The sequence below is a fragment of the Diabrotica undecimpunctata genome, chromosome 3 (assembly GCF_040954645.1).
Source record: "Diabrotica undecimpunctata isolate CICGRU chromosome 3, icDiaUnde3, whole genome shotgun sequence".
NCBI classification, from domain to species: Eukaryota; Metazoa; Arthropoda; class Insecta; order Coleoptera; family Chrysomelidae; genus Diabrotica; species Diabrotica undecimpunctata.
Window position 1 is genome coordinate 84,883,723 of NC_092805.1, and position 243,793 is coordinate 85,127,515.

General features: G+C 32.8%; 4 protein-coding genes across 5 annotated transcripts; 2 read left to right on the forward strand and 2 right to left on the reverse strand.

Moving 5' to 3' along the window:
- Window positions 1–10,885: 10,885 nt before the first annotated feature.
- On the reverse strand, window positions 10,886–69,972 carry LOC140436987 (uncharacterized). Its single transcript, XM_072526195.1, has 8 exons — window positions 69,659–69,972; window positions 69,445–69,607; window positions 56,541–56,714; window positions 40,004–40,157; window positions 35,253–35,612; window positions 18,481–18,644; window positions 12,961–13,147; window positions 10,886–11,254 (listed from the first exon to the last, which is right to left on the reverse strand). Exons 1-8 carry the CDS (start codon window positions 69,782–69,784, stop codon window positions 11,011–11,013), a joined length of 1,572 nt encoding a protein of 523 aa, XP_072382296.1. The 5' UTR covers window positions 69,785–69,972; the 3' UTR covers window positions 10,886–11,010.
- A 334-nt stretch (window positions 69,973–70,306) lies between these two features.
- Window positions 70,307–75,173, forward strand: bys (Bystin). Its single transcript, XM_072526196.1, has 2 exons — window positions 70,307–70,581; window positions 73,594–75,173. The coding sequence occupies exons 1-2, from the start codon at window positions 70,450–70,452 to the stop codon at window positions 74,725–74,727; spliced, it is 1,266 nt and encodes a 421-aa protein (XP_072382297.1). The 5' UTR covers window positions 70,307–70,449; the 3' UTR covers window positions 74,728–75,173.
- An 11,682-nt stretch (window positions 75,174–86,855) lies between these two features.
- Window positions 86,856–159,498, reverse strand: LOC140436989 (uncharacterized). Its single transcript, XM_072526197.1, has 11 exons — window positions 159,253–159,498; window positions 158,988–159,159; window positions 158,269–158,661; window positions 144,178–144,246; window positions 139,347–139,412; window positions 133,033–133,077; window positions 115,984–116,485; window positions 110,808–111,032; window positions 102,689–102,855; window positions 91,301–91,487; window positions 86,856–87,543 (listed from the first exon to the last, which is right to left on the reverse strand). Exons 1-11 carry the CDS (start codon window positions 159,406–159,408, stop codon window positions 87,015–87,017), a joined length of 2,511 nt encoding a protein of 836 aa, XP_072382298.1. The 5' UTR covers window positions 159,409–159,498; the 3' UTR covers window positions 86,856–87,014.
- A 2,048-nt stretch (window positions 159,499–161,546) lies between these two features.
- LOC140436990 (anillin-like) lies at window positions 161,547–243,081 on the forward strand. 2 transcript variants are annotated; one of them, XM_072526198.1, is made up of 20 exons: window positions 161,547–161,666; window positions 161,751–161,868; window positions 161,919–162,048; window positions 162,140–162,460; window positions 169,073–169,263; window positions 174,143–174,493; window positions 185,749–186,247; window positions 188,174–188,478; window positions 188,534–188,696; window positions 192,347–192,518; window positions 200,914–201,007; window positions 213,496–213,636; window positions 213,812–213,967; window positions 214,189–214,426; window positions 220,721–220,888; window positions 224,601–224,842; window positions 229,073–229,246; window positions 230,561–230,755; window positions 230,816–230,988; window positions 242,808–243,081. In XM_072526198.1, the coding sequence occupies exons 2-20, from the start codon at window positions 161,851–161,853 to the stop codon at window positions 242,908–242,910; spliced, it is 3,834 nt and encodes a 1,277-aa protein (XP_072382299.1). In that variant the 5' UTR covers window positions 161,547–161,666; window positions 161,751–161,850; the 3' UTR covers window positions 242,911–243,081. The 2 variants fall into 2 exon arrangements, with proteins under 2 accessions (XP_072382299.1, XP_072382300.1); XM_072526199.1 differs by having other exon boundaries at window positions 174,143–174,460.
- The last annotated feature ends 712 nt before the right edge of the window (window positions 243,082–243,793 follow it).

Consider the following 243,793-nt stretch of genomic DNA (forward strand, 5'->3'; position numbering starts at 1 on the left):
CATATTGGCAATTATCGTTTATGTGTATAAGTATTGAAGTGAAAGAAACTAACCAAGGATATATTTATTATAACTTGAAAAATAAATTAAACAATACAAATAGTAAATACTACTTACATTTACATTACACATTATTAAATCGCGAATCGTCTAAATTGACATTTAAAAACATAAGTTTTTCCACTTTTCTTGTTAACCGTGTTCTTCTTTTATTTAAAATTAAACCAGATTTTGAACATGTGTTCACAAGGAACAGATTTTGTTACAATACTACAATATTTTAGGAATATAGTGGTTAAGTTAGGATATACATGGCGATGGTTTTTTGTGGGTAATATATCATCAGACAAATACATGTAGACTTCTTTTATATCTCTTACACCTGTATGTATGTTTAGATGAGTCATGTCCAATTAATTCATCAAAAATACACCATGGACTTAAGGCATCTTTATCAGTTTCTTTTTCTTGTACTGGTTGATTTTCAATAGTACAATCTTCTTTTTCTTTTTTTATAGAAGTAACCAGCTTCTTAACTCTTTCTGTTGTTTTTTTACCTTCATTTTTATCAGAAAATCGCTGCATTTTAAATCATTATTTTGTGTAGACATAAAAAACTACGTTTTGTGTAGACGAAAACAGAGGAGCAACGAACGTTACGTCGAGGAGTACGATTAGTTGATCTGAGAGACTACTACAAAACTAAAAATAACATGCGACTCTTTCGGGACAGTGGACAGTCGGGCTATCGGTTGACGTTGAAAATAAAATAACTAGGTATTCTGATTATAGAATGAGTTTCGATTTATGATTGATCTGCATCTTCGAAGGTGATGGATACTCTCATTAATAAAAATATTAATTTAGAACAAAAGAAACAAATAGATATGGATTTACTAAACCTCTGCAAAGACTCGTTTCATCCGTTTTCCATAGTTGAAGAACGAGCTTTTAAAAAGTTTGCAGGGTGGATTCCTGGATATAACTCGCCAACAAGAAAAACTTTGTCAGGTTCATTACTTCAGGAATGTTATATCAAAACTGAGCAAATTATTAGATCACAAGTTGTTAAAGAAGTAGAAAACATCTGTATTACTACTGACCTCTGGACATCTGGAGTAACTGAGAGTTACATCGCATTAACAGGACAATATTTAACTGAAAATTTAGAATTTAAAACAGTTTTATTAGGCTGCTGTCATTTTTCTGGAAACCATAATTCAGAAAACATCGCTTTTGAAATTAGTGAAATTATTAATCAGTTGGGTCTAAAACGAAAAGTAAATTTTGCAGTAACTGATACTGCCTCAAATATGGTCAAAACTATTAAAGATGTTTTGGAATGAAATCATTTAAATTGTTTTGCTTATACGTTAAATTTATTGGTGGAGGACGCACTTCAATGCTGTCGTGTAGAAATAGATAAAATAAAAATTCTTTTTTTCGACAATTCGGCAAAAAACACATCTCAAAAAAAGTACCTTAGCTTCAGAAAGGCTTTTAAAGTATCAATTACAACATAACTAAGTTCTCAAACGGCCAATCCAAGACGTGAAAACTAGGTAGAACTTTACCTATTGCATGTTAAAAAGAATAACCGAGTTAGAAGAGGCAATCCGTTCCACATTGGTATTAGTTAATACAGACTTAGACTTAGACCAAATCTAAATAATGAAGACTGGATTATTTTTTGTTCTCAACTTTCCCAAATTTTACGGCCTTTTAAAGAAATAATAAGCACAATGAGTGGCCAAAAATACTTGAAGGTTGTTCAGTGATTGTTATGGTACGCTAGCTGCAAGAATCTTGCAATAAAATTTTAGCAAACGGTAACCTTACATCCATAGTATCCGACGTAGTACAATTACTAATATCGGGTTTATGGATTCACGATTTAAAGTGCAGGGATTTTCTGATAAAAATGCAGGTAAAAAAACAAAAGAAAGAGTTAAGAAGCTGGTTACTTCTATAAAAAAGGAAAAGAAGATTGTACTATTGAAAATCAACCAGTACAAGAAAAAGAAACCGATAAAGATGACTTAAGTCCATGGTGTATTTTTGATGAATTAATTGGACATGATTTATCTAAACGTTCACCTGTATCAAGAGTCCATTACAATGGTGGAAAAACCATTGCCATGTATATCATAACTTAACCACTATATTCATAAAGTATTGTAAAATGTGAACACATGTTCAAAATCTTTTTTAAGTTTAAATAAAAGAAGAACACGATTAACAAGAAGTAAAGTAGAAAAACTTATGTTTTTAAATGTCAATTTAGACGATTCGCGATTTAATAATAACTTGTAATGTAAATGTAAGTACGATTTACTATTTGTATTGTTTAGTTTATTTTTCAAGTTATAATAAACATTAGTTTCTTTCACTTCAATAAATATACACATAAACGATAATAGCCATTATGTTTTTTTATGTAGGTACTCTCTTACTTGAAACTACTGTTAAACAATTATAGTTACTTGTTTACGAAAATCGGTTTAGTTGCGCTAAGAGCGTAGGCGCAAAATTTCGGGCCAATGCTTTTTAAATGAATTCATTTGTTTCGAATCCTGAGAAAACTAACAAATATTTTTGAAAAATTTAAACGCAGAATGAAAGATTACATTATTACCGAGGGCTGAAAGTCCCTTAGAATAAACAAAAAGTTTTTTTGAATGAGATATTTGAAATTCAAAATCGCACTAAATTTTCTCTTTTTTTCACCCCTGTAACTTATGTTTTCAGCTACTTTCGGCCCTCGGTAATAATGTATTCTTTCATTCTGTGTTTATATTTTTCAAAAATATTTATTAGTTTTCTCAGGATTTGAAAAAAAAAGAATGCATTTAAAAAGCGTTGTGTAATGTATCAGCCACATACCCAAGGGAAACAACCCCACCCCCCAAATGCAATCGTTAATCAGTTAGCCCGGTATGTAACAAGTCAACATAGCAAGAAAATAAAAGAAACAAAATAAGGGGTAGTTAACCTAGAAAAGAATAATTAGAATTAATTAAAAAATCATTATACACTCCAAATTAAATAAAGAGTAAATTCGACACAATTTAACGTATACATTTCAAATTAAACAAAGAATAACAATTCGACCTAGTTTTGACATAAGCCCGAATGTTTAAAAATTACGAAATGTGAAGACCTGCGTTGGAAAATAATACAAAATACGAAACGACACACGAGCGATAAGAATTGAGCTGAGTTAGGAGGTTGCATATGGCATGATCCATTTTAACATGTGGAGCAGACGGCGCGATCAACAGAAACTCTAGGGGAAAGCGGTAAGAAGCAACGCTCCACTTTTGACTGTGACGGAGGAATTGAGGGTACGCGTTGGCGGTACATAAAAACAAGAAAATCGGTGGAGAGCAGTCAGTGCGGGGCAACCTGGTCAGCAATCGGTCAGCCGTCCCGGTGTGTTCAGCTCAATTAGCGTGATATCATGTCCGACCGAAAGTAGAGAGATAGCAGCGAATTTTCGCCTCTCTTAGTATCGCCATACCGTACAGTGCTTCAAGCGTTCATTCAGACTGTTCTTGATTTCCAGTTCGGACTACAAGGCGTATTCTTTAGCTAGGGGCTAAATACGATAAGGTAACGAAACAATAAATACTAACCATTGGGGAAAACAAATAATGGTAGGTTGTCTGCCTTTTAACTCCCTTGGTAAAATCTCTTCTCGTCTCCGTTCGCAAAATTTGATAAACAATACTAGCTATCTTGTATATCTTGTTGTATTAGTTGTAGATTTACGATTTATTAAATACATAGTAAGTTGAAAAGTGGCTTGTTTTTTTTTTTTTGACCGTTCAGGTAGAGACTAGAAGAGAACATATTTTCGCTTTGTACATCTCCCCGGCTTCTAACGCAAGCCAATAACCTCTAACTCTTTACAGGGCCTACATCTGAGTGTCCTTCAGCCACTATCCTATTTTCATACCCTCTTGTAAATCAGTAAGCTGCCATTTCAATCCATTTCGCCCAAATTTGATTATCTTAGAGCATTGTTCTAATGCTAAAAAGACAACAGGTCAAATAAAACCAATAAGTTTGGCAACGTTGAACTTCCCCTTTTTTATTATATCCACTCAGGCATGTTCGGCGATTTAAAGGGCGGACCTAATATACCTCTCTCTTTTTAAACAGGTGTTTCTCACTCCATCGTACGTAAGGTCCATACCGACCATAAACTTTTACCCATACATATATATATATATATATATATATATATATATATATATATATATATTGAAAAAGTTGTATTTTATTAATTTTATTTTTATTTATAATAAATGTTGTAATTTTTAAAATATGTGGTTCGTTGTTTAATTTAATATATACCTCAGCTAGCTCAATTATGTGTTCTAAGCAATCTGTCACTGTGTGACGTCGACTCTGTAGTCTCCTGGTAGAGTTCAAAAAGAAATTAAACCAAAATTTACTTTAGACTTTGGATAAATTAACCCAAATGAAGCACGTTATTTATTAATATTGAACAAATTTAATATAAACAATAAAATTCGTCTGCAACTTGGGTTGCCTTTAAAAATTTACAAAAATAGGAATCGTATAAATCTTAATGTGGTTTAGTGTCGTGACAATAAAAATTTATTACAAAATGTGGAGACTCTCTACAAGTACCTAAAAACTAAATAAATATTGCAACTTTATAAAGTGTTTAAATGAACCATAAAGAAAAAGAAAATAAACACTTTATTCCGCTGACTTTTAACTTGCATTCAAATATAATCAAAATTTCAAATGATCCCCAAATTATTATCCAACCTCACTTTAAAACAGTTCTGATTTATTTAAAGAAAACTAACTACTCGCAAAATAATCGGTGAAACTGGAATATCAATCCTCTCTTCGGAAGTTAAGGTACGTACTATTCTATTTTTAATTTAATGATCATTAATATTTTTAATTTTTTTAAGGCCTATCGCAATTATGTTAATTCATGAATTTTAATTTTCTCAATTTAAATGACATTTCTGTACTCCAATAATAATTTATACGTCAAATTGTTTCTCTTACTCTCTGGAACAAATTCTGGATATCTCTGCTGTGGAAAAACTAAAATTCTAACTAGACGAGTTAAAAAAAAAACTCCCGACCTATTCCACAGTTTCAGGGCTCCCCTTCGTCGAAAAATCCTCGTCGGCCTCCCCAAAAATCCTATTATCCGTTGCTAACAGCAACTAACGTTCTTTTTCTTTTCGTCTTCTATTTTTTTTAAACCATAAAACTGTCCTGTTCTGACACATTTGTCAATCCACATTAATTTCTCATAATCACTTTAATCACATCTAATTTGGGAATTTATAAAAAAAATGTTCAGATATAAAACTTATTCTCTTACAATGCTAATACAATTTATTCTTTTCATCTCCACATCATTGTAATTTCTTATTTAACAAAACCCCTATTAATTTAGCTCCCACAGACTTGCTTGACAGTTTATTTTCTGGCGTTTTTTTTTTTTTAATTTCTATGTTTAAATATTTTTCAAGAATTCTTCTTTTTTTGTTCTTTTTAAGGTTTAGACGATTCACCTATACACTAGGCAACTATACTATTCAGAAATTATTAACACTATACCAGGTAAGTCAAAATTAATTTATTTAACAATTTACTAATCTTTTTCTCTCTTTTATTTCAGAGTCGAACCCACATTGTGATGGCATCATGAAATTCATGAACAACAAACTCATATAAAAATCCATTTAAGTTGTATCCTTTTTAACATATTGAAATCATTTCAATATATATATATATATATATATATATATATATATATATATATATATATATATATATATATATATATATATATATATATATATACAGCAAGAATCTCAAGATAGAAATAGGTGGAAAATTTTACGGAAGGCCTTTGTTCAGCGGTGGACAAATATAGGCTAATTGTTGATGATGATGATATAGATTAGAGGTAATAGATTTTGACAAGAGCTATGAGTCATGCCGATGCAGTACACAAATTTACCTGTTAATTACAAGGTCATAGCTATATATATATATATATATATATATATATATATATATATATATATGCGCTACTATATGTAATGGATTGACAAGAGCTATGACCTTGTAATTAACAGGTAAATTTGTGTACTGCATCGGCATGACTCATAGCTCTTGTCAAAATCCATTACCTCTAACTGACTTGACAATGGCAAGAGCGACCTTGCCGAAACGTCGTCAAAATAATGATTTTTAACAAAACCAAAATTATTCAACGCTGAGTCAAACCCAAAAACTACAGAAAGCGTATGATTAACTTTCAAAATATATCTTTTTTTACTTTCTTGAGAATATTACCTTTACAACTAATTTTTGCCTAAACATCTTAAAATTTTATTAAATATGTGAATCTATTTTTTTGTTGCTGCATATTATTTCTTTTTTGACATTAAACCAAATTTAACTTTAAGATGCAGTAACAGTAAACAAACCAAGACACGTTATCAACATTATGAATATTACGAGGAGCACTCCCAAATCACGATTTACAATGTACTTATAAACGTACATAATATCCACCTCATAAACTATATAAATAGACATCGTATACGAAACTCAAGTATTAACAGCATACCATATCATTTAGTAGTCCTTGTACGCGGAAGAATTGCGATCACTTAGTTGGACCACTGTTGTTCTAGTGTAAATATTTTAGCCAGGGCGTGCGTCAGGGAATTACAGTGCTTGAATTTATTCATTTATATTTATAATAAATGTTATCATTTATATTTTATGATCAGAAGAATAACAAAGATAAAATTAAATTAATAAATGTTAGAATGAGGTTTTCCAACAACATAATATGCGAATTCGTTATTGTAATGCATTGAATTAATAAAATTAAATTAAATATGTAAAAATTGTTTTAAAATTAAATGTAATGTCTAATGGCGGTTTCCCACCAAACGGACAAAATAAAAACAAAACACAAACTCGTGTCCAATAAAACAAAATGGCAACTTTTCACAAACTATACTAAAGACTGGCGTGTTTTGAAACAGTTCGTTTTGTTTTTCGAGTCCCGAGTTTTTGAAACTCGAGTCTGTTTAGTGGAAACGGTCAGTTGTGTTTATTAATGGACTACCTCACCTCTGACGTCACAATGGGCGGGGCTTCGAAAACCTTTCTAAACATTTCTACACTAAATACAAGATAGAACTGCAGTAAGTATAAATAAACCGTCAACAGCATGAATGTTACGAGGGGCACTCCCACATCATGATTTTAACGATGTATAAACCTATATTTTCCTGTATTATGAAATACATATGAAAATATGAAGTAGACATCGTAGCATAAGTCGTTCACAGGAATAACAGAACTGAAAATAACTGAATAAACATGTTAGAATGAGGTTTTCCAACAACATAATAATGTGAATCCGTTATTGTAATGCACGGAATTAAAATATAATTACATTAAATGTGTAAAAATGTTTTAAAATTAAACGTAATATTTAAGGTTGAAACGGCGTTGCCACTCGTGAACTGAGCTCTTAACGGCACTCCATTCGTTGGTTTAAGGAAAACGAAATTTCAAAGCAAAAACCTATGCAAAGGTCAGAAAAATTTTATCAAAAATACAACATACAACATACAAAAACATTCAACATATCTGACTAATAAATAAAACAAAAAACTCAAAGTGTAACTTAGGTAATATTTTACTCAAAATCTACCCCGAGTGCCTGTGAATACCTTCTTTTTTCTGTACCCATTTCATCTACAATATGCTTACAATAGTGTATTTTTTTATGTTTATTCACAATAGTCAAAAGCTCGACTTTTAGAACTGAATTGTCAAAACTTTTGATCGCAGCCACTTTTGAATATCCGCTTTCTTCAACTCGGTTGTCGATATTTATTAAACGGGGAGTATATAACGAATATATTAAGATAGAAAAAAACATGGCGACTACCAAAATGGCACTACACAGGATCTTGATTATATAGAACGTATAGTTACGTACGAGATATCATAAGGCACTATGAATGAAAATAAATTTACTATAGACAAATTTTGATTTATTGACTTAAGGAAGGCCTCTGCTGAGTTCAAAATAAACAACTGATCGAATCCTAACATGCGACATAGCAAATGAAAAGGGACGATATAACGAATCTATTAAGATATGTAATTGATTTTCTATCTTAATATATTCGTTATATCCTTCCCTTTAATTTTCTATATCGCGTGATAGGATTTGATCAGTTGTTTATTTTGTACTCAGCCAGAAGCCTTCTTAGTCAATAAATCAAAATTTGGCATACGGTTTTGCTTTCGTATTAAATTATTAAAACAATATGTAAAATTACAGTTTTGTTTACTATGAATAACAAATATAAAATATGCAATGTTAGTATGGTTTTTAAGGAAATTCAATGCAGCAACTTAAAATATTTGTCATAAACGAAAATTTTATATTAAAAAAATTATACTAAAAAAAACAAAAGTTAACGCTGGTTTAAATTGTGAGAATTGCGACGCCTATGTTAATTAGTCATTTTCTATTGATTTTACAGTTGCTACTTGTTTTAGAAGAATCTTTGAAGGCTTTCAGTTGGTTGCATGACACAATTAGTGAACGTTCCTTGAATCGTTGTACTTATTTTTTACTTTTATTTCCTACATTGGTTCTTAGTTTTTAAATACCTATTAGTATTAATATTTGTATTTTATTCTTGTTTTGTTCTTTCAAGTAAGTATGGTGTTTTTATAGATTAATATTCATATAATTATTTTTAAATATCGGCAGGTTCAATAAAAAAAAAAAAAACAAATATGTCCAGCACCGATACAGCTGACGAGGTTGCCAAAATAAGTCTCAGTCCTCCAAGAATACGAACAAAAAAATCCCATCTCGATGTCAAAACCAAAGAAATTATTTTAAATATGTACAAGTGTGAAATAGAAGAAAATCCTACTCTAGCAATAAATAAGTCAATAATAAGAGTTGCACATAAGTCAGGTGTGTGCAAGCGAAGTATTTATAATATACTCAGAGAATATAAAAACACTCACACATTTTCAGAGCCAAAAGTTAGTCGAACTCGCAACAAAACAATCGATTTAGTAGACAGAGCTGATCGTAATGCCATAAGAAGAAAGGTGCATGCATTTTATTTTAGAAATCAGATTCCTACTGTAGACAAAGTTCTAAGAGAAGTTAATGAGGATAATGATCTGCCTAATTTTAAAAGAACAACATTTTATAAAGTTCTTAAGACACTTAATTTTAATTTATGTAAAATGAGATTTCAATTTCTGGTAACATTTGTAATCTGGATCACGTGAGTTTTATTGTTTTTCAAATAAAAACTGAAAACATAATAATAAGTTACTTCTTTTGAGGCGAACTAACACACAATTTACTTAAAAAATAAGTGTATTTGATGTTGTTTTATTAATTTGATAGGAAATAGGAAATATGAAAGCAAAACCGCACGCCTATGGAGTCTTACGTAGCATAGCCTGGTTTTGTTTACTTTTACTGCACGTCGAATTTGAATGAGGTGTAGGCCTATACCTATCGCTGTTTTTTTAGATTATTAATATTCATATCTTCGTTTATACAATATTTTTTTATGTTAAGCATATAAAGAACTTTGCTCAGTGCCTTATCGTATTTTGAAGCTATCAAATGTAATGTGTGGTTGTAAATTGAAAGTTTATTTCACGACTTAGATATGTGGTTATTTATTTTATCAGTTTAAATATTTCAGGTATAACTTATTATTTGAATTTAGTAGTTAATATACATGTGTAGTGTATATATGTCGCATTAATAAAGTTTATCGCGAGATATAATTACCCCTCGCTACTCTTGTTAGTGTTTAGTAACGTTATTGTACTTCTGCGCATACCGGGTGAATCTAATTTCACCAATTTAATACGTTATCCGAAAGGAGTAGTAATCATCTTGTATCTTTCCAGTTATCGTTCGTGAATTATTTTCTTTACGATCTCTTACTTACTAGGTTTCCCTGTTCCTTTCAAAAACAGGGTGGTGACCAAAATGTTCTTCTCTTTCTTGTTATCTCACTCGTGAACCACTTGTAGTCTAGCTCTGACGAATCCCGACTAAGACACATCTACCAGACAAGCCCAAACCTTAGTATCGTTATTGGTATAACCGTGTTGCCAATTATCAGAGCATTTACGATCTTCTATTAGCCACACTCATCTACCGTCCAACTTGGTAGGTTACAAATTGTTTTAAAAAGCAGATATAAGTATAAACAAATTTTTCCAATTTATAATTAACACGCTGTAAATACTATCCTAGACAATTTAACGAACAACTTTGGCATTACGCTCATAATTCGAACATACGCAGGATTCAATTGGTTAGGGACTGACTTTACCGCAAATGCCAACGAATAAAATATCTCTACATAAATATGGGTTTTCAATATATTTGGATGAGAAATACATTTCCGAGAAATAATCACCAACATAAAAAGTGTTGTCTTTATTTACTACATGTATTAGAAAGAAATGGAGCAATGAAAAATGGCTGTGATGAAAACTAAATACGAGAAGATTATGTTGCTTTAAAATGAAACTTCTTTGAAATCAGAAATTATATTTTTTACTATAAAGTAAAGAACTTTTCAAACATTCAATATTATTAACTTTCATTATATTTAATGTCCAAACTTTCTTCAGATTCAGGTCACACCAGCGTTCTTTCTTCTCTTCTATTTGTTATTTTTAAAACATACATATAATATGTCCATATTTCCAATTGTGAATGCAAAATAGGAAAATGGATAAACGTATAAACCACAAAAAATTAAAAGGTAATAAAAAGCAATAAAACATTACAACTTAAAAAATATTCGATCATTAGTAAGAAGTTTACAGATAAACACAATATGGCACAGGTTTAAATATATCATATTATTTTACATATTTTTTTATCTTATTTTACATAAACAATATTCAATACTCCTCAGTCAATTCCTTGTGGGTTGAAAGTTCTAACAGTGTGTCATAAATAACTTCTTTTTTTGAGTTCTCAATATCTTCCGAAGTTGCATGTTTCATTAAGTAGTGATCGTCGAACAAGTATTTCCGATGGAACTGTTCATCGCATACTTGACAGCGGTACCTCGGGTTACCATGTTGGGTTACGTGAATTTCGAGTTCTTCTTTTGTACTAAATCGTTTCCAACATACGTTGCATCTAAAAATTAATGATGATGTAAAAATATATAAACATACTGGAAAAAAATGGAATTGACTAATAACATAGAGGGTTAAGAAACTCTATCGAGGAACTCCAGGGAACAGAAATCATCGAGGAAGACGTCACCAGGATATTAACAATGTGTGCCGGTCATGACATTATTTGTATGCATTTTGTACTAAAATATTCTTAGCTCTTTTGGTGTGCTATTATTACCTTAGGTCCTGTCCTCTTTCCGTTTTGAAAGTCACCTATGAGTTCGTTGGCCAAAACACTTCTAAAATACAGGTAACTCATAGGTTTCGATTTATTAGACTTCATTATCATTGTAGTCTTATACATTACATACGAATTTATTACTGTTGCATCAATCAAATAATATAAAATTTTCAAATACATTCTTCAGGATTTCCATTTAGAAGGCAGAACATACAGACATTTGCATTTGCGCTCTCGATCTTTCCATTTAACAACAGACATATCATTGGACGTGAAATAATCGTGTTCCCCCATTTTCATTATTTTGTCTTATCTCATTCGTGTCGGAAAGCCTTTACGATTTATTCTAAAAGTTCTATAGCAGAACAAATCATACGTTAACATTTTCTTAAGAAGAGAGTAAATTATCAAAATTAATGCAGTAGTTTCTACGGCAGTAGGGAGTCGGTAATGTCTAATACCGTTTTAGCCCCTAAACCATATTCATCATGTTGTGATTGAGATTTGCCTTCATATATGCTAAATTCTTTCATATATACTAAAGAAGAAACCTCCTTTCTCCACTTATATGTTACATTGCACTTTACTGTGTTCTTTTGGTTCTCTTCTATTTCGTTTTTTGCTGAGGAATTTTCAACATTGTCAAAAATTCGATTTGTTGTTACTTGAAGATGGAAAGCTTAATTATCCATGTCATCTGAATCAATATCAAGAAATTCAACCGTGTCATCATTGGATAATGAAGTAATAGTCGCGTTAGATGCAAATGACGCTCGGTTGGAAATAGGGAGATCGTTTTCTGCATCATAATCACCCTCAAAATCTGAATTTATGGCTTGTTTATATGAAATATGGAATACCATCTATGTAATCAAATAGTAATATATAATCAACAGTAATTGTAATAAATAATATAGTAAAATTTAAAAGGGAAATTCTCAGTGGTTGCCTGTATACCATAGTTTTAAAAAATTTACAATTAAGTAAAAACTTCCTTTTGTAAAATGGTATAAAATTTTTATTAAAATTTTTAAAAATGTTCCAAAACGGATTTATAAATTTTCAGAACGTTTTCGATCCTACCAGATAAATTAGTTGGAATTTGCCACACAATGAGGTCAGATGACCATTAAATTCCATAATTTGAGTAATGAATATGATAATTCTTAAGACACTAGATCGATGATAAAGGATTACATTTTTTAGGGAAACGTGAAATTTCCCAATCTCTAAAAAGGGACCTTACGCCTCTCAGTTGTTACCTCTCAGGCCAAAATTCGATAGAAAGGATATTTTTTAATAATTTTTTGACCATACCAAACTTTACTAGATATTTTAAAGTGGGAATAAACCCATTTAACAAAAAATCTTGTATCCAAATTTTGTAAATTATTTAGATACAAACTGAATATACAGGCTATGCTAATGATGGAAGAGAAACCAAAAATCATATCGTCTCATTAATTATATAAGAAGTTTCTTACCTATGAAACGTTGTGGAAGACTCTAGATGGGTTTTTTCGTGTCGCTTTAAACTAGGCCATCTCTTGTAAGTTAGTTCGCAATAATTACACTTGAATCTTTTAACCACTAGATGAGTCTGGAGGTGCACTTTCAATTTTTGGATACCGTTGTAATATTTTCCGCATATTTTACATGGCACTGGATCATCTAAAATATCAAAGATTTGTCGATTTTTTTCTTATTTATACTCACATGTCTTATAGAGGGCGGCGTATTATACTCCAGAAGTCATGAATACCTGTCTTTCTCTCTAAAAGTCTGTTTGTTCTCACCATCAGGTTTCAGCTTATACTCAATCTATCAGATATACTCGGTTCCCTGCTTCCAGTCTCAACTGTCTAGTAAATTTAGAAATTTTTTTTGCTACATTGGTTAAATCTAGGCCAACTGAAAGTGACTGGAAATTTATATACAACCAAGAACCCGTGTTCATGGCCAATATTAATTGTAACTTAAAAATTATTAATTTGCAGGTTATTAACAAACTAAAACTGAATAAATTAAAATACAGGTTTAATGTTTATTTTTTAAATTTTATAGTCGTTTATAGATTAGTATTTATAAATGGAAAGATTTCGAAACTAATGAATAGATACTCCTATTTTTCATAATTATTCTCCTTTTTTCAGTAAAAGAAGTCTGCAACAGTAAATTTATTTAGGCCATTAATAGTCAGAGGTAAGAATTTTTATGTTTCCAACAATGAATCTGTCACGATATTTCCAACCTGAGTGAAAAAAACTATAATAGTAGAAACTTGGAGTAGTAGTAGTAGTAGTATAACTCACAAACTTGGAGAGAGAAAGACAGGATTCTTGACCAAATGTCCTACTTTACAAAGTGGATACGCTATATAGCGGTATCTACTTCGAATGACAGAAATTAGACAGAATATTTAGCTAATTATAAACACACAGTATCTTAGATAATGAGGTGTAATGCTAGTTCGCCTCCACGTAGTGCACCCTGGGTAACCCTAAATGATTTAGCAAAATTTGACGGCAGACAAGCAAAACAAATTCCTGCCAACATCACAGATCACAAACGTAAATCTATACCGAAATATACAATGGGACCAACTGACTAGAGATCTCGGACCGTGTATCCGAGTCTGTCATCTTAACATCATGGGCATAAGCAAAGCAAAATGCCAAATGTTGCAGAAAATCTTACACTATAACATTAACCTGGTAGCCATATAAAAGACCATGCTGAAGACAAAGTTCAGCTTGGTTTAAGGGAAAATATACTTGATTTACTGAGAGCCACTTGCGATAAACATTACGGTGTCGCTACCTATATTCGAAGTAATATAGAAAATGAATTCATGCTAACTGCTTCCAGTGAAAACAATATACATGAAGGGGCAGCCAAAATTGGAGAAATTGCCGTAGTTAACATATATATAAACCCCCAGCCACTACATGGAAACCAAGGGTGGTAAAGACTCATCCATACCCTACTATATACATCGGAGACTTCAACAGCCACCGCGAAATGTGGAAGTATCCCACGAATGATGAAAATGGGGAGGCACTGGTTGAATGGTCCGATGAGCAAACACGTATTAAGTTTTTGATGCCAAAGAAAGGGAAACATTTAAATCAGCTGCATGGAAAAAAGGATATAACCCTGTCTCAAACGATATGAATGATAGACCACTAACAACTGCGAGAAGTGTCACTGCAAATTCCCATATACTCAACATCATCATGTGCTCATCACCATCGGCATATCAATCCCAGTAATTAAATTATATCCTCGATATGAAAGATTTGTGGGGGCAGTAATAAGGGCTGCAAGGAAAACAATCCCTAAGAGGTATTGCACAGTATATGTGCCCAGATGGACTGAAACATATGAAGACTTATACATGCAGTTTATCGAAATTAGTGACCGAGAACTACCCGACGAGCTCTAACACAACATCGATACAGCTAGACGCCAACAATGGATACACTGTCGAAAAACTTGACTTCAAAAAATCAAGTCGACAGGCATAGTTCCTGTTGCAAAAAATTGGAGGATCCAACCAACTGGAATCTTCTTCGTATATTAGGCCTTAAGGCCTGTTGTTTCCGGTCTGAATTAGCAGTATTTGCGATGTTGATTGCCAGCTATCTGTCCATCTTTTAGGGGGTCTGCCTTGTGGTCTTTTACCTCCTGGTTTTCTATCTCTTACTATTCGGATAAGTCTCTCTCTTCCCATTCTGCTAATTTGTTCGTTCCATTCTTGTCTTCTTTGGCGTTCCCATCTGACGATATCATGTATTTTACACATGTCTCTGATTTGTGTATTAGGGATTCTGACTCTTAAAGTTTTACCTGCTATCGCCCTCAGTGTTTTTATCTCTGCTGTTCTTAAGATTTTCTTTGTAATTGTTTCTACTCTTGTTTCTATAGCATAGGTTAATATCGGTCGAACACAAGTCTTACATATGCGTGTTTTCCCTTCTATCCGCTTGCTCTTATTTTTCCATATCACGTCTCGTAGGCATCCTGGCACGCCTGGCATTATTAGCTTGTATGCGGTTCCTTCTTCGAGTTGGATTTCGATAATTGTTCTATTATTTCTTCGTTTATTACAATTTTGCATCTCACTGACTCCCTAGCAATGACGAGAGACTTTGTTTTCAGTGCTGACCTTTTCAGGTTAAACTTTTCTGCGTTAGCTTCCAAAGCGTGGACCATTCGTCGTAGGTCATCTTTATTATTTGACATTATTACTGCATCATCTGCGTAGCATAGAATCTTTATTGCTCTGTTGTCAATTCTGTACACTGTTTCTGACTTTTTTACTTCTTCTATTAGTTTTCCCATTATAAAGTTAAACAATAACGGGCTCAAGCTATCAGCCTGTGATATATATCCACCCTATACCAAACTGAAATCCAAAAATGATAAAATATTTCGTAACAAAGTTGCCTCCCATATCGTATCTCTATCCAAGAGCTCTGCGAGACCCAACACATACTACCAAGGTGAAACTATACTTAAGGACATTAAAACAAGTGAACAGAATGGACTCAGAATATTCAGCAAGAATTCTTATTTGTGAAATCACACATGCGCTGAAGGAAATGAAGTCGGGTAGAGTACCTGGGTATGATGATATTCATCCTGAGTTCCTGATACACAGACGAAACATTGGCTTTCAATGTTCGACACTGAACAAAACTTCTCCTCAACAGCCTAGCTGAAGCTGTACGGACCAAGTATCGTCACTAACAACTTTTATAGAAGCTACTTTTCAAAAGAAACGAAAAACAGCCACAGTATTCATACATCTAACATCAGCATATGATACTGTTTGGAGACAGGGATTAATATATAAACTGGCCCCTATTATCCTGTACATAAAGATAATCAAACAAATTGACAACATGCTGACAAATAGAGCCTTCCAGGGCATAATGGGAAAGAATATATGCAGACAGATGAAACTTAATAATAGCTTTCCACAGGGTATGTGCTTGCCCCTTTACTTTTATCCTCTTTATTGCTAACATACCTGCAACCGAACCTTACAAGTTTGGATATTCTGACGACTAGATCGTTGGAACACGCCACCAATCCTTAAAAACTACAAAAAACACTCTCACGAATTATCTGTCCATCCTCAGCGAATGCTTTAAGAAACGGAGATTACAGCCAGGTACTACACAGACTGAAGTATCAACTCTTCATCTTAACAACAGGCTGCTGGCAAATAGCTACGTGTATATAAATATCCTGACCTTCTCTCCGAGTCTATCTTCGATTTATATCACTATTTGATGAGCTTCAATATAGGTCGAAACATGGTTGAAACATCTCACGACGTCAATGAAGAACAGACTTTTTCGTCGTCCGTTTACGGCTTCCATTCGGTGGTATTTCTTTCTGTCATTATCCAATTGGTGCAAGTCACCTAGTAAATGGATGTTATGGGATTTAATTAATTATAAAACATCAAACACAGAAACGGAAATATAAATCACTTTAGAGGAAATAAGAAATAACATGTAAATTAAAAAACAGAAAAGCCCCAGGACCCGATAGAATACCGAATGAACTCATCAAAGTATGGAGGAGAAATACTGATCGAAAACATAGAGAAGCTTTTACTGGAGATAATATATAGCCAGTGTGTACCAGACCAGTAGAGAACGAGTAACAATACCAATACCCAAGAGAGGAAACAGGAAAGATCCTACCAATTACCGTACCATTACCTTACTGAGCATAAAAGTCTAATTTTTAACTAGAATACTTGTTAATATTTATGTAAATAATATGCTATGCATGCGACGCAATACTAATTTTTCAAAGTGAAGATGAAAAGACAGATAATAGAACAAGTGATTGAAATATCTAGGCAACACACTATCTAGCTACGCAAAGCTCGAAATAGAAGTAAAAGATCAAGTGAATAGAGCAAACAGAGCTGCAGGTTGCCTGAATGAAAAAATATGGAGAAAGAAAAATATGGGGAAAGAAACTAAAGGCAGAATTTACAAAACAGTCATCAGACCAACAATGACATATGCGGCAGAAACACGACCTTACACAGAGAGGACAAAAAGAATGCTACAAACAGCAGATATCAAAACCCTTAGAAAAATCGATGTAAGACACTATGAGACAAATGCTAGAAGTACAAACATACGAAGGAGATGCAAGGTGGAGAACATCAAGGAGTGGATAAGAAATAGAAGAGTAGAATGGAACGATCATATAAGCCGAATGACAACCAATAAAGTAGTAAAGACGACGAGAGAAGGTTCATAAAGACGATCAGGGGAAGACCATGAAAGTGATGGAACAACTTACTGGACACAGACAGAGTTATGTCTACACAAAAAGAAGAATCAAGAGCCGACGATACAGCGGAAACCAAGAGAATATTGAGAACATCAGAAATGAGAACGTTGAGGTCAATAACTAGGGTTAGGGAAGACAGAGAACGGAATCAGCATGTTACGAGGATGGACAGAGACCACTAGAAGGGGTAATATATATATATATATATATATATATATATATATATATATATATATATATATATATATATATATATATATAGATATATATATATATACAGATATATAAACAGATGGAAATATAGTATTTCCATCTGTTTAGAATAATTTCGTTATCACTTATCAGTCAGGATATTTCTCTTAATTTTTACATAGTTCCTATGGATCTGCTTGTCACGGATATATTATATGGGTTACTAATGATCATATTTTCATTTTAAGGTAGTTGACATAATCTTTTTCCATCTGGGTTTTGTTATTTCATGCAATCTGTGTTGATAGGCGACATACTTGAAGCATTTATGTAAAAATTTTTGCACTGAAATCACCGAGTAAAATTGTGAAGTCATCTCAGTTTATTTTGTCGGATTCTCGTTGGTGTAGGTTATAGAAAAAATTTTTCGCAGTATAGAATTTTGGAATTTCAGAGCTATAAAAAAACATAAAATTCTCAATTACCTGAATTTTTAAAACGAAGAAATTTGCCGGGAGTCTTGCATTTTGAGTTATATTTATCTTGTGAATCTACATGATGTTTTTCGTGGTTTTTGAGATAATCTCCTCTAGCGAACATTTGGCCGCAAATATTACATTTGAATCGTTCATAGGCGGTATGTTTCAATCTAAAAATATATTAATTGTGTTAATTTTATGTCAATATTCATAAAAGGCTGTTTAATAACTAAGAAAAGTATATTTGAATTAAGTTGCCTCCTTCTTGGATGTGAATGGTTGAAACACAACCAATATTACGCAAAAGAAATATACTTATTTGAATAATGAAAACTGAAAAATTATAATAACAATTTTGTTTGTCTTTCTTTATTGTATTTTCGTATTTAATGTCACTTTCTATATATATATATATATATATATATATATATATATATATATATATATATATATATATATATATATATATATATTTAGGGATTCTACAGTATTCACTGCCTTCCCTCGCTCAACCGTTTCCATCTCTCTCTGTTGTTCCATTCTCCATCGTTTAGTCCTCTCTTACTCATGGTGTCGTCTACTTCGTTCCTCCAGGATTTTCGGGGTCGTCCTCTTTTCCTCCTTCCTATGGGGCTCCATTCGGTTATTCTTTTTATCCATCTGCTGTCGCTAGCTCTTCTTACATGTCCATACCACTTTAAGTCTTTTTTGTTCTATATATGTTAGTATGTCTGTTTCTATTGATGTTCTTTGCTTTATTTCGTCATTACTTCTCCTATCCATTCTTGTTACTCTGCAGCATCTTCGCAGGCATTCCATCTCTGTTGCTATTATCTTACTGCTGTTTTTCTTGTTTATGATCCAATTTTCGGCCCCATATGTCATAATACTTCGCACTAATGTTTTATAAATCTGCGTTTTTGTCTTCATATTTAGGTGTCTATCCCACCATACTGAGTTAAGTTGTCGGATTGCTGTTCTTGTTTGTCCTAATCTTTGTGTAATTTCTTCCTCTGTTGTTGCCTTTTTCGTGATTATCTTCACCTCACTTTCTATATTTATTAAAATCAGTTCTTATTAGAACTAAATCGTATTATTTAGTTTCAAATACAAAATGAGAGCCAATCATTATGGTAGAAAATTGCTGTTAGGTAATGTTTTGATATCACGACGATGATGCAACGTCAAAGATTGTGTGCAAAGATTTATTAAAAATAACACTTAAACCTGCACCAGACTGAGATTTGTATCGACACGTATCGGGATACCATATCGTGAGACTATAATTTTCAGACCGTTTATCCATATAATAAGCCATATTTAGGTCCTCTCATTATATGACCGAAGTATTGGACCTTTCTCATTTTGATTATACTGATCAATTCTCGCTCTTTGTGCATGGTCTCCAGCGCATGTCTGTTAGATGTGTGTTGTCCACGGGATTCTGAGAATGCGTCGGCAACACAACTTAAACGCTTCTAATTTGATAAGATTTTTTTATTTTTGTTGTCCAGGTTTCATATCCATAGAATAAAACGGACCAGATGTAGCACTTCAATACTCTTATACGTGTGGTTTATGACAGACTTCTACTGCACAATACAGAAAGCCAGTTAATAATGTTTTTTCGTGCAAGTTCTATTCTGGTCGAAATTTCCTCGTCACTTTCAACCCTGCAGTTTTATTGGTTGGAACAACGCAATTGAAGGAGTCATGGATGCAAAACAAGATTTCGTATTCTCACCAAACATCATCATAAACGAGTATGACGTAGCAGAAAATGAAATCGCTCATATCAGAAGTCATAGTCTCTTGTGATAGGCCGTTAAGACTCGGACTGCTTCTATCACCTGCTTCGAAGAATATTAATTTGAACGTATCTATTTTTATGTGCGAACAATTGGTATACTCCCCATTTATTATTTTATCATGGTATAATACCCTTTTTACCTAACTGAATGACCTTGCGGGTACAGTCGGTAACGTTGCAGTATATATTTATTCGTTGAACATGAAGTCTGTAGACGGTAGTTTCACCAGCGAAGACTTAAATGACCCGAGATCTGGATTACTGACCTGTATCTCTTAAATGATCCAGACGTTCTGTATTGTGTAGTGTTCGAGATGTGGTGTTATCGTCGCTTGCTCAGAATCCCGTGGACAGCACACATCTCTAACGAACGTGTGCTAGAGAACATGCACAAAAAGCGAGAACTGATCAACATCATCGAAATGAGAAGGGTCCAATACTTCGGTCATATAATGAGAGGACCTAAATATCGCTTACTCCGGTTGATAATTCAAGGCAAAATCGAAGGAAAGCGCTGGGTCGGAAGAAAACAACGGTCCTGGCTGCGTAACGTTACCCAATGGACAGATCAAATGGTCGAGAAATTGTTTCATATAGCTACCGACCGAGAAATATTTCATAAGCTTGTTAATACGTCGATAGCGAACGCCTGCAAACAACCACAGTACAAAAAGAAGAACCAATAAAATCTCGAGATGTCCAGTCTAGTCGCCGGATTTTAGATACTAAGCCCGTGTTAGTCTAAAGACATTTTCTAGTGTGATCCTACTTACGTGTATTATGTAAAGGAGGAAAGTCTATTATTAAATCGAAGCCTGCAGTCATTGCATCCTTGACTGCTACATAAGCGAGTCTTAGCACTTTTTGCAACTCTTATTGCATTTTCTGCTTCGTGTGTGTATGAGTATTTTATCTTTGTGTGTGTGTGTGCCACGTTCAATCAATAAATTTATAGGTAATAGCATAACTGCATGTCGTGCTCTCAGTAGATCCGAGGGTGTTTATTTATAGAGTAAGATCCCAGAGCAATCAGACATAACTTATTTTCACACAGATGAAACCTTAGAGTCTCAGTAGCGTCTCGTGTGCTTTGAATACCTGCGTATTTATGAAACTTGCTGAGTGACACCTGGGCAGGTACCAGGTGAGAAAGGTAACTAAAAATAAGAGCTATCTTACTTAAATTTACATAACTGATTTTTATACATATTTTGTAGAATATTATTTTGAAAATACTGCAATAACTGTCAGACACTTGTCATGGACCAGAACTTTTGTCAGACGCTTTAAAGCTCTACTAAAATTAAATTAACTTTACTTACTTTTACATGTCTGATTTTTAAATATGTTAATAATGGAACTATAATAAACTTATATTTAATCAGTCAGACAAATTAGAATGACCAAACATCCCTTAAACACAAAAATTAGTTAATCAGAAATATAAGTGCGAGAGTGCTGTGCTTGCATTTCAGAGTTAGTGAGACGTCTATAATATCTCGGTTCTCCTTCTTTAACTCACAATCTGTCACTCTACTGTGTATGTGCCCCTTGCGCCTAACCTATAATATCTATTATAGTTTAATTCGAATCTGTCAGAGCACATGTTTTTGTTGTTTATATCGTGTACTGAAAATCATGGAAGAAAACAATTCAAAATGTATATTTTGTAAACAATCCAGTAATGCATTAAAGTTATTTACTGAAGAGACATTTAAAAAAATGAAAATTGTATTAAAACAGCGAATAATCCATAACCTAAAATTCAAAGACTTAGTTTTACCGGATGATATGTATAATAATGGTTATCATCGAGAATGTTACAAAAATTTTACTGCTTTGCCAAAGAAGTATTATTCCGCCATTTCAGAAAAATCAAAAAGTGCTATAAAAACAGATGCATCGAGTATTGTTGAAAATATATCAGCTACGTCGACATCAAGCTTACCAAGTAATTCTAATATTAATAATGATTTATGTACAGCATCAACCTCAAGTCAACAAACATTCTTGATTTAGATGTAGTGTCAAATTCAAGTCCAGCTAGTACTATACTTGAATCTATTATAATACCTGAGCCAAGTGTTGAGTCGAGTGTTGAATTAGAATCAGTTGAACCAGTGTCATGTAATTTGGAAGATCTTAGTATTGCAGTTGAATGTGATCTTGATTCCTCTTCTCATAATATTTTATTTAAAAGTGATATGAATACTGACACAAACCAGACATGTATTTATTGTGACCAAAAAACTAAAAGACATAAACTGAAGAGACTACCTTTGCATGCGTGTGATAGAAACGATTTCTTAAAAAAATTAAAAGATGACGAGGAAGCCTCAGAGCAATTAATTGAGAAAGTGCAAGCTGTAACGGATTCAACAATATATTACCACAAAAAATGTCAATTGGAATATTTATACAACATATCGACAAAGAAAAATACAACTAAAACGCCTTGGCATACTCTTCGTCAGCGTCATCAAGCTGTCTTTGATGAAGTTTGTAGTTTTATACAAAAAAATGTTATAGAAAAAGGACGATGTTATTTTCTTACTTATGTCCACAGACACTACATGGAATTATTTAACGACGAAGCAGAAAATTCTAAAGAAATTATGGGCAATTTCACTCCTCATAACTTAGAGACAAAAATAAACAAAATATTTATGAAGGAGATCAAGTTCCTAATGTGTCAAAATAAGAAGATACTTGCTCCAAAACACGTTTATGTTATTGATGAGGAGTTATTGGATCAGTGCTACAAGCTGAGAAAAAAAAGTTACCTATTAAAGTATCTGTACAGAATCTTGAAGACGGTGAAGTTTCAGTGCCGGAAAGCTTATCTCAATTTTATTTTACTCTGATTGCAGGAAGTAACAGCCAAAGAAAAAATAATAAGAAATGTATTCGATTAGTTCAATCTTTGAGCCAGGATGCTGTATATGCTGTCTTTAATGGTAAATGTAAGACGTCAAAGCATATTAAGCTCGGAATGGCTTTAAAAAGCTTATCTCCGATAAATTCGTCGCCTACAAATACATCGGTTATTTTGGAAACAATGGAGCAAAGCTTACAAATTTGCGAAGAAGTTGAACAATCTTGCATTCAAGTTACTTATGATCTTGCAATTGCCAAAATAGCCTTACAAATTCAAGCTACTGAAGCACCTAAGTTTGACAACCTATTTATTCATTTGGGACCGTTCCATATCATGATGTCATACTTCAAAGCTATAGGAAAATTTATAGCAGATTGCGGCTTGTCGAACGTGATGGTGCAAAGTGATTTGTTAGCTTCGGGATCAGTTGCTGGATTTCAGGAAGGGAAACACTTCAATCGGTGTAAGAGACTTCATCCGTTGATGTCAGTAGGTCTGGAGATTTTACATTTTAAATCTTTTTTGGATATTAAAAATGTAGAAGTATCGGATACAATTATTAAAGAACTTACGCGTCTGCAAAATACTCCAGTGTCATCTTTTAAAATTGAAAATGACGATTTGAAAGAACTATTAAATAATTATTACATTTACAAACAACAGACTTTGAACGGTGATAATGGTAAAACAGCGCAGTTTTATTTAATATATATAAACTTGGTCAACTATTATTTAACTCTATCTAGAAGTATTCGTAATGGAGATTTTGATCTTTTCAAGTACGTATTACCAAAGATCACGAATTTGTTTTTTATCTTTAATCAACAAAACTATTCTCGTTGGACTGTTAGGTATTGTTCAAATTTATTAAACGTTGCTGAAACTCATCCTAATTTGTACGAAGAATTCCAAGAAGGTTTTTTTGGCATTCGAAGAACCAATAAGCCTTTTTCTAAACAACCTATTGATCTTGTTCTTGAACAAACAATAAACGCTGATGCTGCAAGGAAACTCACTGGTATAATACATTTTACGAATTCAATTTCTGCACGTCAACGATGGGCCCGGAGTCATGATATTAGATCTACAATAATCAGTTCAGTGTACAAAGATTTGGGTCTGCAGAAGGAGCAAGATGTTTCAGCCGAGCTCACCAACCATGCTATAAAAATTAATGCTAAGCTGTTGCAAAAATTTATTGAAACTTTTGATTTATTTATAAACCCATTCGATTCACAAATGCCAAAAGATTTATTAATGAATATATCATCGGGTAAAGCTGCGTCGGAGCCCGTAGAAAATTTTTTGCTTCATATAGAGAAAAATGGTGAAGCTAAACGTCAAACGTTCATTTCTGAGTGTGAATTGGATATTAGTAGATTCGAAAGAAGTATTAAGAAGACACGATTGGAAAACTTTACACTGGATTACTCCGAAAAGAAAAAAACCAAAGCAGGTGGTAAAGTGCAAGAGGTACAAATGCAAAGAGATCTTTTTGGACGAATTCTTGGAATATCTATAGATTATAAAGTAGATATGGAGAAAATTTTGTCCTATCCTATTACTCCAATGCCATTATCAATGTGCCATATTGATGGATTCATTTGCAAAACCCAGAAATCAACTTTGATGAAATCTTTGCAGAAAGGTGTAGAGCACGACTCACCTACTCAAATAGATATTTTATTAATTGATGGTTTCTTTTTGCTTCATACCATGAGAAATGTCCCAAAAACTTTTGGAGGTATTTCTAAACAAATGCTTCTAATGGTAACGCAGCTAAAAGCGACAAGATACGACGTTATTTTTGATCAATATTTCTCTCCTTCGATCAAAGGCTACGAAAGAGGCCTTCGTCGTGAGTCTACTCAATTAGATTTCAACATTTCTGGTCCCGATCAAGTTAGACCGTCAGATTTTTCGCAAGAACTTAAAAATATCAATTTCAAACAGGCCCTCGTTGATTTTTTTATTCAACACTGGGCATCTGAGGAAATGGTGCCATTTATTGAGAAAAAACGAATATTAATTAATTCTAAACAATGTCATTCTTACATCGTTTATAATAATAAAGTTGTATCTAATGTTGATGACAATTTATCGTGTCCTGAACATGAAGAAGCTGACACTAAAATTGTTTTTCATATTTGTAATGTAGACGTTAAAGCAAAGTTTGTTATTAGATGTTCTGATACTGACATTGCGATAATTATGTTAGGACATATGCATAATTTAAAAAATGATTCGAATGTATGGTTAAACACAGGCACCGGAAATAACCAGAGATACATTAATTTGACAAAGGTTTACGAGTACTTGGGACCATCTTTATGTAGAAGTTTGCCAGGGTTTCACGCTCTAACTGGATGTGACTTTAATCCCGCCTTTTTTAAAAAGGGTAAACAAAGACCATTCAATATATTAATGAAGAAACATTAATATCAGCGAGCTTTCATGCAGTTTGGAGAATCAGAGTTGCTTATCGATGAGCGCATCCAAAAAGATATTTTCAAAATAATCCAAAAATTTATCTGCGAAATTTATAGTGTTCCTGATACGTGCAACATTAATGCTGCCCGGCTTCAATTGTTTTTAAATAATTACAGCGTATCTAATATTAACGAAGAATTCGATCGCAAAAATTTAAAAAATTTTGATGCTAGCAGTTTACCACCATGCCAAAGTGAGTTATTCCAACAATTCCGCCGTGCTAATTACATTTCTAGCATATGGAATAATGCAAATGCAAAACAACCAACCATTTTAACTCCTGAAAACAATGGGTGGAGAGTAGAAGAAAACCAATATCACTTTCATTGGTTTGATGGTGACCAATTACCAGCAAACGTTAGTGAATTCCTTCAAACTTCAGGTATTATATTTTGATTTCAGGTTTAGAATTCATTATGTTTGTGATTTTCTGCTTTTTAATTCTTTGAACTATTTTTTGCAGAAGAACCAGTCAGCAACAACATAACGGATAATGATGAAGATAATGACTCGGATGAGCAGCATCATGATTGGTTGAATGATGAAAATTCTAATAATTGCGACAATGAATATGATTGTTTCAAATAAAAAATGTTTGTTTCAATTAATCCTAGTTGAACATTTTTTTACAAAAATTATTTTTTTTTAATTATCCTAACTGGTATCTTTTCTACAATAAAGTAAATATAATTTCTTATGAAACCAAATTGCTCCGAATTAATTAATTATCCCAAATATATTCAATACATTAATTTACTTTAATATTTATCTTAATGCTAGAGTTCATTATATTAAAATGGAGATGCAAAAATATCTAATCGGATCGAAAACAGAAGTATCCTAAATGTGTTTGAATTTTTTACTCTGAGGCTTATGCGCACAGCACTCTCGCGCTCATACTTCGGGTTAACTAATTTTTGTGTTTAAGGGATGTTTGGTCATTCTAATTTGTCTGACTGATTAAATATAAGTTTATTATAGTTCCATTATTAACATATTTAAAAATCAGACATGTAAAAGTAAGTAAAGTTAATTTAATTTTAGTGGAGCTTTAAAGCGTCTGACAAAAGTTCTGGTCCATGACAAGTGTCTGACAGTTATTGCAGTATTTTCAAAATAATATTCTACAAAATATGTATAAAAATCAGTTATGTAAATTTAAGTAAGATAGCTCTTATTTTTAGTTACCTTTCTCACCTGGTAACTGCCCAGGTGTCACTCAGCAAGTTTCATAAATACGCAGGTATTCAAATCACGCGAGACGCTACTGAGACTTTAAGGTTTCATCTGTGTGAAAATAAGTTATGTCTGATCGTTCTGGGATCTTGGACTATTAGTTATACCTCATTCACACCTGGCCTATGGTCCTGTATTCCGATAGGACGTTCAGGACAGGTGTGAACCTGTCCTATTATCCTATATATCCATATAACGTTTCTCATTATCCATTGGGATGCGCCGAATCGGGAATAAGAACTTCCCTACCTAGTTTGTCGTTCGCGGAGTCCTACTCAGTTTGGAGCTCCCTTAGCCAAGTCTCAGCACTGTTTCCTCTTTTAATTTCAGTAAACTCCAGTTTGGATCTTTAAACAGTCCAATATCGTTTTCTTGAGATCATCACAACATATCACGTTGGTGTGTTCGTTTGAGATAACTTTTTGAAGAAATACTGTGGTGGCCTCTTCGCAGAACTGCGCTCGTGTTCTCTTTTTAGATTTTCTTAATTTATTGTCATGTTTAATTCAAACATTTTTAGAGCCCTTCCAATTATCTAAACTTTTGGGTCTGTAGATGGTGTCCCTTGTAACGGAAATCTTGCAAAAATTTTAGCAAAATGAAATCTTCCCTGCAATAAACTCGTTTTGGCATATCTAGGCTTACTTCATAACTGTTTATATTATTAGAGAAATGCAAGAATCTGCATTTTCTGCAGCAATATTTTGTTGAAAATGTAAATAACATATGAAAAGATAAGCATCGGGTATTAGTAATTTTGTCTAAGTATCTCCCGTACAGCTCTGGGATGTTGGCACCTCATTGATCGAATTTCGTAAAAATAATTATACCGTCTGAATGGTCACGTTTTGGTCACAAATGGTCAGTTGGTTTCAGCTTTTGGTCAGTTCTGGTTAATTTTTTATTAAGGGTTGAAAATTTTCAAGGACAAAAAAAGATGTTGGCACCTCATTGAACGAAATCTATAAAACAAATTATTGTATTCGATAGAGATTAAAATGCTGACAAATGGTCAGATATATTGAGCGTTTGGTCAGTTTGCTTTTGGGGTGAAAATAATTAATAAAGTTGCAATAACCTTAGCACGCAAGCGCAGTCCATTAAAAATTTTAAAAATACCAGGATTGCAGTGCCTTGCCGCAATAAACATTTTAAAAATACTAGGAGAACAGTAGGTTCCCGGGTTTTCCTAAATCACTATGTTACAGCTAGTATTTCTGAAATATAATTATACCATTCGAAAGATCACAAATTAATCTCCAATGGTCAGATATTTCCAGAAATTGGTCAGTTCTAGGTAATTTTTTATTAATTATTGAAAATTTTTCAAGGACAGTCTGATATTGGCTTCTTGTTAAAATATTAAAATTTTTACAAGACACCAATTCGTACAGTGTTGCGCGATTCAGAATAAGAGATGAATTGTAAATTTTCACCCAGAAACATTCTTTAGATTCTAATCACAGGAAGCGGTTATAGTACAATTTGTTGATATCTAGACAGTGTAACAGTTGTTAGTGATAATACGAATTCTAATATATTTCTTTGTTTTGGATATTGGACCCAATTAATAGTAATATATTCCAACGGGATTAACTTGGCTGATAGGTTTGGCAAATACGCATCCTAAGACACATGTTCTCAAATATACACCGTTGTCACATCTAAAAATTAGTTTTTCTCGTCTAATATCATTGTTATATTTTTGTAGAATATCCAATTTGTAATTTTTAAATCTGATCTGATTTTTATACCATCATTTTATTTATTCTTTTATTATAAAAATGTAAAAAAAATATAACTTAGACGCACAAATTCACAACAGTTGTAATTGAGAAAATTGGGAAGAGTTATTAAAGATCCTTGAAATCAAGTGTCCTGCGACATACTGTATTCTGATTCAAGTGTTCTGCTACTGTTTTCTACTTGGATTTTCAGTTAAAAATTCACATTAGCTAAGGTCTCCCTAGATTCTCTTACGTTAGGTTGCGCAGTTGTAATTATTTTTATCATAACAGGAGTGCCTTAAGCAGGAATCAGATAGCTCGTGAAATGATACTCTTCGCTTCTGCAAAGAGAAACGATATTAAAACGAGAAACGATATCGATATTAGCGATCCGAAAAGAGACAACAGTTGGCACCCCACGTTATTGTGAAATTAGTAAATATTTGCTTTTTGGTAAATCCATTCGACCCATCCCAAAATGTAGTCGGACCATTCCAATGGTCAGTATCTAGGGTTAAGTCTGTTGTACGCCACCCATCAGTATTGGTGGTAAAAATTTAATTAAGTTGGGTAATTTATACAATAATAAAAATTCCAACACAAGTTTGTTGTTATAATTGGATATGCAGTACCTTAGCTTCTGATTTTTTTGAACTGGATCGATTTGCCGACAAACAACAGAATAGCACCCGCCAGCTATAAATAGACAGTTTTGTCCTATCACAGGGATCGTAAACCACAAATGTTGAGAAGAAATACGGTATTCCACGTTGTGTTTGTTCTCGTCTTTATTTATTTCTCTTCGCCGATGAAGAACGCCACTTCACGTTCTGTGAGACCGCTCCTTTACAGGAGTATGCTTGTAACTTTTAAATTTATAACACTTTAATAGAGACGGGAATACAAGTAATGCTGTTTTGTATATGTTGTTGTAAATAATGTAAAATTAAAGCTTTATTCTTCATTAACCGTATAAAGTTCTTGATACCTAAGATTAGCTTAAAGTTCAGTCATAGAGGACTGTTTTGTATTTGTGAGACAGATTACTCGCCCATAAACAGCATGATGAAGCAGTGCAATATAACTATAAAAAGTAGTAACATAAATATCTTCAACACCAACACCAAAGCCATTAAATCTAGCTATCTACCGGCTTCGACCTCTATATCATAGTGTGTATGTCTAGCATAGATACATGGAAGTCTTTATGTACGTGTATGTGTATATATTCACATATATGTGTGTATATGTATTTATTTTTTTCTACATGTGTGTATCTGAAATTTCTACTTGTTTTTATTCTGTAAAATGTGTTTGTTGTAAAGTATAAATAAATAATTTACTATTTTTGTTGGCAATAAGTCACAATTTTACTTAAAAATAAGTTTATTTGATGTTTTGATTTTCACTTCGTTCGAAAATTTCGAAAATCGTTCTCAAAATACGGTTTCCGAAGTGGAAATAAACTTATTTTAAAGTGAAATTATGGCTTATTCCCAACAAAAATAGTAAATTACATTAAGATGCCACAAGAAAATAGCTTCAGAACAATATTCTTATTCATATTTAATACTAGTATGTATACTAGGTACATGAGATCAAGGTCACGTGTTTGATAGCATGTACGTAAATGTATTTAACATACATTAAAACCATTAATAAATGTTAAAGTTGTATGTACAATGAATAAAACAATAATGGAAGCCATCTAGCAATACTATTATATAATATTTACTTAAAAATTAAAGTTTAGTTTTATTTTAGTCTTTAATCTTTAAGTTTAAAGAAATATTGAAAGACAACCAACACTGTACGCGTCAGCTGTTCTAATTTCATCATTCTCAATCTCATTGCGGAACACTACCCTAATATCATCTGTGTAGTGTTCCGTAATGAAAATTGGTTCATTTTTACTTGTATAGAAGCATGCGCATACTCTTTGATACTAAAATAGGAACAGCTGATGTGTACAGTGTTGTTAGTCTCTCAATATTTTTTCTTTAAACCAATATAAAATTGCTTTACATAAATTACATTTTTAAGTACTTAAATATTTAAATATTATATAATAGCATATCTCGTGGCTTTGATTAATGTTTTATTCATTTTACATACAACTTCAACATTTATTAATAATTTTAATACTCGTTAGATATATTTGCGTAGATAAAAATAAAAATACAAAACGATCAAAGTAACCTTGATCTCAAAAAACTGGATCAAGACTTAAAAAAATACAACTAAAATGAGGAAAGATGAGCTGATCATGTAACTGTGTATCTACTAATATCCAGTTAATGCAATACATTATTTTTGTTGGGAATAATTTGACTTTTGAGAACAATTTTCGAAGTGGAAATCGAAACATTAAATAAACTTATTTTAAAGTGAAATTGTGACTTATTCCCAACAAAAATAGTAAATTATTTATTAATGTTTTAGAACAAACATATTTTAGAGAATAAAAACAAGTAGGAATTATACATACACATAAAACAATATATATACAGACACACACACATACACGTAGGTACATAAAAACATCCATGTATCTATCCTAGACATACACACTATGATATAGAGGTCGAAGCAGGTAGAAAGCTAGATTTAACGGCTTTGGTGTTGGTGTTAAAGATATCTATGTTGCTATCTTTTAGAATTATATTTCATTACCTTATAATGCTGTTTATGGGCGAGCAATCCGTCTCACAAATGTGAATGGAAATTTTTAACTGAAAATTGAAGTAGAAAATTTTAAAACTTGTTAAAACGGTTGAGAAACCAGTTCAGTATAAAGTTAAGACTAAGTTTATTTTGTTCTAAAAGTGAATATAATTACAGTTTACATTGTACTAATCTCAAGTTCCTGTAAATGACAGATGGTGCTAATATTTAAATTTGTTTAGTTGATATCAATATTTTAACAACCCCAATTATGAATTAAACAAAATTTATAGGTTACCTATACCAAACAGTCTCAATAATATATGCAGCTTTTTAGCAACTAGACCTTTAACAGTCAACACATTAGCTGGAATAACATCAGTAGGCATATATTTTACATTAATTATTGTGTCAGATATTAGGTCTTTCAAACAATGACATCTTACATCAATACGCTTACTTCTTTTATGATACATTGGATTTGCTGATAGGTTTAATGCACTTTGATTATTATTAAATAAGGTAATACATTCAGTTTTTTCAATTAAATCACTTTTCTTTTTATTCCGATATACTCTGTACGAGTACTAGAAACCAATTCGCTAAAGATTTTGCTTAGTTGAGGAGATATGTTGTGGAATGGAATTTTTAGATTCCCCATGTCTCTAATAACATCTTTATCAACGTCTGTTTTGCCTTGCAATTCTTAGAAGGCACAGATTAAAGCAGAATTCTGAATTTGGTTTCGAAAATTAGTTTAGGGATTCTAATGATTTTTGTTTTGCACTTTGCCAAGATATTGTAGAGCCACAAAGCTTAAATACATATCCAGTAAAGGATCTTACAATCTAATGTATTGCTTGCCCAATGAGAGAATGTCAATCAGAGAATAATTAATAGTATCTTTTAAATACCTCAATACTCTTTTTGTACATTTCAAATAAGACTCAGTATATACATTGTTAAATTGACTCAAGAAACTGACTGTAAATGATATATCTGATCTGGCCAAAACAGATAAATACATCAAACTACCAATTACCATCTGATAAGGAAACTTACTATCATCAATTGTTAAAGATAATTTTGTTAAAAATGCGAATTATCAAAAAGAAAGTAAAATAGAGTAAAGTCGCAATGGCACTGGTTTGACAAGTGATAATGTGTATATTATTTTATCTATCGATGCATGCTTTAAAATCTCACACAACTGACACTTTAAACTAGTAGCGTTGAGCGCTTGCTGTTTTTTATTTCATCTTTGATGCCAGGTCTTTTTAACAACTGAAACCCTCATTTGTGAATTCAGTTTTTTTAAAGTATCCGTTGAGAACAGCGGCACTAAACGCATGTTTTTCGGATGTTTTAACCTTCCGACATTTATTTTCATAGTAACCGGTTTGTTTACAACAATAACATCTAATTTTCGACAGATCTCTGTCTCTCTTGTTATTCATCTGTCATCACTTCTGTGATTTTCAAACTGTCTATTGTGATTGGTTCTGTTACTAGTACCACTTGCAAACGGACTTACCAACATCACTTTCCATGTCCAATACTTTTGTTTTGATTGAATCGATAGAAATAACAATCCCAACAACTTTTTTTAAAGCGTCCCAAATTTCTTTAGCGGTTTTTGCTTGTTTAATATGTATATATAACGATGGATCAAGCAAAAGAACTAACTTGGCTTTAGCTTTTTCTTGTTTGTCTACTTCGGTTTCAGTTCCGTCCAAACACGTGGACAATCCTTCTAGAACAAGATAATTTTGCACTGCGAAACCCAATCATTGTAATTTTCGCGGCCTAATAGCTTTGGCACCGTAGACATGTAATTCACTGCTATTGTGAACCTCAAAACTTACTAATATACAACGTTTATCTTATTTACCGACGGAAAAAATGGTCTGAGTCACTATAATCTGTTAAAACTTATAAATGAAACGAACCAGTTAAGTATACGGTTAAGACTACTTTATTTTGTTCCAAAAGTGAATACAATTGACAGTTTATATTGTATCAATCTTAACTTCCTGTATATTTAATATTTAAATTTTGTTTACTTCATATCAATATTTTAACAGAAAACAGTCGCAGAATACTTGAGTCAGAACACAGTATGTCTCAGAACACTTCAGAATTTTCAGAATCTTTAATGACTCTTAGCAATTTTCTTAATTTCAACTGCTATGACTTTGTGCGTCTAAGTAATAGTTTTTACATTTATTCTAATAAAAGAATAAGTAAAATGACTGCATAAAAATCAGATCAGATTTAAAAATTATAAATTGAATATTCTACAAAAATATAGGAATGATATTAGACGAGAAAAACTAATTTTTAGACGCGACAACGGTGTATATTTGAGAGCATGTGTATTAAGATGCATATTTGCCAAACCTATCAACGAAGTTAATCCCGTTGGAATATATTTGTATTAATCGTGTCGCAATATCCAAAACAAAGAAATGTATTACAATTCGTATTATCATTAACAACTGTTACACTGTCTAGATATCAAAAAGTTTTACTATAACCGCTTCCTATGATTAGAATCTAAACAATGTGTCTGGGTGAAAACTTACAATTCATCACATATTCAAAATCGCGCAACACTGTAAGACTTGGTGTCCTGTAAAAATGTTAAGATTTAGTTGAGAAACTAACATCAACTGTCCTTGAAAAATTTTCAATAATTAATAAAAAATTACCTAGAACTGACCAATTTCTGGAAATATCTGACCATTGGAGATTAATTTGTGATCTTTCGAATGGTATAATTATATTTCAGAAATACTAGCTGTAACATAGTGATTTAGGAAAACCCGGGAACCTACTGTTCTCCTAGTATTTTTAAAATGTTTATTGCGGCAAGGCACTGCAATCCTGGTATTTTTAAAATTTTTAATGGACTGCGCTTGCGTGCTAAGGTTATTGCAACTTTATTAATTATTTTCACCCCAAAAGCAAACTGACCAAACGCTCAATATATCTGACCATTTGTCAGCATTTTAATCTCTATCGAATACAATAATTTGTTTTATAGATTTCGTTCAATGAGGTGCCAACATCTTTTTTTGTCCTTGAAAATTTTCAACCCTTAATAAAAAATTAACCAGAACTGACCAAAAGCTGAAACCAACTGACCATTTGTGACCAAAACGTGACCATTCAGACGGTATAATTATTTTTACGAAATTCGATCAATGAGGTGCCAACATCCCAGAGCTCTCCCGTACACGACAATATGCCGATACATGTATCAGGGAGCTATGAAACCAAAAGAGACAGTACTCAACAAAGAGATAGATATGTGTTAAGACACATTATCATGATATCGCCTCCTGATACAAATCTCAAAGCCAGTAGCAGACTTTAGTCTGAAGAACTTCATTAAAATTTAATTAAAGTCGTACAAAATACACGATTTTTATTTTTTATTAAATTTGTAGCCTACTAATAAAAACAGAAATTACTGTGGTGTCTGGTGACCATGAAAGAAAAATTTCGATATAAAAACAAGATTCTGGTACGGTTGTAGTAATATTTTTGGGTGTAAATCAAACTTTTAAAATTACTTTCTTTAGTTTTTAGACAGACTCTACAAATTGTTTGTTTGGCAAAAGCGCATACTTGTAGAACAGTAGTGTTTTAAAATAACTAAAGTAAAAGAAGAAATTTTATGAAATCGTATCGGTACCCTTTAATGATAACCTCAATACATTTATAACATGGAACAATAAATATTTTACCATTATTGGAGAAGACTATGTAACAATAATGTTACAAAGTCATGAAAAATTCATGTTGTCTCTGAAATTACGGAAACAAAGAACGCGATCGCACTAAAAGTAACAAAGATGGTGGGCTTAGTTCAAATGGTAACTTCGAAGTTCAGATCAGAGACAAAATTAAAAATACTGCTGTTTTAATAATACATGCAATCAAATTAAAATATAGATTTAACAATTACCTGAAATGTGCCTTGAGGGCACTATCGGTTTTGAATATTCTTGGACATTTATCGCACATGAACCTAAGTTCTGCGTGGTGTAAATAATGCTCAGACAATATCTGCTGACTCGGAAAGCTATCACCACATGCGTCGCATACATACCCATCTGTTTCTGTTTTTATAGATTTGTAGAAGATAAATTTTCCATTTGTTGAGCTGTAGAAAATTTTATTTTCGTCGGTTTGATCTGAATTATCATCTTCTTCACATGATTCATAAAAGGCAATTTTCTCCCCGTCCACTGACTGGCAGATAATTTTATTTTTGCCTTTTTGATTTAATTTAGAATCTTCCCCAATTTCATCTACATCCATAGAGCTAAAAATGGTTGTTATACCTCATATTAAAGGATTCAATGAAAATACAAAGCGATATATAAATATACATAAGGTTTTTATTAGGTTTAGGTATAAAGCGATTATTAGGTTTATAATTAAGTTAAAAAATGACTATACTTTGTTGATTGTACATAGTCAAAGAAATGATGCGAGAGAATTAGTATTTGAGATTGCTGCGAACAAAAATGCTTTCTTAGATCTAAGATGACTTCTCAAAAAATAATTAAATCTCCTTGACTCATCTCAAAGCAAAAACTTTGACATTTTTTTTCTCTGGCAAACTTGACCAGCATCTGATCAGCTTTTCAGCGTATTTCTTCAGAATATGTGCGTGTGTGTCTATTATCTCTATTGCCTATTGAACTGTCTTAAGCATTTGATATTCTGTCATATTTTTTAATCATCATTCAGACAAAAGTCATAGAATAGAGGGAGAAAGGGACGTTATGTATTATCTACGATATTTAAAAGAATGTATACAATAACATGTGAGCAAACACATCCCATAGGAATAGCCTGGGCAGCGTTTGGTAAATTAAACTATGTATTTAAATCGGATCTACCCATATGCCTCAATAGGAAAATGTTTGACCAATGTGTGTTACCTGTACTCACTTATAGAGCGGAAATACTAACACTTATAAAAAAGGTACTGAACTAGATTCGCGTGACTCAGAGGGATATGGAGCGCCAGACGTTGGGTGTCTCTCTAAGACACCGAATCCCAAACAAAGAAATACGCCGTATAACAAAAACAACAGACACTACCGAAAAAATCGCGTCGCTAAAATGGAATTGGGCAGGGCACGTCGCCAGATTGTCAGACACCTGATGAACAAAAAGTATTGTCGAATGGAGGCCTAAACAACAAGCACTACGGAACGGAGGACGCCCACCAACCAGATGTACTGATGACCTAAAGCGGATTAGCAGTGACTGAACGCAAGCCGCACAAAATAGAGACAGATGAAAAGAACCGAGGGAGACGTATGTCCAGCAGTGGACGCATACAGGTTGATGATGATTGCACAAATGCCCCGTTTGTGTACTGCAATCATTAAGGCTCAAGGAGCATATTTTATCAAGAAGGCTATTTAAAGTTAGAATATATTTTCTGTTCATTTTTTTTTCATAGGATTTACTTACCTTCGTTTACATAATAAATCACTATTATAAAGCAGTTTTTATTTATAATTTGAAAGCCATGATATAAGAAATAAAAAAACTTTTTTTGTGCTGGAGTGATTCCAAACAATTAGGCGGTAGAATTTTATCTATGTTATGTTTAACGGAGGTAAACATCAAAAATCTATTAATTTGGCTTCCTATGCGACTTTTTTTATTAATACTCAGTTGATATAATAGGTTATTATAGGATATATCAAAAGTTATTTTCAAAAATTATAGGTAACTTGATACTATTAGAACTATGAGCACAATGAGCTTAATCTACTTTGAAATATGGTGTATGGATATCTCACTTTAAAATAATTGTGTTTGGGTAACCCTGGTAATATGTTAAACCGTGTAGATACATGCGGGAAATGTTATAAAGCATGCCAAGATCCATTATGCTGGATTTGTATATAAATATATTTCTCTTTTTAAGTCCACAGCCAGTCAGTTGCATGTTGTACGAGGTACATCGCCAGCTATCGCTGTCGGCTTAACACTGCTTTCTACGCACGCACTACCATCGCTAAATTCCACTTCCATCGATGAACGCTGGATATGGAAGACTAACAACGGTATAAAATACCGTACGCCGCAAGAGAGAATCGAGTTCCGTCGGAGTACTGATCTGGTGGGAACTCCACCGGGCTTGGATCTTCAATAAGAGATATAAAATATCCAAAAACAGAACAAAGAAAACAAAACATTTTAATAAGATTTGATAATATCCTAGGTTAAAATAATAAATTACTAATTTACGGAAAGAACATCTAAAAGCGAAGGAAAAAATACCTTGGCAATTTATTAAATGAAGAATTCAAAAGAAAACCAGTTGACCCCCGAAGACAGTAACAATAATATTCCCTAAAATAACAAACGAATAAGATACTCAAGCACTACAAAAAATAAAGAAATGTAAAGCAGTTGGACTAGATAATATCTCATGGAAAGTGTGGAAAACATTAAGAGAGATACGAAAAAGTTGGGTTTGTTTAATAGAATTATGGAAGTGGGACAGTCAAACGAATAGAGAAGTATGTATTATATTAATACCTGTTTACAAAAACAAAAAAGATGTTTAAAAATACATAAAATACATCAGCCTAAAACTACTTAGTAGCAGGATGAAAATATGGGAGATAATAATTGATAGACGGATACGTGAAGCAACTATAATATCCAAAAAAAAAACATATTAGATTCACTGATCTTGAGAAATGATATACAGTTCCTCGACAGGCTCTGTGGTGGAAGCTCAATAAGAAAGTTCCTTATGAATATGTGAAAATTGTAAGAAATATGTATGAGAGAGTAAAAACTATTGTTATTACATTTAAGAGAGACACTGATACATTTTAGGTGAAAGTACGATTGCATTAGGACTCAGTGCTTAGTCTTTATTTATTCTCATTCTCATCCTCATCTTCTTCTTCTTAGCCTTCTGTCCTCCATGTTTGGACATAGGCCTCTCCCAACTCCTTTCATCGGTCTCTATCCTGAGCAACATATTTCCAATTTGTTCCGGCTATTCTTTTAATGTCATCAACCCATCTCATCTGTGGTCTTCCTCTTGGTTGTTTACTTTCATAAGGTCTCCAATGTTGTATTGTAGTATTCCAACGTTGGTCTTTTTATCTTGTAGTGTGGCCCGCGAAGCTCAATTTAAGTTTGGCAATTTTTGTTGCTATGTCCTCGACTTTTGTTTTGGTTCTTACCCAGTCATTCCTCTTTTTATCTGACAGTCGTATACCTAACATTGGTCTTTCCACTATTCTTTCTGTTGTGGCTAGTTTATTCATGTTTGCCTTGGTTAGGGTCCAGGTTATAGGTCCAGATATGTCATGATAGGAAAGATGCATTGGTTGAACACTTTGCTCCTCAAGTATTGGGGTATTTTGCAGTTCTTAAGTATCCAACTAAGTTTTCCAAATCCTGCCCATGCTCTTAGTCAAGTCTCAGGATTTGGCCTAGGTAGATATATTCCTGGATTTGTTCTATCTCACTGCCATTTATAGTTATACGTCTGGGGTCATCTGTGTTTGTCTTTATTTTTGTTTTTTTCATATTCATTTTTAGGCCGACGTATTTGGAGCTGGCTGCTAGTTCCCCCATCATAATTTGCAGTTCCTCGAATGTGCTAGCTATTATCACTATGTCGTAAGCGAATTTGAGGTAGTTTAACTTGTTGCCATTAACGTTAATGCCATAGGCTGACCAATTTGTAGTTTTGAAGACGTCTTCTAAGGCTAGGTTGAAAAGCTTTAGCGATATTACGCCAAAGCGATTATTAAAGTTATGAGAATGAGATAATATCTCATTCTCATAGCTTTGTGGAAACAAACTCTTGAAGATAAAGGTTAAAAGCTTGGTAGGAAAAAAAAACACAAGTGTCTAGAATATTTACAGATTTAGTTACTATTAAGCATGTAGTAGGTAAAAAGAAATAAGAACAAGAAATCCATGTGGCAGAAATGAGAATGCTTAGATGGACGAGTGAAGTAACAAAATGAGAAAACATAAGTTAAGATGTTTAGTGCATATTCAACGTCGAAATAATATTCATCCAATATGAAGGATTCACCAGTTGTAAGTTCCTAGAAACAGTAGGAGCGGAAAACCAAAAAAAATCGGTGAAAGACTTTTTTTTGGGCAAGAAATGTTATTAGGAAAGTCGTCCCCGCATAGAAAGTCTAAGAGAATGATGATGGCAATGTTTTTTAAGCCAAACCAATGAAAAACTCTGCGAATAAACAATTATTTATTGTATTTCTATCTACAATATACCAAAACAACTCAATAGGCGTTGTAAAAAACTTGTGTCTGCATTAATTCAACATTTTGAAAATGGACGTGGTAATGGAGGTCATGGATACCAGGAACATTTAGAAATATTAAATTGAATTAAATATACATGGTTTACATTTATTTCAGTTTAGTTTTATCATAACTGTAAATCCCTAGAATTTATACAAAATCTGGTCATTATAAATCGTTTGCCATTAGCAGTTTGTTTGTTATTTAAATTTATCAATACAAATTTTCAAATATCTCACATTTTAAATATTTGTTTCATTTAAAAATCTAATTCTTGTCAACTATTTCTAAACTTTTATCAAAGTTTCATATTCACTTTGTTAATGTACAGCTTTTCAATTATAATAAATATACTAATTGATAAAAATTATTTTTATCACTTACGAATCATTTAGAGACTCCTCCTTGAGAGAATTCATACTTGGACACAATATTCCATCACCAGATTCTACTAATGCTATATCCGGAGACAAATTATTTTCATCTAGTGAGTCCAAGGTACTGTCTTCTTGCAAGACTTTACTTGTATTGGGAGTAACTAAAAAGTAAAATCATTGAAAATTTTTGTTTATATCTTTCTGATTCAAGTGTACAATATACATTAAGAAAATTGAAACAAGTATTAAATCAACAGCTTCGTCAAATATGTATTAATTTATTGTGGTATTAGTAGTAGTATTAGGTTAGGTCCGAACCTTGAAAAAATGAGTTTTGTTGCTTGATATATTATTTAACATTATTTCACGTTTACAAGAATCTAAACATGATTATTAGTATCATGGTATCCAAGTTGCCACTTCAAAAACACAAGAGATATAAATTAATTTACCTTGGGGATTTGTTAGATATGTACAATAGTATCTCACGAAAGATTGTAAATAAATTCGTAAAAAATAAACCGTAGAAATTACAGAAAAAACTATTTGGTGCTTTTGTTCTTTATAATTTGAAAAATACGGACCACAAAAGAAAGTTTAAAAAGAAATTACTCTTATTACAAGGTAACAATTATTTATAATACGTGGCAAAATAAACTAACATTTTCTGAATTTTTTTTTGAATCCTATAGTTTATATCTGTAAGCTTAATATTCAAAAATAAAAACTTTTTGATATGTGAAAATACCAAAAAAACATTTCATGCCAATCGTTAAATAGTTTTCGCACAATAATTTATACTTCAGCCTTCAATAGAAAATTTTGGTTATTTAATTTTCCAAAATTAAATGATGCAATAGCGGATATCACGGCAAGATCTAAACAACCGGCCAGTATAGAAGAGAAATGGAATTGTATTAAAAAAGCTATCGCAACCACCACCAAGTCTCTGATCGCTTCCCAGAAGTACAAAAAGAAGAATTGGATGACTGACGAAATATTATCAATGATGGACGACGGCAGATCATCTAAAAACACAGACCGAACCAAACAGCAGATTAACCGACAAATAGGAAAAGACTGTCGCAAAGCTAAAGAACAGTGGCTACTAGACAGGAGCGCAGAAATGGAGGAATTGGAAGAAAAACATGACCACTTTAAAACCTTGCAGTTTTAACAGTATTGTGAAGAACAATAAATTAATTACTGATCCCAAGGATCTACTTCAACATTGGAGAAACTACACACAGCAACTATACTCAGACAACACTAGAAGAAACTCTGAAAGTGAATATAAAAGTGAACTCTCCCCTAAAATATTGAAGTCAGAAGGTGTAAGGGTAATCAAACAGAGCAAATGGGGAAAAGCACCAGGCCCAGACGACATATACATAGAGGTTCTAACAATGTTGAGTGAAGACAATATAGGCGCCTTGGCAGATCTTTTAATGACATTTATGGGTACGGTCAAAAACCACAGGATTGGCTTCAATCAACCTTTATACCAATCCCAAAAAAGCCAAACGCTAATATTTGCGACCAATTCCGAATGATCAGCTTATTGAGCCAGTTCCTAAAACTCTTCTTAAAGATAATTCACACAAGAATATACAACAGATATGAAAAAGACATCACACAGTTCGGTTTCAGACAAGGATTTGGCACAAGAGAAGCACTTTATAGCTTAACTGTCCTACTTCAGAAATGCAGAGATCAGCAAAAAGGTGTCTTCCTATGCTTTATAGATTACCAGAAAGCGTTCGATTGTGTTAATCATTCAGAATTAGTAAGATTGCTCCAGGAACGTTCGATAGATGAGAATGACCTTAAAATCATAAAGAACCTTTATATGAATCAAGTGGCATCTGTGAGAGTAGGACTGGAATCTACATCATATTTCTCAATCGAAAAAGGTGTACGACAGGGTTGTGTTCTGTCACCCCTCCTTTTTAATCTTTACTCTGAAACGAGTTTCGATAGAGCCTTAAGTGACACTGAAGATGGAATCAAAATCAACGGAGAGACTATTAGTAATCTTCGCTATGCTGATGATACAGTCATAATAGCTGATAGCCAAGAAGCGCTACAACGACTAATAGATAGAATAAACGCTGAAGGAGAACGACTGGGCTTTGTAAAATGTAACGCTTCGATATCGCTTTGTAAAATGTTAAATTTACTCCATACTGCTATATGGTGTAGAAACCTGGACCATAAAGACCAATATGATAAACCGATTGAATGCCTTTGAAATGTGGGTATTTAGAAGACTACTTAAAATTCCCTGAACAGATCACACAACAAATGTCGAAGTATTAAATCGAATGGGCAGAGAACGAGAATAATAAAAAGAAGAAAAACTGCTTATCTGGGTCATATATTTCGAAATTCCAAGTACCAGTTCTTAAAGCTTATTATGGAAGGGATGATATAAGGAAAACGGGACATCGGAAGAAAGAAATACTCATGGCTTAAAAACATAAGGGATTGGACAAACCTCGATGCCCATGAACTCTTTAGAGCAGTGGTTCTCAACCTGGGGGGCCCGCCACCCTGGGGGGACGTGAGAGAATTTCAGGGGAGGAGTGAGGGTACAAAGAAAAAAAATAAAAATTAAAAAATATATATTTTGTTAAAGAACAAAATATTTTGTATTTCGTATTTTTATTTTGTTTAGAAATATTTCTTTATTTAAACGTGATTAAAATCTTTTACTTAAACACACAACCTGAGTTGAACACGACAGTCGCGACATATTTACCAACACTGTATTGCAAGCTCTCCTGGCTCCAGTTCAGTGACTCCGTCTCACGCGTCAGTCTCAGTAGACAGCGTCTGTGTGCTGTTTGTAGCAATCAGTGTAATTGTTATTTAATAACAGAGTGATTGTTTGTGAATTATTTAATAGTGTAATAGTTTTTTAATAGTGTTTAATAGTGTTGTGTAATAGCCTTGAAAATGGCTAAGTCACTTCCAAAGAAAAGATTGTATTCAGACGATTATATCAAGTATGGTTTTACTTTTATGGAGAAAAACGGCAGTCATTTACCTCAGTGTGTCAACTGCCATGCTATTCTTAGTAATGATGCAACGCGCCCCGGACGTTTGGAACGGAATCTAATTACAAACCATTCTTCTTTGAAATATAAAGGCCCAGAATTCTTTATTGCCAAAAAAAGCAGCCTAAAGCGTATGAAACTGGACTCTACTGCAAATTTTCGTGTTGAAAATGAGAAAGCTGTGGAAGCATCATACAAAATAACATTTTTGATAGTTAAAGACAAGAAACCACATACTATTGGTGAGTCACTAATTAAACCTTGTTTACTTACTGCTTGTAGTAGCGTACTTAGTGAAGACAGTTGTAAGAAAGTAGAAAAAATTTATCTCTCAAACGACACACTAAAACATAGAATTGATGACATGGCTCTGGATTTGAAAAATCAACTATTGCTAGAATTAAAAGGTTCACCGTTTTTTTCTTTGCAGTGTGACGAAACAACTGATAAATCAAAGCATGCACAGTTATTGTTTTACTATCGATTTATCGACAGAAAACGGTTCCTGTAGGAAATATTGTTTTCAACATCTTTTGAAACAACAACTAAAGCCATTGACATATTTTCTGCTCTTGAAGATTTTTTAGTAATCAATGAACTTCCATATATATATATATATATATATATATATATATATATATATATATATATATATATATATATATATATATATATATATATATATGTGTGTGTGTGTGTGTGTGTGTGTGTGTGTGTAATAATTATTAAAAAAATGAGGTTTGGAGCACCTTGCAGGGACGTCTTCAGTATTATCACTCTTTAAAAATCAATATCTGTTTGAAATGAAACTACATACACATTGTTATAACAATAGGGAAATTAAGTATATTTATCCCATTCACAGATCGAGCGTGGCAGAAAAGGATGCCAAATATTCTGGCATCAGATTATTTAATAAATTACCCCACGAAATTAGAGTAATGCCAAAATTACCTAAACATAAAATGACGGTTAATAAACGGATTCAAATGAACTAAAACTGTAGAGGTGAAGTCGTATAAAACATTTTGAATTTATTTGAATTTACAATTAAGAAAAATAAGGGTCATTCATTGTATTGCAATCGGTTCAGTGGTTTTTGAATACTAGCTTGGACAAACATCGTGACACGAAATTTATATATATATATATATATATATATATATATATATATATATATATATATATATATATATATATATATATATAGCACAGTAGATATAGCATAGTAGATATATATACAGTAGACTCCCTCTATAACCAGAACTGAAATGGCAGACTAATTACCTCATAAGCCGATCTCGTTATATCAGACAACAATAATACTGTGCATACATATGAATATGTAGTTTTCTAAAACATTAACTTCCTATAGTGAAACCATTCGGAGCGATATAGGATGCTAATAAATATTGTTTGAAAGGCTTTTTTGAAAAAAAATTGTTTACTTTTATTGTCAATGAAATACATTAAAACGAAAATGAGTTTTTTTTATTCTCAATGATATAGGTTAAAACAAAAAATCTGTACTTGCATTTTTCCCAACTACATAATCTATAAAGCCCATTTTCAAGGATAACATAAACTATTGCTTCTGCAATTGGAAGAATTCTCTCATTTTTGACTGCTTTAAATTGTATTTATTGTAAAGAAGTTTATTTATTGCGGGCGGCAGTTATATTTATTGCGGGGCCGTTTAAAAAGGTATTTATTTATAGCCACGTCCGGGTCAAAAACGTAAAAAGACACGTTTTTCAATTTTATTTTCTCTCGTTATAACCAAATTTGCCTCGCTATAGAGAGTTATAGTTCAATAGAAATTTTATGAGACATCTAATGTACCTCGTTATAAGCGAACCCTCGTAATAACCGTGTTCGTTATAGAGGGAGTATACTATATATATATATATATATATATATATATATATATATATATATATATATATATATATATATATATATATTGTTATGATGTGTTTTTTGTTTGAATGATGAGCAATGAGTATTTTTAATAATATAATATATAGGGTTTTTATCGCGGTTCTCAAAGAATTAGCTTGTAAGTACTTTTTTAAATTATTTTTATTATAACTATTATGAAACACACATATATATCTAACCTAGTCAATGTAAATTTAAAATAAACTATCTTTAAACTGATATTCTTATAAAACTAATTAAATTCTATAGACAATCTAAATTTTAAACAAACTATCTTCAAAATTGAAATTGTTATGACACTAACTAAATTATATTAACAAAATTTTGTACCTTTCTTTCACTGAATGCCTAAATGAACTATTTTCCACTAAGTATATAGATTCTAATCACCACTGAATGTCTTCGTACTTCAGTTATCCTTGTTTTTTGTGAAATTACTTTTTTCAATTATCAGCTTCTACCAATTTAAGATATATTTTTCTTCACCAGCATCTATACACCACCAACCAAACCAGCAAACAGCATTTATATTTATTCTTCTTTTCAATATACCAATATCCAATTATTATAAGTTGATTTATACTAATCTCCAACCATAATATAATTTAATTTCTTCCAATATACCTTTTTTATCTTCAATAATTATTTGTGTATAATTATAAATGTGCATTAAATTATATGCATAATTTTTAATCTTCATTTAACTCACTATATTAAACTATTGGACTATTTGTACTTGATTCACTGACTCTAACTAACTTTCATAATAAACTGCTTGACTTCTGACTAAAAAACTTAAAAACTTCTTAAAACTCTTCTGACTGCACTATCTAAAACTTTTCTGACTAAAAACTTTCAAAAACTGCCTCTTCTGAATAAAAACTGCCATCTTGAATCCAAATCACGGGTATTTATATCTTTCGGATATTCCAGAACCATCTCGTAATATATCATGTTCTATTTTGTTCTATTAACTACTTGTCTGAATTTTCTGGAACAAACCATTTCGCAAACATGGCCATCTCCGGAGATCCAGAGAATTCCATTCTTTTCTATTAATAATTTTGTTTACATTTAGGCTTTTCAGATCAGAATATATAATTAAATTAGTAACTTAACATTCTAATTTAATAAAATACACATTTCAAACAATATATTATTATAACCCACTTTATATTCGTAAATACTCTTAAACGTCACTTCAGAGTATAAATATCTGTCAATCTCCGAGAGTATTTTTGGTTGCCTAAGCACATGGCTCACTTATATATATTTACAATATTAAAATACAACTTTTTACAATTATTATATGCTAATTTATTAAAAATGCCCTCACATAAATATATTTTTATTAAATTCTCTAGTATATAACTTATTTAAATTAATCAAATACTTTTTTATATCTAATATTATGTAGTATATAAATTATAAATTATTTTCTATAAACCTTAATCGTATCAATACCCCAAAATAATATTTAAAATAAATAATTTGCTTATTATTTTTTTAAATATTAATTTTCTCATACCTTATTAAATTTAATAAATCAATTTTTTTTTATTATTTAAAATGTGTTAAATACATCCCTGTTCGCTGTCTATGTCAAAACAGAGAACAACGGATCACAGTTCGGCTATTCTATGGTCAAACTGTCATGTCAAATGGAGAGAATAAAATATAACCTTAATTAAAGATATAATCTATATTGTGTTATGTTTATTTATAGACAAAATCTAGGAATTATTTCCATTCAAAATAACTTTCATCAATATAAATTGGTAAGTTTTACACTTTTTATAAAGACATTTACACAATCAATTCTGTATCTAACCCCAAATTATGATTTTTAGGGTACCAAACAATTTCCATATGTACAAAATTCAACAAGTATGATGTCAAATTTATTCATAACAAAGAAATCTACCATCTATCTATGAAATGGATCTATCAGTAAGTTTTTTTTTTAAATTTTTTTCTTTGTTTAGTTGACATATTGGGCATTGGTTAGTAATTTCTTTTGCTATACTTATGTCATTCTTTGCAAAATAATTGTCCCTAAATAGCATCCATAGCTTTCTTGAACCAATATGCATATAATCGTTATGTAAATTTTTCAATATTTTCTTTGCTAAAGTTCTAGTTATTACATATACTTCTATGCCATTTTATAATATACCCCATCTTTCCTAAGGACTTTTTGTTTTTCACTCAAATTGATCTGATCTCTTATAATTTCTTCTTTAGAATATAATCCTGTACTTTCTACTAATTGATTTAATCCAATTTTTATTGTTCGCTGCCCTTTTTGTGGTGTATTTTCTAACCTTGATAAAGCATCTGCCACTATATTGGATTTTCCAGAAATGTATTTGATTTCAAAGCAGTATTCACTAAGTATTAGACTCCACCGATGTATTCTACTGTTTCCATATTTGTTATTTAATATAGACGTTAAAGCTTGGTGATCTGTTTCTATTGTAAATTCATTACCCAACAAATAAAATCTTAATTTTGTGACACAGTGTATTATACTTGCTAGTTCTAATTCTGAAACTGAGTAACCCTTTTCATGTGGCTTTGTAATTCTTGAAATGAATTGTATTGGGTATTCGACCCCATCATGTATTTGTAATAATACCCCTGATAATCTCTCTATTGATGCATCTGTTCTTAATATGAATGGCTGTGTGTAGTCAGGATAGTATATTTTCAAATTTGACAGAAAAATGTTTTTAATTTCTTGGAATGCTAGTTCTCTTCTCTGATCCCATCTCCATTTTACACCTTTTCTCAGTAGTTCAAGTAATGGAATTTCTTTTATACTTAGATCTGGTATCATCCTTTTATAATAATTAATTATTCCAATAAATCCTCTTAAAGTTCTTAAATTGTGTGGTGTTTTATATTCCTGAATGACTTGTGTCCGTTCTGGATCCATTTCGATTCCCTTAGTGTTAAGTTTATAACCTAGATATATGACTTCTTTTTGAAAAAATGTACATTTTTCTTGATTTATTTTTAGTCCAACTTTGTCTAATCTATTTATTATAATTTTTAGGTGTTTCTCATGATCTTCAGCCGTTTTAGAAAAATTTAATATATCATCAATGTAGTGAATTACAAAATGTTCATATTGATCCAAAATATCATGAAGACATCTACATAGAGCACTGCAAGATGATTGAAGTCCAAATGGTACTACTTTGAATTGATATACTACTCCATCTATCTGAAATCCTGTATACTGTCTACTTTTTCTTTCTAGAGGTATTAACCAAAAGCTATGCTGTAAATCAATTTTAGTGAAAAATGACATTCCTGTAATTCTTCCTAATATTCCATCTATACTCATTGGTGCTTCAAATTGCTTTTCAGTAATCTTGTTGATATTCCTTGCATCCAAACATAACCTGATTTCACCTGATCTTTTTCGTACTACTACTATGGGGTTAATAAAACGTGTATCTGCCTTCTCAATGATTCCATCTTCTAACATATTATTAATTGTTTTGTTTACTTCTTCTCTGTATTTATATGGTATTGGGTATGATTTTGTTTTAAAATCTTTTTCCTCCTTAACTCTTATACTATGGATATAATTCTGTGCAATTCTATTTTCTTTATTGACAAGTCCCTTGTGTTGCTGCAATATGGAAATGACTATTGATTTATATTCTTCAGGGCAATTTAAAACTTTCATCATATCTTCTTCTTTACAAATAACATTATTCTTCATTATGTACTCATTATTCCTTGCTTCCAATTTTACGCACTCCGCCTCGTAGGCATCCATCTGCTTAAAATTTCCATTCCTTAAATATTCACTACAATAATTATTCTTTACATTCTTCTGGGACATTTCCCTATCATCAAAATACATTTCTTCTTCATAAACATCATTATTTTCTTTTAATAATATCCTATCAACTCTTATTCCTTCTTCTACCTCATCTTTCTGCATAAATTTAATTATTTGCCCTTCCAAAGTTACCATTTTTTCTTCAAAATCTATCTTTACTTTCTTCTTTTCCAATTCATCATTTCCCATTAATATATCAACACATAAATCCTTGACAATAAATCCTTGCATATTAATTTCTTTATTAAGAATATTAATTTTAAAATTGGCTAGTTTATCAATTTCACCCAACTTCTTATTATTTGCACCAATAATTTTAATTTTTGGAATCTTTATTATATCTGATAGTTTTAATGTATTAAAAATAAAATTCTCCGAGACTAAAGTACTTTCTGAACCAGTATCTATCATAATTTTAATCATTTTATTTTTGGCCAAAGCATTTATATAAATTAAATTAATAGATTCAATAATTTTCTCTTCATCTAAAGAAATAAATTCAGAAGGTTTTTCATAATAGCAATGGCCTAACTTGTAATTCAGAAAGTTTACTGCACAAAATTTTGATTATTAGAATTGTCAGATTGTATCTGACCACTTGGATCTGATGTCCTATGTCTTTCCCTACTATGACTTCTACTCACATTTTCTTGCCTTGTACTATTTCGTTCCCTGTCTTCGCAGCTTCTATTCCTTCGAACACAATTTACCTGTCTGTCATAGTTAGGTCGCTCTGTATTTCTTCTATTGTTAAAATCTTGTCTATTATTATTAGTACTGTTATTAAAATTTTGTCTATTATAATTAGTATTATTATTAAAATTTTGTCTATTATAACTAGTATTATTATTAAAGTTCTGTCTATTTGGATTACTGTTAGTAGTATTAAAATTTTGTAAATTATCACCATACCTAGTGTTATTGTTATATGATTGTCTATATTGTTGAAAGTTATTATTGTTTTTTCTGTTGTTATTATTACTTGTCATATTGCCTCTTTGTATTCTTTGAATAAAATTAATAAAACTATCTATTGTTTGAATATTTTGTACAGTTACGGTTTGCACAACATCAGCATCAAAATGTCTAGATACATTTAAGACTGTTTCATCCTCTCTAAGTGGTGGTTCTAAATATTTTGCAACTGTTATCAATTTCAATGCATAATCTACCATATTTGATTTTAAATTTTGATTATACTTTCCAAAATATAGAATTTCTCTAAACTTGGCTTGCTCTAATTCACCACAATAATAATTTAAAAATTTATTTTCAAATGTTTGAAAATTATCTAAATCATTCTCAATACTAGCAAACCAAGTTGCTGCATTGTCATTTAATGTCATTCTAATATAATCTTTAATATCATTAATATTATTCACAAATCTTAATTTATGTTTTAAACTATTTATGTATACTCTAGGATGTAAATTTTTTATATTACCAGAGAATTTAATCCCAGTCTCATTTGTTAAATTTAAGTAAGGTCTCCCTATGTCTCTCATTTGTGAAATATCATCTATTCTCTGTTCCACATTTCTTATTTGATTACAATTTATTTGGATATTTTGTTGTATATCGTCTAATTTTTCTTCTGTGTTTCTCCTGTCTTCGTTAATTTTTACTTCTAAGTTACATTTCTGTAACTCTATTTTCTGTTCTATATCTATCTTATTATCTTGAATAATCCTTTTTACTTCTGTCCTCTCATTGTCTATCCTTTTCTTGTAGTCATTCCGTATACTTTTTATTTCATTTGCTACTTTTTTCTCTGCAGCTTCAAGTTTTTTATCCATTTGTTTTACAATTTTATTATTATTATCTTCTATTTTCTTTTCTAATTTTCTATAATTCTCTTCCAATTTCTGTTCCATTTTTTTCATGTCTTCTTTGACTTCTTTTGAATTCTCTTCCAATTTTTTTATGTCTTCTTTGATTTCTTTTGAATTCTCTTCCATTTTTTTCGTATTCTCTTCCATTTTCTGTTCCATTTTTTTCATGTCTTCTTTGATTTCTTTTGAATTCTCTTCCATTGTCTTGTTCATCTGCATCATTAATGACATCAAAGCTGCCATATTGACATTTTCCTCTCTTTCTGGATTCATTTCTGCAGTATCTTGTGGAACTTGAACTAAACTCTCCTCTTGTGTAGGTTGTGTTTCTACTTCCACATCTTCTTCATTCTTTTTGCTTCTTGTACCTTTCCTTCCTTGAGGCATTTTGAGACTTTACTTGTTCAAATATAATTAAAATAAAATCTATAATTTTTTCTTTGTACTGATAATTAATTTAATTATATGAGAGCACTTATCTTCCCAAACTAATTCTTTTAAATAGAGAGCCACCGCGTTGGGTGCCAAATTGTTATGATGTATTTTTTTGTTTGAATGATGAGCAATGAGTATTTTTAATAATATAATATATAGGGTTTTTATCGCGGTTCTCAAAGAATTAGCTTGTAAGTACTTTTTTAAATTATTTTTATTATAACTATTATGAAACACACATATATATCTAACCTAGTCAATGTAAATTTAAAATAAACTATCTTTAAACTGATATTCTTATAAAACTAATTAAATTCTATAGACAATCTAAATTTTAAACAAACTATCTTCAAAATTGAAATTGTTATGACACTAACTAAATTATATTAACAAAATTTTGTACCTTTCTTTCACTGAATGCCTAAATGAACTATTTTCCACTAAGTATATAGATTCTAATCACCACTGAATGTCTTCGTACTTCAGTTATCCTTGTTTTTTGTGAAATTACTTTTTTCAATTATCAGCTTCTACCAATTTAAGATATATTTTTCTTCACCAGCATCTATACACCACCAACCAAACCAGCAAACAGCATTTATATTTATTCTTCTTTTCAATATACCAATATCCAATTATTATAAGTTGATTTATACTAATCTCCAACCATAATATAATTTAATTTCTTCCAATATACCTTTTTTATCTTCAATAATTATTTGTGTATAATTATAAATGTGCATTAAATTATATGCATAATTTTTAATCTTCATTTAACTCACTATATTAAACTATTGGACTATTTGTACTTGATTCACTGACTCTAACTAACTTTCATAATAAACTGCTTGACTTCTGACTAAAAAACTTAAAAACTTCTTAAAACTCTTCTGACTGCACTATCTAAAACTTTTCTGACTAAAAACTTTCAAAAACTGCCTCTTCTGAATAAAAACTGCCATCTTGAATCCAAATCACGGGTATTTATATTTTTCGGATATTCCAGAACCATCTCGTAATATATCATGTTCTATTTTGTTCTATTAACTACTTGTCTGAATTTTCTGGAACAAACCATTTCGCAAACATGGCCATCTCCGGAGATCCAGAGAATTCCATTCTTTTCTATTAATAATTTTGTTTACATTTAGGCTTTTCAGATCAGAATATATAATTAAATTAGTAACTTAACATTCTAATTTAATAAAATACACATTTCAAACAATATATTATTATAACCCACTTTATATTCGTAAATACTCTTAAACGTCACTTCAGAGTATAAATATCTGTCAATCTCCGAGAGTATTTTTGGTTGCCTAAGCACATGGCTCACTTATATATATTTACAATATTAAAATACAACTTTTTACAATTATTATATGCTAATTTATTAAAAATGCCCTCACATAAATATATTTTTATTAAATTCTCTAGTATATAACTTATTTAAATTAATCAAATACTTTTTTATATCTAATATTATGTAGTATATAAATTATAAATTATTTTCTATAAACCTTAATCGTATCAATATATATATATATATATATATATATATATATATATATACATATATATATATATATATATATATATATATATATATATATATATATATATATATATATATATATATATATATATATATAAGAATTACTGGATATTAGTGTCTGTCAATATAAACAAACAACACAGTTTATTAGGGTTGCAGTCAGAAAATTGGCCGGGATGTTAATGAAACACTCTTATGACTTTTTCTTTCGGAATCGTTTTGTTCCTTTTTCAAGATACTGTAATAAGAAAAAAGTGTACATATTTATAAAATATCACAAATCTTCAGTGCAACTTACTAGTCGTTGAGATTATTTACAAAAGCATAGACACTCAACATTAATAACAACACACATAAAATATAAAATAGTGGACAAAATACATTTAAAATTCTTTAAAATTTAGGTACAAGTAGTAAAAATTTTGTTGTCATCTTTTACTTTTAATTAAGTTGCACTGAAGATTTGTGATATTTTATAAATATTTACACTTTTTTCTTATTACAGTGTCTTGAAAAAGGAACAAAACGATTCCGAAAGCTAGACAAAAAGTCATAAGAGTGTTTATTTACATCCCGGCCAATTTTCTGACTGCAACCCTAATAAACTGTGTTGTTTGTGTATATATATATATCGATACCTTTTTGCCATAACATCGTAAGTGACAAAATTAGGGAAAATAGTTTTATTGAAGAATCGTATCTATCAAGCCGCCAGGCACCTCCCAGCAAAATTATCGTAAGGTATAATAGCATACTCTTGGAGAAAAAACCGAATTTGCTGTAACGTAAGTCACATAAAAATGTGAACAAATCTATTTTGTAGTTGTGAAAACATCGCATGGTCACCAAAACATCGTAGGGTGCAAGTCACGTGGTACAAAAATTGCTACTTACGATGCAGCGAAGTGCGTTACGATCTATTAGTGCACTGTGTATAGCCGCAGAATCAGAACGTAAGTACCACAAAATAATTTTTTCGGTAATTATTTATGGTTTTTACTTTTGCTTTAGGCATAAAAGATAATAAAACGTCGAAAACAAGAGGCTGGAAGAAGCAGAAGACAATGTTCGTACAAGTATATAATTAGGTGGAATGATGTGGAACACGAGGTGTGCCAACAATTTTTATTGAAAACCTCGGATATTTCACAAATGACTTTGAGATATACGAAAGAAAACTCTACGTCAGCCTCATTTTCCAAAATAGATCCGAGAGGTAAGCATGTTCCACATAACAAGACTGGGAAAGAGCAAAAGCAGAATGTTTTAGATTTTATCACGTTGCTACCCGCTGTTCCACCTCATTATTGCAGAAATAAAACATCGAGAAGACACTTACCCACTGAATTTCGTAATGTATCATTCTTATACGAACATTTTAAGACGAAACAGTTAGAAAATGGCATAACTAAGAACGATATCGTTTCCCTGTAAGTGTTCTGAAAGATTTTTAAGGCAGAATTTAATATCGGATTTCACTTGCCGAAAAAAGATAAGTGCAAAGTATGTGAAGTGAGAAAAGACAAAGATTTTAGGGAAACAGAAGAAACAAAGCAATTGCATGAAAAACATTTGGAAAACAAAGAAAAATGCAAAGACTCATTTCTAGCTGATCAAAAAAAAACTATCTTAGATTCAAAATTTTTATGTGCTAATTTCGACGTACAGAAGGTGTTAAACACACCACATGGAGACAATTTGCTCTTGTACTACACCAGAAAGTATGCTTATTACAATCTTATAGTTTACGAAAGTGGAACCCAAAATGGGTTTTGTTATTTGTGGGGAGAATGTGACGGAGGACGTGGCAGTAACGAAATATCTACCATAATCTACAAATATTTGCAAGAAGTTGCATCTAATGATCCCGACTTTTCTTAGGGATTCTGTTAATATAACATCAATCAGTGTGCGATACTTACTACCAGGCCATACTTATATACCTGTCGACTCAGTTCCGCAACAATTGAGCGGTTTATCAAAAAACGCGTAGTATGGGCTCCATCAGAATGGTGTACATTGATATCCAACTCTCGTACCAAACCTAAACCATTTGAAACAATAAAAATTGATTTCAGCGACTTCTTAGAATGGAAAAAAAAATATCTGATGATGTACTAAAACCGAGTAAATTCAAATGTAAGAACGGAAAACCTATAAAAATCAGTGAAATTAAAAATGTAAAATTTGAGAAAGGTAACCCAGATATTATTATAGAGGTTGAATATTTAAATAATGGCCAGAACTGCATCAATTTCACGATGGAATTAAAAGGAAAAAAAAACCAAAACGGCTTTAGTCTCAAAAATTGTCTATTTCCGTTGCAAAGAAAAAAAACTTAATTGATCACTGCGACTACAATATAATTCCTCTCAGGTTTCAAAAGAATAAAGAATATAGGCTAATGAAAACGTCAGCTACGCCAGATAAGCTAGCAGAATCCGATGAGGAAGACGAAAGCGATGAAGGGCCCCAAGATTAGATTTCTGCTGACTAGCTATGATTCACATTTATTATATCACATGCAATAACATTAGATATTATGACTATTTGTAAGTTTATGAGTAAAGCGATTTGTTATTCAGTTAAATGCCTATTGTACTTTTTACTTTTCACAAATAAATTACCTTAAATAAATGATTTTTGGTATTTTTTTATATATATTTATGTTACTTTATGAGGCTGTGTCTAAACATACTTTTTATCGTAAGTGCTGAGCTTACGATAACAATCATAATGTGAAATTATTTCTGAATGTACCAAAATTATCGTAAGTGTGGGACTTGTATAAAACTACAGTAGCAAAATTATTTTTAATGCTTCCAAATTAACGTAAGTCCAATTACAAAAAAACTGAAACTATTTTGAAGAAAAATCATTACTTTACTTCAAACACTCATCATAATACGTCCGGATGCCAATTTTCACTTCAATTGGACATTTCTAAACACGTTTATTGAAAAAACTGCCGTACTGTAAAATTTACTAAACGAGACTTACGATGTTATGGCAAAAAGGTATCGATATATATATATATATATATATATATATATATATATATATATATATATATATATATATATATATATATATATATATATATATACATTATTTTGAACAAATTTAACATTTAACAAACAAAGCGGACCGAATTTTTTTCCAGTTTGAATTATTTAAACTGGAAAAAATCAGGCCCGGCTTTAAAAAATTTGTTGGATTTCTTCAGAAAAAAAATTTCACTTTGCTAAACTTTTAATTCGTAGTAAAATTGGATTTTTTAATTAAAAGTAAAGTAAAGTAATCATGTGGGGAAATTGTGCCACTTTAATTGCTTATTTGTCTAATTTATAAAATTCTTATTAGAGTTTTCAAAAACCTTATACAGGGTGAAATTTTTTCTATGAACAAAATGATTTTTTTTCTAGTTTGAATAAATGAGTTGATTAGGTATCAACAAAATATGAGACACATCGAACTTACCGTTCATAAGTTAGGACGAATAGAAAAGAATAGAAATTTCAGTCACAATTCACAACTCATCCTGTATATTATTAAACAACGGGAGAAGACACTTTTTAATGGTCATTTGTTATTCCCCATAGGGCATCCATAATGCCAGTCTTTGGCAAAACTTTTTAAAAAAAAATTCTACGATTAATTGTGTTAAAGATTTAAATAAAAAAAAATTCAAAGAATACAGAGTGTTACTGTAATTTTTACGCTCCTATATTTCACGTATTTATTTACAATTTTTCATGAGTTGGTTCTGGATATTATTGTTACCAGAGCAATTCTGAAAAATATCGAGAAAAAATCTGTATGTTAATGACATTTTCGATAATTTTTATTACATACTTATTTACCTGGAATCAATTCGCAGGTTTCTTCTTGTAAGTTATCATCAAGAAACTCTTCACACTGATTTTCTTCATCATTATTAGTTGTCAAATAGGAATCTTCATTCTTGGTATAGTCATGATCGTGGTCAAGACCTATGATTTTTGTACATAGAACCTTTGAATCACAGCTGTAAGTTTCTAAAAAGATAATATGTAAACAAATAGAAATATTGAAAACAAATTAAATTAATTTAAATAATCAATAAATTTTTAAAGATATTCTGGTAGATAAAACACTAGGATCTTGATATTTGTAATTTTAATAATGAATAACTAAAATATTACAATATACTAACGGTGCATTATATTCGAGGTTGAAGGATACGTTTCGTCTACAACTGCGACAGACTAATTAAATGTGCAAATTTTGATTGAGTTATTTAAACGAATTGCTATCCTAAACAAATTCGAAAAGGAGTTATAAAAGCATTAATAGATCGTGTTACCCGAATATGTAAACCTGAATATTTGGGAGAATAATTGATAAAAAGCTTTAGGGGAAAAGGGTTTTGTTCCAAGAGACCAGTATCAAACAATAACGAGAACTAAAACGTAAAGCTTTCTTAGAGCTCTTGTTAACGACAACGGTCAACGGTTCGATTTTGAAACCGTTCCGTTAGCCGTTGCTCAGCTCTCGCACTTGCAACCAATCCGTTGGTTAACTTGTCACCGTCTACGTATCCACTATCCAGTCTCCCTCGACAAGACGTTCGTCGAACCGGTGCAGTGTACCATCAGTGAACCACTTTAGTTTATACAAGTAGTGTGATGACGGCGTTGGACGAGCATCCGTTGTTTCAATAAATTACTTTCTTTGTTGCGAATAAAATATAGATTTTGATATGGAGATTTTATTAAGTGCGGTCGAAAATCGACCTGTGTTAGGGATAAAACCACGGAAAGCTATAAAAATAAGCAGCTTAATTTTGCAGCATGGAGAGAAATCTGCGTGATTCTGCACGAAGACTTCGAGTCATTATCGGACAAGGAAAAAATGACATACTTTTCTTTTTATAACAAAATAGGATATATCCATATTTTTCTTTTACGCTTCTCCCGCTTCTTTATTCATTTTTTTATGTAAATAATACGCTAGTATAATTTTTTGCTTTAACGACAACATGATATAACATGTATTGCGTGCAGTTGTTACTTTAAAACTGACGATATTTAGGAGATTCCATGCTGACAACGGACGCATATCCCTTGAAATGTATGAACCGGCGATACGGGTACCCGTTTAGCATCGCCCCGTTATCTGTTGAAAAAACATTCGTTAACAAATGTCCTTACAGTACACTAAAAATGTTACTGATCGAATCGGCTAAAGTCGACTTTACACTACATGATTTTATCATATGACAATATCATATGAGATTTGTTATGATTCCTCGTTTCTATGATTCCACGTTTTAAAAAATCGTATTTACACTGAATGATAAGTTCAGACTTATGATATGAGTGACAATGAGGTTTTATTGATTTTTCTTTTTTTTATGGTCATAGAGATATAAGACACAGTATAGGTAATAACCATTAGATTTCAAATAAATCTTTGCTTGCATGGGCTTCCCGACTTTTAATAATAATACGCCGACAACAACTGCGTACAGCTAATAGTAAGAAGAAAAAGATCATACGCCTTTGGCTCGCAGGTGGCTCTTACGAAGAAATTAGTGTTGTCCAAATATAAGAACAGGACGAGACTTAGACAGTCTTGGTCTTGGTCCTGGTATTGTACTCCCGGTCTTGGTCTTGCAGCAAGAGTCTTGCAAGTCTTGCAGTTACCCATTAATTAGCCTATTGCTATTGATTAAACGTTACTTTAGATCTTAGAACAACGTAACAGAGTAAGTACATTTTAAGCTTAAATTAACATAGCCATAATAAAGACTAACCAAATTAATAAATGTCTAAACAACTGACACCGGGTGGGGTTTGAAGCGACGATCTAAGCGATCCGTGCCTATGCTCTAACTAACTCAGCTATCTACCAGGCCCCACGGAAGTCAAACTGTTTCTTAATAAATGTTTGCATTTACTAAGCTTACATGTGCTAAAACATGGTTAAAACAATAAAAAAACAAATTAATGACATAAGCATGCCTGTATTTTAAAGAACATTATCTACCTAGAAAGGGATTGATGGACATGATGGGCAAAATATCCACATACATGTATCAAGGGGACAGATTTTTTAGGTGATAAGATAACAAACTATAATCCACTTATTAAGGCAAAATAAATGCTTTTACCAATCTTATCTCTACTTTTATATAAAAAAACTAACTTGAAAAAATAAAGAATAGTTAAAAAAGCAATGGTAATCAAAAAAAGTTATTTTAAATTAAGGAGATCCTACTTAATAAATACATTAATTTACCAAAATAAAGTAGTAGGTACATAATACAGTAGTCTCTCCCTATAACGATTCCCTATATAACGATAATTCCTCTATAACGATGAAAATAGTAAACGTTGGTTGGTTCGTCATAAGAACAATGTATTAATTCTTTCTCTATACCGATATCGTTCTCTCTTTATAGCGATAACTTTTTAGCGTTCAATAGTTGATGACAAATGTGTTATTGTGTTTAAAGTTCAGACTACCTGAGTCACGAGTGGCAAGGTCATTGTCCAGCGGTTGTTTTGTTTTACGCTTAAGAAATGCGGCCACCCATTCTACTCTTTCTTATCAGAGAATTAAGTGACTCAAGTTTATTGTTCGGGCGGCTTACCTAACTGTTATCACACAGATGTTGTCATCTATTGACGACTTTTCATTTCCAGTTTGAGTTGTGTCTTAGTATGTCAACAGTCAACATGTTTTCGAAAAAGCGTAAAGTGCTCTCGGTGGAGGAAAAGTTATCGATAACTTGAGCAATAGAGAAAGGTGAAAAGCAATCGGATGTCGTTCGCCGGACGGGGCTGTCTCAGTCAACTGTGTTTACGATATGGAAGGACAGAAAAAGTGGTTTAAAGCGGAGATGGAGGGCGATAGCAGGAAGAAGTTGCGGAAACCTCAGCACAAAGATTTAGATCGCGCTATGCTTCAGTGGTTCCAGCAGCAGCGTATGAACCATATTCCACTTTCTGGGCCTGTGGTCAGGACAAAAGCTGAGTTTTTTGCAACTGAACTTGGAATTGAGAATTTTAAGGCATCTGAGGGTTGGCTGAGCAAGTGGAAGCTGCGGCACAAGATCAACTACAGCCAAATCAGCTGAGAGGCTCGCGATGTTAACAAAAACGTAACGGATGATTGGCTAGAAAACGTGTGGCCTGGACTGAAGGCACGATATGCGTCAGACGACATTTTCAATGCGGATGAGACTGGATTGTTTTTTAAAATGACACCAAACAGAACTTTAAAATTTAAATTGGAAAAATGCGTTGGTGGAAAGCTCTCTAAGGAACGTATTACAGTTTTAGTGGCCGCTAACATGACAGGTTCGGTGAAGCGAAAATTGTTAGTAATAGGGAAGTCGAAAAACTCGCGTTGCTTTAAAAACATAAAAAATCTAGCGGTGACCTATAAAGCAAACAAAAGTGCGTGGATGACCTCGGAAATTTTTGAAGAAGCGATAAGAATAGAAAGAAAGGAAGTGGGATATCGAACTTAAAGGGAAAAAAATTCTTTTGCTTGTAGACAATTGTCCTGCTCATCCTGTATTGCGCGACCTTCAAAACATCGAACTCTGTTTTCTGCCAGCAAACACAAAGAGTGTCCTTCTTAAATCTTAAATCTGATCTTAAACTAAACATTCTTGGCGCCATCCTAATGATTAGTAAATCCTGGGACGAGGTGACGAGCAATACAATAAAACATTCCTTCAAACACGCAGGATGGCTGAAAGATCAAGGATTGACTGATGATGAAGATGACCTGCCATTAGATGTTTGGGCCAGACAGTTTGAACTTACTGTCACCTACGGACCAGAAGAGCTAACAGATTTTGAAGAAGTTGATGAAAATGTAGCTACAACATCTGGACTTTCTGAGGAGGACATCCTGCAAGCAGTTCGTGTAGAAGAAGAAGAAAACAGTGACTCGGAAGTGGAAGTAGAGCCAGAACCAGCTCCGACCCCTCAGCAGGCATTGGATGCGGCAAAAGTACTGCATCGATTCTTCATCCACCAGGAAGACGATATGAGTGCTGTGGAAGATTCGATGCGTCTTCAGGACAAGGTCAGGTCAGTTCTGTGGAAAGGGAAAAGAAGACAGACCAAGGTGACAGTCTTTTTTGGTAATGTAGGCTAAATATATTTTACAGTAGCATATTATTTTTTTTATTGTACAGTACACATGTTTTAATTGTACAGTCATTTTTAATACTGTATTGCTTATATTATTCGTTAATAAATCTATGAGGAATACAATGTTAATTCATTTATATTCGTTTTGATAATTTTTTTAAATTAAAATAGGATATTTAGTACAGTATTATTAATATTACAGTACCGAATTTTGTCTCTCTCTGTATAACGATCTCTCCTTATAACGATGAAAATTCCCGGTCCCTTGCATATCGTTATAGAGAGAGAGGACTGTATATGTAATTGGTAATAAGGTAATAACTATATTTTTTTACATGTCCACCTTTTCTAGAAGTTAATAAAAAGCTTGTGATATCTCCACCGAATTTTGGTTTTTCGGGAAGAAATATTTGTAATTCCTTTTTGTGAAAAATATTAGATGCTTCCTTAAATCTGACGTGTTTCTGTTTATCATTCTCATTTCAAACTTTTTATGTAGGCACAATTTACACAAAGCAATTTGGGATGCATAAATTATTTCGAAAAACTCATTAAATTTGCTTTTAGGTCTTTTAGATCTATAACTATAACGCTCACTACTCGGACTACAACTATTTGAATCTTTGTCCCTCATGTCAAATTGTAAACTTGTCACTCCGGAAACAACAAGGATTAGATGAAAAATAATTATTACATTAAACTCAATGGAAAGCTCAATTGGGAATAAAGTTAAGTGATGTTGAAAAAGTAACTACTTTGTGTTCGTTACTATCCAATACCCTAAGTATCTAATAACGAACCGAGAATTATATATCGTTACTTCGTTATTCTAAATACTTCATTACTAATATTATCTGTTATTAATTTGTCTCGTTATTCTAAATATTTCATTACTAACATTATCTGTTATTAATTTGTCTCGGTACTTTTGAATATTAGCCACGCTCTTTCAGCAAAGTTTGTTTAACCGAATGATCTCATCGCACACTCAGCAGAAACAATTTATGGTCTTGGGCCGATAAGATTTGTTTATTTAGATTCCTCCTGACTAAATTATAATGTGAAAAAAATTGAATTATTAAGTAGGTGTCCGTAACAATTATATTTTTTTATTAGCTAGGGTAACATATTTAAAAAAATATGGATACGATATTACTGTCGGCGACGCAATGCAAAAATTTTATTTTTATGATTAGAGGCCGGCTATTCTCAAAATATGGACAATTAATTTCAGAACGAAGAAGTCGTCTGCTGGAAAAGAATGTACAAAATATTTTAAATATTTTATTTTTACATTGTAATTATGACCTCTGAGCACATTTCAAATGTGTTTTTTAATGAATATTTTGATTCGGTATGTATGTCTATGGTATTGTTCATGATGCGCATAAGTCCAATTTTTCAAATTTTTATTACATATTTTTTTGCGTCTCATAGAGTCTTTAAGCATAAACCCGAACTACTATACTCGCTAAAACCACACTCAGTCCTAACTGCGAGACGCAAGAGTCTCGCAGGCTTAGTCTTGTTCTTGCTTAAATCTTGCACGGTGAGTCTTGGTCTTGCTAAAATTAGGCGATCTTGGTCTTGGTCTTGCAAAAACGCAAGAACAAGACCAAGACTGCAAGACCAAGACCGATTTTGGGCAACACTAGAAGAAATAGTGGACGGGGCATATCAAATTTACCAAATTAAAAATAATTAAAGATAATTAAAAATAAATAATAAAAGAAAAATACGACACAATAGCACAGATTAGACAATAGGCCCAATATCAATACAACAAACAAAAAATAAATAAATAAATAAAGGATGTTGTCTCTCGGTGAGAAAATGTCTCTGAATTGACATAAGAATAAGGCGCGAAATTTAATAATATGTTGGTGTTACCGGTATTATTACCGAAAATCATATGATTTTATCATGCGGAATAGGTACCATACTATTCTCCTGTGACAAGCTATGACGAGACACATGACAGTGCTTATGACAAAATCATACGACAAAGCACACAGTGTAAACATCTAAATTTCACTCCATGACCAAATCATATGCCAAATCACATGATAAATCATATATTGTAAAGTAGACTTAAGTCCTGCAAAAATTGAGTTATTTAAACAACTCGAATCACTATCCTAAACAAATTGGAACATGAGTTATAAAACCCTAAATGGATCGTACTACCCGAATATGTGAACCTGAATATTTGGGAGAATAATTAATAAAAATCGTTGAGGGAAAAGATTATGTTCCAAGAGACGGCAAACGATCTGTAGGTCCAAAAACCGCAAGTCAACCGCAATATCGAGAACCAAAAGGTAAAGCTTTCTAATAGTACACTAAAAATATTACTGATCGAGTCGAAAAAGTCTTGCAAACAATGACGTAAGCCCCATCTTAAAACCAACAAGAAAGTCTAAAGTCTGTTTTAAACTATAACATAAAATGATATACAAAATCTGTTAACAAAAAATGTTATAGAAATTAGAACATGTCCTATTTTGATACCAATTATTAGTACACACGCATGCGCAGGCGAATATAACATCGACACACATCATCTCTTCATAGACTTTGAAAGTGCATATGACAATATAAACCGAGAATTCTTAATAAAAGCAATGAAAGAATTTAATATACCAACACAACTAATAGAACTGATAAAAGAATCTCTAAAAGTAGAAAGTAGAATCCGGATACAAAATGAATTAACGGAAACAATAGATATAAAAAAGGGACTACGCCTGGGAGACGCTCTATCGCGCATCTTGTTCAACATCGTACTCGAGAAAATACTGAGGGACACAACAGTCAATACACGAGGAACAATCATTAATAAAAGCGTGCAAATACTAGCATTTGCAGATGATGTTGACGTAATCGCAAGATCAAGAAGAGAAATGATACAGGCATACAACCAAATAGAACGAGCTGCACAAAATAGTGGTCTTAAAATCAATCAGACCAAAACAAAATATATGCAGGTAAGTAAAAACGCAGAAATAAGGCAGCCACAAAATATAACAATAGGAGAATAGAACATAGAGGGGGTAAAAAACTTTATATACTTGGGATCCCTAGTCACGTCTGATAATAACGTTACGAAGGAAGTGAAGAGGCGAATATTTATTGCAAATAAATGTTACCATGGCTTAATTAGACACCTAAGATCAGATAACGTCGCAAGAAAGACAAAATGAAAAATATATAAAACCCTAATAAGACCGGTACTCACATATGGCTCAGAAACCTGGACACTCACTAAAAGAGAGGAAACGTTGTTAGCCACCTTCGAAAGAAAAATCTTGCGACACATATATAAGGGCACAAAAGAAAACGGAATATGGCGAAGAAGATACAACTCTGAACTATACAAAATATACCAGGATCCGGATATTATAACATTCATTAAAATAGGACGACTGCGTTGGATAGGACATGTAGAAAGAATGGAAGAAGGCGAAATACCAAACAAAATATTCAAACAGATGCCAGTAGGAAAAAGAACAAGAGGAAGACAGAAACTGAGATACTTAGAACAATAGAAAATGATATAACAACCTTAAAAATAAAAAACTGGATAAAAAAAGCACGAAACAGATCAGAATGGAGAAGAATCCTGGAACAGGCCAAGACCCAAAAAGGGTTGTCGAGCCAGTGATGATGATGCATGCGCAGGCGTTTTTTCTTGCTTGTCTGAATTAAAAGAAATGTTGCAATGGAAGCAGCAGATAATAGGAGAATTTTCTTCTCCATCATATATATATATATATATATATATATATATATATATATATATACATATATATATATACATATATATATATATATATATATATATACATATATATATATATATATATACATATATATATATATATATATATATATATATATATATATATATATATATATATATATATATATGTCTTTGTTAAAGCAAAGGTAAAGCGTGGGTAAACTAACTAGGTATTTACGTGGGTAAAAAACTAGGTTAAATGTTGGAGAAAATGAGGTTACGTTACAATAACAAAAAGAAGAATAAGAACATTGAGGTTAACAGTACATATACACCAACATAATAATTTTAAAAAAGGACTTTTTTAGCATGTAATGCGCAGAATCACATAACATATTTTGATACCAAAATGTGACAATGTAATACACAAAACTTCTTGTAATAATATTGTCACATATTGAATAACGAATATTGTTAAATTAAATAACAATCATTTCATGTAAGTTTTTGTTATACCATTTTCTTATATCATTTTATGTTATAGTCTAAAACAAACTTAAGATCCACTAGAGATCCAAGAAAACCGCTGTCCACTCTAGGACTTTAGAGTATTTCCTGTAGTTGTGGTTCAGTATATATTATAAAACAAACGATGTAAATACTCGCCTGTTTAAAAATCAACTGTTGCAGAACATACTATCACACAAGATCATTTGTATAGTAATGAAGATGGATAGTACGCTAAATACTACGAAATACAGAAAAATTGTCGCTTTGATCGATCGAAGCGACGCGACAGGTGATGACAAATACGTCCGCTCCCTCATCAGCTTTAAAGACGTATTCTACAGTTGTAGATAAAACGCCAGGAAGAAAAATAAATTCTAGAGCACAACCTATAAACCCCAAGTAAAATTAATTTTGTCCCTGGACCTAGGCCGTAAGTTCTATAAGCGGATAAATAAACACCAGCAGATCAACTCAGAACATGACATAGGAACTGCAGATGTATCATTAACTGTAGATTTGTTGATTGAACATTACATACTCACATAATACACATACACACATGCACATGTAAAGCATGCTCAATCGGCAAATCACCATATTATGAGATTTGTGCTGTCCACACAGTGCTCTCCAATCCCGATGTGTAACATCATGCTCAAGGTGACAGGTGTTGCCGAAAGATTGTCCCAGAGAGCTGGTGAACTGTCACTCTTTGTCTGGCAGCAAATCGCTACAACTTGTAGAAATAAAATGGACACGTGCCAAAAAGAGTTAGACCAGAAATGAGTGACTCTTCTGAACCCATAAATAAAACTTTAAAAATAGCTTATGTGCACCTGTCCTATATACCAATAGGATGTTCCCTATTGGGCATTAGGACATGCCGTATCGGGAATGAGAACTTCCCCACCCTTCTGTCCGGGATGGAGCAGTGGAGAACACTAGTCTCAGACCGCCACGGACACTCTTAAAAAAACACCGGACAATTTTACTGAAAGAGCAATCTATAACAATGAGCATGAATTTAACAACCAAATTATAAGACATATTCTTTCTCACAAGTTTATATCCCGTATACATATAGTATTTTTCAAATAAAAATGCGTGCACGTCACAATTTATATAAAGTGACGTCACTTATATTTAAAATTTCCAGAACGTCAACCTTATGAGTTCAAATTTTCCTAACACAGCTAATAATACGAAACCCATATGAACTGCTCGATCTTTTATAGGCGTCAACATGGTATAATAATCAGAAAAATCTAATCATCATTATATTGGGAACTTTAGAATTATATTGATTAAATAACCAAAAACATTTATTATTAATAATATAAATTTTATGAAATAACTCTTGAAGTCTAATATTCCACAAAATAATAATTTGAATTAAATAGATTAGACAATTGTACGCAACTGATACAGGAATACTTCAAATTTTATTGACAGTTCAGCGTGTGGCAAAAGTGTATAAAGTGTTGCCGCTTTTTTAGAGTAAGAATTTTGTTTATGTTTTGATTTCTTGTACAATTCGATCATAATATAATCTATATTAATAAATTGTATTTATAAATTTAGATTAATAGTTTTAAAAACTCATTATTGTTGTGTATTGTGATTGTGCTATGCCAAAACAACTAAATAGTCTGTAGAAAGCTGATAAGCTTTCATATAAGATAGATTATTTTGAACAAGAAATAATGGCGAGACGTTTTTACTATTAATGCTCTAAATAGAGGAAAGTTTAAAATTTAGAATATATAATTTTGTATTAAAATGTTTTCTTATGTATTTTAGTGTGTTGCAGTAGTCTTAAAACTAAGTGTATTTACTGTTATATAATAGTTTGACAAATAGTTGACATTTTAAAAATACTATATAGTATATGTTCTGCAATATTTTATGAACCATTCACCATTAAATTTCAAGTTTTGTCATTATTGTTAAGCAGGTTGTCAAAATTTTAAAATCAACTCATAAGAAAGTAATATTTTGACATTAACTAACTTCTAAAAAATGTAACCAGTAGCACACTATCAGAGTTTGTAGCAATATTTTCCCCTTAGTTTTGACGCAACTGGAGCAGAATGAAATATTTTTTTTTTCGGTACCCCATTTTGCCTTTTTGAAGTACGCCTCGGCGTATATACAAGTTATTCTGATTTATAGCTCAGAATGTGTTAAATATGTGTTTACTCATTATCAAAATGCAAAATGACATATTATGAACATGATGAATAAGATTATAAGCTGCACGCCTTTGACACAACTCACTAATTATATTTAATTACAAAAATGCATTGGTTTATTTATTGATTGATCTCTATCATATTTCACAAATTCTTCTCAGTTCCAATGTTTTTATAAATTACTACGATCTTTACTGAACTTATATTGTTGCCTATCTATCTACCTGTTTGATAACCCTTGAAGAGTTTTGAAATTCACTACATAGTGTTCATTCCTCATATTTTTATTTTGTTCTATAAATAGGTGATAGGTTGCCAAGGTTGCTTATATAAATTTAGTAAAAATATTACATGAAATAAGTATTTGAAACTTATTTTCTGATGAAATTAAATTTAATAATTTTCTCAATATAAAATAGTTTTGCAGGCCTATATATATATATATATATATATATATATATATATATATATATATATATATATATATATATATATATATATATATATATATATATATATATATAAATTTCAGTTCTGCTGGCACTCCCAAGCCACTGCTAAAAATTTGCAAAAGTTATTTGATGTCAAAGAGAAAACTTTCTGAAAGAGTGTATTTTTCACCAAATTTGAAAAAAATGTTTATAAATGATTTTGATCTATAAGTTTTTAATTTAGATTTTAAACTTTTAACCACTTTTACATCAATAAAAAACTTATCACACCTGTAGTTTTAAAAATCAATGATTGGGAAGTCTAAGTATTGTGTATTATATACATCTATTCAAAGATTATCAGGTACAACTCTAGTGTTCTGTTTCTCCTGGTTGTAGTTCAGTTTTCATTTCGTTATGATTACCTCCAACATTTCAATTAATCTATAGTTTAACCAATGAATATGCATGTATCCATATTCATTGGTTTAACTTCGCCTTTCACATTTGTCTAAAATCAACTTAATTACAACACTTCTATTTCTATACATTTTTTCTATAAATTTATTTTCTCTTACGTTTTGTCTATTGTGTGATTTCTATAGACCTACAATTATTGTGTGTGTGTGTGTGTGTTTGGTGAGTTGGCTTGGAAACTAGTCCTTTAGCCACAGAATTGTAATGTAAGATATTAGTTTTTAAATAATGTAACCAACTTTAAATAAAAAGTTACATATTAGTTCGTATACTTCTCTACTATCTAAGGAGAGTAAATGGGTGATGTTTATGGGAGTCTGAATTTTAAGTTCTGATAGTTTTGAATACAGCTGATCTGTTTCATACCTATGTTTATCGCACTTAAAAAGAATATGGTTGATGTCACATTGTGATATATTATCGCATGAGCATACCCCAGAAGGGATAATATTTAACTTCGCCAAGTGAGCTGGGAATGCACCGTGATTAGTTTTCAGTCGAGTAATTGTGGCTGTCAACTTCTTTGGCATTGCATATTTGAAAATATAGTCAACATCTTGTGGTAGGGTAGGGTGGATAGTATAATATTGATTATTTGAATTCGTTGCTATGTTTTTCCATTTTTCTTTCCAATTTATAAAAATTTTGTTATAATAATGTTGTTGTAAGTCCTCCAATGTAAATATGGGAATATAGAGTCCAACATGGGTCGCATCTTTAGCAAGCTGATCAACCAGTTCATTTCCCTCGATACCTATATGACTTTTAACCCAAATAACTGTAATATCTTTACTATATATTTTATTTTTAATAGCACAAAGAATATTATTTCTTTTATGTTGAGTCATATCTGAGTTTAATCCTTTAATGACCGATAATGAATCTGATAATATTACTGCTTTATTTAAATTGTGTGAATATAGCCAATCTAATGCTTTTTCGATAGCTACCGCTTCAGCAGTATATATTGAACAATGTGATGGAAGTTTAATTTTCAAAGATTCGCTTTTATGTGGAATATAAACTGCGCAACCTACAATTATTATATTCATTGAATGGAATATAATTTAAAATTTAATTATAAATATAAACAATTAAAAATGAATTAAATGTCTATAAAACATTTATAGACTATTCTTCAATGTTTTATAACAAATAAAATGTTTTACATACATTAATTAATTCTACATAAAATAAAAATATTCTTGAGGAAGTTAAAAAATAAATATTTTTATTTTACTTGAAATTTTGTACATACTAACCCCTGATTTGATCTTCTTCCTCGCTATCGACATTCTCAAAAATAATTTGATTATTACTTAATTGTTCTTCAATTTCAATACATCTGTTAATTAATTCACTAAATTTTTTTAAAGTTTCAAAACAAATAAAACAAATTCTATCTTTATCTGATAAAGTTGATACCTAAAAATTTATAAAATTATTTAAATGTCTCAAATTTAAATGATGCACTACCATTTGAGGAACATATTGGAGTAAAACATCTTTGATAGTCTCATTATCCAAATGTTCAGTAATTTGAATACATTCATCGTCGTCAGCTGCAACGGACAGGCAAGTTCTGCACGTAATCTTATACATGGTAAAATTTCAAGAAATTTGTTGTTCAGTACCACAAAACTCAACTCAAATCTTATAGAGCCCACTGTACTGACTTGTGAAAGGCATTCATAAATTCAAAAGTATATTGTTTCTGTACCACAGTCATACATAGAAATCAGAGTGATGGTTACGTTACAACAACTTCTACAACATAGATAACAAAATGGCGGATTAGCATAGCATGATTGACGTGACATTTCCGTTGATCAACGAATCACAAATCAGTATTGTATTCACGTGATTCGACTAGTAAATTTTAATCAAAAATTTCATACTGTACACAACAATATTGTTGCGGGTTGCAAATGCGTTTTAAAAGCAATTTAGCCACAATTTAACTAAATTTTAGGAAGGGGCCACTTTTCATCAAACATTTACAGCCAATGCAATACAATAAAAATAAATACATCAATAAATAATTTGATCAGCTATTCCTGGGTTGTTCGGTGTTCCTGCATTCACAGAATTGTTTTTCACGCTGACAGAGTGACATTGACTTTGGACATTCATCTAATCTAACTGTCATCTACACGCGTGTTGACCATTGAATTATGAATTCAGCAGAACATAAAATTGATAAAACATAGGTTAAAAACATAAAAAATTTATAGCACATCTAGATCTAGATAACGTGGTTTAAAAATATGGGTAAAGTAAAGCAAAAATCAAACCCTCATCAGAAAAATGTACCTTTAGAACAAGATATTCAAAATACAAAATTTGCTAAAAGTAAAAATAGAAATAAAATACGCCTTAGAAAAGATGAAGAAGAACAAGTGAGTAATTATTATATAAACATGAGAATTAAGGTTCATGAAAAGGTATATTCAATATCTTGACATAAGATATCCTTTAGGTTCTTGCAGATACACTTAAATATGACTTGTTAAAGTGTTGTTTCTTGTTTAAACATATTTATCTAAAGAGGTTTTGAAACTGCTTTCTTATGGCACGTTTAAGTTAAAAATTATTTTATATGGAATTAAACCACAATTGACTATAATGAGAATTACATTTTACATTTGTTTTGTGGTTGCGATTTTAAATCCGGAAATTGTTTTCAAGTTTTTCTGGAAACTTCAAAGCAAATGCAAAATGTATTTCTTATTATGATTTTTTTCCTCCTGGATTCATATTTGGATATATGAATAAATAAGATTATTCACGTTCGTTTTATATAAACAATTCTAATAATGATAACTGCACATCTGATTGATAAGATATTTTAATAGGGTTCCCACAGAAGACCTGCTTAATTCTCGAAATCATCAAATTGACCAATTCAGTAATTCACTATATCACATTTCTTAAACACTTTATTTCAATGAGTCGTTAACGAATATAAACATTAAAAAAATCAAGAATTGATGAATTAAAAAAAAAACATCTGTTTTTCCTAATCATTTGCAGTGCGATTACATTTCGTTTTTTTGTGAACAGTGGTAAAATACGAAAACACTTTGTGTTTTATTTAATTGCTGTGTTTGATTTAAAATATTGAAAAGAAATTGCAAATTCACAAGCGAACTTGGAAAAGATTATCTATCCTTTTATAAAAAAAGCTTTGTAGTGACAATAGCAGGGTGAAATGCCAGCAATTTTTTTCAGAATTTTCAATTGCATACGGTGAGTGAGCAGATATTAAAGATCACTTAAAGTGTGCAAAACACAAGACTGGTGTAACAGCGATTGCAAGTACTTCTTCTATCAAAATTTTTTTTTAAAATGATGATCCCATTCAAAACGATTTAATAATTGCAGCTAAAGAGGCCACATTCGCTTATCACACGGCAATGCATGATATAAGCTTTAAAACATCTGATTGTATGTCGAAATTTATTTCAAAATTTTTTGAATCAAACTTTGGGGTTGTGAGAATCAAATGTGAAGCGATCATTTTAAATCTGTTGGTACCTTTGTCTTTGTCAGAGTTACACACCGACTTACAGAAGGCTTTTTTCGTAAGTATTACTAACGACACCTCAAATAAACAGCACATCAAACTGACACTGGTTATTGTTAGATACTTTTTACCATTAGAAGGTGTACATGTGAAACTATTGAATTTTGAGTCCGTTCCGGATGAGACATTAGAAATATTGACTCAAAATATAATTTCAACATTATGTCGTCATGACAATACAAAAAAAGTAGCTGCATTTTGTGGCGACAATTGTAATACAAATTTTGGAGGTGTGCATAGAAGACAACAAAATAATGTTTACAGAAGACTTAAACAAGAACTTGGTGTAGATATTGTAGGAATTGGATGTGGAGCACATATTGTACACAATGCACTTCAAAATGCTGTGGATGGTTTACCAATCAAAATTGAAGCACTAGTTGTCAAAATATATAAACATTTTCATATCTACACAGTTATAGTAACTCAGTTGAAGGAATTCTGTGAATATGTAGATGTGGGATATAGAAACCTAATCCAACATGGAAGTACCAGATTTCTTTCTCTTTTGCCAGCAATCGAGAAAATTCTAAATATATTCGAAGGACTAAAAGCATATTTCCTTTCCCAAGATAACTGTCCACATGCAATGTGAGATTTTTTTGAAAGTGAAACAGGTGAGTTATATTTTTGGTTTGTGCATGGACAATTAAACAATTTTAACAAGACTGTATTACTCATGGAAAAAAAGTGAAGCAAGTGTGACTGACATTATTTTGAAATTAAGAAGACTGAAATCTAACCTTCAAGAATGCATGGACAGCAGTTTTGTACCACAAAGAGTGAAACAATTATTATTAAAGTATCTTGGTAGTAGCCAGGATATTGATAAATTTCAAATAGAAGTAAGTGATTTTTACCGACGATGCATTTCATACATTGAATTGTGGGGAGACAGTTTCGGAGGAGTCGACATTTTTGAATGGATTGGACTGAATCACGTATTGAAATGGGACGAAATCAAAGGATCTGCTGAAATTATAAACAAAATACATGGTTCGGACGATCGACAAAATATTAATACTGACAACCTTTTTGACGAGCTGTCACTTATGAAAGTTTTTATAGCATCAAAGAATGATAAATGGAATTCCACGATGATACAAATTGATTATGTTGACAAATGGGTTCTATTATTTAAACATTTTCATGAACAACACATCGATACACACAACCTGGTAAAAGTGGTGCAATATATTTTGTGGTTACCAGGCCCCTCCGCTCCTTTAGAATGTGTCTTCTCGATGATGAAACATATTTGGTCAGACGATAGGAGCTGTATATTGGAGTCTACCGTACAATAAATAAAAAAAAATAACATTTTATTAAAAAAAGTACATACAAGCGAGAAGTATGAATGGTACAAAAAATAATTTCAGCATTGCATAGCTACCCTATCCTACCTACCCTATCCACCATTTACTGTCCCAGTTAAGAGTTTCATAATTATGGTAAGCCTACTTATTACAGTCAATTGTGGTTTGACCACATCTAAAATTTAAGTTTATCTAACTTTATATAACCAATAACTAGAGATGCACAGACCTAGAGAAAGGTGACAAAACACATTGTTGCTAAGAGTCAACTAAAATGTTCAATTATTAGAGAGTCTGTCTAATTTTATCCTATTTTGCAACATTCTCAATCTTAAAGGAAAATCTTTTTTCTGTAACCCATGACCACATTATTTATCCTTAATTTATATGAAAAATAAACCTTACACAAAATAATTTGTTAATACATAACTGAAGAAAAACAAAATAATATAGTCAAAAACTTTTTAAGATACTTTACTCCTTATATATCATAATTTGTTTATTTTTAGTATGTGGATGCAAATTTATCCAGAAAAATCCTATCAGCTGCTCGTTCCCAACAAAGAGAACTAGAAGAAAACACACCCCAGCAGTCAAAAAATAAATTTGTAAGCTTAGATGTCATGGATTCAGACGAATCTGATGATGAAGTAGGAGATGACAATGTTGATGATGCATATTATGAAAATATTGAAATTAATGAAGATGATGAAAAAGCCATTGATATGTTTATGAGCAAAAATCCTTTGCCACGTAGAACTCTAGCTGACATTATTATGGAAAAAATTACTGAAAAACAAACTGAATTAGATACTCACTTTAGTGATGCTGGTTCAATGCAGGTTCAAGATCTGGATGTGAAAGTTAAACAAATGTATGAAGGTGTCAGGGATGTTCTCAGAAAATATAGAAGTGGAAAACTACCAAAAGCATTTAAGATAATACCCAAATTGAAAAATTGGGAACAGATATTGTATATTACAGACCCACCAACGTGGTCAGCAGCTGCAATGTACCAAGCTACTAGAATTTTTGCATCAAATTTGAAAGAAAATATGGCTCAAAGGTTTTACAACCTAGTTCTCCTACCAAGGATAAGGGATGATTTAATGGAATATAAAAGATTGAACTTTCACTTATACCAAGCACTACGAAAGTCTTTATTCAAACCAGGTGCCTTTATGAAAGGTATTTTGTTGCCTTTATTGGAAAGTGGAAACTGCACATTAAGAGAAGCCATAATAATAGGGTCTGTGGTTGCTAAAAATTCTATACCTATACTTCATTCATCTGCAGCTCTTCTAAAAATTGCTGAAATGGATTATACTGGAGCCAACTCCATATTTTTAAGAATATTCTTTGATAAAAAATATGCTCTTCCTTATAGAGTAGTAGATGCCTGTGTTTTTCACTTTGTAAGGTTTCAAACAGACTCTAGAGAACTACCAGTGCTGTGGCATCAAGCTCTTTTAACTTTTGTTCAGCGGTACAAAGCTGATATATCATCAGAGCAAAAAGAAGCTTTATTAGAGTTATTAAAGAAGCAAAGTCACCATTCTCTTACTCCTGAAATTAGGAGAGAGTTGCAGCATGCCAAGTGTAGAGACTTAGAAGATGTTATGCCTACAATGGAGTTTGATTAAATTTGAAATAGTTAACAATTATTTTTTGAAGTTAATAATAATAATCAAATTTATTTGTAAATTAATAAAATATTAAAGGCTTATGCATAATTATTTTGAAATAAAAATAAAGAAAGATATGATTCTATAAAAATGAAATTTGGACATAATTTTAAAAGTCAGAAAATTGGCTGGGTGCAAGAAGTCTTCACAAGTGAGATCACAGGAAAATACAGAAAAATATATTTTGGAAGATATTCTTTTAAAATAATAATTATATTTTTTAAGACGAATAACAACATACAACAAAGTGATTTTTCTAATCATTTTCTTTCTCAAAAAAATAATGTAAATATATTAAACTCTAATAAGTGTATCATTATGCTGTAAATTTATACTTAGAGTGTATTTGTTAGACCAAACATTGCAAATTATATCTGAATACAAAAACAGTAAGTTATGAGTGATGACTGTAGTATTTCTAAATGCCATTATGACCATTGTTATTTTTGGAAATAGGTACCTACAATCAATACCAGCTCAAATAAATATGATAAAAGGAATACAACAGCCCTTACAAAACACAAAAAATAAAATCACACTTTGAACTTTGAGCAAACAAAAATTCTAAAAGTAGAACAAAACATTTGTGATGTAAATTTATCAAATACAATTTATTTTACATTTTGAAACTGTCTCTGGACTAAATGCCATAAAAAATTAAACACATTACTAATTACAATTAACAATTTTATTAATTAATTAACATTAATAATTTTTTTAAATGTCCAATTGTTTTTCGTGATAAATTGTGTTTTATGTTACATGTAATTTATCAGAATTTACCCCATGTGGATTAATTTACGTTTTATGGTAAGTTTTTTGTAAATACTATAACAAAATACGTTGATATACTTTAGATATTGTTTTGATAGAGGCATGGGGTATCTGCCGAAACGTCAACTAAAATAAAGAACTTTTAATAACAATTAATGTATATATACAGGTATGGAAAAAATTATCTTAATGAGGCATTTACAGGTTCACTGCTTACGTAATCTAAAGGTGGGTACACATATGCGAGCCAAACGGTATACGTACCGTGCGCGTATAGATCCAGGAAAAATATTCTACATCGTATTGATCGCATACTTATCTCGATCCATGGAAAGCGACAAACCAACAACGAACACACATGTGCGAAATGATTCATTTTATTTATAATTTGGGTACTGATTTATGTTTCTGTTTTTGCTTGTTTAACAAAAATAAAAATATGTACAATAATCAGTTTACTGTTTTCTCACGTCTCTCTAGAAAGGAACACGTCAATCACACAATGTCGATTTGATGAGACAATAAAAATGTTCGCTGCGTCTAGTAAGCGCCGTCCAAACTGAAAGACGAGCTTCCTTTGAAGTCGTGGAATAAACCGCAACAATTTGGTTCGCGACGAGTCACGATGAAACAGTACGCAAGCGGTTTTTTCTGCCGTACACATTAACGGATATAGCGTTCGCATACCGTATGCATACCGTTTGGCTCGTATATTACGAGCCAAACGGTATGCGAACGCTATATTCGTTAATGTGTACTACAGAAAAAACCGCTCGCGTACTGTTTCATCGTGACTCGTCTCGAACCAAATTGTTGCAGTTTATTCCACGACTTCAAAGGAAGCTCGTCTTTCAGTTTGGACGGCGCTTACTAGACGCAGCGAAAATTTTTATTGTCTCATCAAATCGACATTGTGTGAATGACGTGTTCCTTCATAGAGAGACGTGAGAAAACAGTAAACTAATTATTGTACATATTTTTATTTTTGTTAAACAAGCAAAAACAGAAACATAAATCAGTACCCAAATTATAAATAAAATGAATCATTTCGCACATGTGTGTTCGTTGTTGGTTTGTCGCTTTTCATGGATCGAGATAAGTATGCGATCAGTACGATGTAGAATATTTTTCATGGATCTGTACGCGTACGGTACGTATACCGGTTGGCTCGCATATGTTATTTGGCTCCACCTTAATAGGAACATGCCAGATTCTAGGAACTTTGGTTCAATAAACAGTGATAAGAGTTGGTTGTTGGTATTTTATATGACGTTATAGACATTATATGCCACATTTGGGAGCAAATGTCAAAAGGACGCGGACCCGCGTCATAGCACCACATTTTAAATTTTCACACCAAATGCTAACGGACGCGGATCCACTTCTTATTTTTGAAATAAAAGGCTACAAAAAAATTATGTTTTATTTGAAAAGTAACAAAACATACACTAAAAATAATATAATAAGAGCAACTTGAACGTTATAGGTAACAAATAGTACAAAAAATACACCAACTAGAGTAATTTTCGGTCTTCATGGTATGTTACTGAGCATAGGCCTAGGCAAAGACCAGGTTTGCCAGTACAAATAAGACATTCATAAATCGTATCTTTTCTTTTTTATTCACTTTACACACCCTGCACTTTTTACGTTTCGTTTCTCCTTTTGTATTTTTCTCGGCTATTTGTTCAAAATATGCCGTTCAGTCGAAAGTCATAGACAGTTTTGTTCCACAATATTTGTTAAATAAAAAATAAGAGTTTACTAAAATTACTTGTAGTACCTATGTGTAAGTATACTCAATTTTTTGTACCAGCGAAGAGTTTTTCTTTCGCAAGGATAGTATGATAACTAGACTTCGACAAATATGCAAATAAAAATGTAGAAAATATGCGCATAAATATGCACGTGTTTACCCGAAAATATGCAAATATTTTACAAAATATGCATACAAATAAATAAAAAAATCGTAAAATAGTAACAATTTTATTAAAAAAAAAAGTGTACATAACTAAATATTTCCTACTATTCATTAAGATTTACATTTATTTTAAGTAACTACATCATTTTTAAGTATGAATAAACTTATTTAGAATTATGGTAACAATAAATGACCAAGTGGTGTTCAAAATTTTCTAACAAAAACTTGTGGCTTCTGTCTGAGTACATATATTTATATATGGAAAAACTTCGTTCAACATCAACTGATGTAACGGGAGCATTTTTCAAACTAACCAAAACATTTGGTTCTAAATTAATTGTTTCCGAAATATTTCCAGCTAGAACACTGACTACTTCAGAAAGAATATGGTAACCTTTATTTTTTTCCATAGTAGCTTCAAATTTTTTTAAAATATCTTTTCCAATATTACCTCTAACGTTCCGACAACATGACGCAAATTCTTTTATTAATGCTGTACTTTCGAACAATGACAGTTTTGGTGATTCTAACTGAGTAATTGTTTTTTGAACAAAACTAAAATTTGATTTTATAAAAGTTCTTGTTGAAGCAAGTTACTCTGAAAAGTTTGTTTAGAATCCAAAGGAGATTGGGAACTTTCATCTGTTAACGTATCAATTATGTTCTTTATTTTAACAAAATGATCTGCATAAAAATTAGCTGCTTCTAACCATGTTCCCCATCGCGGTAAAATAGGTTTTGGTGGAAGAGGAATGTTAGGTAGCATTTCTTTATAAAGTTGAATTCTTATAGGAGATTTAAGAAATACTTTTTTGACACTGGATATCATGGTATTTACAAGAGGAAACTTTTTTCGTATTTCCTCTGCAACTCTGTTTAATCCATGCGCTACACAAGTAACATGTATTAAATCTGGGAAAAATATTTTTAAATTTTGTCCTGCTTTCACATATAAGGAGCAGCATCCGATAAAATAAGCAGTAATTTATTAGAAGGAATAGTTGTCGGAAGAAAAAAAGTTGCTAATGTTTCTTGTATAAAACGCGAAATTGTTAAAGCATTTGTTTTCTCAAGTTGCTGGCATGAAATAAGATGAGATTTTCATAAGGTATCTTCTTTAAGAACACCAATCAATAAATGAGCAATATACTTTCCTGAGGAATCAGTGGTTTCGTCTACAGATATGTAAAAATAATTATCTGCAATTTCTTCCTTAATATTAATTAACACCGACGAGTATAGCCCGTTCACATTATTTCTTCTTAGAGACCGATCACTTGGAACATTAAGTTTGCTATATTTTTTTAGAAACGAACTAAAATTTACATTTGCTAATTTTGAAAGCGGTATGTTTGCAGACACTAATGCGCGACACAAGTCTTCATTAAAAGTTTCTTGCTCATCTAATTTTTTTGAAGTAGATTGGAAACATTTAGCCATTGAAGTTTGATGTTTTCCTCCTATTTTTCCTTTTTTTGCAATGTGTGAAGCAGTTCTCATATGTTGGTCTATCTGAAATTTCTTCTCACATGCTATCTATAAATAAAAATAAAAACCTTTATTTTAACCCAACCTTTAAAATATAAAAATATACAAGGTGTTTTTGGTTAATCAAATAACTGGTTTGGAAAAAAAAACACTCGCTAAGTGTTTTAAATGCAGTATTAATCCACAAATTAGTTTTTGTTACTAACCATTAGTACATCATATAACTTATTTTAAAATTCAACAAAAGTTTTTTTTTTGTTAATTCAATTACAATAAAAATAATTGTGTTTTAGAATAGCTGACTTCATAAAAAAAAGTAAAGGTGAAAAATTTTTCTAAATACACACCATTGTATTGTACCATGGACAATTTTTTCTCACTAAAGGAAGCTATTTTTCATTTAAAAACAACCTACGAGTACTAAATTTCAAGTAAATACGTTTATTGGTTTTAAAGTTATTGTTGTTATTAACTAAAAGAATTTAATTTTTTTTAATTTTAACACCCTGTATCTCGAAAAGTAAATAAGTTTGACCCCTCATTAACTATATCGTTTTGTTCAGTTTTTCGAGAAGTATCTACAGTCAAACGTTGTAAGTGTCATTTGGAAACACCCTGTATTTATGAAATATTAGATATTTAATAGAAAATATTAGATACTTACAATTTTGCCACAGACTGAACAGTAGATTTTTCCCATATCCATAGACAGCTCTTTATAAGGTTTAATCCAAGTTGAAGCACTGGTTGTTTTAGGCATTATAAAATCACAATCTTCCTTTTTGTTACGCACAACGAGTGTTTACGCTTTGAATATCAAAACAAAAATGATTTACAAATCTGAGCATCAAATTAGAAATGTTTAGGTACCTAATTCAATAAACTGGGAGATTTTGGAAAATCCCTAAATTAGGAACAAAACTATTAGCCGTTTACCTGCTGTTAAGATACAATCAATTGTAGATAGATTTGGGGATTAGATCATAAAATGCAAATGAACGAACCCTTAGCGATTATCCAATAACTGAATGCCTCAGTGACCGAGACTTTCTAAGAATGTTGAGGGCTACTTAAATTGATCTTCTTTGAAATTGTAAATGTTTTGTACCTGTAGAGATTACGTACTTAGATCATTTCTTGATTAAAATGACTACAAAATTTTATACAAGAATTGAAATAAATTGGTATGTTTAAAAATTTTCAAATACAGTATAAAAATCTGAACTTTTATGCACTTTATGCAAACTTTTATACAAATATGCCAAAATATGAAATATTTGCATAAAATATGCACAATATGCAAAATATGCAATATGCATATTTGCCGAAGTCTAATGATAACATTTGATATTTGCGATCAACACCACTCATATTTTTATTATATTCAGCGATTAGAAGAGGTTTTAGTTTTTTTTTTGTTTTCGATTGGTCTCACATTCTACCATAACATTGCTGAACTCAGTGGATATATACATTACTTCCCGTTTATCGACCCATTTGCCAACAACAACGCCGTTTTTATATTTTGCTACCGACTCGCCTTTTTTTAACTTGGCTTTAGTCACTTCTACTGGATTTCCTTGTCTTCTTCCCAGAAAAGTTCCTTTACAATATGTTTTTTTCTTCATAAGTGTTTCGGCAAGGTCCATACTCATGTAAAAATTGTCCATAAACAACGAGTGACCTGCGTTTATCAATTCCATGACAACTTTTTTTGAATGGTCTGTTCCGGCGGTAGTATCAAATTTACCAGCATAAACTTTCATATTTTGAACTAATCCGTTAGGTTCAGTAAGTACATACATTTTTATACCAAATTTATGGCGCTTATTTTTAATATATATTCTAACGGAGACGACCACGCCATAAAACTACCGATTCATCAAGGGAGAGATTTTTGTCAGGCTGATATGTCATTCATTTTTTGATTAAAATAATTTAACAATGGATGAATTTTGTACAGCTTGTTCTCTATAACTTGTCCTACCTCTGGATTTTTGGCAAAGTGCAGACACCGAAGAATGAACAAAAAAGAAAAAATTTATGTAGTTCTTCTGTGATGGGTGGTTTCCAATTTGTTACTCTAGATCTTTCTGTAACACCCAATAGAAATAACTGTTCAGCATACAGATACAAATGATCAATTCAGAACGTCTGCTCATAAACACCATAAAGAGGAGAAAATCAGAATACTTTGGCCATATAATTAGAGGACCTAAATACCATCTACTTCGCCTTATAATTCAAGGAAAAGTGGAAGGAAAGAGATGGATTGGTCGAAAGAAACTTTCATGGCTGCGTAATATTAGACAATGGTGTGGTTTCACAGTAGAAGAATTATTTCGCGCAGCAGCCGACAGAGAAAGGTTTCAGGAAATTGCAAACATGATGACGGCCAACGTCTGAATACGGACACGGCACCCAAAGAAGAAGAGATACAGATTCGTTTCTGTCACTATCAGCTCAAAAAAAGTTTCATCCGCTAGAAGACTAAAGTAATCAAAAGGTGTCTTACTTTGTGGTGGCTCTACCAATAAGTTGCAATATCTAATAAACTCGAATTGTTTCATTTTATCATGATCATTTTGCCATTCATGTGTATTTGTGTTTCCTGCATTTGGATTTAAATTTTCATTGGGTTCTTCCCCATAACCTGCATTTGGATTTAAATTTTCATTCGGTTCCTCCTCGTTTTGCATGTCTTGTACAATACCATTCTAACTCGATGACAATATCCGAAATATCGTCGTCACCTACAAATTTAACACTTTTTTAAACTCACTTGTTTCCATCTGGGTACATATTTCAATGATGTGATTACAATATTTAAATGCATGTTCGTACCTTAAATTAAATTAACATTTTCTTTAATCTCTATTCATAAAATTAACGGTAACTATTAACGGCATAAATTAGAACAATTTATTCTAAAAAATACAAATTTTATGATTTTAATTAAAACTATTTTAAATTAAATTTTCAAAAAGTCCACCACGTTCAGTCAAGCAGTAGCCCAATATATTGTATAATTGCCTTCGGGTATTATGCTTTGAAAGGCTTGAATAATTTTTTGACGTAATTCGTTTCAATTTCTGGCAGGTTAATGCTCATGTCGGTAAATGTGTTGCTTCACATAAACCCATACAAAAAAGTCCAAAGTTGCAAGATCAGGAGACGGAGGTGGCATTTTTATGGTTCCTTTTGTACTAACAACTCTATCTGAAAACGCAATATTTAAAAAGTCTAACATTACCCGTGCATTGTGAACTGGACAGTTGTCTTAATGCAACAAAACGTCATCCTTATTAATAGGTAATGCTTGAACTGCTAGAGTTATGTGATTGCTCCGGAGATCTAGATATTTAGGACGACACAAAGTGCCCACAATGAAAAAAGGGCCAATTACGTTGTCATGTAAAATAACAGCCCAGACGTTAACTTTTTGATGGTTTTGATCCGTCGTTCATAATCAACAGGGAACATTTCCTGACTTTTTGCAATTTGTATCAATGGTACTTGTTTCTTTTTAAAATATTTCGTACAGTTCTAGCACTAATACCAGTTTCTCTTGAAATTAGGGTGCTGTTACAAGGAAAATTGATTTCAGCTAGACTAGAAGTAACCTTCCAGAAATAAATTGCATGACAGGGCCATCAATACTAGAAAGCAAGGTGAAAGCACCTTTAAAACAGTCTAAGAAAGGTAAGGCCACAGGTCCGGACGAAATACCCGTTGAACTTATTAAGGTGATTAGTGAAGTGAGCACGAAGGAGTTAACTGAACTGTTTAACGCCATATACGATTCAGGTAATATCCCAGAGGAATGGCTATTGTCAACATTTGTAATACTACCCAAAAAAACGATTTGCGAAAACTTCCGAACTATCAGCCTTATGAGTCATGCACTTAAGATTTTTCTTAAAATCATACATGCCAAAATTTACAAGAAATGCGAAGAAAAAACCCATGGATTCCGCAATTCCATGGGTACACATGAAACACTTTTCACCTTGCAAGTCCTACTTCAGAGATGCCGCGATGTCAGTTGTAATGTCTATATTTGTCTTATTGACTACATCAAGGCATTTGACCGTTGTCAGCACCAGAAGATGGTCGCCACCCTACAAAGAGTAGGATTGGATGAGAAGGACATTCGGATCATCATGAATTTATACTGGAACCAGCGTGCTCAAGTCAATGTCGAAAACGAGCTGACCGAGCAAGTGAAGATCATGCGAGGATCAAGGCAAGGCTGTGTGCTCTCGCCGACTCTTTTCAATATGTACTCTAAGGAAATTTTGTAACATCTAGCTCATCCATTGCACATTAAAACCCTTCAGGGGTGTTGTTCGGCATAAACTAATTCGGGAATTATTAATAAAATAGGTTTTCAACACACACATCTCTTTATTAATTGATAAATTAATAAAATAACAAATTAGAATTTAATAATAATTAAAAAATTGAGGTTTTGATAACAGAGAATTAAGCATCTATACACAAATTCAAAGAAACTTAGCTTAACTTCCATAAGAGATCCTGCTGCTATTTTCCCAAATCTAAACCAGGTGCATTTTCTCAAATTTAAACCAGGTGGCTGGAAAAACAAATATAAAATTTGTCATGACACGAGTTTTGTCCAACAACAGAAGAATTCTGGCAAGCGGAAAGCTCTTCTCTCTAAGACCTGCATACCGATTCAGAATTCTCTGATGTTGCCAAAACTCACGAATTAGCAATTGCAATTAATATATTAATTAATTATTAAATGGAAAACGAAAAAGCAAAGTTTAATGATTCATGCTAGTGAGATTTATATTGAATTAATATTATTAAAGCAAGTATAGGTAAAAAGAAAATAATAATAAAAATTCTAAGCGGTTTTTAAGTACTAGCGTACACAAAATTATAAGAAAAACTAACAGTGCTCATGTTCTTGATTAATGTATAAAAATATGTTGTCGTTGTAAAAAGAACAAAGTATTAAACTTACCCAGACTGTTGGAAGTTTCTGACCACGAAGATTTATTTTTATTGAGTACCCTGTTGGTTGCTGGTTTATTTTAAAAAGGAAGTAAATCGAATCGGATTTATTCAGGTAAATTATTTAGTAGTGGTGTTTCTGTTTCTTGTATGACAAAGTAAGCGCAGATACAACTACGAGGGGACTTAAGAAATTAATCGGTGAATTTATTTGTAGTAGGAAAACATTGAAATGAAATATAGGAATAAAAAAAATAGAGATGGGAATCCGAGTGAACGGTGAATACATCAATAATGTCCGCTACGCCGATGACACTGTTATTACCAACCAGCCTAAGTAATCTACAAGCCTTACTAGACCAAGTGAGAACTGTGAGCGTAATATACGGACTAGACCTTAATATTAAGAAATCTAAATTTATTGTTGTCAGCCGTCCAAATTTAGATCCCTGGGCAATAATGGCAGGTAGCGAAGAGATCCAGAGACTCGACAGATTCACTTACCTCGGAACTACCCTAAACTCACAATGGGACTACGCTCAAGAGATTAGATTCAGAATTGAAAAAGCACGGTCTACATTTATCAAGTTGAGATCCTTGCTGTGCTGCAGTGATCTCAGTTTGGAAACCAAGATGCGGATAGTAAGGTGCTACATTCTTCCAATGTTACTATATGGAGTTGAAGCCTGGACAATGACGCAAGCTACTGAAAAACGGATTGAAGCCTTCGAGATGTGGATCTAAAGGAGGTGGACTATGTCACAAACGTTGAGGTCCTACAGCGCAAGACAAAAGAAAAAGAAGTACTTAATCTAGTGAAACAACGTAAGCTTGAGTACCTCGGCCACGTGATGCGAAACGAAGAAAAATATCGAATTCTTCAACTAGTTATGCAGGGTAAAGTATTTGGTAGGAGAGGACCGGGACGCCGTCGTATCTCGTGGTTGAAAAACCTCCGACAATGGTTTGGGATGACCTCCGCAGAGCTGTTTCGCAGAGCAGTCAACAAAACCATGATAGCCTTGATGATCACCAATATCCGAACCGGATAGGGCATTGAAGAAGAATGTTTTCGTGTAACTTTATTAAGTTTGTCGCATTTCCATAAATATTGTATACTAATCTGGAATAACGACTATCAGTGCGACTTTCATTTAATGCTTCAATTACACCATTTAGTTCTACCGAGTCAAGCACCTTGTGGAAATCTATAAAGACTACTACCAGAGGTATGTTGTATTCTACGGATTTTTCAATGAGTTATTTTATGGTTTGCGCCAAACTTTGATCGAAATCCCGCTTGCTTTCTGTTTTAGTATAGTACAAATTCTTGTGAAGAGTTTGTACATATGGCTCAACAGGCTAATGGGTCGATAATTTTCTATTAGTCAATTTTATCTACTTTTTTATATAGCAGAATCGTTATTGCCTTATTCCATTTAGACGGTCTTCTGATATCTCCTGTCTCTTTCCGTAAGCATAAACTATAAAGTTCTTGTATTTCGAGTATCAGAGTCTCGCCACCGTTCTTGAGGGATTCGATGACCAGTCCATATTTTCCTGTGATTTATCGTCTTTCATCTTATTCATTGCTTGTCTGATTTCATTAAACGTTATGTCTGACATTAGCTCAGAACCTTGATTTAATTTTTTTTCAGTTGCCTTTTTTTATCTATATTTTGGTGTCCCGTCTATTACTGTATAGTTTTTAACAACTTCACCCTGTTTGTCTTTTAATTTGATTATTTGACGCTTTCCAGTTTTTAATTTTGTTGGAAGAACCTTTGAAGCTTGTATTTGCCTGTAATCTTTGTTAGATTTTTTCGTTATTATACTTTCTCGAATCTTTTCTGATTGCTTTTTGTACTTCTTGATTCATCTTTCTTATTTGTTATTTACTGGTGTTTATATTTTATATTTTTTCTCTGTTTCATTAGACTTTTGGTTTCACTACTGAGTTCCTCTTGGTTCTTTATTTTTGCACAATGTGTATGTTAGCTTTATCGGATAGCTTGTGTAATGCATTCCTTGAGAACATTTGCATCTTCAGTAGGAGGTGTATTTGATTTTAATTTGGTCCTAATGTCTTGTTGGTATATTTTGACGTCACTTTCCAGGTATATATTTAATTTTTTCTCAATAATAAATATATTTCCTTGTCTAGATATATGTTAACTTTCGTTGATCACTACCTGTACAGAATTTGTTTAGGACAATCACATCTTGGACGATCTCGTTTTTTGCTAATTATATAGCCTATTTCGTTTTTAGCCTATCTTTGTTGTTTTTTTTGTGGAAAAAGCTGTTTATGTGGAATAAGTTATTATGAAAAAGAAAACCAACCATGGTTACTCCTCTTTCGTTGCGTTGGTCTGATCCGAATTTTTCTATAGATGTCTCTTCAACACATGCTCTGCTGCCAGTTTTTCTCTTTCGATACAAATACTGATCTACCCACCAAAGGTACACATCGATATTTTAAAATTCGCTATCATGGCGGTTAGGCAACTAAAACGCCTCGCTTGCTGCATCTGTTCTATTTTTGTCCCATGGGACACTAGTACCCCACAGAGTACATATTGTTTCAGTGTCATTCTTCTCAGTAAAAATTATTGCAGCTACACCAAAACATTGTACTTTACCAACTTTTCAAAGAAACACGTATCTCAATATTCGCTAAATTCCGGAGACTTCGATGGTCTGGTCAAGTAGTAAGGATGGATAATGACTGTCTATATTGGAGGCAAAAATTACAGGAGGCTAAGGTTCAGGACTACGTTTCCCTTCTATTTTCACCTGAATAATTACAATGTATTCATATTTCGGATTTCCCATCACGTGGGCAAAGTATTCCAATTTCTTCGTTTTTAGGATGTTTATGGTTATTAAGAATTATAGGAATTAGAAAAATAAAATCAACTTTATTAACTTCAACTATATTACAAAAAAATGCAAGTATTTATAGCACTGTATAAACACTCAGTCGTAAATCATCACTTCAAATGCTGTTTATAAAAATATTGAATACACTATTCTATATAAAATATATATACATGTAACTAAACTAATTACTGAACTGCTATCTTTGTAGACATTCTTGCGACTCTTCCTCTGTCAGATCAATACTGACACAAGATTCCTCAAAACTATCAATTTCTTTTCCTTTTTTCAGTTCCCCTTCTTTATGCTGAAATTCTTTATTTGGCGGGATTTGTTCTAACGTTTCTACGGATTCTAGTTCGGTTTCATTGGGTGAAGGGGATTCTGGATCCGAATCCCAATCATTTTCAATATCTTCTTTAGTAATAATGAATCCCTTTTTAACACCAGATTTCGGAGAATTTTTTTCCTCCATATTAATTATATGGGTGTCTTTATCATTGACGATATCTATTTTATGTTCATTCTCCGTTTGTTGAACGCTATTAGCTTTTTCTTCCAAGTTTGTTTCTTTCTTTATGTGTTCACTAAGAACATGACATTCAATTTGGGCAAGTCGAGTGAATGAATCGTTGCAAATATTACAGCTGAAGCGTTTCGTGTTGCTGTTTTCGTCGTCTTTCTTTAACTGTTCTTCATTTTTGTATTTACTACAACAATCGCTGCATCTAAAATATAAGAAGAAACTATGAAATTTAATCATAATAATATGTATTATACAAATGTACTGATAGCAATACTTAAACGCCTATTTATACTGCGGCAATGCAATGTCATTATCACTTTTGACAATGACAATTTCACAATTGACATATTTCACAATTGACATAACGACTGATGAAAAAGAACTAATAATATGCATTTAGCCAATTTTGCAAATATTAAGTGATATGCTACAATATATATATATATATATATATATATATATATATATATATATATATATATATATATATATATATATATATATATATACACCGATATGGCAATTTTTCAACTACTGTATACGTTATCCAGTATGTGGAACAAAGAACTGGAGAATTCGATGTAAATATCAGGATCTAATTGTTTTCTAATGCTTCTTTGTACGATTCTTCTCGATCGACGATGGTAAATAAATGGTTGAAGTGTGGAGTAAAAATTATAGTTTTATTGACAGCTACTGATAATTACACTCTAGTTGTTTAGGTAACTTTCTATAATAGACTGCGCTCAAATGAGCTCAAACCCCCAATTTATAATTTCACAAATAATGTATACCTCAGCACAGAGGTTAATGCTTCTATCATACTAACAAACTTTGAACTATGAGCTTACAATACAATTCAATCTAGGCCGTTATTGCAACACTTAGGAAGTTCAATTAGAAAATATATTATTTGGCAATTTATTAATATTGTAGGTTTGCAGGTTGAATGGAACTCTATTATTAAAATATTACTCGATATGTTTCACAATGTTTCAATTATACACGGTGAAACTATAAAAGGTTAAGAAGTTAGGAATAATGTGAGATTACAAATTAAGGGATTAATTTGTGATTGAACAATGACACTTAATTGTTTGAATAGAAGTGAGAGGCAGCCACCATGTCGAAGTAGTAGGTATGACTTTTTAACAGTGTTGCTATATTTCTGTTACATTTTTTCTTCTAAAATTTTAGTCGGATACATGAGTGTAAAATAATATTTAAGTCCACTAAAGTTCATTGTAGAATAAACTTAAATAAACTAGCCATGTAATTGTTATTTTCTAATTGATTCTATAAATTACTTAATTAGTTAATAAAGAACATTGATTTAAGGAATTGATGTGTGGCAACAAGGCATATTCCCCTAAGAAGTTGTAAAATTTTAAGCAGCGCCTTCCTTCACAGTGTGGGGCGCCTAGATACATCCGACTATCCAGCATGTGCATAAAATTTATTTCGTCGCAACCTTCCGTCAGTAAACCTTAAGAAAAACTCGAACAATTATATTCGTGTTTTAAATGCAATTCTTGTATAGATCTTTAGCTGTGGTAGCTCAGAAATAAAACAATAAGTAACTTAACATTAGCAAAACATAAATATTATTTTTATAAGAAAAAAACCAACTAAAAAACTTTTAAAGGCAATTTTAAAAAAATCTCTAACCAATTAAATGTTCGAACAAACCACCATTTTGCGCCAAATAAAATCTAAATCTATTAACTAAAGCAAGTCTCACTGCATTCAGCTAATTTGGCTGTACCAGACTACAGAGTTAAATTTTTTCTTGCAATTCTGCTAAATTGGTGGCTCGTTCGAATTCCTGTTGATATAATTTTGATTTCAGCATTCCTCACAAATAAAAATCCAAAGATGCTAAATCTGGTGACCTAGAGGGCCATTTTATTGTTCTTCGTGTTGAAATTAATCGTCTAGGGAATGTTTGTTCCAAATAATTTGTAGCTGGGCAACCATCCTGTTGAAACCAGACATCGTCGACGTTGACCGCAAGGTTTCGAACTGCTGGAACAATCTGATTGCGCAATAAATCTAGATACTTACGTCCATTCAGATTTCCCGTAATAAAAAATGAACCAATTATATTATCGTTATGTCCAGTCCACACATTTAATTTTTTGGGTTAAACATTTTTTTAAAAGTTATTGTTCTCATTCGATTTCTCCATCATAGTTTCACAAAATTCCATACATTTAAAATGATCGTCTGGAAAAGGTTATTGGGTAGTTTGCACTTTGCGTTGTATCCGTTTCGTTTTAAAATATTCCTTACAGTTCTCTCCTTTAGGTCAACTTCGTCTGCAATTTGTCTACTCGTTTCTGAACGCGTTTCTTCAGCAGTTAAACAGACAAACAAAGATTTGTTTCGATCGTGGTTGATCTGTTGGACATTTCATACAGGTACTTATGTAACCGAAATTTTTAAAGTTTTTAAGAATTGATCGAACTATTTTCTCTGTCGGAATTGGGCGATTTTCAAAAGGAGCAATAAATAACTAATATTTCTACAATAGCATGGTTCCCATAATACCATTTCACCATTTGAATCTTTTCTTCTTGAAAATACACGCCTGGCATGTTAATTATTTGTTTTCAACCTATTACCACCACAGGTAAAAATCAAATAGATAGACCATGCACTCGTAGAAGGGAATACCGTTTATACTATCTGTCTTTCTACTGAAGTACGTTATTTATTTAGCTCACGCTGTTGTCACAAATCAATTCCTCAAATCAGTGTTCTTTTTTAGTTAATCAAGTAATGATAGAATCGTTTAAAAAATAACAGTTACATGATTACTTCATGTAAGGCAATATTATTTTACACTGATGTATCCGACTAGTATTTTAGAATGAATGATGTAACAGAAATTTGAAAACAAATTTTATACCTTTAAAAAATTTCCTAGGCTCGTCTACTTGATCGATTTTCAAAGTGCGTTTGAAAGCTTGAGCCTTTCTTTATATACAAATGTCTACTATTTGAAGTGGTTATTTTGATTTTTTTTGCAGACCATGGATTGAAAACTTGAGCTTGTGGGTTTGAAAACCTGAGCCTTTCTTTATATACAAAAATGTCTACTATTTAAAGTGGTTATTTTGGACCCAGCATAATTTTGAAAATTTACAAATTTTTGTAGGCCATGGATTGCAAGATTATTGTGCAAAAAAAACTGTTAAACCGATCCTACTGAAATTTAACATACTTTTCATGTGTTATAAAGTTTTTGTGTTATAAAATTCTTCTAAGAGGAATATGAAGGCTGTACATTATGTCGAAAAACTCCATTTTTGCACTGTTTTCCCAATTATTGCTATTTTTTAAGCAGTAAACATTAAATTTTTAATTTCTAGCTAGTCAAATACTATGTAAAATTGAAAAATGAAATTTTTATCTTCATAGGTTTTTTTTGTAGGAGCAATATCTCTCGTATTATAATAGGCGAAAATATGGGGGCCAAAAGCAAAAATTCTCGATTTTTTCCAGATTTTGTTAAATAAAAAATTAAGCACGAGGTTTGTGACTGGCGGATATCGTGATTATTGGTACGAAGTACATCCTAAAGTGATTCCAGTAAAAAAAAAATAGACTCCTATGGAAAATGTCCAATTCAAAATATCCCAAATGGACAACATGCGCAAAATTCGCTGCTAAAGGTAATCTAAAGGAAAACAATATGGTATCTATCTACGGCATTATCGACGAATATATTTCCAGAACCTGGAAGTGAGGAACGAAAAACGAGTGGAAAAACATAGATGTTTTTGCCCTCTCAAACTTGTAAATTTGCTGTATTAATTACTGCAATAAATTTTTTGAAGTTAAAGAACAAAATTTATGGGAATTCACTCGTGAATACTAATTTTCAATATCAGGCAGTTTGATAAAGGTAACAGCTAATTTTACGTATAATTTCAAGGTATAATCGATATACTTACGTTATAAGATAAATACCATGTTTTTTTTCGTGGATAAATTTCATCGACAAATTTTGTAGGGAGGAAGATTTTAAGCCGCAATGTTTACAGTGAAATTTTCTGAAATCTGTATGATCAGACAAATGCTCGATAAGTGCCTCTTTGGAGTTTGTTTTAGTTTCACAAAACAGACATTTGTATTCTCTTTCTGAAAAAAAAAACGAAAAAAATTAATAATAGTGAAGTATATGCCATGGTAATGTAATGTAACGTTAGCATATTTTTAGATTACACTTATAATTATCAGTTCCATTCTCTCTCTCTCTCTCTCTCTCTCTCTCTCTCTCTCTATGACTTTTTTAATATCAATCAATAGTTGTTTGTTATCATGGTATCTTCAATACTGTTACGTAAAAATATGAGTCATAGTTTTAACCTGTAAACATGTTTTTATTCACATGTTTATGTTTTAGATTTTACGAGAGGCTTCTATTTACCTGAAGGGACCTTCCAGAAAAACGGTCGAACCGATGTGAAAATACCCGTTTGCCTTACCGTTATAATTTCGCCGCTAGTCGAGAAGGCGGCCGATGGTTCTAGCTAACGGCACTGGCATATATTAACAGGACATTTTATTTGGAAGGGACAGTTAAATCTGAAGACTCGCGCCCCCGATTTAATTGTCACGTTCGCCTTTAAATAAATTATGTATTATTGAGTAGTTAAATAAATTAATATAAGTTATCGTGCTTTTTAATAAATTAAAATAAGAACCTTTTAATAAAGACATTATAAATTGAATAAAGACAAAAGACAGCAGTTAAATAAATATCATTTCAATGGTGTCGGAAGTGAACTAAAAGTAAATTAGACTTATAGTAATCATAACAAGTATTGTGCCGAAGTGAATATAAAATAAATTGTGAAAATGGCTACGATTTATGAGCTGACAGTGACTAATTTAAGAAGACATCTTGAAGACAGAGAATTAGCTTCTACCGGAAAAAAGGCTGAGTTAGTCCAACGACTAAAGAACGCTTTGCTAGAAGAAGGACTAGATCCTGAGACTTATATATTTGAAGATGCTGTCCTCCCGTCGATTTCGAAAGTTTCTGGTGATGTAGCCAAAGTTTCTGGTGACATCGCATCATTAGAGAACAAAGTTTCTGGTGACATCGCATCATTGGAGAACAAAGTTTCTAACGAGATTTCTTCTTTGGAAAGCAAAGTTTCTGCTAACATCTCTTTGGAAATCTCTAAAGTCACTTCTGAGATGTCTGCCCTCGACGATAGAATGCCGTCGTTAAAAAACCAAGTTGCTGCCGATATGTTGGCCTTCGAAGAAAAGATATGGAAAGAGATGGAAAAGAAGCTGGAGGAAACAGGGACAGCAGAGAGAGGAAACAATCCGATTACAGTGGAGATAAAAGAAGACAAGACGAAATGTAAGTTGGAGACACGGCCGAAATTTGAAGGAAGTGGAGGTTCTATTCATGTTAAAGTCCCAACTTTCGACGGAAAATCATCATGGAACAACTACATAAAACAGTTCGAATCAGCCGCAAGAGCGAATGGATGGTCTGAAAAAGAAAAGGCTGTAAACCTGACTATCGCTCTTCGAGGAGATGCCTTAGATGTGCTTCAGACCATAGCCGTAGAAGAGACGGATGATTTCGAACAACTTAAGAAGAGGTTAAATATGCGATATGGCCACGAACATTTGGAGCATGTATATCAGTCGCAGCTTAAAAATCGTAGACAGAAGAAAGATGAGGCTCTTCAAGAATATGAGGTAGATATTGCCAGATTAGTACGATATGCTTATCCAACAGCTACAGAAGACATGATGGAAAAATTGGCCGTTCAGACGTTTATTGATGGTCTTCGTGATCATGAAATGCAGAGAACACTGCGATTAGCTCGGCACAAAACGCTGGTTGATGTCTTATCCGCCGCCCTCGAATACGAGTCAGCTACGCAGGCCTCTGGCGGGTACAGTAAAGTTAGAACTGTAAAAGAGGAAGGAGATGAAGATAAACTTGACCAGCTTGTTAATACGATGAAAAGCATGGCATACAAGAAAACGAAGACCATCAGATGCTGGAATTGTGGCGAAATACGACACGTACGAAGCTCCTGTAAGCACCCTAGGTACGACGCAAATCAAGAAACTCACCATCAGGAAAACTAGAACGGGTCAGCCTTAGGGGGGCAGCTTCGACCCAGAACTTTTCCAAAGACCCTCTCATACTAATAGCTTCTTTGAAATGTCGTGAAGATAGTGTCTATGTAGATGGAGACATAAATGGTAAAAAGCATACGTTGTTGGTGGATACCGGAGCGACCAGAACCATTATACGCCCGACAGTTATAAACAGCCGAAAGAAACTGTTACCAACGAGGTTGCGACTTCGGACTGCTACAGGTGAAAATGCCAACATTCATGGAGAAATCCAGGTACAATTGGGAATTGGAGCAGAAAAGTTCGTCCATACTGTTATAGTTGCTGACATCGAAGAGGATGTTATATTAGGAATGGACGTAATGAATATGCATGGATTCCAATTGGATTTTAGGAATAAGGTAATCAAAGTTGGCAACGAGGAGGTATTTCTTCATCCACATAATGACAACACTGTGCAAGCAGCCATTACAGAAGATACAGTCGTGCCTGCGAGAAGCGAAACGATCATAGTAGCGCGACTACAGGGAATTGTAGACGAAGGGACACCTGTTATGATGGAGCCTTGGAACCACGACGATGAGGTTGGCCGTGGGGAATCATAATTGGAAAGGAATTGGTGACTTCGGCTAAAGAAATTCCTGTGAGACTTATCAATGTCAACGACTACCCAGTGACCATCAAGAAAGAGACAAAGGTAGGAACTTGTGTACCTGTGACATCCATAATCCGTCAGGCGACAACATCTGATAATTCGAACGACAAATTCGACCAAATGGTTGCAGTTGCAGGACAGTCTCTAAATCAGATGGAGAAAAGGAAATTAAGGGAATTTCTTCGGCAGTATCGTGATATTTTCGTACCGAAAGGAGGAAAGACGGGAAGAACTACCGTTGTTAAGCATAAAATTGATACTGGTAATGCTAAGCCAATTCGTCAAACAGCTCGACGATTACCACAGGCGAAAAGAGAGGAAGCTGAAACGATTGTTCAGGAAATGAAGAAAGACGGGGTGATAGAACCTTCTACGAGGTCATGGGTCTCTCCGGTGGTCCTGGTTAAGAAGAAAGACGGAACGACGAGGTTCTGTGTGGATTACCGTTTGCTGAACAACGTTACCAAGAAAGATAGTTATCCTCTGCCTCGGATCGATGACACATTGGACACATTGGCTGGAAGTAAATTGTTTTCTACTTTGGATTTGAAGTCTGGATACTGGTAGAAATGGACCCAGTAGATAAAGAAAAGACAGCCTTCACCACAGGATCTGGATTGTTGCAATTCAACGTTATGCCATTTGGACTCTGTAATGCTCCTGCGACATTTGAGAGGCTGATGGAAAATGTGTTGAGAGGGTTATCTTGGAAAACATGCCTGGTTTATTTAGATGACATAATCGTCTTGGGGGAGACATTCGAAGATCATTTGAGGAATTTAGAAAACGTTTTTAATCGACTTAAAGCTGCCCAATTGATGCTAAACCCCAAGAAGTGCCAGCTATTTCAAGGTAAAGTCAATTATCTGGGTCATATAGTCAGTAAAGAAGGAGTGGCCGTGGATAAGGGAAAAATCGATGCCATTAAGGAATGGCCAAAACCAACTGACAAACATCAAGTGAGAAGTTTTCTTGGACTATGTACTTACTACCGGAGGTTTATTAAGAAGTTTGCAGATATCGCTAAGCCATTAACGCGACTTACAGAGGAAGCAAGAGAATACCGCTGGGATACAGACTGCCAAAATGCCTTTGAGACCTTAAAAAAAACATCTAATAACAGCACCAATTTTAGGGTATCCACTGCCAGAAGGAGAGTTCATCTTAGATACGGATGCAAGTAACGTGGGAATTGGAGGAGTGCTGTCTCAGATTCAAGGAGGACAGGAACGAGTCCTCGGATATTTTAGTAAAGTTCTTTCAAAACCTGAGCGGAATTATTGCGTCACGAGAAGAGAACTTCTAGCAGTAGTTAAATCAGTAGAGCACTTCTATCAATACCTCTATGGCAGAAAGTTTCTAATCCGAACCGACCATGCCGCCCTTAAGTGGTTGATGCAGTTTAAGAATCCAGAGGGTCAGATAGCCAGGTGGATCGAACGACTCCAAGAATACGATTTTAAGATTGAGCACCGGGCCGGAGTTAGCCACAGAAACGCTGATTCTCTTTCCAGAAGGCCATGCCCAGCAGAGTGTTCCCACTGCAACAAAACGGAATCCAAGGAAGCAGCAGTGCTAAGAACGACGATTGTCAACGACGACTGGACGCCTACTAAGATAAGGGAAGAACAAAAGAGAGATCCAGTTATACAGAAAATCCGAAAATGGAAAGAGGAAAACCGTCGACCACCTTGGCAGGAAATATCAAACCTATGCTCAGTAGTTAAGACGTATTGGGCCCAGTGGGACTCATTTATCATCGAAGATGGCTTGCTCAAACGAGTCCTGGAAAATGATGACGGTTCAGAGAAGAGAAGAGAGTTGGTGATCCCAAAGAGCAGAATAGCCGAAGTACTTCGTCAGTTACACGACAGTCCATCGGAAGGGCATTTTGGTGTAAGGAAAACCCTTCAGCGAATTCGGGAACGGTTTTATTGGATGAACAGGTCCGACGATGTAAAAGACTGGTGTAAGAAATGTACTATTTGTGCCACGAGTAATGGGCCTTACCGAAAAAGGAGAGCTCCTATGAGACAATATAATGTTGGAAGCCCGTTTGAAAGAATAGCTTTGGACATCGCTGGGCCATTTCCAGAAAGTGAAAATGGAGGCAAGTACATGCTGGTAGTAATGGATTACTTCACTAAGTGGGTCGAGATTTACGCACTTCCAGACCAGAAGGCCGCCACCGTTGCAGATAAGTTGATCCAAGAATATATCAGCCGATTTGGAGTGCCTTTGGAGATCCATAGTGACCAAGGCAGGAACTTCGAAAGCGATCTATTCCAAGGAATATGTGATAGACTAGGCATGAAGAAAACAAGAACTACCGCGTATCATCCGCAATCGGATGGTATGGTAGAACGAATGAATAGGACAGTTGGCAAGTATTTGACAAAGATGGTGTCCGATCATCAGCGAGACTGGGACCAATACCTTCCGTTCTTCACAATGGCCTACAGATCTGCTGTTAACGAATCAACAGGCCAGACACCAGCCAAAGTCCTATTCGGACGCGAAATGCGACTACCTTGTGATCTAGAGTTTGGGTGTCGACCTGGAGAAGATGTAACAGGTGAAGATTATGTGATCGAATTACGAAGAAGAATGGACGATGTACATGAGTTGGTCCGTTCCCACCTTCAGATCGCTAGCGACCGAATGAAGAAACGGTACGATACACAAGCCGAAAAGGGTTGCTTTAAGAAGAACGACAAAGTCTGGCTGTATAATCCCAAGAAGCGAAAAGGTTGTTCTCCCAAATTGCAGCAGTTTTGGGAAGGTCCATACCTCATCATGGAGAAGATCAACGATGTCATCTACCGAATAAGCAAGATTCCGAGGGGAAAGCCGATGATAGTACACCATAACCGGCTGGCGTCTTTCGAAGGTGACCACGACGTAGATGAAGAAGTGGAAGTAAACCAAGTCCAAGATGTGTCTGACTTCACGTTTGAGGAATTCATGGGTGCCTATGGAGGTACCGGTAAAGCGAGACATGGTGTTACCACTGAAGAAAAGCAAGATCTACTCGCGCTCCCCGATGACTACTCGCTGGCCCTTACCATCCCGGCCAGTATCAAAGACGCACCAGGGTTGGCATCCGTCTTTCGACGGAAGTTTGGTCGAGTTGCAGAACTTCAATGCCAGGTGCCAGCTCCCGGTAAAACCTTGAAACTCCAAGATGCATCACGTTACCTTTTCTACCTGGTAACAAAAGACACTGCACGTGACCAACCTACCTACCGAGATGTATGGGAAGCCTTACTTCAATTGAGAGAGCACGTACTAGAGTCCGACGTGCAAAAGTTAGCCATGCCAAAGTTGGAGTGCCGCCAATTAGATTGGAGGGTTATCCGAAATATGGTGGAGGAGATCTTTAAAGACACCGAAGTCCAGGTGTTAGTCTGTTGCAATCCGCATAGTTACTGGTGCGGAGACAAAACCGTCCCTTGTCATTTTTACACAACTGGAAGTTGTAAAAGAGGGTCCAGTTGCCGATACCAGCATACCGTTCCAGTTCTAGTCCCGACAAGGTTCCAGGAGGAACCATCTTTTGAGAGGGGGGCAATGTTACGTAAAAATATGAGTCATAGTTTTAACCTGTAAACATGTTTTTATTCACATGTTTATGTTTTAGATTTTACGAGAGGCTTCTATTTACCTGAAGGGACCTTCCAGAAAAACGGTCGAACCGATGTGAAAATACCCGTTTGCCTTACCGTTATAATTTCGCCGCTAGTCGAGAAGGCGGCCGATGGTTCTAGCTAACGGCACTGGCATATATTAACAGGACATTTTATTTGGAAGGGACAGTATTATTGAGTAGTTAAATAAATTAATATAAGTTATCGTGCTTTTTAATAAATTAAAATAAGAACCTTTTAATAAAGACATTATAAATTGAATAAAGACAAAAGACAGCAGTTAAATAAATATCATTTCAATACGTTCAATGTTCAGTAGAATTAATTTTTGTTTAACTATACACTTATATTACTTAAAATCCAAGTGCTTAGCGTGAATGAGTGCGATTGATGTGTCGCATACAGTCAAAATTAGTGTTATTTAAAACTCGAATCGATTTAAACATTTTTTTTTTTAATTAACATACTTATTTCTTAATAAAAGCTCCAATATTACTATACAATGGTTGATGTGACCCTCGACAGGTCATAGCTATAGTGAATAGGGGTAATGGCGCATAATTCAGTGCTTATTAAATAATGAAATGAAAATTTTCATGGATTAAATACTATAATTTTTTTTCATTCTTTTGTGTGAGTTTTACCCTTAATCTTTTTTTATTAGTTGATACCATATACTCAATTTGCTATTAAATTGTATTGGGCACACATTTTCTCTCAGGTGGCTGTGGTGATCTTAGTTGTTGCTCTTAAACTCATGATCCTTTCGATTCTTTTCTATGTTAATGACGACCAATACGCTACAAAAACGTATTTGCGGTAGCCTTCCATCTTATCAATATATTTTTTCATCCTTGTGTGAGCTTTGCCGTTTACTAATACTTTATTTTTATAATTTTGATAGCACTTGCATTGTGCTTCATACCGTTGATATAACCGTATTATTTCAATCATCGATAAGAAGTATATAATTTTTCTTATTACTTCAATATTTTCTGATAAAAAATTACTCATAGTCCTCGTGGCCGTTCTATAGCGATTAAGAGGTTATGTTCAAAAATCGAAGACAATTAGAGAAGTACAAAGTGTTTTTAAGTGCTTTTTTTCTTTTTTTATATCCACTCATTTTAAGCACTTTCGTGTATAAGGACATTGAACAAAAGAGGGTCCTTTACGAAATTCAAATTCCACCTCTATAGATGCTCGTAAAAGACTTGTTAAATGTGGCGGCGGTAAATGTCATTCGAGCAGAAACTCTCAGTTATAACACAATTGCCGCTGCTTGGTAGATATGAGACATATGACGCCTAAATATTTCAACAGAAACCTATCCAGACTGGGTGCTTAAATAATACAGATCAGAATTCCTTCTAGAATGACTGCTCTCGGGCCTCTGCGTAGCGTCTTTGACTTATGGGATCATTTTTAAGTACTTTAACCGTTAAGTGGCATGGAGATTTAAAATGAGACAACGGTATGGTAGAGTCAAATTTGACTTAACTTTTTCTACTAAAAACAATACATATGAAATTATTTAAATGTGTGTTTATACCTAATGAGTCTATAAATATGATTGAATTTATTTAGTTTTATGTCTGAAGTATAGAAGTTGAAATATAAAATATCCAAAACAAACTTTAAAATGATAAAATGCGTTAGGCTTTCACGGCCATCGTCTAATTTAAACTGTTTGTTCAGGCTGTTAGGCCGTTGTCTTCTGAGATTAGTTCTCGACGTTTCGCCAACACTAGGGGTTGGCATCTTCTGAAGATGTTACTGCTTCGCTTGTAAGCTGAAACTGATGTTAAAATGCTTCCGAAAAAAAAATACTTTTGTAACACATAAAAGATTCACTGTGAACAAGTAGTACACACATTTGAAGTTTTTAAATGTCTTGTACAAACATTTTTGAGACAATTGTCACAAATTATTGAATATTTTGTATTATTGTAGGGACATATACAACACCTAGCCCGTTTAGGAAGGGCTTCTAGAAATTTTTGCAATTCGTCGGATAACTTGTTTCAGTTTCAGTAAAATTTGTGCTGACTCAGAAAGCCGAATTAACTGTTCTTCTATCATTTTTATCCCTAAATTTATCAAAAAAGTCTGAGGTCCATAATATTATTAGAATTTGCTGAATTGTATATAAATCCTGCATTTACTCCAGCAACATTCATAAGTCACAACCATACAACGAGGCCATCTTCGCGTGCGTCTCCCTTTTTATAATTAGCACAAGTCTAGATAGTAAAATGTAGGCGCAAACCAAAAGGAAGGCCAAGGAAAATATGGAAAGATGAAGTGACAGCGGATGTGCAAAATTTGATAGACGTGAGAACCTGGAGAAGTAAGGCAATATGCGAATCTACAAGATCATAATCCGACCAATAGTGAGCTATGGATAGTAACTTGGGTATTAACTTAAAAATCTGAAAACCGCAGGGATATCTTTGAAAAAAAAAATATAATATATACAGTGTGGAAACCACTTATGGAATAAAATTGTTTGTGTCCTTATTATAGAAAATAATAAAAAACTCTGAGACACGTTAACTTTTAAATTTAAATGTGCGCTTTTTAAACATAAATTTAAATGTACAGGGTGATCCGCGCAAGTCTGGCATAGTCTATAATCCTTATTTTTAATGAAACACCCTGTATATTTTTCTGTTTTTAAAAAATTCTTAACAAACTGATTTCAAAGAACTATATCATGTAGGATCTATAATGAATAATACAAGGTGAAATTTTGAAATTAATAATTTATCACGTGTTATGGTATTATTACTGCTAAATACAGACAATACACTTCTACCATTCTACTTCTACTTCTACTTATACCATTCTACCATTAAAAAAAACCAAACTTCATTGAAGATGAGATGAAAGTGGATATTTTTTTAAGTGTCGCAGAGAATCCAACGTCAAGTTCACGTCAAATTGCACGTCAAAATAATTTGAGCCACACAACTTCCTAAGGTGTCTCCGTGAAGAAAAACTTCATCCATATAAATTGACTTTTGTGCAGGAGCTAACAGAAGACGATCCAGATCGTAGAATGGATTTCTGCGAAAGAATGATGGATAAAATTAACACAAATGAAATAGCTCTTGGTATCTTTTTTCTGATGGCTCAACATTTAGATTGAACGGAGAGGTAAACCGACAAAACTGCAGGTATTGGTCGGCGGAGAATCCTCATTGAATGCGTGAGACACACACTCAGTATCCTCAAAAGTTGAATGTTTGGGCAGGTATTATAGGAGATCATATTATTGGTCCTGTATTTGTAGATAGTAATTTGACAGTTGAAAAATATTTAAGCATGCTAAGAGACGATGTTCTTCCTCAGTTGGCTTACTTATATCCCAATCCAATAGATCCGACCCTACCGCATGAAACTGTCTGGTTCCAGCAGGACGGTGCAACATCCCATTATGTTTTAATGGTGAGAAATTACTTGAATGAAATCTTCTTCAATAAATGGATTGGACGAAGGGGTACTATTGAGTGGCCAGCTAGGTCGCCAGATCTTACGCCTTTGGATTTTTTCTGTGGGGTTATCTCAAGAATAAAGTATATGCAACACAACCAACTAGCATTGAAGACCTCAAAGAAAGGAAAACTACAGAAATACGGAATATTTCACCTCAAACTTTAAATAAAGTTCGGGACGAGTGTGTTATTACCAACAACAAGGTGGAGAACATTTTGAGCATTTATTTTAATGTAATCCAATCAATTACCTCGGGCATTCTATGAATTAATTGTCTTGAAGAAAATTATACTTAATTTCAAAATTTCACCTTGTATTATTCATAATAGACCCTACATGATATAGTTCGTTGAGATCAGGTTGTTAATGAGCTTTTAAAAACATAAAAATATACAGGGTGTTTCATTTAAAATACAGATAATGGACTATGCCAGACTTGCGTGGATCACCCTGTACATTCAAATTTTTGTTTCAAAAGCGCACATTTAAATTTAAAAGCTAAGGTATCTCAACGGTTTTTATTATTTTCTAAAATAAGGACACAAACAATTTTATTCCATAAGTGGTTTCCACACTGTATGTAAAGAACTACGTTTATCTCAGTATGTCCGCCTACAGTGTCTTCAATGGGCAGGTTCTATATTTAGAATAGAAGAAAACAGGCTTCCAAAAAAACTGTTGAATGCAAGAATGCAGGGGAAGAGATCTACTGGAAGGCCGAGAAAGTGATGGAAAGATGATGCGGATGAGGAAGCAAGAAATCTCCTTGCAGTAGATCGTTTAGGAGAAAGGACACAGACAGTAACGAATTTAGAGGTTTGCCGAGTGAAGTCAGGGTTCGAATTGGGCTGTATAACCATAGGATGGATTGTATCCTAAATATTGTTTCGAAAAAGCACATTTCTCAAAATTTAAATAGAGATCAAATTATTTTAAGTCTTTGAAGACACGCGCCTTTGTTTTTATAGGATAATGTCATCGAAATTTAATTGAATTTTTGACAAGCGGAAAGAGCTGGTCTATAATTTACGTTTATTCTGAAGGAGCATTTACCATCTCGATAGAAAGTCAAACATTGGGTAGGTATCCCGATGTGTTAAAATAGTTTGAATATAACTTCCTTCTTTGTCTACTTGTAGATTCATTTAGATTTTGTACAAATCAAGTCGACGAAATACTGAATAATTTACACCTACTAAATTGTCAGTGACACAACTAAGAACTAACCTCATTTGCTATTGTTACCTTTTAAAATTATTTCAGCAGTTTTTGGACAGTCTAGTTTTTTTTCTAACATTTTCTCTGGATGCATATATTATACCTTTCTTAGAAAAAGACTGGGTTGACATTGAGATGCCCTTTTTAATACACATTTACATTATTTATATGATGTTTGATGTATCGTTAAAATCATTAGTAAAGCTTACCTGCAGTGTTAAAAGCCTTGCTGTAAGTTTTCCTATTGGGATTATGAAAAAGACTTATTCTGGAACGGTGAGTTTTTAAGTGCAGGTCTAAATAATCTTTCCTTTTATATGTTTGTCCACATTCTGAACAAGCGTAAGATACAGGTAAATCCGTGGAATGTTTTAACCTAACAAATTAAATTAGCATTATAAAAAAATTAAAACAGAATCATCTTCAATGATAGTTACTACATAATAAACTAAGAGTTATTAGGTTGAGCGACCCGTGAAAATTGGCTTTGCAGTTGAAAAGTATGCGTAGTCTTATACTACACAACACACACTCTAACGAATGGATTAACTCATCGTTGTTACGCTAATCTATGTTCAAAATCATAAATATGACATAAAAATATTAATGATTACATTCAATCTTTTGTACACAATGCAAACATCGATATTAGCATTTATTTGACACAACGTTCTATGCGCGTGTACCAATAATGTTTCTACAGTGAAACAGTTCCTGCAGTTTCAGAACAATTAAAATATTTCAAGAATAAAATAATTAAAAAACCTAATTAAGTACATCATCCTGTTAGATGCCCACCCCCATCAAATGGTTAGTATTACCCGTTACACAAAGCTGCTACGTATTAGTAAAATGTATTTGAGAACTACTTTAAGACGGGTCTTATTTATAATTTATATTTATAATTTATGTTATTTATAATATAATTTAGAGTTATATTTCTTCAAATACACATTTAAGGAAAAAATTCAAATAAAACGAGAGAGTATCAACTGGCGAATATTATAATAGAAAAACGAGGTTATAAACTTTATTTGGTATTATAGCAATAAATATACACAGTAAGAAATGGGGAGTGAGAGACAGAAAAAAGGGAAGAATAGGATGAAGGAGAAAGATGAGCAAGGAGGGAGAGAGGAAACACTCTTAAGTGATCATTCCTTAGGCGTACGTGTTTGTAGGCGACAGTTGATATAACTGCAGAATTATATAATAAACTGAATATTAAATAATAAAATTGTCAAAATTACATATTTTTCATATACAAAATGATTCAAATTTTCAAACCTACAAATACTGTGCAAATATTTGAAGAACAAGATAAAGTAATAAACTAGTATGATCGTCATTTGGCATGCAAAAAGCATGATTCGATTACAATCATCAAATGAGAAACTATATTTCATTATTTTAATTTTTTGGAAGCAGGATGTTTATTCTAAACAAATCCCAAGGCGGATGAAGTCTTCCTGACAATTTGCTTTTCTTAATGTGAAGTTTATATATATATATATATATATATATATATATATATATATATATATATATATATATATATATATATATATATATAATATTGATACAAGTGTACATCGGGTTGCTACAGCTAACCTACTGAACGCAGCTAAGGGTTATGATGACACGTACGCTAAACAAAAAAAAAAAAACAGTCTAGTTTGAGCCATTACGATGGAGTGGACGGACAAAGAGAAGCGTATTACTGTCATTTATAAGTGAGAAATATAAAGAATTGTGTTTTTGAATTATAAAAACCGTTAAATATTACGCGTATTTTTGTGTATCGTACTGTTAAGTTGTTTTTGGATACAGACGGAGTAAGCGACCGTAAAAGATTCGGCCGGCATCGCATGGCTCGTACGCCACAGGTTATTAACGCTGTTAGATCAATAATTAACCATTAAAGATGGAATTAGTAAAAATAGAATGATATATCTGGATGGTAAAATGATTGTGAAAAGTTATAGTTTTAAGTACCTAGGATCGGTGTTACAGAGTAATGGGGGAATAGATGGAGATGCAAGCAGTAGAATTAGAGTTGAATGGATGAAGTAGTGGGAAGCGAGTGGTGTGTTATGTAGCAGAAAAATTCCAATAAAGCTGAAGGGAAAATTCTATAATTCTATAAGACTAGCTATGACATACGGAACTGAATGTTGGGCAGTTAAAAAGAAAGAGAAACAACGAATGCATGTGGCGGAAATAAGAATGCTTAGATGGATGAGTGGAGTGACAAAAAACGATAAAATTAAGAATGAGTATATTAGAAGTCTAGGGGTGGCACCAATTGTTGCCAAGATGAGAGAGCATAGGTTAAGATGATTTGGTCATGTTCAACATAGAGACGTTAATCACCCAATACAAAGAATTGCTGATCTGCGGGTTTCTGGAAGTAGTAGAAGAGGAAGACCAAAAAAAGATCAGGGGAGGGACGCTTAGGAAGGACATATTACGGGTATTAATATTAATTTGATCCAAGATACAAAATTATGGGGAAATGTAATTAGGGAAGCCGACCCTGCATAGGGATAAAAGCAAAGAGAATGATGATGATGAGTTTAAGAATTAACCGAAATACTGTACGAAAACAAAAAATCATGTTTCGGAAAATAAGTATTGAGCCAAGAACCATGAGTCGCACTATCAAACAAGGCTTGGGGACTTAGGACTTTCAAACGACAAACAGGACAACGTCTTACCGTTGCATTAAAACGATATAGGAAAACAATTAAGATGCCTGTTGTCGTTGTACGGTGAAAAGCGTTACAACGAAATCTTCTTTACAGATGAAACAATGTTTACTGTAGAGGAAACCTTCAAGAAGCAAAACGATAGAGTTTTTGCACGGTCATCTAAGTAAGCCCGCACTGGTGCTAAGGATCGAACGAGGTCTCATTGATGGTTTGGTGGACAGTGTCGTATATGGCGTCACTTCTTTACATTTTTGTGAAAAGGGCGTTAAAACAGCGGAGCTCCTAAACCACAGTATGTTCCAAAATAGACCATGGGTATTTCCACATGACTCTGCATCTGCGCATAAGGCCAAAACTAATTCAACTCTGGCTTGAAATGACGTACCCAACATTAATAGTAGTGACCATTGGCCAGCAGCCAGCCCATCTTAATCCACTTGACTACAAACTATAGGTTTTTTAGAGGGCAGAGTCTGCACAAGACGTCACCATTATCTGGAGTCATTGAAGCTGGTGGAGACGATACACAATTTTCCTATGAATGTCGTACGTACAGTCATTGATGAATGGCCTAACAGACTTCGGTGCTGTATTCAGCCAAATGGCGGCTATTTTGAATAAATTTTTTGTAGTTTGTATACTCAGCGTATTCTACTGATTATGATGCAGCGTCCCTCACCTAGTCGTTCTTCATGTTTGCCCACAATTGTCTAATATTCGCTTTTCTATGCCATTTTGTACCGGCTTGTTTCCTTATGTCATAGACCCATCTTAAATTTGGACGTCTTCTTGGTCTCTTGACGCTTCTTGGATACCGCAGTGTAATTCTAGTGGACCATCTATCGTCACTTCTTCTCGCTAAATGTCCCGCCCACTGCCATTTTTAAGATTTAATTCTGTGGATTACATCAGTGACCTTGGTTTTCTGTCTGAACCATTCTGTTCTTTTTCGATCTCTCTTTGTTTTACCTAGTATACATCGCTCCATTGACCTTTGAGTTCCGCTATTATCTCTTTCTTTAGTGTCTAAGTTTCGCAGCCGTATGTCGTGATTGGTAGTATACACTGATCGAATGCTTTTTTCTATAGGTGGAGTGGCATCTTCGATTTGAATATAACTGCATTTCTACCAAAAGATGCCCAAGCCAGTTTCATTCTTGAAGTAAGGAGCCAGATTTATGTATTAATTGTTCCAACATGGTTTTTGTTTTTGTCAAGTTTATTTTTAGGTCAACATCATTTCTAGCCGCATTTAGGTGGCTTATAAGTTCTTGTAGTTCTGCAGAATTATTAGGAATCAGAACGATGTCGTCTGCAAATCTTGGATGGCTGAGGTATTCTCTATCAATTAATAGGTCTATGTTCTGCCAGTTCATTTTGCTGAATATATTTTCTAGAGTTGCGGTGAAGAGCTTTGGTGATATTGCGTCTCCTTGTCGGACGCCTCTAGTAGTGGGAAATTCTGGAATGTTTCCATAAATGTTTACCTTAGCTTTTGTTTGTTTGTATATATTTGCTAAAGTCTCTATGTACGGTCTGTCAATGCCTTGGTTGGTCAAAGCTTCTATTACTGCCTTGTGATATATAGAATCGAAAGCCTCGAAATCTATGAAATACGATATAATCCAGGATAGTGAATCCAATTCTGCCACCTTGTTCTCTTGGCTGTGCAGCATCTAATGCATTTGTTAATCTGTTGTTGACGATTTTTATGCAAAGACCTAAAAGTCTATTAGTAATCTTGTATATGATTGGTAGTAGACTTTTAGGTCTGTAGTTTTTGATATCCTCTTTGCTACCTTTCTTATGAATGAGAATTATGTTTTCTGTATTCCAGTGGTCTGGTATGCATCTTAATCTTAGACAGTTCGTAAATATGCCTGCTAAGATTTTCCACGTTGTTTTGCCAGACTATTTAAACAGTTCCACTGTTACACCATCTATTTCATCTGCTTTACCGCTTTTCATTTTTGCAATTGTCGATTCTACTTCTTCCGGAAGGAATTCTGGAAGTACTGTAGCATTGTAGTAGTAAATTGATTAATGATCAGTGTAGTAGTGTATGTGGGCTCGGGAGATTTAACCCGGAAGCCTGTTGGGTTTATTATTAATTCTTAATCATTAATTCTAATAGTATTAATCTTAGCATTAGATTTAATATATATATATATATATATATATATATATATATATATATATATATATATATATATATATATATATATATATACTCAGTGACATTAGTAGTGTTACACCCAGAAGGAATAATTTCTTGAACTTAATGTTTTGGCAACATGGTAGATTTAAATCAAGAATGAAACGATAACGTTGTCAAGAATTTTTATTAACAAGTAATCAAAAAAAAAATTAATAATAATGTGTTTGGCGACCCCGCAGCTAAATACACTCCTATACGTCTAAACATGACGAATACATGACAAAATGAGATGATCGATGTCTGCTTGTGGCACTTCGTTCCAAACAACTTGAACTTCATATGTTAACTGTGTCAGAGTCTGTGGAGGAAGGTGCAAAGTGGACAGTCTCCTTCCCATCAGATCCCATACATGTTCGATAGAATTTAAATCCGGAGCACGGGGCGGCTACGACAAAACATTAACGCCAGCTTCTTGGAGAAAGTCCATATTTTGACGCGCTATATGGGGACGCGCATTGTCTTGCTGAAAAAGGACGTATTGACGGCCGTCGAGATAAGGCAGTAAAGTGGTTTGTAAGATGTCATCATCATAACGTGCAGCTGTCATATTGCCTGCAATAAATACAAGTGGTGATCGGCTACAATAGGCAATGGCCCCAAACCATTACTCCAACTGTCCTGTGTACATTGTGTACATGCCTCTCAACAGCAAACCCGGTATCTCGTCATTCTCCACTGCGGCGTCTTACCATGCTAACCATCATGCATTCCTAAACAGAATCGTGATTCATCACTGAATGCTATATTACGCCATTCTGCCACCCAATGCTGCCGTTCTCTGCACCAATTCAAACGTTGATGACAGTGGTCCACAGTCAAAGGAAGCACTAGTCGTGGGCGAAATGAAACTAGTCCAAAGGCTCGAATGCGACGGTATAATGTACGCATACTAACAGGTCTACCTACTACTCCAAACCATTGGTCAGCAATTTGACGCGTAGTAGCAAAACGGGATCGCAGAGCCAGTAATCTAAAGCGCCTATCTTGACGCTCTGTGGTACGCCTCGGTTGACCAGTTGGTCTTCTTCTTGTTCCTCTACCTTCGTTTGTCCACACAAAGCTGACACGCATAACCGTCATTGCCGTACAATTAACACGACGGTCAACTTTGCGATATGACAAACCCATATCTCTATACGCCATAATTCTACCCCTGTCAAACTCGCTAACATGGTGGTAATTTTGGTGTCTTCGAACTCGAGGCATTTTCTTACACTGAATACAATTAGACTGAGGAATAATAACTAAAAATTTCTATACGAACCGGTTTTTACAAATCGGTCTCTTCACAAAAAAATTTAAAGATAAAACTTTATTTTTACAAAAAGTAGAAAAGATAAAACATTGGTATTGTTATCATAGCATGCTTTAAATATAGTCATTATGTTGCCAAAAAATTAAGTTCAAGAAATTATTCCTTCTGGGTGTAACACTTCTAATGTCACTGAGTATGTATAGTTTGTTATTTCCTGACCGTGAATATTTAAATAGAAACTTTTTTATTTCCTGGGTTTGTCGGTCTGATGTAAATAAAACTATTTAAATTTGGCTTAAACGTTTCGGCAAATTTGCCATTTTCAATTAAGCACTTTATTAAACTTTAAACATGACATTTTTACATTTAAATTTCATGTTTACACTTTTTTAAAAAGTTTAACATGGATTAAAAATTGGTATCTGACATTGACAGATGACATCTGGTAGATATTTTAAAGTTTGAGTGGTTCAGGGTCTTATCTTAAAAATCTGCCATAGTACATTTAAAAAACAACTCAATTTATTAAATTATGATACATATTCGCGATTGAAACTGAATGTAGAGGGCAGGTCGATTGCAGTGTCATGGCCATGGACGTATAAATAAATAGCCGATATAAATGGTATAAACAAACATAACAGTCTAATTGCATTGCTTTTGCATGTTTAGTTTGGTTTAAGACGAGTTATTTTTATCATTTAAAAATGGAAATTAGCCTAATGATATCTTTGAGTATTGTGGTGAAGCAAAGAGACCATTGGTTGAAGGGGAAGAAGTTTTCAAGTGATGAATTCTTAAATTTTAACTTTAATGTTTGGAACTCTCTTGTGTATTGATGAATCCTATTTTGTGTATACCTGGAAACCCAGAGTATAATGTTCCGTGTAATGTTTGTCTTACTAATATATGGATTATTTTATATTATTCCTGATGTTTTCAATATGTTAATTTTTATTTTATACTATTTTTTGACATATTGTAAGTACTTTATTGTATATTAACATAAATAAATACCTTGAACTTGACTTTATTGTAAGATAGTTCATTTGATTACATGAAATCAACCTTAACTTAAGGTTACCTGTCAGAAAAGATCATAACACATGATTTGTCTTTAAAAGATTCCATAATAAATCATGATAAAAAAATCTCATGATACTATCCCAACATGGTAAGTATTTGTATTTCTGTTATTTCTTTATTTACTTATATCTAAAAATAAATTATGTATTCTCGATATGTTATTGACTTAATGATAGCGGTATTTTCTTTTTATTGATTTCCTCTTTTTTCCTCAAGTTTTCCAGTTTAGGAAAGAGAAATAGGGAAATATCTTTTGTTGATCTTGAATTGCATTGAGGAACAGAACAATATCGATTTGATTTAAAATACTTTTACGTGGTCATAATGCTGAAATTTACTAAAAAAATTTAATAATTCTATTCAAATCAACAGCTGTCTGGTTTGTTTATACCACTTTTAGTAGTTTAAATTTATTCCGCCAGAGGTCAGATACTTTGTTTTCAATCGCGAATTGGAAAGATCTTTGATGTCAGTCTTATTATTGATGGAATTTGGATCTTTTTTTATGTGAATCATCTCCAATATGCATCTTTTATTGTAATTTTGTTCTTTTTCCAAAATCTGTACATTTTCAAAATCAAAAGAATGGCTATTTTCTAGAGAATGTTTGGCTAGGGCTGTTGTGTTTAATGCCTTGGTTTGTATACTATGTTTGTGTGCAACCATTCTTCTATGTAGGTATTTGTGTGTTTGTCCAATATATGTTGAATTGCAGTCTTTACAATTTATTTTATAAATAACATTTGATTGATGGTCTTTATTAACCAAGTTTAACCAAATTACAACGTAAACGTTTAGAGATATTTATTAAAAGATTTTCCCTTTGTAAGCGTTTTGCATACATAATTAGGCAATATAATGATGGCAATATTTATCCAAATTAAACTTAAAAACACACTTGTTAAAAAATTTAATTTTTTGTATAAAATTGCGAAAAGTATAGCTCCTTAGCACATAACAGAATCGCTAAATTTTCACTCAAGATCCGCCACTATACAGTGGTATCCCGACAATTACGTAGTAACCCTCATAATAACCTCTATAAAAAATTACTTTACCTTGTGTGTATCCTCACTGACTGTTCAGAGCTAAATTGCATGTCGCAACTGGGACACTCTACGCTATTACTTTGAATCTGCGTACAAATTTGGGTCATCATCAAATGTAAAGGGGTATGTTTCTTTAGTAATTCCTCTGTTTTAAATTTCATTCCACATTGTGTACAACTAAATACATCCGGATGGATTGTTTGATGTACTTCCAATTCTGCACGAGTTGTAAAACTAAAAAAAGCCAATTAGATGTTAGTAATCAAAGCGCACAAAATAAAAAAAATGAAAACTGACAGTGTAGTAAAAAATATCTAAAGCGGAATATCTTTCAGTGGAAGAATAGTAAATAACATAAGATTCGCCGGTGATATTGATATGCTATCAGACCGCCTTGAATCTTTACAAGAGCTTGTGAATCGAACGGATGATTATTGCAGTAGATTTGGACCCAAAATAAGAAACTACTAATAAAGATATAATACTAAGCTACTATTAGCACTACACTTTACGTTTTAACCTATGGACTGTACGCATCTGCATGAAATTTCTTAGTACGTGATTTGGGTGTTCCCGCAATCGGTCCTTGTATCTTTTTATTCGATATGTAATTTCTTCCTTTACATAAGTTATTTTGCATTTCGATGTGCGGCGTAGTTGGTGATATTCCACGGTATATTTAAAATCATCTTTAGTATTTTGAATTGGAACCTTTGTATAATTTCTATATTAGAATTTGCCGTTGTTCCCCACATAGGTCCATACTGGCTTCAACACCGCTTTGTATAGTAGTAATTTTCGACTTCATGTATGTTATTTTGCAGGAGCTCTGATACGATGTATGGGTTCTTGTTGGAACCTAAGATCGCCATATCATCTGAAAATGTAGCTGTTGTTGTGGCAGGTGATGTTGGCAGGTCGGCAGTGTAGAGTAGATACAGGACAGGACCCAGTACACTTCTTTGTGAGACTCCCGCTCTTATGGGTTGTAGTTCTGTTTTTTTATTATCATATTTGACTCTAAAACGTCTATGTGTAAGGTATGACGTTAGTTGTGTGTAATAGTTTAAGAGTTTAACAACTCCTCAACTTATTGCTGAGGCACCCCTGGAGCCATACCTTGTCAAACGCTTGTCCTATGTCTATGAACAGAGCGGAACAATATCAGGATGCCTCGACGTCTTTATGTATTCTCTTTACTACTCGATGCACTTGTTGAATGGTACAATGTTTCGCCTGAATCTAAATTGGTGAGTTGGAATAATTATTCCCTTGTCTTCTAGAAGTGGTGTTAGTATTGTTAGGGAAAGTTCTTCGAACACTTGGTGGAGAGCACTGGTAGTAGGCTGAGGGGCCGATATGATTCCATCCTTTCAGGTGGTTTACCTTGTTTTAAAATGGGTGTTATTTCAACTAATTTCTATTGTGTTTGGAAATAGCTGATTTTCATGATTGAATTGAATAAATGTGATAGCTATGTATATCCTTTTTCCGGCAGCTCTTGCAATATTTATATTGTGATGAGGTCGTACCCTGGGTCTTTTTTAGGATTGGTATTGAATCTTATTGTGGTTTTTATTTCACTTTTTTTAAATCTTATTTCTGGCAATTCTAGTTTGTACAGTGCTCGGTTTATTGTTTCCTCTCGGTTGTGGTCAGTTGTTTTATTGTAAATGAATACAGTTAATAGTTGGTTTGCAAATGTCTCAGCTTTTTTTTTGGTGTTTTTAACCATCCGCCACGTTCTTGTGGTATATTGTATTGGGGTCATTTTAATTTTCCGAGACGCCTACTATAGGGAGTAGTTTGTTTGTTCCGTTTTATCTAGTTGTTTTATGTATTTACTGAATTGTAGTATCTTTTCCGTTGCTATCATTTCTTTTAGCTCCCTTACAGCATTTTTCAGCTCCGTTTTTGTTTGTGGCGATCTAGTTCACTCTTCTTTTCATTGTTGCTGGGTGTTATTGAGTCCCAGGCAGCTTGTTGTATAACTAAGTTAAAGTGTCCTACAGCATGTTCTATCTCTTCGTTGGTCTTTAGGGAAATGTTTAGTTGGACTTTCTTCTCCACTAGATGTTTAAAGATGTTCCAAATTGTTTTTCGGTTATGTAATACACATGGTTTTTCTCTGTTTTCGGCAAAAAATGTATGGATGTAAGAAGAAGAGGAAGAATAGAAGAGGAATTTCTTGGTTTTAAAACTTGAGAAAATGGTTCAACACCTCTACAACCGGACTATTTCGAATAGTTGTCAGCAAAATAAGGATAGCATGTTGATCGCCAACATCCTGAACAGACAGTCACTGTAAAAATGAAGTGAACGAAAACAGAGAGAAAGGACACATATTTACTGCTTTTTGATGCAGTAAATACATAACGTATCATGTAACACTGATTTCATATTGACGCCTACTAAAAATTTTTTACTGATTCCAAGTCGGAATCATCAATTTTTCAATAAGTGAGAGATCCGATCCATGTCAGGTAAATTTTTTATAAGTCACCTTGGTCTGTCCATTATGTAGTTGATGAGACAAATACCAGAAATACCATCCAGAAATTATTTGTCCGATTTGCTCAAATTCCAGGCTCTTACTATTATTTTATGTATCTAATTAATACGACTCATCATCATCATCAACTAGCCTCTAACGTCCACTGCTGAACATAGGCCTCTCGCATGCTTTTCCACTTAGTCCGATTTTGCGCCATCTGAATCCAATTTGTAGTCACTCTTTTTATGTCATCTGTCCATCTCGTTGGGGGTCGACCTTCTATTTATGTTAGCTTGTATTCGGGGTCTCCATTCCAAAATTCTTTTTGTCCACCGGTCATCAACTGATCTTGCTACATGACCTGCCCAGTTCCACTTTGGTGTTGTTACCCTTTCAATAACGTCTGCTACTCCTGATCTTTTGCGTATAGTAGCATTGGGTATTCTATCACGTAGAGAAATCCCTAACATTATCATATTTATATATAAAATGCAGTCCAAGCGAGGTTTATTCTTCTTGTCAGCTCGATTGTTTGGTTGTCTCGACTTATTCTGATCTCATGGGCCAAGTATTTATAGGAGTCAACTGGCTCAATATTTTTGTCTTCTACTGACACGTTTTTGTTGTGGACTAAATTTGTCATAAATTGTGTTTTTGAAAAATTTATTTTAAGACCAACTCTCTTTGTGGCAGTATGGAGTTCTTGGAGCATTATCTGTGCCTGATAAAAGCTGTCTGCAATAAGAACGATATCATCTGCAAATTTAAGGTTATTTAAAAATTTTCCATCTACATTGATGCCCTTTTCGTTCCAATCTATTGTTTTACAAGCGTATTCTAGCAAAGTTGTAAATCATTTAGGAGACATGTTGTCTCCTTGTCGAACGCCTCTTTCAATAAGAAAGGTTCCAGTATCTTCATTAAGTCTTACACAGGCTGTAGCATGCTGATAGATGTATCTGATGAGGGATATGTATCGATGATCTATTCTACATTGTGTTAGAGCTTGGAGCATTTCACTTTGATTAACCGTATCAAATGCTTTTTTAAAGTCGACAAAGACAAGTATCAGGGGTCTATTATATTCAATGGTTTTTTCAATCAACGACTTAATGGTTTGCAAATGATCATTTGTTTCGTATCCAGCTCTAAATCCTGCTTGCTCGCAAGGTTGATAGAAGTCTAGTTTTGATTAATTGATAAGACTACCGTCCACATATTTAATAAGTTTTGCGGGTATATCGTCACTTCCTGAGGATTTGTTATTTTTTAGATGTTTCATTGCATCCCGCACTTCTTGAACTGAAGGAGGTTCTAATAGTGTATCGTTTCTTGTACCTCAAAAAGTACAAGAAACAAGTACCTGAAAGTAGTTATTTACAGCGTTTGTCTGTCCAATAAGTCTTCTTTTGTATTGGGTATATGTCACTTCTTATCTTAACACATTCAGCCGTAGTTTAAATTCTTTTCTTGCATTATTTAGGGTTTTATAGTATTTTCTGGTTTGATTTGCCTTTTTAACGTCTCGAGCTTTTCCAATGTTCCATTTTTAAAAACTCGCTTTTTTCCAATGTTCCATTTTTAAAAACTCGCTTTTTTCTTCTATGCAAGAACTACTCTTCTCCTAAGATCTTAAAATTATTCTGAAGCTATTTTATTGTGGTAACTAAATGCAATTTACTATTTTTCTTCGGAAGCGACAATTTTACTTTAAAGTAAGTTTATTTGACGTTTCGATTTCCTCTTCGGAAATTGTTCTCAATACAAAACATTAATAATTTAAAAAATCCTTCTAATAATTTAATTTTATCTGACTCATTTATATTGACAATTCAGGAGATGATTTTAAAATGATATAGTCAATATTTTTGAATTGCGTTCCTGGGATGACTTTATTTAAAGATAGTTCATTCGATTACATGAAATCAATTTTAACTTAAGAATACCCGTCACAAAAATCATAGCATGTGATTTGTCTTTAAAAAGACAATCACATGTTGTGATGACAGTAAACTTCTCCTGTTAGTTATCCGATAGTAAATCATGAGCAAAAATCTCATGATACTATCCCGACATGGTGAATATTTGGTGTTACATTTAGTTTAATCTTAATTTTACCAAACTCTGATTTTATATGTATGTTACTTTAAAAAATAAATTATCCTTGATAAAGTCGTCCCAGGAACGAAACTCAAAATATTGACAATATCATTTTAAAGTCATCTACTTTAAAATATAAAATATATGTCCGAATTGTCAATATGAATGTCAGATAAAATGAATTAGAAGAATTTTTTACCAAGTAACAAAAACACAATTTGTTTAATTTATTAATGTTTTAATTAATTTATTATTAATTTGTGGTTAATTACCAATGCAACAATACGAGGTTCTACAAACCCGAAAGATTTTGCCACTTTAATTTACTACGCAGAACCTGGTGCATACTCAACCATACCAAACGCATCAGGACTCAACAAGTTTGATAAACCTATTACATAAAGGCATTACGTTAAACAAATACTAGAAAAATGTCCCCAACATTATACAAAGACAATTTCCAAGATTTTGTGACGTCATAGTCGATAAATTATTTCAATAATCTTAATGATTAACTCAAAATTTGTGTTTATAGAGTAAATGATATTTTGTAGTACGCCAAATCTTAAAATAAAGAACATTGAGACTTACTTTTTATCGCACTGAAGGCATATATGTCCATGACTGACCTTATGTCTTATCATATCCTTATATCTAATAAATTTCATTTTACACAGGCTGCATTCGGTATCTTGGTCCACTTGAATGCCGTGAACTTGTGTGAGATGCGTCTTGATACCTTTAAGTGTTCTATAGTCGGATTGGCAATAAGAACAACTCAAGAGTTTTTTTATTGGCGGTGGTAAATAAGAATGATCACTATCGATAGTCTCCAAATTATTTGGTACATCTTTATCCCCCTCGTTTGATGTTTCCACAAAAACCACGCTGTCAGTGATTTCCATTTGTTGTTCATTTGATTTGTCGTTGTCGTTTTCAAAGATAATTTGAATAATTTCCGTTTTATTTGTTTGTTGGTCAACGAATTCTATAGTTTCTTTAAAACGATTAACAATTGCTTCTGATATGTTCTTGGCATCGAGATCTTTTTCTTTTTTAACATACTCCTTAACATTTTTTGGATCATCGGAACCTAAAAGTAAGAATAAAGTTAATCAAAATATATAGACGAAATCATATCACAATATACTAGTGATTCTTTGGTTCTAATTAGACGTTTTAGACAAACTTGACCTAATTAATAACTGAATATTTAGGATATGAGTTTTTTGGAAATACCCAGTTATTATAAAATATTTATAGCTTTTTGCGACTGTTACTTTTTAAATATTGCTTATTATGCATGTTTACGCCCAAACCATTTCTGTACTATTTAAGTGTGGATGGTATAGTGCAAGGTTTTGAAGAAACATGCCCACTTTCCTAAAGTATTTTGTCAAATGTTATTGAATGATTTTTTAAATAAACCAAAAACATAATAATATAATACTGTATTTTATTTTCCACTAATAAAAACGGCACTGGAAGTGACCGAGAAGGGGAAGCGTAGCTTTCTTATCGTCTACGCATATGCTCCTTTTCTAACTTGGCTGCACCCTACTGAACACGACCAATAATCAGAAATACGTATATACGGTTGCCTTCCATCGATATTCTATTTAGTTTTTTGTTTACCTGTTTTACGAGACTTGCCATTACATTTTAATTTTATTATTCACTAGCATTAACCCTTTCTATTTGTTTTAAACGTTTGGCATTCCTTTCCTCAGGTATCTGTAGCTTCCTCCGTGGTTATCGTTGGTTGTTGCCCTGGAAACCATTAGGTTCTTGTAAATAGCTCTAATGCCACAAATTGCTCTTGTAGTGATCTTCCCAAGTTAACATGCCCCTTTTAAAACTTGGCTGATGTACATCGATATACATACTTTGTTTTTTGTTTTTCTGTTTTGCGGGTCATGCCATTATATTTTACTTTTATTATTCACTCGTATTAACTTTTGTATTTGTTTTAAACGTTTTAACGCGTTTGGCGTTACTTTCCTCAGGTAGCTGTAGCTTCCTTCCTGGTTATTGTTAGTTGTTGTCCTGCAAACTATCAGGGTCTTCTACTCTAATGCCACAAATTGGACGTATTGCTCCTATAGTGATATTTTCCCAAGTTAGTATGCTCCTTTTCTAACTTGGCTGCACCGTACTGAAGACGACCAATAGTCAATATATATATATATATATATATATATATATATATATATATATATATATGTATATATATTTATATATATATATATATATATATATATATATATATATATATATATATATATATATATATATATACATATATATAAAACCTCAAGCAATATCCCCACCAGTAAGAAAAACTACAGACACACAGAACCAATGGGCAAGAAGCGATAAAGAAAAATCAGAATTATTTGCTGAACATTTAGCAACAGTATTCCAACCACACAACAATGAAGAAGATCAAGAAATTATTAATTATTTAAACCCAGAACAACCATCAGTAAATCCAATAAAATTAACAACACCCAAAGAACTTAAAGAAGAAATCTTAAGACTGAATATCAAAAACCTAATAACATCAAAAATGCTAAAAGAATTACCAAAAAAGGGTATAGTAATCCTTACATATATATTTAACGCAATATTAAGATGTAATTATTGGCCTAACAATCTAAAAATTGCAGAAATACTATTATTCCCAAAACCAGGAAAGGATCCAAGTGAAGTCTCATCCTATCGACCTATCAGTCTATTATCAACAATCTCCAAATTACTAGAAAAACTTTTAATAAAAAGAATAGATCCAGACTTTACAGGCGCAGATTGGATACCAAATTATCAGTTTGGATTTCGACGAGAACACTCAACTATCCAGCAATGCCACCGAATAACCCATAAAATCAATTCCGCATTAGAAGAAAAGGAATATTGCCCAATGGTATCACTAGATGTACGTCAAGCTTTTGATAAGGTTTGGCATAAAGGACTTCTTTATAAAATTAAACAAATATTACCACCATTCTTTCGAATACTTACATCATATTTGGAAAACCGACAGTTTAGAACAAAAGTAAATGGAGAAATATCCAAAACGCATCCCATTAAGGCGGGAATCCCACAGGGAAGCGTCCTGGGACCTTTATTATATATATTATATACGTCTGATCTACCATCATCACATAACGTAACAATTGGCACATTTGCAGATGACACAGTAGCACTTACAAGTCACAAACACATTAACATAGCTACACAACAACTTCAAGACTATTTGTATGAGCTTGAAAACTGGCTAAAACAATGGAAAATAAAAATAAATGAAAACAAGTCAACCCACGTAACTTTTACTTTACGACGAGAAACACCACCACCAATATATATCAACAATGAGGAAATACCCAGGACTAAAACAACCAAATACCTAGGGCTACACCTGGACCAAACCCTGTGTTGGAAAGAACACATCACCAAAAAAAGAAAACAAATACAACTAAGACAAAAAGAAATCAATTGGTTAATTGGAAAAAACTCCAAGCTGTCAATAAATAATAAAATTCTAATTTATAAAACAGTTATCAAACTAATATGGACATATGGCATAGAGCTATGGGGCTGTAGTAGTAAATCTAATATTGCTATTATGGAAAGATGCCAATCAAAAATCTTAAGAGCAATTGTTGATGCACCCTGGTACGTAACCAACCAAAGAATCTATGAGGATCTCAACAGTGAAAGAAGTATACCAGCAAAAGAAATTACAATACATTTAAAAAGTGAACACACACTTCAATCCATTAATTTCCGCAATACCTCAACATCGAGTTATCAGAAGACTAAAGCGACGTTGGCCAACAGACCAGTAACATGGACCCGTGATTCTCTCACTGGAGGGGACCACATCACGCCAGAACCAAGGGACAGGACCTAAACTCAACATTAACTTATAGAATACATTGTTTTTATTCTGATTGTTAATTTATTAGTTATAATAAAAAAAAAAAAAAAAAAAAAAAAAAAAAAAAAAAAAAAAAAAAAAAATATATATATATATATATATATATATATATATATATATATAGTAAACTCTTAAATATTGGGAAAATCTGCAAGAAAGACTCTAATGATGAGTATCAATTGTTTCGCCGAACGTTTTCGCCAAAGAGAATTAATTTGACTTCTTCAGGGCTGAAAGAGAATAAATTATAATTAGCTACCATATATTATCTATTAAAACATTATTAATATTATCGTAACTTAGAATTGTAGAGTTAGAATATTAAAAAACTTTGCTAGTAACATAGTGGTGTTTTTTGTTACTATGTGCAAAAAAAGTTTTTTTTAAGGTTTGAAATGTATGGTAGCTTTGAACTTAAAACGCAAAGGTTTACCCAAGGTTAATCGAAAAACCCAATGTAACTACATTTAAAAGGAGGTAATTCTTTGAATTGTCGGCAATAACGCAATTTTTGATTTTTAGAAAGTTTTAAAGTGAGGTTCTGTTTTAGCCAGAACGCATGCGCTGACAAATTCAAGTAGTTCTTATGAATCTTTATGTCGTTAAGGTTCATTGGTAAAAACGAATGAAATTAAATCCCAGTATAGGGAAATATTATTTTGATTTTCTTTATTTAATTATATTCTATTGTTCATGTATTATTATATCTTATTGAGATGTATCTAAGAAAAGCAAAGGAATGTTATCTTTTTTAGTAAATGATAATTAATTATAAAGGTAAGTTAGTTGTTAATGGATATATCAGTCAAGTTAGTTATCTGTGATGTTGTATTGTTCTTGGTATCTGATTTAAGTAAGAAGTGGTATATATCGCTTAGATTCTTAATGTCTTAATGGAGAAATCGTTAAGGAAAATATAAGACAGTTTAATGAACTCTCTTTTAGATTTATTGTTCTCACGGTGGAGAATTGTAGTGTTAGTATAGTCCATGAGATGACCAGTGGAATGGACATGTTTGGAGAATGCACAACGGTCAGGGTGAAGTCGAGAATCACTTTTGTGTAGTGTAATACGTGATTTCAATAATTGAGATGTTTGGCCGATGTAGGAATTGTTGCAAGAGAGGCATGGAATGTTGTAGACAATGTTACTAGGCCTATCTATGGGAGTCTTATCTTTTATCTTAGAATAAAGATTATTAATTGTTAGGGATGATCTACAAGTCACATTAAGTTTAATGTTGTTATTATTATTATTACCAAAGCTATTTTCAACACTTTTCAGAATCCTTGTTAACCCCGGAGTGATATCTCTGAAATATGGTAATGTTGTAATGTTGTTTTCTTAAAATAGATTGGTATCAAAACCGACCCATTCTGGTAGATACCTTAACTACCACTCGTACCATAATAATTCTACCAAAGTCAACTTAATCAAACAGATGAAAAATAGAGTAATAAAACTATCAGATCCTTCATTTCATACAAAAAACCTACAAATCCTACTAGAAACTTTTTATTTCAAACGCTTATTCAACACCATTAGTGAATAAGATTTTGTTTAATACTATCCATAACGAAGATATTTCACCTTCCTTCGTGACTAACAATGCTGATCCTGATGTCTTAAGTGGGAACCCAGTCTCGGATACTCCTACCAACAAATATTTTTCATTACCATATTTCAGAGATATCACTCCGGGGTTAACAAGGATTCTGAAAAGTGTTGAAAATAGCTTTGGTAATAATAATAACAACATTAAACTTAATGTGACTTGTAGATCAGCCCTAACAATGAATAATCTTTATTCTAAGATAAAAGATAAGACTCCCATAGATAGGCTTAGTAACATTGTCTACAACATTCCATGCCTCTCTTGCAACAATTCCTACATCGGCCAAACATCTCAATTATTGAAATCACGTATTACACCACACAAAAGTGATTCTCGACTTAACCCTGACCGTTGTGCATTAGCCAAACATGTCCACATGTTTGGCTAACACTAAACTAAACTCTAACACTAAAATTCTCCACCGTGAGAACAATAAATCTAAAAGAGAGTTCAATGAAATGTCTTATATTTTCCTTAACGATTTCTCCATTAATGTTAAGAGTGACATTAAGAATCTAAGCGATATATACCACTTCTTACTTAAATCAGATACCAAGAACAATACAACATCACAGATAACTAACTTGACTGATATATCCATTAACAACTAACCTACCTTTATAATTAATATTATCATTTACTAAAAAAGATAACATTCCCTTGCTTTTCTTAGATACATCTCAATAAGATATAACAATACATGAACAATAGAATATAATTAAATAAAGAAAATCAAAATAATATTTCCCTATACTGGGATTCAAAGCTACCATACATTTCAAACCTTAAAAAAAATTTTTTTTGCACATAGTAACAAAAAACACCACTATGTTACTAGCAAAGTTTTTTAATATTCTAACTCTACAATTCTAAGTTACGGTAAGATCAATAATGTTTTAATAGATAATATATGGTAGCTAATTATAATTTATTCTCTTTCAGCCCTGAAGAAGCCAAATTAATTCTCTTTGGCGAAAACGTTCGGCGAAACAATTGATACTCATTAGTCTTTCTTACAGATTTCCCCAATATTTAAGAGTTTACTATTTAACTTATCTGCAAAGATAAAATTTCTGTTCTATATATATATATATATATATATATATATATATATATATATATATATATATATATATATATATATAGGGTGGTCCTTAAGTAATTATACAAACAGAAACCGTAGATTCGAAAACCGAAAAGTTATGTTATTTAGTTTAACTATTTCTTAATTTGGTTTGCAAACAAAATGTTTTGATAATGATTTTAATTTAACATAAAACGTAAAATGTTTGATGTGAAATCCTATTTTTCTCTTATTTTCTCAAATCGTATTATTATCCTGCTGATAAATTTATTTTATTTAATATTTCGTTAACTATTAATTTTAGTTAAAGGTATTTTATACCAAAATTCAGAAGTATTAATGTTTTCCATTATTTTTACAAATAAAAGGTATACTTGTTAGTAACTTCAAAATTTAACCGTTTTCGAGATAATCGCATTTTATAAGTCAGCTGCATAATCATTCTTAGTTGTGATATTTGTGCGGTAAACACTGAATACCTGTAGATATAAGCATAGTTCATAGTCTATTCTTATTAAAACAATTCAAAGATGATAATGTAACATCACAAAATGCTTTGTTATGACTGCTAAATGTTTTATTCGAGAAAAGATTCTTCATTTTCTTCTTTAGGTGCCGTGTCCGTATTCAGACGTTGGCCGTCATCATGTTTACAATTTCCCTTTTCTATCGCTTCTTAAGTTTCTATACTGGCGTTGTATTACTTTTTCTCTATTGTAAAATGCTGAAAACCCAAAATATGTGGTTTATGCAAAATGGCACACCACCACATTCTAGACAGAAGGTAGTGAAAAAATACTTAAATACAACTTTTCTAAACGTTGGATTGGTCGCGGTAGTCATATTCCTTGGCAATGTGGTGAGATATTGATATAATTATTTAATTCATAAAAAATCCCAAAAGAATACTTATTATTCGTTACGTAAATTATTTACCCATTTTTATTAGGACAATTAGAAACTAGAGCACAGGTATTGAATAACACATATGTGTCTTGTTTCATAATATTTTTCCTACAAATCTAACCTTAAAGACTCAGCATTTTTACAAAAACACCATCATTGGCCTAATAACCGATATTGTTATAAATATAGCAAACACACATGCAATTTAGTTCGGCATAATATTAGTTCGTCGGTAAATCATAATAGTCCATTTGTTCGAGATGTAATTATATTTACTCGTAAGCTGTAACGTAATCATATAAATAAGTAATGTTATCGATAGGTTATTCCGTGTGTATATAAGTAACCAATGAAAGAGATACATCACAGTTTAATACATTATTTAACCTCTGCGACAAATAATACGTAGTTCCATAATATACCATAAGATTTGGATATGTATCCAAAAAAATACATTCATCCAATATACATTATAGCCACCACGTAGCCCAGAATTTAATCACCTTAATTTTGTTGTATGGTGCGCATTAAAACAACTAGTCTATAAGAATTTCATAAACATTTGCAACCAACTATTTTTACTTTATTTTGTCAAATCGTATTATTAATTATCCTGCTGATATATTTATGTTATTTAATATTTTGTTAACTATTAATTTTAATTAAAGGTTACTTTAACTTAAAATTAAATACCAAAATTCAGAAGTATTAATGTTTTTGTCTATTTTTCCTTCGTTTTCGGGAGTAATTGCCTTAAATCAGAACTATGCAGCTGATTTTTAAAATGCAATTATCTCGAAAACTGTTGAGTTTTGAAGTTATTAACAGGTAGCAATTTGGCTTAAATCCCAATATTTTAAAGTGTAGAATCTACTGATTCTTTTTGTACAATTACTTAAGGACCTCCCTGTATATATATATATATATATATATATATATATATATATATATATATATATATAGGGTGTCCCGGAGAATAGTGCGTTCCTTAAAGGTATGGGCTTAGTGCAGAATTTAAAACAAAAAAGTCTTATAACATTTTTACATAACATTAACATTTTTGTTTTTACATTTTATAACACTTATAAGTCAACCGTTTTCAAAAAAAAAATATTAATTTTAATCCATTTGATTAGTGTCCACAGAAAAGCAAATACAGCCGGCAACGTTGCACTCCAAAAAGGTATGGGTAGAATGCACCATTTAAAAAAAACTTTCTTATAAATTCTTTTCTAAAGTCATCTGTTGTCTCAAAAAATAAAAATAAATTTTTTTCACTAAAACTTACATTTGGCAACCCGACAGTTTAATTTATTTTGATACAGAGAAGGTACATTAATTGTAAACAGTCGTAATTATCCGTAACTCAAGAATAAATCGTATTGTCATGTTTTTGATTTGCGAGTATCACGTAACGTTAATTACGTACGGTGAAGCTCTCTGTGACAGTAATAAGACTGTTAGACTTTATGTTGAACGCTATCCCGAATGAACACATCCTAATGTCCGAAATTTTGTTAACGTGTCCCAAAGGTTATTAGAGACGGGTTGTGTGGTACCTAAAAACATTAGCGGTAGAACACGAAGCAACCGTAGACTAAATGCAGAAGATGTGATTTTCGATATAGTCAGTAATAATCCAAAAGTAAGTAACCGATCTGTGGCTAGAATGGTTGGTATTTCAAAAAACATTGCTCACAAGACATTTACGGAACAACTATTACATTCTTACCATTACAAACGAGTGAAAGATTTACACCAAGGCGATTTAACTCGAAGATTAAGATTTTGTAGATGGTTTCAAAACAAAATCGCCAGAGAACCCGAATTTCCGTGCAAAGTGTTGTGTGCAGATGAAGTTTGTTTTACGAGAAATGGTGTGTTTAATTTTCACAATTCTCATATGTGGAATGATGAAAACCCGTATGCTATACGTAGGACAAATTTTCAAAAACAATTTAGTGCAAATGTATGGGCCAAGATTATTGGTAATCATCTGATTGGACCGTATGAACTTCCTAGAAGATTGAATGGAGAAACCTATTTAATTTTTTTGCAGCATGTTCTAGCGATACTTCTTGAACACGTTCCGTTACAAAGACGATCTGAAATGTGGTTTCTTCATCACGAGGCTCCGGCACAATTTATGAGACATATTAAAAATTTCCTCGACATCACTTATCCTAGTCGTTGGATCGGTAGAAATGAACACGTTCTGTGGCCACCTAGAACGCCAAAATGCAATGTTATCGACTTTTATTTTTGGGGACATCTAAAATCATTAGTATGATTGATCAACCAGGATGAAATTAAAACAGAAGCTCAATTGCGACAACGAATTTTTGATGATGCTGAAATAATCCGACATAATTTGCATATTTATAATATTACGAATAATTGCATGTATCTGTGCAAATGGTGGCCACTTCGAGTATTTATTGTAATAATAATCATTTTTATCGAAGTAAAAACAGTATTCAAACCTTAATTATTAAATATTTAATAAAAACAAATATGCTTTTTTTCTATCACTGTTATCAGTATAAATACATATTATGCCTAACGATCGATGATCCATGATAGCTGATTTACAGTAATTAACGAAGGATAACAAGCAACGCAACGTTGCCGGCTGTATTTGCTTTTCTGTGAACAATTATCAAATGGATTAAAATTAATAATTGTTTTTTTTTTCTTTTAAAAAGGTTGACTTTTTTAAATGCTGCAATCAGCTCAGAAAAAGGTTAATGCGAGTGGATAGTAAAATAAAGGTAAAATATATTGGCATAGCTCGCAACAAAGGAAAAAAATATAATAAAATATGTGCGTAAGATGGACTCGTCTTCAGTACGGTATATATATATATATATATATATATATATATATATATATATATATATATATATATATATATAAATATATATATATATATATATATATATATATATATACAGTATACTCCCTTTATAACGAACACGGTTATTACGAGGTTTCGCCTATAACGAGGTACATTAGATGTCGTGTGAAATTTTTATTGAACTATAACCCTTTATAGCGAGGTAAATTTGCTTATAACGAGAGAAAATAAGATTGAAAAACGTGTTTTTTACGTTTTGGCCCGGCCGTAGCTATAAATAAATACCCTTTTTAACTGCGGGCCGCCCGCAATAAACTTCTTACAATTTATGATTCTTAGTCGGAAATGTAAAATTTATGATTCACAAGTGTCATTGTATTAGGTTGACCATTCACACCTAATAATATGGGTCCTAATAGACAAGATGTGGAAAGTGTTTTAAAGGTTGTCAGAAACTTTATCCAAGACAAAACTCAAATGAAGAAGCATAAAACTGTTTCACATCTTTAGAAAATATGATAGATAGAATACTGGACAATTTAAAGCAGTCAAAAATGACAAAATAACTTTATACGCTTTATACATATTTACAGAATACAGATTTTTTGTTTTAACATATATCATTGACAGTAAAAGTAAACAACTCTTTTTTGTTTTAATGCATTTCATTGACAATAAAAGTAAACAACTTTGTTTTAAAAACGCCATTCAAACAATATTTATTAGCATCTTATATTGCTCCGAATGGCTTCCCTATAGAAAGTTAATGTTTTAGAAAACTACATATTCATATGTATGCACAATATTATTGTTGTTGGATATAACGAGATCCGCTTATAACGAGGTAATTAGTCTGCCATTTCAGTTCTCGTTATAGAGGGAGTCTACTGTATATATATATATATATATATATATATATATAGATATATATATATATATATATATATATATATATATATATATATACACATATTAGCTGACCCGGGGACTTCGTACCGCCTTACGAATTAAATACTGGGTCTAAAAAATTAACAGCATAGGATATAGTTGAATGCTCGACTATATGAATTTTACAAATAAAAAGCAGATATCGAGCAAGTACTTTCGCTCTCAGAGCATCTTCTGGGTATTTTCATAAAAATTTTGCTATCCAGCACATCATCGAATGTCATAAAGATTTACATACATCTACATAAAAACTAACACTAGACAAAAGGCAAACAGTTTAAAAATTATTTGGGTGCTACATTATAGATAATGGCAGGAGACAGATTTTGCAAAATTTCATAAAAATCGGTTAAGCGGTTTCGAAGGAGTATGGAAACTAACTCTGTGACACTAATAATATGGCAATTAAAAAATAGGGGATAGTGATATAAGGGTAAAAATTAAGGGCTGTATGAATTTTTAAATGCTACATCATAAAAAAATAAAAATAAAAAAATTTGTTTAAAAAATAAAATAATAGTTGGGGTGGACCACTCTTACCCCTTATCTGTATGAAAAATAGATTACGACATATTCTAAGACCTACCAAATACAAAGATAAAATTTAATAAAACTCGGTCAAGCAATTTCGGAGAAATAGGGCAACTAACTCTGTGACACTAATATACCTGTTAAAAAGGGGTTAGTAATAGAGAAGTGAAAAATAAGGGCTATATATATTGTTTACTGCCACATAAAAACATAAAAATAAAAAAATCGACTGAAAACTAAAAAAAAATGTTTGAGGTGAACCACCCTTACCCCTTAGGGGTATGAAAAATAGATAATCTATTCTCAAACCTACTGAAGATTCGTAAAAATCGGACCATCCGTTATGGAGGAATATGGCGATTAACACTGTGACGCGAGAGATTTATCTTATAAATTTATACATAAAATATATTTAAATGCAAATAAAACCAAAGAACAGTTAATGATACGAAAAAAAAATACGTGTAAGAAGAATGAAAAAATTTTGTTTCAATATTATGTCGTTAATAGTGACATCTTTAGAACACTAGTTAACAATAAAATTGATAACAGAGAATTCTGCATTATTTGGTTATAACAACTTCTGATAGATGTCAGGCTTGAAAATTAATAAGAGTACGCCATATTTTAATGATGAAAAATTTAAAGTTTACAATTATGGAGAAATTTGTGTACAATATTTTACCTGTTAGCTTGGTTTGTCGCTAGGGGACGTTGGTGTAGGGAAGGATGCTAGTATTACGTTGGAGTGAATGTGCAAATTTCGAAAACAATTAATTATGCGTAATTAATACAAGATTACTGTTTTGGTGGTTAATATTATTTAAATAGTAGTGCCAAGAAAGTTTACACCAGTAGAACTTGATTCGTACCGGGATGTATAACGGGTTGTTGTTCCGATACAAAATTGAAAAGGGAAGTTAACGAAGTTAATACAAGCCGTTTTAAAAAGATCAAATATCTTAAAGAAATACTTATTTATAACTTCATATTCATTTTAATAAGTAGGTATATTATGTGTATGTATCTCTCTCCCTGTGTGTGTGTTTTTGGAAATATGACTGCGGATAACTAGATCCATTCGCCTAACCAATTTTTGTTATTTAACATCGTAAATTTCTGCACTTTGCAATTTTTGTTTTACATTTTTAATATCCTTAGCTAACATTTTTACAAGTTCTTATTTTTGTTTTTTTTTAATTTTCTTTTATACCTTCAATTTTTTTGTTTTAGTTTTCTTTATTTCTTTTAATGTTTTTATATATTTTTTAAATTTTTTGGTATGTATTTCTTTTCATAACTACATATATTTTACAATTTTAAACCTAAGTTACAAAATGTTTGTTCGGCGTTTTATATACTTCCATATCTTTAGACATTAGTAATTGAGAAAGATTGTAGAGATTTTTTATAGATTTAAATTTATCTAAGTGAGTATTTAACTTTTGTACATTATTTTTTATAATTTAAGACCATAAGTTCCTTTTTTCCTATTTCTCCGCAATTACATAATGGATCTTGCATTAATTTTATTTTGAAAAGATGTGATGGAGCCAAAGTGTTATTAAATCTTAGTCTACAAATAGTTTTTACAAATTCTTTTTCAAAGCCGCCTTCTTTAAACCAAGTATGAGATGGAATGGAACTTTGTATGTTTTTATAAAATACTTTCTTTTGACTTTTAGTATACCAAATTTTCCATTCCTCCTTCATTTAATTTTTTGAAAATATATTTAAATCTGAAGTTGTACATTTATAATTACTAATGTAATTTACATTTAGGGCCTCTTTTGCTAAATATTCGACAGGTTTAAGCCGCAGTGCGCTTTAATCCATGCTAGTTTATTAAGTTTACTACTTCTCTTCAATTCCATAATTTTCTTTGCAATATTTAGTTGAATATAATTTATTTTAGTTTTGTTGTGAAGTTCTTTTAATTTGTCTAGTGCGCTTCTGCTATCTGAAAAAATAATTAAATTTTCTTGAGAGCAGTATTTTCGATATAATAATGCCTCCAAAATTGCTGTCAATTCTGCTAAGTATTTTCAGAAATGTTTGTTTATTCTTTTTTTACTTTATTTTTAATATTTGCAACATCATCTTTTTTAGAGGCATCAGTATATAACTGATAGCTGTTAAGTACTAGATCATTAATATCTGATACAAATAATTGATTCCGAATAAGTTGAGGAAATTGAGAATTGCCCCTAAGGAAAATGGGTTCAATGTTAATTAAATTCGGTATTGAATTTAGTTATGAAAATATCACAATATATCGTTAGTATGTACTAGTTCTTTAAGAGTCATATATTGATTATAGGCTTTTACTATTAATAGAGATTTATTACTTTTCCAGTATGTGCTAGTAAGATCCAGTATAAAGAGTTCAGGAATTTTGCTTATTAAATTACTTGTTTTAGAAACAATTGTCCATAGAAACTTTTCACATAAGTATTTTCTTCTTAATGCCAGAGGTGGTTCACAGCATTCAATCCTTAAATTGGAATTTGGTGTACTTATCATGGCTCAAATGCATGGTTTAAAACTTTTAGTTACTATACCGTCTAATTCGTGAAGATGGTGTTTCGGAGCTTGAGAGTAGAATATAGAACAGGAGTCAATATGGATCTAATGTATGATTTTTTCAACGAGGAGAGCAATATTGGAGTATGCTCCCTACTTACAACTATTTACTGCTCTTAATACATTTACGCCTTTTTCTACTTTTGTTAAAAATGTGTTTGTTGTATATGTTCCTTCCGTAGTAACTTCCCATCTAGAATAATTCCTAGATGTTTAATTGATGGTAGTACTGGGAAAGCGATATCTAGAATTGTTACTGAATTAGGTACTTGATTTTTTCTGGAGAATATACATAACGTTGTTTTTTGATTTTAAATATTTAAACGAATAAATTCGCAGCAGTTTTTTAAACCACTATACGCTTTCGATACCATATTGTAACCAAAAGGAATTTCGCATCGGAAGTAGGTATATTAATATTACTGCATATTTTTGCAATAGAAATAATTGTAAAGCTTCATTGAATAAGTGACTAAGTTTTCAATTAACATCAATATGTGGCTTATTTGTAATTTATTTTTTGTTTTCATTTCAGTCTTGGTATGAAACAATGTTAAGACAATATTATATTTAAAGAATATGTGCTATTTTAGCCCTATAAAAGAAAATGTTGTGGATTAAACACGGAGATAATATGACTTTTTTTATTAAGATTTGTCTTTATGTTGTTTATAACGATCATCGATTATTTTCGTTTTTATATTTTCTTCAGTGTAAATAAAGTTTGTGTTTTATCCATTATTGATTTTTATTTCAACCTAAAAATTATTTATAATAGTAAGAGGATCTTGAAGTTTTTCTCTCGAAACAATGCATTTTTTGAGACAAAAGTATTTTACAAAAATTAACATTAATTTTGTAAAAATCAGACTGTCGTTAATAGTTAATTTAAATATATTTTTATTAACTAATCTTAAACATCTTGATAGAAGCTTTCAGAATATAAATGAAGTGTCCAAAAGAAAAAGTATTTTAAATTTTGATAAAAAGATTCATTTAAAAAAATGACATATAAATTTGCTCCAGTCGCAATTGGATGCTTACAGGAAAGTGTTAAAGTATTGTTATAATCTGTCGTCAATCAATAAAGAAATTATATCAATTAGATTTGACTGTATATCTGCTTCTTCTTCATGTTCCATCTTCTATCGAAGGTTGGAAATCATCATGGTTATGCGGATCCTGTTGACTGCCGCTCTAAATAGTTCTGCACTATTGAATTTAAACCATTCCCTCAAGTTCTTAAAGCACGATATTCTTTGTCTTCCTACATTTTGCTTTCCTCGAATTTTGTCTTGCTAATAAGTTGCAATAATGAGTTTTTATTTTATTACCTTATAACTAGCTATCCCCAAAATCAGACGAAGGTGCTCCTGGAAAAATATTAATTTGGTATACTAAGAATCATTCGATATCAATTAATTTGCAGTTGAAATTCCATTGGTATATAAATGAGGCAGTTGGATGATAATGTGGCCGCTTCAAAATAAGCTTTCCCAAATTAAAGTAATGGGAAATTTAAATTTGATTTCACATCTACATCGTTGGTATAGAAATGAAATAATACACTTTTGACAACACGTCGCTATGTTATAATGTTAAAATAATTTATTTATGACATAAAACATATTCGGCATTTAATATCTAATAACGTTAAAAATATGAATTAAATATTAAATAAGTCTATAAGAAACTATTGTATTTGCAGCATCTTTTGCAACACTTGCTATAGCGTCGATTGTTGAAAGCTGAATTAGATGTTGAAAAATAGACACACAAACGATATATTGCGTTTCCAGTCCTTCTTACAGCCCTCCTGTCAATTTTGGGACAATGAATAGGTCGGATAAGGGCATATGTTAATTTCTTGACTATTAAATAAATTATTATTAACAGCTGACTAATGTTCTCAAAAATGTTACATAAAAAGCCTTCAAAGGTGATAGTATGATGAGTAAAATAAAGCTCTAGATTTACAAGATCAAAACGTACAGTGTTTCAAAACCCACTGTACTTTCCGTCAGATTTAAGAAGCACTCGATGGACATGAAAGACATGGGGCATACTCCAAGGCGAATGGGGTTTTCAAGGAATTATTCTTCTTAATAGATAAAACTTTGATAAACAGCACCCCTGGGAACATTTTTTAAGACAGGTTAGGTTGTGTCCTTGTCACATCCATATTTTGATATTGCTAAAAGTAGAAAGTCTTTCAGGATTAATTCCAATTAAACCTGCAATTAAATGTTCCTTATCAATAAACATCAAAATATTCCAAGAAGTGTCAATTATACGGTCGAAACATGTTTAAAAATGACCGAAATTATAGAGTCGACCATCTAGCATCTTGTACGTGAAGGAAACAGTGGAACTGCTAAGAAACCAAAATTAACTCGAGGAAGGTTTAGAACACCTAATCGACATAAACGAAAAATGTATCATACGAACAAAAAATCCTTTTGTTTTATGATGAGAGCCACAAAAATCGACGTAAATCACAAAAGACTTGTCAGGTTGTACTTTGGAAAGGACTATGAGACCAAAAAACACCTTTATCTACAATCTCTAGCACAGATAAACATCAATAAAAGGTTAAGGTCGCACGAAATAAAACAAATAATAGGCTATTCTGGGGACGTTTTTCAATGAAACACTTGCAACATAGGGAAACAAGCATGGTAAAATAAATCGAATTGACTGAAATCGTAGTATTGATTGAAGAAAAATCAACGACAAATAGGAAATATCAATTAATGAAATCAAGAAACATATACCCAGTTAGTACTACTACTTAACCACTAAGAAGTACATTATGGTAAAATTTCTTAAAATATTCTACTTTAGTTACCATTTATTAGTTTTAGACAGTGTTACAGGTGTTTATGACTTATATTTACTTTCTATTTAAGCAACTTTGCTGCATTATTAAATTACAATTTGGTTTTAATCTGCAGAATTTTACATAAATTGTAACACCAATGAGCAGAGAAAACGTAATCATATGCTCTAAAAAAAACAGAATATTGAAAAAAAAAACAGCGTGTTTTCAATGAATTTAATGAAACTGTCCAAATAAGTGAAATATGAATTGAACTTTCTTTTATACATAATATCAAGCGTGTCTAACACGTCGCATAATATAAATGAACAATGGATATTGTATATATTAATTTACCTAGTACTTTGAAGTTTGGATCCTCTTCATTCTCTTCTACTTGGACTGTAAAAATAAAACACAACAATTAGTATAATAAGAATTATTTCTGCTCGTGTCTGTATTAAATATTTAGAAAACTAATATCCCGAATCGATAAAACGGAAAATTCTTAAAATGTAGTTTATTTTTCGGTGTTGGTGACTTTTTTCATAAAAGCGATGTTGTCAATGTTAAAGCTGTATATAATGATCAAGTCAAAATGAAACTAACGGCTTTTAAAAGGTTTGTAGGTACATAGACAAGTTTTCCAGTAATCTTAAAAGTTACAAAATTAGGCTTTGATCTTCTACAATTTATGCATCAAAAATTGGCGACCCCGCGCTGCTCGTCACCATATTCTGACGTTCATTAAGTTATGAGTATCAGCTCCCACTTCAATCTCCTTTGTTGTCCATCCTTTTGTTCTTCTGTCCTGCATTTTACCACCTAGCGCTCTTACGGCTATATCGGCTGCTCACTATATGAGCAGCGATCGAATTCTTTCGAATCTAGCGAATTCTGAGATAGATATTTCTTTGAACAGTTTGTTGATGGTTATATCTAGATCCATATATCCCATTTTTTTAATCTAACAATCTTTCCCATAATGTTATTGTTAAAAAATTTGTAAAGGTTTTAGTAAGTTCATTCTGCATGATATATTTAGTCCATCAAGCTTTCAAACGAATATATTAACATTAATATCCCCAAAATTTATTTAAAATTTGTGATTGATTGTTGAATCTGGTTTGATATTCGCTGGTAACATTTTGAAGCATCAAAACATCAAATCACAAAGGTATTAAGTTTAGGAACGAAAAAATAATTTCACAATGTTATATTTGCCGTCACCCAGCTCGTAGCATCGATCGAAATAGTCTACATTAGACTTAAAAATACGCTTTCATCATTAATTAGAGTCACTTAAGCAGTTCTGAAATTCAGTTTTTGTAATGTCCTTTAGTGCCATCTTTACATTTGTTCTAATCGTCTCTACGAATTCGATACGTAGTTTAAAAGCGGCACTTTTAGTTTCGGTAACTAGAAAGTCACAGGTTGCTATACTGAGTTAAAGGACACTGGCGGAATTTTGTAACCTTTTATTTTGCCTAAGACTGTCGTAAAAAGTTCGATGAATATGCTGGCCCATTAAAGTGACGAAGAAACCGTTCGCGACTTGTCAAAAAATGAATGAATGCCTCTTTCTTCTCACTGCAACACGAATTTTTTTTAAAACTTAAAAGTAAAATTCTTTGTTAACTGTCTGGTCGTCATAGGCCATCATAGGAATAGCTTTCTAATTCGCGCAGTCAAATGACGATCTTCCATCGCAAGTCTTGCACATAGTTAGTTTCGGTGTTGTGTAGTATGTTACTGCAAACCGAATATATTACAGATCATTGGATTCATACGGTTCTATGTATAATGTATGCACCACTATTTATTCGGTAAGATCTAAAATGTAAAAAACGTTCACTACATTGCCATATGATCGAGAGTAATCCAATAATTTGTGAATCTTACATAATGGCATAAAATATCAGATCAGGAAATTATATCCTAGTATACCATGTATATATAAATGGTTTTAAAAGACAGACGACCAAAAAACATAATACAATGTAATATTTTAATAAACATACTTTTCATTTGAAAGTTTTAATAATATCAAATCACCATGTATTACTCGTATACTCCCTTAAATATAACCTTTTACTGTTCATGAAATATTAAGTTGCCTTCACTCTTAAAGGGTGTCTTAATGAGTGAAACCATATGTTTTTCTGTAGAGTGATTGTATGAGCCCTAATAAATATACGAGTATATTAATATAAGTATACTCATATAATAGTATTAACAAAATAATTAGGCATTAAGCAATTTAGTGAAATATATTCCTATTTACTAGCCTTGGACAAAAGCAGATGTAACCAAAGTTAACAGGTTTGCCTAATATCTGTCGTTTAATTGATTACACTGGTCTGCAACAAAATCCCCTTTTCACAAATTTTATCATATTGTTCTGAAGCTATTTTCTTGTGGCATTTTAAATTAATTACTATTTAAATGGGAATAAGCCACAATTAAAGGTTAAAATACGTTTATTGACGTTTCAATTTCCACTTCGGAAATCGTTCTCAAAATACGATTTTGATTTTTATTAAATAAAATTTAATTACTATTTAAATGGGAATAAGCCACAATTAAAGGTTAAAATACGTTTATTGACGTTTCAATTTCCACTTCGGAAGTGGAAATACACTTCAAAATACAATTGAGAACGATTTCCGAAGTGGAAATTGAAACGTCAATAAACGTATTTTAACCTTTAATTGTGGCTTATTCCCATTTAAATAGTAATTAATTTTATCATAAATATGAAGATAACAATGCTCTAAATATATCTCAGTTGACCGATTTTTTCTATTAAGTCTATATTTTCTGTTATTAATTTTTTTTTTTTAAATATTTAAAATTCATGAATTTTTCAATTTTTTTTGCATTAACACTATAAATGGTGTATATGTATAAACACAAGATGGGTTTTAGCGAGTAATAAAATAAAGACAGATGAATTCGTAAGAGAATTTTATAGTAGTACATATGCGCATGCGCAGTTTTTGCTCAACTAGCTTTTATGACTTGATATCAGCTAGTTGAAAACTTCTCTTGTAACAATTGTTTACGTTTTGTATCGAATAAGTTGGCTTTGCTATTAAGATTAGTTTGAAAGCCATCTTATTTCACAATGGTAATAAATAACCTTCAGGACCTCTCGAGCATGCAACAAACATGAAAGATAATTATAAAAATTTGGAATTATTTGTGCTGATCTGAAAGTCGTAGCTATATTTACTAGCTTACTGGAAGGGTATACTAGGTTTTGCTGTTTTGTGTGAATGGGACAGTCAAGATAAATAGTTAACATGGTGAAAAAATTGACAAAAAGAAAAGTTTAACACCTGGAGTTAAAAACTTATTTCAAAAACCTCTAGTGTCACTAGACTAGAAGTTTTCCGGCCACTACTTCACATAAGGGTGGGATTCATGAAAAATTTCGTAACAGCTATGAACAAAAATCGTAAAGGATTTCAGTACCTTACAACTAAATTTGTCTGAATCACTGACACGAAGTTGAAAGAAGGATTTTTTGTTGGTCCGTAAATAGGAGAGCTTATTACGGATGTAGCTTTTAATTTGATGTTAAAAAGAGCAGAAAAAAGAACCTATGCAGCTTTAATACAAGTGTGCCATAATTTCCTTGGCAATACGAAAGCAGACAACTACTGAGAAATCATTCAAGAACTTATTTGTGTTTATGAATATCTAGGATGCAACATGTCACTCAAGATTCATTTTTAGATTCGCACTTAAATTTATTTCCTGAAAATCTGGATCGTATGTGAGGAAAAACCGCATTAGATGAGCACGGCGAAAGGTTTAACCAGGTAATATTGCATATTGGAAGGGGATACAATGAGAAATGGCCAGCAGGTATACTGTTAATCTATTGTCTGTTGGTCAATTTACCGAGAAACTCAAATTTAAGCAATGAAAAGAAAGAAAACTAAAAGATAACGGCCTTTATCATCATAATGAGATATATTTAATGAAACTTTCATGACGTGTACCTAAACAAATAGCATTTTTTACTGTAAAACTTAAACATAGTACTTTATAACTTTTTTATATAGTTGTTACTCTTATATCGTTTTTTGAGTAAATGAAGATTATATGAAAAGTATATGTGCTGTAATTCGAAAAAATAAAATTGTATGTGTCTGTCAAATATAAATTTTACTTACTTTAACATTGTATATTTAGTTTATGGGCGTAAACATTTGTAATTTCTCTGTCCTAGTTTTTTTACTATTTTAATTTATAATCCCTTCAAACTCTTTCAAACATCTTGACAATTATTATTCTAACATAGTAAGTAGACTTATTGATCTAATGTAAAAATATCTAATAACCATAATTGTATCTTTCCCTAAGGATGCCTATGTAAATAGGTGAAATATATTGCAATTAGTATAAAGAGTAAATTTTGTCTATATCAGCTGTTTACTCAATTATTTCCTCCTCCTTAGAATGTAAGTTTGAGTATATGCTTTCTGTGCTTTGACTCCGCGTTGAATATTTTAAGTTTTGATAAAAATCATTATTTTAACGACGTTTCGGCAAGGTCGCACTTGCCATTGTAAAGTCAAACAGTCGCGCTTCTTGCTGTCGTTTGAAGTTAACTGCCTCTACACTCTCCTGGTCGACGCGTTTACTTTTTATAGCCGCAAGGCTTCTTGTGATTATTCCTGTCAGTGTGTAGGTAGGCGAGATCCTACTAGTCGGTCTTGTGGTCTGATGTATTTCTGACTTTTTCTTTAATACCGTTTTTCATGTTGTTGGAAGCCTTTGAGCATCATCTCTTTGGTTTAGACTGTTTGCATTTTGTTAGCTAGCATCGTAGTTTGGTTCAGGTTTATTGTATGTCCTGTGTTTGAGACATGTTGGGCAAGGGACGACGTTTTTTCTCTCCTTTCGATGGCATTTTGATGTTCTTCTCGTCTAACATTGATTCTTCGGTTGGTCTGTCCGATGTACGATTTGTCACAGCCCCCACATGGAATCTCGCATACTCCTTTGCGTTTTCGTATTTTTTGTTTTCTTAGCACTCTCCCTATTTTTTCTGTTGTACCCTTTACATATGGTAGAATGGCTTTAGCAATCGGTTTTTCCTCTTCTGTTGGATCCTTAATTCTTTTTTGGGCATTATGAGTATATGTTAAAAAGCCGTTTTTTAGCGCTTTTTTCACATTATACATTTCTTTATTTTTATGTTCTTCATCTGTTAGTCTTTGGGATCGTGTCATCAGGGTTTTAATGACTGAATGTAATTGTGCTGGATGTTGATGTGAATCGGCATGTAGGTATCTGTCGGTATGTGTGGGTTTTCGGTATACTGTGTGTCCTATGTGCCTGTCTTCCTTCTTTAGTATTAACGCATCTAAAAATGGTAGTTGTTTGTTTTCTTACAGTTTCATAGTAAATTGGATTTTATGGTGTATATTATTGATGTGTTCTAAAAATACCTTTAGTTTTGCTTCTCCATGTATCCAGATTATAAAAGTATCATCCATGTACCTAAGCAAAAGTTTGGGTTTGTGTTCGGCTGTTTCTATTGCTCGCTGTTTTATTTATTGCAAGCAACTCGGAGTTAAACCCGGAAAACCACAGAAAGCATATATATATATATATATATATATATATATATATATATATATATATATATATATATATATATATATAGAAACAGAGAGAGAGAGACTGCTTGGGACAGAAAGGACACGCCCTTGCCACGGTCTTTTATTATTCTCGCAGCGACACCTACAAGGAAATATAATTTTTTAAACTACGAGGACACTTTTAAATTGGTACTTGTAATTCAACCTCCTTAACCTTCTCACACTTCAACCTTCATTTTTGAACATAGGCCTCTCCCAACTCCTTCCATCGATCTCTATCCTGAGCAACATACTTCCAATTTGTGTTCTTGCTATTCTTTTGATGTCATGTTTCAACCATAATTCAACGTTATAAAACTTTAATCCAGATTTAACAGCATTCCCTTGACTAATTTAATCCAGTTTCATGATTCCATTCAGCTGTAATATGCCTTATGAGTATTTCTTCGACCTGTTTGCAAACTTTTACTAATATTCTCCCATTCTTATCAAAAGCTAATTTTGAACGAGCTAGGCTTTTAACTTTTTTAAGATACTTCCTGTTTCCCCGTAACACTTAATTATATTGAACACTGTAGTTTTAGTAATATTAAGTTCACTTCACGAATTGTTTTATTGCGGAAATAATTTTAATCGCCAACTTAGAATTTTTGAATTTGTAGAGATTCCACGTACCATTTTATTTAAATAATACTGCGATTCACTCAGTTTGACAAAAAATTAACTGCTGCGTGTAGTGAGTGTCCGGCTGCATTGTTCTTGAAGTTGACTTATCTTGTTTAGTTTTTAGTAGTTACTTCATACTGTCACTAATTTTTACATATTTTGATGATCTAAGAATATTAATTACTTAATTAATTATTGTGATTATTTATCATATAGAATATTGTTTATTTTACATTATCATTCTAATCATTACAAAAATAATAATAATAAATTAACAGTCAAACACTTGAATTTGTTATATATTTTAATTTTTTAATTTGTCCCAATAATAGTTGTCTGGACTCGTGTAACCGCAACCTTCTAGTACTTATTTAATTAGTGGCTTACCTTTTCTTGGCCTTCCGCGTTTTCGTTTTATAGGAGTCTCACTAGCAACTACAACTTTCTGCTCATCTAGAAAAGAATGTTAAAATAAACATTAGAAGTCTAGGTATAACATGTTGAAGCCATATTGTGCATGTAATTAATTTCTTCTTGCCACCCATTTTCAAAATTGAATTGTCTTAACCCTCATAAGACTGTGCTCCCTACCTGACGTTAAAGACAGCCGAGTACAAAACTACCCTAAATTCACTAAAAATATTTTATTTTGGCTTGTATACAACATAATGTAATTAAGATTGAGAATAAAAAATTTTTACAAACGATTATTGCACATATATTAAAGTCTTTAATGTGAAAAACATTTGTTGTATTTACAACTTATTTCTGCATTCCTAGTCTTTCTTTCAATCAAAATATGACTTCTGCCAGTTTTAATATTTATCGAAAGGGCTTAAGCTTCGTAAGGTGATAATTCTGGAAATATTACCATATGAAACTGGATAATATTAGAAAATTGTATATGAAGAGTAGCATGTGATTTGTAAGTTTACCATACGTATAATGTAGATTTTTTTGCCGTATTTATACTGATTTTGAAATTAATTTTATTTTTGAAGTTATACTTTTATACGCGCGCTCCACGTTGGAAATTTGTAGGGGAGTGAATTGCTGAAATCATTACATATGTAAGATAATGAGTAAGAGAGAGACAGAAGATATATTTTCTCTCTCTTCCTCTCTCGAGAATAAAAATGTTCCTTTTGTATATATATTTAATATTATATATATTCTATATAGATAATATTATATATATATATAATATAATATTTATTAATATTATTATTTATGTGATATTATGTTTTGTATTATTTATTAAATGTTCATAATTATTTTAGTCTTTTGTATTTCAAAATAATAATCTCAATAAATCACTGTATGACCTAGAACTGTCAATTTTGAAATTCGGTTGTGTCATGTCTAATTGGCTAATATTTTACGTGTTTGGTTCATACGCTGGTGGATGTGAGTTCGAATCCAAATATGAATTGCCTTTTTTTATTTTTGAAATATTTAAAAACCCCACGTTAATTTTATTAAATATATGTAATATACGCAAAAATGCTAAATTTTAAAATAAAATGAAAAATAACAACATAATCTGAGTTGTTGGTTTTTGAAGTTATACTTCTATACGCGCGTTCGACTGTGGAAATTTGTACGGGAGTAACAAGCCTCGTTAGGCATGTTAAATTATAAATTAAAACTTGTAAATATCTCAAGAAAGTTCAAATGTGTACTTATATACACAACAAACAACAATTAAATATTGTATTTGTCAATGTCAGATAAATTAACAGTTGCATCACCAAACAATATTTTTTTTATTAATATTTTTATCATGTAAACATTGCGTAAGTAAGCTACGTATATTGTCATTTTTAAAAACTTATGAATATTGCATTTTAATTTGTATTGTATTATTATATTGAATTATGTTGCAGTATATTGTATTGTATTTTTATATTAACAACAAAATTAACAATGAATTTTACTGCAGAGTATGTGTAAAAAAATTTTTTGCATTCAAGTCCTTTTATACATGAAAATAAAAATATATATTTTCATTAAAATTGATTCAATCCTTCATTTACTTATTATACTCCTATTGCAAGTCAAATGTTTATATACAGCAAACGATGCACCATATACCTGTATACCTAATTCCTTTTCGCTTTCTGCTCTCTCTTACCTCTAGCATAACATATGTAATGATTGTGCAGATTGACTCCTATATAAATTTGTTACGACGAACGAGTGTATAGAAGTATAACTTCTACCGGCAGTCCCACTGGACTGACCTGTTTTTTTTTGTCCCAAGAATCAACGTTAAATATGACTAGCTGGATGAAACCATAGGTTTCGAAGTCCCAACCACACACGCACACTCATATTGTCTTTTCCCAACTAGTATTTCCCCAAATGGCTTTTCTGTTATCTAAACAACATATTTTCTAATCTAGATACTTTTCCATCTATAATTAATTTATACCACTTATGTCAAGTAGGTGAATATGGTAGCCGTTGGCCATCAATATGTTTTTGTCTTCCTATATTCTTTTGCCAATTTATTACTTGTATCATCTTAAGAGCGGTAGTGGGTTCCAGTAGAGAATATCTATACTTCAGGGAAGCGATCCTGCCCACGCGAGGCATGATTTAGTCTTAACTCCATACTGAAAGAAAGCATGTCCCATCCTTTTATCCTTCCAAAATCTAGTTACCTTTTTCCTATCCCTCCCTGATGAAGGACAGCAGTGATCATCAGTACCACATCAAGGCGCAGAGGAAATGATCGTGGATTGATTTGAAACTAGACTACCAAAAGCTTGATTGGAGCAATTTAAATGGTTGTGGTACTGCGATGGGGAAGGTAACGGGAAACCACCCCATTATTATTATTCTCTAGTTCATTCGTCATTAATAACATAAGATTTGCAGACGATACTGCAATCATGGCAGAAAATATAGAAGAATTACGAATTCTTATAGAAATCATTAACAGAGAAAGCAAAAAGATGGGACTAACAATGAATATAATAAAACCAAATACATGGTGATCTCGAAAACCCTGTTGACAACATACATCTGACATTGGAGGGTAAACCGTTAGAGAGAGTCGACAAGTATAAATACCTCAGAGCAATGATAAACTCACAGTTAGATCAAGATGAGGAGACAAAGGTCAGAATTGAAATAGCTCGAAAAGGATTTATAAAATATAAGTAAATGTTTACAAATAAAAAATTGACCATCGTTATCAGATTGAGATTCGTCGAATGTTATGTATGGTCGCACTGGTATATGTGGCTATATAGGCGTATTCTTTGGACTGCAAAAATCTCAAACGAAGAAGTGTTAAGACGAAATGGACATGGTAGAAAGCTTATGTATATAATTAAAATAAGAAAAACATCGTATAGGGGCCACATACTTCGAAACGATAAATACTCTCTTCTACACGTCATCATGCAAGGAAGAGTAGAGGGAAGAAAAGGCTTGGGAAGAAAGAAAAAGTCTTGGCTGAGGAATATCAGAGATTGTACTAACTTCAGTGTTGAACAGATATTTCATGTTGCAAAAGATGGGGAAACGTGTAAAGAAGTGATCGCCAACCTTCGTTAGAAGACAGGACAATAAGAAGTTTATTCGTAATGGCACTTACATATGATAAGAAAAGTTATACTAATCATGGTCCTCGGACAAGATCCGACAGGAAACGACAATCACACAGGGCTTCCCAGGCCGTTACCCAGAGAAATGAGTGTGACAATAAAAAAAATAAAATCAGACAATGAGAATAGGCACATGAAGGAATATGAGAAGTCTCTACGAACCCGCTAAGACACAAAAGACCACAAGTGAGATGATAAGGCTCAATATACCAGTTCTTGCGCTAAGAGGACCAAGACATATTCTATTCCGGAGAAGAAGGCACTAACCACCGGAAAGGCGTGGCATTTATAGTACATAAAGAACACTCTAATTGTATTAAATCTGTAAGTTACAGAGTAATCATGATACAATTACACTCAAAGCCAGTGGATATTAATCTGGTCCAAGTTCGCCCACAGACAACAGTAGTGAAGATGACATAGAGAAATTGTATAATCCTATAAAGGGGGTAATGAGTCATCTAAAAATAAAGACATCAATATAATAATGAGGGACTAATGCCAAAGTAGGAAAAGGTAGACAAGAAAACATTGTAGGAAATTTCGGACTGGGACAACGTAATGACAGAGGAGACCATTTTGTAGAATTATGGGTAGAGAACAATTTATATGTGACTAATACATTCCTCAACCTTCCCTTTTAGAACTACCCCACTCAGCTTGTTCTGCGTCAAATATAAATTACTTAAAGCATACTGTTGACTGTATATGCAGTAGAACAATCTGCAAGTGACCATCTTGATACCATAATGTTTCATCAATAGAGAGATGTTTATCAGGGTTTTATGCCTCTTTAAAATTGTTTCCAAACGCGTTGAACATACTTCTTATGAAAGCACGCTTATTTTTGTTTTGCTGCAAAGCTATCGAAACACATATTTATTTATTTATTGCCCTATTGGCTGGCAACATCCAGGATTTTACTCCATAATATGTTCTTTTGAGCTATGAAGTGCCCTGAAAGTAAAGTGGCTCTGGTTTGCTAGCCGACAGAGACACTGGACATTTTTCTAATTTAACTGAGGTGCCACCTTGCTTCGGAGAGCATGTAAAGCCGTCGGTCCCGGTTACGTAAGTAGTCGTTAACACTAAAGCCGGAGCTAACCGGATACACAATTGGAAAATGTAATTTGATGGTCACAAAAATAGATAAAATGCTTCTTTTGCTAGAAAAATTGTATCATGTAAGTCCTGGATTTATCCATGTAGCATCATCCTTTGCAACAGAGTTCGATGTTTCAGCGGCATCAGGCAAAAAACACTCTGGTTCCGACTCGATTGAACAATTGCTTCCAATCTAAGCCCGGCCTTATGAAATTTAAAACGTTTGGCTATTGGGATATTAAATAAATAAATTAATTAATTAATAAATTAATTAATAAATACATAAATAAATATGGAGCCATTTTTTCAAAAGTCATGTAAGAAAATATTGTTAACTAACTGAAGGACAAATTTTTGCAAGATTAAATAGAATCTTTTCTTGTTTGAAAACTATGTCCCTCAATTTCTTTTTATTATTGATATTTAGTTCTTTTTCTTCCATTATAATTAAGCCATGGTACCTTCGTAAGCACTTAATTAAAATATTAATGACTTACCTTTTCTAGGTCTTCCACGCTTTTTTTTTACCGTAGGTTCACCATTTGAATCTATGCTTTTTCTGCTTCCTGAAAAATAATATTAAGAGATAAATTAAAAGCTGAGATATACAGTGATTTTATTCATATATATATATATATATATATATATATATATATATATATATATATATATATACAAGAAATACTGGATATTATTGCCTGTCGATATATATGTAACAGATTAAAGATCTTCTAGTAAAAGCTGCTATCGCTTTATTGAATTAAATGGCCAAATATATGGCCTAGGAGGACAAATTCGTTAAAGCTCCCGTGCTCGAATCGGTATAAATAAAGTATTATGAATCATTTCGGCCTATCCCAGCCTCATCCGACACTTGGGATGAAACAAATTCAAACTCGATAAGTACAACGAATGTCTCCTAAAGCTTCACCACAGCAGTGGTTAGCGTACAGAGGCGCCACCTGCTTTGGTTGTTGTGAACGATGAATATATATATATATATATATATATATATATATATATATATATATATATATATATATATATATATATATATATATATATAGAAAAGATTAATGCGAGTAAACAATAAAAGTAAAATGTAATGGAACATCTAGAAAAACAGGAAAACAAAATATGTATATCGATGGAAGGCAACCATATATACGTATTTCTGACTATTGGTTGTCTTCGGTATGGTACAGCCAAGTTAGAGAAGAGTCATGTTAACTTGAGAAAGGATCAATGCTCCTGTAGTGATAGTCTGAAATACGCATATAATAGTCAGAAATATGTATATACGCCATCGATATTTTCCTGTTTTGCGAGACATGCCATTACATTTTACTTTTGTTGTTCACTCGCATTAACCTTTTCTATTTGTTTTCAACATTTTAACGTTTGGCATTCCTTTCCTCAGGTAGCTGTAGCTTCCTCTGTGGTTATTGTTAGTTGTTGCCCTGAAAACCATCTAACTTTAATGCTACAAATTGGTCGCATTGCTCCTGTAGTGATCCTTCCCAAAGTGAACACGCTCCTTTTCTAACTTGGTTGCACCGTACTGAAGGCAACCAATAGTCAGATATACATCAATAGTCAGACCATCGATATACATACATATTTTGTTTTTGATTTCCTGTTTTGCGAGCCATGCCATTGCATTATAGGGTGTAATAAAAGAAGTGGGAAGGTCGAATATTTAAAAAATCAATCGTACCGCACCACACACAATGCGACCATTAGCTTATCAGAATCTATCCTAATTCTTGATAGATGGCGTTATAATCGGAGAAAACGATGTATCGTGATACCTTAGGAACATTATGGAAACGGTTTAATATCTCTGGAAATACACTTCCAAATAAAAAACCAAAAAATATGTGTTTATTATTTTTCAAAGCCTATGACAGTGTGAAAAGAACTGCATTGTATAATGCAATGATAGACTTTGGGATCCCACCTAATTTAGTTAAGTTGACCCACCTAACAATGCAAAACGTAAGCTCATGCGTTAGAATTGAAGGAGAAAACTCTACGTTCTTTGACATTAATAATGGTCTAAGACAGGGGGACGCGTTGGCGTGTCTGCTCTTTAATATTGCCTTGGAAAAGGCAATCAGACAATTAAATATTAGAATGAATGGAACTATTTTTAATAGATCGACGCAAATTCTCGCATTCGCTGACGACATAGTTATAGTGGGCAGAAGTATGAGAGACATGGTGCAGTGTTTTACAAGGCTTGCGGACGCAGCAAGTGAATTAGGACTTGTGGTAAACGAGAAAAAAACCAAATATATGTTGGTTTCTAAAAACCCTCGAAATATCCAGCAAAGAATTCAAATTAACAACCATACCTTTGAGCAAGTCAAAGAATTTACATATCTTGGATCGCTAGTAAACGCAACAAACACGACAAGCGACGAAATAAAAAGACGCATAGCAATAGCAAACAGAACTGTTCACGGCCTCCAGAGACATTTAAAAAATAAAAATATAAAACGTGCACTAAAGCTTAATATATACAGGACCTTAATAAGACCAGTTTTGATATATGGGGCTGAAACGTGGATCTTATCTCAAAGTGATAAAAGACTTCTTGGTATTTTTGAGAAAAAATCTTAGAAAGATTTTTGGGGCCGTAAATGAAAATGGGCTATGGCGTCGAAGATACAACTTTGAACTGTATCAGTTATACACCGATCCAGATATTGTGAAATTCGTTAAAGTGCAGAGACTTAGATGGGCTGGACACATTGCTAGGATGTCAGATCACGAATACACGAAGAGATTAACATTTTCAAAACCAGAGGGCACAAGAAGCAGAGGACGACCACGAATGAGATGAATTGATGATGTGGAAGAAGACCTACAGATTCTAGAGGTTAGAAGATGGAGGGAAGTTGCTAGGAATCGACAGGAGTGGCGACTTCTTTGTGAGCAGGCCAAGATCCACAACGGATTGTCGAGCCACTTATGATGATTATTTTTCAAAAATCTATCGAATGGCACCAAACACGACCCCGCATTCCCACTCCTGGGCAACTTTCAAATCTTAAATAGAAACCCCTATTTTTTTTGCAGATTCTGAATCTTCAAAACATTCTTAAAAAACTGTATTCAGTACCATAAAAATTAGTTTACGGACTTATAATCTATATATGTTGTTCTGTGATTACAGTGCCATCTATCGCGAATTGAAAAAAAGAATTCAGATAAAACTTTTTCCTGCAATAAAGCAGGTAAACATATATACTTTTTGGTTTTTCATTTAGAAGTGTATTTCTCGAGAAATTAAACCGTTTCCATAATTTTCCTAGTGTATCACGATAAATCGTTTTTTTTTCGATTATAACGCCATCTATCAACAATTTGAAAAAATGTTCCTTATAAACGTTACTTTTTTTATGATGAATCCAAATCAGTGATAAAAAATGGAAGTTCCCATTTAAGATTTCAAAGTTGCCCCCCTCCCCGCTCTAGGAAGTGTGGCTGGGGGTCTTGTTTGGTGTCATTTAACAGATTTTAAAAAAATATTAACCACGTGTGTTTTAGTTTTTCGATCTGGTGTTTAATTCGCGAAATATTTAATGAAAACCCCAGCGCCACCTATTCACAAAAACTACTACTACTTTTAATAATATATATGATATGTCACAGTCACTGGTTTATTATAAAGAAATATTTATTAAATAAATATTTTTATTTAATAAAGAAATAACGTTGTTTATAAAGAAATAAAGGCTTTGGAAAATTTATAAAATAATAATCTGGAATCCCGGGCCCCTTTTCACACTTCGTTACAAACAAACTAATTTTTCGTGAGTAGTTTAATTTTGACAAAATGCCCAAATTTTGTAGTTACAACAATTTGCGTTCGTGGTAGCTAACAGGGGTAGCAGGGATGAAATATGTTGATTTGACGACTCTCAAAAATTTATTCCTAACGGGTTTTTTGTTAATTCTCAAGATAATTATCCAAATGCAAGTTTTTATCAAAAAGTCCCCCCTTTGAGAGAACCAACAGAAAAAAAACTACCGCATTTTTTTTTCTGTTGGTTAGTTAATATTTATATAATTTAACACCCACATTGTCCTATAAATTGCGTAGTATGTGTTGTGAATTTATTAATTGTTATGTCTTTAATTTATAATGTCTTTACTAATTTATTATCTTGTTCCTACTTTAATTTATTAAAAGGCACGATAATTAATATAAGTTTATTTATCACTACATACACAATAATTTATTAGTAGGCGAGCGTAACAATAATATCACGAGCGCGAATCTTCTTTATTAACTGTCCCTTCCAAATAAAGTTCCGTTATTATATACCAGTGCCGTTATCTCGAAAAATCCAAAACCTTCGATGGCGAAACGGTAAATGCAAACTGGATTTCCCTCGCATTGGTTCTGGAAGGTCGCTCAGGTAAATCGAGGCCTCTCGTAAACTCTACAACATATTAAAATAAAAACATGTTTTAAAGGTTAAAACTATGACTCATATTTTTACGTAACATTGCCCCCCTCTCAAAAGATGGTTCCTCCTGGAACCTTGTTGGGACTAGAACTGGAACGGTATGCTGGTATCGGCAACTGGACCCTCTTTTACAACTTCCAGTTGTATAAAAATGACAAGGGACGGTTTTCTCTCCGCACCAGTAACTATGCGGATTGCAACAGACTAACACCTGGACTTCGGTGTCTTTAAAGATCTCCTCCACCATATTTCGGATAACTCTCCAATCTAATTGGCGGCACTCCAACTTTGGCATGGCTAACTTTTGCACGTCGGACTCTAGTACGTGCCCTCTCAATTGAAGTAAGGCTTCCCATACATCTCGGTAGGTAGGTTGGTCACGGGCAGTGTCTTTTGTTACCAGGTAGAAAAGGTAACGTGATGCATCTTGGAGTTTCAAGGTTTTACCGGGAGCTGGCACTTGGCATTGAAGTTCTGCAACTCGACCAAACTTCCTTCGAAAGACGGATGCCAACCCTGGTGCGTCTTTGATACTGGCCGGGATGGTAAGGGCCAGCGAGTAGTCATCGGGGAGCGCGAGTAGATCTTGCTTTTCTTCAGTGGTAACACCATGTCTCGCTTTACCGGTACCTCCATAGGCACCCATGAATTCCTCAAACGTGAGGTCAGACACATCTTGGACTTGGTTTACTTCCACTTCTTCATCTACGTCGTGGTCACCTTCGAAAGATGCCAACCGGTTATGGTGTACTATCATCGGCTTTCCCCTCGGAATCTTGCTTATTCGGTAGATGACATCGTTGATCTTCTCCATGATGAGGTATGGACCTTCCCAAAACTGCTGCAATTTGGGAGAACAACCTTTTCGCTTCTTGGGATTATACAGCCATACTTTGTCGTTCTTCTTAAAGCAACCCTTTTCGGCTTGTGTATCGTACCGTTTCTTCATTCGGTCGCTAGCGATCTGAAGGTGGGAACGGACCAACTCATGTACATCGTCCATTCTTCTTCGTAATTCGATCACATAATCTTCACCTGCTACATCTTCTCCAGGTCGACACCCAAATTCTAGATCACAAGGTAGTCGCATTTCGCGTCCGAATAGGACTCTGGCTGGTGTCTGGCCCGTTGATTCGTTAACAGCAGATCTGTAGGCCATTGTGAAGAACGGAAGGTATTGGTCCCAGTCTCGCTGATGATCGGACACCATCTTTGTCAAATACTTGCCAACTGTCCTATTCATTCGTTCTACCATACCATCCGATTGCGGATGATACGCGGTAGTTCTTGTTTTCTTCATGCCTAGTCTATCACATATTCCTTGGAATAGATCACTTTCGAAGTTCCTGCCTTGGTCACTATGGATCTCCAAAGGCACTCCAAATCGGCTGATATATTCTTGGATCAACTTATCTGCAACGGTGGCGGCCTTCTGGTCTGGAAGTGCGTAAATCTCGACCCACTTAGTGAAGTAATCCATTACTACCAACATGTACTTGCCCCCATTTTCACTTTCTGGAAATGGCCCTGCAATGTCCAAAGCTATTCTTTCAAACGGGCTTCCAACATTATATTGTCTCATAGGAGCTCTCCTTTTCCGGTGAGGCCCGTTACTCGTAGCACAAATAGTACATTTCTTACACCAGTCTTTTACGTCGTCGGAACTGTTCATCCAATAAAACCGTTCCCGAATTCGCTGAAGGGTTTTCCTTACACCAAAATGCCCTCCCGATGGACTGTCGTGTAACTGACGAAGTACTTCGGCTATTCTGCTCTTTGGGATCACCAACTGTCTTCTCTTCTCTGAACCGTCATCATTTTCCAGGACTCGTTTAAGCAAGCCATCTTCGATGATAAATGAGTCCCACTGGGCCCAATACGTCTTAACTACTGAGCATAGGTTTGATATTTCCTGCCAAGGTGGTCGACGGTTTTCCTCTTTCCATTTTCGGATTTTCTGTATAACTGGATCTCTCTCTTGTTCTTCCCTTATCTTAGTAGGCGTCCAGTCGTCGTTGACAATCGTCGTTCTTAGCACTGCTGCTTCCTTGGATTCCGTTTTGTTGCAGTGGGGACACTCTGCTGGGCATGGCCGTCTGGAAAGAGAATCAGCGTTTCTGTGGCTAACTCCGGCTCGGTGCTCAATCTTAAAATCGTATTCTTGGAGTCGTTCGATCCACCTGGCTATCTGACCCTCTGGATTCTTAAACTGCATCAACCACTTAAGGGCGGCATGGTCGGTTCGGATTAAAAACTTCCTTCCATAGAGGTATTGATAGAAGTGCTCTACTGATTTCACTACTGCCAGAAGTTCTCTTCTCGTGACGCAATAATTCCGCTCAGGTTTTGAAAGAACTTTACTAAAATATCCGAGGACTCGTTCCTGTCCTCCTTGAATCTGAGACAGCACTCCTCCAATTCCCACATTACTTGCATCTGTATCTAAGATGAACTCTCCTTCTGGCAGTGGATACCCTAAAATTGGTGCTGTTATTAAATGCTTTTTCAAGGTCTCAAAGGCATTTTGGCAGTCTGTATCCCAGCGGTAATCTCTTGCTTCCTCCGTAAGTCGCGTTAATGGCTTAGCGATATCTGCAAACTTCTTAATAAACCTCCGGTAGTAAGTACATAGTCCAAGAAAACTTCTCACTTGATGTTTGTCAGTTGGTTTTGGCCATTCCTTAATGGAATCGATTTTTCCCTTATCCACGGCCACTCCTTCTTTACTGACTATATGACCCAGATAATTGACTTTACCTTGAAATAGCTGGCACTTCTTGGGGTTTAACATCAATTGGGCAGCTTTAAGTCGATTAAAAACGTTTTCTAAATTCCTCAAATGGTCTTCGAATGTCTCCCCCAAGACGATTATGTCATCTAAATAAACCAGGCATGTTTTCCAAGATAACCCTCTCAACACATTTTCCATAAGCCTCTCAAATGTCGCAGGAGCATTACAAAGTCCAAATGGCATAACGTTGAATTGCCACAATCCAGATCCTGTGGTGAAGGCTGTCTTTTCTTTATCGACTGGGTCCATTTCTACCTGCCAGTATCCAGACTTCAAATCCAAAGTAGAAAACAATTTACTTCCAGCCAATGTGTCCAATGTGTCATCGATCCGAGGCAGAGGATAACTATCTTTCTTGGTAACGTTGTTCAGCAAACGGTAATCCACACAGAACCTCGTCGTTCCGTCTTTCTTCTTAACCAGGACCACCGGAGAGACCCATGGGCTCGTAGAAGGTTCTATCACCCCGTCTTTCTTCATTTCCTGAACAATCGTTTCAGCTTCCTCTCTTTTCGCCTGTGGTAATCGTCGAGCTGTTTGACGAATTGGCTTAGCATTACCAGTATCAATTTTATGCTTAACAACGGTAGTTCTTCCCGTCTTCCCTCCTTTCGGTACGAAAATATCACGATACTGCCGAAGAAATTCCCTTAATTTCCTTTTCTCCATCTGATTTAGAGACTGTCCTGCAACTGCAACCATTTGGTCGAATTTGTCGTTGGAATTATCAGATGTTGTCGCCTGACGGATTATGGATGTCACAGGTACACAAGTTCCTACTTTTGTCTCTTTCTTTATGGTCACTGGGTAGTCGTTGACATTGATAAGTCTCACAGGAATTTCTTTAGCCGAAGTCACCAATTCCTTTCCAATTATGATTCCACGGCCAACCTCATCGTCGTGGTTCCAAGGCTCCATCATAACAGGTCTCCCTTCGTCTACAATTCCCTGTAGTCGCGCTACTATGATCGTTTCGCTTCTCGCAGGCACGACTGTATCTTCTGTAATGGCTGCTTGCACAGTGTTGTCATTATGTGGATGGAGAAATACCTCCTCGTTGCCAACTTTGATTACCTTATTCTTAAAATCCAATTGGAATCCATGCATATTCATTACGTCCATTCCTAATATAACATCCTCTTCGATGTCAGCAACTATAACAGTATGGACAAACTTTTCTGCCCCAATTCCCAATTGTACCTGGATTTCTCCATGAATGTTGGCATTTTCACCTGTAGCGGTCCGAAGTCGTAACCTCGTTGGTAACAGTTTCTTTCGGCTGTTTATAACTGTCGGGCGTATAATGGTTCTGGTCGCTCCGGTATCCACCAACAACGTATGCTTTTTACCATTTATGTCTCCATCTACATATACACTATCTTCACGACATTTCAAAGAAGCTATTAGTATGAGAGGGTCTTTGGAAAAGTTCTGGGTCGAAGCTGCCCCCCTAAGGCTGACCCGTTCTAGTTTTCCTGATGGTGAGTTTCTTGATTTGCGTCGTACCTAGGGTGCTTACAGGAGCTTCGTACGTGTCCTATTTCGCCACAATTCCAGCATCTGATGGTCTTCGTTTTCTTGTATGTCATGCTTTTTATCATATTAACGAGCTGGTCAAGTTTATCTTCATCTTCTTCCTCGTTTACAGTCCTAACTTTACTGTACCCGCCAGAGGCCTGCGTAGCTGACTCGTATTCGAGGGCGGCGGATAGGACATCAACCAGCGTCTTGTGACGAGCTAATCGCAGTGTTCTCTGCATTTCATGATCACGAAGACCATCAATAAATGTTTGCACGGCCAATTTTTCCATCATGTCTTCGGGAGCTGTTGGATAAGCATATCGTACTAATCTGGCAATATCTACCTCATATTCTTGAAGAGCCTCATCTTTCTTCTGTCTACGATTTTTAAGCTGTGACTGATATACATGCTCCAAATGTTCGTGGCCATATCGCATATTTAACCTCTTCTTCAGTTGTTCGAAATCATCGGTCTCCTCTACGGCTATGGTCTGAAGCACATCTAAGGCATCTCCTCGAAGAGCGATAGTCAGGTTTACCGCCTTTTCTTTTTCAGACCATCCATTTGCTCTTGCGGCTGATTCGAACTGTTTCATGTAGTTGTTCCATGATGATTTTCCGTCGAAAGTTGGGACTTTAACATGAATAGAACCTCCACTTCCTTCAAATTTCGGCCGTGTCTCCAACTTACATTTCGTCTCGTCTTCTTTTATCTCCACTGTAATCGGATTGTTACCTCTCTCTGCTGTCCCTGTTTCCTCCATCTTCCTTTCCATTTCTTTCATCTTTTCTTCGAAGGCCAACATATCGGCAGCAACTTGATTTTTTAACGAAGATATTCTATCGTCGAGGGCAGACATCTCAGAAGTGACTTTAGAGATTTCCGAAGAGATGTTAGCAGAGACTTTGCTTTCCAGCGAAGAAATCTCGTTAGAAACTTTGTCTTCCAACGAAGCGATATCGCCGGAAACTTTGGCTACATCACCAGAAACTTTGGCTACATCAGAAGAAACTTTCGAAATCGACGAGAGGACAGCATCTTCAAATATATAAGTCTCTGGATCTAGTCCTTCTTCTAGCAAAGCGTTCTTTAGTCGTTGGACTAACTCAGCCTTTTTTCCGGTAGAAGCTAATTCTCTGTCTTCAAGATGTCTTCTTAAATTAGTCACTGTCAGCTCATAAATCGTAGCCATTTTCACAATTTATTTTATATTCACTTGTATTATTATTATAAGTCTAATTTATGTTCGATCTCACTCTGACACCATTTGTTGTGAATTTATTAATTGTTATGTCTTTAATTTATAATGTCTTTACTAATTTATTATCTTGTTCCTACTTTAATTTATTAAAAGGCACGATAATTAATATAAGTTTATTTATCACTACATACACAATAATTTATTAGTAGGCGAGCGTAACAATAATATCACGAGCGCGAATCTTCTTTATTAACTGTCCCTTCCAAATAAAGTTCCGTTATTATATACCAGTGCCGTTATCTCGAAAAATCCAAAACCTTCGATGGCGAAACGGTAAATGCAAACTGGATTTCCCTCGCATTGGTTCTGGAAGGTCGCTCAGGTAAATCGAGGCCTCTCGTAAACTCTACAACATATTAAAATAAAAACATGTTTTAAAGGTTAAAACTATGACTCATATTTTTACGTAACATATGTTATCCAGGTCCTACGTTCAAAAGTTGTAGTAAAAATACCTAATGTAAAAATAATTACTATCAAGCTGAATCTTCGTAAATAGCTTCGTTTTGACGAGATACACAAAAATTTCTTATACGAAAATTCTCGATTGTCATAGCTAATAGGAGTAGAAAGGGGACATAATACATTGATTTGATAATTCCTAAAAATTTATTACTAACTGGATATTTTTTTGTTAATTCTCAAAATAAATATCTAAATTAACTGAAACAATATTTTCCTACAAAAGACAAGGTTTTATCAAAGAGTCCGCCCTTTTCATCACATATCATTAACGAGGTCATGAAAAATAATTACTAACCAACTGACTTTAGTTGGTTATTACTTTTTTTCTGTTGGTTAGGTAATATTTATGTAATTTAAAGCCCACATTGTCTTACCAATTGCGTGGTATGTTCTCCTGGACCTCCAAATATGCATATTTGAAATTCATGAAATTAAAAATAAATTTATTTTCTGCGTTTTGCTATTGGAGCTGAGCCACACTGGTATAAGTAGAAATACGCACAGCATTGCTTACTGTGTATTAATAGCAAATATAGACGCATAGGCTTTTTCATCACAATTTTTTGTGCGATCGTTAGGGTAGGTTAGTAATATAAATAAAAATTAACTACCTGTGAATACATATGCAAAAAAAATACTAAAGAAAGTATACTTTCAGCAAATATATTTTTTAATTGCTTATTATCATATCTCTGACAGATTTGTGATTAATGAATACCTATGTAAAAGTGATACGCGTTATAAATCATTTAATGGCAATAGGTACATATTATTGTCTCAATTTTCCATAGCCTTTATTTCTTTATAAACAATATCGTGCTATACCTACAATATTTTAATTATACTAATACTACAGTACATACATTTGTCAGTTTTTATTTTTAAATATTAAATGATCTATTCTATTGATTATACAGTATAATAATATTTTTGTCAATTAAAGTATTTCGGCAAATAATGAAAATAGATTGACATTAATTAGAATAAAAAATTATAGATTCCTCTCAAATCTCTAAAATCGTTCTCAAATATCAAAACCTCAAATCATCAAGACAGAAACTGAAGCGACAAATTTTGTCGACAATAAATTGTGAGGAGTATACCTATTGGTTTTTTTGTTTTTTTTTATTAATACCTATATATGTATGTGCGTGCCTAAGTATGTATATGTTCGCATATGTATATAATAATATATATTTAATAAAAATTTATGAAAACACTCCAGGATTCCCCACTACCAGAGGTGTCCAACAAGAAGGTGCATTATCACCAAAGCTCTTCACTACTACTCTAGAAAACATATTATGCAATATGAACTGGCAGAACAAAGGTATCCATTGATGGAGAGTACCTCAGTCATCTAAGATTTGTAGACAACATCGTTCTGATTGCTAATAATACTGCAGAAGTACAAGAACTTATAATCAACATAAATGCAGCTATAATCGTTTTCATCGTTCTTGGCGTGTGCGTGTAAAAACACTTGCAATAAGTTGTTTCATCTGTCTTTCCTTGTCTAAGCTCGATTCGTTTACCTCCTCCAGTGGCGGAGCAAAATGTAGCATGTCAAACGAAATAATAGTTATAAAAGAAAATTATAAATTATTTTTCATTAAATTTCTAATAACGGAATATACGTATAAATTGCGAAGAAGTATTTTTCTAGCTTGCAGTACAATAGGACAGGATATACCGAAAAGTACATTTTAAAAGGATTTTAAAAATGATACAGATTTTTTAAGTTTTAAGCACTGTAGCGAATTCTGGACTGTTACAATGTACTGACCTTGATTAATTAGCTAATCAGTCGGCGTCTTCACTGGAACTGTCTTCATCATTGGAATCTTCCGCCAAATCGATGATAATCCTACTTTCATTTTCAATCATATGTGACCATTTTTGCCCAGTTGTCCTGAATTAATTTTTCAGTATGGTTAACACAACTCTCCCACACTGCAGGTGTTGCCTCAGCTAATGCATCGCCCCAAACTTTTTCACTGTTTCATCCGGCATGTAAAACAACAAATCGTTTACCTGTATTATCGTGTCCTTTTCTGATGCTTTTCACACAGTCATCTTGCCAAGTACGTTTATATGCCCCTTTTAGGAATATCCATGTTTCATCTAAAAAAACGAACTGAAGTGGGCTTGGACTTAAAAAATTTCTCATATAATGCCTCAAAAAATACAGTCGTTTGGAGACAATACATGGTTTCTCACATAGCACTCGTCTACTATTTTCTAGTTTGTATGAAAACCCACAATTTTTCATAAGACGCCACAAACTTGTATCAGAACCGTCATAGAGATGCTTGTTTCTTAATTGTGTATTTAGAACTTTAATTGTAACGTGCTCTCTTTATGCTTTTATCATCGAGCAAAAAGACAAAAGAGGGAATCTAATCGTTATGAAAAGGCGATCAAAAAAGTGGCCTCTGATGGCGGACATATCCGGAAATGCGAATGCGCCAAATTTAAATTTTCCGACACTTATTAACAGTAGCTATAAAATAGTTTTCAGAATGTGTCTTAGACGAGAAAATTTTAATTAAATATTAACGATAACAGTCTAAAATGTGAAACAATTGTTAAAAAACTTCAATATAAATAAGATTTCATGTGACAGTTGGGACAAATAATAACATAACCCAACTAAATTTGATTTCTTAAACAAGGAAAGACTCTCTTTCCTTGTTTAATTTGGCCTCTCAAGATGGCACTTCCTGTCTAACAATATTTTTGCCCCCACTACCTTTACATTCCCTCTTTTGGCTTTTTGCTCGATGGCTTTTATGCCATACAGTACATTTCTAATCTCTCCTTTTATAGTATCGCTGACATCATTAGTCTTTTTTTTGTACATTACGTGACTCTCCTAGTGTAGTAAGAACTGCCCCTGTCTTGTATTCACTCTTTATTCTTGTCACTGTGTGAAGACTGATTTTCAAAGCGTCCGCTACTCGTTCATGTACCGATGATAACGAAAGTAAAGGTCCGTTCTTTTCTTTTTCTTTTTTAAAATACTCCAATAAATGAACTACACATTGTCGCATTTCTCCTGTTATCGTTTTTCCCGGCATTTTTTTTTTATTAAATAGAACAATTAGTTATTCAGAACAAAAAATAATAAGTAAAACTGTTCGGAACACATTCCAACAATGACTGACTAAAATCGACTAAAACAACATAAAATATCAATGGTAATTGCTACAATTATAAACCTATTAGCCAGCTCATTCAAGAACAATGCCACAAGTCATTATTGCAATGGATATCGGAAGAGAGAGAGTTAATTTATAATAAACTGGAATTTTTAAGGTAGAGTATTATTTTACGTAATGGAATTCCACACAGTAAGAGCTCAAACTATTAATTAATTAAAAACTGTTTACTTATAAAAACTATTTCCTCAACTACTTCAAACCTGCACAGATCAGGGTAACATGTTAAAAAAAACATGTCACTGCCAGCTATCTGTATTCGTAAAGAGGCCGAACTTATCACCAACACTGTATCGGCCAAATGCATCGGTGTTATTGCTACAATACTGTCCCTTAATTTTAATTCCCTTAGTCTGAATCTTAATTCCCTTCTCATCGCACTTTACCATGACGAACGTGACTCGCACAATTGAATTACGCATCTGTGTATCAGAGAGAGACGAATCAAGAACGATGAAAAGGAGTATAGCAAGTTGGCCTAAAATTGAAATTGACAAAAATAAATACAATGAGCTAGTGGATGTCCAAGATGTAATAATAAACAACACTGCACTTGAGACAGTAGACAAGTATGTATACCTGGGACAATTAATACATAAAACTGACTCCTTACTCACAGAAATCAGCAGACAAATGAAACTGGATTGGGCATCTTTTGGTAAAAATGATTTGGTGTATACTACCAATCATGACATACAGCTGCAAAACTTATTAACCCTACCTTTAGATTCTGTACATTAATATTAAATTTAATGTTATTAAATTTCAATAAACATGCAATCAGGTACTAGGTATTTTGTAATTGTCAAGTGTTCATAAAAGTAACCTAAAAAATGTGTATAAATACCTAGTTTGGTCTGGTCGATGGAAATGTTGTCCAAGGAGATATCCCCAGACTGAAGCTTTTTTTCAGAATCTCTACAACTTTCTATGAAATACATTAATTTTGTCAAAAATCTAAAACACTTTTGACAAACACATTCCATATCTAATATAGAAGATTCCAATTCTGGGGTACATATCAGTATTATTTGTTTGATGGTCTTTCCATAAATCAATTTCTTCATAATGTGTGCAGACTCCTTTATTTCTGTACCTAAACATGTTCTACATCTAATTAATTCAGGCATATATGTTTTATCCTCATTTTCTTTTGCTGCTTCCTTATCATCGATTTCTTTATCATTCTCGATATCTCCTTCAGAGTCATAATCTTCAAACTTAATAGGTTTTCTTTTTCCTGAAAAAAGTATATTAATGTAGCAACAAACTTGAAATTTTATTCAAAAACAAATATGAGAAAATGCATAGTTTCATTACATTACAGATCAAAAAAACACAAAAACAAATTATATGTAAATTCAATTCTGGTTATAATATGCATTGTAAGTGTAAGATTTTATATTATTTATTTCAGTACACTCAAAATATTTTACTGCATAAACACAACTAAAAACTTCCAACCACCTAGTCTAGATTATGAAAATTCATTCAAGATCTTTTTTTCCTGTACTTTAATATATAAATAGACCAAAACAAACACATAATATAAGTTTATACACATACTTGAAGATCTTCTAATTTCTCCCTGTGATTCAGAATCATCATTTGATTCGTTTTGGTCAGATTCAGCAAACATCTTAGATTTATTTGGAAATATAGTTGGAACTGCATCAGCTTTTAAGAGTCGTTTCTGATCTAATCTGTCATTTTCAAATTGGTCATTTTCAAAGTGTACCTAAAATATCAATGGTAACATATTATATTCTTGAAATTAATTCAAATTATATTATTTTTTTTTTTTTGGTAACTGAATATTTATTTATTTTACCTCGCAAAGAAATGAGTTTTGTGGTAACTCTGTCCTATTAACACTACGAATCCACAATTTTCTTCGTTCTTCATTACTATCACCCTGAGGAAACTTAAAAAGCCGAACACCTTTTTCGGTTCTATTTAAGCAGTTGGGGACCACGCACTGTGGCATTTTCGTATTATTAACAATTCGTATAATTTCTAATTTCAACAACAATGGCGACAAATATCTCTCCTTATTTCTTCACGCATTCCGCCATCTATGATTCCACTAAGGACTCAACAACCAAAATTCCAAAGTCGCGCATACATTGGTCATTGATTGAATTCAAATTTTCATCTGTTATTTCCTTAGACAAGGATTACCTTGTCTAAGGTTATTTCTGTTCATAAAATTTTTATTGAAATGGATGGTTATAAATAAATACATAGTTGCACATAGGGTATCTCTATGTTAAATTGATATATGATTTTTATATTTATAGGTCAATTAGAATTTAGCTAGTCACTTTGTAGTTTGTAGCTTTTAAAATGAATTATACAAAAGGGTTGCGCTGAAAGGGCTTGAAGATGGTGCTAAATTCATGCGAATATAACCTTTAAACGATCATATCTCGTTTATTTTTTAGTCTATAGAAATTAAAACAAATCAAAATCGTAAGTAAGAAAAAGCTGCTTCTTATATTCTGGCATTTTACTGTATCTTTTTTAAAATTGTTGAGTTATTTGGAAAGAAAAGAGGTTTTTGAAAAATCTAGAAAATAGTGTATTCACTTTTAAACTCGGATTTTTTAAAATCTAAACTTTCTAAACCAGTTAAACTTCCAGAATCTAATGTTTATATATAAATAAAGTAAATTGCAAAGGAACAACGAATCGTTTCATCCAGGGTAGTTTCGGCGGAGGTAAGTTTGTTACTTTCTGCACCACCAAAAATATAAGCGGTCTTTATTTTAGTTATAACTTAGTACCTTAATTTTCATGCAATTCGCTTTTACTAGTACTCTTTTTAAAGGTTTTTTAAGATCATTAAAAAAGTTCTTATAAAAAGTTCGTAATAATTAAAATCTTTTTGTTGTATAAAAACTTAATTTTATAGCCAAACAGTCAATAAAATCTAACGAGTTATTCGCGAAAAACCGTTTAAAAGCATGCTTTTTGACTTGCAATTTGTAATGAACATTCAGACACAAATAACTCAAAAAATATTGATTTTTAAAGACGAAAAGTAAATGGACATATCAATAAATTAATAAAAATAAGAAATTAGTTCATTTTACAACAAAACCTAATAAAATCAAAGTTTTTTAAGCAAAGTTTCTATACTGGCGTTTTATTCACTATACTTGAATATAGAATATAGTCAATAAAACACCACACTATATTCCTATACTTAGAATAAATATATGAATAATATATTTATTCTAAGTAGGTCTAAATTAAAAACTGCATGAAAATTAACTTTTATAACAAAGTACAGACATTAAATGAAGAACTAAAAAATGAAAAGAATATTTGTCAATAAAAGATTCGATTCGCAACGATTGCCAACATTTTAAAGTCAACTTAAATGTCGTCCGATTAATAACAATATTAATTAATTAATCTGATTAAATTTTTAACACACTTCTCGTATAAAATGATTCCATATAAATACAATTAATATTTTTAAACATATTATTTAGTTTATATAATAATTACATTTACTATCAAATACCAAATAGCAAAAGAAATAAAAATTTAAAATATCTGTCAAAAGTCATAAATATCATTAGATTATTAATAAAATTTAATCGTGTTTAAATTTATAATAATATCTGTTTATAGTAATTCTCGTTTTATAATAATTTCATACATTTATTTTTAAACATATTATTTAGTTTATACAATAATTAAATTTACTATCAAATGATCCTTATTTATATTTTATTAATATTTGGTCTGAATTTAATAGGTTTGTCCACAGAATGTCCACAGACCACTAAGGTTTGTCATAAGGAAACAACGTATGCTATGTTAATACGTTAACAGGTGGCGTTGGGAGCAACCATAATAATTTATTGATGTTTAAAATATAAAAAATAAATAAATAATAAAATTACATTATTTAATTTTAAATATATTATTCAAATTTTAAAAATACAGAAAACATAATATGAATCTCCGTGATAGACTACAGTACCGCCTACTGTTCCACTTACTTGCCCCCTTATTTGTATCCACAAACGCGCTCTGGGACCACTGGGACAAGCGCTATACACGGAACATACCAGGTCCGACATTTTGTCCGAAATTTATCTTTAGCCTTAAAATTTCTTGTATTTCATGCTATGACATGTAACATGTATTCATTGTACCATACACCATGATGACAGCAAACTTAGTTGTCAAAATTAGACGTTCCATGTTCAATTAAAAACCGTTTGAAAAGTACGTTTATTGCTTATTGTAAAAATATTTTATAACGAATTTATGATAATTTTTAAACAATTATTCAATTAGTATTATTTTTAGGTTTATATTACGGTCTCAATGTTAACAGTTTTCTAAAAGAAGTTGTAGTATTGTACTATCCACAGCATCCAACCACCAATTTATTTGTGTGTTGAAAAAAATGGACGCATTTACAGAGGTAAATATACAAAACTAATGAAATTCCAAAATATTAACATACATTTTTAGAGTATTTTGAATAGGGCTAGAGAAAGACAAAAGTTATTAGAAAGTTATGGAGGTACAGATAGAATACCTCTTAAGGATGCCAACTCTTTGTCCTCGGAACCTCAAAAGGGACGAAAAGAATCACTTTCAGGTAATGTTTAGTTTATTTTTTACATAAAATTTTAATTTTGCTGCGCTAATGGTTAACTTATACCTTGTTATAAACGATGGTAATATTTTAGATTCTAATATCAGTGTTAATGTCTGTACAAAAAACTTGGAAACTCAATCTAAAGAAAACAAATCTGAAGGCAATCTCGCCAAATTTACGAGACAAAATTCTAGAACTAAGGTTTCATCAGAAATGCCAGCTTCCCCTAAAAATCAGTTAAAGACTCTAAATATACAACAGGATGATTTTAACATGGAAATTAAACTAACTGCTTCAGAAAAGGTCAGAGTTGAAGTAGAAATTGCTGAAGCACTTAGTGATAATGAAGGAGGTTGTCCTTTGAGAATTGAATCTAAAAGTAAATTGAAGAGATTAGGACAGCTTTATGCAGGTATAATTGTTTTGGAAACAATAATTATAAGTGGTGTATTTATTTGTATTTTTCATATATACATTAAGAGGTAGAACCTAAAAGAGGCCTAAGTGAAATTCACAACAAATTTGTAAAAATCATAGCCATATACTTATGGAAAATTTAAAAATGATAATAAAAGTTTCTAAACATTTGGTATGACTAATTTGAAGTTATATTTAAAGTGACACAGTGAAAAATGTGATATATCTTTTTGTTTCTGCACTTAAAATTCTTTCTTATGTAAGTCACTATAGTAAAGAGCCTTTCAAATCCATTTATTAAAATTGGGTTATTTAGGTGAACCTAAGGATTTTTAAAAATTTTTGTTTGCTCATAAACAAAGAGAATAATATTCAGTTTTTATTCAATAAAATGAACTATTTATATGAAGAAAGTATTAGAAAGAAAACTGATTTTGTTGATTATCTTGATTATGTGATAAAAAATGTAAATAGGACAGTCACAGTATATCAAATTTATAAGAATTAGTGTACTTAATTCAATGATCCCTGTCCTGACTGTAGTAAATTTAGTAATAATTTTTTGCTGTTGGTTAAATTTCTACACTATGGCAGATGTTGAAAATTACTATATAACTAAGCATACATACTCATAGCCAATCTACGGGGTGACTATCTTACAAACAAGAGTACCTCTAACCCAAGTGTTTGTAAGTCACCTGAGTGTATACACATCTATTAATGCCCATGGTGCATACAAACTTTTATGTCACACTAGTTTGTTTTTGTAATGTTGTAATATATGATCATAAATGAATATCTGGGGCTGTCGAATTTAAAAAGTCAAAATATCAAATCTGTCTATCACCAAATCTTCTCAAAATTAACAGTTTTTTGTGAATTCTACTAAATAATGGTATGTAGTTGTAGTTATAATAATTTATAATGCCTGTGCGAGTCCTTCATGCATGCATAGGCATACCATATAGTATGTAGTTGGTAACTAAGCAATAAAAACACAATAATGAACTAATATGACAAAGTTTATTTTTGAAATTTTATAGTTGTTTATAGATTAGTACTTAAAAGTGGAAAGTTTTTAATGACAATTAATGTACATACACTCACATTATTCATGATTATTCTTCTTTTTTTCAAAGTAAGAAGTCTGCAATAGTAAGTTTCTTTAAACTATTATTAGTGAGAGGTAAGCATTTTGTAGTGTATATTTCTGAGAATAAATGGGTCAAAATATTCCCACCAGGCTATACTATAGTTGATCATCAGAATTGTAAACACTAAATTCCAGGAAATGGTGATGAACATTTTGAGTTATTCAACTGAATAATTTGAGTTATTCAACTGAATAATTTAGACATTGGACTATATATACTAACAAAAAGGCAAAATGTCATACAGTGTGTTCAAATTAAAAAAAAAAATTTACCAAAATCAAATTTATGTGAATACATGTAAGAGGTAAAATTATTTTGTGATAAGCTCTGGAATATCAATATACCAGATTCACAAGATCTGGTATTTTTCAATTTTTTAATTAGCAATTCATATAATTTGTCCTGAGTAAATTGATATAAAACCATTTTTGTTGTTGTTATTGTTAACAAGTGCACATGCAGGACCTTAAAAGAGGAATTTTAAAAAATATGATTGATACATGAAATTGAGTTATTAGTCACTCTGGTTGACCAAAAGGTAGTATCAGTAAACTGATACAATAAAGATATTTCTACTCATTTTATAATATGTATTAGGTATATGTTAAAAAGTATGATGTAAAAGTATGAAATTCATTATTTCAAAAACAGACAATTAAAAAAAATTGAAACATGTCAATTTTAATTTTTGAATGGCCATCAATTGCTATTATATGTGTTAGACATTAACTCATCAGTGTTGTCATAATGATGTAATCAACAATTTTTTTTAAATACACACCAAGGTCATAGGACATCTCATTTGAGTGGTCTCCTAATCGCCTTTACAACAATGTATTATTTAAATATTTATTTCTACATGGTTAACCAAAATTCTGGACAGTAGAGCATCAATTATTTGAACTAATTGGGTGACATAGGTATTTGGAAAGCCTTATTTTAGATAATCAAACTTTATTTATATAGTCATACCTATTTATCCACAGGTACATAAAAGTCATATTTACATACCTACATATGTATTTCACTTTAATTATAAAGAGAAATTAAACAAAAAAGTGCAGTCTCTGCAACAAAACATATTGACATATAGGTACAACATTGACAGAAATATAATATTTTTTATTTGTTAGTTACTAACTATTTAAAAGATCTTCAATTTTCATCTACTGAAGCAAGTCTACCCATTTATGAGTGGCTAGGTCACATAGTTTGTTAAGGACAGATATTTGATATTGGATGCTTTTAGCTCATGTATCAAACCAATGCAAGGCAATATCTAACTAAGCAAGTCCATGCTTCTGAAACACCAATTATTATGTTTTCATCTTCATTAACTGAACTTGCAGTTAATGAGGTACTAGCAGTGGTGTCAGTTTTATTAGTCATGAGGTCTAAAATTTCGCTATCCTGAATAATTTGATACCCTGGATCATCATCAAAATCCATCCATTGTTAAAGTTCTTCATCACATTTTTGTCATAATTAAAATTTTTTACGAAAGACAAAATTTTATTCCAAGCTTTTTTAAGTTCTACTCTTTTACACTGTTACATGCTGCTCCAATCATATATGAACCTTTTTATAATTTCTTATCATGCTTTCTTCTTCTTCCTCTTCTTTTTCCAAAAGTAACTTAAGCAAAAATTTTTGAAGCGAAGCTTCTATACTGGCGTTGTATTACTTTTTATCTATAGCAAAATGCTGAGGCTGGCGTCACGTAACTAGCGGCACGAGAAGGCGCCAGCGTCACGAAATTGCAGTTCTTCACATTGATTCAATACTCCAGCGATAAATTTGTGTTTCTAGTCACCATACATTTTTTTTCTAAGTTGATTTAATTTAAAAACTGCATGAAAAATAACTATCAAAATACAGACATTAAATGAGAAGTAAAAAATTAAAAGAATATCTGTCAAAATATTCGATTCGTAACAATTGTCAAAATTTAAGTCATTAATGTCATCCAATTACTATCAATTAAATTTTTATGACACTTATTTTTAAACATTAATGTTTTCGCTCGTTTACCATTTTTTAATGATAGGTTATAACATAGGGTATAAAAGTCTATGAACTATTCCATGAAAATTGTACTATCTATGAAATAATTTTTTTGAGAAGTGTCAACAACGTGGTTTCTTGCTTTTACCAATGACAAGCATGGGCAATCAGTGGCTGCCAGTAGAATTAGCACAAGTTTAGGCAGTGATACGATCCTTGCTTATTTTTAGATTTATTTTTTGAAATATCCAGATCCAGATGCTGCCAAGAGTTTTTTGTGGCAAAGCTTTCGAATTGAGCCCTGTTCCATCTGCATTGTAAACGTTTTCGGGGATCTAATTTTCTTCCTTCAGTAACTCCCTTGTTTCATTTTGACTGAATCTGCTACCAATGAATCAGCAGACAGTTCTTTTTTCCCCGTAAATGAAACTCACGAATGCCATGTCTTGACTTAAATTGTTTCAACCAGCTTGTGCTTGCTTGGAAATTTGATAGTCCTCCGAGTTTTTCGTTGAATTGAACTGCTTTTTCTCACAGGTACCAGAAAAAGGTTCTCCCTAGGATCCTTTTTTGAGTAAACCACTTATATACATCATTTAAATCCGTATTTGAGGTAAGTTTCATCGTTTTACGACTCAAGGACCCGTCAGAAGAATAAAGCTGAGATATAGAGTTACTTATACCCGTCTTTTGTTTTTTATATCTGTATTGGTAGACTAAACTCGTTTGTTTTTGAAATAATGAATTTATTCTATGAATTGTATCCATTTGCATCATACTTAACTAAGTACATAATTTTGGTTAACCCTGTAGAGATAAATCTTCGAATAATAGATCATTGGAAAGGCGATTAGGAGTCCTTTCAAATGAGGGGTTCCGTGACCCAGGTTTGTACATATTTAAATAAATCGTCGATTATGCCAACGCTGATGATTTAATGTTCAACACATATATAGCAATTGATGGTCACATTGACGTGTTTTATTACTATTTTTTTAAATTCGTCTGTTTCTGAAATAATGAATTTATTCGATAATCTTGCATCATATTGTATGTTAGATAATTAAATATATGTTAGTGTTGACTATCTTCTACGAAATCTGATGATTCAAAGAAACTATTAACATTATGAGAAGAAGATCTATAGCAGTTTAATACATACCGACTTTTTATTTAAATATGCTTTAGCTGAAATATCATTTATTTTAAAATGTTTATCAGTAAAATATTTGTCAAAGTTTATTACATTACAAAGTTTTTTTACCCAGATTGCAGAATCACCCCAATAACTGAGCGACAATAATTTGCGCTAGATAAAATTCAGGTATGCAGTAATGAATTATAGACGCTGAAGGATTCCATATTTCAGACAAAACAAAAAATTTATAGAATTAAAAAATTCAATGTCATTTAATAAATCATTGATTTTATCAACACTCAAACTTAAATATAAACATAGAACAGTAGATGCTATAGTTTGCTTTCAAACACAATTTCACTTTTTTTAATTGTTTGGGAAGCCTCACTATATTGTTTATCAACAACTGGTTTATTGATAACGACTGTGTTCTTACTGTTATTAAAATACGTCAGTACAGTACTATATTTAACCTGAAGTGGTTTTTATAGAGTTCTGACAAATATGGGAGGCGAAAATAATCAAATGAAACGTTGGGGGCAAAATTTTTCATAAGGTGAAAAAACTATTATATACGTGTATTGTGGAATCTCTGACTACGAAAAGTGTTCATAGAGTTCTAAAACGATTTAACAACGTAAAGGTAAGTCGGATACTTCTGTTGAAAAAATTGAAACCAGAGAAAGAAAACATACAGCTTGAAGAGGATGTTAAGTATGCTATTCGTATAAAATTCAATTTTTCTCTTTTTCTGAAATGAAATTCCAACCTTAAACAAAGTAGCAACCTAAATAAACTCAGACGATTTGGTTCCCAAAATATCACGACGCGACGTGTATATTTGTGAACATTAGGGCAAATAAAGATTAAATATATGAAAAGAAGTAGAGCCGGTATTCTTATCGAAAGAGAAGATATTATTTTGTGGCCGAGACGTTACCTGAAAACACTTGGCTAAATCAAGTTCATACTGTCTCAAAGATTTGGCAAGATTTTAAAGTTAGAAATTATAAAGTTATTAAGGGTTATCATCGGCTCTGAAAACACCATTGGGCAAAGTACGGTGAGTAATTTTAACAAACATAGGAAGTGATTAGTTTTTTTTTATAACGGTTTATTACTCTTCAAATACAAGAAAATCGATGACTATCATGAAGAAATGGACGCCCAAAAATTAGAAGGTTGGTTTTCAAAAATTTTATTTAACTTTGAACCAAATATACCTGAATACAATAAATATGTTGTCGACTAAATGGCTCGTGAAAAGAACACCCCTCCTTATCATTGTGAGCTGAACATATCGGACTTATATGGGCTCAAATAAAAAAAAAATAAGTAGTAAGGGATAACTTAACTTTTAACATGGAAGGTGTGAAAGGTCTATTAGCTACTGCTATACTAAACGTCACGCCAAACTCATTGAAAAATTCCATTGCACATACTAGAAAAGAAGAAAGTAGAATGTGAGATCTAGACACTAGAGTGGATGTTTCCGTTGAACCTTTTAATATCAATGTGACTAATAGTGATTGCAATAGTTTTTCATCATCCGACGAGTTTTCTTTGGAGGATAATTAATATTTTGACCTTTTGTGGATGTCGAACTACCTTGTCCATATTGCCTCATATAATAGCTAAGTTAATTTTGTTTACATATGTATCAAATTAAAATATTTACGTCTTCTATAACTCCTACATACGTTACTAATTTTGAAAAGCCAAATAAGCTTTACGTAGTTGTGTTTCAGGTACATACAAAAACATAAATTTGTTAAAAATACTTTTTTAGTAAATATAAATTTTTAATATTCACTGAACAACGTAAACGATACTCTACTTTGAGTGTAGTAAACGCCAAGACTATTGGTCAGTATTTTCTATTACTCATATTTTTTCTTTTTCAAATTTGTGTTTATGATCAAAATATTCATAATTTAATATAATTTCTTCTCTGTAAATATTGGTATAACATTTTTAAAATTGCTAAAGATTGTTTTAAAAACTTTTTTTTTATTAATAAAAAATGTAATAATTTTATTTTAAACATTTACCACATAATATAGAGAAACAAAATATATTATTGAATTTTATTCAGTAGCAACTCACAAAGATATTATTTTTGATTAATTTCATCTAATTTTTCGTTAAATTTTTTGAAGGGTTTGTAAGCCTAATCATTGATAAAAAAATATCAATGGTTTATACATGTATAATAATAAAGAATTGTCCACACAGTAAAGTTTTTCGAATTTTCTGATTTCTTTTCTTTTATATTTGTGTTTTTTTATTGTGCATTACTGTATTATTTAAGGAGGAGAGGAAGCAGATATATCTTCTCCAATTCATAAGACAGAGGAAAAATTTTATTCTGCAGAAGAAGTAACTGTCACTAAACAAAAAACAAATCACAACACACCCTGTTCAAAGGCACCCAAAAAAGGTTTAAGTAGTTTAGTGCATTTAGCTGAGACTATAAATCAATGGGAGGATGATATACATCCTGTAAGTATTATGAAAAACTTGAAATAATTCTACACTCGCTATCATAAAATCCGGGTCACCTTGAAAATCACCGATATTTCATTTTTAACGAGCTTTATCGTAAATAATAATAACACAAATACAAACTAATGCATGTTTCTAATAATTGTTGTCGGCTTAGCGGTTTCCTTTGCAACAAAGAATTTCAATAGTGCCGATTTTGCGGGAAAGCGCACACTTCCCAAAATGAACGGTACCTGTAACTGCCGCTTGTTTTAAATGTCTCATTTGTGCTTCGACTTTCTGTTCAAACGCAACGATCATCATCATCATCTTGGTGCTACAGCCCTTAGAGGGCCTCGACCTTCTCAAGCTTTCTACGCCATTCTATTCTGTCCCTCGCTTGCATTTTCCAGTTGCCGACTCCGATCTTCTCTGCATCTTGTGTTACCCCGTCCATCCACCTCAGCTTTGGTCTACCCCGTCTTCTCATTCCCACGGGTTGCGCTGTTAGAATCTTTTTTATTATGTCAAACGCAACGAACAAACGTTTATTATTGCCACCATTAGTGTTTATTAGGCCATTATTAGTGTTTATTATTGTTTATTTTTTGCCAAAAATACCCTTGACTGTTGTTGAAACGGCGTAAATTGTTGCGCTTGTGAAAGACGGTCACACTCAACGGCAAGTCGCAAGAACTGTTGGCGTAAGCCTTTCTACGGTTCAACGAGTGCTTCAACGCTTTCAGGAGAAGGGTTTGCTATCCAGACGACCTGGCTCTGGACGAAGAAGAATGACCACGGTACGAGATGACCGTTTTCTTGTGTTTCAGGCTTTACGAAACCGGACCTCAACTGCGATTATGCATCGAAATCGTCTACAGGAAGTACGAAATCGCAATTTTAGCGTTGCAACAGTCAGGAAAAGATTTCTTTCTTTTGGACTATCTTCTCGGGTAATGGCTACAGGACCGCCACTTTGCCTGGCGCATCGAGTTGCACGACTAGCTTTTGCTCGATAATACGCGCATTGGGAATTAACGATTGGAGTAAAGAGTTATTCTCAGATGAATCCCGTTTCTGCCTAACTGGATCCGATGGACGTGTAAGAGTTTGGAGGAGAACCGGTGAATGATTTTCACAAGCTTGCATTGCTCCAAGAATGCCATTTGGTGGAGGCTCGGTCATGGCTTGGGGAGGTGTATCTTCCGACTTCCGCACAAAATTACCCTTCATCGAAAATGGGTCCTTAACTGCACGAAGGGACATTGCGGAGATTCTGGAAGAACATGTTATGCATACCATGGCAAGGCTTGGAGAAAACGTCGTTTTTATGCAGAACAACGCGCGAATGCACGTTGCCACGATCAGTATGCAATACTTGGACGAGGTTGGAATTACGAGGTTACCCTGGCCAGCTAGGTTTCCGGACCTGAATCCCATCGAACATATCTGGGACGATTTGAAAAAACGTATTCAACCCCTAACATCTCCTCCTAATAACGGACAGGAGCTTAAGGAACTGTTAGTGAGAGAGTGGAATAACATACATACCACAACATGTAATCCGGAGAAAAATTGACAGTATGTCCCGTCGTCTGCAAGAGGTCATTAGAGCAAGTGGAGGCAATACACGATATTAGTCATTGAAATTTCACTGACATTTTTCCACGTTCTGTATTTTCCATTTTGTTCGTATGCCTGTTTTATCAACAATTTGGTTTGTTTTCTGCTTTTTCAATAAAAACAATAAAAACCGTTTTTATTTTCTTTCAAAACAAACATTGATGACAAATAAAAGATACGTTAGCCTAAAAAAAGGTTATTACTGCACCAGAGGCAAAAATATTCCAGAAACTTGAAATTTTCAAGATGACCCGGATTTTATGATCGCGAGTGTATATATTTCTCAATTCTTTAGATATTTTTTTACTTAATTAAATTCTGAAATAAATGAACTATCTTGTTTTATTACCTTAAAAATTAGTATTTTCAGTTTTTTTGCGTGTTTTAACGCCTTCTGGTAGGGATCAATGGAATGAGTGACACTGAGTTGTAAGTTCCCATCTCTTACTTGATTTTATTAAAAGTGTGTGCTCTCCCTTACACTTATCGGATCAGTGCTCTTAAAATAATAAAACTAAATATTTCTCACGATTTAATAAAAATTTCCAGTATTACCAAGATGAAAGTACACATTTCAAAGTATACTTCTTATTTGGGTGGAGGGTAGCTAAAACACTAATTCGTAAATTTTTTCGTGAAAATAACATTCACTAAGTTGTATAGCGTGATTTTTTACATTGCTGCAAATTTGAAAATAACATTTATTAAGCGATATAGCTATATTTTTGAGTATAGACAAAAGACATATGAACATTGTACTTCTTGAACTTATAAGATCGTAAGCTGACAAGATCTTTTAGAGAACTAAAGTTTTTGTTAACCTTTTCATCTAAATTATTTATTTCACCCTGGATAGTTTCTGTTTATTTAGTAGCTAGAGCTTTTAGTCAGTCTTCGTAGCGTTGCTTAAAAAATGTATATGCTTTAGAGTTGAAAACACTGATCTCATTCTAGTGTGGTCACAGTGAGTTGTCATATTTTTTAAAAATTTTATAGCTTTTACAAATTTTTTTTAAATATCATCCATTAAAAGAAAATATACTAAGTAAATATAGTACCAGTGATTTCCTTTAAACCTCGCATTCAGTATATCACTATTGTGATGTCAGTCTGGTTTTACACAGGGTATAATAAAAAATGTAGTGGCATTTAAATATGGGAAGGAAAAGTTCTCAAATATGTGCTTATGAAACGAAACAGTTGTTTTAGTTGTGTTGTAGTTATTTTGCATAATATGGACTTCTTATTCTTACGTACTTCTTGGTACCTATATTTTCCGGATATTGGCGATCATCATGCCTTCTTGACTTTGTTTGACACAATTTACCATCATTCCTTTCATGGACTACTGTCAATCAAATCTATAAAGATAGGTTCACATTTCTAATGTTTTTCTCAAATTTGAAACTTTGTTTAAGGTACTACTTAGTACAGATTAGAATGCTAAAAAATACTTATTTTCAAAATCATTTTCTCATCTGCTTTATTAGATACAAACATGATGTTTTTTTTTTAAATATTACCTTATCTTTGAGTTAATCAAAAAAATTTTGTTTTTAGTTCCCATGAATAGCCCGTTTTATAGAGGGTGCGTAAGTTAACATCTCAAAAAAAGGTGTCCGATGGCAGACACTAATTCTCAGGATTGGTACATCTTAAACAAAAAAATTCCAACGAAATTACTTAAAGAAAGCGCGCTTGGAAGACAATCAATCACTTTTAATCGAAAATTAACATCAAAAGACAAAATGGCGGCAAATTTTTTACCAATTTTTGCATCTCAAATTAATTGTTCGAATTTTTTTCTTCTAAAAAGTGGATAATTGTCTTTAGGTAATTTAATTGAGGCCTTTTTCTTTAAGTAATTCCATTGGAATTTTTTGTTTCAGATGTGCCAATCCTGGGAACTAGTGTCCGCCATCGGACACCTTTTTTGAGACTTTAACTGAAACGCGAGAACATGTAAATAGATTCACATACCTAGGAATGGATCTGGTCGCAAGCAATGAAGAAGAACCGGAAATAAATAGAAGGCTTGTGCTGGCAAATAAAGCCTATTTCGCGATGGGCCACATATTCAAATCGCGAGACGTACACCGGAAAACAAAACTCCGGGTCTATAAAACAATAATCAGGCCCATAGTAAGTTATGGTTGCGAAACATGGGTGGTGACACAGAAATCTGCCAATGCATTAGATGTGTTTGAAAGAAAAATATTACGTAGGATCCTGGGCCCAATAAGTGAAAACAACAACTGGCGAATTAGGTACAATAGAGAAATATACGAGCAATATAGCGAACCAACTCTAACACAACATACTAAACTGCAGAGATTACGATGGGCAGGGCACGTGGTCCGCATGCATGAGAATAGAATCCCCAGAAAATTATTAAATGCAAGAATGCAGGGAAAAAGACCTGTTGGAAGACCTAAAAAGAGATGGGAAGATGAAGTCGATGAGGATGCCAGGAACTGCCTGGGAACGCGTTCATGGAAAAGAACAGCGGTAAATAGAGATGGTTGAAGAAGCCTGTTGAAGGAGGCCAAGGCCCGATTTGGGCCGTAGCGCCATTGGATGGATGGATGGTTAACTGAAACGCCCTCTAGAAAATCATCTAGCGCGTTCTTTTTGGTACATGGCAAATAAAAATAATATTTTTTTTTTGTTTATTTCAAAGATAAAATAATATTTAAAAATCATGTTCGATTCTAATATTTCATGATTGTATCTAATAAAGTCGCTGACAAGTTTTTTTTAATATTTACATTTTTTTAGCTTTCTAATGTGTACTAGTACCTTAAAGTAATACATCTATTGTGTATCTCTCTCCAATTTCTTTAAACATGTCTATGAGTTTCTCATAATATTCAAAATAAAGTTAATTTTATGTATGTTATTGTTCCATTTAATAGTTCTTATTTATATTTTCTTCTAAAGTATCATACCCATGAATGGTTGGAGTTTTAAAAAGACTGCTATGGCCTATACAGTATTAAAATATATGCCTACTTTTGATTGTATAGTGCACTTTTTCGACTAATTAAGTTTAGTTTGACTATGGTGAGCATAATAAATAATTTATGAAACTTTCATTAGCGTGGAAGCAAAATCTGATACAAAAAGCTCAGAACTTCTCGTCACTAGTGTCTACCGCGCATAGAGGAGGTGTTCCCAAATCGAAATCATCACACTTTTGACATATTTATATATAAAAATATATTCTAATATATTTATATCTTTACAAATTACAATTTTTACGTTTTTTTAATAGATTCGCCAAGTTGAAACATCAAAATCTTCCCCAAAAAAGACTTGGAAACCACCTGCCCCTCAACCACCAACTTCTAATAAAAATAGTCCTATCAAAACGTCAGTAAAACCCAAAGCACCAGCACCTCCAAAAGAAGTAGCTTCCCCTGTAAAGAGTCCCCAATCGATAAATTCCCCATTTAAAATACAAGAACAGTCAAACAAAATTGAAACAAATAAAAGAAATAATACTTTTGTTTCTCAAACCAGTCCTGAAAATCAATCCAATGGTGTTAAGAAGGATCTAACTACCCAAATAGTTGGAGTTATAGCCAAACAAGTGAGTTGGGATCAAAATGTTTTAGATAAATTGGTAAGAAAGTATTATTTACATTTTTTTGTGTAGCTTTGAATAATTTAGCTAATCATGTTGGGTTGTAGATATATTTTGCTTACTAATTTATATCAAGCTGACGATATGAGTAAATTCTTTAATAAAAAGTATCACTGTTAAATTTAACTAGGTATGTATAAAAATGCGCTAAGCAAGTTCTTGTTAAGTGTTGATTCGTCGGTATCAAGTGTTGAGTATGTTTTCTAGAAAACTTTTGAATTATTCCTTCTTCAGTTTTTTCAATGAACCATTAGGATATCATGCTTTGCTTTCAGAATTACAAAAACCTTTTACAAATGTAGGTGCTCCTACTGATTTTTTCTGCGTGTCTTTGCTTTTAAAGAATATGTTTAGCTGTATAGCTGTATTTTAGTGTTTTAGAACTTTTTAGTTACAGATATCGGTATAGTTGCAGTATTGGTAATTTTTAGCACCTTAGAAATATTTTACACAAAAATTATAACTTTTGCTTTTTTAAAGTATTAACTCATATTTGGTTAGAAATATTATGATTTTATATTAGAAGCATTGAAAATAGAGTTTATGTTATTTAGGAAAAGTATTGTTTAGGTATTCAAATTTTATTTATTATTGAGAGAGTAATAAACTACTGTCAAGTGCTTGGGCGAGGTGTACTGTTTATTATTTTAACTTTTTCTGGCCAATATGCACTGTAACTAGGAACTAAATCGTAAACTTTATGATAAAAGTACAAATATTACATGTACAAATATACAATGTACAAATATTTGAAAAATAGGAAAGGGTGATAAGCTCGTTATCCTCACGCGGTATGCAAATTAAAGGATTAGAAGATTAAAACTACAAATGGGAAACTATTATTCATTATTTGAGATTATTATTAGAGAACAAACCTTTTTATTCACAACAAAACCCAACTCGAAGAGGATTTTCAAGACCATTCGATCTGCTTAATAGATAACTATATGCCAATTTAGTTATTTATATAATATGCCATAACTTAATGTTAATACACTGCCGATCATAAAATTAGGATCACCCCGTAATTTGAATTTATTTTAGAAATTATTATTCTTTTTGAACTATTTTCGATTGTAACAGTTGACTAGTAGATTGCTTAAAGAAAACAACGTTTTTGTCCTTCAAAGTTTATTGAAAGTAATGAAAATTAACAATTTTCCTTTGATATACTAAATATTGAAAAGGGGCGATTTCAATGTGCGAAGTTGTCTTGAATTTCTGGCGGCCTGCACATGACTCCGTAAACTTCTCTTCTCATTGACTCATCCCAAACATGTTATATGGGATTGTAATCTGAACTGCGATCAGGTCAAACAAATCACGTGATGTTAACCTCGTCACGATGTTCAGTAACTATCCAAACAGTGTGGCATTATCATGCATAAATGTTGCGTTGTCTCCAATAATAACCATAAACAGTAAAACGTGGTCTTTTAGAACCTTGTCGGGTATCTATGCGCAGCCAATGTCTCATTCTCGATAAAGACTAACTCCGCGAGGGCGTCAAACGATATGCTTCCCCATGCCATGACTGATCCTTCATAAAATGGAAGTCGCTCGGCAACACATGCTTGAACATATCTTTCTCCTGAAGTGTTCCAGTTAGTTTAGTTCGAGAAGATAACCCACAGCATGAAGTCGCCTCCTAACTGTCCATTCACTTACGTTTACATTTCTCACTTTCTGCAGATGCTTTCGAGGACAAACTGCCGTGCCCGTTAGGTTTTTCAAAGTACTAGAAACGACAAAGCGGTCATCTCTAACTGTTGTAATTCCGCCTCGGCCTGAAACAGGTCTTCGAGTAAGCAGACTGGTCTCTTCGTACCGTCGTTATACTCGTTGCACACTCGAGAGACTTATACCAACATTTCTCGCAGTTTCGCTCTGACCGTGACCATCTTCAAACGCCGCCACAATTCTTGCCACCACAACAGAACTTATGATCATTGCAATACACTGACAGTGACAACACTACAAAAACAATTTACAATTGACGTTAAAACATAGAAACATAAACTATGCTGATAATGGTTTTTAGAAATTAGGATAAGAGGCTCTTTTTATGTTAAACGCTTATCGAAACAGCAAAAACAATTTTTTTCGAACAATCCATTCTTAAACTATGTTACGACCGAAAATAGTTAAAAAAGAATAATAATTTCTAAAATAAATTCAAACTACGGGGTGGCCCTAATTGTATGTTCAGCAGTGTATACGATTTAACGATAACACTAAGAAATTTTTAACTACTCCGTAATTATTGAATTATCACTCAAGAACATTTTCTAAAAAAATATAGTATACTTTCAAAATATTGTAGGCACTTATGGCGACCATTAGGCGTTATTATTGGTCTTCCAGTATCGTAAATTTTTTTTTCTAGGAGTTAAGAGGTAACATATTGTAGTATATATGTAACTTGTATTGAAGAATTTTTGCAAATTGTATTTACTATAATTCTCTCTCTAATGTTAAGAAATGTCTAAATAAATATGTGTAATCGCTCACTGAAGGTAACTGAATAATTTCGACATCGGATTATATGGACTAACAAAAAGGCAAAATGTACATACAGTTTTCTCAAATTAAGTAAATAAAATAATCAAATTTCTCCTTCAGCCTTAAGTAATCCAACTTTGGACATAGGCTTCCCCCAAATAAATCCAGTGTTTTCTATTTTGCGCCACTTGCTTCCAGTTGTGTCCTCCGACCTTCTTAATGTCATCAGCCCATCTCATTTGTTGTCTTCTTCTGCTTCTCTTTCCTAACCATGGTCTCCATTATTGTATTTCGTGGTTCCATCTTTTATCCTTCAGTCGGGCATTGTGTCCTGCGAAGCTCAATTTTAATTTGGCAGTATGTTCTCTAGCATTTTTTACTTTACTTTTGGTTCTAATCCATTTGTTTGTTTTTTTGTCGATAAGTCTCACCCCGATCTTTCCATCGCTCTTTGTGCCTTTACCATTTTATCCATATTAGACTTGGTGAGTGTCCAAGTCTGTGAACCATACGTGAGTATAGGGAGGATACACTGTTCGTAAATTCATAAATTCTGGTTTTTAAATATTGTTCTATTTTAGTGCTTTGCAAGATCCAACTTAGTTTTCCAAATCCTGCCCAGCTAACCTTATTCTTCTGGTAATTTCGGCAGTTTGATTTTCTTTGTTAACTTTCATTATATGTCTCAGGTAGATGTATTCGCTTACTGTTTCTAAATTTATGTCGTTAAACGTTATTTCTCTAATGTTCGACTAAGACCTACTTTTTGCGAAGCTTAAAATAGTTGTGTTATCATGGTCTGTAGTTCTTCGAAACTTGTAATATTACAATGTCATCAGCGTATCTCAAATGACTCAGTTTTCTTCCATTAACGTTTATTCCTTTATCTGTCCAGTTAATGTCTTTGAACACGTCTTCCAGTCCAAGTGTGAAAAGCTTTGGTGAGATAAAATCTCCCTGGCGGGAGATTGAACTCCTCTGTTTGATTGGTATCGCTTTGGTTTTCGCATCTATTTGTATTTTCATCGTAGCTTTCTTGTAAATATTATGTATGAGCATTCTATATCGGGAGTCTGTTCTGTAGTTGTTCATAGCTCTCTATTGCCCAAAGTTCTATGGAGTCTAATGCCTTTTAATAATCAACGAAGCCAATGTATAGGTTCAAGTGATATTCATTGGCTTTCTCTATTAGCGTTCTGACTGTAAGAAGTTGATCCACTGTAATGTAACCTTTTCGGAATCCTGCCTGCTCTACCGGTTTATAGCTGTCGAGCTTCGACGTTAACCTGTTAGTTATTACTTTCATAAACAGTTTGTACATTTGGGACAGCAGGGAGATTGGCCTATAGTTCTTCAGATCTCCCCTGTCTCTCCTTTTTTTAAGAGAAGTATTGTCAAACTTTCATTCCAATCATCTGTGACGTCTCCTCTGTGAAGACATTCGTTGAAAAAATTTTTCAATTCTTCGAGAATAATTTCACTCCCCTCCTTCAACATTTCTACAAGTATTCCATCTTGGCCCGGAGCCTTATTGTTCTTTAGTTATGCCATAGCTTGTTTTATTTCGAAGGATTCTATGTTAGGGAGTATTTCTGAGTTGACATTCGTTATCTTTCTCTTAAGATCTTCCTTTGCAGTGTTATCTTCTGTTAAACAGAAAGAATAAAAATTATTGATGGTATGTTAAGACTTTAACAAAATCATTGATTCTATCAACACTGAAGCTTTTTACATTTAAACAAAAACATATTATATGGGAATGGGCGAGAGAAACCTTTGTAGACCCAGAACCATTGAGTGGCATCACCAAAGATGTTACAAAAAACGAAGTTCAGAAGTGGATGATAATAAGAGCCACTTAAGAATCCAGACTAAGGAAATAATCATAAGGTAAATTTGTTGTTGCTATGAATAGTGATTTGACTAAACTGTCTACGATAAGTGTTTACAGAATTATAAAATCATCCAAACAAAATGAAGTTAAGTCATATACATATTTTGAAAAAAATTTAAACCAGAGGAAGAAAAGCTTTAGCTTAAGATGACATTTAGTCGCTATTCAGAGAAAAATCTATGCTTTTTTTTTTTCGAAGTGAAATTCCAACCTTAGTGTATTATTTCGAACAGTAGTAACAGTATTCTTATAGAAATAGAAGGTATCATTTTCTGGTGGAGGTATAACCTAAAAAAATCTAAGACTATCATCCTGAAGGAAGGAAAATCTACTATTTAGAAGAGACTTGGCTGAATGAAGGTCATACTGACTCAAGCTGTATCAAGATTTTGAAGACCGTCGGCAAGCCTTCGTTGAAAGATCATGCAACGTGTATATAACAGGCTAGCGTTGAGACTATATCCAAAGGCTTGGGTTATCTGTCGCATAAAATAAACAGCTGAGGTATGGGTTGATCAATAAGAGTAAGAATAACTGTACTACATCATTTATTTATGTTAACTACCTTGTGGAAGCAAGTTAAAACAAAGAAGTTCGACCAATTTCAAAATGTACTTAACTCTCGCAACTACGACTGCCCTCCTGCTAATTCAGATATTCAAGCAAGGGCCTGCAGCGGCTTACTGTTGTTGGAAGTTCGCCGTCGCCGAATGCTTGCTGGTCGGTTGTAGAGGATGATCACCCTAATAAAAAGACTTTGTGGTGGAAATTCTATTCCATAATTGTTTAATACTTAAAAAAATTTGGACCTCGCGGGAAGGGCTGAAAATAAACTAGAATCTAAGCAGATGGCCAACACTTGAGAACTGATTTAACAAGAAAGATTGATCCATCATTATGAGACAGCATTCCAAATATGCATGAGGCATTTGGATCGGACTTTCTTGTTGAATTAAAATTTAGAAAAAGTAAAAAATTAACAATTCTGTTCTGAAAACGTTCTAAAAACTTGAGGAAAAAAAATTATAAAATACATTCTGCACCAAAAATTGAATAAAAAATCAAGTCTAAATGGAAGACAAAGCAAAAAATAAACCAAATAAAAACTTAACCGCTATTAGATGCGGCTACGTATAGATGGGGTATTTGCTTTCTTAAACTTCATCAGTGATTTTTGGAAGACAATACCTCGAAAATGCTGTTGGTTCGATATTTAAAGTGAGTTGTTTCTGGAGTTGTGCGTAAAATGGAAAGAGGATCTACAAGAAATGTTACTGGTTTTTAATATTTTTGACTTTGTGGTTGTGGAGGTAAAATATGCCAGTCAATTCCACAATTGAGGTGGAAACTGATATCATAAATATTAATTTAAAATGAAAATAAAATTAAGTAGCGAGGCAAAACTTAATTTTTAAAATGGATGTTGTGAAAGGTCTGCTAGTTACTGCTACAGAAAACGTTACGCCTTACGAAGAAGGCAGAACGTGGGATCTTGACACTAGAGTTGATGTTTCAGTTGAACCATTAATAAAGTTATCAATGTGAATAATAGTGATTGCGATAATTCTTCGTCACCCTACTAGTTTTCTTCAGACTATAGTTAATGTTTTGACCTTTAGTGGATATGAAACTACTCTGTCAATATTGCCTCATATAATTATAGATAAGTTAATTTTGTTTATATACATTGTCGAATTAAAATACGTCTTCTGTAACTTGTACATTATGTCACTAATTGTTAAAAGCTAAACAAGCATCAAGAAATTGTGTCAAAAATATACAAATTTAGTAAAAATACTTTTTTTCCATATAAATTTTTAAAATCACTTCGACGGCGTATACAATTCACTACTGGGTATATGCAGTGAATGCAAAGACTCAGCGATATGTATCTCTCTCTCTCTCTAACTTGTGGCTTTGGTGATCTACTGTTCTTTTCTACTGGCCAGCGTTAAGTTTTATTAGATACTTTAAGTCCCTTATTCTATGACTGTTTGATTTTATGTGAAATATTAATGCAATAGTTGATAAACTATCTATTATCAAAACCTGGCAATAGCGTTGTCGTTAAAACACAATAATTATCATTGTGTTTCAGAATTTGGTGCCCACGATTTTGAAACTATACTATATGTAGTTGGTCCCCTCGTCGAGTAAACATTTTAATTAGTATCATAGAAAGTGCTAAATATTTATAAAGTTTTTTCTAGTGTTAAACATGAAAAGCCTTTCAGAATTTATTCCGGTTATACGTAAGACTAAAAGTGACTTTTTGTTAACGAAATAACGTGTTTAAAACATTGCAGAAACCGATTATACCATGTCCCCACTGTTTTTTCATCTACACGTAGAAAACGTATTTAATGAAGACCTAGATGAAGTATATGTATAAACAGGTAGAAAATGAATAATGTGAGGTATATGATGGCACAGTGATTATTTCTATGGAAGCCGCCTGTTGTAAACCAGTCATACGCAGCCAGTTGACTTACTGAACATCTTCCATTTCTTCATGATACCCGTTCCAGGATTCTGGAACCCTGTACCAGCTTGTACAGATCTAGTAGATGGGTATCACATGTTTGAGTCACTCGATGGTCTCCAATAAGGTTTTGCCCCCTGAGAACTAATGAGTCGCAGTCATGCAAGATTTGGTTGACTGTTTCAGGTCAACTGTATGCTACAGAGTCTGTTGCTAAAGTTTCCATGAAACAGTCCCATTGTATGCAAGTGTCCCTTGACTAGCACATATCCAGTAAGGAAGCCCGTTATGCTTCTGAGCTTATTCCTGCTTGTTTTTCGCAGTACTCCAGCTCTATTAGCACATGTCCGTCCAATATAAATTTTGCCATGTTTTTGACTGAGTATGTTTTCTAAGTGAGAGTTATGTTGCCTTCGGGCCCAGGCTTTTTCAGGTTGCGAACAATGTTTTTGGCAGTCCCACGGCTGACCCTGTATGTATTTTGTAGCTGGTGCTTTTCTGGTAACTTCATCAGCTCTTTCACTGCCGTATATTCTCCGGTGACTTTTATTGTATATTGAAACTTGAAAACCATACCAGTGTGACATAATCAGTCTGTCGTTCCTCTCGGCATTTTATCACTAGCCTAGAGTCCAACTTAGGACTTATAAGAGTTCCTATGGCTACTTGGTTATCTGGGCATAATATATTGATCCACTTTAGTTCAAAAGCCTTCATGTTAGTTTTTCTTGCCCAGTGCAAGATTGCAAAAATCTGCCTGAAATACAGAAATATATGGAATAGAAATGTTTAAATTTCTACCACTACTGAATGTTCCTCCACCCGACCCTTCTGCAGTTGTAGACCCATCTGTATACTAGGTATAATTTTACAATATTCAAGTGTTTCTTTTACCCCGTCCTTCTCCTAGGTAAATGTCTACTTGGAAAGGTATTTTAGATCTGTATATGGGTACCATATGGTCAGAAATCATCCATTCGGTATGGCCGATTTCATTTATGATACTATGTCCTGATCTAACTGCTACAATGCTCAGGTTTTCTCGCAGTCTATAATATCCCATTCTCGCATCCCCCTTATAACTATGTGTAAAGGAGGGAGGTCCAGTAGGGACTCCATACCCGCCGTTAGTGTGTCGCTCATAGCCCCTGTTATTCCAAGGCAAGCAAGTATTTGCACGTTGCTTAGTTTGAGGATGGCACTTTTTTGCTGCACTTTTGGCCACTATACCACTGATGCTTATGTACTTGTTGTTTTTACCACCATATTATAAATCCAGTCCAACATCCAACAGTCTGGTTTTAAATCACATATTTTTCCACGAGTAAGTCTGGCTACCATTAACATAGTTACCGCTCTCTTGGTTACTTGTTCTATCTGCTGATTCCAAATCTCGAGTATAATAGTACCCGAAGATACTTTACTTTACGTCACTCACCAGATTTAGATGTGTAGCATTTCCAATCCCTCTAAATTCCTCCTGGTAAATTTTATGAATTTGGACTTCCGGGAGCTTATGTTAATGTCATCCGCATGGCCTAGGATATGATGCCTGTCGCATTATTAAGGAAGAGCATAACATGTGGGAGTTTAGACAGTTTTATACAAAAAAAACGTTCAACCAGTTATTACTACGCATATGGTATAAACTTATTAAAATCTTTTTTCCAGTTTGTAAGTGTTTGGAATACATAATTGGAGTTTATAACTCACTCTTTCAATAACAAATAAACTGTAGTTGATTTTTCTTTGTAAATATATTCTCATAAAATACTTATGAACTTATTCGTGTATATATTTTTCTCAAGATTCTAACGAATACTTTTAGTGTGTTATTAAACCCTAAATAGCTAAAATGTGTATATCGCATTTCTTAATGTTCTGACAGCACGACCACCTTATTACATATTCAAAAAGAGATATATCTCTTAGAGAGTAATCCTCAATATTTTACAAATAAATACTAACATTTTAATTCCAAAGTAAATAGACATCTGTATTTTCTGACATAACTGCCAGCTTGTGCCCAAAATACAAGAGAATAATAAAGTTGAAATACCGCTTAAAATTCGCGATAAAAGATATTGCGACAGTGACGGAGATTAAGCTATGGAATAACTTGTTTAAGTAAATTTACATGTTTATATTTGATTAAAAATTCAGTCTAGAGCATCATCCTTTTTGTTGAAATTAAATTGATTATTGGTAGAGTCTAAACAATCACTATTGATTTTATAGGAGCTTCTCCAAAACCCACATAGTCTCTTCTTAATCAAATGATTATATTTTATTTGTTTGCAACTGGCAGCTCATTACAAATGCAAATCTCTACTAATCTGCAAACAGCAGTAAAGTGTTCAAACTGAAATCATTAAAAATAGTATCCTCTCCTGTTGAAATATAGTTTTAGATATTATTTTTCAAAGAGTCCACCCTGTTCACATAGAAATGACAGTACCAACCCGTGGATTATATACCTATCATGTATAAAAATCATGGGTCAGTGTTAAAGAATCAAAAAGGGACATATTTTTTATGTTAAATAAAATTAATGTTAAAGCGGATACATCGTATTGATATTGAAATGATATTTATTTATGTCTATTTAATTTATAATGTCTTGTTCTTATCTTAATTCATTAAAAAGCACAATAACTGATATTAATTTATTTATCACTAAATATACATAATTTATTAAAAGGCGAGCGTAACAATAAATATCGCGAGCGCGTCTTTAGAATTAACTGTCCTCTCCATATAAGATTTTTCCTTTATATAAACCTCCGTTAGTTCCGGAATTCCCTATAGCAGACTCGAACATAACGGGAACGCAATCGAATAAATTAGAAGCAGGTCAACAGCTAAAACTAGTTTTTCAACTGGTCGTGGCCCATGACTCATCATTTCAGGTAAATTTCTGCCGGCTAATCGAAGGCTCTCGTAAAATCTACAACAGAAGTGAATTAAACAAGATGTTTACATGTTTTTTTAATATGACTCATATTGTTTTACGTAACAATATCTAACATTTAAGATTAATACTGATTTACTTATGAATTATGGATTTCCCTCTCTTCCTCACCTTCTGTGTCAGATTCGTTGTCTGTCCCGATTGGAATGATTATAGATTGACAAAGTTCTTCAATGTTATTATTAACAGTCCACAATCTTTTTCCTCTTTTTTAGGTGGTTTACGGCATTGGTCCAGTTATCTTTCGTTATGTTGTTTTTAAGGAATTTAATAAAAGTTGTTTGACATTTTTTAATTTAAAAGTTATATTTTGTCTGGCCACTTCACCTTTTGCTTGAGTTCATATTAACTCATTGGATTTAGTTCACTTTTGTTTTTGCCATTTCGTCAATGAAATATGTTGCCTTGCGATTTGTAATAATTCCGGTTCAAAAATAGTCTGACCATACGGTATTGTTTTACGTTGGAGCCAATCAATTATTTTACTTTTTTCTCTTGATTTTGAAACTAACTCAAATAAATCATTCTCCACAAAACCATGTTCATTGATTATTAACCTGCAACCCTTTTATGCGGAAGCATTTAAACCAGTAGAATATCTTTCTAGAAAGGCTTATCAAAAACTTGTAATATTTTTTTCATATTTTTGAAACGGTATGATTTTCGTTTAGCCAGGTTGTCTGTATCGTTGAATGTAGGTTTTTCTTCTTTGATTTTCATAGCAAAAACTGATTTCTTTAAGTAATTTCTATAACTTATCTCGACCAAAGTAAGGAAAATTATTATCTCTTATGACTTATAATATTTTACCCATTGTAGGAATCTCCTTTTTAAATAGAACGAATAAATTTTTCTCCGAAGGATGTTTCTATGAAACTTATCAATTTCCATTGCTTGTTTTCCTTCATGTCTGTTTGACGTAGTAACGTTTCCTTGTTTTCTTTCACTTAAAATATCTGTAAATGGTTTTTTCACTAAAACCTTTCATACCGTAGTACATAGTCACTACATTATGAACCTTTGATAAAGGGAGTCATGAACATAACACAATAGTTTTTTCTCTCAGAGAATACGTGCCGTTTTTTGAAACGATGATGCCAATTTAACGCATGGACTGAACTGCTAACTGATAACACGGACGGTGTCAAGTTCGTCACAACTATGAGCTGTGTATATATAAGTTAAATTGTTATCATAAGAATTATACATATATATTTCAGATTAAATAGGTACTCATACAGTAAAGAAATCTTTACGCGAATTGTGCGCTATTCTAACGGATTATCAGTTTTGACACTTCAGCCTGCTGTAAAACATTTAGAAATACTTAAAAGTAGAAATAGAAATACTTTGTAGTACATTCATGTTTTTCTTTATTACTATAGGAATCCCAAGGATTTACTAGAACAAATTCAAATTCTCGATTAGTATATTCATATAATTCACAGGAGAATATTGAAATAAAAGCGAATAAACAACAAAATCCTGACAGAGTTCAAGAACTACAGTCAATTCAAGAAGACCAATGCACGGAGAATGATACAAAACATGCTGCTACCATAAACAATGATGATCAGCCTAAAGAGAATAAAATAAGACAAATGGCTACTGCTATACAAGCAAAAATCGACATCTCTGAGCAACACCCAAGTCCCGTAAAAGCCCACATTAGAAGTAACAATATTGCTGAAAGGGCAGCAGCATTTGAAAATAGTCCTTCAAAATCGACTAAGGATCCTGCATTGCTTTCCGTGTCGGAAAGAAAGGCATTATTTGAGAAAAATAAAGGGGAAGCATTGGTTCCAAAAGCAGCGTTTGGTATGGCTCCTCCGGTTAAAGTTGAAACCACAATGAAAGCCAGCTGTACGAAGATAATAGGAGCAGGTAAGCATTCAGTTAATTAAATAAAGAAGATAGGTTTTATTTCTGTTTGTTTGGCAAATTAACAAAACATTTTTTTTAATGTCCTTAATGTTTAATTACAATCAATCTAATTAATGCAATTTTGCGTTGGCTTAATTTTTACCTTCAAGATACCTTAAAATTGAATTATAACATATTGCAATCCACTGAAGGGGATCATATTGATCATTATCATCTTTGGCTCGACAATCCTTTGTGGATCCTGGCCTGCTCTAAGATTCGTCGCCATTCTGTTCGGTTTCTGGCGACCTGTTGCCATCTTCTGATTTTTAATTACCCTAAGTTGGTTTCAACTCCATTTAACCTTCTAATTCGTGGTCGGTCACGGCTTCTTCCTACAGGTGTTTCCGTGGTAAGCTTTTTTGCGATAGTATTGTCTGGCATTCGAATTATGTGTCCAGCATATCTAAGTCGGATCATGAGTATAAATTGGGATCAAGCTAGATCATGAGTATAAATTGGGATCAAGTCAGATTTGTGGCGTAGACTTTTAAAATTGGTACCTTAATTAAAAGACGTGAGTCGTTGTCATGACATTTCGTTTAAGTGTACTTATTTTATCCACCAATATATTTGTGCACGCTACTAACATCGACTGCATATATCGTATTCATCGTCGATCGACAAAAATAATTTTTTTTTTCTTTTCTTGGTCCCGTCTGATCCAAAAGATCTTTTGTCACTAAAGCTGAAACTTATTGTGTTTTCTGTTCTGTCCATTGTTGTTTCCTACACTCAGTCTAGAATGTTTGTACCTAATATGCCTGTCGAGCAGTTTCTCTAATGTCGTCTGTAGGAATGACATTAGACTTATTGGTCTTAGAGACTTTGCCTTTTCCCATCCTCTTACGCTAGTTACTCTAATCTCTCTCCAAGCTTTAGGTATGTACCCAAAGGCTACACTATCTCTGAGTACATTGCATATTCTGCTTTACAAAAGTTCCGGTCTCTTTTGTAATAACACTTTGTGAACGATAAAACACTGAAAACTTTGTTTTCAAACTTCCACAAAATTTATTTTAAATTGTTATCACTACAGCTGTTTCGGCTGATTGCCTTTCTCAACTTGAGAAAGGCAATCAGCCGAAACAGCTGTAGTGATAACAATTTAAAATAAATTTTGTGGAAGTTTGAAAACAAAGTTTTCAGTGTTTTATTGTTACATAAAATGAATTTCCATCAAGTAACGGTCGAATCCATCAACACTTTGTGACTTGGATATGTGTATGTATTTTGAAAACTGATACGATTTCAGCGCAATGATTAGTGTAGCATTTTGTTGCGAGATTATCATGTAACATATAATGTAATAGGATGTAATTTACGGATTAACGTAAAATAAAAATGGAAAATAATAGACATTTTTGGACGGAATTTATAGAAATTTATCGAGAGCATTCTACTAGTTACATCTAATGAGTATTCCAAATATTCCAATAAACATGAACGTAACACACGTTACGCAATTCTTTAAAACAAATTGAAAGAAATTAACACAGCAGCTACGCTGGAGCTTTTGAAAAAGAAAATTAATAATGTGAGAACAGCTTTCTCGAAGAATTGGAACGGTGCCGAATTTAAGGTCTTCATATGAATTTCCAAATTATATTGTTGTTGCCAAGTATCGTTATGGAACAGTTAATCTTTCTTCCGCACTAAATGCATCTCGTATGACTGTATTTAATTGCTGGCCATACTAACTGTAATAAAGTTTTGAATGATTCGTCTTCCATTCGTTGGTAATTCTTAAAAATTATTGGTTTTCGTGTTCTACGATCTACCTTTACGATTTATAGTGCTTATTGTACGGTCGGTAGTACAAAAAATTGCATCGTCTGTGAACCGTTTTTATTTCATAACTTTATTTTAAAAAATACTAATTTTCAGACAAAACTGCCAAACCAGCTTTAAAGCCAGTTTCAGAGAAAGAAAAAACAATCGTGCAGGTGGAATTGGTTAAACCAGTGATACAGAGTCCGCCTAAAACTGTAAAGAAACTTGCTCCCAAGCCTCCTGCACCTCCCGCTCCACCGACGTTGGCATACGTGCCGCAGGCTGGCGGAATAGCGAGCAAAATGGCGGCTTTGCTTAAGAACAAATCGACAATATCTCAGGAACAAATAGAAAGTAGCGTTAAGTCTGAAAGACAGAAGGAGATGGATATGTTGTTAAACCGGTTTCATACTAAAGAGGTAACTTACTTAATAATTTTCAACTACAAATATTAAAAAAAAAACTTATCTCTAGACTGTTAATGTCATAAAGGAAGTATCAGACGAAGAAGATGACGACGAGGCAGATGCTACAGAAAGAACTGTTATGATACCCGAAAAACCAGCCAAAATTGTATCTTCCGAAAACGAGCGGAGAAAATCAGGAGAAAAAAGGAAAAGTGGAGGAAAACCTTATGGTAAGTAAAATATAAAATCTTATTAAATCGTGTTACGCCACTTACAACTTAAGAACTGCTGAACAGAACAGACAGAAAAAAAATTGATCTTAAAGGTATTATTAAGTCAGTCAAATCAATTATTATGTTGCTAATCTGTTAACATCGTGATAAGGTAGTATAGGGAGAATGGTTCAATTTCTCGCCAGGGAAAGCTGCTTTTATTTTTATTAAATTTATTAACTTTTATCTTTTATTATTTTAAATGTCTTTAAATGTAAATGATTAAACAATCAATCAAATTAAAATGATATAAGAACTTAAGTTTATATCTTCCACATCTAATTTATATTATAGCCTGTAATCTGGCAGTACATTTTTGTCTTTTTAAATCTTGTATATATCTTATTATATACTTTCTTATATATACACTAGCTACCACCTTAGAATAAAATAATGTGTCTAAAAAATTAACAGAAAAGAAACCAAAAAACCTATTATGTATGAAAAAAGTTCAATCACGTTAATGCCTGTATTTTTTGCGTTGCGTATATATTCAACGCTAACGATTTTCCGACGCGCGGATAATTGTCCATGCGCGAAACATGGAGACTCTTAGCTTTTTTACAGTCAGTATCCATTACATTGCACAGTCGAGGTTGATTAATGTTACGGAGCATAATGACAATTGATCCTACTTTGAATTGTAAATGTGAGAGTCCAGGCATTCCAATAACATAAAAAACTCTATTGGATAGTTGACTACGTCACCCTGATTTATAACTGTCAACTGATTTGAAGGAAAACAACTTTCCTGGAAGAAAATTTAGAATGGTCGCATTGAAATCATCGACATCTGTATTTTTGCCGCCAATATTGCTCGTCCAATTATTGTTTTTGAACTGCTTAGCTATATCCGGGAAAACACGCAGAATAAGCTAGGCACAGTAAATTAATAATAAATTTACTTGAGAATTACACTGAGCAGGTAATATGATAATTGTAAACGTCACTATTACGCTCGAGGCATAAACAATAATAATGTCCAAAAACTGTGTAATGTTACACTGTGTAAAGTTTTCGGAGTGATAGAAAGCTTATTGTATGAGAGAGGCAGGAGACCGGCTTTGTTCTCATCCATCAAAAAATGCACATTTGTAGAAGATGCAGCTTTTATGCTCCACTTTCTGAATATTGCAATAATTGAAACTTCTGATGCATTTCTGTCCATTCCGACTACCTCTAATACTGATATACTACCACCGCCAACTAAGCGTCGAAAGGTGATGGATACTTCCATTAATAAAAAGATTAGTTTAGAACAAAAGATACAAATAGATATGGATTTACTAAACCTATGCAGACTCGTTTCATCCGTTTTCCATAGTTGAAGAAAGAGCTTTTAAAAAGTTTGCAAGGTGGATATATTTGGATATAAACTGAAAACAAAAAAAACTTTGTCAGGTTCATTACTTCAGGAATGTTATATCAAAACTGAGCAAATTATCAGCACACGTTACACACACAGGACATTATTTAACCGAAAATTTAAAACGGTTTTATTAGGCTGCTGCCATTTTTCTGGAAACCATAATAAGGAAAAGTAAATTTTGCAGTAACTGATAATGCCTCAAATATGGTCAAAGGTACAAATTTAAATTCAAACAAATTTCAAATTGCATTAGAGGATATTGAACTTATTGAACTTTATATACATGCTAGAAAAGCGTAATTTTCATATAAAAACCATTGTAACTCAAAAACGGTTCACAATAGGTATAGGGAAGTATTAACAAAAGACGTTCAGAATAACGTGAATATTTCTAAATTTAAAAAAATATATAGGGTGTCCCATTAAAAAAACGAAGTTATAAGCAACTTTCGGTATAACCGGAAGTAGCAAATAAATGAAAATATTTTCATTAAATAGTTCACTCTTCAAAACCCTTTCATTCCAATTTTCATGATTCAGTTACCTTTAGTTCTTGAAATATTTTTAATTGTCCGTTTATCTGCCGCACCCTATATATATATATATATATATATATATATATATATATATATATATATATATATATATATATATATATATATATATATATATATAACAAAGTCAAAAAACAAAAACCATGTACAACGAGCTAGTTGATGTGTCCAAGATGTAATAATCAACAACACTGCACTTATAGAGAGTATAGGACAATCGGTCCATAAATCTGGCTCCTTACTCCCACAAATCAACAGAAAAATGAAACTGGCTTTGGCATCTTTTGGTAGAAATACATTTATATTCGAATCGAAGGTACCACTCCACCTGAAGAAAAAAGCATTCGATCAGTGTATATACTACCAATCATGACATACGGCTTCAAAACTAGTGCGGACAATAATTCTCCGATATAGCCACATCTCAAATGCTTCCAATTTTTTGCACATATCTTCGTTCAAGGTCCACGATTCAACACCATAAAAAAGAACAGAGAAGACGTAGCATCGCAGCATTCTTACTTTTATACCAAGAGAGAGATTGTGGCTCTTGAAGAAGGTCCCCATCCGGTTGAAGGTGGATCTAGCTTTTGATGTGGAAATGAGTAGCAATGATAAATAAAAGATACGTAATTATTCGAAATTACATAAACAAAATGGAATATTTTAAAAATGAAAAACTGTAACCCATTTTACTCATTGTACCTATGTAGTTTTCCAGTACTTATTTTTCGTAATTCGGTATTACTTATATGTAATAGTAAAAAGTTTTTTTCATCATTTTCAAAGAAAACCTTTCGTTTTACATCCGCAAAGTATGTTCGTTTGTGCGTTGTCGCCTATGCAATACTTGGGGACGATCTATCGATGGATTCATATATAGTTTTGTCTCCTGAATCAAAATCTGAAAACGGCGTTTTGATATCTCGAACCATCTTCGACATAACCGGCATCAAAGTCAAAAATAGTGACGTCACAATTCGTCTAAATATACATTCGTTTCTGATGACACAAATAAATGTTAAATCGAAATCGAAACGTCGACTAAATAAATTTTATTTGTTAATGTTAATGTAATGTTAAATGTATCTAGTCTATCTACCCTATAATATATGTATAAGTATTTTCCCTAATTTTTACACAAGAAGAGGTCTCTTTTTATATCATTAATGACAATATTATTACTTATTTCCAAATATTGGTCTTAAAGCGTAAAATGCATAAAAACAACTTTCTATTTTTTACCTTTTGATTAATACCACAATTAACTAATGATGTGTGAATGACAGTTTGCAAAAACTAATATTTAAGTATATTTCTTTGGAAGATTAATCATTGATTACTATTATTTTAACAGTAATACTAAAAATTATAAATTAATTCATTTCAAATTCAGATGTTATAGACTGCTAGAATCTTAATACAATCCTGTACAATTATATAAACATCAGGTTTCGCATGTTCTGTGCATGCATTTGTTGACCGCTACTTTTCTGTTAAATGAATTTAGTATAGTGTTATAGTAATGTTTGTGTAAAAAGATAAAGTATTGCACATAAAATATTAAATATTGCAGACTTTGCTTAGAATTTCGTCTATTTTATTGATAACACCGTTGCTTGCATAACTGCTCTACTTTTTTCCATGCGTGAAAGTCGTTTACCCTTTAACTCATCTTCTTGCAGGTAAAGGTGACAGTCCAGTGGTGGCAGCAGTTTTGGACGACGTCAAAAGAATTAAAGTCGCTGGTCCAAAGGAGGGTAAACTGTACCCAAATCTATCAGACATTGAAGCGACTACAGAAACCGAACCAGAAACATACACGAGGTCACCATCGCCAGACAACAGCAACAACAGGTGCGATACAGCTACTAACTGGATATTGTTTTGTTTTTGTCTAGCATGATCATTAAACATAAAGGCTTTGGGATTTAAGGTTATAGCTTGTAAATGGATATTGCAGTATGACTTAATTTGAATATTTCTATATATAATAATCAATAGTATAAAACTTAATGATTAATTTCCATATTGTACGTTCTGCTGCTTATATTTATTGCTTTTTTGCTTTTACAGGTAATTTGTTTTTTTTTCTTTTATGTTCTATCTGAATAATCTTTAGTATTTGCTGGAAACTAATGTTTCCAGTACTATCCAACATAAACACAACAACGGAATCGTTCTACAAAAACCATGGTGGCATTGAAAATTTCTTTGTTGCTATATATCAATATCTTCTCTGTATCTTTAAGTTAGACAAATTTTTTGATTTTGTTCAGTATCCCATAGACTTATGGCGCGCTGAGATATAGTTGTGTTTTGTTTTGTTTTTAAAAGTCTAAGTGAAATTTTCTTCTTCATTCTAATTTTTATTAGATATTTTAATACATTACGATATTTTGTGGCGACATGTTTTGGCGCGTATTTGGATTTCATCAGATAGTGACATATCTATGTAGTTGCTACGTGGTTCAGATATACACACTGGTGCCTGTTTTCTATCATTAACGTAGGTGGCGCTATGTAACGTATCCCCTGCATAAGTGGGAAATTTGGTTCTTTCCCTGAGTCTATTTTGGATCTGCCACTATTTTATGAGATTCAAATACAGGCTGACTTTTATAGAGAAAGAACGGGAATTTCTATAAATCATCGATTATATTTATGTGTTTATGTTCTTACACTCTATGGTAAAAGTCATCTTTTGTTATATTATTTATTCATCTGTAACTATTCTGAATCTTATTTTTGCCTTTAATTTTGTTTGCAAATATCTAGGTTTTTTAGGTTGTCGGTTTATGGTATTATATATAGTTTGACGATTCATGGCGCTTAAAACTTATTAAAATTAAGTCGGCTTGTTATTTCTGACAAATTAGACTAATTACAAAAATTAAACTAATTACTCCCAACTATAAAACATTTTTCATCAGATATGTTAAAAGTAATAAAACTATTAAGTATTTTGTTAATTGTCTGCGTCGCGACTTGTTTTGTCCTCTGTAAGTTTATACGCCTTGGTATTAATGTATTTCTTCCAAATGTTTTATCTACTACCGCGGCAAAGACTATCAAAGACGATATGTCAACGCTCGAATTGTTCCTTCGAGATGCTCATTCTTGATTAAGACTAAAACGAGCGAATTTTATCACATTATTTTTTCTTTGGGTATTAACACACTGTCAGACGGAACTTTACGAAGAAATAATTCCAATCTCGGCCTATAAACCCGGAAACTAATTTATTATTTCAAGACACACGAGGAGGTTTGCATTCCTTGATTTAATTATTTGAGCATTTTTCATCTTCAGATATCTTCTGGACTTCATCGATTGAATTATGTATGTTTTTATGTGTTTTAAAGTTCTTCGGCTTGTATTTTTGTTCTTAGTTTGTTTTAGTGAGTTTGACATTAATTCACAGCTTTTTCGTGGTCTATTTCTTTAATTTTCTTCTGTTTTCTATATTATGTTAAATCGGGTGTCACATAAATTTTTGTAAAGGTTTTCCGGCTATTAGGTTCCATTCTAGTTCACATTGAGTTGTTCTTCCGTTGTATTTTCTCATTGAGATTCCGTCCTAAATTTTCAAAAATTTAATTAAAATGGTGCTACGGTATCCTGATAACTTATTGCCAAGTTACTTCATTTGAATTAGTTCTACTCTAATTTCATTATAAATTACGCTCTTGTGGAGGTTTTAGTACAGATATCTGCAATGTGCTTTGTTGATAATATAACAACTGTGGTAAAAAGAGTATTAGATCAAGTGAATATTATGAAGTCAATTGTGTTCAGTTAAAAATAAAATGATGGAAACTCCTTGACTACACCTTGTTGTTTTTGTAAATACTGCACCATTCATTTACAAATAGTTAAGCAATTTGCTTATCTGGGGACCCCCATAAAATACGTGTTTGGATTACATATAAATCGGATCTTTGTCAGCTTCTTGTGTGTATTCGATCTGAAATGTCAAAAAATAAGGAAAACTTAGTCATAAAATTGAAAACATCATAATAATTTTATTTAACGTATTTTATTTTGACAAAACTTACAATCAATCAAGAAGCAGCGTATATGGTTAACCACATATTCCCCCTCCTAATGATATTGCTCCATTTTGCCACTAACCGAATAGCTTTAATATCAAATTCGATTTTTCATTAATCTTCCACTATTTAGCAATTTTGGATACAGTAGCCACCAATTTTAATGCTGGATACAGTAGCCTTCAACCCAAATTTTTATATACAGATATAACACGCTCAGTAAAATTTTCCCAAAAATTTAATTCAGATTGCTCTCATGCTTCTCAATCTAGTCCTTTCTAGTTGTTAGCTCTAGCTTGTGAGTATCTGAGTTCCTGCATTCAGTTACACATAAAAAGTCAGATCATTGTAAGTTTAAATTACGTAAAGGAGCGGGATCAAAACGGGGTGCAAAGAAAACACTATTTTTTTGCCATAATGAATTTAACATACAAAAAATCCGGTTTATATTTCATCCCTGATGTATCTTTTAAATAGAGTACTTATTTTTTCTGTCTGGTATAACCTGCTGAAATTTTGATAAAATATTACAACACATTCGAGGGATTTCAGAAAGTAAATGACTTAGTTGAATTTGTTATTATCTCAACATACATTATTAATTGAAGAATAAAAGCACTAGGATATAATAGATAGAAAAAATTACAATTGTTAGCTAAACGCAGAGTTTGCCGCAAATTTTCTGCTATATTTACTCTCTCGTCGAGATCAGCTGCAATTATCAGCAGAAAATATCAACACTTCACTTAAGTCCCGAATCTAAATAATTAAGCAACAATTTTTAGACAAATTTGACCTTATTCATTATTATAGTCCCTTTCAGGGAGATACATTAATCGGACTAATGTTTCTCTAACGATTTAGTATATTTTTTTTGTAAAACAATTTGACTTTGACCTAAAAGCTTCAGTTTGGCCATAACTTCCACATTTGATCCAAATCTCTTTCATTGGAGCTTTTTGTTGAATTCTGCACTCACTAGGGGGGGGGGGCGGGGCTGAAGAATATGGTGCGTGCGGAAACAATTCCAAGTGCACTGCACTTTTTTCGTATGTCGTGAATGTTAGAATTCGATGGCATAGTGATGCAACTACAAAATTGGCAAAATCTAGCTATGATAGCCAAACGTATGTCGTAAGGTTTTAAAAAGTTAGTGCCAAAGAAACGTAATAGCTACTATCAATATTTAAGAAGATGGTATTATGCGTAAGTACAAAAAAACCTTTTTGTTTTAGCCCGTATTTAAGTTATTTGAATTCAAATTTATGAGTTGGTAAAAAATATTGGCCTATTGAAAACTTTCAATGGGCCAATAAGTGCATGTAATCTTCGCTACCGATGGTTATTTTTTTGTTTTTCGAAATAATCGATAAGCAAAGTACCTTGCGAACCCCAAAATATGGAAGCCAAAACCATATCAGCTGATGTTTGCGTCTTTGGCCATATTAGTCGAATTTCGTAGTGAAGTGGTGAATACATGTGCATAAACTTCTATTTATTGCGCTGAAACAGTTGCAAATAATGCTCTAAATCATCGATGCATTGTATTTCTTCAACTGTGAATGAAGAAGAAAAGTAGCGACTTCAAACACAGCTTTTTTATTGACAAACGTCTTGCGATATTTTCTACTTACTATCAGGACATTTCAATTTAATATCTGACAAAACTATTTTGTGGATATTTTTCCGGAAAACTTTTGAATATGGGCGATCAGACCATTCAGCATCATTATTTGTGTCTGTAAAACCTTGTTTAAATTATGCATACTACTTTTAACTGCTGCTTCGGACCGGACAGATTTAGACAATATTTTTCCTGCAAAAATCCAGGCTTTATTAACAGCGTCACTTAAACCATTGTAAATTTTAAACTACTCATTCAATTCGGCTCAAATTTTGAAAGGTTGGTTGCAATTTGGTTCTTTATATGGATTGGCTATTAATCGAGCCATATATATGTCACTCAAAACCTTTTGAGTATATGGTATGTACAAGAAAGCGCAGATACTTTTCTGCTTGTTCGCGCTTTATCAAATCCTCTGTGATCGGCGAGAAAGTATATGTAGCATTAAAATTTTTTTACGTATCAAAATCGGTTCGCGACTATTAATTTTCATGGTAGCTATGTTTTTACTAATAGGGTTTTAATTATGTTTAGTGTTGTTTATGTTTGTTGTTATTTTTAATATTTATTACTATAAATGATATATTTTTCTAATAAAAACGAAATTTCAACCACATTCATTTTTTCATTTCATTTTGTTTCGTTCATTTTCACCTACATACAAAAACATTTTAACTTACTTTTTAAAATTAAAATAGAAAACTTACTTTATAATATTCTGTATACATATGTTTGATTACTTAAAGTATAAGTTTTATTTCTTCAAATTTCTTTTTGTATTTATTTTATAGGAGTAATGTTACTTAATGTACAGCAAATACTAATAATGATGAAGTTTTGTCGTGCAGATTTTAGGAGGACTCATTTTAGCAGCATTTTTTAAGCAATGTGGCAATGAACCAATAGAGGCGCAAGTTTGTCCGAGTAGTAGATAACACTAACAATGAGCAGTAACTGACATTTGAGATACGCCAATGAATGGACTTCGGGCTTCCAATCCTTTCGCCGGTGATAGAAGGTCATTTTCGAGGAGGCGAAAATATGCTATTTAGCGCACCTTATCATAATTCACGTTTGCTGTATTTTGGATATGACTTATAATACGGATTCCAAAACTTTATTTTAATTTTCTGCCTATGTGATATTATTGCCATAATAGATGCGATGCCACAGACGAACTACTTAAAGGAATTATTATTTTCTATCATTAATGCCCCAATGAATATACTGCAAGAAAAAAAGCTAAAAATTGTCTACGTTATTAATTTTTTTTGCTATTGAACCAAAAATCTTTTATGGTGTAAATGAAAGGAATAAATAAATTATTTCGATAATAGTTGAAAATCTTAAAAGAACTGTTAATTACTAGTATCAAATGCGTGTTTGACAGTTTTCTATCCGTTTTATGTAACAAAGCGTGTATGTATGCTATCATAAATGATTTTTTAATTAGAATTATAGTTCTAGCGATACATCATTTAAAAGGTTTTTTATATTCTATCCATTCCTATTAAGAATTTTAAGTAACATAATTGTTGAACGTGATATTTGTTAACATCTTTATCACATACGTGGGTGCTTTTACCTTGAATAATATTTACCCGATTTTTTTGTCTCTTAATATCATTTTTAATTAATCGGTGTAAAATTTTGTTCTAATTGTTTTTTCACTTTTTGTTTCTGTATTCTCTGTACTTACTGTGCATTTTCAGGAAACAAAAAATATTTTTCAGTAGAATACTTTTTTTCCTATAGAGAAAAACCTGTAGAATCACTTCGTTCTGAGGTTTTGTTTACAATTTCTCTTTTCGATTATTGTCCTCCATATCTTTCACTTTCTTTTAATTTTTATGTTCTCGTTATATATTCTATTTAGATGTGAGCTCAACATAATCATAAAAGCAAATAATTAATCGACTGGAAAAATTTTATTTGCTATGTTGAGTTTATAAATTTACAACTTCTCTTTTTTTTCAACCCATATTGATCTACTTATAAGATAGATCTCACCCAAGTTCCTCCACTGATCTCTATCCTATGCATTGCGTGTCAATTGTTTTCCTATTATAGATCGCATCTCATCTTTGCCTGTCTTTATCTTTTTTTGTTGTCTCGTTCTCCACTCTGTAACTTTATGACCCCATATATTCTGTCCTATTGTCCTATTCCGTGGCCCGCCCAATGCCATTTGATTTTTTCACTCTTTTATTATGTCTACGATTTTGGTTCTGTTTCTGACCTTTTTGTTTCTGATTTGGTCTCGGTCTATGAACAATATCCATAGACTTTCTCGGTCCATAGTTCGATGTGATCTTCCAAGTATTCTCATATAATATGTAGTAAACGACGCAGTCTCCCATCCATGTGTACAAACAGTGAAAATACATGTATTAGCTACACGTCAGTTTTCAAGTTCACAGACACATTCTTCAATATGTGTTTCAATTTCTCAAATTCTGCCCATGATAGCTGAATATGTCCAATGGCCTCAGCATTTTAATTTTCTTTTTTTCAAATGTATATTATCCTTATCCTATTCTGGGCAGTTGCACAGAACGTGTTCCGCCGTCTCGTCATCAGCTTCACAGACTTTTGGCACATGAAGAAAATCGGACTGAGAGCACTTTCTGTTAGTACGATTTTGTTCAGACTTACGGCAATCCGCAGATCATTCCTATATATATCTGGTAGATCTTTGGATCTCTTCGAAGGTTCATGTATAAAACCCTTAAGAGTGTTTAAGACCCAGTTGTTCGTACCAATGGTTACGTTTTATCCGTGCCATCCAGTCCGATAATGTTCTTTTGGCTGTGCTTCTTGCTTTGCCAACGTCAGGTTCTGAGCCTATGAATGTTTCTTTTACCCTTACCCTGGCAAGGAAGTCCGCTTTTTCGTTCCCCTCAATGGCAGTGTATCCAGGCACCCAGACTAAACTTACTTTAATAGTTTTCCCGATCCGAATCATATTCTGAAGACAGCTCCAAACTAACTTGGAGTTAATCCGTTTCGATCCCAATGCCTTTAACTTGGCATGCTTGGTTTTCATAATTTTTATAGATTTGCCCCTGCAGATTCTTCTGATTAGTCGGTATAGGCACATTTCTATAGCATAGATTTCCGCTTGTAAGATAGTAGAGTGGTTACTTAGGCTGTCACTAAGGCTTAGTCTTGGTTTTCCTCCGTATACCCCGGCTATAATATTTTCATCGGTTTTAGAGTAGTCTGTATACCAGCATTGCCATTATGAGATTCGTTTTTTTCGACTTCTATTCGTCCCTTCCTAGAAAGGGGAGAGTAAATAGCTTTTCGAAATTATATTTAGGTTGCATTGCATCTAGTACCAGCTCTGACTGATTTATAATGATCTCTCCAGATTTGATTCCGGTATCCTTTTGCCCTGCTTCCTGGCATCTTACTCGCTTTCTGTATGCTCCTACCTTCGCCTCCTTTTCCATCCATATAAGTAATGGAGGGAGGTCAAGTATGGCCTCCATGGAGACGGTTGTTGATTTAGACCACCATATCGGTGCGCCATACGTAATAATAGGCCTGACTACAGTCATATATAGCCAGTACATCTGTTTAGGATTCAAAACCCATATTTCCCACATATCCTTCGACATGTCTAAAGGGAATGGTATATCCTAAAGATATATTGGTAAAGGGACATAAGAGTAGTTGGTAGCTTCCTCGCTCATAATTGTTATTTTGATGTATTTTATTTCCAAGCCTACACTTGCAGCCTTTTGATTTATCTGTTAACACATCTGTCATTTAATTCATTTTTATTACTGGCTATTAAAACAATGCTGTCAGCAAATCTGAAATGATTTAAGTGGTAGCCACCGTTAATCCATTTATCATCCCAATCTTATTTTTAAAGACATCTTCTAGTATTAAAGTGAAAATATTGTAACCTTGTCGAACTCCTCGTCGAATTTGTATTTTATTTGTTCTAGTTGATTCAACAATCTAACATCAAATGCAGTGTTTTGATATGTTTTTAATGATCTAAATAAGTCTTGAATCAATTCTTGTATATTCTATAGATTTTATGACTGTTCATAATTGTATCGAAAGCCTTCTCATAGTTCATTCTAAAGTTCAGAATTATATTTCAAACTCTCTAAATGCAAAGTGAATAGGCGAATTGTATTCAGTGAATTAAAAATTACTTTATATGTATAAAATCCATAGTGTTTTCTAAATCCGGCCTATTCTATAAAAAATCCATCTTAGGTGTTAATTGGTTTGTTATAATTTTACTGTATAACGTATAGAAGTGAAACAAAAGTAGGTCTGTCTCTATTTTGTCACCTTTTTCGATTATTAGCATGATTTCAGAATTGTACCATTCTACTGGGTCTTTTTACTTTTATTATATATTATAATTCTATTCTAATCTAATTACACTATTGATTTTAACTCATACTCCTGATTCTTTAGTTGACAATAATCAAACATATTTTATATTATTAGTGTTTCATGAAAGTGAAATATACACTTGCATGCTATTATTACATACTATGTTCTGAATATGGGATTTTAACATGGATTTTCTTCTCTGTTAATATAGTTTTGAGACAAGTAATAATTCGGACGATCCTAACACTAGTTTTGGTCGCGAAATTATACAGGCAGTGTGTAAGAATCAGACGCCACAGAAAAGGGTAAGAAACTTTTTTTTATTTATAATTTACTAAAACTAAAATACATTACAGAATAAATAATCCGATCATCATCATAAATGTTATTGATTAAAATTAAAATAAATACTGAATATTTCAATACGGATTACTGAACACTTGTTTTTCTACTTTGCCATATGCCATGTGTAGTATGAGATACTACAAAAAGAATTCTCGTCTAGGAATGCATCACTTTTTTATTTGAACTATTTTCAAATAAACAATCAAAACGTCACTCATTATTTGCACATAACTTAAAAACTTGTCTATTTAGAGATTTGTCTCTTTTTATTTTTCAGAAAAAAAAAATACACAAAATGAGATATGCTAAATTAAAATCGATTAATAAACAAAAAAGTTATTGCAAAATGAACAACAAAATCACTGTTTTTGAATATTGTTAATACGTTTTTTATTATTTATTAAAATGTGTGTAAATGTACCTGAACTTGAAGGTCCTATCGTGTTTGAATTGTATGTAAAAGATGGAACAGATCGGTTGAATAATTTTTGCGAAATTTAATTCGTTTATAAGATTTTGTGAAAAATGAGATAATTTCTAAGGCTGGTCCAGATAATTTGACTGAATAGATCTTAATAATCCGGGACTTATTTTCTTTGTTAAGACGTATATACTAATAACCTATGGAAAAAAGTTTCAAAAATTACATTTATGTGCACAAAATGATTTAATAATAGATAATACTTTTTAAGCTTATAAACATGTTGAAATTGTTTAAATACGAGTGTTGTAAACAAAGAGTACTTTGCGTTCTAGAATAAAAGGACTGGGGGTAGCCGACTGAATGGTCAGTCGCGCCATCCAAAAAATTCAACACAGTTTAAAAATAGAGTGCTTGGAAGCAAATTACATCTCGGATTCTACTACAAAATTATCCAAATCAAAGCAGCTAATGACTACAGGATGTACAAATCTTTTCCTAAGTCGCCTTTTTATTGTTATTTAATTATTTAAAATATAATTATATTAAATAAATGTTATTTATAAACATTTTTTAATATACTCTTATTAAATTTGAACAATTCAGTTTTTTGGCATTAAAAAAATTATTCAACAACAAATCGTATATGTAATATAAGAAATTATAGCTTCTTAAATATATCTTATGTAGTTTCCACGCCGTATAATTATATATAGCGGTCGTGGAACTCGACATGGCGCGAAGTTACCAATTAAAAAATAATGGGTTTGGGTAATAATGAGTTTTAGATTTCATTTGACGATTGCTAAACTCGACCAAGACGAAAATGATTATTTTCGCGGTTTTTTAAAACCTTAAATTGTTTAACTCGCAAACGATGCATTAAGAGAAAAGTTACTAAGAACATATTTTGCAGGGAATGAGCCAATGAACCTAAAAAACTTGTTACAAACAAAAAAAAAGTTATTTTGTCATTTGTTTAACAAAAATTGTTTAAACCGTTTTTGACCATCTTTTTCTCTTGGCAATCTACAGTTTTGTTATAAGGGGAATATTCCAAGAAAGATTGTGCTAAAATATAGAATGGAAATATTTTTCCTAGCCAGTGCGCCCATAATACCCTGACTATAATAAATATATTGTTCTGAAGCTATTTTCTTGTGGCATCTTAAAGCAATTACTATTTTAATGGGAATAAGTGATTGGCCTATCTATTAACTTTTCATATAAAAAATATCATGAAGACAAAACGTTTTCGAAATCCATACTCCATCATCAGTGTCTAGGTGTACATGTTTTGAGCCACTAAATATTTGGTTAAAAACCCGTTAAAAGTTATATGTTACAATTTAGTTTACATTATTTAGTCTTATATATAAGGATGTTAAAGTTACCAGTGGATATATTCTTATATATAAGACTAAATAATGTAAACTAAATTGTAACATAACTTTTAACGGGTTTTTATCCAGATATTTAGTGGCTCAAAACATGTACACCTAGACATTGATGATGGAATATGGATTCCGAAAACGTTTTGTCTTCATGACATAGCCCGTTTGGGTTTTTTAATTTATATACCTTTTATAAAGGATTTTAACAAAAATTTTTTGTGATACAGCCAGATACAGAAACTTAGTTTCCTTGTGGATTTTTTCATATAATTTAATCGAAAATTTAGTTTTTCGCATTAAGACGAATACTATCATTATAACGTTTTTGATAACTTAATTTGCTACTTGAATTGTTTTTTTGTGTAAAATAAGACAAACAAATAATTATAGTAGGGTTTATGATAATTTGCTAGCATGAGTTATATTGCAAATACCTCATGTAGCTAAAATAATGTAACGTATTTTCAAGAAAGCGAGTAATTCAGTAGGAGATAATGTTCTGGACAAACGAATTGTATCACAGAGTGAGAAGACCAATTTTCATTCTACCTCTTGAAAGATTCGCCATGTATTGTGGTAAAATCATTAAATAATCTGGTAAATAGCGTGCTATAGTAATGTTTCTGTAAGAACATTTCTTCTTCTTGTTGTGCATATCCTATCATCCAATATTTCCTCAAATTTCTTATCCATAACATTTTCTATAACCTGGATTCCTGCTTTCTTCGATTTTGGGTTGTGTTATGTTGGGCTATCTGATTGCAACATCGGGAGAAGGCAAGAAATAACTTAAAATTTGAACTCTTTATTTTCTTTTAAACTATTTATTAAATTCATTAATTATTAGTGCTTTCAATGTTTATCTACTATATTCTGCTTGTCTTAAACTGTACATATATTTATATCTTCTTCCGTAAACATTTTAGCATCCTTAAACAATTCACTAGATATTGGCCAATTTTTTAGTTTTGCGCTTAGTTTTCATAATGACCATTTCCTTAATATTCTTTTGTGTAAGCATATGTATCAAGTCTCTCAACAACGCTCATTGTACAGATGTTGATTGAGATTCTAGAATCAAATAAATAGTATCATTTTCTTTGTCTCATATTATTCTCTATATGTACTTTTTAGCAGAATCGACTTTCATTTTATTATATTCGTGGGTTAATAATCTTACTTCGATTGCACTTTTCGGACATTTGTTTAAATCCATTTGTGAAATTTCAATTGAACAAAAGTCCACATTTCCTTTTTTCAGGCCGTTCGTCTTCTGAATTGTCTATATTACTTTTTATTTATCTTCTTCGACTGTGTTGCTAACAATATATTCTTTTCTACGTTTTTGTTTAGTTGCTTTTGTTCTCTTGATGTAATTTCTACTCGTGATAAAGCATCTGCTGTGACGTTTTCTTCTTTCACATATTTAATTGTGAAGTTGTATGCTTCCAACTTTAATCTAAGTTTGGTTAATTTGCCAAACGGATTTGTCACCCCAAATAGGTACACCAAATAAACCAAAGGGCGGGAGATTAGTCTAGATAATCAATTCTTATGTAGCAGGTAGTAGCTCCATTTGGAAATACTCTATACCATTGCTAAATGTTTTTTCTTTATCATTCGATAATGTATTTTGGCGTTATTAACTGTTCTACTGGCATATGTCACTGATTTTTTTCTCTATTAGACAAAGCAATGTCTGATGTGGCCGGTCTCAGCTTTCGTGGAGGAGGAACTCTGAACTGAGTAGGGGCTCTTCTGTACTTCACGGAAGACAGACTGGGCGGGGGATATCCTCAACCTCGACACGGCACGTCCCATATGGCCGATAGGGAAAGTTCCTGCAGATATGCAGGACAGGTACGAATAAGACATTGCCAAATAAATACCCGCGGATCAACTGAGGATATGACATTAGGCAGCAGTAATGTCATTACTGGATTAAGGCTGTGGAAAGTAAAAATCCTGTAGGCTTAATTCCAGATATTCACAGGCGACACTCACATTATGAGTTAAGCGGCTGTGATACTGCGATCTTAGGGCACTCTTTTGTCCTGGAGTTTGAGAAATCAGCTTCGAAGGCGGAGGAACTAAGACTTTTAGTGGACGGCATAAGGATGCAGAAGGCAAGGAGAAACCACTGCATTAAAGACTTCTTGTAAGTATCTCTAGTACAATTATCATGGTGATAAAAAACTTTAAGATTCCGACTACTGATCATGAAAATGGGAATTCAAGATCCGGCAGGGAAGGTAAATCTAGCTCAAACCGTGAGTCCTTCCAGGTCGTTATCAAGAGAAATCCTCACGAACCAAACTACATTCTAGATGATGGATCTCTAATAGTATTGCGAACAGCCATAAAGATAGGTACATGGAACGTTAGAACAATGTACGAGGCGGGAAAAATCTATAATGCCATTCAAGAAATGGAAAGACTCGATTAATATTATGGGAATAAGCGATATGCGCTGGACAGATACGGGATACCGAGTTATCAAAGATCACAAAATATTCTACTCAGGAAATCTTAAGAACGAACATATAAATGGAGTGGGCCTAATTATGAATAATAAAATCGCCAATTGTGTACTTTGTACCTGTATCAGAAAGGATGCTCTTAGTTCAGCTAAACACAACTCCCATAAAAACAAACATTATTCAAGTATACGCTCCTACAGCGGACGCCCCAGAAGAAATCATAGAATTTTACAATGACCTTACTAATATTGTCAAAAGGATTCGGAAAAACGAAATAATACTAATAATGGGAGACTTTAATGCCAAAGTTGGCAAAGGACAAAGTGGAAATTTAGTGGGATCCTTTGGTATAGGGGAACGTAATGAACGCGGAGACCGTTTGATTGAATTTGCAACTGAAGAACAGCTCGTAGTGACAAACACCTTTTATGATCTTCCTCCAAGACGACTATATACGTGGAAATATCCCCAGGATACTCCAGATCACACAGTACGAAATCAAATAGACTATATTCTTATTAACAAACGATTTAGAAACTCTATAACATCTGTTAAAGCGTACCCGGGATCCGACATAAATTCGGACCACAATCCACTTATGGCCAAAATGAAACTTAGTTTAAAGAAAGTTCAAAGACCAAAAATTATGAAGTACGATATTAATCAACTGAAAAATTAAACAGTAAAGGAAAAGGTACAAAAACGCCTAAAAGAAAAAACGTGGGCTCGTACAGAAAAACCATGGGCTCGTACAGAAACAGATAACACAGATGTAGAACTAGAAAATTTGCACAAAGTAAGTCAAGAAATAACAGAGAGATTCTTAAAACCTGAAAGAACAAATAAAAAAAGGAATGGATGACGGAGGAGATTCTATGTATGATGGAAGACAGAATAAACGCTAAAGATAATAAGAATTACTATAACAACATAAACAACGAAATAAAAAGGGCTATTAAAATAGCAAAAGAAAATTGGTTTAGCTCTAAGTGCACAGAGATAGAGTCATTACAACAAAAACATGATTCATTTAACCTCCATAAAAAGATTAAAGAAGCGGCAGGCTTATATAAACACAAGAACACTGGATTCCTGACAGATAATCAGGGAAACATAGTACTGGAAATAGAGCATAAAAGGGATATTTGGATTAAATACGTGGAAAAAACTTTTGAAGATATACGAAGTAACACTGGTATTACAACAAACACCAATTGCGAATCTGGGCCACCATTTACAGTCGATGAAATAAAATATGCCATCAAAAGCACCAAAGATGGTAAAACAGTAGGCCCTGATAATTTTCACTCAGAATTCCTAAAACTTATGGACTATGATGGCATAAAATGGTTGACAAATATATTTAACAATATATATGATACAGGCAAAATTCCCCAAAAATGGTTAGTGTCAACTTTTATAAATCTTCCAAAAAAACCCAATGCGTGAAAGTGCGAAGACTATCGAATTATAAGCCTTATTAGCCATTTACTTAAAACATTTCTAAAGGTCATTCACAAAAGAATATATACAAAATGTGAGGAACAACTAACAAGAACACAATTCGGATTTCGTGATGCTCTGGGAACACGGGAGGCCCTTTTTGCCTACAGGTGCTATTTCAGAGATGCAGGGATGTGAATTGTGACATATACGTATGCTTTATAGATTACCAGAAGGCATTTGACAGAGTAAAACATGACAAATTAATGACTCTAATGCAAGAAATTGGAATTGACAACAAAGATCTTAGAATTATCAGAAACATTTACTACAATCAAACGGCCAAAATCAAAATAGAAGACCAGTTAACTGATACAATTGTAATAGAACGTAGAGTACGACAGGGCTGTATTTTGTCTCCATTGTTGTTCAATATTTATTCTGAATGGGTATTTACGAAGCTTTAGACGGTTGTGCGAAAGGAATACTAATAAACGGTGAATGGTTGAATAACATTAGATATGCAGATGACACTATAGTTTTTGCCGATAATCTGAATGACTTACAGATATTAACAAATCGCATAACAGAAGTCAGCAACAGATACGGACTAGTTCTTAACATAAAGGAAACCAAATTTATGACAATTAGTAAAAAACCAATACTAAACGCTCAACTTACAATCAACTAACAGAATATTGAAAGAGTCGAGCAATATACATATCTAGGCACCAATTTAAATAGCCAGTGGGACCACTCAACAGAAATTAAACAGCGAATAATAAAAGCAAAAGCAGCATTCGTTAGAATGAGAACCATTTTCCACAGTCGAGACATATCATTAAAAACAAAATGCCGTCTATTGAACTGCTACATATTCACAGTTCTGCTCTAAGGAATGGAAGCGTGGACACTGACTGTTGCATCTATGAATCGGCACGAAGTTTTCGAAATGTGGTGCTATAGGCGCATCTTACGTATATCCTGGGTTGACAGAGTTACTAATGTGGAGGTCCTGCGTAGAATGGGGAAAGAATGTGAAATTCTCATGACCGTCAAAACTAAAAAGTTGGAATATCTAGGACACGTAATGAGAAATCAAGAACGTTACGGCCTTCTCCAGCTGATTCTCCAGGGGAAGATAAATGGTAAGAGAGGATCGGGAAGAAGACGCATTTCCTGGCTTCAAAATTTACGAAAGTGATATAACACGACTACCACTGAACTGTTCCGCGCTGCAATAAACAAAGTAAAGATAGCCGGGAATACAACCCCGACCTATACTTAGTTTCTACTGACAACAAAGACTTACCTTTAGGGGCTTCACGATAAGTTCTAACTAATTTCCCGAACAGCCAACATCATCCAGCAATAATAGAAATTGGGACGTAAATCCTCCTAATCAATTCTATCCTACTGTAAAAGGTAGAATTTTAAAAAAGCTCACTGGAATAGTTTCTCCTTCGACCTGGATTAATGCCTCGGATGGATAACACCTAATACCAAAAACTACAACAGAATTGTTGGTGCTATGTTAAACGTAGTCAAGAAGCACATACCAAGAATATATCACAAAGAATACATCTCTGGCTGATCACAAAATAGCGAGAAATTATACCAGAGCTTTCTTGAAACAGGCGATTAAGAAATAGCGGATGAACTACTTCACAACCTGGATGCCGCTAGAAGGTAAAAGTGGACCGAAACAATGGAAAGCCTTAATTTCCAGCCATCTAGCAGGCAAGCATGGTCATTAAGAAAACTAGGGCCTTATCAGCTGTAAAGCCAGATGCCGTAGCATCACACATGGTAATGTAAAAGAGAAGCCACATACAATGTATGTGAAGAGAACTGTAAACTTTAAAACTTGAAGCAACATTCCCACCTCTTCACCAGCGAAAATATATCACAGGCTCTTAAAGACGTTAAAACAGCAAAAGTAACATGATTTGACAATATTCACCCTGAATTTCTGATAAATTGTGTTAAGTATACGAAAGTTTGGCTGGCTCTATTTTTCACAGACATCATGCACACTGCAAATATCCCATAAGAACTAAAACGCTCCAAGATAATAGCCATACTAAAACCCGGCAAACCTGTCGTCAACAAAAGCTACAGTTCAATTGCGCTTCAGTCTGCTACCTACAAACTACTAGAGAGGCTTATATATAATAGAATCAGCTCAGAACTATTCCAGTTGATCTGAGTCGAACAAGCAGGTTTTCGACCGGAACTAAGTTGTGCAGACCAGGTAATGTCACTCACCACCTACATCGGAAGTGGGGTTCCAAAGAAGAAAAACTTCAGCGGCATTTATTGATCTCACGGCGGTTTACTTACAGTATGGGGAGGGAGTCTTATATACAAAATTATCTGTACGATCCCCTGTAAACCAAATGTTCGCCTAATAAATAGCATGCTCAACGACTGGGGGTTTCAAGTAGTGATGGGCACTGATATATCAGCTCACCAAAGAAGAAACGCCTACCACAAGAATCGGTGCTCTTCACTACTATTTAGCTACGTGGCAGATATGCCGGAAATACAATCGGGAAAGTTTTACTACCAGATGCAGAACATAAACATCTGAAGATATTCTTATGGTAGACCTAAATATACTGAGCAAATATTCTCGCAAGTAGAGACTGCAACCAAATTCTTCCAAAACAGGGATTAGTGGCATCCACCTGAACAATAAACTTCCCGAAAAAGAACTCAACATACCATTTAGAAAATGTTACTTTTACCCTCAACAAAACACCGAAGGCAGTAATATTAGACAGAACACTATCTTTTAAAGAGCATTTAATAAAAACTGCCCAAAAGTTGAGTACAAGAAACAACTTCCACTCTCCGCTCTACTGCCCTGGTACTGGTTTTCTTGACTGCTGAATATTGTGCACTAATTTGGCTACACTAGTTGGCGCACTTGTACGCGAATATATAAAATCATAAACAATGGAAATCTGCCGATCCACCAAGATACTGAGGATGCCGGAAGTACCCGACTCCGTTCTTGAAAAAATACCAATAAAAACGGCAAGAATGTTTCACGAGGCTTTCAATAGAACGAACTCATGGCCCCAAGGGTAGACTGCTTGGCACGATAATCACATGCCCTGCATTACACACAAGCCATCACGGTTTGATTCTTAGAGGGAAAATAGGTCGGAGAAGTGTAGGAAGAAGAAGTTTCTTAGCTAAAAAACATTTGTGAATGGACTCACAATACGATACGATACTTCGTATCGTAATAATTATTTCATGTGACGTCATCACCAACGTCGGACAATTCTGATATGACACGTGAAGAAGAAGTCACACAAGATTTTATAATGGTAGGTGGAAGAATTCCTGTTTGCAACTTCAGAGTCAATATAATATATTAATTTACTTAATGTTTTTAACTGATTAAAATTTGACATGCACCTGTATTATTAGTGTTAGAAATATGTTTACAAATTTTTCGGAATTGCCATACGATAAATAACTGGGGATTCCATCACCGGGTGGTTTGACAGTGACATCAGGGTGTCGTACATGTGCATACAGTCACTCTATGCATATGTACTTCGTTTCTCTCTTCTCATGCACACAAACATAATTGTAGGATCTAGTTTATTGCAGCAAAGAATCGTGACAAAAAATCTGTTCCAATTAATCCCATTCTATTCACTTCTTCTGACAAAGTTGTGTGAATTGCGAATTCATGTTGCAATTTAATTTTTCCTGAATCATGTAATACTTCTAATTGACACTTAATTGCACCTTCTGTAGTTATTCTTCCTGCAAATCCAATTAAGTTTTATTCTATTCTATATATTTATCTGTACTCTCTTATCTAAATAATTTCTGAATATAACGCTAAGTGATGCTTCTGAATCTACTGATAATTTTATTTGTCTTTCTTTACAATCAACGTTAATATAGTTCAAAATCATTTATTGCAAAATTAGATGCTTCCATTCGTTGGGCCACGAGAAAATTGTACTTCTGGTACCGTGTTTGTTTGTGGTGTATGTCCCGGAAAATATGTTCCCGCTGTACCTCTGTTTCTATGGTATGTCCCCTGTGTCTATTTACGATTTATTTTCCTCTTTGCATTTGCCTTGTTGCTCTATTTATATGGAATATGTTTCCATTTTGAAACTGTTGTCTGTCGTTTTCATCTGTATTACTATTTAGTATAAGTTTAATATTAGTTTACTATTTAGTATAAGTTTATAAGTTTAAGTTATTTCTGTGTCCGTATGTGGTATTTCTTCTTCCACCTCTATAATTTTTATCCATGTGGTACATTTTTGATTGTGTTAGGATTCTCAAGGGTTTCTTCTCTCTTCGTATTTGTAATTGCTTCTGCTAAGGATGTATGGTTCCCTGCTTTAAATTTTGGCTGATCATAATTCTTTCGTCTTTTAGACCATTTACGAACATGCCTACCGAAGTCTTTTCATTTACGTTTACCAACATATTTTTCGCTTGCCTGTCTCCGTCTGCTTGTGCAATTTTTAGTTAAGCCATAAGGTCTTCTATCGCCCTTCCGAATTTTTCGATCCTTATTTGCTTACTTACTCTTAGCTGATAAAACAAAAATTGATTGCTTAATTAGGAACTTATCTTTGAAGTCGTTTATCAGATCATTGTTTGATGTTTAATTACTCCAGACGTAGTTTTGCGTTTTGCAATAACTTAGAATGTACTTCGTTAATTGCTTCATCCAAAAACTCGTCATATATTTCGATTGCAACTATCAATGCTCAATCGAATCGTCATTGTTTCCTGTTCATGGGATGAGCTTTTCGGCTGTTTTCAAATCAAAGTTTTTTCCTATCGTATCGGCAGAAGGTTTTCCTTTTTGCTTCTGTAATTCCAGTTGTACCTAATTTGCTATTTGTTTAGTGTTTCCTATGTATCTTTCGTACAAGCTTATCTTCAGCTGATTTGTAAACTTCTAAGTTGTACCTAGTATAAGCCGTCCTAAATGTATTTGTTATACTCTTTAGTCAGTCCACCCATTTGTCGGTGACATCTTATCTTTCCTCCGTTGCAAGAGATTCTTACTTAGGTTTTTTTGTAAATTCTTTATTTCCCCCAAAATTTGTGGAAATATAAACCTAGACATAAATTTAATTTTCATTTGGTGCGCGAGGTAATCAAACTTACATGTGGTAATCTACGTAGATATAAAAATATTGAAAAAATTATGCGATAATATTGTAATAAATGAACATATCAATATATCCCCTTTATTAATAATAATACAATTAATTGTGAGGGTGTGGTAAATAAAGTTAAGAGTTAATTAAATTAATAAAAAAAAAATAAAAATAAATATATTAGTCGATCCCACTGTACAATAATTAAAATTGATATTGTTGATGGGCTCCAGCTGTGACTCCACTGTTTTCTCGCCTGGTTGATTGATATTTCCGTCTGTTTTCTTTGTTTTGGGAGTTTCCCATGTACAAACCGGTTTTCTTTATTTACGGGAATGCGTCCAGCGACTACTATACGGCCAACAGGATCGCCATGTTATGTTCATCACATGCCCTTGCAGGATCGCCATGTGATGTTGATCACATGGACTGGCAAGAAAAGGAAACGAAAAATTCCAGGGAAAGAAATATCTTTACTCAATTGTTTTAAAACAACGCGCAACGGTTGAAAAAGAGTTTAGTCTGAAAAAGGTTTGCAATCAGTTTAAAACCTAAATAAAACCTGTGTTCTCCCACGGAGCGACTGGTTTTGGTTCCGTTGAGTTATAATACAATGTTAAATGTGATAAATGGTGGGTATAAGAAGGACCAATTTTGAAAATTAGCTTTTAAAATAGTTACGCAGTTATTCTGAAAAAAAAAACAATACTTTTGTTCACAAATAAATTTTTCGGCTACCATTTGATATGTCAACAAATGACATCATAGTCAGATGTCTGATTAAATTTCAAATGTGAGAAAGTTATTCGTTATCTTGAAAAATCAATCGATTAATATTTTTTTTTGTAATAGCCTCTCCATTTTTACTCATCCAGAATGAACAATTGAAATGTCTAAACAAAATTAAAATACAATACAGTTATGTAATATAAATTCTCTATACTATTGAAATAATCGAAACAATATTTTTTGACCAATCTTTAATTTCCGTATAATTTGACTAATCGTACAGTATTTATATCCTAAAATATTTCTAAAATGTTCGGGTCATAACGTGCTACAAAAAGTTTGCAAAAGTTTTGCAGTTGCAAAACGGTTGGAAGCGCAATCGGCTTGAGACCGTAGTTTTAAAACAGTTGCGTCGTGTGCGCTGGACCTTAACCTACCGCAACATAACATTAATTATTCTCAGGGTAGAAGTATCGAAAATAATAAATTGATTCATCATGTTTTTGCTGATATGATTTATATTCCAGTGTGACATTGATCTAGTTTTTGGTTCGCGAGGCACGTAGCTTCTTCAGTATATACAATTACTAACAATTTGGACTGGGATATTATTAAAGCATTTTACTGACTCAAATCGATGTTTTTTCCTACCATATACTACAACTTGGAGAAATGTCTTTGTGATTTTGGCATCATTTAGTAATACTAAATCGCAAAATAAACTACTTAGTTGAAACAAAAGCCTTCTAGAAGCGTAACTCTCTTTACATCGTAATTCGTGTGCTTTTATCAGCTTTACTGATTATTTAATTAAATTTTTAGGCGATTTTTGATGAGAGTACAGCCAGCGATGTCTCCAGCATATTAGACGATATGGATAATTATCTAGATGAACTCAGTAATGAAGACAACACAAGCGCTGGTCCTACACCGCCGAAACTAAACCGACAACAAACGCCATTGGTAAGTTAAACTACAAACACCAAATGATTGTTAAATTATTTAATAGTAACCAGATTTAGTAACTTCAAATATAAATCAATATTGGTGGCGGTGCTACGCATTGGTATTAAGTGCCACAAACGGAAGTTGAAGTATTTAAAGAGTTTCAACTTTTATTTATTTATTATTTTTTCAGAAAACTGTTACCCAGTCTTCTAGTTCATTCTCGTACAAAAATTACTCTCCGTGCGTCAATACACCCAATCAGAATTTGCCCAACTATGTCGTTGAAGGAGATAACATATTACCTTTGACGCATACTGTTAGTTTTTATAGAAAGCAGCAAAACCAGGTGAGTTTTCTATAATTCTATTGTTTGTATTTAATTTTTAAAAAAATCGCAAATATAATCAAGAAATAACAAACTAAGATATGTCGAAATTCATTAATGTACCAGGAAAATGTGAAACGTTGTGAAAATGAACATTATCTGGAAATCATATTATTTGTCAAATAGATAAAATATTTATAAGATAAACTCAACCTTTTCTTTAAAGTATACATTATTTTTAGATACAATCACCTGTTAGGCAAGTAATCCGACAACCCATTCTAGAAGAACCCATTTCAGAAACACATCAAGACGAAACCAAGTTAATTAGTGAAAAAATTAAGGAGTTGCAAGAAGACGTACATAGACAACAGAATATTATTTCACAAACCAGCCAAGCACTCAATTTATGCAGTTGCACACCTGAGTTTTCGGGCTCGACGGAACAAGTAGAGGCTGAAAGAGTTTTGCTGGTAGCAAGTAAGTAGTGTTTTCTCTTCTAATGTGATTTATAAAGTTTGGGGGGAGAAGTGCAAATAAATCATTTTCATCATTATCATTGGCTCGACAATCCTTTGTGGATTCTGGCCTGCTCTAAGATTTCTCCCTGCCTTCGTTTCTTCTACCTACAGGTGTGGCTGTGGTTTACTTTTTAGCAATCGTGTAGTCTGGCAAGGTTACGGCGTCTGGTTGATTAAAGAGTGGGTATAATTCGAAGTTATATCTTTTGCGCCACTGTCCTTGGTCGTTTAAATATAAATTTCCGAAAATAAAAGTTCATTGGAAGTTTTATGCACTCTATCATTCTTTTAGTCGTTAACCTGATGCAGGTATCGTGATATCATGAAGCTATTAGCTAAATTTCCCAATGTTCCTCCACGTTTTTCTATCTTCTGCCATTCTAGCACATTCTGACAATGGAGCGCCAATGGTAGCAACAATATGGTCCGTGTATCGTGTGGGAGATCTACCTCTATTTCTTTTGCCTTCTACTTTTCCCTGGATGGTAAGTTTTTCAAGACCATTTCTTCGAAGGACATGTCCAAAATAGCTTATTATTTGTTCTGATATTTGTGTTCTTAGTCTTTTCTTTATGTTTAGCTGGTCCAGTATGGATTCATTTGTTCTTCGGGCCACCCATGGTATTCTTAGCATTCGTCTCCAGCAGTACATCTCAAATACATCTATGTTCTTTTTGCCTTTCTCAGTAAGGGTCCAGCATTCCGATGCATAAGTAAAAACTGAAAAAACTAGACTTCTTACTAGTCTCATTTTTGTATCGGTAGCTATTTCATGGCTTTTCCAAATTTTTGTTAATTTTGCCATAGCGCTTTTTGCGATTGCTGACCGAAGCTTTATTTCTTCAGTACAGCCTCCTTTGTTGGTTATTAATGAGCCCAGGTACACAAATTTATCTACAACAGCGATATTGTTTATCATGACCAGATGATTTTGATTGTTGTTAGCTCTGTCAATTATCATGATTCTCGTTTTATCTCTGTTTATTTTAAGGCCCATCGTTAAGCTTACGTCTTCTATCCGTTGTAGCAGGTGAATCAATTCAGCTTCAGAACTAGCGAGGATAGTAGTATCATCTGCATATCTCAAGTTGCAAATCTTCTTCCCGCCAATGGTGATGCCACCGTTCCAGTCCTCAGTAGCTTTCCGCATTATCCATTCACCATAGATGTTAAATAGAATTGGGCTTAGTATGCAGCCTTGTCTCACGCCCTTTGTGACCCTGAAACTATCGGTTAGTTCCCCATTTATTCTAACTCTGGCATAATTGTTATTGTACAGGCTTTTAATTAGCAGTATCAGATGATTGGGGACTCCCATTTCAGACAAAACCTGCCACATTTTACTCCAGTTGACCAAATCGAAAGCTTTACTATAATCTATGAAGCACAAATATGTTGTGATGTTAAATTCTCTGGATTTTTCTACAATCTGCCGTACGTTTAAAATTTGTTCTCTAGTACCACGTCCGCGGACGAAACCTGCTTGTTCCTCCGCAATGTTAGGTAGTAAAAAGGGCTTTATCCTCTCGAGAATTATGTGTAAGAGTATCTTACTGCAATGCGCAATTAGAGCAATTGTGCGATAGTTGCTACATAAATCTTTCGCTCCCTTTTTATGTATGGGATTATATAGTGATTGTGTCCAGTCCTCAGGCCATTTACCTGTCTCCCACACTCTTTGACAAATTTGATGTATTATATCCACTCCAACGTCATCTAGGGCCCAAATCATTTCAATAGGTATGTTATCTGGACCGGCAGCTTTCTGACTTTTTTGCCTCATAATTGCTGCTTCAACTTCACTTTTGAGTACGTCAGGTTCCGTCGCCAAACTGGCATCTTCTTGTTGTGATGGGGCGTCTGTGCTTTCCTCCATCATCAGTCGTCCACAGTATTCTTTCCATCTGTGTAAAATATCTTTTTTAGAAGTGAGTAGAGGTCCGTTATCATCTTTGATAGCAAGGTAGTTTGGTGTAAAGGAACGTGTTATCTGCTTTATTTTTTTAAACATGTCTCTGGTCTCAGTTTTGGTTTTATGCCCTTCTATTTCCATGCAGATTTTGTTCAAGTGTGTGTTCTTGTCCTTTTTGCAGAGACGTTTTATTTGACTGTTCAGCGCTTTATAGGCCTCTTTATCACTTTCACTGTTCAGTCCTGTGGCTTTTAAGCACTTCCTCTCCTGTATTTTAGTCCACGTGGAGTCTGTTATCCATTGTTTCCTTCTTTCTTCTCTATCACTCTTAATGTTTTTCGCAGCATTATGCAATATGGATTTTGTTTTTGTCCATATGCTATTTAAGGACTCTTCTGGATTTAATGATTGTTTGAGGTCACATAGCTTTTGCGTTGCGGCTTTTTTGTACGGATCGTTATATCTTAGATGCCATTTAGTTGTTGTATTTCCTGTTTTTGGACTGTTTCTTAACTTCATGCGGAATTCAGCTGATAAAAATTGATGGTCGCTATTACAATCTTTTCCTGGATAGGTCTTAACATCCTTAACAGCGCTCCTCCAACGGGTTTTTACCAGTATAAAATCTATCTGATTTCTGTACCTATTTCCTGGTGATATCCAAATGTATAGTCGTCTTGGGTGATGTTGAAAGCCTGTATTAGTAACAAACAGGTTGTTGTCTATACAAAAGTGTAGCGAGCGTTCTCCTCTGTCATTTCTTTGGCCAAGTCCATATAATCCGACGGTCTCTCGCAAGTAATGATCTTCTGTAGTTACACCAATTTTAACGTTGAAATCGCCTACGACTGCTGTGATTTCTATTTGGAAGCTTCCTAAGCGCCTGCTCCAACGTACTATAAAATGTTTCGATCTCTTCATCGTGAGCTTCGCTTGTTGGGGCATATATTTGTACTACATTAAGATTAACTGGACTGGCATTCATTCTGACAACACTTATCCGATCGCTGACGGTTATGTATTCTTTTACGGATGTTTTAATGACATTATTTACTATCACTGCTACGCCATTCCGAGATTCTTTATCATTGCCGGAGAAATAAATATCATTGCCATTTTTTGACGTATAATGTCCTTTATCCTTCCAGTGGGTTTCAGATAGACCTACAATGGCATAATTGTGTATCTCGTTTTCCACTACATCCAATTTTCCGGGTTCCAGCAATCCTCGAACATTCCACGTACCAATTTTAAGGGTGCTCCATATTTTTATGTTTATTCCAGACTCAGAGTTTCCATGGCGTGCCTGGTTTCTCACAACATTATGGCCGGTAGCCCATTTCACACCATCAGCCCCGGACGCTGATTGGCGCCAATTGCTAGTTGGATCGCTCGGCATACTGATATGTTTAGAGGTCATCTTTCATGATAGTTCTTGGGGCAAAGTAACGCAGTGGGGCCCCACTTCCTTCTGCGTGGTAGAAAATAGTTTAGAGTAAGGAAAGAGAATAATGACCCGTCCGCCCTCGAAAACCTAATAGCCAATCGGGGTCGGAAAAACAAGAGTTGGCCAAGAGAGGCCGATAGGAAAGATAAAAGACATTTTACTCAAGACTAGTTGAATTGTACACAAGGTGTACTAGTATTAGTACACCTTGTGTTCCCGTTCATACATCGGGGTACTGACTACAGGCAGTATAGCTCGTCCAGCATGCTATAGCAAGAAGAAGAGAGTGTACACCATCTCATAATGTAGAAACTAATACACTCCATCTCCATGGCCTGACAATAGCACTCTATCGTATTGCGGCCCAATTTAAATATTTATTGCGATCATGTATGCTTGTTTTTAACAGTTTTGACGTTTATATTGTTGTTTTCTATAGTCACTGTTCATCTTCAAAAGTTGAAAACATTTAAGTAAACAGTAATTTAGATTTTCAAACGTGGATTTCCACTAGGTGAATAATTAAGATATGGTGTTATCTACAGTAGATGTTGCTCGAATTACATTGCTACAAGACTGAAGAAGTCAAGTTTAATGTATCCGAAACTTAAGGTATTCCGAGAACCACATTAAGGAGAGCTTTCTATCGCTTTATAGAGATTGGTACATACTCACGTAGACCTGGTTCCGGTTGTAGAAGAGTTACCTCGCAAAGATATGATAGTTTTATTGTGATGGAGCTTTTGAGAAATCGCAATTCCACTGTAATCGCTGCAAGAAACCGTGTGCAGGAGGTTTACATTGTGAATGTAAGTGAGAGAACGGTTAGAAGACGCCTCAAGGAAAGACGACTAATAGCAAAAAGACCGGCTATTATTCCCGAATTACAACTCAGACACTGTAGGAATCGATTAATTTTTGCTCGACAACATCAACTTCTTCTTTAAGTTCCATCTTCTATCGAAGGTTGGAAATCATCATGGCTATGCGGACTCTGTTGATTGATGCTCTAAAAAGTTCTGCACTACAACATCAACACTGGGATATAAAGGATTGTATGCCCCAGAGAATAAAGTTTGGTAGTGGTGGTGTCATGGTTTGGGCTGGAATCTCATTTGAAGCTCGAACTAATTTTATTTTCATCAATGGCCTCCTGAATGCTTACCGGTATATAGGGGATGTTTTGGCAGAAGCAGTAGTTCATTCCATTTGTTCCATTTATTGGGGATAATTTCGTCTTTATGCATGTTAATGCACGGCTGCATACTGCAAGAATCGTGAGAAATACTTGGGGGAAGTAGAAATTAATACTCTAGAATGGCCAGCCAGCAGCCCTTATCTGAATATCATCGAACATCTTTGAGATGAACTTCATCGTAGGGTTACAAGTCAACCAGACCAGCCAGAAATTCTTAAAGAACTTCAAAACGTGCTTCGCGAAGAATATAAACGTATTTCTCAAGTTTTTATTCAAAATTTGTTCGTTGCCCTTCCAAATTGTATGCAAATGGTTATTGGTGTTTTAGGGCTTATTGCTCGATATTAAACAATTTTGTATTGTACAAGTACACTCGTAATTTTTATTGTTTGTAATTCGTTTCGATATTACACTATTTCCTTTTGTAGCCTTCTGATTAAATAAATTATCTAAGGAATCAAGCAGTAATGTCCATTTTTTGTTTTAAAAATGAAAGATGTTGAGTATAAATTATGAAACAGTGCATAAAACTTTCAATCAATTTTTATTTTCGGAAGTTTATAGGGTGGCCACTTTATTTGCCGGTCAGTATAGCTTCAAATATTTTTCTGAGTATTTTACGCTGAAATATTCCCAAAAGTCTTTCATCCTTCAGCGTTGGTCCATGTAGATCCGACGTAAACAGTATATTGATTTTTTGGACCTTAATTTAGCTATAAAAGTGGAAGCTAAAATCTTTCGGCGATATTTTAGTGGAGTTTGCGCTACTTCTGCAAATAAACAATAAATTGGTGGACTTTTTAAAGCCCATAGGCATAGTCTTAAACACTTATTTACTACGTGATCTATTTTTTCTAGTTGACTTTTTGAAGCCTGGTCGTAAAAAACAACCATAATCCAGTACGTCCTTTTTTACGCATCGTTACCCCATTTGACCCCCCAAACAACCAAATATGACAGCATCAAAATTGAATTTGTCCTTTTTAAAACACTTGCATAAATATCAATTAACTTTTATATGCGTTTGAATAATTTTCGAATCAATTTTTGCTCTCCGATCGAAAGTAAACAAAAAACAACTGAGCATGCAAAAGATCGTTACTCTACAAGGATCGCAGTACAAAAGGGTAAACTCGATATAGAGGGATAGAACATGCTCGTTTAAAAGAGAAGAAATGGCTCTTTCATCAAGATAACGCATCTACATACAAGTCTGCGGTTGCAGTGATTAAAACTTACGAATTGGATTTTGAATGCATGCTTCAATAGCTCTATTCCGCAGAATTATTGCCTTTGAGGTGAGATGTTTCTTGCTAGTTCCGAGATAATGGCTGCAGTAAATTAGCTATTGCAAAGACGTGGAATTATAAATAGGTCGATAGATAAATAGATACATGCATTAAACAATAAATTGTGATTATTAGATCCTTAAGTATTTAATGAAATTTTGATCAAATTAAGTGTTGTAAGTTGTTAGTTTTTAAATATAATTTTTTCTACTGATTTTTATATCTTTCTCTTCTTCTGCAGCCTGTTTGCATCCACTCCTGGGCAAAGGCCTCCCCATGAGTTCTCCACTCTTCCCATTTTCATATAGAAATTATTTAAAAAAAAACTTGAAAGTCACTTCTAAACCACACTGAATATTACTAATCGTTCTGCCAACTAATCTTTAGTTAACTTATTTTATGTTTAGCCCATAGAAGACAGGCGGCATTACAGGAAATTCAGAGACTAAAAGTTGAAGGGACTATTAGACCCCAAGGGCAACATGCCAAAAATGTGCCCTTGGAAAAAGGAACGTTGACGATATCCGATATTGTTTTGCCTCTAAAACATAAATACGTTAAAGCATTGGCTGCTGGTAAGTACACATTGTGCCACACGTTATTTTCTTGAAATATTATTTTCTATTCAGTTATTCATAATATTCATTTCTAGCGTTTTACAAATATAAAATTAATATTAGCAAGTAGTTTTTCTATTAAATAAAAACGACGAGGATGAGAAGGAAGAATTATAAACAAATACAAATTTATAATTATAAACAACTACAAATAACGTATAATAAGATTAATAATAAATATAGAAGATATATGAAAATAATAATCGGAGACTTTAATGCTAAAATATGCAGTACTAATACAGGACATGAACAAGTGATGGGAAAGCAGGGAATAAGAGATAGAAACGTAGATGGAAATCGACTAATCGAATTTTGCTAACAAAATACACTTGTAATAGGTGTAAGGATCATTAAACATAAGCAGATACATAAGGAAACGTGGAAATCATCAGTAGGGAGGTACAAGAACCAATAGACCACATAACAATTGAATATAAATGGAGAAGCTGGTTGCAAGATGTCAGGAGCTGAAGAGGTGCTGATGAGGGGCCAGGACCACATGCTAGTCAGAGCGAAACTAAGAATGAAATTAACCAGAGATAAAAACGAAAAAAATAAAACAACAGAAGGAACAAATACAACGTCTACTCCAAAACAAGAACGTATAAGAAATTAATTCGCTGAGAAACTGGCAGTTAACCGAACTGTATCACAAAAAAATGGAGACGCAGTCAAAGAAACATGAAAGCATTTTAAAGAAGTAATGATAAATACAGCGAATGAAACAATCGGATTGAAAGGAAGAGAAAATAAAAAATTGATAACTAAAGATACTCTACAACTGACAGAAGAAAGGAAAAAAATCAAAGAAGAAAGCCTGCAAAAGGAAGGATTGGAAGAAGAGAGGTTACTTGAAAGGAAATACAAGGCAAAAAATGGAGAAGTAAAAAACAAGTCAGAAAAGATAAAAGAAACTATATAAATGAGATGTTAAATTTATCATAGAAAGCAGCACAAGTAAACGACCTACAAACACAATATACAATCATACGAAACCTAAGGGGAAAAGTATAAAGAAATATACAAGAAATTAAGGATAAACAAGGAGACAAAAAATAAGGAATAAATAATACAAAAATGGAAGGAATACTTCGAGATAATATGTGCTTAACATGAAATAACACAAGTTATAGAAGATGATGAAGAATCACCAGAGATAGAAGTAAATATTTGAGAAATTACAAGGAAAGGACTTGAAAACACTAAAACTTCTAAAGAATGGAGAAGCCGCAAGAATCCACAATATACCCATTGACCTACTAAAAGCAGATCCTGCGCAATCAATAGAAATATTACATAAACTTTTAAACAAGATATGGACTGACCAAGAATTACCAAAGGAGTGGAAAGAGGGATTGATAATAAAATTATCCAAAAAAGGAGACCTGAGTAGATGCAATAATTGGCATGGATTAACACTATTAAGCGCCGCATCCAAAGTGCTGACCAAAATTATATCGGAAAGATTGAAGCCGGAACTCGATAAAAAAACTGAGAAGTAACCAAACAGGCTTCCATGCCAAACGCTCCACCATTGATTACACGTGCACCCTTCGAATTATCTTGGAACAAACAAATGAATGGAATAAAGATATACATGTGAGTTTTATCGACTTTAAAAAGGCCTTGGACCGTGTGAATAGGATACCATCCATCCATCCAATGGCGCTACAGCCCAAATCGGGCCTTGGCCTCCTTCAACAGGCTTCTCCAACCATCTCTATTTACCGCTGTTCTTTTCCATGAACGCGTTCCCAGGCAGTTCCTGGCATCCTCATCGACTTCATCTTCCCATCTCTTTTTAGGTCTTCCAACAGGTCTTTTTCCCTGCATTCTTGCATTTAATAATTTTCTGGGGATTCTATTCTCATGCATGCGGACCACGTGCCCTGCCCATCGTAATCTCTGCAGGTTAGTATGTTGTGCTAGAGTTGGTTCGCTATATTGCTCGTATATTTCTCTATTGTACCTAATTCGCCAGTTGTTGTTTTCACTTATTGGGCCCAGGATCCTACGTAATATTTTTCTTTCAAACACATCTAATGCATTGGCAGATTTCTGTGTCACCACCCATGTTTCGCAACCATAACTTACTATGGGCCTGATTATTGTTTTATAGACCCGGAGTTTTGTTTTCCGGTGTACGTCTCGCGATTTGAATATGTGGCCCATCGCGAAATAGGCTTTATTTGCCAGCACAAGCCTTCTATTTATTTCCGGTTCTTCTTCATTGCTTGCGACCAGATCCATTCCTAGGTATGTGAATCTATTTACATGTTCTATATCGTCAATAAAGTGTTGTTGCACCGGTCTATTTGATCTGGTCTGTATGAGTGAATGAGTGTATGAGTGAGTGAATAGGATACAGATGTGGAAAATTCTAAGATTATGTAGGATACCACTGAAAATTCATAAACTTTATTAAAATCTTCTACGAAGGATACAGAGAAAAACTGGAACACTCAGGTAAAGTAACGGAAGCAATTGCCATAGAAAGCTGTGTCAAACAGGGTTGTGTACTATCCCCTATCCTATTTCTTATTATGATAGATTGGGTAATGAAAAAATAACTGATCATCGAACAGGCATCAGATGGAACCGATTCAAATATAGAAGATCTTGAATTTGCGGATGACATCCGTCTGCTAACTAAATACCGAAGTCATATGCAAACAAAAATTGATAAGTTGGCACAGCACTCCGACACTATTGGACTCCAAATAAATAGAGAAAACCAAACTTAAAACTAATAACGATTTAAACAATAAAATAATGATGAACGGTAAGGAAGTAAAAGAGGTAGACAAGTTCACATATTTGGGATCAGGGTAGGGGGTGTGTAAAAAGGATATAGAGACGAGAATAATAAAGACTCAACATGTGCATTCAACGCTTTAAACAACATTTGGCAAATAAATAAAATATCAGAAACAACAAAAATGAAAATATTTAATTGTCGCATAAAAAGGCTACTACTTTACAGAGCGGAAACAGGACGAAACCACAACTAAAAAACTGCAAACTTTTGTAAATAAATCTTTAAGAAAAATCCTGAAAATATACGGGTCCAACAACTTTCCTATAGTAAAGAACAAAGCAAACTAACATATCTACTACAGTCAAGGAAAAAAAATGGAAATGGATTGGTTCTAATTTGAGGAAATATGAAAGCAAGATAACGAGACAAGCACTTGAATACCAACCAGACGGGAAAAGAAAGGGAGGTAGACTAGACAACAGCTGATGGAAAAGAACTACAACGAGAGAACAGGAAAAAATTGAACTAAGATGAGGTGAAATCGAAAAGAAGCAAGAAATAGAAGAGAATGGAAGGAACTAGTACACAGTGTATCCAGAGAATAAACAAGAAAGAAGATGCGTTGAACCGACCAGTCAGCAAGCTTACACTTTTTTCCAAGAAACGCATAAGCGCCCACTACTTCACAACGAGGGATGGAACTACATAGAGAGAGAATCGGATCGATATTTTGGAATTTATACTACTTAGTTTATACTGCAGTTTAATATTTCTAACATGCATGTGATTTAAACCAAATACTTATACCTCCATCTATAGCACTCACAATAAAGTGAGTTAACCCGCTGAGCTACCGAATGGATATTATTTATTTATTTTTTATATTTGTACTTAAATTCAAGTTTATTTCAGCCGGTGGCAAAGGACATCACGTGGTGTGTTTGATAAAATGCGGAGAACAAGTTATTCCGACAAAGTTAACGTCGACAGTGGTACATAGCGTTAAAAACCCAGATACAGATTTGGTTATACCCGGAAGCGTTGTTCTCAGCAATATCTACAGCGATTTTACTATCACTTTCGAAGTTTACTGTCTGCAAGCCCAAGAGGAGTTTCTACCACATGAAGTTAAATATCACATCAATAGCAAAAAGGTAAAATGTTTTTATTATTACATTGCTTGTACTGTTTTTTTATTTAAGTGTAAATTGATGAAGCTAATTTTTATCTATCATAACAAATGTATCGTTAAAGCGGCATCAACATTGCGGAACAATTATCTATGCTTTTAATCATGTATCATCTAGAACCGTATTGTATATCTGTTTGATATTTTATTGGTAGTTACTATTTTTGGCCGATCCCAATGTGGGTTAACAGTAAGAGTAGTTTACAGTTAAAGATGGTCGTTTTTGAATTTCTTACATTGATTTGATTATTATAACTACATATTGCATCATCAATCAGTCTATTTGTCCATTATTGAACATAGGCCTCCTCCAGATATTTCCATTTTTATTTCTGTTCTGTGCCTCTACTATTCAGTTAGTCATAATTCTTTTGAGGTATATATATTTAGGGATGCATTGGTCGAAACCCAATGTGGAATCAAGATTAACGGAACTGCCATGAACAACATAAGGTTGTTCAATGTTCTTCGCCCAATTAGGATGGACGACACCATCCTAATAGCAAACAACGTACCAGAGCTACTTCTTCATTGCAAAAATCCTTATGATTTTCAGCGTCAGATTGTTTATTTGTTGCTTATCCATTTCTACTAGTTTTTCTGGTGGTCTCTACTCATTGCCCTCATTTCTTCAATAGTCTTTTCCCTTTTTGTGCGATTTCGTTTATTCTATATCCATTTTATCCTTGTCTGCCTTTTTTCTTTTCTTTGTTCTCTTTCTTTCTATTATCCTCTTTGTTAATTGTTTTGGTTTTTTCGCATTAGAATTCCGTACCAACTCGACCGTTTCGATCCATTTTGGTCTTTCCAGGAATCCTAAGATATTTCATTTCCATAGCTGATATTTTTGTTTCGTGTTTTTTTTTCTATCATGTCCATGTTTCCTCGCATATATAATAAATAGGACAATAATTGCGTTAAAAATACGTTTAACTCTTGTATTTCTCTATTTCTTTCCGAATATTCTCTTATTTATTGGATAGTACATGTTAGTTAGCTTTATTTGTCTCTGCTATATCTAAGTCTGTTGTTACATCCTTAGAAATTATCGTTTTTAGTTAATAACATGTTTCTACCATTTCCAATTCTTTTTCTTGATATTGATTATTTTATTGTTTTGTTTTTATTATTTTTATTATCATTATCGTGTGCTCTTCCATCTTTATATTTTCTCACCCTTCCAGACATTTATCAGTTTCTAAATGTTTTATACCTGTCAGCGAAAAGAACTAGGTCTTCTGGAGTACATTAGTGCGTCTACTTGTATTGTTCCCCGTCTATTATATCTAGTTATTTAAAGATCCGATCATGAACTATTTCGTACTCTTTTACAGTGTTTTTAAGATTTTTGTTAACTATCTGCTGCGCTGTTTCTGGATAGGTTGTCATTACCAGACATAGAAGTAAAGTGCCCCTTTTTTCCATGGCGTGTCTGGTATTCTATACCACTATGGCCGGTAGCCCATTGCATACCAACCTTTCTGGGCTCTGATTTTTTACACAACAAATTATTTTTCATGATGACTCATAACCTTCATGATATTTCTAGCGGTAATGTAACGCAATGGAGTCCCACTTACCATAAAATTTTTGCTGTTAGAGCTCCGCTTGTAGTAAGTCCAATGATAAGCTGGTATATGATCATTTCTTATGCTTCTTAACTTTTTTTTTTGACTTCTCAGTTTGGGATGTGTGATAGGTAGGAATAAATGCGGATTTCATAGAATGCCTATTTTTCTCTGAAAAATGGAAAGTAGGAGATAAACAGTAGCCAAGCTACGCCAAGCCCTAAAGCAGTCTGTCCTCTACTGGAATTGTAGAAAGGTACTGCTTTATTAGATATATATTGTAGTAGATTAGGTTAAGTTAAAATTGCTAAAGACTAGATTGTAATTTAAAGTAAATATGGCTGATCATTTAATTAAAAAATACATTGTATTCCGAATTATTACTAATTCTTATTTTTTCTGAAGGACTTTGCATTTTCTAAAATAATATATTTTTTCGTTTTTATTAAGATTATATTATTTAATTTATAAAATTATGAAAGCCCCTTTAATAACGTGCCATGCCTAAGCGTTCTCCCAGGTCTTCTTTGGTATTCCTCTCCCACTCCTTTCAGGAACTTGCAAATCAGCGATACTTCGTATTGGGTGATAAACGTCTCGACGTTGAACATGCTCAACCATCTTAACCTATGCTCTTTTATTTGGGCATCAATTGGTACCACCTCTAGACTTCCCCTAATATACTCATTCTTAATTTTATCGTTTTCAATTAGTCCGCTCATCCATCTAAGCATTTTAAGCACCACATGCAGCTGGTCTTATGGCAGTTTTATAGAATTTTCCTTTCTGTTACATTGGAATTTCTGTGTCACACAATACACCAGTCGCTTCCTTCCACTTCATTCATCCCACCCTAATTTACTGCATGCATCTCATCCATTTTCCCATTACTCTATATTACTGATCCTAGGCGCTTTTATTTGTATTAAATCTTTAAATGAACATTCCAAATACTCTGTTTTGTCCTACTAAGTTTTAAATCTTTTTTCTCAAGTACTTGTCTCCACTTTTCCAGTTTTTGTTCTAAATTCCTTTCAGTATTTCCTACTTATAGCACTATATCATCCGCATACAATAAGCACCAGGGAATGATACCGTATAGTTTCCCTTTTATATGATTCAACACTAATAAAAATAAATAAGGACGAAGCATGAGATTTATGAATCTCTTCCTCTCCTGTCCTAACACTAGTTGTTACTCCAATATACATGTCTCTCAAAATCTTCACATACTCACCCGGAACTCATGTCTTCTTGAGCTGCCACCACATAATCTCTCGGGGACCTCTATCATATGCTATCTAAAGATAAATTTGTTGTTGATCTGCCTTGCATCAAACTAAACTGATTATCAGATATGTCGGTTTCTTTACGTATCCGTTTATTAATATTACTCTCTCCCATATTTTCATGGTGTGACTAGATTTATGGCTATGCAATTAGTGCATTATTTTTAAGTATAGCTTTCTTATCGCGGGCTACGGGCGGAATGCATTGATCGGTGAATCGAAACACGATGAAACGACAGGTCGTGTAACCACACACTACGTGGAGTAGTAAACCCAGTCCCATAGATATTTCTAATAAAATAAGCTAAACTGAAATAAAATTACATTTGGACGACCGATTTCGCTGTTTACAAGTTATACAGCATCATCAGACCCTCAAGAAACTAAAGGCTGAAATAGATGATATATGTAAGACAATATGTATACAACTAAAAAATTCATTTGAAGTGGTACTAAGAATATATAGGACTTCGTTAATAGTCAACTATATAATAACTGACTATTAACTAATACATAACACGGATTGTGAGTATAAGACCTTTTATCCTAACATTTATAAATTAAATTAAAATAAAATAAAATGAATCGAATCGAACCGAATCGAAAACCCTCGCTCCGTGCGTAGATTAAAAGAAAGCTATGCTTTCCCCCCTCGGTCACTCCTGGAGTGCCACATTCCGTTTTTTTTTTCATATCTACTTTGTTATTATATATATATATATATATATATATATATATATATATATATATATATATATATATATATATATATATATTATTAATACCGCTTTACAAAATAAAGTAGATATGAAAAAAAAAAAACAGAATGTGGCACTCCAGGAGTGACCGAGGGGGGAAAGCGTAGCTTTCTTATCATCTACGCACGGAGCGAGGGTTTTTATTTTATTTTATTCGATTCGATTGCATTAAATTGGGATTCGATTCGGTTCCATTCGATTCGTTTTATTTTATTTTAATTTAATTTATAAATGTTAGGATAAAAGGTTATATATATATATATATATATATATATATATATATATATATATATATATATATATATGTATATTAATAATTCTATCAGACAAACCTGTTATCCAAATTTTTCCTGTCTCTCCTAGAGCTGTCCATACTTCCTCAGGAATATCATCTGGTGTAACAGCTGTATCTTTATTTTTTGAAGTGCTTGACTAATTTTGTTAAGTTCTTTTTCCGTCGCTTTTCGACATTCTTTGGCTATTTTATATGCCTTTGCCTCATCATTTCTGGTATCAAGTTAATCGTATATATCTGTATACGCTTCTGCTTTATTTAGATATTGTTTTCTTTTTGTTATAGTCAAATAATAAATTGGTAACTCCAAAAAAATCAAAGCAGGAGTCTAGAATGGTAATGCCAATCAAAGAATCACCAGCGGGACCTCAAGCTGTAAGAACATCTTCGTTTGCAATGATGGGATATGTTGTATTTTCAGTTCAAGCTGTCAATAAACGGATTTGGAATTTAAATAACGTAAGTAGGAACTTATCTATTTCTTGAAAAGTAATAGTTTTCTTAATATTTAAAAGATATTTCTTTTCAAAATCAAAAGTGTCACTTTTGATTTCAGTGGAATGGGAAAATAACCCGATGACTCCACACATAAAAAGTTATATTTTTATTGTGGCGACATTCAAAATTTACAAGAATAGATAGAAAATAAAAAATGAGAAGAGCAACTAAAATTTGGGGAAGGAAACCAAACGAATGATAATATACCTACACATAATTAACATCTTATAAAGTAAACTCAAAACGGGAGAAGAGCTATATCAAAATTTTATACAATAGACAGGAGAACGGTAGATAGAAGCTTAATAAAGTTAGAAGTACCAATCATAATATGAGAAATTATAAGGTACTTATATACAGAGTAATTACACAAGTGCAACTAAATGGAAAAAAATCTGAAAGTTTATAAAGCAAGGAGATAGCTTAAGTCCACTATTATTTAGAATAATAATGGACGGGGTATTGAAGAACACAAGGAGACGAACAAAAAATCTAAAAACAATCATAGAGTACAATAGAACCGTTGGACTGGTACGGACATCTAATGAGGAAAAATCAAAACAGTAACTAAGAGCACCATGGAAGCAAAGAGAACAAATTCAAACTGGAAGAAATGAATAAGCAACAAACATTGAAATAAACAATCCGACGCTGAAAGGCATACGAATTATGTGCTGACAATATATCAATGCATGCTATTTAAATGCTTCAAAGGGTTATTTTGATATCAATATTTTTTCAAAAATTATTGTTCATCGTAAGATATTTGAATTTGCCATAACTGGATATCTAGTTTTCTAGTGGAGAAATTCTTCAATTAAAAAAAAACATAAATGTTGGTGACCCGCAGGTGCCAAAGGGCACCTGAACACAGACCCTAATACTAATATTAATAATTATTTTAACCATCTTGGGTATCCTATAAAAATCCAGAAACAAAGAATTGGACTATCCCAAATATTAACAATTTAAATCAATATATGGGATAAATGGATTCATATTAGTCATCCAAGCATTAATTATTGTGATTTTAATAACTAAATAAACAGAAATACATAATTTATTTGTTAATTTTTAAATTACTTTACATTAAATTTTATATGAAAATATACAGGAAATAGGTACTTTAAATTAAATGGCCAAATATATGGCCTATATTTGGCCATTTAATTTAATAAAGCGATAGCGGCTTTCGCTAAAAGATTATATCTTTTACACAATAGGTACTTTGTTTATTAAACATTCTAAGTATGATTTAATAATTTTGTTTTTCAGACCCCACCTATGAGTCCTTTGGACGGTACCGTTGAAATGCGTATTTGCTGTGAATTAGCTGTATCTGTTGAACATAGGGGATTTTTGACTATGTTTGAAGATGTATCAGGATTTGGGGCATGGCATAGAAGATGGTGTATGTTAAATGGACAAACCTTAAGTTATTGGAAATATCCAGATGATGAAAGGAAAATGGTAAGTTCTCTCTTTATTAAAAGTAGAAAATGAAATTATTTTATTAAATATATGTTTTAGGCACCAATAAATTCTATAGATTTAAATAGTTGTATAACAAAAGAAGTTGGTCCAGTCAATAGGGATATATGTGCGAGGCTACATACAATTTTATTGGAGATGGAGAGACCTGCCTACAGTACAGATAAAGACAGTCTAGTAACGATATGCAAAGGGGACAAGACCGTTATTAGGTTAGTACAATGTCCACAGACATTTATTAATATATGAATTTACTGCATAATGAGTTAATTCATTGTTTCATTGAAATACTCGTATAATTTTGGTGGTGGATTAAGAATTTTGGAATTAGCGTTACTGTAATTCAAAAAAGGAATTTCGGGTTTTTGCGAAATTTTTAAGTTTATTCTAATTATGGCATCTATTCACAATAAAACTGATATCAATAAAGGATAGTAAAGGACATTAAAATACTTACTCTATACACAGCTGATAATAAGCCACGTACATAGCTAGTATGCACCTGTTTCTCCTCTCAAATTACTTGAATATTGTTTATTACTTTTTTTCAGATAGATTATCCATATACTACTGTTCGGAAGCTATTTTCTTGTGGAATTTTAATGTTATTTATTATCTTTAATGGAAATTGATCCCAATTTCAGTTGAAAACACGTATAATTTGAAGTTTCTATTTCTCCTTCTGAAATCGTTCTCGAAATACAAGTTAAACTATATATTTTAATTATTAGTTAAATAGTTATTATTAATGATTAATAAATAATTAGGTTTAATTTGTAAAAAGATGGAAAGAAGGGAAAGGATGTAAACTTGCCAGGGTAACACTAAGTAACCTTGAAGAGTCAACATCAAAGAAGTACTTGGGAATGACCAGGAAAAATCTACGTTTGGCAGTTGGTTTTTTAACTGGTCATTGTCAACTAAGCAAACACCTCCACACACTGGGGCTAGCAGACACACCTCTATATAGGAAGTGTGAACGAGAAGACGAAACTGTAGAGCATGTCCTATGTGAATGCTCAGAGTTATCGTTAATACGAGAGTATGCGTTCGGCGAGTCCTGGTCCACACCTGCCCACATAAGAGAGATGTCTCCTGGTAACCTGTCCACCTTCCTAGAAATGGCAGGATGGACAATGAGCTAAGGGTGACAGCTCCCTGGAAGGATGCACAATGGGTCAATTTTGGCCTAAGTGCTGTGAAACTTAACTCGCCCTCCCTACTCTATAGATACAGATTGTAAACAATTAATAATATATATATATATATATATATATATATATATATATATATATATATATATATAAATAATATTAATAATATATGTAAATAATTAATAATGTATAGTCAGATATGTACTAAGTACAGGTTATGGCTTTAACTTTTCAAACTAGCTTCATTGCTAGCCGTAAAGAATCTCGGCGATATGCCGATTAATGCCATAATATCTGTACAAAGAAAAGCATGTCAAGACACATGAAAACATAGTTCCATTCATGAAACGCATAGCGTACTACGCCCGTTTTATGGTCGACATAATTGTCGATATCTAGTCTAATTGGTCATTACTGAAAAAGCTTTGACGCTTTAGAGCAGACATGGGTAAACTTTTTAAGGGGAGGACTAGATAAAATTAAAAATTTTCTTGGCGAGCCGAAAAAAATTAAACAAAACATATTTTTATAAATGAAAAACTTCATTTTTGATTTTTTTGTCACACACAATTTTAATGCTACAATGGTAAAAGACTTACAGAAACTTATTATTCTTTAGATGAGTATAAAAAGGATACGTAACAGAAAAAACTGTGACTCATAATAAGAATAAGCTTATAAAAGTAATGATCAGTTAATCGGTTTCTAACGCGGTTTTTGCGAAACTTTGTAGTAGAAAATACCTGTTCACAGATTTAGGAAGATGCAAACATCGCAATTATTTTCTGATCGTGAGATTTCAGGTTTAGTGAAACTTGATTTTGACAGTATCTTGTAGAACTAAATTTTAGAAATCTTGAGCAATAGTTGCTACAATTCAGTGTCACCCAGTTGCAACTCATTAATTCGAGTTGCAATTCTGGTTTGACTGATTCACAATCCACATTAAATGACATTTTAAAATTTTGATCCTGATTTTCACAAAAGCGTTGAATCTCATTTTGTTTGAATAGTCAATGTCCAAAACTGTTGAGATACCCTTCAAGCAATTGTTGAAGTCAAGGAACAAGAGTTTATTATTAACTACTTCATTGAATGGGAATATACCACCATTTTAATTAAAACTCCTTTATATTAGACGTTTCGATTTTTACCTCGGAGTTCCGTTTCAAAATATAAATTGTAGTTTATTACCGTTCAGAGAGTAGGTAATTGTTATGCTTTTATTCAGACATAATTATATTATATTGGGTCTGAATAATCCTATTATATAATGCAGATGTTATTACTATTATAGGTTTTCTACTTATACAGGGTGGTCCTTAAGTAATTGTACAAAAAGAAACCGTAGATTCTGCACTTTAACACAAGGGTGTTAAAGTGGAAATTTAAAACTTAATTTTTCGCTATAACTTTACCGTTTGTAAAAATGTGTGGATAAAAATTTATAATTGGATGCTTTTGAATAGCAAAAATTATAATTTTATACATATTTTGATGTAGCTGATAGAGGGCGCCACATATGCCACATATGTGGCATAAATTTGCACTTAACTTTTTTACTCTTTAAGTTAGCGCTATTTTTGTTAAAAATATTAAAGCTACATTATTTTTACAGAGAGAAGGTATACTTGTTAATAACTTCAAAATTCAACCGTTTTTGAGATAATCGCATTTTATCAGACAGCTGCATAATAATTCTTAGTTGTGATATTTTTCCGGTAAAGTACTGAATACCTGTGGATAAGAATAATGAATAGTTTGTTCTTATTATAACAGCTTAAAGATGATAATGTAATATCACAAAATGTGCTAAATGTTTTATTGAAGAGAAGCTTTTATCTTCTTCTTTAGGTGGCGTGTCCGTATTCAGACGTGTACCTTCATCATGTTTACAATTTCCTTTTTCTATCGCTTCTATAAATTTCTATACTGGCGTTGCTTTACTTTTTCTCTATTGTAAAATGCTGAGGCGAGTTAGACGAAATACCGGTTTTCACATCGATTTACTACTCTCTATCAATTCGTTTCTCGTCATCATATATGTTTTAACGTTAGTGGTTAATAAATTCCTTTCAAACTATAATTAAATTTTATTTGTGAGCATCTTATTTACTTTATATAATAATGAAATTTACTATTAATTTATGAAGTATCAAATTTAAATTTAAATAATAATTTAATGTATGGTCTGACATTGACGGGTCTGTCAAAATTAAACAACGTATGCTTTGTTGATACGTTAGCAGGTGGCGCTACTAGCAAACATAATTGAAGGGCTCGGGTGTAAATAATGGTATCTGACAAAATTGTCGAAATTAAGGTTTTGCATGAAAACAATGGTATAGTTCGTCCCAAACCCTTCTTTCACTGCGTCATAGTTGATCGAATTCTCTCTAACACATTAAGCTAGAAGTGACAGAAAAAAACGTGAGTCTGTGATTATTAGACATAAAACTTAGAAAATTATTTATCGTAAGCTAATTTTAATTACGGATGTATAATTGGTTGGAGTTTAGAATACGCTAAATAGATATCCAATCAATGATGCGCATAAATATAATTTGATGCAGATTGTCTCGATCGTGACAGTACTTTCATAATGTCATCTGATCAAATAATAATTGTCATTCCAGTGACATTTTACAGTGAAAATTTAATTTTGTATTTATTTATTGTATAATAAAAATATTTTAAATATGCCGAGATATATCGAGAAAGAACAAAAAGACTAATATTAAAATTATTAAATTATTTTCAATTAGAAAAAGACAGATTACGATCCTGCAACTGTCAAATTTAACTAAAATGTCATGCAATAATTCTCGACATTCTTAAAATCCTATATGACGTCAAAATTAGTGACGCACTGAAAGAAGGGTTTGGGACAGACTGTATATGCAGTTCTAAACAGGAATCTGTTGATATTTCGTTACTAGTTTAAAAGATGGCGCTGCAAATAAGTTGCAAATGGCAGCTAAGTGACATCGAATTTGGGTAAATAATGGTATGTGTAAAACATTAGTGTTTCCTTCAACATTTAAAAAATATCACACCATTTTTTACACCCGAACCTTTCAATTCATTAAATTATTTTAATATAATATAATTTGTTTTAAATATAAATAATAAGTAGATATTAAAATTACTTTATTAAATGTTGAAAATATTATTTAAAAAATATAAAAAACATAGTATGAAGCTTAGCGCTAGTCTACAGTGCCAGCTAATGCACCTACCACCTATTTTTAAAGCAAGTTTTGATGCCAGTAGATAACACCCAATGCATTACGGGAAATTTTAACATAGTAGGCTGATGTTACGAATGCTTTTGATAACAAAAAATAAGTCTTGTTTCGATTAATCAGTGATTTTTGTAATATCTAGTTTATTTTGGTTTATTAAAGGAAAGCAGAAAATAACGGGCGTAATAATTTTTCTACTATAGATATGAGAAGAAATATTTAAAAAGATACCCAAACAGGCCACAACCTAATCACCAAACCTTTAAACATCTCTTTCGGAATTTAGGCGAAAGTGGTTCATTTCTTTCTAAACGTGAGAACTTGGCCGACCGAAAATCATTACGCCCGATCAGGAAGATGAAATAATGGTTCGCGTTGACGATGAGTCTCAAATAAGTACACGACATTTATCTTCAGCGTTAGGAATCAGCAAAACTTTAGCTTTAAAAATTCTACACTGCAAACAATTTCATCCTTACCATTTTACACGTATGCAAAATCTATTGTCAGCAGATTTACCTTTAAGGTGTAGATTTGCAAATAATATCCGAAACAGGTAAAATCTTGACCATTCCTTCGTCGATAGAATATTTTTTACGAATGAATTTTAATATTTTTAATTTAAAGAAAAATCATTTCTGAGATACTGAATATCCCCATGTTAAAAGAGAAAGGCATTTTCAACACGAATTTTAAATAAATGTATAGTTTGGAACCATTGGTAATCAGTTTTTACGCATGCGAATTAGCTTGTAATTTGTATGGTGAGATTTATTTAAATTTTTTACAAAATGATTTTATTGATTTGTTGGAAGAATTGTCATCAAACTTAAGGCAAAATATGTGACGTATCCAAGATGGTACACCACCACATTATAGAGAGAGGGCAGTGACAACATACTTAAATACAATTTTCTTGAACGTGGTAGTCATATTCCTTGGTCATGTGGTGAGATACGGATATAGATAATTATTTAATTCATAAAAAATCGCAAAAGTATACTTATTATAATACTTACTTACTTATAATAAATACTGCAGCATTTTCTTTAGAACCAATGATGCTATTTAATATGAGACGATCTTTTATGGAATGTATTGACAAATGAATTACAGAAAATGGTGGACATACCGAGCACTTACTTTGACAAAAAGTTTAATATTATTTAGTTTAACTATTTCTTAATTTGGTTTGTAAATAAAATGTTTTTATTATGACTTTAATTTAATATAAAACGTAAAATGTCTGATGTAAAATCCTATTATTCTGTTATTTTCTCAAATTCTATTATTAATTATCCTGCTGATATATTTATTTTATTTAATATTTCGTTAACGATTAACTTTAGTTAAAGATATCTCATACCAAAATTCAGAAGTATTGATGTGTTTGTCTATTTTTTCTTCGTTGCCTGGAGTAATTGCGTTAAATCAGAATTATGCAACTGATTTGTAAAATGCGATTATCTCGAAAACTGTTGAGTTTGAAGTTCAAAAGTATCTAGTTGTAAATTTTTATACATAAATGTTCACAAACATGAAAGTTATAGCGACAAATTAGTTTTTAAATTTCCACTTGGCCTAAATCGTAATATTTTAAAGTGTAGAATCTACTCTTTCTTTTTGTACAATTACTTAAGGACCACCCTGTATATACTGCTTCAAATACATAGCTCATTTATTTGTAATGAGAACGGAAATTTCCGGTTTAATTTTCGCCACATAACTTTATTGAATCCGAATTAGTCAGTTTTTCATCACCTGTTACAGATTTGGCTGCACTTATGTTCAGAACTAATCCGGGTAACAGACATATAGACCAAAGAAATTAGTAAATAGAAAGCCTTTTTCGTGACACTCTTTTATACAGGTATCTAACAACTGCTTTTGATAAATTTGGTAATAACAATATGTAATAAACAAAATATGCAAAAGATTAAACGTATTTTTTTACTTATAAACAATATATAAACAGTGTAAGATCGCTATTAGATTTTAAATACTAAAGGTGAAGACCGGTAAATTATATGGAAAAGTGACACAATTTTACCGAAAAGGCATAGAAAATCCTTTAAAATGAGAGTTTGTAAAGTTATTTTTGTTAATTTGTTGCTTAATTATTGCAAAACTAGCCTCAAAAGTCGATTTTTTGAAAATTATTAATGACTTTTGCAAAAATGCACAAAAAACTTTAAATTCACGTGATAATAGTAACAATGTCAAATCTATTCAGCTATAAAAAATTCAAGCAGTTTTACTAACAATTATTGCACAATTGAAGTTGTTTATCGCAGACAGCTTTTATCTAGAAAGTTATTGTGCGTAAACTATTACGTCTACATGAATGCTGAAAGTACCAAATTGAAGAGAAAGGCTTATTGTATCAAATTTAATCATTTAACGATTCAAAAATTTATATTGAATATTGTATCAAATTTAACAATTTACGTCACATCAAATATAGGAAGTTCATTTTTTTATTTGAAATGTTGGCACTTTTACACGAATTTAAAAAAAATACAATGTCATACGACCCTTAGAACCCGATTTAGACCTTTTTTATTTCTATATTTTACTATTTCAAAAACTGAATTCATAAATTCAAATTTATAAAAGTCGCAATATCTCTGGTTCTAATCTAGTAAAATTGATGTTTTTTTTATGTTGGGTACTTCGTTGCATAGACTATAAAAATTTAATTAGTTAATTTGTGAATTGTTTTTTTAACCGTGTAATTTGTGTGATCAATTTAAAATAAATATTTAAGTAGTAGAAAAGGTTATGAAATGATAGGTAACTTAAATATTTATGTATTATAGTTATAAATATTATGTTTTCAAAATAAATTTTACAAAAAAATTAATTATTTGACAATAAAATCTGTACGTGTATTTTTTTTTAAATTATGCCTGTTATTTTTACAATTACTTTCTGAATTTTGATTAATAACGTCGTAAATTAACATAAATAAATCTAAAATCAAATGGATGTGTACCTGAGTCAGTGCCGGTTTAACACAGTCTGCCGCCCGGTGCTGATACGGATGCCGCGCCCAGGCTCAAAAATATTTCTTAACTTAACTTTTCAATTCAACTAAACATATTTTGAATTCAAGTTTATTAAAATAAGAAAAACAATTACATCTTTTTTGGTTTCAAACTTAAATTAATACTTACAAAATATAAGAAAAAAATTAAAGGCGAACTTCAAAAAGTAAAATAAAAATGTACCTAATAACATTCAAACAGGTAACAGGAGGTATGTAATCAAATACCTTTACTATTAAAAAGCTTGTTTTCTTGCTTTTACTGAAGCGAAGTTTTCGATATCATTTATATTTGATTCATTTACTAGGTCCTCGTTAATGGATAAAACTGTTAAGGAGTTCAAATTTTCTTGGGAAATTATATTTCTTAAGTAGGTGTTTACACTTTTTAGTGTCGAAAGAAAGCGTTCGCCACTTGCATTTGCGACCATTATGGAGAAAAAAATACGCAGGCAAATATTAACGTTTGGAAAAGATATTAATTTATTTTCGTATAAAACCTGTATCAACTCTTAAGGAGTGTCTATTTTTAATTGGGAACATACGTTAACAAATGCTTTAAATGAACACATTTTTGGTGAAAATACCCGTCCAAATCCTCCTTGTATTTTTGTGGTAATTCTGTTGCTGATCTCAAAATATCTTCATCTTCCGTAGTTGTCAAATGCTCTTGATTTATAACTATCAGTTCCCATTTTTTCTTTTTGGCATTCGGAGGCTAACTTGCCTCCGAATTCTTTTCTCCTAATTGCAATTTTTTTTGATAATTCTTTTCTCGGCATAATTTTCGTTCCCTGTTAAAAACATTCCCAAGGCCTTGTAGTGATCAAATCGATTAAGAAATCAAAGTAATCTGCTAAAGATGATAACAGATGACCGGTTGTGCTTAAATCCATATGTTCCTTTTGTACTGCTTTATTCACCCCATTAACCCTTTTTAAAATATCAAGCCAGAATGATAAAATTATTCCGTTTTCCAACAAATCAATTTTTTCCGATAGAGAAGCTGCTTCAACTCTTATTAGATTTTTCTCATTTATATCTGTTGACATTTCAATCAAATATATTTTAATCAAACCGTAATTGATTTTAAACGCATGTCGATACGAAGAAAAAATTGTAGATAGCTTGTACCGACATAAAAATATGTTGCTTCCAAACAACAATCTGTTGCATTTTGGAAAACCAAGTTTAAAGAGTGAGCAGCACACCGCACAAAGAGAGATTGGATCTTTCATGTTCGTCAAATTTTTTCTTACTTTCATTCCATAATGAAAATCGTGTTTTAAATTGGTTCTTTTTTTTTCAAATAAGACACAATAAAGACAAAACCTATTGCCAGTGCTCTCCGAGTAAATTGCCCAATCGCGGCGAGCCACTTCTGCATTAACCAGTTTTTTATAAAATATTTGATTACTGGCATACCTGTTTCGTTCGTCAGTTGAAAAGCCCATATCTATAAGATTCTGTTCGACCCAGTTTTCTAGATTCATTTCTGCATAATTATTGTAATCTTGCCATAGTAAATCCTCTTTTGGATCTGAAAAAAAATAAAAAAAATTATTTGTGATTGTCCTGTTTTAGTTACCACTTGTAAAGGCACCGTTATCTATTTGCATTTTAGCCTCGTTACAAAAAATTTAAATATACCTTACCCGAGTTACTGGTAAGTGGTGGTTGCTTCTTTATCTTCTAATACTTTTGAAACATGTAATACTAAGTGATCTGGCATTGATTCTGAAGTCTCCAAAATAGGTTGATGTGGTCGAATATGAATATATTTATCACTAGTAGCACTAGAACTAGGACCAGGTTATGAAATATTTGTAGTGTCATCTTCTTGATTTCCATCCGTTGAAAAAATGCTGTCATTTTGGGTATACCTTTCAAAATTTTATTTTGCTATTCCTGCTTTTCTTGTTTCCTTTTACGCCAGAAAGATCCAGAGTGTTTCGGCCCTTCCATATTTTCTATTGAATATTTATTATATTAATGTTTTATTTACAGATTATAATTACCTATACAGTTTCAAATGTAAGACAAACCTCTTACCGTATTTTAATTTTACGTTTGTATGCGGTACAAACGCGGTGTTACAATTTTGCGGTGTCCGCACATTATTCTTAAATGCTGTAAAATGATATAATGTTACAAAGGCATGTTGTATGAACATATACATATATATATATATATATATATATATATATATATATATATATATATATATATATATATATATATATATATATATATATATATGTATATGTATAATATGTATTCAAATAAGTATAAGTAGTCAAGGAGTATACTCATAATATAACGGCTTCTCAAAATTTTTGTATTATAACAATGTAGGCATACATATACTATTTATTTTTAAAAAGACAATACATACATTTATGTATTACAAAATATGTAAATACAACATTTTACCTGAATATTTAATGAAAAAAGTCTGTAATTTTTGTTTGTCGCCTTCCTTGAACTTCTGAAAAAAACATTTTTTCAATTGTTGTGGAAACAATCGATAATGATTCTTTCACACTCTGGGAAGTTTCAGCAGTCTGAATAAATGCTCTTATGGTGGAACAAGCAGCATACGTTTCAGCAACAGTAGGGATTTTGCCGAAATCTTCCAATTATTCATCAGCCTCATCAGTACTTTGTTTTTGTTTGTCACTAGTTTGGTGACTCAGTACGATGTCAATATCTGACAGTTCTTAGCTCGTACTTATTTCGTCATCCACTCGTACATAGTCATCTGCAGAGCAGTCAGAACTGAGAAGGGAAACGGCATCCTGCAAATTCATTTGTGCAATATCGTTGTATGCGATTCCTGATGGTTGTAAGTCGTTAGTTAGGCCGGAAAAACGAAAACAGTTGATGATCGTTTCCTTTCGCAAAGATTCCCATGCCTTTGATATCATTAGTATAGCGTCAAGAATACTGACTTTCGTATCGTCGTTATTCTTTTTCTTTTCGATGATTTTGTACACCAATTCTTTCCGAAAGCATGATTTAAGACTTCTTATAACTCATTGGTCCATGGGCTGCAGTACGGACGTACAATTTGGAGGCAGAAAAACGAGTTTAATTTGTTTTAACCTGTCAACTGGGGGTGGGACGGACAGTTGTCGACAATTAAAATTATGTGTTTATTTTGTTATAAAAGTTCACTGTCCCATTTTATTAAAGTCTTTTCAAAAATAGCCGACGTCATCCAGGCTTTTTTATTGAAATCGTAATCAACAGGGAGATTTTTCACGTTTTTAAAACAGCGCGGCATTTTACTTTTTCCTATCACCAAAAGCTTCCTTTTTATGAAACCGGACAACAAGAACTGTAACTCGCTCTTTTGAGAGTTTACCAACATTTCTCCCCTTTAAACTTTAACGAGGAATCGGCTGTCAGTCTAAAAAATAAACCCATCTCGTCAGCATTAAAAATTTCATCATCGCTATAGCCGGACCTGAGTGTAGGCCACACATTTTCAACCCAGTCATTTGTATTTGATCTATCAACAACTGCTGACTCACCTGAAATTTTTCAATGGACAATATTGTAGCGAGCTCGGAAACGTTGAACCCAGGAAGCATTACACTTAAAATCCTTCTTCAAAATCACAGCGAAAGCGTCTGGCTTTACCTGAAGCATCGACCCACTCACGGCTACATTGTTTGAACCAATCGAGCAAAGCACTTTCAATGTCACTGTGATTTGATGACCCGACGCGTTTTCCTTTTTCACAATTATTAAATTGCATAATAATTTTCTCTCGCCGTTTCATCATTCCAGCAATTGTTGAGCGTGACGTTTTAAATTCCCGGGCAATGGAACTCGCGGAATCACCGGATCGACTCGGCAAATTATTCCAAACTGTTTCTCAATAGTAAATTGTCTCCGTGACATGTTTTCTATGAAGGCTAGACACAAATCAATTCAAATTCAGAAACTCTTGGCTTGGGCCAAATGGTGTAAACAAAATTTTGTAATACAATGGACCCGTTTTGGGAGCTCTAAATGTCTAAAGGACAAGTAGTCAATGTACCATGGATGTACTATAACCATAAATTAATAAATCCTTACTTCTCATTTCGTGGTACTAAATATCGGTAATACCTGTGAAAAATACAACACTACAATGTCCATTTTCATAAATTTAAGGATAGCACTTTTAAACTTACTTATTATTTATTAAGATGTGGAAACAATATTATATTGAACATTGTATCTATTGTCATTTACATCATGCGTTGGTTATAATTATTTATTTATTATACAGTGTGTGAAAATGTCATAATTGAAAGAAATGGATGTTGTATCATCTGAGGTGCAGATATGTACTTGAAATTGTACGCTGTAACCAATAATTTAACAGCTAGTGTTCCAAGAAATACGTTTGCTCTAACCGATTTGTTCATTATAAGCAATATAAATGCGTTTTTTGTATGTCATTTTATGGGACCTACTATCTTGTTTCTTATATCCGATTGTACGTTATAGCCTGTGTCGTTGTAAACTATTTTTACTATTTAAATTTTAACGACGATCGACTAGATTTATATTAACGATTAATTTTGTTTTAGACACTTACTTTCAGCAGATACGAAACAAGAAAGGATAGAGTGGTGCACAAAATTCAACGCTGCCTTAACAGCAATAAGAATGTGGGGCAACAGTCAGCAATAAGTTTGATTTAACACTAATATTACGCTTTGTAATTGTTAATGGCCTGTCGTGGCCATCATCTTTAATATTGTTTAATAATTATAGTAGTGTATTATATTTTAGGTAATATATTAAATAACGTATTTTATTTTTATAACAGTCTATATTGGAATAAACATATTTTATCTTAGATTAATGTGTGACTTTTGTGCGTTTTACTCAAATTCCAGGACGTGTATATGGAACTGAGATCAAACAGATGTATATATGGAAGTTGACTATGCGACTATGACTATGGAAGTTGACCTTGCTTGGAAGGTTCGGTCGAACTCATGGAAATAATAGCGAAGATATTATAAAACATACAATGAATAGAGCAATTGAGAACGAGGACAGCCCTAGGTTATAGCTGAAAACGAGGCGGTAAAATGTAGTAAAGGAACAGATCACTAATGTAAATGGACTAGTGGCTGAATTGGTAATGCCTGAAGAGGACCGTATTAAACATTCCTTGAAGAATCTTACGATCAAGCTTAAGGAGTTAACTGAACCAGTCAAGCAAATCTAACAACAAAAATACAGATCAAGGTCAAAAAAGTGAAAATGGCTTGTTGTCTGGATATGTTGAGGTTACAATCAGCGAGAAGGGGCGGGGGGTGAGAATATGTTGTTTCGTAAAAGTGGAGACGTTGAAAAGCAGAAGCAGAGTGCAGTCGAAGTAGATGGGCACGTAGACGGAAATTGGTGAAGCGAGATATGAATTGGCAAGAATTAAGGATGGCAAGACGTTAGCTAAACTACATGGAAGTGGTCGAGAAGATTTATACTGCATTTGACAAGGCGAATGATTAAGGAAAAATGGGAGTGTGAGATGGATTTAGTTCAAAAGATCACAGCACAGTTG

What these genes read in the sequence shown, in the direction of transcription:
- LOC140436990 (XM_072526198.1), top strand. An exon ending in ACCGACAACAAACGCCATTG is followed by an intron (nt 213,637 to 213,811) that starts GTAAGTTAAACT and finishes TTATTTTTTCAG; the next exon opens with AAAACTGTTACCCAGTCTTC. An exon ending in CGTTAAAGCATTGGCTGCTG is followed by an intron (nt 220,889 to 224,600) that starts GTAAGTACACAT and finishes AGTTTATTTCAG; the next exon opens with CCGGTGGCAAAGGACATCAC.
- bys (XM_072526196.1), top strand. Translation starts at nt 70,450, where the DNA reads ATGGGTAAAGTAAAGCAAAAATCAAACCCTCATCAGAAAAATGTACCT. An exon ending in GAAAAGATGAAGAAGAACAA is followed by an intron (nt 70,582 to 73,593) that starts GTGAGTAATTAT and finishes GTTTATTTTTAG; the next exon opens with TATGTGGATGCAAATTTATC.
- LOC140436989 (XM_072526197.1), bottom strand. Translation starts at nt 159,408, where the DNA reads ATGCCACAGTGCGTGGTCCCCAACTGCTTAAATAGAACCGAAAAAGGT. An exon ending in GCGTGGAAGACCTAGAAAAG is followed by an intron (nt 139,413 to 144,177) that starts GTAAGTCATTAA and finishes ATTCTTTTCTAG; the next exon opens with ATGAGCAGAAAGTTGTAGTT. An exon ending in TGCCTTCAGTGCGATAAAAA is followed by an intron (nt 111,033 to 115,983) that starts GTAAGTCTCAAT and finishes GGCTTTTTTTAG; the next exon opens with TTTTACAACTCGTGCAGAAT.
- LOC140436987 (XM_072526195.1), bottom strand. Translation starts at nt 69,784, where the DNA reads ATGTATAAGATTACGTGCAGAACTTGCCTGTCCGTTGCAGCTGACGAC. An exon ending in GGAAGAAGATCAAATCAGGG is followed by an intron (nt 56,715 to 69,444) that starts GTTAGTATGTAC and finishes TTATCTTTTTAG; the next exon opens with AAACTTACAGCTGTGATTCA. An exon ending in TCTTCCACAACGTTTCATAG is followed by an intron (nt 11,255 to 12,960) that starts GTAAGAAACTTC and finishes ATTAATTTTTAG; the next exon opens with ATGCAACGTATGTTGGAAAC.